General features: G+C 38.7%; 4 protein-coding genes across 12 annotated transcripts; 2 read left to right on the top strand and 2 right to left on the bottom strand.

Moving 5' to 3' along the window:
- Nucleotides 1-41,452: 41,452 nt before the first annotated feature.
- DENND4A (DENN domain containing 4A) lies at nt 41,453-168,154 on the top strand. Of its 5 annotated transcripts, none has more exons than XM_058541870.1 (34): nt 41,453-41,684; nt 69,454-69,535; nt 75,825-76,157; nt 80,989-81,238; nt 90,361-90,430; nt 92,815-92,984; nt 93,800-94,041; nt 97,174-97,240; nt 98,646-98,704; nt 100,914-101,058; nt 101,352-101,527; nt 105,905-106,005; nt 108,536-108,754; nt 110,077-110,222; nt 121,369-121,502; nt 124,338-124,473; nt 125,057-125,263; nt 125,574-125,702; nt 126,280-126,421; nt 126,824-126,955; nt 129,238-129,354; nt 129,967-130,098; nt 135,376-136,475; nt 140,871-141,060; nt 144,949-145,043; nt 146,355-146,530; nt 146,625-146,771; nt 147,802-148,000; nt 148,237-148,491; nt 149,471-149,588; nt 150,211-150,373; nt 150,539-150,603; nt 158,604-158,743; nt 167,700-168,154. In XM_058541870.1, exons 3-33 carry the CDS (start codon nt 75,847-75,849, stop codon nt 158,738-158,740), a joined length of 5,730 nt encoding a protein of 1,909 aa, XP_058397853.1. In that variant the 5' UTR covers nt 41,453-41,684; nt 69,454-69,535; nt 75,825-75,846; the 3' UTR covers nt 158,741-158,743; nt 167,700-168,154. The 5 variants fall into 5 exon arrangements, with proteins under 5 accessions (XP_058397853.1, XP_058397852.1, XP_058397854.1 ...); XM_058541869.1 differs by lacking the exon at nt 167,700-168,154 and adding an exon at nt 75,062-75,159 and having other exon boundaries at nt 158,604-159,990; XM_058541871.1 differs by lacking the exon at nt 167,700-168,154 and having other exon boundaries at nt 41,454-41,684; nt 126,827-126,955; nt 158,604-159,990.
- Nucleotides 165,147-201,580, bottom strand: SLC24A1 (solute carrier family 24 member 1). Of its 4 annotated transcripts, XM_058541877.1 has the most exons (11): nt 201,419-201,580; nt 196,902-197,007; nt 190,295-192,323; nt 179,669-179,722; nt 178,254-178,362; nt 174,349-174,435; nt 173,159-173,250; nt 169,067-169,645; nt 168,251-168,340; nt 167,172-167,338; nt 165,147-166,173 (listed from the first exon to the last, which is right to left on the bottom strand). In XM_058541877.1, exons 3-11 carry the CDS (start codon nt 192,191-192,193, stop codon nt 165,924-165,926), a joined length of 3,327 nt encoding a protein of 1,108 aa, XP_058397860.1. In that variant the 5' UTR covers nt 192,194-192,323; nt 196,902-197,007; nt 201,419-201,580; the 3' UTR covers nt 165,147-165,923. The 4 variants fall into 4 exon arrangements, with proteins under 4 accessions (XP_058397860.1, XP_058397856.1, XP_058397857.1 ...); XM_058541873.1 differs by lacking the exon at nt 179,669-179,722; XM_058541874.1 differs by lacking the exon at nt 179,669-179,722 and having other exon boundaries at nt 196,925-197,007.
- A 1,389-nt stretch (nt 201,581-202,969) lies between these two features.
- Nucleotides 202,970-236,120, top strand: INTS14 (integrator complex subunit 14). 2 transcript variants are annotated; one of them, XM_058541866.1, is made up of 12 exons: nt 202,970-203,027; nt 207,214-207,497; nt 208,884-208,991; nt 212,358-212,513; nt 213,875-213,993; nt 214,449-214,591; nt 219,081-219,173; nt 220,967-221,111; nt 222,791-222,924; nt 231,012-231,130; nt 233,150-233,215; nt 235,223-236,120. In XM_058541866.1, the coding sequence occupies exons 2-12, from the start codon at nt 207,276-207,278 to the stop codon at nt 235,472-235,474; spliced, it is 1,557 nt and encodes a 518-aa protein (XP_058397849.1). In that variant the 5' UTR covers nt 202,970-203,027; nt 207,214-207,275; the 3' UTR covers nt 235,475-236,120. The 2 variants fall into 2 exon arrangements, with proteins under 2 accessions (XP_058397849.1, XP_058397848.1); XM_058541865.1 differs by having other exon boundaries at nt 202,985-203,328.
- Nucleotides 236,121-236,534: 414 nt separating this feature from the next.
- Nucleotides 236,535-276,396, bottom strand: HACD3 (3-hydroxyacyl-CoA dehydratase 3). Its single transcript, XM_058541867.1, has 11 exons — nt 276,190-276,396; nt 257,679-257,721; nt 255,714-255,787; nt 254,287-254,451; nt 252,806-252,857; nt 250,374-250,484; nt 244,943-245,070; nt 243,353-243,465; nt 242,044-242,150; nt 241,322-241,453; nt 236,535-238,262 (listed from the first exon to the last, which is right to left on the bottom strand). The coding sequence occupies exons 1-11, from the start codon at nt 276,274-276,276 to the stop codon at nt 238,186-238,188; spliced, it is 1,089 nt and encodes a 362-aa protein (XP_058397850.1). The 5' UTR covers nt 276,277-276,396; the 3' UTR covers nt 236,535-238,185.
- Nucleotides 276,397-279,138: the final 2,742 nt, after the last annotated feature.

Below are 279,138 nucleotides of genomic sequence, written 5' to 3'. Positions count from 1 at the left end.
AAAGCTACAGCATCTGAAGAACTTTATTAATGAATCTTCTCATTTTTTTCCCCATCCTTCTTCCTTCTTTTTGTGGTAAAGTGCAATAGAACCCAATTAAAATTCCGCATGTTATCATATACACACCAAATCACATGTAACATGGACTGAATCACAGTCTCCATATATGAAAAATACCCATCAAAACAAATTTTATTTAATACAACTAAATCCCAAGGCAATTATTAGTCATCTTCTCTAATATTAGCAATTTTTAAGAATTTCACTATAAACCCCCTTGGACATATTTTTTTTTTAGACTTTCCATCTGATTATCCATTGGTCCAACACTTCTTGGAAGACAGATTACTGTCTCTTTCCCTCATTTCATTAATTTATGCTACAGTGTCAGGAATGGTGTCACCCCTCAGCCCTTTAGGGAAGGGCAGTATAGAGGAGGCAACACTGAAGCCCAGTCCCAAATAGAAATTTGGCAAACAAGAAATCCTCATTATTCCCACATTTACCATATATGGCATTTGATATTCTAGTAGAGTAACTCACAGTGTAAACTCGAGGACTGTCTCTATTGGTTTTATAACCCCTTTAGACGATTAGTGACAATTCTGGGCATACACACTGTTTCTTACCCTGGCTCTACCCTGCAAGGTAGATTTTATTAGACCAAATTTGCAGATGAGAAAACCAAAACTCAGAGAGATGTACTCAAGGTCAAACACTTAAATGTAGGGGAGCCAGGATCTGAACCCTACTGCATCAATTATTTGAGGTTATTTGGTTGCAAGCCAAAAAAAGTGACATTAATTAGAGGGATATTGAACAGCTCACAGAATGAATAGGGGGCTGGAGGAGATAGGGCTGGAACCAGGGCAACAGGGATGATCCCATCCTCTAGTCGGGCAAGTGTGAACATCATCCTTTTTTTTCATCCTTCTGTCATTTTGTTTAGGATTTGAAGTTCATGGAAAGAGACCTCGATTATTCTTTAACTTCAGAAGGGCAGGATATGTAATTTACTATCCCATGAAGAAGCTCCATGCTGTAGAAGAAATAATTCCTCAAAAGGAATTCAGGGTGCAGTTTTGAAGGGTGAAATGGATGCTGGGTGGCAAAAAAAAAAAAAAAATTCTGTGGTGACATCCTGAATGCATTGTGCAGATCTCCCTTCAAGGAAGGACTCGTCGCCCCAGCTGTGGGAGTGTTGTTTGTAGACAGCCTGCGGCTGTCAGCCCTTCAGGAATTGCCTTTCTGCAGAGAGCCATGTCATCCGTGGTTACACCCTTCCAGGGACAGCCCACATTATTGAAGTTGGGGTATCAAGGCCTGGCCATTTCAGCTTAACACTAGGACAACTTTGTAGGGCCATTTTTGCTCCCGAGCTCCCTGTGGGCCTAATTGAGGCTGTTGTAGAGCATGCAGCACAGCTCAACTTCTCCTTGTACTGCTCCTGCTTCCCATCTCTCCCTTCCATAGGCACTGATTCCAAGAGAGTTAACAAAGTAAACATCCTGAATGCTCAACTCAGTCTCAGAGTCTGCTTCCTGGAGAACCCAAGCTGTGACATCTCCACTCACCAATTCTGTTTCCAAAGTCCACATTCTTATCCCACCAAAAGTAATTATGCTTCATTATGACTTTTTTTTTTATTGTAGTACCCGTCTGCTTCTCCTAGACAGGCATCTTTCCATGCTGAGGGCGACTGTGGACTTAAGATTTGTATTTTGCTATAACACGGCACCAAACACAAGCCAATTACTTCATCTGGTCTCGATGAAGAAACAGATCTGCCCTAATACTAGAGAAAAAATTGTCTGGGTGGGACTTAATAAAAGATGGTGTGTCAGGGACAGCTTGAGGCCTTCCTAAGGGATTTTCAAGGGTGATTTTGACAATATCCAATTTTTACCTCATATGCTGACCGTAGAATCTCAGCCAGGTAAGATACAACCCTCTTTACATTTGCCTGCATTACAGTAATGCAGCATTAACTTATATCAAAATTTTTTTTTAAAAAATGGTGAATGGAAGTACAGGGGAAAAATGACAAACTGAAAGTTCTTATTAGAGTATTTATGGGTTTCCCTGTTCATAGGACTCTATAGCAGTGCTGTCCAATAGAAATGTAATGCTAGCCTGGTAGCCACATAAGTCATTTAAAACTTTCTAGTAGCCACTTTTTTTGTGTGTGTGTGAGGAAGATCAGCCCTGAGCTAACATCCAATGCCGATCCTCTTCTTTTTTGCTGAGGAAGATTGGCACTGGGCTAACATCCGTGCCCATCTTCCTCTACTTTAGATGGGACGCCGCCACAGCATGGCCTGACAAGCTGTGCATAGGTGCATGCCTGGGATCCAAACCTGCGAACCCTCCGGCCACTGAAGCGGAGCGCGTGCACTTAACCGCTGCGCCACCAGGCCAGCCCCGTAGTAGCCACATTTTTTGAAAAGTAAAAAGAAACAGATGAAGTTAATAACATAATTCATTTAACCCAATATATATCTAAAATATTGTCATTTCAACATGTAATCAGTATGTTATTAATGACATATTTTACATTTTTTTCATACTCTGTATTTTGCACTTACAATGCATCTCGAATATGAACTGACCACATTTCAAGTGCTCAGGGGTCACATGTGGCTAGTGACTTCCTTATTGTACAGTAGAGGTCTCAAACATATTCTCCGATAACAGGGAAATCTCTCATTTCTCTGGAAAGTTTGGTCTAAGTTGGTGACATTTGAGGGAAAGATGTGGAAATATATATATGAAATCTTTACCTGCCAGAGCTGAGGAAGACTTCCATGCATCCTAGTTTAAAAAGTGGGCAACAATCTGCCTGTTGGCAGGGTGGAAACCCAAACCCAGCCCTATGATGCACCTTTAGCAGAGAGAAGCAATATCTCCAGGGGCACAACATGAATCAATAGCTTCCAATTCCCCAACAAGCAGTGAATTATTAAGGTTTCTCAAGGATAATTCACAGTGCATTCCAATCAAGTCTGTAAATTATAGACAAGAAGTCTATTCTTCAAGCCTGACTGCCTTCCGTCTCGGAGGAGAAACAGCAACAGCTAATAGATAAGGCGTGAAACAAGTACCCAAGTATTGAACCGTTGATTTAATTTAAAACAACAATCTCTACTTTCTACAACAACATAAACGAATGGAAGTAAGAGCTCAATTTTTACTGCTTTGAAACGAAATTGAAATACAGAGCTGAAAAAAGCCTTAAGAAAAATGAGATAGATTTTAAAACCTTCAACTTCATTCTACTAGCTCCATGCCTACATAATACCAAACAAAAGGACTAATTTATTCATATACCTTAGGCAGATCACACTCACACACACACACACACACACACACACACTTTTGCATCTGATGCAGAAATCTTGAACTAAAAATTCGAAATAAAAACACTTTCATAATTAGTGAAATCTGCAGGGTCTTGGCAGCAGCAAACTGTGAAATTGACCTTTTAGAAACACCTTGGACATCCATGACACACAGAACTCCAGGGAAACAACCGGTTGCAGATAAGCCCAAAGTCAAAAATTACAAATCACATAAGGAAATAAATCCCTAAGAGAGAGACTAAAAGGGGGAGAGGCTGAAACAACAAATAGGAAAAAATGTACCTCCAAAATTCAACATAATAGAATAATCTAAAGAGATTTTCAAATAAGTTCCTTTAAAATGTTTTTTTTTTTTTTTTTAGTGAGGAAGATCAGCCCTGTGCTAACATCTGCCAATCATCCTCTTTTTTTTTTTCGCTGAGGAAGACTGGCCCTGGGCTAACATCCATGCCTCATCTTCCTCCACTTTATATGAGACGCTGCCACAGCATGGCTTGCCAAGCGGTGCATCAGTGTGCGCCTGGGATCCGAACCAGCGAACCCCGGGCCACCACAGCAGAATGCGCTCACTTAACCACTTGCGCCACCAGGCTGGCCCTCCTTTAAAGTTTTTAAGAAATAGATATCTTATGGAAAACAGGACACTATATAAAAATACCAATATGGTAAAAGAACCAATCAGAAATTTCAGAAACAAAAAATATAATCATTGTGAAAAACACTTAATGGACAGATTACACAGTGTATTAGACAAAGCTGTAAAGAAATTAATGAATTGGAAGCTGGATATAAAGAAATCATCCAAAATGCAGCACAAACAGATAAAGATTAAAAAAAAAACCTTAAAAATAAATCAGGGACATGGAGGATAAAATGAGACGATCTCGCATACATCCAATAGGAGTTACAAATAAAGAATATGAGGGAGAGACAGTATTTGGAGGAATATGGGTGAAATTTTAAAGATTTTGTTTTTTAAATTGAAGAAGCCCACCAGCCAAGCAGGAAAAATAACAACACACCCTCAGCGAGACACACTGGAGTGAAACTGTAGAACATCAAAGTCAAAGAGAAAAATCTTAAAACTACCAGAGAGATGATAAAGCTTACCTTCAAAGCCATGACTATTTATTAGACTTGTAGCAGACTTCTCATGAGCAACACTAGGTGCCGGAAGACTGAAATGTCATCTCCAAAGAGCTGAGGGACAATGACTTAAAATATCAGACTCTTGTATACTCTCACTCAAAATATTTCCAGACATATAAAGACTGAGAGTTTACTTTTTACAGGTTCTTGCTGAAAGAGCTATTAAAGGATATGCTCAAGAAGAAAGAAACCTAACTCCGGAGGAAGGAGTGGGTGCCAAAAGCAATTGTGAGCAAAGGTACTGGTAAACATATTGGTAAACCTGCAAATAGCTTAAAGAAAGACTGACTAGCTGATAACATACTAGGAATTAAAATCAAAAGAAGTAAAGAGGCAAATATTCTGACAGATGCTCACAGTTGTAAAATCACCACATGGTGCAAAAGTTAGAAATACATTATCAGGGCCAGCCAAGTGGCACAGAGGTTAAGTGCACGCACTCTGCTTCAGCGGCCTGGGGTTCACAGGTTCAGATCCGGGGTGCACACCGACGCATCGCTTATTAAGCCATGCTATGCCGGCGTCCCATATAAAGTAGAGGAAGATGGGCATGGATGTTAGCCCAGGGCCAATCTTCCTCAAGAAAAAAAGGAGAAGATTGGCATCGGATGTTAGCTCAGGGCTAGTCCTCCTCACAAAAAAAAAAATATATATATATATATATAATCAAATGAAAAGATATAATCTTCCTTAATTCTTCATTTTAACAAAATCATTTTCTATCAAATTGTTTTTTAACATATCTTTAGCCAAATCACTAGGTATCCCCTATCTCCATTCCTATCTCCAAAGACCTTTAGTTATAAAGGAACAAAAGAAATCAACAGTCTCATTTCAAAAGCCTGTTTTAAACATCATTCTGGGTGCTGCACAAAGCATATTATCTAGATACAATCCCAACATTTTAGGAAAGGGGAGAAGAATTCTTTTCTACTCCCAGGTCAGATTTGGCTCTTATCTTAATTCCATCTAATACACAGAGTAAATATCAGATCAGATATCATGACTACTGATCTCAATAATAGTATCTGGTTTTAAAAGTCTTTATTAGTGATATCATAAGAGCCCTCAAGATAGGAATGATTTTCTGAGACCATTTTCTCCCATGGAATGTGGCATTCTCTATTTTCCAAGAATAACAGTAGAGGTTTTTCTAACAAAAATTCAGGAAGATATGATTTCAAGAACATCTGTACTTCCCAACTTGAGATAGGAATAAAAATATTTTAACTGATGATTTTAGCTATGTTTACCTTTGAGATTACTAACACAAGGGTCTACTTTTTTTTTTTTTTTTTTTGGTGAGGAAGATTAGCCCTGAGCTAATATCTGTGCCCATCTTCCTCTACTTTATATGGGATGCCACCACAGCATGGTTTAACAAGCAGTGTGTCAGTCCGCACCCAGGATCCAAACCCGCAAACCCTTGGCCACGAAAGCAGAGCGCGCAAACTGAACTGCTACACCACCAGGCCAGCCTGTCAAAGGTCTACATTTTTAAAAGAGGGATATCTTTGTGCAAACAGCTTCTGTGTATCTGTCCTGTGTGCAAAACTCTAGGAATCATGTTTGAATTAAAAAAAGAAAAAATATCTATCTCTGTGCCTTTCTTTCTTTGTACAACTCCATGTCTCCATCTCAAGACAAACCAACCAAACCTTTCTTTCTTGGTTCCTCTTTAACCTTCCAATCTTGAAAAACATTTTTAAATAATTTCTTCGAGAAGTGATATAGAGGAAAGAGCACAGGCTTCAGATCAGATTGACTGGGATTCAAGTCCTAGTTCCTCGCTTCTAAGCATTGTGAACCATGAGCAAATTATTTTCGCCTCTAAGCTTCAGTTTCCTCATATGTGAAGAGGGGCAATGATGTCTACCCCAGAGTTGTCAGGATTACCTGAGATGAAGTATGCGAAATAGCCAACATAGGTAAGTATCTAATAAATACTGGTTCACCTTCTCACTCAAATAGAGTTTTATGGTCTTTGTTCTTAATTTTGAAATCAAATGAATGAAATGCTTTCTATTTCTCTCAAAAAATTGCTTTATACTTAGCAGACCTGAATTTGCTTTCTTCCACTAATAATTAGTGGGTTTTTAGATGGAAAACCATTTCCCACCCATCAGTGTTTCCTAAATTGCATTCCACAGAACACCAGTATCCTATTACACATTAATAGAAGTCAAATAAGTTTGCATACAATATCTTCTTCTTGTAGATTCATGGTGCACACTAGCCTATTAAAAGCAACTCTTCGAGCAATTTCCACAAGCAACTTAACTCTGTTTTCCATCATTCGTTGACCATACCCATTTTTCATGTAACACCTATTACCACCCTGCACAACATCCAAGCAACCCCTTTCAGAAAATGCTAATCTAGAGAGATGGATGGACTTCTATACACTTCTAACAATTTCCATACATATAACTTCTTTCAACAGAGAGATAAGAGCTAAATAGCATCCAATTAAAGTATATTCTTTGGCAAGGGGCCTAAAGAATTTTAATTTGGTGTTTTGGATTATCTTGGTTTTGATTGCTTTATTCTATTCTCTTCAAATGTGGCTATTAGTCAAAGGACACTAGCTGAGTCTACCCACAGAGTATGGATCACAAAGACAAATCACACACACTCTTTCTTCAAACCTCAGTTTTAATATCCACTAATATAGGATACTAGAGGCATCTTTCCAGGCTTGCTGTGAGGACCCAATGAGATTACCCATGTGGGAGTGCAGTCTACACCAGAGCAGCATGGACTGGGTAAAAGATAATGCCCTTGTTATACTGGCAATTGTGGAAGTGAGAGAGGGACATTTAATGGTTCTGAACAGAAATAATCATTGCTGCCCAAGTGGGCAGGGGGAGCTGTTTGAGCTCAGACTCAACCAGAGTATGATTTTTCTTTCCAAAGGAATTTGAAGAGAACACAAAACACTCAGATTAGATGACCCAGGCCTGGAGATCTGGGCAAGTTGGAGGAAGGAAAGAAAACACCTACCTCATAGGGTCGTATGAGGGCACGGTAAGCACACAACAAATGTTAGCTACTATTAGAGAGCAGTAAATACTGTACTGTTTGAGAAAGATACATCTGAGTATATAAGGAAAGGCACAAATGCCCACTTATAGAACTAAAAGCAGGGAAAATACCCTCAAAATTACCAGAAAGAAAAGAATCCAAAGAAAACACAGAGAATCTACTGAAAGATAGAAAAATAAAGATATATCAAGGAAGCATAAAAATAGAAAACAAAATAAGATTACAGAACTAAAACTATACATAATAATTAAAATAATAAACATGAATAGGATTAACTTATTGAAAGAAAAATACTCAAATTGATCAAACAAACTGAATCAATCTACAAAAATCATATCTAAAGCCAGAAATTGATAAAACCCAATGTTGGTGACAGTGGGGCAAAGATGTCCTTAAATCCAGTGTTGGTGGGAAAATAAATTGCTATGACATTTCTGGAAGGAAGTTAGCCTGATTGTATCAAAATGTAAAATGTACACCCCATTGTATTGAGATAGTCCACTTCTGGACATTAGCCTGAGGAGAAAATTGAACGAAAGCAAAAAGCTGAGCTCAGGATGTTTATCACTGTGTAGTTTATAGTATCAAAAAATGCAAACAATCTGAATGCCCAACAATAGGAGACTGGTTGAGTAAATCATGGTTTATAAATACCCTGAATGGTTGGCGAGCATTAACCATCATGGTGTTAGTCTATAGTTGACTTAGAAATCTATCCATTGCATATTCTGAGTGAAAATAGCAATTACAGAATAACATGTAAATTATGATCCCACGTATGTGAAACTGTACACATATATATACCTCTATGGGTTTATACTGCATAGAAAAGTCTAAAGGATGTTCACCAAAATTGTTCTGGGTGGTGGAATTTTGGGGGTGATTTTTATTTCCTGCTTTGTACTTTATCTTGGGTAAAAACGTTGGTCACAAGAACCCCATTTTTGTGTATGTGTTTAAAAACCTATAAGCCTTTAAAGCTGCTGGGTCAGCCTCACAAGATCCCAGATACCTACATGCTTCATTCCTTTCATTCTCCCAATGATAAGCTTTAGGAAGGGAAAACAACGAGTGCCTATCAGGAAAGCCATGCCCAGACAGGCTTCCTGCCTAGAGAGACCAACAGGGACCAGATATCAGTACCCAGCCACCATGTCACCTCTAGGGCAGTATTTAAGGCAACTCTTAGGACCAGAGTTGAAGAGTTACTGAATGCAAGTCCTTCGCTATTTGTTTGTGTGTTTGTTTATAAAATTTTCTTGGCTTCTATGGTGTCTATAATAGAGCCAGTAAAGGATTTTCCCCAAGTTAGAAGTCTACAGTGACTAATTTCTAGGACTTCTCTAAGGCTGCTGTGCATTGGGCAGCTGCCCAGGTGGCTGTCTAGCAGCTGAGGGCTCTTGTGGCTCTGTCTGCAGCAGTGAGACAGGGGGAGCCTAGGAGGAGCCTCCCAATGCTTTTATTTATTATTTGACTCTTTAAAAAAAAAAAAAGAGAGCATCAATTACTTTTGTAAAAACAACCAAGCTATTTTGAAAAGGATAGAGTGGTCAGCAGGGGCAGAGTATGATAAGGACTGGGACAGGTTCACTAGATGCAGCAACAGGGAGGTTCGTACGTGACCTGGCCAAGAATAATATCTGTGTCGTGGCGGGAGGGGTGCCTCTAAGAGAGAGGGGGACGTGAGGAAGTGGAGAGAGTGAGTTTGGACAACTATTTCTGGATGTTTGGCCATGATGGGAAGGCAGGAGATAGAGCAATGAGTGACTGAAGGGAGGACTGAGGAGGCAGAAAGAGGTATTTAATTTTTTGTTTGTTTTGTTTTTGTTTGTAAGATTGAAAAGGAGCCTGTAGATAAGAAGCGGATGATTCAGCAGAGAAAGGGGATGCTCCATAATGGGAATGTCCGGAAAGGAAGAAGGGAATGAAAACCAGAGCACCAGGAAAGGAGTTGGCCTTAAACAGAATGAGGAATGTCGTAACTGGGGGGAAGGAGGAAAAGCAATGCAGAGATCAAATGGAGAACTGCCTCTCCAATGATAACACAGATTGAAGTAAAGATGGCCCTGCAGGGGCCAGTACCACTATTTTTAAGAGGAAGGTATCGCTTTTACCATATAGTTTTGAACTGGGAGCCCTCACCCTGTTCGACCATGAAATGGAAAAGCTATCTGTGATGGAAATGTTCATTATCTTGACTGCGGTGGTTTCACAGGCATATACACGTGTTAAAAACTCATTAAACTGTATACTTTAAAAAGTGAAATTTACGGTACATCAGTTATACCTCAATAAAGCTGTAAAAAATTTTTTTTGTAGTTTGAAATTGGCATGGCTCAGTCGACAGGGGGCGTGGTTGTGCATGACAAGATGGGAAATGGTTTTCCTGAGTCTTAGTTCTGTGGTTCTATTTTTCCTGATCTTTTCTCAGATGACAGAACTCTTATTTACAGGCATTAAAAGAAGCAATTGAATAAGTTATAGGCACAAAGATATGGGCAAATGGATGTGCAAAGGTTAGATTAATACTCAGAGCTGCTGAAATACTCTCAGTGCCTGAGTAGCAAGCATTTACACACTAAGCCCGAGAAAGGATGAGATAGCAGGACAAAAACATTTCTTCACAGTCATGTGGAAGCCGTGTATGACATTCTCTAGTGGCAAAGATTACAGTTGCTGCCTTCCAGACAACAGAGTTTTGTTACTCGTTTTTGTGAATAGGTCAATGCCAGGACGGATATCGCACTCTTGGCTGATTGGAGAGGTGAGGGGAACAGAATTGAGAAGAGGCTCTTTTGCACCACATGCAGGTTTAGGACTTTCCTACAGCCTGGGACAGAGTGAGCCCTGGCCCCTGACCCACAGGGACTTTGTTGTCTCCTTTGTTCACTCCTCAGTGTAACATTTTGGGGCAATTGGTTTCTTTTCTCTGGGTCTCTGTTTTCTAATCTGCAAAATCCAACTGATAGTCTTTGCCTTGCCTGCTTCTCGGAATAAAAGTGAAAGATTCCAATGACAACATTGGAAAAGTAAAAGGAGCTGTGAATGTGAGATCCTAATTCAATTACAACAATTTGGCAACACAGGAAGTAACCTATGGCCCCCTGGTTTGTGAGAAGGTTACACATCCCCTGGGCCTCCTCTGCCTCTCCCAGATATTTGTGGCCAGTTTTGTTAACTGAGTACCCTGGTAAATGACTCCTTCCTCTCACCCAAGGCCCATCCACCTTACCTAGCATAACAACACATAAGATAGATATTATTAGCCCCATCTTACAGCTGTGTAAAAAGAGGTACAGAGAGATTAAGTGTCTTTTCTTGGGTTACAGTTAATAACATAGAAGAACTGGGATTTGAACTCAGGACTCAAACACCAGTGTCTGGCCTCCTACTTTTCTCTGCTATCTTTTAAAACACCAGTATCTCTAGTACAGTAGTCATTAGTCACATGTGACTATTTAAATTTAAATTAATTAAAATTAAAGTGAATAAAAACTTCAGTTCCTCACTAGCCACGTATCAAGCGCTCACTAGCCACCTGTCACTACTATATCGGACAGCACAGAAGTAGGACATTTCCAACATCACAGGAAATTCTAGTGGACAGTGCTGCTAGCATATTTCTGTCATGCATCAGGAAGATACAGTGAGACAGATGAAATACTTATCTTTACCTGGTTCTGCCCCTCTTTTATCTTTATTGTCTAATTCTGAATATTCTCTCTAGTCTCCCTTCAGTCTCCCACCTAAGCACCCAGAGGGCATGCCTGGGGCTGGCCTGCTGGCTCTGCAAGGCACCCAGCACACAGGGCAGACACCAGAATTGTGATGACAAAGACTGATGCCGACGCTTTGCCCAAGCCTGGGAGACAGCAGCTCTGAAGCAATCTGCAACGACAGCACCAGGGTGGGAAACAGGGAGCAGCCTGTTTCTGCAAATCTGCTGTATTTTTGCCAGATCCATCAGAAGTAGACAGAAGCAGAAAGGCTGAAGGGAGAAAATAAGAAGTGAAGTGAGGGGAAGAGCGTAGTGGGGCTAAAGACACCAGAAACTTGGTGATCAAATTGTCTTCTTCGAGTTCTTCCAGGCACAAAAGTTTATCCTCAAAAACCATGAAGGAGAGACTTCATGTGCCATTCCTACAGTGGGAGGAATTTAAGAGTCACTCACTCTCTTAAAACACCCACCAAACAGGAACTGATACAATCCTGTATCAAATTATGCATTAAAACTACATCCTCCTGATGATGGAGACCCTAGAGGAAGTGTTGGAATGAGGTGTTGCTTAAAAAAAAAGGAAATAAAAAAACCGTGGGTGACCCTTCTCCTCACCTGTTCCCGTCAACACCTACTCCTTTGTCCTCATGCTGTACTGGATATTTAAAAGCTCCACATTCACCCTTCCCTGGAAGTCCTTTATACCCATGGGAGAGTTATTTGAGGACCAGTAAAGCTTTTGGCACTCTTTCTGACATCATAGCATCTAGGCCACAAACTGTCCACCCCATCTAGATGTAACAAATTTTACCTGCATTGCTTTTCTGGCTATGTTTCTCCAGCTCTTTGTGTAATTTAGGAAGTAGCATCTTCAGAATATTATAAAACACTCCTTAAGTAATTTGGAGGTGCTCTTTTGCAAGGCCCTGCCTCGCTCATGTGAGTATTATTTTAAAATACTGCCTCTGGATTCCTGGTCTTTAATTTGAAACTTTTGTAGCTGCTTCAGCATTTCCTTCCCAGAGAGAGCCTGTGGCCTTGCTCCAAACAACAATATACGTCTTCCTCTAAGTATCCAGGTTTGTTTTGGTTTCCTACAACTGAGCTGTCACTCCGAACTGCTGTAGGCAAAGCCCGCTGGGAGGAAAACAGGAATGGGACCCTGTGGCACCATACACAGGACCAAGGAGCATGGAAACAACTTGGAGGAGCAGCTGGGTGAAAAGTAGCAGGTCTCCCTGGGATTCCTGGCCCTACCTTATCAGGACACAAATGACAATAGGAGCCTGTGCTTGTAGTTTCTCAAGGACCTGGCACTTTGCTCTGTTGTCCCAGTGACTCACATGAAAATTTTTCAGGCCTTCAAACTGGGTCAACAAGCTTTGTTGGTCCAGAGAGCTCCCCTGGGAGGCTGCTGGAAGAAAAGCAGGCTGAATGGGGATGTTTGGCCAGGTGACTCTTTTTGCTGGCTTTTAGCCTGAGGAAATATTACCAGTATTCAGGAGTTTGGAGGATTAAAAGCTGCATGGCATTTGGGCTGGATCAACATTCATCAGCGTTATTAGTTAAGCGTTAACCACACTGCTAATGGTGGCTCTCACCATTAGAGAACCAAACAGATGACTTGGGAAGACCTTAAACCAAGACATCTATCTCTTATAGATAAGAAAGACAGCAAGCTTGTGCTATGAATCTAGTCATAGAAGGTTCCATTAACTCTGTGAGTGTGACCTGATCGATTTTTTTATTTGTTAAGCAATGGAGTCATCCTGGGTCGATATTTCTCAAATTTGAGAAGTCACAGACTCCAAGAACATATCTTAAGATTTATAGACCTGAATTTTTATAACTTAGAATTAGAAGTTTCCCATAGCAGCATTGTTCATAACGGCCAGAAAGTGGAAATAAACCAACTGATGAATGGATAAACAATGGGATACAATGGAAAAATATTCAGCCATAAAAAAAGAATCAAGTGCTGATACATGCTACAACATGGATGAACCCTGGAAACATGCTAAATGAAAAAAGCCAGACACAAAAGACCACATACCATATGATTCCATTTATAGAAAATGTCCAGAATAGGCAAATCCAAAGAGAGAGAAAGTAGATTAGCGGTTGCCAGGGGCTGCAGGGGAGAGGGGAATAGGTATTGACAGCTAATGGGCATGGGGATTTCTTGGGGAGTAATGAAAATCTTCTGGAATTATATAGTGATTATGGTTGTGAATCATCAACCTTGTGAATATACTAAAAACCACTGACTTGCACACTTTAAAAGAATGAATTTTATGGTATGTGAATTATATCTCAATTTAAAAAAAAGAAGTTACATGATATTATTTTCGTTGATTACTGGGTACCAAGATAAACACTTTGTGTGGGACAATGAATCCTTGCATCCAGATCACTGAATGAGGTGGCTAGCTAGGTGGTCCAGAAGGCGTTTATGTTTTTTTGTGTGTGTGTGTGTGTGAGGAAGATCAGCCCTGAGCTAACATCCATGCTAATCCTCCTCTTTTTGCTGAGGAAGACCGGCTCTGAGCTAACATCTATTGCCAATCCTCCTCCTTTTTTTCCCCAAAGCCCCGTAGATAGTTGTATGTCATAGTTGCACATCCTTCTAGCTGCTGTATGTGGGACGCGGCCTCAGCATGGCCAGAGAAGCCGTGCATCGGTGCGCGCCCGGGATCTGAACCCTGGGCCGCCCGTAGCGGAGAGCACGCACTTAACAGCTAAGTCCTGGGGCCGGCCCTGGAAGGCGTTTCTGTTAACTTTGGATGATCATAGAAGGATATCTAAAATTAAAAATATTCATAGATAACTTCTAGACCCCAAGAACTCACCAGTGGAACTCCCAAGGGTCCACAAACCCTGGTTTGAGAAACACTGGCCCAGATAATCTCCCAGGATTTGTTACCCTTTTACATGTGTGATGAGGACTTTTCATAAGGTGCTTTCCAAAGACAAAGTCTGACCAGGGACACCTTAGGATTTATAAGTCCCTTGGCTAAACTTTGGTAACATATGCAAATTACTGCATCTACACTCCAGGTAGTTGATTAAACATGTTATCTATGAGGATGGAAATGCATAAGCCCCATCATGAGATGAAAAAGGAGTTTGATATCAGGTAATCTAACGTGGAAAATCCTCTGAGGAAGGCCTCCCCCTGGGGCATCTCTTGGGTCATGGATTGACCACCTCTGACTTAAACACTATGACCTTTCAAAGGAGTCGCTAGCAACAGATTGAAAATGGATGCTGCTGACTCAAATCAGGAGGGAAGGCCAGTGGGCATTTATGCTAAGCAAGGGGGCTTTCCCACATGGTCTGTTTCGGCATGGGTAAAAGTCAAGGAGTACAGGATGTGGTTCATGGCTGGCTTCTCTACATATTTAGCTGGAAGGCAACTGTTTCAACTCTTTGATCTTTTGTTTCTTCACTTAGGGAAAAATCAGAAAATATCCCACCTCCTGGGGTGGTTGTTCTGATGAGTTCAGGTCATCAAACTTTTACTGAGCACCTGTTCTTATGTATTAGACACTGAGCCAGTGCTGAGAGGAAACTCCCTGCCCTCAGGAGCCCACAGCCTGGTGGGGGAGACCACTGTGCTGAGCTTTATGGAAAGAAATTTTATGTTTCAAGAACTTTGAAAACTGTTGAATGCTATAAAATATATGATAATAATACATCTTGATTATCCAATATAAGTCAATAGTTGATCTGATTCCTGGCTCCGGGCATTTCTCTAATAAGAATACTTTTGTAGAATTAAACATTGGGGCACTTATTGAATATTATTTACCTGGGTATTGATTGAACTCACCATCTCCCATAATGACATTTTCATGTTGTGCCCACTAGGTATCTCATTATTTTGCAAGAAAATGGAAAAGCACAATGTTTCCACTTGTGTCACAATTTAGCTGTAGTATAAACATCACTTGGCTAAAATCTCAGCCACTCTCGAGTGACCATTGTGTAAAATGCCAGTAGTGTAGTTGCCTCTCGTTTGAGAAGTAAGGGAAGATGATGTCTTTGTGGATTCTTTCTCCTTTTCATAATCCATGTACCTGCAAGCTGCACTCCTAAGAAATCCAGGACCAGGAAGATGAAATAGGAATTCTTCCACAAACTGAATCCTAGACCTTACAGGCAGCAGCACTGCATCCTCACTGGTTTTCTGGGCTAGTGTTTAGCTGTCGTCTGTATATGAGCCGACATGCCCAAACCACACCATACTATCTATGTGGCCAGGCAGAATGTGTTCTTCCCTATTCCTAGGTGTCAAAGGAGCCACTTTCATAATACAATTCAGGGTCTCTTCTTGCATTGTGAATTTCTGGTTTGTAAATGACACACAACTGCTTATCCCAATATTTTCACCTTTGTTGTATATGACTTTCCTTTCAATGGCCTATGGCAGAACCTTTTGCCTATGAGTGACATCAGAGAGAAAGGCACTAGATAACAAACAGAAGACTGAACGCCTTCAAAAATCTATTGCAATTTTAAGAGTTCATCTCATCAAGCTTTCACACTCTACTAATGGGAGTGTGGATATAACCTTTCTGCAATGCAATTTGGCATATCTATCAAGAATGTATTTTAAAAGTTTATATTTTTTAACTCTGTGTCTGTCGGGATCCCAAAAGGAAAGGGATTTCACCCAGGATGGTTCAAATGAAGAGACTTTAATGAAAGGATTTACAGATGAGCAGGCCAGGTTAAGCGAGTAAACAAGGGATGTTGAGGCACCTAGAGAAGAACAACAGCGGGAAGCTGTTACTATTCCTAGAGCTAAAGGGACAAAAGGAGGAAATAATCTATGGAATCCAGTAAGAGCTGGAACAGGAGAGGAGGGACCACCAAGAAAGCAGGTTGGGCTGGAGGCGGGAAGGGGGATGCAGCCACTGCCTCAAAGCAGGAAGAGAGTGAGGAGGAGGTACCCCGACTTCTCTCTTCTTGTCCTCTGATCTCCTCCTGGTGCCACCCACTGATTGAATCCCTGCAAAGCCAAAGGGTAAGGGATCCCGGAGACGCAATCTATAAAGACAGAGTAGAATGAAGAAAGGTAGAGAAGGGGTGGGGGTACAAATGGAAAATAACCGGCACAATTCTATAATTCCATTTCAAGAATATATCCTAGGGATATAATCAAAGATGGAAGAAAAGAATTATATACAAGGATGTTCTTCATAGAATTAAGTGTAATAGTGAAAAAAATGAAGACAAGCTAAGTTTTCCAAAATAGGAGAATAGAAAGACATATTATAGTGTACCCATACTTTGGAATACCATCGTGCCATTATAAAAATTTTTGAAGAATTGGTGATGATATACAGACATGCTTACCGTAAAATATTAATTGGAAAAAAAAAGAACACAAAACCATACGTATAATATTAACTCAATTCCATGAACACCTATATGCAAAGGGAAAAACGCCCAAAAATGTTAACAATATTTCTTTTTGATGATGGGATTATATTGTTATTTTTCTCTTCTTAACTTCCAATGTTTTTTCTTTTTTTCTTTTCACAACAAGCATATACTTTTGTGATCAGAGAAAAATGTCAGTGCCAAAAAGGAGAGTCAGTCTTATTGAAATGGACTCTGTTCAATTTAAAATATTAATAATGGACACAGCAATTGTTTAAGTAAACTAAAACCAGTGACATGAAGCGTGAACCTCAATCTGTGTCTATTTGATATCTGGACAAAAAGTGAAAGAAAAATCAGTCAATTTCTACATGATATCAAATATCTGGGTCTATTAGATGATTTTAATTTTTGACTATACTTTTTACTCTTCACTTGAATGATAGGGTATCATATTAATTCAGTTTTAGTTGGACTCATTCTTATCTTGCAACTCTGGAAAATCCAAGAAATTTCTATAACCTAAAAGTTGTTCTTTATATTGAAATAATAATCTTTCTTTTAAATTTTATAGTTTAGTGTTCAGTATCATTTTTAAATTATATTTTATTTTTTATGATTTAGCCAAGTAATACACAAATACATTATTGTTTTAAAGATTCAAACAATACAAAGAACATAAAAGTTTCCCTTGGCTACCTGCTCACTTGGTCTCCCTCTCCTAGGTAACCTCTTTTCAGTTTGTTATGTAACTCATAAGACATTTGCTTATCATTTGCATGCTTGTATATGCATATAGAAATATATAGTTTTATTTTCATTTTCTAAGTAAATGATGTTATAGTGTACATATTATTCCGCAACTTGCTTTTTTCACATGTTGAAGCTCCACTTCATTCTTTGTCAATGGTTCACAGTTTTCCATGGTTTGGATATTCCACAGTTTACCTGACCACTCCTCCTGTTGATGGTTATTTAGGCTGCTTTTAGTTATCTGCAATTTCAGACAATGCTGCAGTGAAAAATCTTGTACATGCCTCTATGTGCATATATGTGAGCATTATTTCTCTAAGGGAGCTTTTGAAAAATGGAATTTCTGGTTTGAAAGGTATGTGTATTTAAATTTTTACTTGGTACTATCTAGCGGCCTTCCAAAAAGCTTTATCAATTTACATTTCCAACAAAAAGATGAAAAGATGCCAAGCCTCACTAATAGTCAGGAAAATGCAAATTAAAATAAAATAGGACATCATTTTTACCATTCAGGGTTCACAAATTTAAAAAGATCGATAATGCAAAGTATGGAGGAGAACAGAGACATGTACCCTGACATAAAAGTTCTTTTTACAACCAGCATCTACACATTAGCAAAGGTTCCTTGGAGACTTATTAAAAGTGATTGCGCTGGATTGTTGTGATAAATAAACAAAGAACATTTCTGTTACAAGAGTGTGTTGATTTTCATACATGCTAATAGCAGCCCTACTGTTAACATGTATTTACCCAGAGCATTTTTATCAGGTATTATTGTTTTATAATTACTAATTCCTTAATTTACTAAGTAGATAAGAACTCCTCCATTTTAATAACCACATTTTGGTTTACAATTTATACAGCACTTTCTCAGAAGTTACTTCAATTGATCTCTGCCTCAGTGACATTGTGAGGTGCTATTTCAGATGAGAAAATTGAGGCTCAGAGAAGTTAAATGATTTTCCAAGGTCACACGGCCACTTGTAAGTGGTATTCTAACTCACAGCTCCATTAGCTTCCCACTTTCTAAATTGCTTTTAAAACAAAGGACAGTAGAAGTCCTCCCTGCCTCTTCCGTGGAGTTCAAGTCTTCCAAAAGGAACCACAGGGGGCAGCCTGGCGCAGTGGAAGACAGAACAGGCTGGAAGCTGAGAACTGGCTTTTTAGCTCTACACTGTGCTCCTCCCAGCTTGGTGACCTTACGCAAATCATTTAGCCTCACTGGGCAATAGACATGATGCTCACTTACTAATATTGAAAGCAGGGGTGATGCTGCACAGTTCCTCCAAGTTTAAGCCAAATGTAGACTAATGCTCCTTCTCTGCACATACATTTTATGAAATATCATTTTCTGCAATGGGTTTATTCTCTGCAAATATGAACCCACAAAGGAAAAACTTACCATACAATGCTTTCTTTGATTGAAGTCTAAAAATGTTCCCTTATCTTTTTCTTTTCTTTTTATTTTTAAGCATTATTAGGTAAACCCCTTGCTGAAGGCCCAGGAAATTCCCAGGGAACAACAGTAAATGGTTTCAGGTAGCTGGCTGTGCCTAAAAAGATGTTTTCTCCCTGGATCTCTTACTACTTGGCATGACTCCAATTCCACCTACATTTTTTGTTGCCTATTATTATGGATTTTAAAAGTGACTTATTTTCCCATCCTACTTCCAATAGTGTGAAAGCTTTAACCAGAGTTGTTCTTTATAGTTCCAACTTCCATAAGCCGAAGATTTTAAGAGCTGGAAGGAGTCTTAAGAGATCACTTGATCCTGTCCTCTATCTTTGAACAGATAAAATATTTTTCCACTTAACAGAGGAAGCATCTGATGCCCAGAAAGCCTATAACTTATTCAAGGTTTCACAGCTAGCAAGTCTCCTCATACAGTACATACTCCATTCTTACTGCACGACAATTTATTGGTGATCCTGGCTCTTCCAGCAAATCACAACGAAAGTCAAAATGAGTAAACCATATGATCATTGGTTGTTTTCATTTTATCACACATCATGAATTCTTCTAGTTCTAACTATATTTTGATGCATTATTTATGAGAGTCATCTGGTCACAGGTTCGTGGAGAAAACACTGGAATTTTAAAAGTATGCTTCATTTTTCCAAGAAACACACTGCATAGCTTGGATCTATCCTTTAGCCACTTATCAGTGATACATGGGGCAATCAGATTTGCAAACTGCATTCTTTCTTTAAAAAATTGAGGTATAACCTACATACAGTAAAGTGCACAAATCTTAAGTATACAACTCAAAATATGTTTACATGTGCATACACCATATAACCACCACTCAGATCAAGATATAGAGCATTAACAGCACCTCTGAACACCCCCTGTGCCCTGTACCAGTCACCACCCTCCAAGGGTAAACATGATTTTAACTTCTATCACCAGAAATTAGTTTTGAAGTTGAAAAAATTCTGTTTTTGAACTTAATATTAATGGAATCATACAGTATGGACTGTCTTGTGTCTGCTTTCTTTCATTCCACATTGTGTCTGTGAGATTGTTAACTACATTCTAAAAATGCAATTCACTTTCTAGCTCAAGTCCTCAGGGAATCTCTCAAAATTGAGTACATAATATGCAAGCTGTACACAGGTACGACTCGTCTAAAAAAAAGGCAATAGCGAAAAGAACTTTTTAAAATAGAATAATCCATTTTAATAGAATAATCTATACTGCTCTTGTCACTTTCTACTCTTGCATCATCAATTTCCCTCTTCATCTCTGCTTTTAAATGGGCTCTGATCCACCCACATATTTTCTTTTCTTCTCCCATTAATGGATAAATAACTTATACAATTTTCTTTACTTATTTATATCCAGCATTCCCCATCAGTGCTCCATAATCATTGGTCTAAAAGCTGGAAACGCCTTAAGCTATCATCTGACACAGACCTCTCTTATCAGCAAGAAAAGCATTATTATCCCCTACTCAGCAGATATTTACTGAGCACACACAATTTTCAATGTACTTTTCTAGGTATTATGGAGGGACTACAAAAATATCACAGGCATGAGCCCTACCCTCATGAGCTTCCAGCCTAGCAGAGAAGCAGAGTAGTACAGATATCTACATAAAAGATCATAATATGAGCTATATTGTTAAATGACACTATTAAGTTAAAAGAAAAAAGATGCTGTGTGAGATCAGAGGGAAAGGTAACTTCTGGCGGAGGTGTGTCAAGGAAGCTTGGCAGGAAGTATTTGTACTAGGAGGATTATTAAGAAGTAGGATGCCACGGCTAGGAAGGTTTAGTCATGCAGTGATGGGGAAGGCATTTCAGATGAATAACTGTAAGGACAAGGACATTGAATTGGGAAATCATGTAGCACGTAAAGGGAGTGGCGATGGAGTCTGACCCAAGAGTAGGGCACATGATGAAGAAACGCGGGCCCAATGTGGTTGTGGATTACTCAAGGCCTTATCACTAGGGAGACCTAGAATATGGATTGAATCCCAGGCATCTTCCTTCTTTAATGTTCTTCCCATAATCTGATCAAGTTTATATTTTAGCTACTGCATGCTTTCCTTACAATAGCCCACTAGATATTGTCCATTAATTAATTGGTTCAACAAACGCTTATTGAATATCTACGACATGCCAGGCGCAAATGGACACTGTGGTCTCCAAGGCTGATTTGGTATGTGTTATAAAATAATTTTTTTCAAGTTAGGAATAGGGCTAATATAATATTGGGCTGGGACAGATTTCCTTTCCCTTTGATTGCTAGAACTTTATTGAGCTATACTTCAGAGCAAATACTACAAGTAACAGAGAATTAAATAAACTACAAAAAGGATCTCTGCATCATGTTTTTCTATATGACATCAACACACTGACTCTTAGCATTGACTACACATGTGGGTTTGCCATAACTACTTTTACTCATGTTTGAGCAAGGGATAATACAGGAGGATCTGAAACCCTCCATTCTTGAGCGAAAGTGTGAAAACACTCCTAATATTCTACTACAACAAGACTCACTTCCTTTTAGCTTATCAACCACCAAAATACATTTCCCCTTTGTACTTGCTATGTTCAACGTAACTATGGAGACGCAACACTTTCTATGCAACTGACACACATGATTCTGGTTTAATGTACTCATTTCTGAGAAACATTTAAAAAAAATTGTGGTCACTATTAAACCTTTAAGCTACTTTGGCATCTCAATGGAAAGCCAATACATGCGTTATTAAAATTCATGAGGGAATAGTTAAGTACCAGGGACTATGGATTCTATCAATTCCATTGAACTGTTCCTAATTAAAGCTTTGGTGCCAGAAAAAAAAAAAGGTAATTATTATTTGAACAAATTAGGCTATCAGATATTTTTATAAATTGTATGGTATATAAAGTTACATTTTGAGAGTTCTATTTCTAGGCATATGGCAGGCTAGACATTCAGACTGCCCTTCCCACTGGAAACAATTAAAAAGGCTGAATTTAAAAAATAATTCTAAACTTCTTAAAAGCACTGAAACATGTACTAGAAAGCAAGGAATTATCAGCTCAAAGACAAGTGAACTAGGAACCCAGAGAGGGAAACGGACAACACTGTCCAGGTGTATAACACCGGGAGGCACTATTTACATTCTATTCACCTAACTGATGCCCCTGGAATTGCTCAATTCTGTGGCCCTGAGGTTGCTTTTGCCCTAAAGGCATTTGCTCAAGCTGGTGAACTTCAGCTTTGGCTTGAGTTGCGGGGAGCTGGGACAGAAGATAAAACCTAAGGCTTAGAGAATCCTGTAGGAGACCTCTCTCCCAATAAAGCTTGGACCCTTTAGGTGGGGATGAAAACCCTACATACCCATTCATCCTCAGACAACTGCAAGGAAAACTCTGGTGGTACTTAGCAGAACAAAGGACCAAAAAATTCTGCCTTTGAAAGACTGTATCCTCATGATAATTTACAGCCAAAATAGGTCCAAAAAAGCTTCAATCTATTACTATAAGTTGAGTAGGGCCTAGGTACATGGAAGAAACAAATGCAAATCTTCTCAGGAGTAATGTACCTCAATAACCCACAAATTATTTTCTAAGGAAAATGAGCAGCTTACAGTACCAAACACTAAGCACCCAAAGAACTAAGTTACTGTGGGTGAGAACCAGCAAAAACAATAGCCAATAGGAACAACAGAAAACTCCCACAAAGACCTCAGATATTTGAATTATCAGACACAGAAGGTAAAATAACTGTGTTTTATTTTTTTAAAGAAATAAAATACAAAACAGAAAACACCTATTCAAAACAAGAAACTATAGAAAATAGCCTAGTAGATTAAAAAAAAACTTCTAGAAATGAAAAACATAATAACTGAAATCAATAACACAATGGACAGGTTTAACAGCAGATTAGACCCAAGTGAAGAGAAATTAATAAACTAAAAGATATGACAGTAGAAATTATCCAGTATACACTAAAAAGAGACAAGGAGAAAGGAAACATGAGAGAGTAGTTAACAGATATGGAGAATAAAGTGAGACATTCCTTAACATACATCGATCTAACTGGAGTCCTGGAAGGAGAGGAAAGGAAAAATGGTGCAGAGGCAATATTTGAAGATGCAGTGGCAAAGAATTTTCTGGGACCAATCTGTTTCAAAACACAGATTTAAGAAGCCCACTGAACTCCAAGCAGAATCAAAAAACAAAACAAAACAAAACAAATTAAAAAAAAACTTCATGTTGGGGCCGTCCCGGTGGGGTAGTGGTTAAGTTCACATGCTCTGCTTCAGCAGCCCGGGGTTCGCAGGTTTGGATCCCGGGCGTGGACCAACGCACCACTTGTCAAGCCATGCTGTGGCAGTGTCCCATATACAGTAGAGGAAGATGGGCATGGATGTTAGCCCACGGCCAATCTTCCTCAGCTAAAAGAGGAGGATTGGCAACGAATGTTAGCTCAGGGCTAATCTTCCTCACATGGAAAAAAAACCAAAAAACACTTCACTTCAACACAACAGTGAAACAGGAGAATGCTAAAGACAATCTTACAAGCAGCCTGACTGCTTACTTCTCTTCAGAAGAAAAAAATAACTCCCAACTTAGAATTTTACCCCCAGAAAAAATATCTTTCAAAAAGGAAGGTGAAAAAGCGACATTTTAGATAAACTAGGTGAGAGTTTGCTTCCATAAAAGAAAGAGTGTTCATGAAAGGAAATTCTAAATAATGCACTTAATTAAGAAAGAAAGTGATCCTAGATGAAAGGTTTTAAAAAACAGGATAAATGAAGAGCAAAGAAAGCAGTAAATATGGGTAAGGCTAAACAAATCTTTACTGTATAGAATAACAAAGATCATGTCTTCTGGGGTTTAAAAAGAAAAGATGAAATACAAGAAAACAGTAACATAAAACTTAGGAGGGAGTAAATGGAATTGTGTGAGGTGCTTGTGTTGCCTGGGAGAAGTGTAAAACTTCGATAAGTTAAGCATATATGTTGTAATTTCAGTACATCTTAAATTTTAGCATGCATCAGAATCATCTGAAGAGCTTGTTAAAACACAAGTCTGATTCAGGAGGTACGGGTTGGGCCCAAGAATTTACATATCTAACAAGCCCCCAGGTTGATACTGATGTTCAAGACCACACGTTAAATAGCACTGTTGACTAGCCATAAACAAAATAAAAACAAAAACTGAATATATAAATTCCAAACTAGCAGAGGGGAAGAAACCTGAAATGAGGAAAAATAATTCAAAAGAAGGTGAAAAGGCAAATGGAAATAGAACAGGAGGAACAAGTATAAAGCACAAAACAAGATGGTAGGTACAAATTCAAATATATTAGTAATTACATTAAATACAAAAGGATTAAATGCTCAAATTCGAAGGTAAAGATTGATAGAAAAAATGAACTCAAAATGGATCATAGACCTAAATGACACTTTTAGAAGAAAACATAGGAAAAAATATTTGTGACCTTGGGTTAGGCAAAGAGTAATTAGATACAACATCAAAGACATGATCCATAAAAGAAAAACTGATAATTTAGACGTCATCAAAATGAAAATGTTTTGTTAAGAGAATGAAAAGACAGAGAGAAAATATTTGCAGATCACATATTTGACGAATGACTTGTATCTAGAATACATACAGAACTCTCAAAATTTAACAGTAAGAAAATAAACAGCTGAATAAAATAATGGGCAAAAGATATAAATATATATTTCACCAAAGAAGAGGCATGAATGGCAAATAAGCAACGAAAAGTTGTTCAACATTATTATTCATTAGGAAAAATGCAAATTAAAACCATAATGAGATACTACTACACACCAGTTAGAATAGCTGAAATAAAACAATCTGACAATACCAAGAGCTGGTGAGAAGAGGGAGCAACTGAATTCTCTCATACATTCTCATACATTGCTGGTGGCAATACACAATGGTACAGCCAATCTTGAAAATGGTTTGGCAGTTTTTTATAAAGTTAAACATAGAATTACCACAGACATAGCAATCTCACTCTTAGGTATTTATCAGAGTGAAATTAAAACTTACATTTACTCAAAAACCTGAACACAAATGTTTATAGCAGCTTTATTTGTAGTAATCAAAACCTGGAAACAGCCCAGATGTCCATTGACTGAGGAATGGATAAACTGTAGTATATCCATAAAATAGAATACTACTCAGCAACAAAAAAGGAATAAACTCTTGGTACACACAAGAACACGGATGAATCTCAAAAGCTTTTGCTAAGGGAAAGAAGTCAGACTCAAAAGACTACATATTGTATGATTCCATTTATATGACATTCTAGAAAAGGCAAAACTATAGGAATAGAGAACAGATTAGTGGTTTCCTGGGGTTAAGGGTGGGGTGAGGGTTTGATCACAACAGGGTAGCCACAGGGGAATTTTGAAGGGTTGTGTTCTGTATCTTGATTGTAGCGGTTGTTTTACCACTCTATGCATTTGTCAAAACTTATTTTTCCTGCATGTTAAATAACTTTTTCTTTAATGACAAAGATTGTCAGACTGGATAAAAATACAATAGAGTCTCTGACAGTCTCTGTTGGCCAACGGCAAACTTTGCTCAAGAAAAAGTGAGTTCAATTCTCGTTCTGAAAACTCTTATGAGGTTATGCACCAAACCTCATTAAAAATGAACAGCATTTCTATTTTTAGATTGCTAACATGTAGCAGGAAATAAGTCAATACACATCAGACTTAAATAAACACCCTTTAATGTACCATAGTTTTGTGTATCTTATACAACAGCAAAACATATGGAGATTAAGAATCAAAGAGGTGGTTGAAATTGTATATCTGAAACAGCAAGACGAGTCCTTGAATTTTTCACTTTTCATCCAGCTGTTTTGCCATCAGAGCTAATTTTAGAAGAAGTAATCTTATAAAATACAGTGTAATTAAGAAAAGTACAGTTGGGTTTTTTTTTTTCTTTTTGAGACTTCTAATTCAGAGTTGTACAGGGTGCTTGGTTTTCTGAACCAAGCCAGCAGCCTGAGAATAATATGAACCATAACTCTAGGGATAAGCAAAGACCAGAGTTGAATTCCAGCTCCTTTACGTTAATGGACTTTAAAATGAAAATAAAGTAAAAATTAAGCTTTTCCTCAATGGGTAAGAAACAATATGGAAATCATAGTGTGTGATGGATTACTGTTCCTTGCAAAATTGAATGACTACATTTGCTTTGTAATGCATGTAATGCTTGCTTACTCTTGCTGAAGACAGTAATAGCTGCTTCCCTTGCTTTCTTTTTCTTGTGGGAATCGTCAGCAACATGAAATATACTGCCACATTTTTTGAGCAATGGTATTTTTTAAAAAATGTAAGGAGTCAAGCTCAGAGAGTCTAACCCAAACCAAATCATTTAGACTAGTTTTCCCCATTCCTCAAAATAACTGGAACCAAGTGCCCACCAAATCTCCACTTTTCGTTGTGCCATGTAGACACCGCCACAAACACAAGAGCTTCTTCACTTTTCAGGTCTAAATTAGGCCATCCTTTTGATCCTGTTACATAGGTGAACAATGACTTTTCACCAATTAATTATGAAACAAAATAGATTAAGAGAAGACAATTTCATGTTACCCCTCACAGTTTCAAGTGCTATATTTGGATTTGGAAGAAGGATTTAAGTGTGTTGCTAACAGCTTATTCAGTGCATGAGTTTCTATAAAACTACTTAATGAAAATGTTAATTTATAGAATAATTCAACCAACCCCAAGGTCAGCTAGTAAGTTATTCCAACCAGCCAAGAACCCAGAAACTTCTATAGGAAAGAAAAAAAGACCAAAGGAAACTGGCATCTTGTATTGCCCTGGAATCATGCTTTTTCTGAGGCATTAGTGTCACCTAATTATCATAAAATACTGCTCCCAGTCACACAATTAAAGCCATTAGATAGATCATGACACCACTGGCTGGCTGAACATACTTTTGTGTGGTTAGGAAAACCATATTACTGAACTGTTGGCCACTGGCTTGTGACATTTATAAGAACCCTGGCAATTTACCCACAACTACCGAAAAAAAAATTCTTTTAAACCTTTCTTCAAGTTTCTATATTAAAGATGATCTTACATGTGTAGGAATGGAGAAGAAGGTTGAAAAGTCACTCTCATTAGTCTGGCTTTGAGTGGATACACCATGTTTACAAAATGTTTTGAGATGGTCAGATAAGCAGTTCTAATGACAGCATATTGTGCGGTTATCATGAGCCATGCAGCCTAAGGAGAATTTTCAGTCTATCAGAGTGGCCCACATGTTACTATTTATCATTTCAATTTCATATTGGAATCAAAATTGAAAAAAAGAAAACTTCGATACCCAAGCAAGTCATCTGTGGCCAGAGTAATGAAGCCTCTTGCAAAAAAAAAAAAAAAACAAAAAACCCGTAACCAGAGATTAACACATTTTTGAGAAACAGGCTTTGGTTTCAGAGCATTATTGCAGCTGTTTAATTCATTTGCTGATGCAGCTTAAGTATGTAGACTTTTACACCAAATTTTTAGAGTTTATGTGCCCTCAGTGATTTTACCATTTTTAAGAGAAATGAGAAACACTATCGTAGTTACCAAGTAGTAGCACTTATTTTCAGAAGCTGAATTTTAGTGACTAAAGCATACTTGTAGATAATACGGTTATGTCTTAGTTGTAGTGCTGTAACTGAATGCTACAGCAATTGAGAACTCTTTGATATGGAGACGGTATAGGGTCACTTAAAGAATGACATTCTCCTAAAAAGTTGGTAGCTTTCCTTATAAGAAACAACACATGAAGTCTAGCAGGCATGGTTTCATTTATTCCATTTTGATTGCCTAAGTTTTCAACTGGGCAGTATTCTATTTCAAGGCCATTGTGTTGCAAAACTTGCTGTGTGGTTGTAACATAGCTGTGTCTGTTGTAAACCGGAGAGGACAGCAAAAAAAAAAAAAAGAAGAAGAAGAAGAAGAGATGAGGGGAAAGAATGCTCCATGTAACTTTTCACTTGAAGGTCTTATAATAGGTAACTGATTTTTAAAACAAAAAATTCTAAGTTCTTTGAGCTTCTACCCTGAATGAGACCTGTTTTTACTAAAGACTAAGGTGGTTCCTACAGAGACTCCAAAGTTTAGGACAAAATTGGATTAAAGACAATTAATCGTCTAAATAAATGATTGTCATCTTTATAATATGAGAATTATGAAGACGAATGCAACAACAACAGTTGAGCATCATTTATTGAATATCTATAAGGTAAGTAGTCCTATGCAATTCTTTTTGAGATTTCACGGTTTGAGATGGAGTTTAGGGATAAAAATGAGAGACCAAAAATTTATCATATAAAATAATTGTCTTGTGTTGAGGTTATATTTGGCTGATGGAAGAAAGGGAATATGTCTGTGGAATTTCTTTTGTAAATGCCTACTTGTGTGGCTATTTATAGACACCCGAATGTTTTTGATAATAATGGTAATTAACAATCACTATATCCAAATATATAGGTTGTTATAAGCTATGTAATTAAGAAGTGGGACAACATATGTCCACAAAATGAATGATAGATGGTGATGAAAGATCTAAGTCCTTCAAACAATTATAGCCTTGATCATAAAATATTCAAAAGGAGGGAATGATTAAGATGTAGTTGGGGTTGTACTTGGAGTAGAAGAGAGGTGGTTAATTGAAAATAAAAGGTCAGGGTTTTTCCCCCAGTATCTCCAAACCTAGACTAGGATTCGCTAATATCTTAATAGCTTCTTAGTTGTGAACAAGACCAAACAAACCAAACCAAACCAAACCAAACCAAATCAAACCAGTCCTTCCATAAGCTATCTCATGTCTGAGCCTTCTACTCTAGTCTTTGTTCTAAACAAAAAATCCACTTCTTGGGCCGGCCCCGTGGCTTAGCGGTTAAGTGCGTGCACTCCGCTGCTGGCGGCCCGGGTTGGGATCCTGGGCGCGCACCGACGCACTGCTTCTCCGGCCATGCTGATGCCGCGTCCCACATACAGCAACTAGAAGGAGGTGCAGCTATGACATACAACTATCTACTGGGGCTTTGGTGGAAAATAAATAAATAAATAAAATTATATAAAAAAAAATTCCACTTCTTGTTCCCTCTAAAGTTATAGATTTTTTTTTTTAAAGGACCTTACAGAAGTTTCTCAGAGGCATCTGCACAATTCTTGAAAAATTTAGCATCATAACTTCCCATTCCAAAGAATTTAACTAGGCCAAAAAGAAAAATATTGAGTGAGGTTTCCTAGGCCCTGGATATGAAACTTCCCTGGAACTATAAACTAATAATCATGGTTCAAAGGCACAGTCTTTTCACAAACAAAATATACATCACAAGCATCTTTCCTGTTCCAGTTCCAGAAAGTGACAGATCTCACTCCACATTTGCTTAACATCTGGAACAAACTTCGTTTCACAGACAGTTCACTCACTCAGGCCATAAATTTTTCTCACAATTCAAGGCGTAGTAGTGACAAGAGCAAATTATTTTGGAAGATATTTTCTGACCCACTTTAGTTAGCAGGATAGATGTGTCCAGTCTAGATGATATTCTTATTTACCCAAATCAGCTTCTGGTCCAGTTATTCAAATTCTTTGAATTTCTTAGTTCTGAGGACTGAGGTGAGCATTAGCAAGTCTTCCCCAAACTTTCATCCGCAACTATTTCTAATAGACTCTAACACCCAAATGTGGATGTTTCAACTTCCCCGTTGCTTTGGAAACCCCTACGTATCATAATTTAGAGTCTATTTTGTATTATTGTAGTTCCTTATAAATAGACTCACTGTGTTCTCATCTCTAGGTATGAAGATTTGTTTTATATTGATTGTTTTTATACATAGGACTTACTAATATTCTAAAATTTTGCTTTTCCTTAAACATATGCATTAGTTGAAATATTAATAAAGCTTCTGCATTAGATTTTGTAGATCATATTAAATCTACATAGGCAGTATTACACTTTGCACATGTTCTGTGGAAAAATAAAACCAAACCTAAGTAAGTAAAATAAAAGGTCAAGTAAACAATCCAGCAGACACTCTCCCAAAGCTAAACCACTTCTTACCCTAATTTATAGTTTCATTACTGACCACACTTTTATTCTGCTTACTTTTTTTAGTTTCTTCCTTAGATCTATCTGTTACATATGCTTTGGGATAGTAACACTAACCTCTACTGAATTCCTCCTCTAATGCAACTTGGCCAGTTTCATTTGAACTCTAGGTGCCCCATACAAAAGGTAACATCCTGAAGACCCAGGAATGTAATTGTCCTGATGAAATGATATTTCTATTATCTTTTCTCATCCTCTATCCTTTTAACCTATCACCACTAATGTGAAGCTACTGTTAAACTACCATGACCATACTTACATAGTCAACAAAATACCCCTGCTTTATTTTTTTTTAATTTTATTTATTTATTTATTTGCTGAGGAAGATTCGCCCTGAGCTAACATCTGCTCCAATCTTCCTCTTCTTTTTGTATGTGAGCTGCCGCCACAGCACGGCCACTGACACATGAGTGGTGTAGGTCCGCGCCCAGAACCGAACCTGGGCCGTCAAAGCGGAGTGCACTGAACTTAACTACTAGGCCACCAGGGCTGGCCCTGTTTTGTTTTTTTTTTACTCTTTTTCTTGGCTTCATAGAGTATAACAGTTTTAGAGCTGGGAAGTTGAGAGAATCTTTCCTTTATCATTTTCAGGGTAGGAAAGATGATTTTGTAATAATCTAATCTTGACACATTTTCTTGTTTAAAACGTTATGAAAGTTTACTTAACATCATTAGTCATTAGGGAAATGCAAACTAAAACTACAATGAGATAACATTATTCTATGTTAAGCCAATAAGAATGGCTTAAGAAAAAAAACTCCAAACAACCAAATAAACTAAAACCTGAGATTACTAAGTGGAGCAACTGGAACTCGCATACTACATTATTGGTGGGAATGCAATATGGTACAGCCAATTTGAGAAACAGTTTGACAGTTCTTTATAAACAACTCATCACAATAAGACCCACCAACCCCCCTTCCTAGGTGTTTACCTAAGGAAAATGAAGGCATATGTCTACACAAAAACCTGGGTACAAATGTTTACAGAGGCTTTATTTATAATCACCAAAAACTGGAAACATCCCAAACGTCCCTTAAATGGAGAATAGATAAACAAACTGTACTGCATCCATACAGTGGAATACTACTTAGCAATAAAAAGGAATAGACCGCTGATGTATGCAACACGCAACATAGGCAAATCTTAAATGCATTCTGCTAAGTGAAAAAAACCTCAAAAAGCTACATATTATACAACTCTATTAATTTGTCATCCTGGAAAAGGCAGTATTAGGGGAATAAAAATCCAATCAGTGGTTGCCAAGGGCTAGGCTACAAAGGTGCATAAAGGAACTTTTTGGAGTGATGGAAATGTTCTATATCTTGATTGTGGTAGGGGTTCACAGGTGTATACATTTGCCAAAACTCAGCAAACAGTACACTTTAAAAGAATGAATTTTACTGTATGTAAATTTTATCTCAATAAATCTGACTTTAAAAATTACACAAAAATCTTTATGAAAATCACGGAAAATGATGAAGACTATCCTTGCCCTTTGCACCTAGAGATTTGTATTCCCTCATACTTAATTACTGCAAAACTCTTCAAAGAGAAGATCAGCAAAATTTGATGAACTCCTAAAAGATCCCAGTATTGTTTTCATTACATGGAACTTAGTAGTAATGAAAATAGGGGAAGAAAATAAGGTACAATAAATCAGCCAAACAGTTATAACTAGAATGTCTGTACTCCCAGAGCCATTAAATTTTGACCAAATTTCTTGTATAAGAGGGAGTGACTTTGTTAACTGTCCTTTCACTATTTCCTGATAGTAAGATAAAGTTAAAAATGCTTTGCTTTTGTATGTAGATTTTCTGCAGTAATAATTCATTGAACAAAATTTAATTTTAAAATATTTTAGACAGACAAAAAAGTGAAAAAAAGAAACCCATGTACCCATATAAATTTAATAAATGCAATAATTTTGCCACATTTGTTTAGATGCCTCTTTATAATTCTATTTATTTATTTTTTCCCCAAAGCCCCAGTAGATAGTTGTCTGTCATAGCTGCACATCCTTCTAGTTGCTGTATGTGGGACGCAGCCTCAGCATGGCCAGAGGAGTGGGTGCGTCTAGCGGTGCGACGGTATGCACCCGGGATCCGAACCCGGGCCGCTAGCAGTGGAGCGCACGCACTTAACCGCTAAGCCATGGCGCCGGCCCTAGATTCCTCTTTAAAAAGCAATACAATGCTACAATTGAAGCCCCAGCTTCATCCCATTTCCCTTGCTCCTTCTCCAGAGGTAGCTAGTCACTTTCCCAAGTTGGTATGTACCCTTTTATTTTAGAGATTTGTCCATGTTGATACATGTCAATAGATTTCACTAATTTTAATTATTGTATAATATTCAATTGCATGACTACAGACATTTAGTTTCTGTCCAGTCATCATTACTATGAATAACAACCCAACAAACATCCTCATAGTGTCTCCTTAGAAGAGATTCTCTAGGTGCAGGGGTTTTCGAGCTTTTATGGCCAATATGCATGGTAAGAAATAATTTTACATTTGGATCCTGTGCATGCATATTCAGCCAGCCCTGCATAACCATGGGTTCCACATCCACTGGTTCTGCATCCACGGATGTGGAGAGCGGACTAAGGGACTTGAGCATTGGGGGATTTTGGGAGGGGTCCTAGGACTAATCCCCCACGGATACCAACGGACCACTATATGCATACATTGTCAGGCTGAATTGCCTGGGAAGTAGATCTCAGAGAGAAATTTGTGTGTAGGACATTTATTGGGGAGTGTCCCAGGATCAGCACACCAGCCTTAGTGGTCTAGTGGTTAAGATTCAGGGCTGTCACTGCAGTGGCCTGGGTTTGTTTCTCAGTCAGGGAGCCATATCACCTGTCTGTTGGTTGTCATACTGTGGAGGCTGTGTGTTGCTGTGATGCTGAAACTACGCCGCCAGTATACCAGCAGGTCACCCATGGTGGACAGGTTTCAGTGGAGCTTCCAGACTAGACAGACTAGGAAGGACATGGCCACCCACTTATGAAAAAATTGGCCATGAAAACCCTATGAATAGCAGTGGAGCACTGCAGAAAGACTGGGCAGGGTTCAGCCCTTCTGTACACAGGTTTCTAGCTTATCAACCACCAAAAGGCACGTGCATTTCCCTGATAATTAGGTAATGTTCAATTTTTAGTCTTGCAAAATAGAAATCTAGTCTTGCAAAATAAATCTTTTAATCTTCTAATCTTTTCTATAGCACCTAGTAAAGTGCATAGGATATAACAGTACAAAGTAAAATACCTATAGGCTGAAGGAGAGAATTCTGTGCCTAGGCACATGGCATTGAAGATTTCACTTTTTTTCAGTCCCTGAGGCAGTGTGGTTTGGTAGAAGACTGTTGGCCCAGGAATTGTGAGGCCTGGGCTCTGTTCTAGTCCAGCCACGTCATTTGGTAAATTCACCCACTTTTCTGATCCTCAGTTTATTTATCTCCAAAATAAGGATTTTCCTATGTATCCAGCTTCATGGGGAGTTTGGAATACTGAGTTCTCAGAACTGATTGATATTTACATAACAGAGAAATCAAAGAACTGGGAATCTGGGGATCTAGATTCTAGTTCTGGTTCTCCTCCCACTATTAGATATATATGACCTTGGACAAATCACATGTAGGCAAACAGTCACTTTTTGGAAAATGAAATGGTCACTAGATGATCTCTAAGGTTCCTTCCTGCTCAAAAACCCTATGTTCTGGGTCAGAGAAACATGAAGTCAATTTATGAAAGTGTCATTCTCATAAAGCCATCAAGACATGGGTCAGATGATACAGTTTAAATTCATTCCTAACTGCCTGCCCCACCTCAATTGCTCTATAACCCAATCCATTCAGCCCTACCCTTATCCAACTGCCCTACATGTTACCTGAACTTCACCCTTGACATTTTCCTTTGAAACCCATGACCGTTTTTATTACCTTTAGTATTTCAATTCTTGCTCCTAACCTTGTGACAAACAGAGCCTTTACGCTATGTGATCATCAGGAGACTTTGAAATGGAAGAATATGTTTCTTGTCTCTTTTCATAACTCCACTAATTCCCCATTCCCTTTTAGCACAGAGTTTGTTAAAAATGAGCTGTATTACTATATACTCTCTTCAGCTCGACATCAAGGATTCCATGGCTCTCCTTTCTTCACTGTACCATCCACTACCTTCCAGACAGCATTTCACAGCCAGGCAGGAGTTTGCCAGCACTGCCCTATTGTGCCACCTCTAAAAGCCTTTCTTCCATTTCAGTTCCAATACATTCAAATAAAAGCCTCATATCAACTTCTTTTTGTTTCTTTTTTAGCATAATTTTAAACTCTCTCAGTTACTATTACAACATCTAAATTGTATTAAATCAGTAAAGAGATGTTTATCAAATTAGAAATGCTATTAAAATAATTACAACCAAATATGAAAATGTGCAGAGTTACAAGCAGAGAATGTAGAGGAAGGATATCTGTTTCTAGGAGATAGTAAAATGATGCTGACACTAAATAGCCTAAAATAGCCTTAGGAGTGGTTTTGGTGATCTTTTTTGTTCTTAATTTAAATTTTTATTACTAAAAGTTTATTATTCTCCAAATCCCAAATAAGCTAATGGTTAGAGTTCTTCCCTTCTGGATTAACTTTGCCCTTAAAATAACTAGCTTGACATAACTAACCAATCCATCTCTTTGTCTGTACGCACATGTGTGCTTATGGACAGCAGAGGCTTAAGTGTTTTCTCTCCCTTAAGAGCCTCATGTTGTGAGTCTGAAAGTGTTCTGAATGAGAGGCTGTCTCCATCATACGGGAGAGGAGCAGGGAAGAACGAGGCATAGGCCCTAATGCCCTGCTCCTCTTAGGTAACATCAAGACTGGACATCGATGAACTTTTCCACCAAGAATAGGAAGAAGGAGAGGAGGAAGCCAGCAACCTCGAACTACCTCTGAACAACTGATCATATTTCTTTTTTAGAGATATCAGCCTGGCAACAAAGGGAGGGATGGATGGAAGAGGGCAAGACAGGAGATAGGGAATCCAATTAGTTGACTGCTACAAAATTTCAGGTAAAAAAAAAAAAATGTGGGTTTGAACTAGGTCAGTGGGAATGGAGACAGAGAGGTGAGGAAGGATACAATTGATGTTAAGAAGGTGATATCAACTGGTTTTGATGATTGATTAAGTGTTAAGGAACGAGGGAAAAAGAGGAATTGATTACTCACAGGTTTTTGACTTTTGTGACTGGCGCACGGTGAGCACTATTCAAGAAATTAGAGACTATAGGAAAAACAGGTTTGGGGGTAAAGAAAATGACTTTACTTTAGAAAATGTTGAGTTTCTGGTGCATTTGGGACTGAGATGTCTGGTGGCAACTGAATATACAATCCTGAAGTAAAGAAGAGAGGTATGGACTAAAGATGTGTTTGTCTTCTAGTCTGAGGGATTATTTAGAAAACAGAAGTATTTTATTTTTAAGTTTATTTTTTTCAGTTGCAGGTGTTTCCCCTTGCCAGCAGGGTTCTTTAAGCCTTGACAATAAAAAGGGTGTCCCTGTTGTCTCCCCTCACAGGATGCATGTCTGGGCCAATCAATAAAAAGAAAAGACGCTGTCTGATTTGTTCAGCTTCATGTTTCCCAAATATCCTAGCTGTAACAGCAGTGCTGAGTACACAAGAAAAGCTGACTCATATTTCCTGCAAGTCAGCACAGATAGCCATCCTTCCAAATTATTGGAACCTATAGCCACTCCCAAAGCGAGTCAAAGTGTTGGAACAATTTATGAGCATCTCCTTCATTTGTTGAGAACAATTCTAATACATCTGTTATAAAAATTCAGAGTAAAAAAAAAAGCTTTTCCTGCCTTGTACCAACCTCATCCCCACGTCCCAAACAATAATGCCCTCACGTTTCATAGACAATCTAGGTTCTCTCAGGATTGGTTCAAATGTCATCTATTTGTCACCTTCAATCCTGACAATCAGAATTAATCATTCAACTCCCCCAGGCTCCTACAGCAATGAGTTTATCCATGTAGTGTAGAACTTCTCATAGTCTGGTTTTTATTAAAGCTACATGCATGGGAACATACCTTGTGCCTCTAATGTGCTTATCTTTGTTTTCCTTCTGTGCCCAGCATAGTGCTTTGTGTATAAATACTGACTGAAGTGATTTTGTTAAAAGTTATAAAAATATTGTCTTACCATTTAAAGAAAATCAGGGGGCATACTTGACTGTGGAGAATGACAGTTAAAAAGACACACTATGGGGCCGGCCCTGTGGCTTAGCGGTTAAGTGCGCGCACTCCGCTGCTGGCGGCCCGGGGTTCGGATCCCAGGCGTGCACCGATGCACCGCTTCTCCCGCCATGCTGAGGCCGTGTCCCACATACAGCAACTAGAAGGATGTGCAACTATGACATACAACTATCTACTGGGGCTTTGGGGGAAAAAATAAAATAAATTAAAAAAAAAAAGACACTATGCAAAAATAACTTTCTTTTGCAGATCGTTTAAAACCTAAAAATTGAATTTAGAAGGAATTGAGAGAGGTAAAAGCATTAACTTGAGGTGGATGTTGAGAGGTGATAATTTTCAAATTTGTGAAAAAGTGCTGAGTCAAAGATATGACTCCTCAGCTGGCCACCAAGAGGGTAGAGACAGCAAGGGCTCAGACTGCTGCAGCCCTCCTGTCCCTGGCCACTCCCCTCAAGTAGCGGGTTTAGAATTTGTCATTTGCAGTATGACAATATTATTCTTGCAAGTTGTTCAGATAATTTGCCTTTCAGAAGTATTTCATCAGATTTGTGTTTTTAAGAAAAGTTTATAATTGGACAACATTACTAATAAATTTCAGTTTGTGGATTAAATACATTGGAATGTTATTCTAACACTGTTTCACAATGAATAAAATGTGGCAACGTGTGTTCTGCCTTGGGACACTTCCAAAGAGTTTCTAAAGGACCATAAATCCCTGATGGAAGGCTTTCTGACCCATAAGGAAGCCCCATGGCACAGATATCAAGAACTGCTTTATAGAAGGCTCCAGGTTTTCATTTAAAGATGTGGGAAACTTATGGTATAGCAACTAAGGTGAATAGATTTAACAGGTGGAGAGGATTAGGCCATACAACAGCTAGAGCTTCCAGTGCTTTAAACTGTTACTGGTTTCATAGTTTTCCTTCATGCGTCGTTCAAACCACAGTATTTAAAAATAACTTCTAAGAAATAGCCAGATAGAGTTCCAGGTGTAAAAGATGACGTAATTTCAGAAATGGCATGGGGCCCACATTTCTAAGCCACATTTTTCTATCCGGCCCATGTCTGCATTGTTAGACTTCCTTGCCCAAGTCACATTTAGGGTTTAAGTTTGTTTAACTGCGACTATGGTGATATATGCCTGGGATGTTGAAGACTCATGATATGACTGTCAAGGGCTCTGAGGTACTTAAAGGCACTTCCTGAGTATGCAGTCAAATAGTGCTTATCGTTTTTCTACTGCTTTTTATTATGTTCTTTCAGAAAGTGTTTTCTTTGATTAAAAAAAAAAAACTACCTCAAACCTTTTCAAGTTCAGAAACTTTTTAGAATTCTATTCTGTAAACTACGCTTGCAACTACATATCTATAATATTTTAATTGGTATTCTGTAATGTAGATGAAAATATTTGAATTTTTTTGCCAATTGAAAGAGTGCTTTTTGTTGCTAGTCAAATGTTTTGATACACTACACTACTCCTCAAAGAAGAATTGACCTGATAGGTCTCATAACAATTAAAACCCATGAAAGGCTGTATCTGAAGCCCATGGGGAAAGAATGGGAGGTTCCCAATTGGACTTTCAGTTTTTTTTATAGCTTTATCGAGATATAACTGACATACAGAGGACTATGCTTATTTAAAGTGTGCAACTTGATAAGTTTGACATACGTATACACGCTGAAACCATCACTAAGTCTAGATAGTGGACATATCCATCAACCGCAAAAGTTGCCCTGTGTTGTTTTATGCTATAACCTCCCCTTGGCAATCACTGACTGGCCTATAGCCATGCCCTCACGTTGGGGATAAAAACACTGTGGATGACACGGGCAGCGGGGAGAAAGGATCCAGCCCGGAAAAGAGATTTAGCTTTTTGTTTAATGGAGTTAAAATGCTGCATATAGGATGTGCTTAAAAAACAAAAAGTTATCAACTCAAGTATTTTCAGGTCAAAATCTTGATCTTTTGAACTTCATCACTGTATGGAATGCTCATTATTTGAAATATGGCAAAAACTTGCTTCCTTCTCTCTTGCCCTTTTCTAATCCATTCTTCACAGAAGAGTGATTTTTAAAATTAAATTTACCCCGAGCTGGAATCATTTATTTTTTAATGAAAATTAATAGCATTAAACAGATATGCATTTAGAGTATTTGTACATGAATGAGGGGCAGGTTGTTCGGGCCATTTTGGAGTATACACTTATAAGACTCTAAAGCACCTTTTATGGTCATGGAACACAGGTTTTCAGTGCTAAAAATTAATTGATCCTCTATTAGTACTCCTCATTAGTATGATGTGTTAGCCATCTGAGCTAAAAGCTTACGCTAACCCTTATTTCTTGGGTGGTGGTTTCTAAACTTACATGGTATGGTCCACTGAACCTTCAATGTGAGCAAACAATCTTACTAATCACCAACGCCATTTGCTAATTTGGGGATGGGGGGATTTACCAGATACCTTTAAAAAATACATGTCTTAGACAGTAGAATAGGAGTTATTGTTTATTAGATACAGAGTTTCAGTTTGGGATGATGAAAAAGTTCTGGAAATGGATAGTAGTGACGGCTGCACAACAATGCAAAGGTACTTAACGTCACTGCACTGTCCACTGAAAAATAGTTACAATGGGGCTGGCACAGTGGCATAGTGGTTAAGTTTGCACGCTCGCTTCAGCAGCCCAGGGTTCGCAGGTTCAGATCCTGGGCTCGGACCTATGCACTGCTTATAAAGCCGTGCTGTGGCAGGCATCCCACATAAAATAGAGGAAGATGGGCACAGATGTTACCCAGGGCCAATCTTCTTCAGCAAAAAGAGGATTGGCAATGGATGTTAGCTTAGGGCTAGTCTTCCTCACCAAAAAAAAAAAGTTAAAATGGTAAACTTTATGTTATGTGTATTTTACCACAGTAAAAACATTTTTTATTTATTTTTTATTTTTATTTTTTTTTGTGAGGAAGATCAGCTCTGAGCTAACATCCACGCCAATCCTCCTCTTTTTGCTGAGGAAGACTGGCCCTGAGCTAACATCTGTGCCCATCTTCCTCCACTTTATGTGGGACGGTGCCACAGCATGGCCTGACAAGCGGTTCGTCAGTGCACACCTGGGATCCGAACCTGGGCCGCCAGCAGCGGAGCACGCGCACCCAACCGCTATGCCACGGGGCCGACCCCCAGCAAAAACATTTTTTAAAATTCATGTCTTGATAGCGAATTTCATTAGAAAATGCAGATCTAAGCACCTAAAAATACATTTGGAACTACAGCGTCAGGAAATTACACATTTATAACAATTCACATTCTTTTCCCTAGTAGCACATTGTCCTAAAATGAGTAAGAATGACTGATTTGGATTACTACTTGCAATCAATAAAAACAAAATAAATGTACTTATCAAATAACATTGATTAGGCAGTAATGTAACACACAAAACACAGAAAAAAATTATTCAACAATTTTCAGTGAAAGTAGAATTTTTCTATACAGTCTTATGTGATGCTCACACGTTTTTCAATGATAAGGATATTGAAGATCAACACATAATTTGACCAACTTAGTGTTGAAGAGGCTTAACTCCAAGTTTATTTTTGTCTGTTTGCTTTACTTTAAATCCAGTTCTTTGGCCCATATATCACCTGAAATACAGATATAGATGTCATATGGCAAATGTCACTGTTCCCAACTCCCTTGCTCTAACAGAGTCATTCTCTACCCTACAATGGCTTTCAGTTGTAATGACAATAAAATCCAATCTTGTTTCTATGTCTTCCTAGGCCCTTGGGGAATGGGCCCTCACTCACTCTCCATTCTCACGCCAGGCTCCTGCTTGTACCATGGATTCCCTAGGGCCATAGACTCCACTCAGTTCCAACAGCCAAGCTCCTTTCTACCACAAGTCCTTTGCACAGCCCTTCCCTCTTCCTTAAACAATTCCTCGAGGCATTTCTCATATTACTGGCTCCTTCTCATCCCTCAGATGGGCCTTTCCTGACCACTCTGTTTTTTTAAGCTATCTTGTTATTTGCTCTCCCAGATTTATGTTCATAACCTTTATAGCATATTTCCCCCCAAATGCGAGAAATATTTATTGTCCCTCTTTTTCCCACTAGACTGTCAGGCCCATGAAGGCAGACCTTTTCTATTTCCCTCACCACTGTGTCCCTCAGCGTTGGAGCTTCAGTGGGTGTTTGCTGGCTGACTGAATGAATACAATGAAAGAAGTGGACACAGGAAAGAGCTGCCAACTCCATTAGTAAAAAAGATTAATGTCTATTTTGCACAATTTAGGAAAGTTGACTTGAAACCAGAGGGGTTTTATAGGGTCCTATTTCTCCCTTTATTTGTCCATGGAATAATATCTAACATTTATTGAGTACTTTCAGGCACTATGCTAAGCACTTCACATGCACTATAGAATTTAACCCTTAGAGCAACCCTGTAGCGGTAATCAACCTTTATTATCCTTATTTTTCAGAGGTAACTTGCCAACAGCCACTAACGGTGGAGCCATAGCCAGGTTTAAGCAGGCCATATCCCATTAATCCAACGTAATCAACACCCCTTCAGTCAACAATAGGTGTTTTATCAATGTACTTTTCAGAGAACCACCCCCCGCGCCCCCCCCCCCACGAATTCCCCATTTTACTTGCCCTTCAGTATCCCGGGACCGAAACCTACTAGGTGGTTGCTAACCCCTCAGGGGGTTTTCTGGGAAATCTGAGTGCCCCCTCGGTGGAGGAGCGGCCGCTCCGACAGACACGCAGTGCTCTGCCTAGGCACCGTCAGGACCCCCGGGGCTGCTGGGAAGGAAGGAGGAAACAGGTCAAGTGGCCCAAGACGGATCCCTAACCCTCGGGGCGATAAAAGAGGAAGGGAAGGTGTGTCTCGCCCACGCGCGCCTCAGGCTCGGGATTTCCCGACCAGAGGGGGAACCACGGAGCATTTCCCCAGCTACACCGCGCGTCACCCGTGAGCAAGGCTTAGCCCCGCCCACCTTCTCCGCCCATCTCTCAGAATCAGGCGCTAGGACCCCACGACCCTCAACTCGGCCCTGCCCCGACCCCCGGGCCGGGCCTGGCCCGCGATTGGCGCTTGCGGGTCGCTATCCCCGCCCCGACCTTTTCCGTCACTGCCAAGATGGCGCCGGTCTCAGTGGCGGCGACCGCAGCGGCTGGAGCCAGAGAAGGAGGCGGAGGCAGCGGCGGCCGCGAGGGGAGGGGGAGACCCGTCTGACTGAGACGGCAGGCCTGGGCGGGGGTGCCGCGCAGGGCGGAGCGCCGGGCTGGGGATGAGCTAAGCGGGCTCAGGGCGCCGCGGCAGTCAGCCCCTCGTGTCCCGCCGCCGCTCGTGAGGAGACCGGGCACCGCTCTCCAAGCTCGACCCGCTCCTGGCGCGGGAGCCAGCCGTGAGGTGAGTGCGGGGGCGGCGACGCGGACAGCAGTGGCATGTGGAGATGTCACGGCCCGGAGCGGTGACAGCCGTGGGCGCGGGAGCGGGGCCGGCCGGGATCGGAGAGGTGGCGCGAATGGCCGCGACCTCCGCCCGGGGGCTTCTCAGAGCCGGGCCGTGCTCCGCGGGCTCGGTCCACTCCTGGTTTGCGAGGCAGTGCTGAGAGTAGCCCCCGTGCCTTTGCGTCGGACGCGTGGGGTCTCCAGTGTCTTCATTCCGGATTTTCTATTCCGGGCTGGCCTGGGGCTCCTGTTGTTGGGAGGTGGGGGTGGGGGCGGAGGCGGTGAAGGCGATAAGAGGGGAGGTCCTGGAGCTGGGATTTTGACAAGCCCGTTACGTAAGACGGAGGTGGCCTCCCGGAATCCCACCTGCTGGATATTTTGAACATGCGGCAGCGGGAGCCTAACGGGCCCCTAGAGGCCCGATTTTCCTTCTTGGGGTCTGCCTAGCCTACCTTGGCCAGCGTGAGCCCAGTCAGCGTTCAAGTTGGCCAGTCCCCCCCCGTCTTTTTTTTTGTGTGTGTGGGGGAGGGTGGTAAACGATTCCTGGTCGCCACCATTCCCTTTGAAGTTTATCGCTTTCTGGGGGGAGGAGAAAAAAAAAAAAAACCTTGTGACCTGAAACTGGGTCGCGGCTACAGCTTTTCATTATCGTGCCTTTAAATGACGGATGTGCTGGACGATTTTTGTTATTGTTCCAGTGTGCTTTTAATTCAAACCTGTAGTCACGCCTGGAGCGTTAGAGAAGAGTTTTTGTCTTATAGGACAGTTATTTCTTGTTTGCAGCAGCAGGACAGGCATCAGTCAACAGGCATGTATTTATTTGAGAAAACGCGTGTCAGCCAGCTAGAGACCCGTGAGGGCAGAAATTGTGTTACTCTGGGAATATGTTATTCTTTAAAATGTATTATGCATTGATGAAAATAATAGCCCAAGTGTAAAAGAAGCAATTTTTACAAGATTACAAACTGTTGTTTGGTGTATATAGTCTCTATTTTCTGCTTGTCCCAGCCTCTTCTCTTCTTTCCTCTTGGGGGAAGGAGGCGGAGACACCTGTAAACAGCGTAGCCCAGGTTACACTAGTCTATTGTACATTTGAGATTATTGTAAAAAGTAGTCTCTGGGGGAACCTGAGATTGGGTAATATGTAAGGATTCTTGGGTAAGTTATGCAGTTTATGTTTAGAGTAGATCTGGGATTCAGCTTTTGAAAACTTGAGTATACAGAATTTCCGAACTATTTGAACCCTGTTTGAACTTAAGATGAAACAAAAGATTGTATTGGACTTCTTTTATGGGAACTTTGTTTTGTTTTGGCCAGAATTAAACATTTTGGGCAACTTTTGCTTCATTTTTCACAATTTCCCTTTGAACTGCAGATCTCAGTAGGAGTTGAGAATAGCATATATCATCACCATCATCATCATCATCATTATATACACTATATGTTACATAATTTTCTTTTTCTGAGTGATTAGACTCACTTCATTGTGGAATTTTAGTACTTTTTAGGAAAGTTAATTGATGTTGGCACCAGCCCAATACTGGGAATAAATGTGAGTAAATTATGACTTGAGTTTTAAATTTATGTACACAAATTTACACTTTTGAAAGTTGGTGAAGCAATATAAATTTTCCGTTTGTGCAAGAGAGCCAGGAAGCTGATGCTGATTTGTTCTGAACTTTTCCACATGAATTGAACTACCACTGGCTCAGTTATTGATTCTTAAGTTCTTGGTGCTGTTGGCCTATTTATGGCAACTCGCATAATAGTTGGAATAATTAGGAGGCTATAAGAAGGAAGAGAGAGTATATGACGAAAATATAATAAACATCATGGCAGAATTGTAAAAGAAAATTTACTGTTTTCTCATTGAGTGATGTTAGTTACAGTATCTTTTTTGTTTGCAGGTTTTTTTCTCAGCAGTCTACTTACTATGAAAACCTGGCTGTAAGCACTGATACAAATAGAGATGTTTGAGATATTACAAATCTTGTGCTATTCCTATTTAAATTGATGGTTCAGTATTCTTAGTGGAAATCAAAAGAGGCTCTAGCAGGAAAATTGACTTGTTATTCTTACCCTCTCTGATGTCAGAGACTTATCTTTGTGGGACTTTCCTTTTTCTTAGCAGATGTGGAAGAAGAGAATGACTGAAGAAAAGCTGATAAAAATTTGTTCCTTTTTTTTCTTTGTTTGTTTGTTTAATGCCCCAGATTATTGATTATTCCTCAGTAGAATTTGTGGGTTGCGGGGAAGTCAAGCACTCCACCCTTTATTACTGTATATCATAGTTAGCACTTTGAATTCTAAAACAGCAGTGTAGAACTTTAAACATAAAAAAGGATTAATTTATATAGTATGTTACTATAATAGTGAAAAATTTGTAGCAGTCTAACTGTCATGTAATAGAGAAATAGTGAAATTAGTGATAATTGATCCATATGGTGGATGCAGTTGTTAAAAGTCATATTTAAAAAAAAATTTACTAACATGAGACAATACAGTATAATATTGAGAGAAAATTAGAATATAAGGAAATATATACTATGTTATTATTTATAACATATCACATATATATGGCAAAATGATTGGCATGAAATATGTAAAATATTAAAAGATGTTATCTCTGGATGATAGGATCATAGGTAATTTTTATTTTAGTGTTTATACTTTGTTCTGTTTTCTGAATAGCATTACTCTAATAATCACAAAAATGACATTAAAATATTTTCAAGGGTCATAGGAGAAAGTTCTGAAAATCCCACATAACCACTGCTCCAACAGAGAAGCTATCTTATGATTCATTATTAGAAAAACTAACTCAAAATATGGTGCTTACACATTATGCAGTAATGGAAAGAGCTAATGATTTAGTTGAAGGGATTCTCCTAGTTACCACACCAACCTGGTAATAGTTTTACACATGTGGATGCTCGTATTAATGCACATTGTTACTCTCCAGCCTCTTTTCTATCTGCATCTTATGCCTGGACTGTTCTGTGTTGACAGTGCCACCTATTGATGGACTGCTTGACTCAGTCTTTTCCTCATCACCTCATCAGTCAGTAGACAGCAGTTTTTGAATGTTTATGAGGTGCCAGGTACTTTGCTAGTCACTGAGGATACAAAGGTTAATGAAACATGATGTCTGTCCTCAAACTCTGGTTGAGAACCCTTTCTTTTCTTCTTGGGCCATTGGTGCATATTGTGTGCTCTGCTTTTCCTCTTTCCCCGCTCATGGCCTGGCACCTCAGGTAGTATCTTTTTCCTGATGTTCGTATCCTTTTTTAACTTTCTTTATGGGAAAATATATTCTGAGTTCCAGACAACCAATTTACAAATAAATTTTTGGAACATTACTTGATTGGATGTTGGGGAATCTTATATTCAGAAGGGCTGCATGTATGTTCATCTATAGCTGTTATTGTTATTTTTAACGTGGGTGACAATTTCTTGATACCTTCTTCTTGCTCCCTCCTTGTAAAAAGCACAAACAAGTAGAAAGCAACAGAGAGCAAACTCTCAAGAAAAAAGAGAAAGATATCAAGGGAGTTTTCCTGCTACTGCTATACTTTATTTTCACTGAGAATAGTGAGTCATCAAAATGTATAGTAAGAGACACTGTTTTTGGTGTACTTTTAGTATCTCTTTTGAGCCATGTAAAAATGCATTTTCCATATGTCTGTTAAAGTATAGATATATACATAAACTCACAGTTTAGCTGTTTTCATTTCCAAATAAAAGCTGAAATATGGAGATTGGAAATTTCTTAAATTTCTTTTTATTTCTGTTGTAATATTGTTTTATAGATGAGACATTTTTCTTTTTGGAAAGTTTTAAAAATACAGAAAATTACAAAAAAAGTAGTAAACATGCACATACCCATCATACAAAATGTTAACATTTTTCATTTTTGCCTCAGATATATATTTAATATAAAAGAATTATATATATTATAGTTATCACACTGAATTCTAAAAGAGCAGTGTAGAACTTTATACTGTACTTGAACATTGTTAATCAAGTTAAAGTTCCTTTTGTTCTCCCCAGTTTCATCTTCCCTCCCTCTCTCCTGATATCTCCTCCCAGAGGCAATTGTTATGATAAATTAGATGTGTATCCTTCCAGTTTACCTTTTAATAAACTATCTATATGAACAGTAGTACATGGCATTACTTTAGATGCTTTTGAAGAGTGTGGACTTTGGAGCCATACACTCCCTTGGTTTGAATCTTGACTCTGCTACTTAATAGTTTTGTGACCTTAGGCAAAGGTTTTAAATCTCGCCATGCCTCAGAGTCCTCATCTGTCAAAGAATGATAATATAAATGTCTACCTTGTAAGGTTGTTGTAAAAAGTAAATGAGTTTATTTACTTAAAGTGCTTAAAACTATGCCTGGCACTTTTTTTTTTAATGTGCTGGTAAATTTAAGCAGTTTTTAATATAATTGTGTCATGGTATATATATTTTGAAACTTGCTTTTTACATTTCATTTTACTTTTTTTCCCCCTCAACCATTATTGGCTCTGTAGGTCTGGTTCATTCGTTTTGAGTGGTGTGTAGTATTCCATTGAATGTGAATATACTGCAGTTTATTATTTCCTTTATTGATGAGCATTTAGATTGTTTTCATTTTTTGTCTATTGTAAACAGTGCCTTGTGAACATCCTTGTATCTCTTGAAGCAACATGCCAGAGTTTCTCTGGGTCATATACCTGATTGTCAAATTCCTGGGTCTTAGGATATGAGCATTTTCCTTTTACAGGATATTTATAGAATATTCACAATTTCTGTTTCTCCATATCCTTACCAGCAGTTAGTGTTGTCAGACTCTTTTTGATTTTTTCCGATCTGATTGGTATGAAATGGCATTTCATTTCTGTTCTATTTTTATTTCCCTTTATCTTTTCTTATGTATGAGCATTTTTGGTCATCTCTTCAGTGATTTGCCTGTACCTGTCCTTTACACGTTTTCTATTGGGCTGTCTTTTCTTACTGATTTGTAAGAGATTTTTTGGTTTGTTTTTAAATATATTCAAGATAGTTACAAATGTTAGTGAAATTTGTTTTTATTCATTTTTTGAACTTTCCAAATCTCTTAAACAGTGACCATTATGGACCCAAGTTATTGTGAATTTTATACCATAGTATATTGTTATTAGTGAACCTTCCAATGTACTTTCTTAAAATATGTATAGTTAAATTTCTCTCCTTCTGAAATTATGAGGAAATGTTTCAGTAATGTACTGTAAATATATTTTACCTAAAACTATTTAAACTTTGTGGACTTCAAAAACCACATGGAATTTTATTAATATAATTAGTTCTGCAAGTTTGCTTTAGTCCAAAATTTGAGTGGCCTCCTGCTTCGAGGAGAATTTTCTGGTCCTAAAGTGCTTACCAACTAAAGAATAAAAATGTACACATATGAAATGACTTTAGGCACTTACATTTACAGTATTATAAACTGTTCATCACTGTTCAGATTGTTTTGCACAGTACTAACTATATTTCTGTTTTTGTCCAATCTACTATACATGACTTAAAAGACTCATTCTGGTTATGCCAATAACTTCCCTACTACTATTATTATTTAATTTAAATAAACTTTTAATTTTAGGCCCGGTGGCACAGGCAGTTAAGTGTGTGTGCTCTGCTTCGGTGGCCCAGGGTTCGCAGGTTCAGATCCTGGGCACCCAGCAACGCACTGCTTGTCAAGCCATGCTGTGGCGGTGTCCCATATAAAGTAGAGGAAGATGGGCACAGATGTTAGCTCAGGGCCAGTCTTCCTCAGCAAAAAAAATAAAAGAGGAGGATTGGCATTGGATGTGAGCTCAGGGCTGATCTTCCTCACACACACACACACACACACACACACAAAAAAAAACTGAGAAAAAAAAACTTTTAATTTTAGAATAGTTTTACATTGACATAAAAGTTGCAAGGAGTTGCCATATATCCTGCACCCAGTTTCCTCTATTGTTAATTTATGACATTTCTATGTTACATTTGTCACAACTAAGGAACCAGCACTGAAACATTACTATTAACTAAAGTCCATACTTTATTCTGATTTCATTAGTTTTTACTTAATGTGCTTTTTCGGTTCCAGGATCCCATCCAGAATTCCACAGTACATTTAGTCATCCTGTTTCTTTTGGCTCCTCTGGGCTGTGACAACTTCTCAAATTTTCCTTGTTTTTTATGACCTTAACAGTTTTAAGGAGTATGGGTCAGATAGTTTGTTGAATGTCGCTCAATTTGGGTTTGTCTGATGTTTTTCACCTAGTTAGCCTGGGGTTATGGGTTTGAGGAAGACCACGGCAGAGGTAAAATGCCATTCTCATTACATTGTATCAAGGGTACATATGTACCCTTATCAGTATGACTTATCCCTGATATTTTTAACCTCTCTCATCTGGCTGAGGTAGTGTTTGCCAGGTTTATCTACTGTAAAGTTTTCCCATACTCTACTTTTTAGAAACAAGTCACTAAGTGTAGACCACACTCAGTGGGTGGGGACTTAAGCTCCAACTCCTTGAGGGAAGAGTATCTACAAAATTATTTCAAATTCTTCTGTAAGGGAAAATTTTCTTTTTTCCATCATTTATTTATTTATTAAGTTATTTATTTATATCAGTATGGACTCATGGATATTCATTTTATAACTTTGGGTTATAATCCTATACTACTTTATTTATTTTGTTGCTCAAATTGTTCCATTTCTTTCATGTTGGCACCTGTGGCCAACAAGATATATCCCATTGTTTCATTTTTTTGAGCACTTCCTTACTTTCTGGCACTACAAGATGCTCGGGGCTCATCTTGTATATTTCCTGCCCCAACCCTGCAATCAACTGGTTATTTCTCCAAGGATCCCTGGTTACTTTTATTAGAGAATCATACCTGAAACCAAGATCTGGGCACTGAGTATGCTCACTGCTGCTGGGGTATCATTGCTGCTAGGCCCTCTCAGTGTACAGACCTAGGAAATACATGTATGCATACTACCCCACATATACAAACATATAACTATTTTTGTATCTTTCTATCTGTATCTATATGAAGCTAAACATGAGTTCATACTGATATCTTTGACTCAAGTAGCACGTGATTCATTTTGGCCTTACCCCTTTGCTTATCTGTAACCTCCCTCTCCAAAAGTGAGAAACCTGGTTCTTACCATCCACCATCCATTTACTTATTTGTTCAATCTTGTTATACATGTACAGTTTCATAATTGTTAACCTGTGTCCCAATAAGAAAGGACTTTACCAACTAAAGTAGATGTATGTACAGTTCTTTTTGTCTTTAGTCTTAGAATTTCCAGTCAAAACACTGTTTTCCAAAGTTGCTTACGTCAGAACCTTTCAGAACCTTTTTTTCTCATCCATATTTAATCTTAATTTTTATAAACTAGTCTAAGTTACATAGTAATTACACATAAAACTTATCAAAAATTTCCCTTGCTTAACTATGGAGCCTTAGCTCTGTATCTTTTTTTTTTATGGTTTTTGTGGCAAAAAAAAAAATCTCTTCTCTGAAAGTAATATTTCCTGAGGTTTAGTCAGAGCAGTACTCCTTCATTTGGTTGTTAGTCGATGTCTTTATGGTTTGGACTAAGAATTATTACAGCTTCAGATATTTTTAGTAATACATGTTGAGAAATGCAGTTTAGTGGAGCATTAAGATCATTGCAAGTAAACAAGTATATAATAATATTGAGTGCCTCAACTGTACTTGCAATTCTTATAATAATTATATATGAATTAGCTCATTTAATTCCCTCAAGAAGTCTGTGAGGTAAGTACTTTATTATTTTGCCGCTTTTAAAGAGGAGGAAATGAAGACACTAAGGGATTAAGCAACTTGTCCAAGGTCACATAGCTAGTAAGTGGCAGAGCTGGAATTTGAATGCAGTCAGTCTGATTGAAGCCTGCACTCTCAATCACTTTGCTGTATTACCTCTAAATAAACAAGAAAAGTTCAAAGAGTGGTAAGAGTTATGAAGGAAATAAAACACAATGATGTGAGAGAATGACTGAAAGAGGGTCCTCGGGGTACTTCTTAGGGAAGTCCTCTCTTAGGAGATGATATTTGACAGATGAGAAAGAGCTGGTTATGTGAAGAGCTGAGGAAAGAGGGATCCTTGTGGGAGAACATCAAATGCAAGGCCTTGCAGTGCAAAGGAGTTTGGGATGAGAACAGAAAGGCACCCAGTGTGGCTAGGTATAGTGAGCAAGGACAGAAATAGTCCATAAGGGCCTGTAGCACTTACTCTATGTGAGGTTCCATGTGATAAGTCATTTAGTGCTCAAAATAACCCATTATCTCAATTTTATAGATGAGAAAATTGATAGAGTAGTCTGCATTGTCTGAAATTATCTTTTTCTCCTCCCCTTTACTCTTTATCCCACTGCAGTCTAATTTCTGCTTCTTCATATCATTAAACTTGCTCTTGCTAAAGTAACCAATGACAATAATACTGTTGACCACTTTCTCAAAAAACTCTAGCCCTTGACTTCCACCATGCTGCCCTCTTCTGTTTATCCTGTAGCTTCTCAGGGTGTTGATCATTTCCTTTGAGGGCTTTCCTGCCTCTGCCTGTCCCATAAGAAGAGATGTTCCCAGGGTCGGCCAATTGTTCTTCTTGGTCTTCACATTTCCTCTAGTATGTCACAGTTATCCTTATGGTTTCAGTTACCATGTATCTACCAATTACTCCCCAAGTCGTTTTTCCAGCATTAGTATCTTTCCAAAGCATCAGATTGTTTTATCTGTTTGCTTATCTTCACCTCATGCTCCATTTGTCCAAACTGAATTTATTTACCTACCTAAAGTTTTTCTTTGATCTATTGTCTTTTAAAGACATCATGGACTACTATTGACTTCATCATCCAAGAAACTTAGGAGTCATTCATGATTCCTCCCTCTCTTTCTCTTTCATTCCTCACATCCATTCATTTACTGAATTCTGCTGGTTTTATCTCCTCAATATTTTTTGAAGCAGTCACTTCTCTAGCATCCCTGTTTCAACCACTGCCTTATTAGGAATTGCTTCCTTACCTTCTCACTGGGTTTCCTGTCTTCAGTTTTTTCTCCCTGAGATTCACCTTCTCGGAATTGCCAGACTGGTTTGTCTAAAACACAATTCGAAAATTCTTCAGTGACTCCCCATTGTCAACTGGATAAAGTCTAAACTCCTTACCATGTCATTAAGACTTACCATGATTTGGCCTCTGACTGGTTCTCTAATCTTAACTCATGAAGTTCTGCTTTCCGTTTTCCACTCTAGCCATACAGAACTACTTTTTGAAGATTCCCTGAATATACATGCTGTTTCTGAATTGTTGACCATTTATATAGTCCTTCTGCTTGGAATGACTTCATTTTCTCCTTCCCTTTTCTTTTTGCCTATATAACTCCTTTGCATCTTTTAAGACTCAACCTAGGCATTACCTCCTCCAGAAAGCCTTCTCAGACTCATACTCGTGTCTGGCTTATCAGATGCCTCCTGAAATAATCAATTAGTAACTGTGTTATATTTCAAGCACCTAGAACAGTGCCTAGCACAGAGAAGACACTCAGTAAGAATTTGTTGAATGAATTATTATGGTATTTGAGAAGGAGTATAAAGTAGTTGGCTCTGGATCCAGACTATCTGGGATTGAAACTTGGCTTTGATATTTGACTAGCTGTTCTCTCTGATATCTCTCAGCTTCTTCCCTTGTGAAATGAAGATGTCTTCATAAAATTGTTGTGAAGCTTAAATTTGTTAATGCAAGTTAAGCACTTAGAACAGTGCCTGCACTTAGTAAATGTTCAGTAAATAACCTATTATAGCTATTGTTGCCCTTAGAATGTTTTAATTTATGTATCGGTGTCCCTTACTATTCTAGAATTAGTGAATGAATGAACAAACCAGTTAATCCTGGGTTTTAAAAGAAAGATTCCTAGCTTTTGAGAATGTCGTGGCAAGTTGACCATTAGTCTCTCTCCAGTAGCTCCAACATTTGGTGTTCTGTGACAAATTTGAGATTGGCATTAATGATGATTAGCTTTTCTTAATTGTTCTACTTAATGATTTAAATTTCAGCACATTTTTCTTATTGATAGCACTGTTTAAACTCTAGCAATGCCCTTTATTTACTCTTAATCTTCACATAGTCTGTATTATAGCATTTATCCAGCCTTTCCTGTTATGGATTAAGGTGTGAGAGTGGTAGCTTGCTAAGATTGTGCTTTTTATTAATTTGGGAGATAAACTGAAACATGTTGTAGGGAAAGATTGAACTAAGGGGGCAGAAGGGGAAATTGAAAGAATTCCCAACTACTTCTGAACCAAACCTGCATACTATTTCTTCACTATTTGGTTTAAAATAAATTCTCAGCATATCGGACACTCATAATCAAATGTAATTTCAGTAAACACATTCTAGAGGCAATATAAGTCATTAAAAATTATCAATACTTCTGCCTTCTTCCATTATTGTAAACAATTGAGGCCTTTTTACTTAAAATCTTTTTTATGGCAATCACAGTTCAATTTTTCATAAACCTTTCCTTTTACCCTAAATTTAGTCTCTCATTTTTTCCTGAATACCAGAACTGTCTATATAATCTTGGCAAATTTGATAGAAGTACTGTTTGTTTTGTTTTGTTTGTTTTTATCTCTGAACTTGCTGTTATATTTGTAAATTTTCCCAGTCTTGCTAAATTTTGATTATGTGAAACTAGTCATTTTTTCTTATAAATGTAAGTTTGTCTTGTTTTACATCTAGGAACAGTATAAGTTACTGGTATTCATTCTTCTTCACTGTCCATTTGAAAATTGTTACTAAAGAAACTAGTTTTTTTTTTTAAGTCTGAGTTGCCGAAGGAAACTTACTAACAAACTAATGTCAAAGAAAAATGGAGGGCCGGCCCCGTGGCTTGGCGGTTAAGTGCGTGCGCTCCGCTGCTGGCGGCCCGGGTTCGGATCCCTGGCCCGTGCGGACGCGCTGCTTTTCCGGCCATGCTGGGGCCGCGTCCCACATGCAGCAACTGGAAGGATGTGCAGCTATGACATACAACTATCTACTGGGGCTTTGGGGGAAAAATAAATAAATAAAATTATAAAAAAGAAAAATGGAAAACCTAATATATCAATCTTGTTTTAGAAACTAATGCCATATAATGACTGTGCTACTGGGAAATGCTTCGTTTTTTTTTAAAGGTCACTGTCTACTACCACTGAGTATTTTAGTTGAGGACACTGAAGTGTTAATGTTTTTAAGAGAAATGGGTGTAGATGAATGGGGAAAACGGTATAATGATATTTAGTGTTAGATAGGATTGGAAATGATCATCAGAAAAGACATACCCACACCTCCTTTTTCGTCAAAATTGTAGTAAGTGGTATTATTTTTCTTTAAAAAATAATTTGTTCTAATAAGCTCTAAAATGCTCCCTATTTTTTAATCTTTCATTTTTTTCTGAAGTTTGAAATAGAATTTTATTCATACTGACTCACAACTATGCTAAAGTTGGATTTATAGGATGTTGTTTGAACCTGTTATGGTTGGTGAATATTTGTCATTTTCTTAAGCTGAAGAATGCCTGAAGATACCAAGGTAACAGCTATTTTTTAACAAGGTAGGTTTTTTTCCTCATGTGATTAATTGACATTTTGGTATTCCTACTTGACCTTTTCTTTTTTGAGGTTCTTAAAATCAAATTTCTTTTGTTTGTAACTAATAGAAACCAAATTCAAACTAACTTACTCAAAAAAAAGGAAATTAATGTTAATGGCAAGGATACAGGGGATTTCACAGTACCTGAAGATAGAAGTACAGCCAGACTTCATGAGGGGGAGGGAACCAGGAACTGGAAACTCATCAGTAACTCAGGCAGCTATTTTCTCACCCCCCTAGGGCAGCATGATCTCTCTGCTTCTCCCTACTTGTCCACTTCATTTTTCTCTCTCTGCATGTTCTCTTTTACCACTGCGCATGGCCGAACAAGTACTCTAACTCTTAAATGCATACATTCGCTCATGGTTCTGTGATCCCATTCTAAACCTCTGGCAGAAAATCCAGTCGAGGCATATGTCTATGTCTGGTCAAGTCAGCTATGGCGAATGAAACCAAGGTTTCATAGAACATTTAATGCCCCATTTTTATAGTAGGGGAGTGGATTCAGAGCATACAACTCTGTGAAGAGGTATCTAGGCTAAATAGATATCCTAAAAGGTGGTAGTTACAAAGGAATACTAAATAATGTGAAATAAAATTAAGATTCTTTTGAAATAAAAAAGAGACCACTCATTGGCTTTATTTTATTTATTTTGTGAGGAAAATTAGCCCTGAGCTAGCATCCGTTGCCAATCCTTTTGCTGAGGAAGATCAGCCCTGGGCTAACATCTGTGCCCATCTTCCTCTACTTTATATGGGACGCCGCCATAGCATGGCTTGACAAGTGGTGCATCAGTCCATGCCCAGGATCTGAACCTGCAAACCCCAGGCCACCAAAGTGGAGCGCGCGAACCCAACCGCTACGCCACCGAGCCGGCCCTCCCTTGGCTTTATATAGCAGTAAAGAACTTACATTACTTCATCCCCAATCCATAGGTGATTATTTGTGAAAGCTGTAAAAATATCTCCCCTTTTCAAATAAAAACCAATGGAACTGATTTTTTAACTTCTGCATACAGAATTTGAAGTTTGAGTCATGCTATTTCATGAACATAAATAACATTAATATCATTATTAATACATTATGTCATTCTCTATTCAACAAGCATTTACTGACTGCCTATTTTATGCTAGGGACTGTGCTAAAACAGATATTTACAGAGGTAGAAATGTGACATTGCCTATTCTCAAAGAATTCCTAATCTGGTTGTGAAGAGTTGATGTTCAAAGAAATGATTACAGTATTGATATGATAATCGTAATAGACGTATGTATTGGATGCTCTTGAAGCATAAGAAGAGAGAATGACAATCTGTCCTGGGGAAGAAGTAAGGGAAGGCTTCAAAGAGCAGGTCTCAAGTACTGTGTAGGAGTCATTTGAACAGGGGCATTCTGGCAGAAAGAACTGAATTTGCAAAGCTGGTGTGGAGTTTGGTATGACTGAAGTGAATTTTTACACCATTCAATTTAATGAAACTGAAATGAAAACTCATTTTTTTGTATCTGTCCTTCACATGATAGTGAATACTACTTTTTTCAAAGGAGGACTGGAGATTTTAGAATACTCGAATCATTTTGCTCTGTAAGTTAGATGTCACTTTTGAGAATGAGGTGTCACTGATCATTTGCTTTCAGCCTCCTTTATCAAATTTTTCTAACAGTCGTTGATTGGTTAGTTTGTTAATTTACTTTTATGGTGATTTTTCCTGTTCAAGCATAGACCTCAATACAGTGGACGACTCAAAATGTTAGAGCTTACGAAACTTAACGAAGATCACAGTTTTTATAAAAGTAGACAGTGAAAAAATATGTAGTATAAGCCTAATGTAATTTTAAAAGGTAAATCTCTAAAAATGATGTGTCAAGGCTGAAATTTTATAATTTTAGAGGAAAGAGCATACACACACTATTTTTTAAAATGTTATTTTATATCAGTTTTTTTTCTCCCGTAGAATTATACCTACCTTTAAGCAAAACTAGTGTAAGCAGTTGGCAGAATGCTTTGTGCTTCACTACTCTGATCAGTTGATTAACACCTTACTTCTCTTTTCAATTCCTTTATCCACTCATTCGTGATTCCTACACCGCTTGAATCACAAATAAGCAGCCAAGCAAATAGAAAAAAACCCAAAACCCAGAGCTCCATAGTTGACTGTTCCGAGAAGTGACTGAGGTAGGTGAGAAGGAGAGAGAAAAGGGCGGGAGTTGTGGCCAGCTTTGTAGTGGTGGTGTAGGGGTGTGTCTGTGTTTTAAGCATGAGGTTCATCTTCATATAGCAAGCTCAAAAATACCACCATTGTCACCCAGGTCACAAATTGTGACTCCTTCCACAAACCCATCAATCTGTCTCTTGTCACTGTTGGCCTTCAAATATGTTTTTTGATACTGTGTAGGAAGGAGGTGATGAGCAGAGAAACGAAAAGGTTATATGTCTTTACTTCTTGCACCTTTTGCTTGGAATGATATTTCTTTCTTTTCTGACTCCTCAGGCCTAACCTGTGTGTCCTTGTGCTTTCTATGATTACTCCTGTTATAGACTTATCGTTTATCATAATTGCTTGTTTACTTGTCTGCCTTGTCTATTAAACTCATGTAAGGCAGGGCTATATCTTATTTGTCTTTGTGTTCCCAGTGCCTAGTACAGAGCCTGGCACATGGTAGGGTTATCATTTTAGGATTCTTGGTTGCAAACAACAGAAGTCAACTCTGGTTAGCTGAAGCAAAAGAAAAGGATTTTATTGGAAGGATATTAGTTAGCTTGCAGAAATGACTGGAAGATTGAAGAACCAGATCCTGAGTACAAGTAGGAAACCAATGAACCAACCTCACAGCTAGACCATAGCCAAAGTTATACCATAGAAAAACCCTTTTCCTGTTTAAGACACCGTTGACTTTTCCCCAGGACTACAGTTTTGACCAAAAAGGAGGTGGGAGTATGTCTTTTCTATAAGATAATTGCCAGTCCTAACACTAAATATCGTTATACCGTTTTCCCCATTCATCTACACCCGTTTCTCTTAAAAACATACCATTACTGGAACACTGCCAGTGGGTGCTATATGTCACTGCCCTAAGAGTGAAGTTTAACCTGTCTTTGCATCTTTAGCTCTAGATTCAAATTCTGCATGACAGCATTTAATTGACTAATCTATGTGCCTGGTCCCTAAATAGGGAAGCAAGTATCTGGCCTTCTTGGCTTCCATGGCTGACTTCTAGGGCCCAGTGTCACTCCAAGACACACATGGTGGCAGATTCTCTAAACATGGAGAGGGAGTTCAGATGCTGGATAACAAAAAATAAAACAGGCAGATATCCTTTTCAAGAGCATTTGATAAATGTTTAGTAGATGAATGAATGAGAGAATCAGAGTCATAATTTCCTGTCTCTAAACCTTTACATCATCAAGCGTTGAAGTGATTATAGTGCCACTTCTGTAATTCAAAACAAAATCAGTTCCAAAGCATAAAATAAGCAAAAGGTAAGTAAAATCATCAAAGTTCTGACTTTTTAAGATGATGATACCTCATTGTTAAATTATTTAAATAAAATTATTTGAATGAAATTTAAGCTTTTTTTTGGTGTCCCTTTTTTGCAGTACCCTCAACACGTGCTTATTTGCTTATCTGATAATCTAACACTGGATGGAACCAGGATTTGAACTTGGCCAAACTGATTCCAGAGCACTTAGCTGCTATTGTTATAGTCTTCATATAATTGTATTCACCAATGACTTAATTAAAACAAAAACAATAGGGGCCGGCCCGTGGTGTAGCGGTTAAGTGCGCGTACTCTGTGGCCGGGGACCCGGGTTCGGATCTCGTTGCGCACCAAGGCACCGCTTGTCAGGCCATGCTGTGGGGGCGTCCCATATAAAGTGGAGGAAGATAGGCACAGATGTTAGCCCAGGGCCAGTCTTCCTCAGCAAAAAAAGAGGAGGATTGGCATGGATGTTAGCTCAGGGCTGATCTTCACCACACACACACACACACAAAAAACAAACAACAAACTAATATTTTAGAGAGCTCAGTCAGAGGAATGTTTCTGCTGCAAAAGTTTTTATTTCTAAACCATCTTACCCATCAAATATAAGTTCTTATTATAGCCTCTTTGAAGCGTTGTTTGGCATTATGTTCCAAAGTTGAATATACATATAACCTATATCCTAGCAATTTTATTCATGGGTATTTTTTGAAAATGCATGCACTTGTGACATAAGAAGAAATATAAATGCCTACCTAACATAGGAAAAGTTGTTAAATTACTGATCAGAGAAGTGAACACTAAAACTATGAGATGGGTTTTTGTTTATCCGATTGGCGTATGTGAGCGAAGTGGAGAAAGCAGGATTGGAGGAGGTGTAGGGAAGTACACTGTCAGTATGAGAACTGATTTGTCATTGCTGGAGGGCAGTTTAGAAATATGTATCAAAAATTAAACCATGTATAGTCTGACCTAGAATACCTTAGGAATTCACGCTAAGAAGATAATCCGGCAGCCAAAGATGTGTGCATAAGGATTTCCTCCCTCCTTCTCTTCCTTCCTCCCTCCCTCCCTCCCCCACCCTTCCTTCCACGAATATTTGTGAAGTGCCTGTCATGCACCAGGCACTGTCCTAGGCATTGGAAATACAGTAGAGAACAACATACACACACACAAAATGCATGCACTTGTGCATCAAAAGACATGTACAATAATTTATACATGACTTTGTAATTATTTATAATAGCCTAACATTGGAAATAAGCCAAATGTCTATTAACAATAGAATGGATAAATAAAATTATGATATATTCTCAAAATGAAAGACTATACAGAAATGAAAGTGAACAAACTAGTGCTACACATATGAGTATGACTAAATCTCAAAAACATATTGTAGAGTGAAAAAAGTGAGACCAAAAGAATACATACTGTATGAATCCTTCCATGTTCCATTTATATAAAGTCTGGAAACAGACAAAACTAATCTAGTGTTAGAAGTTAAGATAGTGCTTCTTTTTGGGAAGGTTGGAGGGGGTTGGGGAATTTCCTGTTACTAGTAATGTTCCATTTTTTGACTTGGGAGGTGTTTATAATGGGTGATGTGTTCACTTTATGAAAATTCCTGGAGTTGTATGCTGTTCTATATGTATGTTATACTTTAAAAATTAAAAAAAAGACTTGTGTATGAATTAGCTTGGGGAGCATGGCTCAGTGAACGCATGGCTCAGTGAACCCACTAAAGTTGTATGAAAGTTTTATCTGAATATCTGTATGTGTATTTTAAGGGAGAGAAGATCCATAGCACTAATCAGATTCTCAGAGGGGTTCATGACCCAGAAAAGGTTAAGAACCGACATCACCAAAGCCTGCATATTCAGAAAAATTATTGTTGAACGTATTATTATGGAAAGCTTGTTTTTACAGTGAGGTAAATCCTTGCCTCTATGATCAGATGCTCTGTGTTTTGGATCCCATCCCCTCACACTTTCTCAAGGCTTTTGCTTTTACAGTCATCCTCTTATTCTCCTTTATCCTCATTTTCTCTCTCTACTGGATGATTGCCATTGGCATACCTCCCTTAACTTAGTTCATTTTTTTTGAAAGTCTCTGTTGATTCCATGTCTTCTACCGGTTACCACTCCATTTCCCTGCTCCCCTTCACATCAAAACTCCTACCAAGTGTTATGTATACTTCCTAACCTCCCATTCTCTCCTCAGCTCATTCCAATTGGGTATTCTTTCTTATCAACCCTTTACTAAAATGGGTCTTCTCTCAGGTCACAGTGGTTTGAGTTTTGCTGAAACCAGTGGTTAAATATCTCTCTTTGGGAGTAATTAGGGTGAGAGCATCTCTGGTATCGAGAATTGATTTAATCATATTTCGTGGTACACTTTTGTCATTGGCCTGTGCAGGGTCCTGCTTTGATTTTATTTTATCCTCCTCTAGTCTCCATCTTCACTCTCATTCCGTTTCTCCCATTTTAAAAAATTTGTCTATATTGCTGTGTTTACCTCTGTTTCATTGCTTCTGACTGCTACATAGTATTCAAATCATGGTATCTGCCACATTTTAAAATTATTCATTTGTTTATGGACACCTCAATTTATTTATTCATTCATTCAACAAGTATTGACCACATACTATTATTCTCCAGGCACTGTTGTAGATGCTGCTTATCAAGCAGTGACTAAAACAAAAAAATTCCTACCCTTGTTGAATTTACAGTCTTGTAGAAAGAGAGAGAGATAAATAAAATGAATAAATATGTAGTATATTAGATAGTGAAAAGTAATAAGCTGAGAAAATTAAAACAAGAAAAAAGAAAATATGAAGTTGGATATGGGAGGTTGTTGAAATTTTGAATAGGGTGGTCGTGGAAAGCCTCACTGAGAAGGTGACTTTTTGGAAGGCATGACCTGAAGATGCAGCTGGCGTGGCGCCTGAAGATGCAGCTGGCGTGGCGCCTGAAGATGCAGCTGGCTTGGCACCTCAAGATGTAGCTGGCTTGGCACCTCAAGATATAGCTGGCTTGGCTGGCATTGAGGAAGGCTATTCTAGGCAGAGAGAGCAGCAAGTATAAAAGGCCCTGAGGCTGGGACATGCCTGGCTTGTTCAAGGATCAATAAGAAGGCTGGCATGTTACCTCCAAGACTACTTTCTAAGAGTATTTTTAGTATGTTAAACTTTGCCTCTTTTTATTGTATTAGGACTTATTCCTGCCATCTTATTTTGTGTTTTGTACTTACCCTAGTTTCTTTTTTTTCCTTCTTTCTCTTTTCCTATTTTCTAAGGATAAATAAAATTTTGGTACCAGTCTGAAAGTTGTATATTCTATTTTTATTCTTCTGGTGGTTACTCTTTACTTAGTCAAATTCACATTTATATTTATCATTATCTGTCAATTTTTCAGCTTATTGATTATCTGTATCTTACCCCTGAACAAGACACGTATCTTAGTTGGCTCTCACAGTCCTCTATTCTTCTGTCATCTCTGCCCCTACCATGTTAGGGTTCTCTAGTCTTTTGATGTTCAGAGTTATTATGGGTATACTTTCCTTTTTTTCTTTTCTTCCTTCCGTCCCCTGACTCTCATTGTTTCCTTAGCAATAGTGAACCCTTAAGTTATTTACTCACCCTTCCTTGCCATATTTTATAGAGTCCCCTAGATTTATTTGTCTTATAATATTTTCTCTCACAGTGTCTCACTCTAAAATTCTATGAGTCTCTAAGGATATGCAGTTTAAATAACGTTTAGACCAACAATTTGACTTTTTTTTTATTTAGCTCTGTTCTTGGTAAACCCTCTGAGTACTTATATTCCTAAGAATATCTTTATTTCACCCTTGCATTTAAATGAAAGTTTAGTAATATATAAAATTTCCTTTCTTTCAACATTTTAAAAATATTACTCCATTATCTTCTTACATCCAGTATTACTGATTAGAAGTCTTGAGTTAGTTTTTTTTTTTTTTTTTTTTGGTGATGAGAATGTGAAGTACTTTTTCCATCTAGGAATTTAGAATTTTCTCCTTGAGATGTTCTTAGATTTCTCTTTAAGGTGTCCAAGTATCTTTTCCTTATCTCTCATACCAAACTGACATCTTATATCTTTAGTTCTTGGAAATTATTGGTCATTATTTCTCAAGTATTTCCTCATCTCCATTTGTTTTTTTCTCACCTTCTGAAAGTCCTATTATTTAGATGTTGACTCTAATTTTTCTAGCCTCCATATTTTGAGGGGGAGGTTTCAGAACTAAATCCTTTATTTTTTCCTTTTAAGTACACTTTATTTTTTAGGGAAGTTTTAGATGCACAGCAAAATGGAGTAGAAGATACAGAGATTTCCCATATACCCCTACCCCTATACAGACGCAGCCTCCCTGCTATCAACATCCCACACCAGAGTGGTACATTTGTTACAATCCATGAACCTACACTGACACATCATTATCACCCAAAGTCCATAGTTTACATTAGAATTCACTCTTTGTGTGGTACATTCTGTGGGTTTTGACAGATGTGTAATGATGTATCCACTATTATGGTATCAGACAGAATAATTTCACTGCCCTAAAAATCCTCTGTGGTCAGCTTGTTTATTCCTCCTCCCTAACCACTGGCAACCACTGATCTTTATACTGTCTCCATAGTTTTGCCTTTTCCAGAATGTTATATCGTTGTAATCATGCAGTATGTAGCCTTTTCAGATTGGCTCCTTTCGCTTAGTAATATGCATGTAAAGTTCTTCCATGTCTTTTCATGGCTTGGTAGCTCATTTCTTTTTAGAACTGAATAATATTCCATTGTCTGGATGTACTACAGTTTATTTATCCATTCACCTAATGAAGGACATCTTAGTTCCTTCCAAGTTGTGGCAGTTATGAATAAAGCTACTGTAAACATCCATGTGCAGGTTTTTTTTGTGGACATGTTTTCAACTCATTTGGGTAAATACAGTCATACATCACTTAATGACGGGGCTGTGTTCTGAGAAATGAGTCATTAGGTGATTTTGTTGTTGTGTGAACATCATAGAGTGTACTTACACAAACCTAGATGGTATAATCTGCTATACACCTAGGCTATGTGGTACTAACCTTATGGGACCACTGTCATATATGTGGTCCATGATTGACTGAAATCTTGTTATGTAGTGTATGACTATACCAAGAAGTGTGATTGGTCATGTGGTAAGAGTATGCCTAGTTTTGTAAGAAACTGCCAAATTGTCTGCCAAAGTGAGTGTGTGTATTCTTGCATTCCCACCAGCAATGAATGAGAGTTCCTGTTGCTCTACGTCCTTGTCATCATTTGGCGTCGTCAGTGTCCTGGATTTTGGCTATTCTAAATAGGGGTGTGGTGATATTTCATTGTTACTTTATTTTGCATTTCTCTAATGACATATGATGTGGAGCATCTTTTCATATGGTTACTTGCCATCTGTATATCTTTTTTGGTGAGGTGTCTGTTTAGGACTTTTGCCCATTTTTTTTTTTTTTTGGTGAGGCGATCAGCCCTGTGCTAACATCTGCCAATCCTCCTCTTTTTTTGCTGAGGAAGACTGGCCCTGGGCTAACATCTGTGCCCAACTTCCTCCGCTTTATATGGGACCCCGCCACAACATGGCTTGCCAAGCAGTGTGTTGGTGCATGCCTGGGATCAGAACTGGCGAACCCCGGGCCGCCACAGCGGAGCACGCACACTTAACCACTTGCGCCACCGGCTGGCCCCATGCCCATTTTTGAATCGAGCGCTTCATTTTCTTATTGTTGAGTTTCAAGCATTCTTTATATATTTTGGATAACAATCCTGTTTAGATATATCTTTTGCAAATATTTTCTCCTAGTCTGTGAGTTGTCTTCTCATTCTCTTAAGCCTGCATGTTGTTTAATGTTTATAATATATATTTTCAATTTCTTTTTGCCTTTTTAACACCTCATTCTGATCATCTACTCATTGATTTTGTTTTCGACTATATTAATTTTGTTATTTAACCTATCTGACTTTTACAATGTCACTAATTTTTAACACCTAATATCTCTAGTTGGTTCTTCATTATTCCTTATTATTTTCCTAATATCCTACTTTAGTTTCCTGAGGATGTTTGTTATGCTTATTTAAGAAATGTGTTTGGTCTGGACCATAAATTCTGTTCCTCTGGGATAGGTTGTTCTGTTCTTGGCCTTTTTTTTTTTTCCACCCCTCCCTTGTACTCCTGCAATGTTTACTTCTTCTTTCCTGGAGCCCATATTCTCTTGAGAATATCAACTACCTTGACTGATAATACATACAGGCAAAATTCCAACATCAAATTTGTGCCCTTCCTGGTGAACTTATAGAATATAAATGTATGTGGGTAGAGAGGTGGGTTTAGGTCTAAAGGTGGAGATTTGCCAAAGAAATAGTTCTGTTTTGGCTATTGCACATACAGGTAGAGTTCTCAAGTAGGTAGGCATTTTGGATCTCAGTGGAGAATCTTGGTTGATAACATAAATTTGAAAGTGAGCAGCAGTTAGTGGGACTAATAAATTTTCTTGGGAATAAGAAGAAAGGGAAGATCCTGGAGGTTGGTTTGATTGCTGAAAGTGAGTTAAGGGAGTTTAATGAATAGTAGATATACTTTGTCTAGGGCTGGTCTTGGCCATGAGAATCTTTAGAAAGAGCAATGTGTCATCTAGCCTCACTAAGCTGATCTGCTTATCCTTGTCAATTCTGGGTCATTTTTTCAGGCTTCTATGGAATAGTCTACATGGTATAGTAGCAAGGGATCTGGGATAAAGAGTTGTAGGCCCTGCTCTGCTACTGATAAATTATGCTACTTTGGGCAAGTCAAACTTGCCTTTCTACACTCTAATTTCCTCATCAACAAAATGATAAGATTGAACCAAAAGATTTTTAAGGTCTTTTTCTAATGTAAAATTCTATGGGATACAGTTGTAAAAAATCTAGCCCAACAGTTTGATTTTTTAAAAAAATATTTTCTTGAGATGATTTCACCAAAATAGAATTAGTTGATAAGAGTACAATTAGTTTTAAGTAATTGCTGGATTACTTTTAAGAAAAATTGTTCTGAGGCCAGCCCTGGTGGCCTAGTGCTTAAGTTTGGCCTGCTCCACTTCAGAGGCCTGGGTTCGGTTCTCAGGTGCAGACATACACCACTCAGCTGTCAGTGGCCATGCTGTGGTAGGGGCTCACATACAAAAAGAGGAAGATTGGCAACAGATGTTAGATCAGGGTGAACCTTCCTCAACAAAAAGAGGAAGATTGGCAGCAGACATTAGCTCAGGGCAAATCTTCCTGAGCAAAAGAAAAAAAGAGAAAAATTGTTCTAATTCACAGTGCCATTAACAATTTCTTTTCTTTTTTTTTTTTTTTTACTATGAAGACTGGCCCTGAGCTACATCTGTTGCCAGTCTTCCTCTTTTTGCTGAGGAAGATTGGCCCTGAGCTAGCATCTGTACTAATCCTCCTCCACTTTCATGTGGGACATCTCCATAGCATGGCTTGACGAGTGGTGCTTTGGTCTGCACCCAGGATTCGAACCCGCGAACCCTGGGCTGCTGAAGTGGAGCATGTGAACCCAACCACTACGCCACCAGGCCAGCCCCCATTAATAATTTTTAAGTGTGCTTATTTCCCTACAGCATCACCAGCATTTGGTTTAATTTTTTTTTATTCATATTTGTTAATTTACTGGATATGATGTAGTACCTCAAAGTTTAATTTCTTTAATTGTTTGCAAGGCTAACAGTTCTTCTGCGCATTTTGGTATTTGAATTTCCTTGCGTATGAACTGTTTGTTTGTAGTCTTTGATCATTTAGTAACTCCTACAAATTGTAAAAAAAATTATATCAATCATTAACTGGAGGAATAATAGAATTCTCAAAGTTGTTTTCAAGTATTAATTCTCAAAGTCCCTTTCAGGTGCTTATTAACAAATAAATGTGTTATTTGTTACAGTTTGTGAGGAAAAGTGGAAAGGGATTTTAAAAAATGCTTAAAGTATATTTAAATAGATGGTGAAATGAAATAATTAAGAAATTGAAATGTTCAACATTAATCAAATGACAAAACTATAAATCTTGTATATCTACTTTTCAAGAAAGGTGATATTTTTAATCAATGGATCTCATTTTTGTTATATATTAATATAGCTGAATTTTAGATTGCTTGTCTTAAGTAAGTGTGTTTTTAATCACCCCAATGAGTACTATTTCGATTAGCTTGTGTATGGCTGTGAAATAGAGAAGAAAAACCAGATATTGTTTGTTTGAGAGAAACATTTGGGAAGATTCCAGGTGGCAACAATTCATTTAGGTACTAGGTAACAGATGCTTATGATAATTCAAAGAGGAAGTAAGAACTTTGCGATGTGGGAGTGGTATACATACAGGAAATTAAGTAAAGAAAAAAGATGGCGCAAGAGACAAAATTTAAAATGAAACTTCCCTTTCACTCTAGACTGGTAAGCACCATATATTTGCATTTCATGTACAGTGCTGAATAGGAACAGATTTTCAGCACAAGATTGCTAGTTGATTTTTGTTGTTGTTGTCAGTTTATAGGGAATCTGATTTCACTGTAGGAATGGTCAATCTCATAGTTTCTTAACTTTAAAGAATGTAAATAATATTAAAAATTCTCTAGATATCATTGCCCCATTCCTTTTTAAGCATTTCTCACTTTTCTCCTTCCCATTTCTGCATTATTTTCTACTTCTATTCCTTTTATACTTTCCCCCTCATCTTTTTTTATTCCTTTTCTTGCTGTATCTCGTCGTTCAACCTCTTTCCTTTTCTATTTTACTCTTATTTTTGGTCATCCATTCCTTTTCATACCTGCTAATTGCCCCATTCTCTTCGGCCAGTTTAACTTCTCCCACTTAGCTATTAACTTTTTTTGTCCGTCAAAGCCGAGGTCCACTAATTAACACACAGGTCTCACCAGGGACTTGTTTTCTTCTCTTCCATTCTTGAATTGAAGTATGGTATGGTAGAACTCCAAATTAAAAGCCATAAGGATTCAGTCATAAATTGATGTATTTGGTCTTAGGCAAGCTGTTTAACTTTGATGCCTCAATTTATTCAATTATAAAAAGAATTGAAACTAAGTCTCTAAGAACCTCCTAGCTCTAAAATCCTATGAATCTGTGATGTCTTCAGTTTTCCATTTTTCTGTTGTGCTGACCTCATTCATTTAATCAATATTTACACGCCTACCATGTGTTTATAACTCCTATAATTTATATGAGGGAATCAAAAGAAATAAAAGACAGGGTTCCTGGAAATAACTAAATGTTATTTCCAGTCTGTTCCTGTTCCCTCCAGACCAGATCCATATTCTCAAGGGAATAGTAGCTACTTTAGTTCCAACCTAATTTCTGGTTGAGGGGCAGAGTTGCCCCTTTTTATGTTCTTATACATCTAGGAATCTTCATTGTAGTTGTTCTGTAGCATTATTTTATGTTGTCCACTTGATTCCTGTCTGGAATTTATCCATGATAGGAAATTTATCTCAGAACTACGGAAATTGGTCTTCATTGTGATTTAGGAGATGATCACTCTCTGTCCTTCTTATCTTTTGTGTTCATACCAATGTCTGTACATTCATATGTTTGTATAATCATGCTCGAATATAATGTTCCATATGGCTGAGCAAATGTCACCAACAAGTCTTTCCCCACCATATATGCTCATACTTTTTTCTTTGGTTTGTTTCTGCACCTATTTTGTAAGGGAGATGTTGCTTTTGGAGACATTGTCTTTTCCTTTCATAGGCTGTATGTGCTCTCTGGTAAAAATATACCACTTCACAGGGATTAGGGACAGTGGCAGGGAAAGTGGGAGAGGGAGGTGGGCATACTTATAAAAGGTAAACACTAGGGATCTTTGTGATGGTACTATTCTGTATCTTGACTTTGGTGATGAATACATGAAGCTGCACATGTGATAAAATTGCATAGAACTAGGGGCTGGCCCTGTGACATAGTGATTAAGTTTGGTGTGCTCTGCTTCGGTGGCCCGGGTTCAGTTCCTGGGCACAGACCTACACCACTCATCAGCAGCCATGCTGTGGCGGCGACCCACATACAAAATAGAGGAAGATTGGCATAAATGTTTGCTCACAGCCAGTCTTCCTCAAGCAAAAAGAGGAAGATTGACAATAGACATAGCTCAGGGCAAATCTTCCTCAGCAAAAAAAAAAAAAGCATAGAACTAAATACACGCACACATAAAAGCAATACAAGTAAAACTGGTGAAATCACAATAAAATAGGTGAATTCCATCAATGTAAATATCCCAAATGTGATATTGCACTGTAGTTTTGCAAGGTGTTACCATTGGGAGAAACTGGGTAAAAGGTGTATCAGATCTCTGTTATTTCTTTCAACTGAATGTGAATCTACAGTTATCTCAAAATAAAAGGTTCAATTAAAAATAATAGCAATTTAAAGGAGTCTGTGCTGAAAGATAATTTAATGTATGTAGCTGCAGGAAGCACTCTGACATCACTTTGTGGGCATGACTTTCCGTTTACATCAAAGGATGCTCTACTAAATAGATTTTACTCATTTTCTATTCTAAGTTTTCTTATGCATGTATGGAAATTGAAGCAGTAGCTGTGCTGTGTTGTCTCCATTAGCAAAAAAAGAACTTTGCAAATGTTAAGTGTTAAGTTTTTTATCAGTCTCATCTTCCGAGTAATAGAAAATCAGTTAATTCTAATAATGGGTCAATTTTTTCATACAATTCATGGAATCAAAGTAAAGGTTTTGGAAGTTCATTCTGTCAGAGATGAAATATTGGATATTGTGAATGCGCCTATAAATTAATCTAAAATTTTCAACATTGAAGAAAGCGCTATTTATTTATTGAGTAGTAAACAAATATTAAGTTTAGTGGAGGGCCGGCCCCGTGGCTTAGCGGTTAAGTGCGTGCGCTCTGCTACTGGTGGCCCGGGTTCGGATCCCGGGCGAGCACTGACGCACCGCTTCTCTGGCCATGCTGAGGCCACGTCCCACATACAGCAACTAGAAGGATGTGCAGCTATGACATACAACTATCTACTGGGGCTTTGGGGGAAAAAAAAAAAAAAAAAAAAAAAAAGTTTAGTGGCGCATAGAGTCATGGTCAAAACAATGTTCTTACTATATTAAGAAACTCTATGTAGCAGAAAATGTTATTTGGAATTGGGTATAGCACATTCATAATTAATAATTGCATCTAAACAAGCCTGATATTCTACCAATAAAATGGAGCTGTAATTTTCAAAACTTACAAGTGTTTTTATATACGTAGAGTATTTCAACTAGAAAGTGTTTGTGATAATCTGAGGTTGAATTTTAAAAATGTTTCAGCAGGTCAGTATTTACATTGTCTCTTTGCTACCCGTCAGCAATAAGATTTTAAGAATATTTGAAAAATATATATACCACGTCGTATTTACTGACTGAAATTTTTCAATGAGTCGAGGTGGAATTTTTAAAACACATATATCCATCCTGACCATTTTTAGCAGTCCAAAATGTAACAGGATTGTAGTTATGTTATTTCTCCATTCCATTTCAAGACACTCTATCAAATCTTGACTCAAATAATTTGGCCCTTTCCCGCCTTCTCTCCCACTTCCCACAGACACCCACATATCAAGGACTAACAAAATTAGGTAAATCTGGTATCTGTGGCTGCTGCTATTTCCCTGTCATTAGTAGATATTCCATATTGGTTAAAGCTGTGGTTTCTTCCTCTTGATGTTCTTGTGATTACTGCATTTCAACTTGCTTTCCTGCAAAAGCTTTTGACTCTTACTAAAACTCTTGTGTGTGTGTCTCCAGCATTATAAAGCTAAAATTACAATAAAGCCAGTTGGACTGGCTAAGGTCTAAGACTATGTCAGTGGCCTCCTCTTTCCAATTTGGGATTTAAAATTACTCATAACTACAACTTACTAAATTACTCAATTTTAGGAAAGTATAATAATGGCATATTGAAGCCCATAATATAACATTGCTTGTTATCTTGGTCAGAAGACCTGGATTCCTTGATGAGATCCCGGTCATATTTTGTTAAGGATTTGATATAACTGATTCTGTTTAAATAGTATTTAAAAAATTTGTAATACAGGGAAAAAACTTTCAGGTATTGACTTCTTTGAAATATGTTATGTACATGGATGTTACTTGAGTCTATATTTAAATTGTCTTAAATGTATGTATTTTTCTCTAGGAATGAGATACTATACATGATGCCCCAGAAATAGGCATGTTTTTCTTTCTCAGACTCCTTGCTTCCGCACACATTTACTCTTTTGTACCCTCACTTATTCTTTTGTTTCTTTCTCCGCCTTTTTTTTTTTTTTTAAGTGTGTATCTGTTCTTGACTGAAATGTGTTTTCTGAAAGAGCTGGTGTTTGAAAATTACTTATTGGCCCTTAACCATATGAAAACAACATATGCAATTGTATTTTTAAAAATTATCATTGTTAACAGAACTTTAAGTATCCACAGGCATCTAAGGGGGAAATACTTGATTGGAATTAATTTAAGCCCACTTCTTATTCTTTTCAATACAGTATTATATCTCAAACTCTGAGGCTTGCAGAATTCACAAATTGAGATCTGGCAACATTTTCAAAGAGAGACCTTCAGTAATGTGTAAGTAGTTTTTGTTTTTCATTTTGATTTGTTTCTATTAGCTGTTTTCTGATTTTTTTTTTTTATTATTTTTTTTTGCGGTCACATTGGTTTATAACATTGTATAAATTTCAGGTGTACATCATTATACTTCTATTTCTGCATAGGTTGCATCATGTTCACCACCCAAATACTAATTACAATCCATCACCACACACATGTGCCTAATCATCCCTTTCACCCTCCTCCCCGACCTTCCCCTCTGGTAACCACCAGTCCAATCTCTGTCTCTATGTGTTTGTGTTTTCTGTATTAAACATAGTGAAATGTTAATTTACCAGATCTCTTAACAAGAATTTGGCATATATTCACCACATAATGATTATGAGTAGCAAGTGACACAAAATAACTTATTGAAAGAAGATGTCTTAAGATGTGCCCTGGGTCAGTATTAATTCAACACCATTTATTAGAGGCAGCATCGTCATATGTAAAGAATACTGGATTAAGGGACTAGAGTTCTTGCCCAGGCTCTGCCACTAACTAGCTAGGTATCCGTAGGTAAGCCACCTTCTATGCTTCAGTTTCTTTGGCTGTAAAATGAGATATTAGGCTATGACTAATAGTTATATCTCTGCCCTCTAAATGTCTATTATTCCTATCTTAACTTTTGTTTTAATAAATCAGAGTTGATAATCTTTCAAAAGGGAGCTGTAAAATTACGCAGTTATGTTTTGATTTTTCTTGTTGGATTTTGCTTGAGAATACGTATTCAGAGGGAAGATGGTTCCAAAGCAGAGTAGGAGACAAGTAACTCTGTCTTGCTCAAGAAATTAACCCCACATGATCAATCAGTTTGGGTTAATAAACCCAAACTTAACTTTTAAAAAGTCAAGGTTGTTTTGGGTGGGTTAAACCTTTTTAAAAGAAAGTCAACCTACTGTTAAATATGATATACAAATAAGATTTCTTTCCTTTCAAAATCTTCGTAGAATGCTGATGCTAAAAGAGCGCCGGTTTTCAAAGAGGTAGGAGAAACGGACAGTAAAGTTGGGATCACTTCTTTGCATGGGGCTTTTGGGGAGAGATTGGTAGGGAAACTTTGGACAGGGTGAAGGCAAGCACTTGGAATCTGGAAGGGTGATAGGATAAAAGATGGCTAGAGGTGGAATAAAAATATAGAAAGAGATGTAGAAAAATAGAACTAAACAAGAAACTCCTTGAAGACAGAGGCTATTACTTTCATCAATTGAGGTTCAGAAAATTGATTCTGAATTATATTAAAAAGACATTATGTTTGGTATAATATGATTTGAGGAAGGTTATAAGGTGAACTATTCATTCATTTAACAAGTATTTTTTAAGTATCTACCTACCATACTTTGGGTACTAGCTGGGAATGCAAAACTGGAGTTCTGGTTATAGTGTATATTTCTATTTGATGGAATATTATATAGTCATTTAGTATAATTATGAAGATTATAGCAGTTTAGAAAAATGTGTATTAAATAAATAAAAATGCAGATATTTATATTCTATATTATACTGTGCATGAGAATTAGAAGACTGTTTTCTGTTCTCAAAACTAGAAAACATTGTCAAATATAAACCGGATTTACTGTTGTGAATGGGATTGTTGAATTTCTTTTTCTTTCTGCTACTTTGTACAATTTATAAAGTTTAAATGAAAATTCATATAAATTTAAATTCTTTTGAAAAATATGATAAACATATATTGACTAGAAAGAGGAAATAGTGTATCATCAAAGAAAAAAGAGTAAAACTATTTGAAGGATAGTAGATAGATTACCTTGGTTGGAAGAAAAATGAGAGATGAAGTTTGCAAAGATGGGAATGAGGATCTCTAGTTTAGTTTTGATAACGTAAGAAAAGATGAGCTAGATTAGGTTCTTAACTGTGACATTAGGTTAAAAAAAAAAGAAAATTTCTTCTAGCTTATTTATTTAAGTGAACTGGAATGAGGGGCAGTTGAACTGATCCATTGTGTTGTTGACCATTTTCCTATATGTCTTGAGTTTGTGACTATTTATCACGCCCTATCCGAAAGACTTTTGCTCCTTTTACCACTTCAGTAATAGTTTACAATTTTGTAAAACTTTTATGTTCAGATTTTTTGTTTTTCATTTATCTTTAAAATGTTAGCTCTGATTTCCGCTCTTGCCTTTTCTTGTCCCTAGAATTAGCCTAGGTAGCAAATGCTTATTAACTACTTTGACCTAATGAAGTGATAGAGGAAGTAAAAAAGATTCTGAATTGATTGGGCAGAGATTGAAAGGGAGAAAAACAGTCTCCATTAGTTGCTGAATTGGGTAAGAGCTTTCTTGTAATGATTTCTCAATTTAGTTCTCATGAACCTTTTAGGAATAGAGAACATGTTCTTCTTGTTTTCTGTTCTCAAAGAAAATAGGTGTCATTTGAAGTGAAATACTAGCTAAGCAGGTATCTGAAATTTTAAGAAGATGCCTATAAACATTTTATGAGCTAACTCCTTAAGTTATCCATATCATGTTGAACAAACAAGAATTAAAAAACAGTAATTGGTTAATGATGTAGTATTCTTGTTACTTCAGCTTGAGTAAAGTTATTTCAGGGTTTTATATTATGTGATATATATGTGATTATTTAGAGAACTACTGGATCAAATGCTTGTGTTGTGTGGTCCCCAGTTTCCAAAAATGAATTTAAAGAAATTTACCTTGCCCAAAAAAGAAAAGAAATTTACCTTCTAATTTTTTTAGAGGTTTTTGCTCAGATGTACTACACTAAAAGTCCAAGTTTTATGTGTGACTAGGACTGCTTTTCTCAAATGCTATTTCCAAGTAAATTTTTTTTTTGGTGAGGAAGATTAGCCCTGAGCTAACATCTGTGCCCATTCTCCTCTATTTTGTATGTAGGACGCCGTCACAGCATGGCTTGATGAATGGTGTGTAGGTCCGAGCCCAGGATCCGAACCTGCAAACTCTGGGCCGCCGAAGCAGAGCGTGCAAACTTAAGCACTTCACCACTGGGCCAGCCCCCCAAGTAATTTTTGGTGGCTCTTGCCAACACAAGGCATTTTGTCTTAATATACATTTAGTATTTTCCATGAGGATTGTAAATTTTATGTGCCAGTGGAAGTCTCTTGGTTTAATGGAATTATTAAGAAATATTATTAATTATTCATTTCTATATTAAAGATTTTCATATTTTCTTTGCCTTGAATTTTTAACAGTGTCTTCCCCCAGCTTCTAAACCTCAAACTTACTTTAAAAATAGTTAATTTAAATTAAAAAGCAGAGTGCATTTTTAGTATTATAGACTCTTCCTGAGTGAATTAAAGGGCATTTAGATGTTTCAGGAAGTCACCTGGAATGTTGCCAGCTGTGTTCTTGGCATTGTATACTTTGTCAACTGTGCCTTAAAATATTTTGCCTACCTTCTTAATCACTCCCCTCCCCCAAAGAATAAATGGAAAACAACAATAACAACAACAAGGCAAGAGAACTGGAGTGATGTATAATTTACTTTTCTGTCAATAAATGTAAGAGTATGTTGTCACCACTTTAAAATTGATTGTTCTTTTCTTATATATACTGATGAAGAACAATAACTTGTTCTCTTTTTAGTAGTTATTTACTGTATTCAATTGTGAATGAGATCAAATTATTAATATTTGTGAACCAGGAAAATCGAACAAAAACGAATTTTTCATACAAATTTCTCCCAAATATCTACTTATTAGTATAGTAGCTGTTTATTTTTAATGGCTAAGATAGTAGCTTTCAAAAGAACTTATTAAAAATATATGTTTTCATGAAGGAATTGTTTCCATTCTCTTTCTCTTCTTTCTGCATAGCAAGACATAAAACTGTATTTATGGTATGCAATAGTGACTATATGCTGTAGTTTAAATAACATGAAGTTAGAGTCTAGGAAAAAGGAGAATATTTAAATCTCTTCACTGTGATGAAAGGAAAGTGCTCTACCAAGATAATTTTGAAGACTTGTGTCTATCAAGAGCTTATAATTTAAAATTCATGTACACGTAAAAGCACATAGACAGTTAATAGAGGCTGGTTATGTAACTTTTGACCCAGTAGTTCTACTTCAATAAATTTATCCTGAAGAACTAATAAGAGTTGTAGCCAGAAGTTTATGTTCAAGGTTATTCATCATAGCATTTAAAAAATATTAGCAAAATAAGTAGAAGTAATAAATGATCAACATTAAGGAAATAGATCAATAATGGTGTGTCCATAAAATAAAATGCTATGCAGGCAGTAAAAAATTATTTTCAAAGACTATTTAATGTAGTGAAGAAAAAGGTTATATCAATACAAAAGTGCTTAAAAAAGGGCCTTTTTCCCCCTACTCTTTAAAAATGAATAGTCAACTGGATAAAACTGCTTGTTTTTTTGTGGAGCACCTGTTAATATGCAGTCAGCTGAGAGTGACTGTTCAACATTTAACAGAGTCTTCTCTGACGGACAGGTTAGTGCTTTCTCTTTACTGTCAGTCTAGGAGGCATTTCTGAAAAGTTTAAGCCCTTTATTTTGTGCAGAAATCTTGTGTGTAAGGAAATTGCTATATAGGAGTCATGTATATCTAAATAAAACAAGTAGGAATATATGATTCTTCTTTAGGCTTGTTTTGTAAGCAAAAAGAGGGAATATTTACAGACTATATTTGAGCAATGGATACAGATTCCAAAAAATGTGGCATGAATTCTGAAAACTTGACATTAGTGATATAGAAAATCAAATGAGTTTTGGGATTATGATGAAAATGGTGATAATTATATTATAAACAAGTATACTACATAAGAATTTCTTTGCCCTCAGGTATTTTATAGTCTATAAAGGAAGGCTGTTTACTTTAAACTAGCATTTTCTGAAGCATATTCTGAGGGGTTTTTCTAGTTTTTAAGTGGGAAAATAGGGTTCGTTATTCAAATAGACTTGGGAAATCCTGAGTTAAGCAAAGTTAGGTACCTTTATCAAAGGACTGCTGAAGCTTTAATATTTTTATATATTGTAAATACAGAAGAGGCATGTAGTATATATACCTAATTTATTTGTCTGTGGAATCCTTTCTTTGCATTTATTGGAATTAAGTCTAACATGAGACACGTTGGGAAATTTCTGTTTTAGATTTAGATTAAACTTTTTTCCTATAATGGTTATATAAGTAATGACGTAACTGTGGTGGAGTATTCTCCTGGTTAAACAAGCAAATAAGGTTTAAGTGATACTAGACAACTGAAGGAGATTTTGCTATTAAAATGTTTGCAAATGCATGATGGATTCTACTTTGTGTATTTTTTCTTTGAATTTGTTATAAGCATGCATTACTATTATAATCTCTGCCCTACTTTTATTATTTGAAGTTCTTCTGTTTGTTGTATCTGCTGAGACTCATTCAGGGTGGATTTTTCTTTCTGTGTTTTTGTAGTTTTGGAATAAGAGGTCATCTTCGGCTGGGCTTTATCTGTGGAAAACCTGGGTTGAGGGTGTACCCTCTAGCACTGTTTTGCATTTGCTTCCCCAGGGATATCACTAGCCTGGGAACACTTTTATTGTTAATATCTCAATTTGGAGCTTCATGTGACCATGCAGATGGCTTAAGTTCAAACCTCAAATCCAAGTGTGAGTAGGCCTATTGTTATGAATTCTCAGAGACTTTTTCCCCCCAATGCAGGGCCCAGATTGAGGCAAACTTTATTTTCTCCCTGTACTAGTGGATGGGTTTTTAGAATCTACTCTTTAACTGATGATGTAGTCCTTTGAGGCTCTTGGCTTTCTACAGGTGTCTCAGTTCCAATTCCCTATCTTATATGGTCCCAAGGTCTTGTCTCCTGTGTCTGTCATGTCTTTTAAAACACAAAACCATTGATTACTGAGGAGATAACAAACTTCCCCCACCAGTATCAGCTTATACACTGCATTTTGGCCTTTGGTCTCCTCAATGTTTTTGGGCCCTGAGAATTTCCCTTACATTCCTACAAGTTAATCTGTGCATTTAAAAGGGTGTGTTTTGTTGTTGTTGCTGTTGTCTATTAGACAATCTAGGCTTCCTTATTGCCAAAAATGGAAATTCATGCATTACTTTTATAATCAGAAAATAATGCTGAATATATTCCCATTTTTTTAAAAGGCATACTTTTTATATACCAAAGTGAAATGTATAATACTAATGTGTTTTTCTGGGAGATAATGCTCTTTTTCTAGTTTTTTGTTCTTATTTGCATACAAACCTCTTATATTTATTTGGTTTATTATAGGAGAATACTAGTCTTTCACTTTCCTTTTAGATGTAACCTTCTGTAATGGAAGATGATTGAAGATAAGGGGCCTCGTGTTGCTGACTACTTTGTTGTAGCAGGATTAACTGATGTTTCAAAGCCTCTTGAAGAAGAAATTCACTTCAATGATGCCTGTCATAAAGTAGCTAAACCAAAAGAACCTATCACAGATGTTTCAGTTGTTATTAAATCTCTTGGAGAGGAAGTGCCACGGGATTATATGTGTATTGATGTTACCCCAACTGGATTGTCAGCTGATCTCAATAATGGAAGTCTTGTGGGGCCACAGATTTACCTATGCTATAGAAGAGGAAGAGATAAGCCTCCACTTACAGATCTGGGGTAAGTATTTTTTTAAAGAGTTATTGTTATTGATCCAAATAATATGTCTTGCAGATTTTGAAGTTAATGTCACTTGTTCATTAATAGAGATATGGCAGCTTTAGAAAAATAAACCTGTTTATATCCAGAAATCCTGAATTCTCTTTCTGTGTTCCTTATACCTTTTCAGTGTCCCCTTGTCCTGCAGGTTCCCAGCGCTTTCATCTTGTCTGAGTTTCTTTCTATTAAAGATAAGGGAGAGAATTTGAAAAACATTTATAGAAAAGTACCAGAAAATGAATGTATTATCCTAGTCATAAAATTTTTAATTATTCTTAATGTACGAGAAAAAGATGGCTTTTAAGTATCAGTTATAATGATCATTATAGATGAATGCTTAAGTCTGTATGCATCTTAGGGTAAATAAGTGCTTTACTTAGGGTGCTATATTGAACTTGGGGCTCCTTTTTTATATAGCAGCTTTATTATGATATAATTCACATACTGTAAGATTCACCCATTTAAGTGTACAATTCAGAAGTTTTTAGTATATTTATAGAGTTGTGCAATCATCACACAATAAATTTTAGAACATTTTTATCATGTCAAAAAGAAACTCTGTACTCACTATAGTCACTATCCAATTTTCCCTAACCCCCTCAGCTCTAGGCAATCACCAGTCTGCTTTCTGTCTCTTTGGATGTGCCTATTCTAGACATTTTATGTAGATGGAATCATACTATATATATTTTTTTTGTGACTGGCTTCTCTCATTTAGCATCATGTTTTCAAGGTTTATTCATGTTGCAGTATTTGTTAGTACTTTATTCCTTTACATGGCTGAATAATATTCCATCCTATGGATATACCGCAATTTGTTTATTTGTTCATCAGTTGATGGACGTGTGGGTTGTTTCCACTTTTTGGCCATTATGAATAATGCTGCTAGAAATAATCGTGTATAAGTTTTTGTATGGACATATGTTTTCATTTCTCTTGTTTATATACTTAGGAATGGAGTTGTTGGGTCATATGGTAACTCTGTGTTTAACCTTTTGAGGAACTGCCAGACTGTTTTCCAAAGCACTGTACCACTTTGCATTCCCACTGGCAGTGTATGAAGGTTCCAGTTTCTCCACATTCTAGCCAACGTTTTGTATTCTCATTTTGATTATAGCTGTCCTTGTGGGTGCAAAGTGGTATCTCATTGTGGTCTTGATTTGCATTCACCTCACGGCTAATGATGTTGAGCATCTTTTCATTTGCTTATTGGCCATCTGTATATCTTTGGAGAAATGTCTATTCAGAATCCTTTACCCATTTTTCAATTGTGTTGTCTTGTTATTATTGAGCTCTGAGAGTTCTTTACATATTCAAGATGCAAGTCCCTTATCAGATATATGATTTACAAATATTTTCTCCCATTCAGTGGACTGTCTTTTCACTTTCTTTATGGTATCCTTTGAAGCTGAAGTTTTTAATTTTGATGAAGTCTGACTTATCTATTTTTTTCTTTTGTTGCTTGTGTTTTGGTGTTGTATCTCAGAACGCTTTTACTAATCCAAGATCATGGAGATTTACACCTAAGTTTTTGTCTGAGAGTTTTATAATTTCAAGCTTTACATTTAGGTCTTTGATCCATTTTGAATTAATTTTTGTATATGGCTGAGGAAGGGTTCCAACCTCACTCTTATGCCTATGGATATCCAGTTGTCCTGACACCATCTGTTGAAGAGAATATTCTTTCCCCATTTTCCAAAATTAATTGGCCCTAGATGTATAGGTTTATTTCTGGACTTTCAATTCTATTCCATTTGTCTGTGTGTCTATCCTTATGCCAGTACTATACAGTTTTGATTACTGTAGCTTTGTATTAAGTTTTTATTTCAGGAATTGTGAGTCTTCCAACTTTCTTTTTTCTTTTGAAGATTGTTTTGGCTATTCTGGGTACCTTGAATTTCCATATGAATTTTAGGATCAGTTATCAATTTCTGCAAAGATTGGGGTTCTTTTTAAAAGAGGAGTGAATGTATATGTATTTTACATATATATGTAAAAGATGAATATATAAATGTAAAAGATATATGGAGCAAAAGAGGAACAAAATTTAAAAGGTAGAAAAATAAAATTCCCAGTGAAAAACTGAAAGGAAAAGGCCAAAAGAAGGCTAGGAGTAGCTCTGATAATGTCTTCAAAATAGTTGAAGAGTTTATAAGGAATGAAGATTAGCCTTTTTGTTTCCATTGCTCTGTTGCAAAAGAGGATGGGCTTAACTTACAATATTTTGGTTAAAAATAAGGAAGATATCGATATCTCTACTGATGTCACCAGAAAGGGCTGTAAGATTCTATCTCGTAATATACTAAGTCAGAAAGTGGATAGTCGTATTTACTAATGGCTATGAGGAGATAGAATGAATTGGAAGAGCTCCTGAAGTTTCTTCTACTTATAAAATTCTGTCATCTAATGTTTGATATAAAAAAGTTATATTAAAAATAAGTCTTTATTCTGTTAATTCATGAATTAATTGCAGTAATTTTAAATTGGTTTCAGAACAGCTACTATATTGCTTCATATAACTAAATGGCTTGGGAAAGTAAGCCAGTTGTTAGATCTTGTTTTGAAAAGAATAGGTAAGTTGCTCCTATAACCACTGACTATCATCAGAATTCTAGCTTGTAGATAAAATGAAGGGAATGTTGCAGATTCTTGTTAGGGTTAGGAGTTCCCTAGTTTAGAGATGAGGAATTTTCCAGGCATAGGAAAGATTCTGCAATAGGAAAGGACTTGAGCTGGAATGAATGAAGATGTTTGTGATTGTAGAGGATATGACACCATTCTTGCCTTGAAAAAGCTTACAATTTAGTTAGACAAGAAAAGTTACCTAACAATATAAAAATGGAAAATAGTAATACATGTAATATATACAACATCACAATACTAGATTAAAGAAAATAAGTATCTTGTATATCAAATGTGTTTATATTCCATATCTTTTCAGAACTGGAGGTAATAAATGGTGGTTTGTTGTTGTTCTGTGTGTATTTTTGTTTTCTTGTTTTCAATTGAGCATCCATTTGTCAGGCAGTATTTTGGAGACCTTACTTATACTGTCTTCTAATTCTCTCAAAATCCTATGAATTAGATATTTAAATTTTATAGCTGAGTAGTATAAGGCTCAGAGAGGTTAAGTAACTGCCTAAGATAATACAGCTAGTAACAAAGTGGTACGAGTATGAATTCTGATGTGTCTAACTTCTCTCCGTTACAATGCTTTTTTTTAAGATTAAAAAAATTAAACAGAAAAGCAAGATCAAAAGGAGGAGGAGTAAGCAATTAAGCTAACATTAGGATCAACATAGTTGCTAAGATTAAGCATCAAATTTACCTCTAAATTTCAAAACGAAATGTTGAAACAAAATCTTTTTTAGATTTGCTGACAGCCAGGACAAAAAGAGAAATTAAAAATTATATTAGAAAGAAATAATTTAGGGCCGGCCCCATGGCTTAGCAGTTAAATATGCACGCTCCACTGCTGGTGGCCCGGGTTCAGATCCCGGGCGCGCACTGACGCACCGCTTCTCCAGCCATGCTGAGGCCGCGTCCCACATACAGCAACTAGAAGGATGTGCAGCTATGACATACAACTATCTACTGGAGCTTTGGGGGAAAAAAATAAATAAATAAAAATTATAAAAAAAAAAGATTAAAAAAAGAAATAATTTAACCAATTTATGGCACTAAATTTTATTTGTATAATGGGATTTTATAAAAAAGAATCTGATTGATGTTAGGGACATTATGTGTTATAACAGTTTTTATAGCAAATGCAGAAACACATTTAATATAGTAGAGCTTTAAAATTTTTTTTGACTAACGATACGGACTTAGCATTAAAGTATAAATCAGTGAATTCTGTGAGGGAATAAACTAATATCATTCAAGCGTGATGTTTTCTTTGTATCCCCAAGAACTTTAGTATTTAGAAGACTTAAGAAATGGATGCCTGGCCTGCCCTTTATTAAAAGCCTATGATTTTACCACAATAAAGAAAAAGAAGAAAAAAAAGCCTATGTCTTTCACCCATACTTTTGATTAGAGATAGATTTGAGGTTATTTTCTCGTTTGAAAGTCTAAAACTATCTCATAAACCTGAGGGAAGTATTTGAGGTAAAAGTGTGCAAGCAGTGGCAGGCTCAGTGGCGTAGTGGTTAAGTTCATGCACTCCCCTTCAGCAGCCCAAGGTTCGTGGGTTCGGATCCCAGGTATGGACCTACGCACTGCTTATCAAGCCAGGCTGTGGCAGGTGTCCCACATATAAAGTAGAGGAGGATGGGCATGTATGTTAGCCCAGGGCCAATCTTCCTCAGCAAAAAGAGGAGGATTGGCAACAGATGTTAGCTCAGGGCTAATCTTCCTTACCAAAAAAAAAAAAAAAAAGAAAAGTCTGCAAGCAGGGTCTGTATTGTCTGGCAATGAGTCTTTTGTAAAATTTTAACTTTGGCCAAAATACAAAGTTGCTTTTTCTAAAGAAGATGCTTGGCGTTAGAGACATAAATAAATAAATCTATTAAATGGAGCACTAAAACAAGTGCCTTTGTACTTAATAGTTGCCATTCTGTGCTTTATGTCAACAAACACAAAGGTTAATCTGAATTTTTTTTATGTTATTTTAATTTTGGTAGGGAAAATAGTTATCCTTTCATTTTACATGGGACTGTGCAATTCAAACTTGTAATAAGATTGGAATATCGGCTACATTTAAGGATCATTTCATGATGCCTGACAGTATTACCTTTCATATTTGAGGGTGTTTTGTATTTGTATATTTATTTATTTATTTAATTTTTAGGGTTTTGTATGACTGGAAAGAAAGATTGAAACAAGGGTGTGAAATTATTCAGAGTACTCCCTATGGACGCCCTGCAAATATTAGCGGCAGTACCTCATCGCAGAGAATTTATATCACTTACAGAAGAGCCTCTGAAAACATGACTCAGAATACGTTGGCTGTCACAGACATATGTATTATTATACCCAGTAAAGGAGAAAGTCCACCACACACATTCTGCAAAGTTGACAAGAATCTCAATAACAGTATGGTAAGTGACTCTTTTGCACTGATAAAATTAGACACTGATGGAAAGAGCATAATTTAAAATAAATCTTTGTTTGGAAAACAGCATAGCACAAGTACTGAATTAAAAATACATTTTTAAAGATGTTGGATATTTTATTTTTAGGAAGGTACTTTAGTTGTACTTTCAAAAGGAGCTGTACAAAAAGCTTTCCTTTTTTATTAAAAAAATAATTTTTTCTCCCTTTCTGCAAAAGTAACGCACTAGCCAATGCTAACCCCTCCACTTGTGCACTAGATCCCATGTACTTACCCATTTGAGAACATGGCTTCAACAGTTCTCCCTACTCTGTGAACCATCAGTTTTTCTCTCTATTGGATTATTTCTTCCAGCATACAAAGCATGTTGCAATATCTCCCATCTTTATGAAACTTCTTGACCCCTATATCCCCCTTCATCTATTACCCCATTTTTTTGTTCTCTTACGATAAAACATCTCAAAAGAGTTGATTATATTGTGTCCTCTTCCTCACTTTGACTCTTTCCTATTAGGCTTTTGTCTCCATCATTCCACCAAGATTGCTCTTGTTGTTGAATCCAATGATGAGTTCTTCATCTTAATTTTTCAGTAAATTTTGACATAGATGATCACTTCTTCCTTCTTGAAACAGTGGCAGGAAGAGAAAATGTATACTATTCCTATGTATTCTCCTGCTTTTTCCTCCTCACATTCCCTTTCTGCCTTTGCTAATTCCTTTCCATCTCCCTAACCTCTCTATACAATGGAGTGCCCCAAGGTTTAGTCCTCAGACCGTTTGTCTTTATCATCTAAACTCACTCCCTTGGTGATCTAATCATTTAAATACAGGCTATGTGTGGATGACTTTGAAATTTATGTGTGTAGCCTGTATCTCTCTAATTCACATCACTTCTTGGATATCTTATTAAATAGATGATCTCAAATTTAACATGTCCAAAACTGAACTCCTGGTGTGCCTCTCCAAACCTGCTTATCCCCATAGTCTTCCGCATCTACTAAGTGAAAATTCCACTCTTCTAGTTACTCAGACCACATATCTTGAACTTGACCATTTCTCCACCTCTCCATTGCCACAACTCTTGTCCAAGCCATAATCATCTCTTAACAGGATTATTGCAGTAGTCTCCTAGTTCAGGAATCAGGCAAACTTTTGTCTAAAGAGCTAAATAATAAGTTAAGTTTTGCGGGTCATATATAGTCTGTCGCATATTCATCTTTTTTTTTTTAAACAACCCTTTAAAAGCGTAAAAACCACCCTTAGCTCAGGTGTACAAAAACAGGCGTCAGGTCAAATGCAGGCCATAGTTTCCCAGACCCCTGATCTAACTGATCACTGCTTCCTACAACCTATTCTTCTCATAGCAGCAAGAGTAATCTTTGTAAAACATAAATTAGATCATATCGTTCCTCTGCTTACAACCTTTAATGGCTTCCTGTCTCACACTTAGTGAAAGCAGAAGTCCTTCCAGTGGCCTTAAGGCTATGCATGATCTGTAACTGTCTTTCTCTTTGTTCTTTTATTGCTGTTTTAAATTTTAAAAACAAATGTGTACTCAAAAAAAAAGTTGAGAAGGGGAGCAAATTGTAGATCTATGAAGTAAAAAGTGAAAGTTCTTGTTTTTAATTCCATCTTTTATAATCCTTTGCCAGGATTAACAATTAGCAATTTGGCTTGTGTCATTACTGACCTTTTTGTGTGCACATGTGTGGAGTATATACAGTATGGGTAAATTCATCCTTTATTTTTCAAAAATTGGAAATTTCTATATATTCTAATATAAGCTTTTTTTTACTATCCATCTTTATCAGTTAATATAACTCTCTGCTTAATTCTTTTCTTTTTTGGGATGAAGATTAGCCCTGAGCTAACATCTGTTGCCAGTCCTCCTCTTTTTGCTGAGGAAGACTGGCCCTGGGCTAACGTCTGTGCCCATCTTCCTCTACTTTATATGGGATGCCGCCACAGCATGGCTTAACAAGCGGTGCATCGGTCCATGCCCAAGATCCCAACTCTGCCAACCCCAGGCCACCAAAGCACAGCGCGCACACTTAACCGCTACGCCAGAACAGGCCGGCCCCTCTGCTTAATTCTTTTAATGATTGTATAGTATTCCAGAAAATACAAATGAATGATGAATACAAGTTATTTACAATTTTTCTCCATTACTAATAATGCTGCTTTGATCAATCCTGTGCCTTTTTTCTTTGTATATTTATTGGAGTGTCTTTGGAAGAATAAATAATCGTAAGTGGAATTGATGGGTCCATGGGTATGCTGTGCATTTTGAAAAGTCTCGACAGATTGCTTTGAAAAGGTTGTAGCAGTTTATACTCCCAGCAGCTATACTGTATAAGAATGCACTTTCCCAGGTCACACCCCTCACCAGCACTGGTTGTTATCAATCCCTTTTTAATTGTTGACTATCTAATAAGCAAGAAATCGTTCTAATTTTAATTTGCATTTCTTTGATTATTGTGGAGGTTGAACGTCTTTTAATATATAACAGCTTTGAATGGCTGAATATTACTGCATTAAGTGGATGTGCCACAATTTATTTATTCTATCTTCTATTGTAAGACATTTAGATTCTCAAATGTCAAAGCTGTTATGAACATAGTTACAACTAAATCTTCCGTAAAATAAGTTACATTTATTGAGCTCCTATGTGCTATACACTATTCTAAGTATTTCATATCCATTAACTCAGTTAATCCTCACAACTACACTGTGTGGTATTTTTTCCCCCATTTTACAGAGAAGGAAATTTGAGACTTAGAAAGGTTGTTACTTGGCCAAAGGTATACCTTCAATCAGCAGTCGAACCAAGTTTCAAACCCAGACTATAGAACTCCAGAACCAAACTCCTAAATACTGTACTTCATTGATTAATTATTTCCTTTTGATAAGTCCTGAAATTTCTGGATCAAAGCATATATTTACTTTTAAGATTTTTATCCAGAAAAGTTTAACCAATTTATATTCCTGCCAACAAGGTATGAAAGCGTTGATTTTTTTAATAACTTTGTCAACAATTGGGTTTTTATTTTTTTATTTATTTATATTTTTTGTGAGGAAGATCAGCCCTGAGCTAACATCCATGCCAATCCTCCTCTTTTTGCTGAGGAAGACTGGCCCTTGGGCTGACATCTGTGCCCATCTTCCTCCACTTTATATGGGACGCCGCTACAGCATGGCCTGACAAGCGGTGCATCGGTGTTCGCGTGGGATCCGAACCCCGGGCCGCCAACAGCAGAGCACACGCAGTTAACCGCTGGCCCCCGGGGCTAGCCCCAACAATTGGGTTTTTAATCACAAATTTTCAAATTTAATTTCTTAATGATCCCAGAGCAAATATGTACATTGTCTTGTTATAACTATGTAAATTAACACTTTGCTAAAATCTAAAAGTTTATACACAGCTAATCATTTGTTAAGTTTTCATAGGAAGTTGATTTTTATTTATTTTATTTATTTTTTTGTATGTGAGGAAGATTAGCCCTGAGCTAACACCCATGCCAGTCCTCTTCTTTTTGCTGAGGAAGATTGGCCTTGGGCTAACATCCGTGCTCATCTTCCTCCACTTTACATGGGATGCCGCCACAGCATGGCCTGACAAACGGTGCGTCAGTGCGCGCCCAGGCTCGAACCTGGACCGCCAGCAGCGGAGCATGTGCAATTAACCACTGCACCACGGAGCCGGCCCCAGAAGTTGATTTTTAAAACTATTATTTATCCTCTCTTCTCCTAAGCCAGCAACATGAGAAACACTGAAGGTTTAGATAAAGCTAGAAGAGGAAGAACTGGAGTGTATTGATGTGTGGCTGGATACGGTGCACATTTTGGGACATTGAAAATGTTTTTAACCCCCTCAGTAAGACAGTAAAATAGATCTGTATTGTGTAGTGGTTAAGATCAGTATAATCTGGTAGTTCAGAGCACAGACTCTGGAGCCAGAGTATCTGGATATGAATCCTATCTCTGACACTTACTGACTGTGTGACCTTGGGCAAGTAACTTAACCTCTCTGTGCCTCAGTTTCATGATTGTAAAATGAGGATGATAATAGTGTCTACCTTATAAGCTATTGAGATGATTAAATGAATTTAGAACCATGTCTCAGCACATATAAGAAAGCACTCTATATGTGTTAGCTTATTATCAATAAGCATCTTTCAATTCCAAATTTTCTTTAAGAAAAATCTGCAATTTTAAGGTAGTAGCAGTATTTGTTTAAAATGTTTAAATAGGTAATTCAAAAAATGAGTATTGACAGTATCTAAATTGTATCCTAAAAGAATTACCTGCAGCTATGTGACCTCTAATTAGATAACCATTTTTTGTCAACAGCCATACATATAAAACAAAATGTCCTATTCTTTCATGTCATCCTTGTGTATTACTTTGATTTGCTGATGACGTGGCAGTTGGAGAGATTATGGTGGAGGAAGAAGATCATAGTAACAGATAGAATTTTACAGGCCTCATGAAGTACTTATAGTGATGGCAAGAAGGGTTTTTGAAATTTTCCATGATATGATGTCCAGCTTAACATCATTTCAGATTTGGTTTGGTATTTTAACCAGACTGTACAGGCTCACAGATACTTGCTGTTTTCCCATTGGTGAATTTTCCATTTATTTGGTGGATGTGTTGGTTTTGGATTCAAAGCAAATTAACAATATCATTAAAACCATTTCTAGGTCTTACTAGTTAATCAAGGTGTTCAAGGTGGACTTACTGCGTTGAAACTAAAACCAGAGATCCGAGTTTCTGTTTTTGCTTATCCTGAAACATTGGTCCCAGATTGTCAGAGAGCATTTATTCTCTACTAAAAGAATAAAGAAGCAGTGTAACATAGTGTGAACAGAATGGACTCCAGCTAAACTGCTGAATTTGAATTTCAGATGTGTCTTGGACAAGTTCCTTGACTCTTTGTGCCTCAGTTTCCTCATTCATGAAATAGAGATAAAGTAGTACTTTATTTCACAGGCTTTTTGTGAAGATTAAATGAGTTAATATGTGTAAAGAACTTAGGATAGTGCCTGGCACATAGTAAGTGCTATGTAGATTATTAATTATTCCTTTGGTTAACTCTGCTTAATCAGTCCCTTTAATGTATATTTAACATCTGGGAAAGAGCTTTTCTGAGCTTTTTTTTTTTTTTTCCAGTTTTATTGAAATATAATTGACATACAACAAAGAAGAGCTTTTTTAATTTTATTTTTGCCCAGTGTTTAAGCTCCTCTTAAGTTCTTTTAGAAACATTACAAGAAGAAAAACCTCTAAAATGTTTATTTTCTTATTCTTAAATCTAGTGTCAGTCCTGAATATAGAGAAACTTCCCTGATCTTAGCAGTAGATGTCTTTTTTAAGCAATAGATTGTGGTTTATATCTATTAATAATCTTTGTTTCCGTTGGCTATAAGGTAGTAAAAGCAAATTCAGATCTTTGGAGTAAATGTACAGTGACTTCTCTTTCAGAAAAGCTAATATAGACATGCAATGTAGGAAACTTATTTTCCTATCTGTCTAATGTATATATAAAGAATCCGAAAGTGATTGGGATTGAATTATTGATGTGTTGATAATACCCAACAGTATAGCTATATAGCTTACTCTTGTTTTGGAATACTAGGTAGCTTGAATGAAAGCCATCTACTAGGTTTCTAAACCAGGAAAAAACCAAAAAATTAATCTAATGGACTTGAGAAAATGTGTGTTGAATCTTTCCTTGTGTTCCTATATGATTTTTGTACCAGGCTTACCTCAAAAAAAATCTCCCCTTCCCAGTCTGCACCCCCCAGCTAATGGAAAGAGTTTTCAAGAATTATTAGTTTTTAAACTTTGAACGTAAGCCTTAAGTGATTTGGACTTTGGTTTAGAATAGAATCATAATATTTTAGAGCTGAAAGAGAACTTAGAAGTGGTCATATGGTCCAAAAATGCAAATATTTGTAGTTAAGGATACTTAGTCAAGTGCTTTGATTCACACAGCTAATTCTTGCCAAATGTGGGACTATCTTCTCAGGTTTTGACTCATTGAGAGTATTTTTTTAATATTCTATCTAAATGGCTCTTGTTTTACAACCTTTCAAGAATGTCAGTATTTGATTTAGCAGGTTTATTTAGAAAAGTAGTTATTAACAAAGCAAGTAATTAAATCATGTGCCTAATTCCTGGAAAAAAATGCATCTGAAAATATCTTTTTCCCATGGTAAAGCACCATTTGGATATTTTATAGGTTAAACATTTACAGTATTTTTAGAACAATGGCTTCTCCTACTTTCTTTTTTGCTGAACCTTGTATGTGAAAAAATTTAGAAAACCCTCTTGTAGTTTTGATATCCATGGTTCTTTTCCTCCAGAGCCCCGTAACTTTTACTGTATCTCAAAGTCACTGTTTTTCATTTTAGAATATTCCTTTTAGTTTCTGCCATATGCAAATGGTCATATAGTTCCCTTTTTATCATCACAAAGGTTATCATTAAAGATTTTTTATCTTTACCAATTTGGCTTATTGGGAACAGGAGTTGAGACTTTTCAATAGAGGGCCCTTTTTTTAATAAGTTTTTTACCCACCTGATAAACTAAAGGTCCAATTTGCGTACATTCATAATATCCACTTGACTTTTATACATTCATTCTTTTGATGCAAAAAATATTAAAACATTTATAAAAACAAAATCCCAACACAGCCGTGAGCATGGTTTAATGTTCTAAGCATGACTTAATGTACTAATCTGCTAAAGACACAAAAAATGTTTAAGAAAGCAAGGAAAATTTCTAGACGGGCAGCCAACTTATTGCATCATTGTTCATAATAGCCAAAAAAAAAAAGAGAAACAACCTAAGTGTCCATCTGTAGGGTAATGGATAAAATAAACTATGGTTCATTCATTAATGGAATTCTACCCAGTAGTTCAGATGAAGAAATTAGATCTGTATCAACTTCACGAATTCTCAAAAGCATATTGATGAGTAAAAATGTAAGCCATAAAAGCATATATTTAGCATATTGCCATTTATGTAAAATTAAAAAGCACACAAAACGATATATACTTATAGATGTGTATATTTGTATAGTAGAAATTTTTTAAATGTATGTGAATGAAATGCACTAGCTTCAGGCCAGTAGTTAACTCCAGAGGACAGAAAGGAATGGAAGATGAGGCTTTAGCTGAATCTATAACTTTTTATTTCTTTATAAGTTAAAATATCTGAAGCAAATGTGGTAAATTGTTAACATTTCTTAAATCTGGGTGGTGAGTAAATGGGCGTTTGTTATAGTAGACACTTAACATTTAAAAAGTATTTCTTGGGGCCGGCCCCGTGGCTTAGTGGTTAAGTGCACGCGCTCCACTACTGACGGCCCGGGTTCGGATCCTGGGCATGCACCAACGCACCGCTTGTCTGGCCATGCTGAGGCGGCGTCCCACATACAACAACTAGAAAGGATGTGCACCTGTGACATACAACTATCTACTGGGGCCTTGGTGAGAAAAAGGGAAAAAAAGGAGGAGGATTGGCAATAGATGTTAGCTCAGGAACAGTCTTCCTCAGCAAAAGAGAGGATTGGCATGGCTGTTAGCTCAGGGCTGATCTTCCTCACCAAAAAAATATATATATATTTCTTAAAGTAAGTTTATTTTCTCTATATATTTGTCTTCAGTGCTATGAATCTGTCCTCTTGTACTGGTTCATGCAGGCACTTCTCTGTCATGTATGTACAAACACATCCTCTCACATTCATTCATTTAGCAAATATTTATCAAGTGTTTCTACATAACAGGCACTGTTTTTGGTGCTACAGATGCAGCAGTGAACAAAACAAAGCCCTTACCATCGTAGAACTTATATTCTAGTGGTGAGAGACAGATAATAAATAAGAAAATATACGATATGTTAAATGGTGGTAAGTGCTGTGGAGGGATAAAAAACAAGCAAGATAGAGGTGATGGGGGGACTGGGCAGGGTAGAGGGAGGCGTGTTATTGCATATAAGGTGATGAAAGAAGGACTCTCTAATAAAGCGACGTTTGAGTTGAGACCTAAAGGAAGTGAGAAAGTGTGCTATGTGAATATATCTGTCACCAGCTAATGTCAAGTGGTGACATCTCCCAAGTTGTGTCTTCATTTCAGACCTCTCACTTTAGCTCCATTTGATTCTTCACTTGGATGTCTAATAGATGTTTCAAACTTAGTATGTCCTAAAAATGAACTCCTTTTCTTCACCCCAAAATCTGCTTTACCCACAGTCTTCCCCATCTCAGTTGCAGCTGGGATTAGAAGTTTGAGACTCCTTTGAAAATAGCTGTTATTTAAAACCATGGGATTGAATATATGAGATCATTTAGTGCAAGTAAAGAAAAGAAGATGTCACATTTAATGGTCAAGAAAAGAGAGAGGATGCCACAGAGGAGACTGAGGAGTAGCCAGAGATTTGGTGAAGAGGGACCAGGAGAGTGTGATGCCTCACAAGTCAAGAAAAGAAAATGTTGCAGGAACGGAGTTATTAGTGGTAATCAAAATCGGTTGAGATGTTGAATAAGATGAAAAGTAGGAATCAACTGTTAGATTTGGCATCATTAAAGTTGTTAAGGTGTTCTTTAAAGGAATGGTGGGATAAAACCTAATCTGGAATGGATTCAGGAGAGAATGAGAGATAAGGAAATGGATATGGCAAATTACAACTCTTTGAATTTTGGTATAAAGAGTTGCAGAAAAATCTGGCAATATTTGAAAGAGGCTGTGGAATCCAAAGGATGGTGTACACATGAGTAGATATTTCTTAGTTTATCATTTCTGCCTGAAGTTTGGACTTAGAATAAAATCTAAGTTGTTGTGGCTTAGATTTATCTTGAAGGGTCAAGTTTTCCTCTTGTTATTGCTGTTGTAAGGGAAAAGGATGTTAAATTTTACTTCTGAAAGAAAAGTGAGCAATAACTCTAATAAAATGCCAACAAAGTAACCAGCTGAAAATATCTAACAGAGAGAAATCTGTTACTACATCTTAGATAATATATACTGGAGAGATCAAAGAGATTCCATTTTATTAAGCTACTACCTTTTAAAATTAAATGATATTTCCTTTTTTTTTTTAATTCAGTGGGGATCAGCAGTGTACTTATGTTATAAAAAATCGGTGGCAAAGACTAACACTATATCTTATAAAGCTGGTAAGTATAATTTTTATGGAATTCTTAATATATAAATGTGTTATTGGGGCCAGTAAGAGTAAAGAAAAAAAACAAAACCCGTCTTACCATGTGTTAGTGTCAGGACTGGGGCTACAACCCATGTCTTTTGATTCTGTTTTGTCTTCATCCTTACGTTTTTTGGATGCTTAATGGAAGATTAATTTTACAAGATGGTGGGGTTTTTAAAAATTATATTTATATAAATAACTAGTAAGTGGATATAGTTCTCTTCAAGTTTTTTTTGTGTGTGTGAGGGAGATCAGCCCTGAGCTAACATCTGATGCCAATCCTCCTCTTTTTTTTTTTTTTCGCTGAGGAAGATTGGCCCTGAGCTAACATCCATGCCCATCTTCCTCTACTTTATGTGGGACGCTGCCACAGCATGTCTTGACAAGCAGTGCCTCAGTGCACATCCGGGATCTGAACCTGTGAACCCCGGGCCGCTGCAGCAGAGCGCGGGCACTTAACTGCTTGTGCCACTGGCCTGGCCCCCTCTTTAAGTTTTTAACTCAGTAGAAAATGTGGAAAGAATATTTATTTTTCTTTTAAATTCTTTCTTTAATATTTATATTAAATTTAGTTGAATCCATGGTTCATATGTATTAATGTTTCATAATAATCTGAAATATTGTAAACTAAGTTGTGATTTTATAACATACTTGAAATTTTCCATTGCCAGAAACCTCAAAATATCAAACATACTGATCTTATTTATAAGAGAGCAGTTTCAGCCTTTTAAAAAATGTATTTTTAAAATTGGTGTCCTAGGGGCCGGCCCGGTGGCGCAAGCGGTTAAGTGCGCGCGCTCCGCTGCGGCGGCCCGGGGTTCGCTGGTTCGGATCCCGGGCGCGCACCGAAGTACTGCTTGGTAAGCCATGCTGTGGCGGCGTCCCATATAAAGTGGAGGAAGATAGGCACCGATGTTAGCCCAGGGCCGTCTTCCTCAGCAAAAAAAGAGGAGGATTGGCGGATGTTAGCTCAGGGCTGATCTCCTCACAAAAAAAAAAAAAAAAAAAAAAAAAATTGGTGTCCTAGACTCTCACCTTTCTCTTCTACCTTTGATTTTCTAGGATCTACAGTTCATCACTATTTCTGTCCTTAAATGCTATGCTGTTACCTCATGAACTGAGAAAGTAGTGGACAGTTAATTGTAGATTCTCATGGGACATACTGGCTGGCTAGCATATAATTAGAGAATTTTAGAACTGCCTTGGACCTTAGTATATCTAGTTTATCTCACTTTTTAGATGAGAAAACCAGAGTCCTATAAGTATGTGATTTGTCCAAAGTCACACAGTATTAGTGGCAGACCAACCACTTGTATTCCTAGTTTATCATTTTGTCTTTAAGGTCATGTCTAGTGATGGTTTCTACTTGACTTTAAGGGTTCAAGGTCAGGGAACCTATTTTATGTTTCTAGTCCCACAAAATCCCGTTTAAGACTCTGCTTGGAGGATGTGTTCAATAGAAGATGCCTGGACTACTTTCTAGACTAGTCTATTTAACATAAAATCATAGGCCACTTGAAACTCCATCTTCATATAACCTGGGATTATTCAGAAGGCAGATTGAGTTGATACTATTCTGAAGACATTGTAAATATGTGACTCATATTTTTATGAGTATTTTTCTTGTATTTGTGCTAGAAGTTACATATATACTCCTATAGGATATCTTTTTATTTATTTGTTTATTTATTATTTATTTTTAATCTTTTGTTTATTGCAGTAACATTGGTTTATAACATTGTATAAACTTCAGATGTGCATCATTATACTTCTGTTTCTGCGTGGATTACATCATGTTCTCATGTTCACCACGCAAATACTAATTACAATTCATCACCATACACATGTGCCTAATTATCCCTTTTGCCCTCCTCACTCCCCCTTTCCCCTCTGGTAACCACCAGTCCAATCTCTAGGATATCTTTTTTAATGTTTAAAAACCCCCTGAGAGAAAGTTATCGAGAGCTGATAAAGTGGATATATGCAGGTAACCATATTGAAAATTTAAAAAAAATGGTATATTCATATGCTTTAAGGTAGCATGACCACAAACTGAGTTTTTAGGAGCCGTGTGTATTTGTGCATGTTTCTTTAGGATAATCTTTTCCTTTTTGCCTTACGTATCCTTTGTGGATGCAGCTTGATAAATATTAAGCAGTTAATATGAGTAGTTATAATGTTTGAGGATTAAAATCTATATGAATCCTACTGAAGCATTCAGAGTTACTTGATGAACATATATGTAATGTTTTGGTCTTCCTAATATATTAAATAATAAAGCATTTTAGCATCATTCAAATTATGAGCACCTAAATTCAAGAGATGATGACCTAATATTTATTGTTGTTTTTATAGGTCTAATTTGTAGATATCCTCAAGAAGATTATGAGTCGTTCTCACTCCCAGAATCTGTTCCCCTATTTTGTTTACCAATGGGTGCAACTATTGAATCTTGGCCACCAAATAGCAAATACCCTCTCCCTGTATTTTCTACATTTGTGTTAACTGGAGCCTCAGCTGAAAAGGTACTATGTGTTTTAACAAATCATATCTGCAAATTTGTTGTACATTTCAAGTCTTCAGTTTTATATAATGCAAGGAACAGTAGGAAAAAAAACTGGTTAAATTGAATCTCATATATACTTCTTCCACTTGGTTAAAATAACTGTACCCAGAGACATAGGTACATAGAATTTTCATTCTGTCTCTTATACCAAAATGTTTTTTTTGTAAATATGGTGAAAGATATTTTCATCATCAAATAATGATCCTTCATTGCTTCATTTTCTGTGATACAGAAGTTTTGAAAGTAATACAAAAGATATTATTAAATATTCAGTGCTATTTAGAATCATAGACTATTATAGTTGGCAGGGACCTTGGAAATCATCTAGTCTAACATCCTCATTTTGTAGGTTGGGAAATTGAGGTCCAGAGAAATTCAGTGAATTGCCTGAAGTTGGAATTTGTATTTCTTTATTAAAATTTTGTCCCACTATCTACTAAATAATTATTTTCAATTATTTTCTTACAGAGAATTTTGACACAATTGCTTTCACTCTTTATAAAACAAATGCAATTCAATTAAAACTTTTTTTCAATAAAAGGAGATGTGAAAGTAGCACTGTGTAGTTTATTTTTTTTAATGTACTTCAAGAAAACAAAAGTAATGTCTGTTTACCACTGTGTTCCTGGTACCTGGCACCTTGCCTGGCTCATAGGCATATAATGGCTCATAATGGCCTGACTCATAATGGCTCAACATTAAATATTTAACTAATGATATGATTTGAATAAATAATATAAGGTGAATTTATTAAATGTATTACTTGTTTTCCAGGTCTATGGTGCTGCTATTCAGTTTTATGAACCATACTCTGAGGAGAATCTCACAGAAAAACAGAGACTTCTTTTGGGTTTAGCTTCATCGGCAGATGGGAAGTCTGATAATCCCAAAACAATTCACACTAATAAATGCATCTGTCTTCTTTCTCACTGGCCTTTTTTTGATGCATTCAGGAAGTTTCTGACTTTTCTATATCGTTATTCCATCTCTGGACCTCATGTTCTTCCAATTGAGAAGTAAGTTAGAAGCCTTCTTTTCAAAATTTGGCAGATCTTTCCATTAAGTGTGGTATATTTGTACTGGTAATTGAGTAAATTTTATATGGAAACTAGATTACTCAGGAGTTATTTGAAAAAAAAAAGTTTGGTTATTTCAGTTAGGTAATACTTCTCTATTATACTTCTACAATCATGTTATTTTAAATAATTTTATCTCTAACAAAGTGAAACAGGTGTTTCATTTTTTGATGCTCTTGTGAAGTTTGGAGATCCTAATTAGAATTTTTTGTACTAGTTTTGTAATTCTTATTTTACATATAATTTGGGTTTGTTATGAACCTTTCAGAATATTCCTTACTATTTTTAGGTATCAAGAATTTAAAAGGGCCGGCCCCATGGCTTAGCGGTTAAGTGCGCGCGCTCCGCTGCTGGCGGCCCGGGTTCGGATCCCGGGCGCGCACCAACGCACTGCTTCTCCGGCCATGCTGAGGCCGCGTCCCACATACAGCAACTAGAAGGACGTGCAGCTATGACATACAACTCTCTACTGGGGCTTTGGGGGAAAAATAAATAAATAAATAAAATTATTAAAAAAAAAAAGAATTTAAAAGAAAAATTAGATAAATTCATTCTTTATTTTTTTTTAATTTTAATGATTTACTTTCAGATCACTAAAACTGAATAATTGTTTGATGCAATAAGATCTGATGCAAATGAGATCTAAATATCTCCAGTGTCTATTTGTTGTTTATTTTATACCATCTATCACTTAAGCTCTTTTGTATTCTTGGGCAGAATTCTCTGACTCTAATGACAGTTGGAAAGTGATAGAATTATTGTAAGAACATTCAGTACAATATTACTCTTTAATTTTTCCTTACACTTTTCTCCTCTCATCTCAATATTTTAATCCAGCAGTTCTCAAATTTTTTGGTCTCAGGACCCTTTATACTCTTAAAAAAAATGAGGACCCCAAAGAGCTTTTCTTTATGTGTTATATCTGTCAGTATTTACTATAATAGAAATTAAAACTGAGAACTTGAAACATATTTATTTTGAAAAATAATAAACCCGTTACATGTTAACATAAATCTTTTTTTGAAAAATAACTGTTTTCCAAAACAAAAAAAATTAGTGAGAGAGTGATGTTGTTTTACATTTTTGCAAATCTCTAATGTCTGGCTTAATTGAACACAACAGGTTCTCATATATGCGTCTGCATTCAATCTGTTGCAATAATGTTGTTTGGGTTGAAGTATATGAAAGAAACCTGGCCTCACACAGATACGTAGGTGGAAAAGGGAGGGCATTTGAATAGCCTTTTCAGAAAATTGTGGATTTCCTTTGTTGACACTGCACCAAAACTTGGCAAGTGGAGGTTATTATAGGTTATTTGCAATGTGAAATCTAAAACTTCAGGGATGAACTTTCTTTCTCTGTTACGTTAAAATCTATTGGTCTGTCTCACTCTTTGAGTGGAACTTTTACACATGCGTGATTTTATAGTATTGTACATTGGTCATTTGGAAATTACTGGTTCACTGAGTTAACAAAGATACATTTAATTAGCAATATAAAAAATCACATTTGTTGATAACACCTCTATCTCATCAGAAAAATTTCTGAGTGTTGAGAAATTGTCAAGTTCCTGGTGGCGAAATTCTAATTTTCACTTGAAAGCTTGAATTTAATTATTGACAAGTACTGTGAGTTATTTTTCTTGAAGCAGTAGGCTCACTTCATTCATTTTTGTATAGAAAATATATGCTGAATATCCAACATTGGAAAACCTTAATTTGTCAATCGTTCTTTCAAGGAAAAGTGGCATTCGGTAGGGGGAAAAAAACCCAGCTAATTCACTCACAACTTGTCACACAAGTGCTTTTCCTCAGGACAACCATCATACTTCTATATGCAGCAGAAGTGTTTTATGCATACTTTCCCTTTTATCACACAGAGGATTTTAAAAAGTGTACACTGCAGCGTCAAAAATTAATAATGTTTACTGCTTCATCAAAGACATTCTTAAGTGAAACTGAATACAACTGCTAATACAGTTTGGTGCCACTGCCTTGATTCACAGTAAGGTGCCAACAGTTTTATCCACAATGCTTTTGTACCATCAGTGCAAATATCAACACAGTGAAAAAGGCAAATGACGTCTTAGTATTATTGTAAAAATAGTTTTGACTTTGCAGATCCTCCCTGAATGGATCTTGGGGATCTTTAGGTGTTTGTGGATCACACTTTGTTTCTGCTGTTCTAACTACTTCAGATAATTCAAGCAGATGTTTGTCCTCTGGAACTCATTCCCCTTATCTTTTTTTCTTAGACTGTGAGTGCCTCAGTATTAGAAACTGGTAGTGTATGCCTTTTTTATAATTCCCATCGTGTCTGGCACTGTCTTTCTTATACATAGCAAGCAGTCAAAACATGTTTGTAAAATTGATAAATTTCTAATGTTCTCTGTCTAGTTGAAATTAATTCTGAAACCAACATGATTTTGAAATAATGTTTAAAAGAAAAGTAATGCAGAAATAAAATAACTTATTCCTAAAAAAAAAGGGTTTTCACTGTTCCTTTTTTTCTTTTCCATAGTGTTCAAGAAACAACTCATCAGTCTAACTTTTTGTCCATTTTCTTCTGGGAAAAAATCCATAAAATCGATAATAGAATTTTTAACCTATTGTTAATAGAAAGTATATTGTTCATCTTTTAGAAACAGTTAATTTTTCTGGAGCAGTCTAAATGGTTGTTTCACTTTTAAAATATGAGCAATTGACTAAAAGGCAATATTACAAATGTAAGATTTAGCTTCTTCGGTAATGTCCACATCTCTGATATGTAGTATATTATGTACTTAGAGGTAAAAGTTAAAATGGCTTTTGAGACATTGATAGCATAAACATTGTTGAATGTGAGAAACTATTGATATGAAAAGTTACTGGATTTAGGTAGAAGAAACTTTAATGGGACAAATGATTTTTGGTTGTTTGTTCACTTGTTCACTTGTTTACTAGCAGCAGGGATTTCGAAATTATAGGTACACAAAGCTTTTGACTCAACTTGGACTTGTGGTGACATGTGAACCTTTATAGCATATGGTATTCACTTTGGAATCAATTGGATTTTTGTTTGTTTGTTTTTAAGGCATATTTCTCATTTTATGCATAAAGTTCCTTTTCCATCTCCTCAGAGACCACGGATTTTAGTTCAGGTAAGATTTTCTTAATATAAGTGCTCTGTTGAATGATTATTGGCTTTGTCAAAATGTAACGTAAGAATAACAATTTTAAATGGAGAAAAAATCAAATGAGATAAAAAGAGAACTAGATGCCATTTCATGTTGGAGTTTGAGCCCTTATTGTTTTATTAATTGCCTCCCAGCAGACATCTAATGTTTCCCCTTAGATAAAGGATTGAAGAGTTAAAAAGTAGACAGCAGTAGACATTTTGAACATACAGATAGGGACTTCTTTCCCTAAGTTTGTTTTAGGTGTTTGAAGGTTTGTCTATGCCTTTGGCATTTATTCCCTAAGTCTATTAGAATAAATATAAGGAAAAGTTGCATGTTTTCATATATCACAGGAAGGAATGCTCACATCTTTGTGGCAGGGGGAAGTTGAAAATGAACATAAATTATTTTCCCCATCTCTTTTCCAAGTTGACTGTATCTCACTTCTTGTTTACATTTCTTTTTTGTTTGTGCTCTTCATATGTAAGTTGTCTGCTTATTTAATCATCATTCATGAAGTGATTTATATAAAGAAAATATTTTCATGTATTATCACCATATGTGCTTTCCTGTATTTACCACATCCCTTACTGAAGTATCATTCAGAATTAGAAATCATTTGGCAAATAGATATTTACAAATTTGTGGAAATCTGTGTATATTTGAAAATGTAGATAAAAATGATTGCATTATTATATTGATACAGATAAAATGTCTAGAAAAATATCATTTTGATAAGCTTTACAATCAGTCTGCATATTCACATTATCATCCCTGTTTTACCTCTTGGTATTTAGTGTCCGAATATATATAGCACACTCAATCTGAATGCACATAAAAGATTTGTTTTGTAGCCAAAGTTAGCAAATTTTTTCTGTTGAGGACCAAACAGTAAATATTTTAGATTTATTTAGATAGTCGAAACTATCGTCTCTGTTGAAACTATTCAGCTCTGCTGTTATTGCACAAAAACAGCTATAGATAATACGTAAACAGATGAGCACAGCTGTGTTCCAATAAAACTTTATTTATAAAAATAGGTGGCCTGTGTATTTGCCCTGGAGGCTATAGGTTTGCTATCCCTGGTTTTATGGTACTAAATGAATAATTTAGTCTTGCAATACAAATTGTTAAATGATCTCAGGGAAACATTGAGGAACAGAAGTATAGAGGTAGGATTCAGAGTGAGAAGAGAGAGTAGTTAGAAGAGGTCAGTGGTCAGAACATATTTTTCAGGATCTTAAGTGATATAAACAGTTTGTATACTGGTGAATGTGTATATTGAAACTTCATGGGCATCATCATTAGTCTATATGTTTTTACCAAAAAGTGGTGTTTGAAAGTTCATCTTTGTATTTAAAATACTTTATTTTAAATCTTTTTTCAGTTATCACCACATGATAATCTGATTCTCAGCCAGCCTGTTTCTTCGCCTCTTCCACTAAGGCAAGTAAAACTTCCTTTCTGTGTTTCTCTAAATCTAGTGTGAGCTAAAGTAACATTCAAATATTTTCTCTCTTTCCCTGGTAAAATTTCAAATCTTGATGGAAATAATTCTCATTTAACTGTTTCTTATCTAAATTCCTTTTACTTAATGTTTAGGTTAAAGTTCTTAAAGAAAGAAAAAAGAAAAACTTTTACAATAGTGTTTGGTATTTTGTGTATCCCGTTATTATCAAGTACTTACTATTACATAAATAGGTATATATGTATGTAGATTGTGAAAGTAATTATTTTTAGCTCTAAATATACTCTGAAGAACATTCAAATGCAATTAATTTTAAATTTAACCCCCAAATAGATACTTATAAATATTAAACCATGGAATAGAACAATATATTTCATCACCTTAAAAGTTCACAGAAATTATGAAATATGTTTTTTCTAAAGTATCATTTCTTGCGATTTAATTAGCTGTGTAATTTTTCTAGCAGAGAAATCATCACAATATAATTAAGTTATTTTGTAGCACATACCTAAGGGAGACAAGCTGCCATCTTTGACATTAATTTTGTAAGAATTACAGATTATTTCATCACTAGGTCTCAGCCCACAGTGACCAGTGTTTTCTTAACCTTTGTTTGAGCTGAAGATAAACTACAAATACTGACTGAGCTATGTAAAAATGATTCTAAATTACCCAAGAGGCCTTTTTTAAAAAAATTTTTTGGTAACAGTTTTATTGATAAATAATTCACATACCATACAATTCGCCCAATTAAATTGTACAGTTCACTGTTACAGTCACAGAGTTCTGCAACTATCACTCTAATCAATTTTAGAACGTTTTCATTTCTCTAAAAAGAAACCCTGTACCCTTTAGCAGTTACACTCACTTATTTCTCTCATCTCTCTACACACAGACGAACACACACACACCTCCTCAACCCTAGGCAGGCATTAATCTACTTTCTGTCTCTACAGATTTGTCTAGTCTGAACATTTCATATAAATAGAATCATGTAATATGTGGCCTTTTGTGTTTGGCTTTTTTCGCTTTGCTTAATGTTTCCAAGGTTCATCCATGTAGTAGTGTGTATCAGTACTTCCTTCCTTTTTGTTTCCAACAAATATTCCAGTATATGTATATACCACATTTTATTTATCCATTCATCAGTTGATGGACATTTGGGTTGTTTCTAGTTTTGGGCTACCATTAATAATGCTGCTATGAACACGCACAAGTTTTTTGTGGACATATGTTTTCATTTCTCTAAGAGACTTTTGTTATTAGTTTTGCTTTACTTTGAAAAAGTTAATTCTGGGGCCGGCCCCGTGGTGTAGTGGTTAAGTTTGGCGCACTCTGCTTCCGCAGCCCGGGTTTGGATTCTGGGTGCGGACCCTATACCACTCATCAGCCATGCTCTGGCAGCAACCCACATGCAAAGTGGAGGAACATTGGCACGAATGTTAGCTCAGGGCTAATTTTCTTCAAGCAAAAAAAAAAGAGGATTGGCAAGATGTTAGTTGAGGGCGAATCTTCCTAAAAAAAAACAAGTTAATTCAGTGAAGCTAATTGTTTAGCATTATATAGACAAAATACTGGTTGGCTTGCTGATTTACATTGTCAACCCAGTATTTTGTTACCATATAGAATGTCTAAGTTTTGGTTATTAATTTGCTTTGTATATCATCAGTTGTTAGCTCTTGATTTCATATCACTAGTATCATTACAGTAGTAAAGATAATCTGTCTATTTGTAAATCCAAATTTTAACATGTATATTTACCTTAAGGGAGGTGGGCCTGTAAGTCACATAATTTTTCTGATAATTACAGTGGAAGATGTTATGTTAAAAAAATTTCCATTAAAGGATTTGCTTTCAACCAAAGTATGCTTATTGTAAATTGAATTCTTTATTTGGACATTATCTACATGGCAGATCTTTTTATATAAAATGAAGCAGATGATTTTTCATTTTCCATATTGAATGCAATACAGAAGAATCAAATGATTTTGAAACCTCATAAAACTTCATTGTTTTCATAGTATGTTTCTGATGCAGTATTTTCCCTATGTAAGAACAGCTGTCACATCTAAATTTGAATATATAATACAAATCCTACCCTAATCACGAACTTTTTTCCATTATTTTGGATAATTAGGTGTTTGTATATTTATTTTTTTAATTACATATTTTTGTTTGGATTGACAGTGGTGGCAAGTTTTCAACACTACTTCAGAATTTAGGCCCTGAAAATGCTGTGACACTACTGGTGTTTGCAGTAACAGAACATAAGATTCTCATCCATTCCTTGCGGCCTTCCGTGCTTACTAGTGTGACAGAAGCATTAGTGTCTGTGAGTATCACAGTTTCTTATTGGCAGTCACTTTCATTTTAAGCTTAATTTATTCATATAATTTAAAGCTATTTTAATGCTTAACTAAATTCAGAGAGTAATCAATTTTTATGTTATGAAAATAATTTTAATTTTCCGAACATTAACACTCATAATAATTATTTAATGCATTATCAAGTGTCAGACTTTAATTTAAATATATAAATATTTAAAGGACAATTTTTTGTGTGTGCTGATAAATTATGCTTCAATGTCAAACAGCTAAATATTCTCCCATCTTTTGTTTATTCAAGATGATTTTCCCTTTCCACTGGCCATGCCCCTATGTTCCGCTATGCCCGCTGGCATTAGCAGATGTCTTGAGTGCACCATGTCCATTCATAGTAGGAATTGATTCAAGATACTTTGATCTCTATGACCCTCCTCCAGACGTTAGTTGTGTTGACCTAGATACCAACACCATTTCTCAGTAAGTACATTTTAGTGATTCTACACCCAATAATTTACAACTTCATAGTGTATGTATGTAATTGTATATTTTTGGAGTGCTAATTAGAGTTCTTTTGAGCTATACAGTTTTTGTATTTGGTGTTATTACCATCTTTGAATCAGCTCTTACTATATACTTCAGTGGGATAGATTTAGGATATTAGAGAAGGTTTTATTGGAAAGAAAATATACGTTTAATCCTTGGGTCTTTAAATATTTGAGAAACATTCTAATCTTATGCTTACTTAGAAATTCAGCAGAAGGGAAATTGAGGTTAGAAATAGCAAAAGTTTATTTCCCTTTAGTTAGATGAGAATGGGTGAAATCACAAATTGAATTGAAATACTATTCCTGATTAATATTTCAATCTTATTTCTAGTCTTATGTAATACTATTAGAATAATAATACTTCATAGCAAAATTAATATAATGTTTTAAGTTTTTTAAATAACTTTTGAATTATATATAATTTTATCACTTTTATACTCAAGGAATGTAAGGATTTTATAAGTTTCCCTCTCTTTTTATTGGAATAATATTTAAGTTGTAGCTACTGGAGCTATATGTTTTATAGCTTTTTTTATAATTCAGTGTTTCTCTTGTATCCATTATTTTCAGTTTAATCAAAATTAAGCTATTCAGGGAAGAGGAAATTGATGCAATGACCACAGTGCCTCCACAGGACATACTTAAAATAACTATAAGTTAGTCTATCAGTGAAGTCCAAAAGCTAGTATACCTTTTACGGCTTAAATATACATGTGTGAAATAGGTTTTTCTCCATTTTTTAATAAGCATATTTCATATTAAAGCTTTTTGATTTAATTCTGAAATCTTACATTAATTCTAGTCCTGTCATATGTAAAAACCTCAATTGCCTAAAGCTTTAGAAAAGTTTAGAAAAAAAATAATTTTCTGTTATAAAGCATGCATTCTGTCAAAAAGCTTTTATTTAGAGAAACCCTTACCAAGAAGATATGGGATGTACTTTGTGCATAAAAGCCATTTTATATATGGGATCGATAGAGGCAAAGATTCTTTACCAAGAGTATTTAATTCTTTAAATATTAAAGTGGTATCTTTTTTCTTTGCCAGTTGTTAATGTTACATAATGTTTTTAAAAATTGAAATTAAGAGTGGTGAGTAAATACTGTCTTAATTATAGAAATAAATTACATTTTCCCTCCTTTTATACTTTCCCTCAATTTGTTATAAGGATTTTTTTCTTATTATTATTTCGTGTTTCTGTTTTGATCACAAATGAGTTAAAGAATCAAAGAAATATGAGTTGTTTGTACTCATCAGTAGTCGTCCTTATTGATATTATCACCCTTCCAAACCTGTGGGAGGACTAAACTAGTCAACTAACAGCTTTGTATTTTCCTTCATCCAGAATTTCTGGTGCCTCACCCTGAAATTTGAAAACAAAAACAAATGCTGAGTATGGCATTTTTGGTTTCCTTTTCCTTCTCTGAGTCTTAGATGAGTATAATACAGAGTATGTTATGAATGTCAAGAAATTTCTGAAGGAAGGAAAATTAATGTCTGATATGTGCTAGGCATAAAGCTGTATGCATAGCCTAAATTATCTCATATTATTCTCTCTATTTTGTGAGGTAGTTTTTTTTTTCTAAATTATTTTATTGAGGTCATATTGGTTTACAATATCATGTAAATTTCAGGTATAAATTTTTCTATTTCAGCTTCTGTATAGACTGCATTGTGTTCACCACCAATAGTCTAGATTTTTTTTATTGATGTCATAATTGTTTATAGCATTATAAGATTCCAGTTGTACGTTATTATTTGTCAGTCACCATATAACTGCGCCCCTTCACCCCTTGTGCCCACCCCACAACTCCCTTCCTCCTGGTAACCACTAAACTGTTCTCTCTGTCCTTGTGTTAGTTTATATTCCACGTATGAGTGAAGTCATACAGTATTTGTCTTTCTCTGTCTGGTTTATTTCACTTAACATAGTACCCTCCAGGTCCATCCATGTTGTTGCAAATGGGACGATTTTGTCTTTTTTTATGGCTGAGTAGTATTCTGTTGTATATATATACCACATCTTCTTTACCCAATCATCTGTTGATGGACAGTTGGGTTGCTTCCATTTATTGGATATAGTGAATAATGCTGCAATGAACATAGGGGTGCATAAGCCTCTTTGGATTGTTGATTTCAAGTTCTTTGGATAAATACTCAGAAGTGGGATGACTGGATCATAAGATATTTCTATTTTTAATTTTTTGAGGAATCTCCGTACTGTTTTCCATAGAGGCTGCACTGGTTTGCATTCCCACCAGCAGTGAACGAGGCTTCCCTTTTCTCCACATCCTCTCCAACATTTGTTATTTTTTGTCTTGGTGATTATAGCCATTCTTCTGAGGTAGTTTTTATTAATCCCTCTGACAGATGAGGAAACCAAAGCTTAGATTTTTAAGTGATTTATCAAAAGGCACATAGGCCAGAACTGGATTTTGAAACCATCACTGTCTGACTCCAGAACTAATACTTCTGCCACTAATTATTGGCTAACTATTTATGTAGTAGTAATCTTGTAAGTGGAAGTCACCATGAGTAAAAATGCAGAAGGCCATCATAGATCCAAAGTCAGGTACTAGATAAAACTGCTACCCAGCCAGGTTTTAGAGTAAGGATATCAAGGGCAAGTGGAGGAAATTATGTGAGTAAATAACAATAATTAGATGTAATGAAATGATACCAAAATATTGTTCATTCATTTATGCTACAGACATATCTCAAGACTTCTTTCTTGCCCAGGAACTGGGAATAAAAAGGCAAACCAAGGGGCCGGCCCGATGGTGTAGTGGTTAAGTTCACATGCTCCGCTTCGGTCGCCCAGGGTTTGTGGGTTCGGATCCTGGGTGTGGACCTACACACTGCTCATCAAGCCATGCTGTGGTGGCATCCCACATACAAAATAGAGAAAGATTGGCACAGATGTTAGCTCAGGGACAATCTTCCTCAAGCAAAAAGAGGAGGATTAGGAACAGATGTTGGCTCAGGGCCAATCTTCCTCACCAGAAAAAGAAAAATGGCAAACCAAGTATACTCCTTTCTCTTAAGTTGCTCATAATCTAGTCTAGCAAGGCAGTCAGGCACACAGTGAATGATGAGGCACAGTGAGAGTGCTGTGTTGTGAAGTTTTATCAAGAAAATAACATAAAAAGTGGGTCTACATTGTGTTCTCACTGTAATACAGGATTCCACGCTCCTGGTCACATTATAAATGAAATAAAACCTTCACAGCAGGACATCTGCAATTTGACCCTGCCCTATCTAAATTTTTAGTCTCCTTTGTGGAAAGGTAGGGTAGATTCCAAGGCAGCTGTTCTTTGTCAGCTTATGCTTTCCTGTCCACTCTTTTTTCTTTGTTTAGTTTTCAAAGTTATATTTGCCCTTTTTATTCTGTGGGAAGTTTAGGAAACATAAAAAAAAAATGTTCAGCAAGTTCCACTGCACATCTGTGCTATGTTGTTGTTGTTGATGGTTAGAATGTGAGTGATTTACTTTTCTTCTCCTTTTTCTCCACATTTTTCAAGTTTTCAAAAATGAGTATTGCTTGCTTTTGAAATAGAAAAAAGATTTAATAAATAAAGAATGGAATCAACAAAGCTATAGTTAAGTCCAAAAGCTTTATGGTGTTTTATCACCATGCTCTTTTCTTCTCCTACCCCATATATAGTTTAAAGAGCAACTGCGTTGTAATACTTGTAATAAAGGAGATTATAGGAGTTCGTCGTGGAAACGAAGATACCACTTTGAAGCAGATATCCTCTTTTTTTGTTATAAGAGTATTTTGGAATGTAGTATTTTTTTCTGAAAAAACAAAAATAAATTTTACTTATACTTTTAGGACACTAAGAAACTAAATATTTAAAAACACCAAAGTATTTTGATAAGCTTTATGGATCATAAGTTCATTGAAAATTTTCTACAATGCTTCTATAGTTTTCTACAAATCTCCTCAGAGTAGGATTTTCCTAATATTTTAGTGTCTAATGACTCTTAAATGGGGTTTAAGAGTAATGATTACCACATTAAATTTTGTAGTGATTAGCAGGATTCCAGTGCAAATAGAATTTACTCAGTACCAATATAATTATAAATTTTTGAGCTATATTTAATACAAGATTTTACTCTCATCTAAATTAATTTTTAAATATTAAACATACCAATTTACCCCTGAGATTTTTCTTCTGTTAACTAGAATATTTTGTGTTTTTTGTTCAGTGTGTTTTCTCTTTTCCCTTTTTTATATGTAACAGGTATATTAACCCCCCTCCCAAATCCATTTAACAAATATATTATTGTTGTCATTTAATCTCAGAACTGGTGACAAGAAAAATGTAGCCTGGAAGATACTTCCAAAGAAACCATGTAAAAATCTGATGAACACACTGAATAATTTGCACCAGCAATTGGCAAAATGTAAGTGTATAACTTAATTAAAAGAAGTAATCTGAGTAAAGGACTCCAATTATTTTGCCTTATTCGTAAAATGATAGTGTTTATTTTATCTACATGAAAGTTTTTACAATCTTAAAGGCAAATGAACATTAAAGCAAAATTTGTTAGAAATTGAATGGAAGATTTATAAAATTTATATTTTACATCTGCCACATTTTCATAGAACCATTTTAGAATAATAAAATTCAAAAAGAGTTTAAGGTAGTTATTTCTTTATTTTTTTTAATTCATTATTTTCTTTAATTTTGCCATTACTGAAATGTCATGAAAAAATAAGGGTTTCCACTTGTATATTTTCTTCATATGAAGAATAGAAAGTTAGTTTTGAAAATCTAAGACAGGTGGTTTAAATTACATTAGAAAATGTTGATGATTTCAGCAGAGTGAGAGCTAGGTCGTATGCTTTTCACCTTCAGTGGATCTTAATGCTGTGCTTACTTCAAATAATTTGAAAATAGAAGCTTGCCAAAACCATTAGGAAATTAATCAAAATGAAAATTGATTAGGATATGGAATATTTCAGTAAAAAGCTTATAAAAGAATATATCTTGGCAGTGATCCAGAATTATAGATAAGAAGAATTAAACATTCATTTATCTAATCCTCTTGGTATTTTATAACAACGGTCCATTCAGGGTCCATAATTTAATACTTGTTGTATGAAAAATGGTCAGTAATGGTGTAGCAGTAATTGAGGTTCTCATTTATGTATTAGGTGCATATAAACACAGGAGGTGGCCTATATCCTTGAGGGTTCAAGATGCCTATAGTATAGTTGGAAAAAGATATGGAAAAAGACAGTGTTTACAAAGTATACTTCACAATGAGTAAATAATTCAGAAGTGGCTCATAAATATGGGGATATAAAAAAATGACGTCAAATAGAACAAAATTTTATCTTATGGAACAAATAAATTATGTACGGAAGTTTATTTAAGCTACTTAGTTAATTGCTTTCTAAAAGTGCATACGCTTCTTTTGAATAGCTGAGAAGTGCAGCAGCTTTTGTAGCAATATTTAAATATTATTAAAATCAGTGAAATAACCCATCCAGCTCTACTGAAGGGCAGAATCTTAAAGCTTAAAACTACAGACTTTTAAACAATACTGATAGTTAAGGGTTGTATAACACTTTACAGCTTCAAAGCACTTTCACACACATTTTTTTATCTTTACAATTATGAAGATAATAACATTGAGGGAGGTAAAGTAGCTTGTCAGAGATCCTGCAGTTAACAAGGGTGAAGATAGGATTAAAACCTAGGCCTTCTGTTCTAATGCCTGTGTTCTTTCTAGTACTTTTCTTTTTTAGACAATAAGAACTCCATAAGAACCTCTCTAAGATGATTAATTATTCTTCATATTTTAAAAAGTTTTAAATTTTGAAGCAATCACAAACTTTTCCCTCACCCTTTGAGAACAGATACTCCATCACCTCTGAATGGAATGTATTTCCTACCAATAAGTACGTTCTCCTACATCACTACAGTATGACTATGAAAATCAGGAAGTTAAAGTTGAGTATTACTGCCATCCTTATCCTCAGACCAGGTTCTTGTTTTACCGATTACCTTAATAATGTTCTTTATAGCAAAAGCATCTATTTCCAAATTAGGTGTGGTATCTAGTTTCAAGTCTCTTTAGTCTTCTTTTCTCTAAACAGTTCCTTGATTTTTTTTCTTCATTTTCTTGACATTTTTGCAGATTGTACTTACTTTTGTAGAATGGTGCATGACGTGGGTTTGTCTGAGTGTCCTCATGATAAATACACGTCGTGCATATTTGGCACGTCGCAGAAGTGAGGCTGCATTCCTTTCATAGCATCCTTATCAGATCACACACTATTTCAGTTTGTCCCATTATTGATGAAGATGTTTATTTTGATCACTTTATTAGGGTGCTGTCTACTAGGCTTCTCTACTGTAAATTTACTCTTTTACTACCTAATGGCTTTAGCATTGAATTGTTCAGGAAGAGAAAGAGTTATTTTTCATGTTTTAATCCCTCTGTGTTCTTCCTGTAGGCACTTATATTTAAAAAAACAAAAAAGAGAAGGAGAGACTACTGCATTTACCCTGTGTCCAGTTTATATGGTTGTTATGATCTTCATTTATTAGTTTATATATAGTTATTTCAGAACATGAACATTTTTTCTGATGGTAGTCAGATAAACAGGGACAATTTTATGTTTAATTTTGGTGAAATGTATTCAGCAGAGCCTAAAAAATGATATGGCAAGCTTTCCTAGGGTATACATATTATGAAGTTAGATGAACAAAGAACTGAGGTAGCCTGAGCTCTTTTGAAAACACAACAAAATTATTTTTTTCTTTCGGTTTTATTGAGATGTAATTGACATACAGCACTGTATAAGTTTAAGGTGTACAGCACAATGACTTGACTTAACAGATACAACAAATTTATGTTGATTTCTTAATGAACTTGAGTTTTGATAGCTTGGAGAAATCACTAACACTGTATTTCTTCACAGTGCAGCAGAGACCAAGAGAAGATGGACTAATGGACTTAGCAATGAATGACTATGATTTTAATTCTGGAAAGAGGTTGCACATGATAGATTTGGAAATCCAAGAGGCATTTTTGTGTTTCATGGCCTCTATTTTAAAAGGTTATAGATCGTACTTAAGACCAATAACACAGGCCCCATCTGAGACAGCCACAGATGCAACCTCTCTTTTTGCCCTGCAAGGTGAGTGATTGCGTAGTTTTACAGCTTTCATATTATTAAGCTTAGTCTTGTGATGATTCAGTTGCTTTCTGGGTTAATAGCTTATATTTATCAACATGTGTACCTATTTCAGGAGTATCAACTCTGAATATCAACTCTGTTGGTAAACCATTTCCATGGGACTAGTTATTTCTCAGGCACATTAGAAATAATCCCATTAGCAAAATATGCAGAAGCAACTACAGAAAAGTACAAAGTTCCTAACCATGTACTACAGCACTCTGTTGTGTCGCAGGTGTGTTGAGATAGTGATGCTTTTAGCCTTCAGGGCAGCCAGGCAATGTTGGGGATGCAAGGAACCCTTGAAATAGTCATCTCCAGGCTTGAGCAGCCTCATTTGTTTTACTCCAGTATGCTTTACAAATATCATTTTCTGTCTGTGCCACGAAGTAAAAAAGGTCGGGAAGCCCTGGAGTGCAATTTGTGTCACACTACATATTTACTTTCTTTTGTAATATTTAACATTTGAAAGAAAAATTCACTTAATAAGCATATATTGAGTGCCTCCAAATGCTAGGCATTGAGTATATAGTGGTATGCAAAAGATACATGGTCGCTTCTCCCATGGAGCCTATGGTCAAGAAGATAAGCAATTTGAAAATAATATGAATGAACACTTTAGATCACAGAAGGCCCTTCTGAAGAGTTCACATCTGAGCCATGATCTAAAGGATGAGTAGAAATTAGCCAGGCAAAGGGAAAGTAGAAGAGTGTTTTAGTCAGAGAGAACAGTTTGTGCAAAGTCCCTGAGGCTGGAAAGGGTTTGAGTTCATGGGCCCAAAAGAAGGCCCAAGTATAATGTAACTAAGCATAGTGAGCAAGGTGGAGCACGAAATCAGGAAATAAACTTTTACTCTGTTTCAATAAGTAAGACACAAACATAAATGAATACTAGAGGGGCTGTAACTGCTGCTTTGAAAAAGCCACATATATATATATGGAGAGAGAGAGTGTGCCACGTGCACATAGTGTGTAACACATTTGGAGGGAAAATAACAATTTTTAAAATGCTTTAAAATTTACTAGTTTATGTGTAATCTTCAAGGTAGTGAGAGGACAACAGAGACAATTCTGGATGAGGATTTGAAAGATCTGAGTTCAAGTTCCTTTCTTATTGCTATCTTTGTCAGGACACTTCCCCTCACAGGGGTCTTAGTTCTTTTTCTGCAAAATGATGGGGTATAGGGGGGTGTAGATGACATTGTTGATCCTTCTAGCTCAAATATTCTGTGTATCTATAAATGATATTATATATTCTGATATTATAAATTTATGTTGCACAGCTTTCTTAAGAAGCCGGGACCGGTCACATCAAAAATTCTATAACATGATGACCAAAACACAAATGTTTATTCGCTTCATTGAGGAATGTTCTTTTGTCAGTGATAAAGATGCAAGCCTGGCATTTTTTGATGATTGTGTAGATAAAGTAAGTAAGTAGCATGTCTACAGTGCCCTAACTTATTTTGTGTGACTGTTATAAATGTTGTGAGTTACAGTTTCTATTTATAACTTTTAGCAGCTTTTAACAAAATCTAAATTAATTTCATTTTATCATTTACCCTTTATTGTGAAAGTTTTGGTGGCCTACTAAATATTATAAAGCACAGCTTCTTAAGAATACCTTGTGGGATTTTACTAAATTGTGAGTTTTATTTTAGCAATCAGGTCCATAACCCTGCCAGCCCACTTATAAACTGTGGGAATTTTGTCCAAGCCTGTGGACCTCTAACTTGAGCGTCGTTAATTTTCACCTCTCCTTTTTGTCTAAGGTGGATCGTCACATGCTGAGAATAGGTGTAGAGCATAATGAATATTTCACCTGAATATTTCTACAATTTGGGAATGAGTTTGTAGCATAAATTAAGTGAATTAATTCTACTATTATAAATTCATTTGAAACCTTCCCTTCCCCTTCAGTCCTAATGTCATTAGGTGGGCTAGAGCAAGATGGGGATCCATGCTGGAGAGAGAGGAGGTTGGGGAACAGTGACCCAGAGAGGGGTGTCAAAACCTGAATGAGATGAGGAAGGAGGAGCAGCCTAGTCTGGAGTGTCAGAGCCTAAGCCAGGTGAGAAGAGCATCCATGCAAGAAGTAGCCTAGCATGGGGAATCAGAAGATGAGCAGGGTACAGAGAGAGTCCGTGCTGGGGGACAAACTACTGCAGGGGGTCAGAGCCTAAACAGGATGAGAAGAGCATCTATGCAGAGATGAGGACAGCATGGAGTGTCAGTCTGAGCAAGATGAGGAGAGTGTCCCCACTGGGTAGGGGCAGCAAATGGGGTATCAGGGTTTGATCTGGATGAGGGAGATGCCAGCTTGGTGGGGGCAGGGAGTTGGTCTAGAAGGAGTTGTCAAAGCCAAATTAGGGTGAAAAAGTCATATGCATGGGGGAAGGGTGGTGCTGGAGATGGGAGAATGTTATATATGGAGGATTGATCAAATAAATAAAAATATTAAAGATAATGAAGCTTCTCATTGTCAGAAAAGGGATTTACAAATACAGAAAAGGAGAAAACTGGAACGAACCCTGTAGTATTGGAATTGGAGAGTAGAGTGGAATTGGAGGTTTAGTATGATATCATTGGTTTTCAATATGTATAGGTAGATATAGAAATAAATATAGATGTAAGTATGTATGTCTATATGTATACACACATATATTCCCTACCTCTGTACACTGAGAAGACCTGGAAGTATCCATACCCCAATAGCAATGAGTACGCCTAATACACAGATTTTGACTTCTAAATACCATTCTCCACTAAAAGGAATCAGGACTCTTTGGAGAAATTATTGGTCCCAAGTGTAGGGCAAAGAAAATACAGATAAGCCCTAAAGTAGTGTGCTAAAAAATAAGGAATTGCTCCAAGAATGATGGAGATGTGTTTAAAAAAAAGCAACACACACACATACAAACACAAGCCAGTTTGAAGGGACTCCCACTGGCTACATCTGGGACAATTTGAACATCAAATGTTTGTAACAGATTGTAACCCATTGAATAAAATAGAAAACTCTAAGTCTACACAAATATTAATCAATCAGTCGAGAGTCTAATGAGAAACAGGGTTTTACATAATTTCAAAGTAACTCCTCACAAAATAGCAACTTACTCTCAAAAGATTAAGGGGAAGAAAGTTCTTTGTACTTGAAAAGTTACTGTACTTGAAACTTTTCTATAAATTTGTGAATATAAATATAGTATTCATGGTTTTATGCCCACGATAGTAGAAAAAAGAAAGCAAAGCTTTGTCATGTATTTTCTCAATAATTTATACTTGTAAGGTTATTTAAAGAAGTCTATCTCTTTCAAATTTATATGACTCTGAAAGAAAATCAGTGATTCTTTTTGGCACTACAGCCAAAATACAACTCATCCCTCAATATTCAGAAATTTGCTCAGTTCTGAGTTTGACGTGAAAATGTCCTTTGCTAATTATTAAATAACTACCAAATGTATCTTATAAAAATGAGAAATGAGGGCCGGCCCCGTGGCCTAGCGGTTAAGTGCGCGCACTCCGCTACTGGCGGCCCAGGGTTCCGATCCCGGGAGCGCACCGGCGCACTGCTTCTCCCGCTATGCTGAGGCCGCGTCCCACACACAGCAACTAGAAGCATGTGCAACTATGACATACAACTATCTACTGGGGCTTTGGGGGAAAAAAAAGGAGGAGGATTGGCAATAGATGTTAGCTCAGAGCTGGTCTTCCTCAGCAAAAAAAGAGGAGGATTAGCACAGATGTTAGCTCAGGGCTGATCTTCCTCACAAAAAAAAAAAAATGAAAAATGAGTCTCACTATGTAAGTCATAGTAGGAATAACACTGCATTGGGAATCAGGAGAAGTTTGACCCCAGCTCTTATACTTGTGACTTTAGTCAAGTCATTTAGGCTTTCTATGTTGTTTTCTTATCTATGTTTAAAAAAATATTGTGAGGAGAGATCATTATAACTGCATATCTCACAGTGTTCAGAGTAGTGTTGTATGAACTAAAAAGTGGAGGACATTATGACTATTTTTATATTTTGCTGGCTTTCATCTGAGTTTGTAGATGAGTGGTTCATTTTATCGTTTCCTGACATAGAAATGTTCAAGTGTTGTATGACTTATACATATGAAGAGCAGGAACATGTTCAGAGTCTTGTATAGCATCTACCCTTTCCTTCAATTTAGAACAGTTGAGGGATGGTTGATGTAGAGAAATACTGTTTCTGATGCTGATAGAGAATTAACAAGCTAAGGTGCCCAGAAATAACCACCATAGTCCTTGAAATGCTTTGGAAGAGGGAAAAAATGGATATATGCCATTACCTGCTTAGAACACATAATTCATTTTCCCATAGAAACACTGATATAAATGGTGATTACCTGTAGCTCAAATGGTGCAGGGCTACAGTGTTGAGCTAGAAATATGTATTAATTTTTTTTTGGTGGAATGATACTCTAATCACCTTTTAGGATATCTTTTTAAAAATCAAAATTTATTGAGATATTATATACAAACAATAAATGGAACTTTGAAGTGTACAGTTTGACAAGTTTTGGCAAATACAGATTTCCATGTAACCATGACTCCAAAATACAGAACATTTCCATCACCCCAGAAAGGACGTTGCTTTGAGGGGGGATTTATTTTCTACGTTTTTAATAACCTTTTTACAAATTGACTTTTAGAACTCTGCCTTTTTGTAAGTTGAGCTCTGCCTATATAGAGCTTTGAAGTCCTGTTTATTTTGAGAAGTAATATCGTAGTTCCTTGTTTTATCTTCATTACAGCATTGTACCAATAACTTCCTTTTCAATATTTTAATCAAATTTTTGAGTTTGCCTTATTTGATGCTTATAAAGTTAAGTATTAATATAAAGAATAAATAAATAGAAAGGTGTATTTTAAATAGAAAAGATATGCAATAAATAAAAGGATGTGCTTTAAAAAATAATTTCTCAAAATCTTTTTTCACAGGAATGATTGTGTTGGTTTTTGTATATAAAAATGATGTTTCTGACTAGCACTATGCACTTTGAAAGTTTTTCCTGTATGGTGCTGGGATTCCAGTGGTCGTCCAGATGTACTCACTGAGCTTCCCTTGTGAATAGGGGCATACATTTGTGTAACAGTTGTTCCCTATGCCAAGCTAACTGAATCATAAGGGACCAAATTAGTGACCAGAGTTTAGCTAATAGCATGCTTTAGCCAATAAATTTATTAATCCACATGAGAACACTGAATTAGTTGTAGGAATCCAATTAACAGTGCAGAAGAGAAAAATCTTGTATTCTCTTTTAGTTTTTACTCATTTTATGTATCTTGTTCACAAGTTTGTGTTTCGGCTAAGAACTTATATTGTAGTATCACATGGTTTAAAATATACTCAATAATATTGTAAGACATACAAGACTTACAATTTTGGTAGGTACCTAGGGCGTCATGTTCTAAGGAGGATATTTTAGTACTGATAATTACTACAATATATTGTCTAGGATTTTCTGAAAGTAGGTCGCCTGCTATTTACTTGATAGGAGTCAGTGCAGGACATGATTGGAGAATACTTGGTTAAAGAATATAAATTCTGAGAAGTCTTAATAAAGAAACAATCCCATTAAATGTATAACCATTGTTTCTAGGCAGACTATTTTCCTAAAATGCAATTATTTACCTATTCAATGTCTAGATCCAGCAAAAGATCACTTATATATAATGGATTAATGTTATACTTAAAGATTTTAATGCCTACTAAGAAAATCAAAACAGAAAAATAACTCACTAAAACATAGTTATTTGTATTTGCTGTATTATAATTCAAGAAACTTTTTTTTTAATTTTATTTATTTAATTTTCCCCCAAAGCCCCAGCAGATAGTTGTATGTCATAGTTGCACATCCTTCTAGTTGCTGTATGTGGGACGCGGCCTCAGCATGGCCGGAGAAGCGGCGCGACGGTGCGCGCCCGGGATCGAACCCGGCCGCCAGCAGCAGAGCGCGCGCACCCAACCACTAAGCCACGGGGCCAGCCTGAAAAACTCTTTTATTAGAGAAAAATGACAAAATTTCACAAGATCCAAACTGTAAATAATCTTCATATATAGAGCAGAGGTTAATTGTATTCCTAGTATTATTAAGCAGAGCTCTCTGAAATAGTAAATAATTATACAGTGTTGTTACTACCTTTCATATTTTTTTGTTTGTTATTATTTATTTATTTATTTATTTATTTTTGGTGAGGAAGATCGGCCTTGAGCTAATATCTGCCAATCCTCCTCTTTTTGCTGAGGAAGACTGGCCCCAGCCTAACAACCACGCCCATCTTCCTCTACTTTATATGGGACGCCGCCACAGCATGGCTTGCCAAGCAGTGCGTCAGTGCACACCTGGGATCTGAACCGGCGAACCCTGGGCCGCCGCAGCAGAGCGCATGCACTTAACCGCTTGCGCCACTGGGCCGGCCCCTACCTTTCATATTTTTAAAAATTATTTTATTGGGGTCATATTGCTTTACAACATTGTGTAAATTTCAGCAATACATGACTATATTTCAGTTTCTGTGTAGACTGTAGCATGTTCACCACCAACAGTCTAGCTTGTATCTGTCACCACACGTGTGCTACCTTTCATATTTTAATACCACAGTTTAAGTGCACTCAACACAGCAAGTGTGCTTGCTTTTAATCTGCAAATGTTTTCTGAATATTAATAATACTTTAAAAATAATCGTTTATGTGGGGTTATTCCTTAGTTGAGTGACTTTGAGCTTAATTTTTTAAGAGAACAGATCCTTTTACCTCTGGCAGTTTAGCTATGGAAAATAAATAATATTAGATATGCATTAACTGCCTAAGCCAATCCATGACTAAGATTGAAATTAGACATATTCCTCTTTTGATCTTAGTGTATCCAAACAGAAAACATTTGACCGACTTTAAAAAGCTAGAGTGGGTATTGCTGAATAGGAATAAGGAAAACAATAGATGAAAATTATTTGAGTTTCATTTATGACTAATTTAAGAACCATGTGTTCTTGTTCTTCATATGATTATATTTTAAATCCTTACAATCTGTTCTTGTAGGATGGATCTTAACTAAGGACAGTTTTGTGTAACAGATAATCTGGTAAGATTTTTCTCCATCTCCCAAGCCTTCCTCTGCAGTGTTTTCTGAGCATATTAATGTCTTGTGAAAATGTATGAAGAGGATATGAAAATTATTTTAATTTTATCCTGCCGTGGGTGTTGGATTTCTTTTCCTCCCAATAGAAACAGATGTTACTCTGTTTTCCAAAATACGAGAATGCCCAACTGATTAATGTAAGATTTATTGCATGGCTGTTTTTGCAATTATATGCAAAATGAGATTTTATTGGTATACAAATTAAGGGAAATATCTTTTACCAAGGTACTGAATCTACAGTGCAAAATTTTAATATTTTGATAGACTTCATAGTACTGAGAATTAGAGTGGTTGTCCTTGACCACTGTTTTTTTCTATGTGCACAGTGTGGTTGGAGAGTGGCAAATAGGCACAGGTCTGGAGAGGCAGAAGCTGTTAAAAAAAAGAGGGAAAAGCTGTTAAATAAATAAAGACACCTGGTGCTCATAGACAAGCAGTTCTCTTATAATGTTCCATCATAGAGGTGGGGATGGTTTCCAGCTTCCTTTCCGATGACCTTGGGTATTTGTTTTAACCTTTTTATTCTGGTCCATGACTTCTCTTTTGTTATCATTGCTGCCCTTATAATTAGATTAACCCCATTTTATCTGCATAAAGATGTTCAAGTATAGAGCTTCTCATTTGTTTTTGGTTTGCCCGTGGGCACCATATCTTATGGTGCACCATACCTTATGATCCCTAAAATCCTAGGGATACCTAGGATTTTAAGTTATCATTGACATGTTTCTAGTGTTGTTTTTAAAAAATGTTTTTAGGTTTGCTAATAATGGCTTAGGTATTCTCTGTTTTTATTGAAAGTTTAATTTTTTAACACTTTCATTAAATGACTAACAGGAAGTGTGGAAAATAAAAGGGAGCAAACACTCTGGAAGCCCAGTGCCCTAACTAATATCCATTTTACATTTAGTTCCAGTGTTTTTACATAATTGTAATATAGTTTCCTAATTTTTTACATGACCAGATCTTATAAGCATTTTTAATATTGCTACCAAATCTTTTAAAAGTAAATTTTCATTTTAATCACAGTAAAACATAGTTTAAAAAGTTAAATAATTTTATAAGGCTTATGTCCCATTCCTTCCCAACCCTAGTTTGTACTCCTCAGAGGTAACCACTTTCTCTTTCAGCTATTTCTTCAGTAATTTATCTTAAGATTGCCAAACAAATGAGATTATTTTTATTATTGCGTATTGTTTTGTATATTACCTATTAATGTCATATCTACCACAGCCACAATTCTTCCAATGTAGTTAGTTATAACATGAGTTTTGGTCAAATAATTGTTCAACGTTAATGTTATCACTATGTACAGAATTGCAGCTAGGCCATATATATACTATAATTAAGTTTCCTTTTGTGTATGGATTTTGTTGTCCCTGAAGTTAATAATTGCTATATTTTTGTTTTGTGTCTATTTTAATTCTTCTCCAACCTCTTCTACAAAAGCGAAAAATCTAAAATCTCTCAATATTTCCAACATATCAGGTAATTGATCCATTTGATTTTTTTTTTACTTCTTGCTAGAGCTTTCCATCTTGATGTTCCAGTCTGAACTGATTGCTGGTTTCTAGTCTGTCATCCTGGGATTTTCCTTCACCATCATCTTGGGAATTAACGTTGACCTCTCTCAGGAGTTGTATTTCTGGCTTCAATAACTTTTTTCTTGGTTTATTTCCTTGTTATAGTGGAGCATATCTTCCAGTAGCTCAGTGAGAAAGAGTACATGGGAGTTATATTTTTTGATGCCCTGCCTATCTGAAAATTTCTGTATTCTCCCCTAATACTTGATTGCTAATTTAGTTGGATGTTAAATTTTGAAGTCATTACTGCATTGTCTTCTAGCTTCAAATGTTGTTGTTGAGAATAAAATCTAGTCTAATACCATCTGGATTTCTGATCTTTTGTGCCTGATCTCTTTTTCTCTTTGGAAGCTTTTAAGATCTCCAATGTTCTAAAATTTCATAAGGATATGCCTGGTATAGGCCTTCTTTTCTTCATTGATTTGAATGCATATAGGCCCTTTTAATCTGTGGAGTCATTTCCTTCAAGTTATGGGGAATTTTCTTTCATTTTTTTAAATTTAATTTTCTTTCCTCCATTGTCTCTGTTCGCTTTTTCTGAAATGTGCTGTTATTTGGATATTGGCCCTGCTGGCCTGATCCTCTTAATGTTTTTTATCTTTTTCCATTCCCTTTTCTGCCTGTCTGTCTTTCATTTCCACTTTTTGGGAGATTTCTGCAATTTTATCTTCCAACCTTTATAGTATACTTTTTATTTCTGCTATCATTTGTAGTTTCCATAAGCTCCTTTTCATTCTCTGAATGTTCTTTTTTTATAGTATCTTCTTGTTTCGTGGATGTAGACTAATTCATTTTAGTTATTTTGAAGGTTTTTTCCCCCTGCATTATCTCTGCTTCTTTTGAGTACCTTTTAATATTTGTTTATTTTATTCTCTTTCAAGTTATTGGTTTTCCTTGAGTGATCTTTGGTTGGTGTTCATTTTCAAGAGTGAGGCACAAAGAACTCATTGGAGTGCTTTCTGGGGAGGTGGGGCTTGGAGCTTTCTTAAGTATGACATTGATGATCATAAGGGAACTCAACTATTCCATTAGAGTCCATGGTTGATCAGTGTCTGTGATTCTTTTCTTTTAGGCTGCTTAGTTTCCCCAGGAGGTAGCTCTAGTTTCTAGCCTGGGGAGCATAAGCCTGACTGCCAGTGTTCTCAGAGCTGAGTGGGGGAGGTAAAAGGTTTTTCCCTTGTTGTAACATGTAGGCTTTTACTTACTTCACCTGTTTTTATTAACCTCCTTCACCTCCCTCAGCTCTGCCTGGTGTCCTCAAATCTAAAGTCCCTCTGGTTCACTCAGAAAGACCCAATCTAGTCTTCTGCCACACTGGGGAGAGGTAGTGGCCTAACTGTACTAGGTTGGGCCAGGAATCTGGGAGTCCTTAACTATGGGCTTTTAGCTAATTCTCCTGCTTTGACCCCACCTGCACTCCCATCTTCAAGGGCATCTAGAACTTTTCATTCCTGAGCTTTCTGGGGCTCTACAGAGCAAAATGACTTGCTTTGTGACTTTTCTCCTCTATCCCCTCCAGTGCCAGATGTGGCTTTCAGCTTTCTCAGGTCACATCAGTCTGCTTTACAGCTTCTAAAATGTTTTGAACTCCAGATCTACTGTTGTTCCTTCTCCAGTTCTTTTTGTCTTTGTAGGGTTTTTTTCAATCCTCTTAGTCTCATTTTGTTGAGATTTCAGGAGGGATTGAAGGTAAATTGTTGTGTTTAATTTGTCTTGTTCAAGCAGAAGTCTGCATAATCTTTACTATTTTCATTTTTAATGATTGTATATTTTTTGTTCATTTACCTATTTTTTGACATGTAGACGATTTTCAATTTATTGCTGTTGCAGTCCTGCAAGAAACATCTTTCACATTCAGCTTTTTTCATGTTAAATTATTTTCTTAGAATGAGTAAGGTGAAAATGTTTAAACACATCTTGCTTTCTAAAAAAGACTACCAAGTTTGAGTACCAGCAGGGTATGTGATTATCCTTTACTATATTTTTTATATAATTTTATATCATTACTGTATTTATTGTATCATTGCTAGTTTCACTGTATAAATGTCTTTGACAAGGTAAAAAGAAAGGTACCTTCTTTTATACTGATAGATTTTTAAATATCCTTCAACAGAATTGAAATAAGTGCTTATTCTAATAGCAATATATTCTAACTAGTTTAAATTTTTATTCTGAGAATTTATTACTTTTGTAATTTTTTAAAAGAAAAGTAATACATATTCATTATGTTTTAAATGGAAAATGAATAACAATATAAAGAAGAAAATTACCTGCCAGTAAAACCACTACCCAGAGGTAACATTTGGGGGGGGGGGTGTGAGAGAATGCACACAAATGTATGTAACACACATATTCACTTTTTAAAAAAAAAAAAAATAGCATCATACTATATATATATATGATTTAGTAGCCTAATTTTTATCATGTATCATTATTTGGTGAACATTTTCTGTTGTCATTTATTAGAATTCTGAAACATGCAGTAATTGTTGTCTAGTTCACTGTATGGGTATACCATTTAAAACATTCTTTAACCCTGGAGATTACAGTATGTAATGCTGTGAAATTATAACCAACAATTTATGTAAGAAGACTCTGGGGCCGGCCCCATGGCTTGGCGGTTAAGTGTGTGCGCTCCGCTACTGGCAGCCCGGGTTCAGATCCCAGGCGCGCACCGCGCGTGCTGCTTCTCCGGCCATGCTGAGGCCACTTCCCACATACAGCAACTAGCAGGATGTGCAACTATGACATACAACTATCTACTGGGGCTTTGGGGGGGGGGGAAAGGAGGAGGATTGGCAATAGATGTTAGCTCAGAGCCGGTCTTCCTCAGCTAAAAGAGGAGGATTAGCATGGACGTTAGCTCAGGGCTGATCTTCCTCACAAAAAAAAGAAGACTCCTAATGTACCAGATTTTTTAAGAGTTAGAAAAATTTAAAAGCTATCCCTGTTCTTTTTTGATATACTCTGTCCTAAATCCTTATCATAAAGATTTAACTTGTTAGTAATTCTTGCTCTCCCATTTATTCCTGACTGGCATATGATATTAATTCTATCTAACCTAATAAAGTTCTGTGGGTTGTATTTTGTCATATATATGACATCTGTTGTGTTTTTTTTAAAAAATTAATGTCAATGTTATGCTCTTTAGTTGATGAGCTCCTTTTGGGCAGTTTAAACTCTGTGAAGTTTTCATTTTTTATGAATATTACCTTGCCAGAGAGTATGTAGGGAAATAGTACTATTAAAGTGCTTTTAATATTGATGTAACTAGAGTTTAACTCAAATATGCTTCTACATATACTGGAGGAGCTTAGGGAAATTTGTTATATTTAGTATAAATCAAAGATCAAACCCAGTATTCTTAACACATACACACACGTGTGTATGTATTTTAAAAAATACTTCTAGAACACAGTCTCATGATTCAAAATGCAAAATAATATAAAAAGGTGTACTTTGGGAAATCTGAGACCTATCCCATCCCATTCATCTCCCCTTCCCCATATAGGCAATTGCTTTTCTTAGTCGTCTTCTAATATTTCTTTATGTGAATACAAGCGAAAAATGAATATATGTTTTTATTTTTACATTTTTCTTACTCAAAAGATAGTATACTATAGTATACAATGTTCTGTACCTTGTTATTTTCGCTTAATTATCTTGGAGAGCTTCCTATAGTGATACATAGAGAACTTGCTCTTTTTTTTTTTTTAATAGCTCTTTAGTATCCACTTGTGTAAATGGTTTGTTTAACTATTCCCCTATAGATGAACACTTGGCTAACCAAAGTAATTTTTTTTAATGTGTGTTTTTAAACTCCTTCAGGTGGACATGGACAAGAATGGTGAATTGCGACTTATAGAACTGGATGAATCTTTCAAAAGTGAACATACTGTCTTTGTAACACCTCCTGAGATCCCCCATCTACCCAATGGTGAAGAACTCCCTTTACAGTACAGGTATTCAAGAGGCAGAATGTTTGAGATTGAAAGAGAGAAGCAATCCATCATCTGTGACGTAGCTTTCTAAGGACTGTGGTATTTTCAAAAATCCAAACTTTACAGATCCCTAATTTTTAGGTGGTAAGCAAGCTTATCCCACATCCATTATTAAGTTTTGAGGTATAAAGAGAAAAAAATTATAATTTTGCATAATACAGACTTGAGAAGCTCTCTATATCTGCATGCATAAGTATCTCTTCTCGTAAATGATAAATTCAGTTAGGGCCCCACCCCATAAAAATGCAACACTAATAAAAGAATTTTGATTTTCGTTCCTCACTAAAGCTGGTTTCCTCACTTCCATCCCTTCCCCCAATACACATTCATTAATGTAACCTTGGTTTACAAACAGATTAAATCAAATTTAGAGTCAATATTTGTGGCCTTGATTTGGATGATATAATTTTTTTAGGCTATTAATTTGTCTGTAAGGTTTTATTTTAAGTCATGGAAATTCGGAGCTATTGGCATTGATCTTGTTAATTGTTAATTTAGGAAATTTGGTCAGACACTGGGAAGTGCTTGGTACATAGACTTAAATGATACATTGTTTCTGCCTTCAAGTCTAGTAGGAAAGAGAAGAGTTCTGAGCGTAGTGAAATAAGGATTATGATAGAGGTAGACTTTTTATACATCTGTGTATCTGTATATATATTATACATATACATATGTTATATACTAGAGGTGGTTTCTAGTATACATTTATTTTTTCTTAAAATGATATTTCCTTTTAGATTTTAAATGTTTTTTTAATTCTCCAATAATATTTCTTACTTTAAAGATTTTAATACCATTTCACATCTATCATTCGTTAAGTCACACTTTATTTTCTTTTAAAAAAGATTTTTCAGGACATCTTCATTTATGATTTGGATTAAATTCTCCCTTTTACAGATGAGAAAGTAGGGTAACAGATGTTTGTGAACGTTGATTTCAAAGGCCACTTGATTCCTGCCCTGACTTTTCATCCATTGATGATGTTACTTATATCTCTTTTCAAAAATCTGTCTTTTGTCAAAGATATTTAAAATATTTCTCTCTGTCTTCTTTTTGTTTCTAAACAAGATCTCTTTTCACTGATCTCTTTTGTATACTACACTGCTAAGACTTTTTTTGATATGTTTCACTAATACAGATTTGTTTTTTGTGGTTTGGTTTTAACTTTTTAATTTAAATTTTACTTTTATTTATTTATTTATTTATTTATTTTATTTTTTTGTGAGGAAGATCAGCCCTGAGCTAACATCCATGCTAATCCTCCTCTTTTTGCTGAGGAAGACCAGCTCTGAGCTAACATCTATTGCCAATCCTCCTCCTTTTCTTTCCTCCCCCCAAAGCCCCAGTAGATAGTTGCGTGTCATAGTTGCACATCCTTCCAGTTGCTATATGTGGGACGCGGCCTCAGCATGGCCGGAGAAGCGGTGCGTCAGTGCGCACCCGGGATCTGAATCCAGGCCGCCAGCAGCGGAGTGCGCGCACTTAACCGCTAAGCCACGGGGCCAGCCCTAAATTTTACTTTTAAATTTAGTCCTTTAATAAGAAAATTACTGGAAGGCTGTGCAACTGTAACATGCAACTATCTACTGGGGCTTTGGGGGAAAAAATAAATAAATAAAATTAAAAAAAGAAAATTACTTAGCTTAAAATGTTCCTATTTTTTAAGGAATCTACGTCATTTTTTTTTCTTGAAACTACCAATATAATTTTAGTATAATCAAACCCATCATAGAAAAACAACTTAAAATAAATGTCTTTAGTGAACACAGTGGATCCTCTTAATGAGAGATGACTCATTTACTTACATTATCTGTATAAAATGATAAGCCGGTAAGTTTCCATAAGATACACAGAATGGTCTTATTATCATACCATGTACATACAATGATTTTTTTTTAAGGGACATGGTGTTCCTGAACTTCTTTGCTATTTTATTCCTACTTAACATTCAACCATTACCAATATTTTCTTATTGTACTGAATTTGCCTATAGTAATGTATAATAGATATAGTTTACCATCTTTTATTATAGTTAGTTTTCTTCTTAGTTAATTACAACTACTTATATGCCTTTAAAAATATTATAAAATAGGTTAAGTTTGCTGCTCAGGGGCTTCTGTTCTTTTCAACATGTCCTTTTCTTGGCTGCTGCTACCTTTTAAAGTGCTGAAAACACCTTGCTCTAGCACCCAAATTAGGCCCACCTCCTCATAAAGCCACTCATTCTCATCTTTTCTTCCTCTTCTCCAACCTCCTCAATTTTTCTTTCTCATAAGTGAGGCCCTGAACCTGCTTAGCTAACCTGATAAACCAGTTCATGATATTATGAGAGCTTGTCCTGGTGTGCTAACGTGTTATTTGATTCTTTTTAAGGGGGAGGTTCTATAGTACTATGTTAATCCGAAGCAATGATGTTAATGCCTGTCCTGTTTGAACGAGTATTGATTTGGTGGGCCCTTTACCAGCTGTCAGGTTATCTGATATGTTTGCTGTGTATTTATGTGAATACTAACTTACAAAGTTTGCTTGAGTTCCTTTGGAGTGTGTTGTCAAGTTCAGCAAAATTTAAATGTATTTCACTTTTCTTCTTCTAAAATATGTATTTGAGTCTGTATTGGCTATTATAGTAAGAAAAGTACATTAGCATGAATATTTGTTGAGTATATATCATAGTCTGATGGAGAAAGATAACTAAAATACATTCTAAGTTAGGAAGTTATTGGTCATAATTCTTTTAGCTTGTAACCAGTACGATCATCTATGTGTGCTTGAGAATTTTTTTCTTTTCAAAAACAGCTATAATGGATTTCCAGTTCTTAGGAACAATTTATTTGAGAGACCAGAAGGATTTCTACAAACACGAAAGAGCAAATTGCCTTCAAAATCAAGTAGTCCTAGTAGCCCTTCTCCCATGTTCAGAAGAACAAAACAGGTGCTTTGATAATTTTGCATTCTTCATGTAATCAAATATTAGAACAAAAATAAATGTGACACATCCTCCCTTACTATACTTTACTACCCCATATATAACTATTATTAAATCGTTATAGCATTCTGAAGATAATTTAAAGTAATCTGACTTCAGGCCGGCCCCATGGCTTAGCGGTTAAGTGCGCGCGCTCCGCTGCTGGCAGCCCGGGTTCAGATCCCAGGCACGCACCGACGCACTGCTTCTCCGGCCGTGCTGAGGCCGCGTCCCACATATAGCAACTAGAAGGATGTGCATCTATGACATACAACTATCTACTGGGGCTTTGGAGGGAAAATAAATAAATTCTTTTTAAAAAAATAAATAAAGTAATCTGACTTCAAAAAATTAACTAGTTCTTTTGTCCTAGAACTTTATTTACATATGTGTAATACAAATTCAAGCAGAGGCTTGAATATGCATTAATTCTAGACAGATTTTATTAGGGAAACATAAAAGCATGTGACTCATACTTGTTCAGCATTCAGTTAAATAAGGATACTTACGTGTGTAAATTTATTAATGAGACCCTTGCGTTTTTTTCTAGGAAATTAAATCAGCCCATAAAATTGCCAAGAGATATTCTTCCATTCCTCAGATGTGGTCTAGGTGTCTGTTGCGTCACTGTTACGGACTGTGGTTTATTTGTCTCCCAGCTTATGTGAAAGTATGTCATTCAAAAGTCAGGGCTCTGAAAACAGCATATGATGTGCTTAAAAAAATGCAGTCAAAGAAGATGGATCCACCTGATGAGGTAACAGTTATTCTTTAAAATGCATTATTTTAGGGGCCAGCGCCATGGCTTAGCAGTTAAGTGCACGCGCTCTGGTGCTGGCGGCCCGGGTTCGGATCCCGGGCACGCACCGACGTACCGCTTCTCCGGCCATGCTGAGGCCGTGTCCCACATACAGCAACTAGAAGGATGTGCAGCTATGACATACAACTATTTACTGGGGCTTTGGGGGGAAAAAATAAATAAATAAAATTAAAATGCATTATTTTATTCTAGATGCATGTGCATTGATATTTTGTTTCTGTACACTCTGGAACTTACTGTGTTTCAGGTGTGCTACCGCATCCTTATGCAGCTCTGTGGACAGTATGATCAGCCGGTGCTTGCAGTTCGAGTGCTTTTTGAAATGCGGAAAGCTGGTATTGACCCAAATGCCATTACTTATGGTTATTACAATAAGGTAATTACTTTGATTTAATGGAGAAAGAGTATTAGTTTTGTGATTATACAACCTTAATTTAATGGCGAAAATCATTAATGCAGGGGTTATTTGGCATTTAAAGTATCTAAAATATATTTTGTAGATCAAGTATGATTTTTTGTTCTATTTTGTGTTATACAATCTACCTAGATATTCTTTAGCTTCACTCTAAAGCTAATTTGCGGGCCAGCCTGGTGGCTTAGCGGTTAAGTGTGCGTGCTCCGCTACTGACGGCCCAGGTTCAGATCCCGGGTGCGCACCGACGCACTGCTTCTCCGGCCATGCTGAGACCGCATCCCACATACAGCAACTAGAAGGATGTGCAACTATGACATACAACTATCTATTGGGGCTTTGGGGAAGAAAAAAAGGAGGAGGATTGGCAATAGATGTTAGCTCAGAGCCTGTCTTCCTCAGCAAAAAGAGGAGGATTAGCACGGATGTTAGCTCAGGGCTGATCTCCCTCACAAAAAAATAATAATAATAATAATAAAGCTAAGGTGCGTTCATTTATAAAAATTATTTTACTAATGATTTTATTTTGTTGAATGAATAGGCTGTTTTGGAAAGTACCTGGCCTTCAAGAAGTCATAGTGGCTATTTTCTTTGGACAAAAGTAAGAAATGTTGTTTTAGGAGTGGCACAGTTCAAAAGAGCTTTAAAGAAACATGCACACTTATCACAAACAACTCTCTCAGGTAAAGGTTTTTAAGGGATGTATGTATTTTACTTTTTCTTTAAAATTAATTGACTAGTTACACTTTACATTTTTTTAGAAATTTTAAGTAGTTTCAAAATGTTGAGTATTTTCTAGTTTTTATTGCCATTAAACAAATTCTAATTTTAAGAGTATTCATCCCATTTAAAAAATACCAAATTTCACTTTTTTCCTTGTAACTCTTAAATTATCAGCTTTTGGTGGTCTTGTTTTTAGTATTCATTAATAATTCACAGTAGGTTTCTTTGTTATAGTTATATTTTGCTAATTATGTGGCACTTTTCATGTTCAGTATTAGTAGATTATTAGCTTGAGCAACAAACTAATGTGTATTTTTGGTATCTCCCTGAGTAGTAAAATGCTGTCAAATTGTGTTCTTAAGCAGATGGCAGTGACCTGGATGCTGTTAGTCATGGCAGCATGGATAGTGGTCATGGGACACACACTGTGGAGCAGGCACCTTTTAATACGGGTTTAATCAAAGTATATGCTACTGATGATAGATCTAGTACAGGTTTGTGTGTGCTTATGTATACGTTTATTACAGTACATTGTAAAAACTAGATTTGCTAGCCTTTTTTAGATTTCAATTTTCAATGATGTGTTTCAGTTAACTGTCACTTTTTAATTTTATGTGTTTAGGCACTTGATTTGATATTGTATTTAATAAGTATATGCAATTTTGTTCATTCTTTATTTGAGTAGAAATAAAAGTTTAAGAGAGTTTATTCAAATATTTAGTCCATGACAATCCAATTAACTCTGGATAGCACACAGATCTCTTTATCACTTCAGTTTCTTAGGATAAATTCTTCTTTGTAATTGTGAAAATATTATTAGAGTTTAAAAAAAGAAACTTTTAGCCCTCATCTGAGTCACTAGTACCATATCAACATCAATTTCCTGGTTTTAACAATGTACTATGTTTCATGTGATATATTATCATTGGGGGAAGCTGGGTAAAAGGTACACAGGAATTCTCTGTACTATCTTATTTTTGCAACTTCTTGTGAGTCTTAAACTATATTACAATAGAAAGTTATAATGAAAAATTTAAAATATATATAAAATTTGTAGTATTCTAGCACTGAAGGTCGCATTAATTTCATTAAAATATAAGATTTGTACATAAGCTTTCTCTAAGTATTATTAAAACTGACACACTTAAAAAATAAGTTACTTGAATAATTATGTCCTTTTCATTATTATGTTTAAAAAATTACACAACTTTTGAATATAGTAGAAGAGCCACCTCTTAACGGACAGACAGAAACTTTAAATTTAAAACTCCAAGCATTATAGTAAAATATGAAGGCTTCTATCTCGGCAAATGGTAACATTATTTTGGTCTGTCTCATTTTATGAGTACTTTTAAGAGTAATAAATATAAGCTAATTGTGTTGAAGTGTATTTTCATAGTTGTTCTTCTTAGCCTGGTTTTATTTCTTGATCATGCAATGTGAATTTCAACAGAGTTACAGTAGTCATCTTCAGGCATTATCTCTTAAAAATGAGGAAATCTATCTTTTGTTTTTTAACTATAGCCTTTAAAAAGGCTATTAAAGCAGAGCAGAACCTAATAAAAACATGAATTTCGTTAAGGTTATCTTCACATTTTTAAATTTCTAGTTTCTCTGGAAAGAGAGCTGAAAGTTTGATTAGAAAAAATACAAACTCAAAATTATAACAAAGATGTTAAAGTAAATACCTAGTGATACTTAATACAATTTCTTTAGATAGTTCTTTACAAGTTTATAAAACCATTTCATATATAACCTCTCATATATTCATAATAACCTCTGTGTTATAAATCTGGGAACATGAGATCCAAACAAAAAGGTGAAGTGGTTTACTTAAAATCGTGTCTCCTGGGTCCGGCCCTGTGGCGTAGCGGTTAAGTGCGTGTGCTCCGCTGCGGCCGCCCGGGGTTCAGATCCCAGGCGCACACCGACGCACCACTTGTCAGGCCATGCTGTGGCAGCGTCCCATATAAAGTGGAGGAAGATGGGCAGGGTGTTAGCCCAGGGCCAGTCTTCCTCAGCAAAAAGAGGAGGATTGGTATGGATGTTAGCTCAGGGCTAATCTTCCTCACACACACACAAAAAAATCATGTCTCCTTAGATAGAGAACTAGAATTCAAAACCTTATGTTTGACGCTAATCTAGTGAAAATAGTTTGTTGAAAATTACAGAGAGCCTCTTTAACAGAACATTGTATTAGAAGTTTTCTTTTATCAATGCAACTTTTGCTTTTAACAATAACTTAACACTAGATTTTTTCCTCAATCCCATGTATTTGTACTCATGTGCAATTCAGTAATTATTCAATTGAATTTTTATAAAAAGTAATTAGCTATAGATAAATTTAAATAAACCTGTTTTTTGGTGAAATCATTTAGACATTTGGCTCCAGTGATCTGCATGTGAGTGTTCTGAGTTCCCTGCAGTTTTCTTCTCCATTGCTTGGTTGGAACTCAGACTTTCACCTAGAAAGGTCATGGACTTGTATAAAGAATGCCTGGTTTGTCTGTGTCTTTTGGAGCCTAGGTACTAGTGTGAATGTACATACGTACTTTTGACTACAGTGTGGAGCCAAAAGTAAATTATTTCAAGATCATCCCTTTCTTACATTAATAGAGATGGGGGGGAGCTAGTAAAATAATGCTTTCAATTGGAAGTTATCCAGAAAAATTTCTGTAAGTAAATCCAAATACTAATGTCTTGCTCCTAATTCCAGTTGTCCTCACTGAAGAAGTTTATAATAAAGCGCATAGGGTTTTTTTCTTTTTTTTCACAGATGGCCAGTCTGATCTTGGATATAATTCATTATCTAAGGATGAAGTTAGAAGAGGGCATACATCTACTGAAGACATTCAAGAAGAAAAAGATAAGAAAGGGAGTGATTCTAGTTCCTGTAGGTATTAATTTGATGTTGTATAAAATTGCAAACTTACATTAGTAGAAAATATAAGTGACTTTAAATATAAAAGTACTAATTTTATTTTCCACTTTCCCTTTATAAGTCCTCTTTCCTCCCATTATAAGCCCTCTCCACCATCTAATATTCCAGTATACAAATACTTCACATGTGAAGTGTATATCGTCTCAGTGGCAAAACACTCTTCAATCAAATACTACTCTTATAGTAAAAATATATATTTGTTCAAACAATGACTCTTTTCTGAGGTTTAACAATATTTTTATTTAATACTTTTGTTAATGGTCTGTGACTTACATTTTTCCACTTGCCTCCCCCATCAAAGGCAGTGTTTCACAACCAAAGAAGAAATATAAAATGTATGCACGAACCTCATGCATGACCAGTATTTAGTAGTTTCATCCACACCTTGAGGCCTCAAATAAGTGGAATCACTTATTTGTTATTGACAGATAGATATAGAGGTGTTTGATATTTTCTTATCATATATTTTCAGGTAGAAATATTTAGAACTAAAAGCTGCTTCTCTTTATGCCTCCTATGATATATATAGATTTCATTGTAACAATTTCATTTTAATCTTTACAGTGTCAGAGAGCGAGAGTGCAAAAGGAAGTGCTGATTGTCTTCCTAAGCTCAATTTTCAAAATTCTTCCAGTATAGTTCGCCTCAGTGGTGCAAATAACAACAGTGCTGATAAAATCCCAGGAGAAAACACAGGTGAGTTGAATGATATACTCTGTTATGTGTAAAATAACTTGTATTTGTATTTCTAGTGAATGTTTATTTTTTTTTAAAAAGTCTTAATTCTCTAGCCTTATTTTTTTTTATATATTTGTGCAGCCTGTCATAGTATAGCTTTGCAGCTTGAGTTCTATATTTTATAACATACTTTGTTCAGGCTTTTATTATAACAAAACATAGGGACAAACCTATAAGTTATATACTATCTTTTGAGTTTGGACTGTTGGGACTTTCTGGAAAGGGGAACTGAAAGCAGGTTAGATGATCAGTCTGAGGGTACCATACACCTAGCCAATTTTTAAATGAAGCATATAGTTCCTTAGTCTTCATATTGTTCCTGTTTTTTCAGAGGCAAAAGGATAGTCCTTCAGATAGTTTAGATAACAATATCTAATATTTTTTCTTTTTAAAGTGCTTTTTGTATATTGTTTTATATTTATTAATACAGCAATGCTTACATTAGTGAGAGGGGATGTTAGCACTATTTTAAAGATGAGAAAACGAAGGCATAATCTGACTGTTAGCAGATAACATAAGTTACCAACGAGTTAATGGAAAGGTCCGTTTAGGATGTGGGATAATACTTGGTCTTAGAAATTTTTTACCAGACCATTTTTTAGGGATTAAATGGACATACGATTCAGAGTTTCTAGTGTTAATAGTCTGATTACATAATTACATTATTTTATTTTTGTATTAGCTCAATTCTGCATTATGTTGTAATCTAAAAAATATTTAAAGTCTTGTGTTCTCAAGGCTGAAATCTCTCTGTAAATGGCCTTGCTGCAATGGTGTTTGCTTTTCTGCAGCATAATTAGATAGGCCTCTAGCTCGGGTGGGCAGATTATGGCCCGTGGGCCAAATTGGGCCTGCAGCCTGTTTTTGTACAGGCCCACAAGCTAAGAATGGTTTTTGCGTTTTTAAATGGTTGGAAAAAAATCAAAAGAAGAATAATATTTGTGACAAATGAAAATTATATGAAATTCGTACTTCAGTATTCATAAACAAAAGTTTATTGGGATACAGCCACGCTCATTCATTTACATATTGTCTATGGTTGCTTTTGCACTACATGGGCAGAGTTGTGTAGTGCCACAGAGACTGGACTGCAGAGAATAAAATATTTACTATCTGGCCCTTGACAGAAAACGTTTCCAGACCCCTGCTCTAGCTATCAAAAAAAAAGTTAAATGATCTGTAACTGTCTCACTTTGCATTTCTTTGTTAGATAATTGTTATAACTGAAACATTAAAGATTTTTTGTTAGTATCATGGAATTGCTTTACAACCATTTAGTCCTTCCTAATCGTTGTCTAATTATGACCCTTACTAAGTTGCCTTTGGTAGTCTTTGCTTTATTCTTCTTTCATTAGTCTGTTCATGCTTGCCTTTTTCTTAAGATCTGCTTTTATGAACTTCCTATTTTAATATGATTGTAAATTACACCATCCTTTGATCCTGCTATTTTGTCAGAGTAATCAGCATCTGACTCATCATCTGGCTTTTGGTTACCCTCTGTGCTTAACAAGGCAATTTTTAAAAGCCTAAAATAGATTTCCTAGGTGTGAATTAGAGTTGTTGGTTTATCCATAAGATTTTTGGCTTGAAAACTTTCTCATCTGTTAAGTACTATGGGCTTATCGCTACTGCCAAAGACTCTATATGGGATTTATAGAAATACTTATTTTTCAATAACTTTTTTTGTGTACCAACATATGCTAGGATCCAAAGCATTTTTCAGGTTTGTTTATGTTTTGCAGTATAATATGTGGGTATTTTATTTATATTATTATATATCCTTTTTATATATATAACTGACAGCTTCTAAAAGATATGGGAGTGGAATAATCAAAGAGATGTTTTAATGTTTGATTGGATATTGAAATAAAATTATCACTCTATAGTTAATTCAGATTATCTTGAGAATTTAACATTTTGATAAGTGTAGATTGAGTTACTGAGAGTTCAACCACAAGAAAATTTACTCTGAAATGAAATGTACTCTTAAATGTGGAAACATACCCTAAAATGTTTTCCTAAAGCCTAATTCTGGTTTTAGTATGTTTTAACTTTTTATCTTTAGCTACCATATTAAGCTATGTCATATAATATGTTATATTCTGGGTTGATCTGTTGATGACATTTATTTCCCAGCAGACGATATTCGTTCAGTAATTACTTTTTGAGCTCCTACTGTATGTTACCACATGCCAGGTGCTACTGAGGATATAATAAGGAACAAAAAATAAACATGGTCTCTGCTTTCATAGAGAAATCAAGTGGGAGGGATGGGAAGACATTAATCAAATAAAGTAAATATAAAAATATAAAAAAAATATAAAACTCCGAGATTAAATACTGTGAAGAAGGGCTGTAAGTTACTATGAGAACATAAAATAGAGACACGTGTCCTGGACTTAGGGGAACATTGTTCAGGGAAGGCTTCCTTGAGAGTACAGTCATGCGTCACTTAACACAGGGATATGTTCTGAGAAATGCATCGTTAGGCAATTTCATTGTTGTGCGAACGTCATGGAGTATACTGAAAGGGAACAAAATTTGCCATCCCAAAATGTGTCTCTGTAACATGAGGATTGTTTTAGGCTGATTATTTTTAAGAGACAAAAGACTCAGAAAGTTTTTCTTGTTACCTCCCCCTTAACTGCCTACAAGAATTCAGATTAAAAAACCTGTCTCAGGAAGCGAGCTATCACCTTAGCATAACATGAACTAGGTGGTAGACAGGGATAAACCTAGAAAAGCCTGTTTGTTGGGCTCGCCTCTGTGTTCTTCTGTTTCTGTGTGGCCAAACACTTGTTTCCAAACATTTACTCCTTTTCACCTACCTGTGAATTACCGTCCTTCCGTTTGAAGTCCCTGACTCTCCCCACCCCCAGCATCTTCTTTTGTCTTTAGTTGAGGATGGTATTTAAGGTGAGGGCTTCAGCCATTTTGGGAGTTACTCAGTTTTCCTGGGTTTCTCCCACGTGTACATGTTATTAAACTTTTGTTTGTTTTTCTCCTGTTAATCTGTCTCATGTCAATTTAATCCTTAGACCAGCCAGAAGAACCTAGAAGGGTAGAGGAAAATTTCTTCCTCCCCTACGGTACTTACACAAACCTAGATGGTATAGCCTACTACACACCTAGGCAACATGGTACTAATCTTATGGGGCTGCCATCCTGTATCTGGTCCATCATTGACCGAAATGTCGTTATGCAGTGCATGACTGTATGGTTTTTGAGCTTAGATCTGAAGGGTGAGTAGAAAACAAATGAGCATAGGGGTTGCGAAGGAGGAATTGAGAAAGAAGCATTCCAAGCAGAGGGAAGCAATATGTAAAAGGCTGTGTGATAGGAAGGAATGCAGCATGTTCAAAGATCTGAAAAAGGGCTAGTATATCAGCAAGGAATTCTTTCAGCTTTAAGTCTCAGAAAATATCATTAACAGTGGGCTTAAACAAGTCGAAGGTGTTTTTTTTTTTTTCTCAAATAAGAAATTCAAAGGTGAACAGTTGCTCAAGACATTGGTTCAGGAGCTTTGCCATCAGTTCTCTGGACCTAACCCTAACCATGATTATAAGATGGCCACTGGCAGCTTCAGGCATCACCTATCTTGCAAGGCAGAAAGAATGGGAAAGGAGAGCACCAGTCACATCTGTCCCCTTTTACCAGGAAGCAGAAGGTTTTCCAGAAACCCTCAAAAACTACCACTTTAATTGCACTGGCTTAAGGAAGTTAAATAGTTTGCAGCCACTGTGTTAGAGGCATGCGGCATCCAGCCTGGCCTGGTGGAATTTAGCATGTGTATAAACTTAAGATCAGATGAACTTTTCTGTAAATGGCCAGATAGTAAATATTTTAGGCCTGCAGGCTACATACAGTCTCTGTCGTCTATTCTTCTTTTTGGGTATGTGATTTTTACAGCGCTTTAAAACTGTAAAAACCGTTTGAGACTGTACAAAAACAATCCACAGGCCAGATTTGGCTGAGAGGTGTAGTTTGCCAACCCCTGGTATAGTTTGATAACCAGCTTTATTTGTCTTTAGGTCAATAAATAGCATTGTTCTGACTTTGCAAAGGAACCCTTGCACATCTATTTAAATGCAATCCCTGAGTATTATTTTGAGTTATAAGATTCCTCCGAATCTTTGATAATATTTAACATGTCAAGCAGAAAGTTGCCCAGAATATCAGAAGAAAGTGTATTCTTGGTTTCTTATGTCCTTAATCATAAGCTGATATAGAAAAAAAGAATAAACTTTACCTCTCTGCTATGCTGTTTTCCTTGTTAATGATATATGCTTATTAAACATTATTAGTTTGTAGGCTTTTATGGTCTCTACTATTCCCTTTTATTATCTCTTATCCTGTTACCTGAATGCATCACATGACAGGAAAAAGGTACATTTTTAGTAATTGCCAGCTTATAGAGAGCTGATTTTGTTGGATAAAGCATGTGAAAAGAATAGTTGACAACACACCTAGACTAATGCTTTAGAAGACTCCCACGTAATAAGGACAATTAAAGTGATCAGAAATCTAGATTTCTGCTTTCAGCATTGGTTACCTAAGTAATTGGGTAAAAAGCAGTGAACAGTGTTTCTGAATAGAAAGTGGCCATTCACATTTGACTGGTATAAACTTGCAATCAATATGTAAAGCAAAGGTGAAATTACTTAGCTACATCTATAGTCATAAGGATTTGGAGTTTTTAAAATAATTTAAAACTGCTTTTTATTTGGTTTGGTTTAGTGTTTTGAGTTTCGTTTTTCATTTTTATAGGCAGAAGACTCAGAATCTCGAGGTCATCTAGCACAACCACAATCGTATAACCATTTTTATTTAATCAATTTAGTGAAATTAATATAAACTTATTATTAAATATATAAAGGGTAAATATTAAATTTGATTTATAAGTTTTAAAAAGCAGTGCATTCTAATGTTCAGGAGCATACCCTTCATAGTTAGTCAAATCTGGATTTGAATCCCAGTTCTATCACTTAAGGACTGGTGACTTTGGGCTAGATAATTACTATCTCTGAGTGTCAGTTTTTTCTCAATCCATAAGAATGTTGGAATGATTATGATAGATAATGTGAGTAAAGTGTCTGGTATAGGGTCTGTCACATAGCAGGCACTCAATGAGTGCCTGCTGTTAGTATTTTCATTACTAGTATTTTAAATATTTAAGACAATTTATATTTGCACATTACATTTTTCATGGCCCAGAATATTTTTCTTGTTTTTCAGAAAGCACACCTGAGCTGCTCTTAATATCATCTTTGGAGGATACAAATGAAACAGGAAACAGTCAAAGTCAATGCTTCAGGAAAAGACATGACAGTGACAATGAACCTAATTTACAGCAGCAAATGTCCTGGGGAAATAGAAACCGCAATCTTAGTGGAGGAGTACTAATGGGACTTATGCTCAATAGAATTAACCAGGAAGCAAACCCTGGTGATATGGTTGAAAAATTAGGAGCTGATGCAAAAATTCTTTCAAATGTTATCTCAAAACGCACAAGACCAAATAGTCTTGATATTGGAAAGCCACCTTTAAGATCAAAAAGAGACAGTCTAGAAAAGGAATCTAGTGATGATGATACACCTTTTGATGGTTCTAACTGTTTGGCAGATAAAGTGGATTCTCCTGTTATTTTTGACTTAGAAGACTTAGACAATGAAACAGATGGATCAAAAGTGGGATATGTTGCTACACAACATCCCAAGAGGATTCAACGTATGAGCAGCAGCTTTTCAGTAAAACCTTTTGAAAAAACTGATGTTGCAACAGGATTTGATCCCCTCTCTCTTTTGGTTGCTGAGACTAAACAGCAGCAAAAAGAGGAGGAGGAGGAGGAGGAAGATGATAGCAAAAGCATTTCAACACCATCTGCTAGGCGTGATTTAGCTGAAGAAATTGAGATGTATATGAATAACATGAGCAGTCCTTTGACAAGTGGTACACCAAGCATTGATTTACAACGGGCATGTGATGATAAATTAACCAATAAGAAAAGTCCAACATTGGTCAAGGCATGCAGAAGATCTAGCCTGCCTCCTAATTCTCCTAGGCCAGTGAGACTTACCAAATCTAAAAGTTATATGAAAAGTGAGGACAGACCAAGGGATAGACTCTGGTCTTCTCCAGCCTTCTCACCTACTTGCCCATTTAGGGAAGAATCTCAAGATGCATTAACCCATTCATCACCTTCATTTAATTTAGATACACTACTAGTCCCTAAACTAGATATTTTAAAGAACAGTATGTTCACTGCTGGAAAAGGAGTTGCAGAGAAAGCAAGCAAATGGTATTCAAGATTCACCATGTATACCACATCATCTAAGGTAAGTTTTGTTAGTATTATCTACTTTTCCTTTTATCCTCCTTCACCACCAAAAGTCCCCTACTTGCAAAGATGTCTGTTTTTACCATCCTTCTTAAACACAGCTTTACAAAAAGGACTCCTGGAATATGTATGGTTTGAAAGTATCAGAATTTGAACTTGAATAATAACTTGAAAGAAAATTCCCTAAGGTTATGTTTATAGTTCAGTTTTGAAAGAAAGTGATCTATATCTGGAGTAAAAATTAGTGTTATGTGACAATGCTTACTGAGCTTCATTATTTCCTTCAAAATGCAGATTTTTTTCAGACACAGCGTCCAGCATGCCTTCAAAAAGTACCAGCCAGGCATAGGATTTCTCCTCCTCGTTAGGATGGAGTAGCTTGTGATAGACCTACATAGCTCTCCAGAGAAAAAAGCTAGATGAAATACAGGAAGTATCTGTTTAAAGTCATCAGAGAACTGCTAAAGCAACTAGAAAAGTAGAGGGGCAAGATGCTAGAGAGAGGAGAATTGCAGAGGTGAGCTAAAGTTCTGTAGCTACGTTTTCCCTGAAGGCATTTGCTTGTTTGGAGCACAGAGCAAGAGGTTGCAAATCCAGGCTTTGTCTTATCGAGGACTGTGGAGCCGTGAGGGGACCAGCAGAGCTTTAGGGGTCTTGTGGAGCTGGAAAGACAAAATTGGAGACTTGGGGGTCCTCAGATACACGAGTTTTTTCCTTCAAGGCATTTTCCAAATACTGGTACTGCATGAGACAGGAGGCTAAAAGGATAAGCAGAAAGTCTGACAAATAACAGACTTTCTGCTTATCCTTATACAGAACAGTAGCTAGAGTTCATGAGCTGCTGGGATGGGGGGTTGGCAGGCGGGGGCTTCGTGTACACACTAGACCCTTAGTTGGAAGTCCTGCAGAGCTCTCTGCCTTAGGAGCACTGGCAGGTTTGCCAGCCTGACCAAAACTGCAACATAGGTTTGACTTAACTCGGTCTGGGCTTAGATTAAAATAATCAGCCTTTACTCTAACAGAGGAAAGAGTATACCCTTTCTGAAGGAACAGAACATGATCTGGAGTCCTTACACTTTTTTATATAAAATATCTATCATTCAATTAAAAATAGCTATACCAAGAGACAGGACCATAACTAAAAATGAAAGAAAAACAGATGGTGGAAACAGACCTTCAGGTGATCCTATTAAACATTTGAATTAACAAGGGACTTTGAAATAATTATATGTTCAAGGAAATAGAGGAAAAAGTGAAAAAAAATACCTGCAAAGATGGAAAATTTTACCTGATAATTATCTATTAAAAAAAACAAGTATAAATCCTAGAACTGAAAAAGATATGAAATACAGTGGTTGGATTTAACAGCAGACAAAAGACAGAAAAAGAAAGTAAATTAGATGAGAAGTCAGTGGAAAATATCCACACTGAAGCACAGACATGAAAAAAGTTTGAGGATATAGAAAAGAATGTGGGGTTCAGTGAAAATGCCTAATATCGATGTAATTGAGTTCAAGAAGAAAAAGAGAGAATGGGATAGAAGGAACATTTAAAAAAACTAATTGCCAAGAATTTTCCAAAAGTGATAAAAGATATCAACTCACATATTTAACAGTATCTGTAAATGTCAAGCAGAATAAATACAAAGAAAACCATACTTAGGCACCTAATGTTAAAATAGATGAAAATGAAATACAAAGAAAAAAATCTTAAAAGGAGCCAAAGAAAAGAGATATATTACCTTTAAAGGAACAACAATAAGAAACTGACAGTTGTCTTCTGAACAGAAACTATCATGTCAGAAGACACTGGAAAAACCCCTTTAGGGTGCTGAAAGAAAATGACTGCCAACCTATTTTTCTGTGCCCAACAAAAATATTATTTAAAAATTAGGATGAGAGTTCTAGTTCTACTGTGGTACCATAAGGCCGCTACAACCCACCCCTCCCACTAATTACAACTAAAAACTCCAGACAGAATACAGAAAACAACTATCTAAGCATTCTGGAAAATGAAAGCAGGCAGATTGTGGGGAGGGACCCACACAGAGGTAAATCTCCCATTTCTTCTCTCATGCCTCTTTGACCCAAGAGCAGGTCCCAGTCACAATATGGCATATGCACCCTGGAAGCTAACACTTCAAGGGAAACCCCTATTTCCTGGACAGAGGAACCAGGGAAGGGGGCCTCCGTGGGCTGGAGAGCTTGAGGGAAATCTGAGAGAATGAGATTCCCTAATTCTCTAATTCTGAGCCCACACAAGTCTCAACCTAACCCTTGAGCTACACCTACATGGGATAGATGCAAACCAGCATAGACAAGGCTTAGAGAACTGAATGAGAATTAAATCACCACCTACAAAAATTGAGACACAAATTGCAATCTGAACATAACTCAGTTGACTGCCTGCTAAAACAAAAATTTTTGGTGTTCTCCAAGAGATTATAACAGTACTCAGATTATAAAACATAACATATGCAGTGTCCAAAATAGAATCCAAAATTACTTAATACATAAAGAACTAAGAAAATGTGACCAATTCGCAAGGGAAAGACAACCCTGAGATGACCCAGATGTTGGAATTATCAGACAGAAACTTGAAAGCAGCTGTTATCACTAGATTCCCTGAGGTAAAGAAATTCACTTTTGAAATAAATGAAAAGAAAGGAATTCTCAGCAAGAAATAGAAACTATTAAAAAAACAAATTTTATAACTGAAAAATACACTCTGAAATAAACTCATTGGATGGGTTCACTAGTAGAATGGAGGTGACAGGAGTCAGTGAACCTGAAGACTGGAGTAATAGAAATTAAGTGATTGGAAGAACAGAGAGAAAAGACTTTTTATAAAAATAAACAGAGCCGCAGAGACTTGTGTGACAATATCAAAAAGTATAATAAAAAATTGGAGGTCTAGAAGAATTGAAGAAAGAGATTGTGATAGAAAAGATATTTGAAGAAATAATGGCTGAAACTTCCCAAAGTTGGTAACAAAAAACAATAAAAAAAATAGATTTACAGATACAAGAGACCCAGAAAACTACAGACAGAATAAACTCAAAGAAAACCACATAAGAAACTGCTAAAAACCGAAGCTATCCATCTGCTAATAAGAAAATGACTGCTGGAAAAAAAATAAAAACTACCTTGAAAGCTGTTCAATGATACATTACCTACAGAGGAATAAGGATTTGAATGACCACATATTTTTCATCATAATCCATGGAGGAAATAATACAGTAGAATAACACCTTTAACGTGTTGAAAGAAAAGACCTATCAACCCAGAATTCTATATCCAGTGAAAATATTCTTCAAGGGTGAAGGTGAAATAAAAACATTTTCAGGTAAAGGAAAAGAATTCATGGCTTCAGACCTTCTCTATAAAATATGCTAAAGGAAGTTCTTCAGGCAGAAGAAAAATGATGCCAGAAAGAAACTTGGATCTTCAGGAATGAAGGAAGAGCAAAATAGATGATAAATAGCTCGTTAATATAAAAGACCGCTTTTTGCCTCTTAAGTTTCTTTAAGTACTTATAATTGTCCAAAACAAAAATTATAACATTATTTCATGGGCTTTTCAATATATGTAGATGTTTTATAGTGGTAAAGGGATTCACATCACTGATATTCATTGTAGTTATGTTATATATGAAATGGTACAATATTAACTTCAGTAACATTAAGTAAGATTATAAAGGATTAGGTATGTTATATTGTACTCCCTAGAGCACCCACTTAAAAAATACCATGAGATGTAGCCAAAAAGCCAATAAAAATATTCACATAATCTTAAAAATAACAACTCAATAACACACACACAGGACTAGAAAAAAATAAGTTGTATTATCTAGGGAGTGGAATTACAGATACTTAAAAATTTTTTTCTTCATACAAAAAATTGTGTCTACCAGATTTTCTTATGTATTATTGGTATAACCAGAAAAAAATGTAACTTATAATTTGGTGGTCTCAAAAATGAAAACTAGAAATACATGTCTTTGAAACCTGGATAATTGTAGAAAAGAATAGAATAGAAATAGAAATGAAGTTTTTTTTTTACAAAAGAATAAAATGTAATTCTAATGGTATCATTCGGGGCTGGGATTTGTAGGGAGGAAAATTAACAATAAATGAAGATTTAAAATCAGCAAGAGTATCTTACTAGCAGCTATCTATTTTGATCTAACTAAAAAATGCTGTCCTAAAAATTGATCTCCAGCACGTTTGTCCAAATTAGTATGTCATTATAAAATTGGGTTTTTTTCTCCAAGAAGTTGTAATGTTGATTAACTGCTCATCTGAGTAGTATAGGCATTTCCTCTCCCTTAGAAGTGACTTTTTAAATAATTAACTTTAAATAGAAGGAAATTAAGCTTATAATTATGTCCTTAGGATCAAAGTTCTGATCGTACCAGTCTTTCTTCAGTGGGAGCCCAGGATTCTGAATCTACCTCTTTAACAGATGAAGATGTCTGCCATGAATTGGAAGGAGCCACTTCCTCCCAAGAGAGCAGTGCCACTTCAGGGACTAAGGGAATTGATTTCAGCAGAACAAGCCTGGAAAGTTCTGCCTCCTTAGAAGGTTTGTCCAAACAGTTCTGTTATACTGCATTTGATGTGTGGTACCTTTACTTTTTGCCCTTTATGTTTTAATTTTGTAAAAGATTTGCATGGCTCCCAAGTCAAAATAGTAGAACCAAGGCACTTTCAGAGAAGTCTAGCTTCCATCCCCACTTCATCTTGTTTTCTCCCTGTCCCTAGATGTAACCATTTTTATTAGTTTTGGTTTATCCTTCCATTGTTACTTTTTTAAAAATATGGGGGGGGGGTTGTTCTTATTACCTTCTGTCTTCTTACTCAAAAGGTAACATATTGTAAATACTTTCCCACTCCTTGCTTTTTTCACTTAACAGTATATCCTGAAGATCTTTCCAAATCATCACATAGTAATGTCCCTCATTTATTTTTACACTTATATAGTTCATCATGTGTGGATGTATCATAGTTTATTTTAACCACTCCCCTATTGATGGACATTATGATTCCAGTCTTTGACTATTATAAATAATGCTATGATGCAAATATGTCATATTATATTTTTGCCAGGGTATCTTTGGAATATACTTCAGAATTCTTCCTTGAAGTGATATTGCCAAGTTCCCTTCTTTAGGGGTATACTATTTTGCGTTCACACTGGCAATATGTAAGAGTACAGTCATGCGTTGCTTAATGACAGGGATACGTTCCAAGAAGTGCGTCGTTAGGCGATTTCCTCCTTGTGCGAACGAACATCATAGAGTGTACTTACGCAAACCTAGATGGTGTAGCCTACTACACACCGAGGCTATATGGTACTAATCTTATGGGACCACCATTGTATATGTGGTCGGTCCATCATTGACTGAAATGTTGTTTTGCGGCGTATGACTGTAACTATTTCCCCACGGCTTTGTCAACAAAATATGTTGGCAAACTTGGATTTTTGCCATCTGAGAGGTGAGGAATGCATTTCAGTTTAGTTTTCATTTATATTTCTCTTGTAAATGAAGTCGAGTATCTGCTTATATGCTTAAGGACTATTTGCATATCTTTTTCTGTGGACTGTCCTTTGCCTACATTTTGCTTATTGGTCCTTATTTTTTTTTAGTTTTAATAGCTCTTTTTTTTTTTTTTTTTTGTGAGGAGATCAGCCCTGTGCTAACATCCGCCAATCCTCCTCTTTTTTTTTTTTGCTGAGGAAGACGGCCCTGGGCTAACATCTGTGCCCATCTTCCTCCACTTTATATGGGACGCCGCCACAGCATGGCTTGCCAAGCAGTGCGTCGGTGCGCGCCCGGGATCCGAACCAGCGAACCTCGGGCCACCGCAGCGGAGCGCGCGCACCTAACCGCTGGCGCCACCGGGCCGGCCCCCTTTAATAGCTCTTTTTTATATTAAGGAATCAATCTTTTGTCTCTTATGTAAGTGGCAAATACTTTTTCCAAGTTTGTCAAGTTTATTTTGTTTTGTTTTTGCCAAACAAAAGCTTTTAATTTTATGTCATCAAATTTATCGTTTTTTCCTCTATTGCTTCTGGATTTTGAGTCATTAGGAAAGATTTCCCCTTCCCTAGGTTCACCAGTGTTTTCTTCTGATAACTCTCCAGTTTCCTTTTTAACACTTTCTGGGGTCAGCAAACTTTTTCTATAAAGGACCATATCATAAATGTTTTAGAATACATCTCTGTCACATATTCTTTTTTGTCTTTTTCTTTTTTTAACAATGCTTTCAGATGTAAAAACCATTCTTAGCTTGTGGCCAAACAAAAATAGATTTTGACTCCTCATTTAGATATTTAATCCATTTGAAATTTATCCTATTTTGTGAGGAATGGATACAATATAATATTTTTTCATTTGTACCTTTGCTATTTTAAAAGTTTTTATTGTGGAAATCTTCAAACATACACAAAAGTAGAAGGAATAACACAATGAACCCCCAAATACCCATCACCTAACTTCAACAATTGCCAACAAATGGCCAATCTTGCATCTTTTCCTCTCTCTCCTTTGCTGCCAACATTTTTTCCTTCCCCACTGGATTATTTTAAAGTAAATCCCAGACAACTTATAATTTTATTCATAAATATTTCAATATGTATCTCTAAAATATAAGGACTTTGATGTTATATATTTTTTAACTTTTTATTAAAGTTATTTATTTAATAAATTTATTTTTTATATTACTATATGTTATACATATAATGTGAACACTTTTATGTACGTAAATATATTTCACAAATTGAACACACCTGAGTAACCAGCACTCAAGTCAAGAAACAACATTAACAGCATCCAGAACTTCCTCTCATGCCCACGTCTAGTCACTACTCCCTTCACAGATAGATATTACCTTAACTTCTAACACTCTCTGTTAGCATGACCAGTTTTGACCATTTTATGGGCTCATACAGTATGTATCTTTTGTGAAGCATTCATTTTTTGAAAACATAATTGTAATACCATTATCACATTTTTTAAAATGTGACAATATTTATCATATAATGTCTTATATAAAATATTTATTTAGTTTAAATTTTCACATTATCTCATAAAGCTCTTTTTATAGGTAGTTTGTTCAAATTGGGATTTAAACAAGGTCCACTTGTTGCATTTGGTTGATATGTCTGTTAACTCCCTTTTATCTTTCTTCCCTCTCTTTTTTCCCCCCATCATATATTCAAGAAGAAATCAAGTGATTAGTTCCCCTCCCTCCTTTTTTTTTTTAACACACAAGAACAGTTTGTTGTGCTAAGCAAATAAAACTTACCTCACAACCTGATTCATATTTATTAAAATGAATATTTATTCTGTGCTGTAGATTAATTAGATGCAAAAGGTAGGCTGCCCACATATGATTGAATTGGTCAAGGCTAATAGAAGGTATTAGAAAGCAGTTTTGAACTAGCTTTAGCAGAGAGGGATTATGGAAGGTTACTGGGGAAACAGCAAGGACAGAACTGCGGTTACCACCAGCTCTAAGCATCTTCAAGGTTGATGTGAGGCTCAGCTCTCTCCCTGCCGCTCTCCATCTCTGCCGCTCTCCATCTCTGTGCAGCAGGGCCGAGGGCCATTGGTAGCTCTGGAGCTGCCTTTTTTTCCCCTTGTCATGTGTTTCCTGAAGCAGTCAGGTCGTTAGTCTGTATTATGCTGATTGCATCCCCATAGTGGTGGTGAATGTTTTCTTATCCTCTATTTCTTGTGAACTGGTAGTTACACAATTACTTTTTTTTGACCTTTATATTTATAAAAATACCAGTATTCATTCATAAAATTTAGTAACTACTGGGGAAAAAATAGAGAGAGAAGATATAGATTACCTCCAGTTTTACTAACAAAATATAGCCACTGTCAACAATTGATTTTACCACAGGACTCCCCTTACCTTTTGCTGCTGCTGTTGTTTCAATACCTACCAATATCCCATTGCTCTTAAGAATATACTTGGAAACTCTTCCCTAGAGTTTAAGAGCAAGATTACTGTACCAGATCTTAAAAAGATCCTTTTAAGGCAGAGAATTGCCATTAAATTTTTTCATGATTTCAAATAAGATTAACTGTTTTAGACCTTAGAACTAAACACTTTCTCGCATTTTAAGCATGGAAAAATAGAAAGAGCAAAATAGTAATTACAAACAACTGGAATGCCTTCTAGCCTGTACATACAAAGTGCTTAATAAGTGAGTAATGCATGAACACACCTAACACGTGGGAATCAGTAGAATTAGAGCACATTTCCTTAGATTTGTACTCAAAACAAAAATGCATGCATTGAGAAACATTTTTTCTTTATTTGTTTTTTCTTAAATTACTTTTAATATTTTCAGTGGAACAGTTTGACATTTTATCAAAGAATTTATGAAAGTGAAAGATTCTGATATCCTTTCTCATTAATTTTCATGGTTTTGCTCTTGTTTTTTAATAATGAACAGGATCTCTGTCAAAGTTTGCCTTACCTGGAAAATCAGAAGTGGCATCTTCCTACAACACGAATAATACAAATATCTTCCAGAACTATGCAATGGAGGTACAATTTTAATCAAAACAGCATCTTCATTTACTACTTTATAAAATTTACATTTCTTATGTATTGACGATCTCGAGTAGAGTAATAAAAAGTTGAATATATAGCATCTGATAAACTTCAAATATATATTGCATCTGATAAACTTAAAATCCAGTTTTGGGATATCTAGTATTTCAGATTATTGAAGTCATACTACTTTATATCTGTTTAGAACAGTTCCATGCTTCCTTTGAGATTTATCAATATACAAAAGCATTTTCATTTATAATATTTATATTTATCCCTTGTTATATGTAAGTTCTCTTAGAATTTTTATTTCACATCTTAAAAACGACCAATATTGCTAGGCAAGCACCGTTTTTGATGAGGGTACAGGGAGAGTTCTGGCATTTGTGTCAACTTTTTCCATCATGTTTTTCATTCTTTGTATCAGTTTGTGGTAGATATCTGCTGGATATGCTGCTATATCCCCTTTTCTTACAGTGAAAAAGTTGTACTTTTACATTTTAAAAAATTTACCTAATTTTTGTGTAAAAATTGCTTCCAAATACATTTGTGAGTGTTGTTGCTAGTTCATGCTAATTTGCATAAATTTGGAAAATAAATTTGCATACAGGAAAACAAATGATGAGCACTGATGTTGCAAGTTACAAAGTTTCTGATGGTTTCAAGAATTTCTATATTTTATTAATGTAATGACAGCATTGACATTTATCTACAGTAGTGCTTCTCAAACTGTCTGTAGTGACAGACCAGGGTTTTTTGTTGTTGTTTTAATTTCCAAACTGTCGTGGCTGATACTCGCGTGTAAAATGTATTGAATACACATTTAGATGTTGCAGCAATGACAAATTACTTTAAAGGTTTCTAAATCCTCTTCTCAATTTCTTTCTTTATCTCATCACAAACTGGTAAAAGTTTGTGGATCAGTGCTTGTCTGGTGACCACACTTTGAGTAGCACAGATCTATAATATGTAATTACAAATACCTATTTTGGGTATTAACAAATTAATGCTTGGGTATATTTTTCCATTAATAAAACCATGGCAGATTTTATAGTAATTGTACTGATTAAAATGCTCACTTAAATGCAGCTTTTTCTTTCAGGCAAAAATTTTCGAATAGGTTTAGCTGAAATAGTTAAAGATGAGTATATTATATAATGCACTGAATGTAATCCATTTTTTTTGTTTGTAACTTCTGAATCCTTCTGAGTTTTAATTTTCCAATGGATTTCTGAATTGAAATGGTTTTTAATTCATAATATGCACTGACAGGCTTACTTTATAAAGAACTGTTTTCTCCCATAGGTTCTCATCTCAAGTTGCTCTCGGTGTAGAACTTGTGATTGTCTTGTCCATGATGAGGAAATCATGGCTGGCTGGACAGCAGATGATTCAAATCTCAATACTACATGCCCATTTTGTGGCAATCTTTTCTTGCCTTTTCTGAATATTGAAATAAGAGATTTAAGACGACCTGGAAGGTGATGATTTATGTTTTTTTTCCCCTTCATGTTTAAGGATCATATTTCCTAGAATATCTCTTTTCTCAAAAAGCGTGTGTGATTCACATTACAGATACTTTTTGAAGTCAAGCCCATCTACAGAAAATATGCATTTTCCATCCTCCTTTTCAAGTCAGACAAGACAGTCTTGTATCTCAACATCAGCCTCTGGTCTTGACACATCTGTTATCTCTGTTCAAGGGAATTTTGATCTAAATAGGTAAGTATGGTAATGCGGAACTATATTTTAACGACATGTTACACATGTTTCAGATAATAACAGAAAAATTAGCTGACCATTTTAAGGTTTAAATTTCTACATATAATAGATTCATAATCTTAAATTCTTACTCCTAATTAAAACAATATTAAAATTCTCTAATAACCTCAATGTTTAAACAGTTATGTTTATGTGTTATGAATCCCCAGAGTTTAAGCTGTATAATTCATGTATGATAATGTTTACTAGTATTTTAAAGGTAAAAATTCTGTAGAACACTTGAAGTTTATAATGAGCATCTTTCTCTTATCTATATCCCTTCAGGAATTAAGTCAGTACTAACTTAATTATACTTTGTAATATTTAATTTTCTACTTAGGAATATTTAATCATCTAAGAAAACATTTGGAGCTGATAGAGGAACTATAAAATTAAACTTATACAGAAAGCCTAATATAAGTAAATCTACGCTTAAAGCAAATGTAGACATCAACTCCATTTTGGAGAAGTGCCAAATACACCATATATAGCTGGGCAGATGAAGCCATATTGGTAACTGCATGTGCAGAGGAAAATGCCTCCATAGTACTGGCAGGCTAATTTGACCTGTTTAATCCTGAATGCTTATCTGTGTGTGCACCTTCTGTCATCATAGGTCTATTGTAGCCCTTTCTTTGACTGTCTCCCACTAGCTTATGACTCCTGAAGGAATAGCATGCCTATTTTCTCTTTTCTCTGCCTTATATCCTCTGGGCCTAGTGTGGTTTCTGCTGTATAAAAGTTGTTCACTAAATGTTTTGAATAAGTGAATGACTCTTGAATATTTAAAGTTCACTTGATAAAACGGAAATCTTATATGACTAGACTACTTAAAAACATATCCTATTTCCCAGCTGAAGCCTGAGTAACATCTTTCCTTTGATTTACTTTGGTATGTCCAGCTCTGATTCTAAAGGGAAGAACACGGTCTTTCTAGATGAAATAAATTAAATCTAGACAATGATATGCTTTTTCTTTTTTAATTCCCAAGCAAATCTAAGCTGCTGGAAAATTCATGTGCCCGAAGTATTCAGATCCCTGCTGATAGATCAAAAACAGCTGTGTCAAAATGTCCAATATTTCCAGTGGCCAGGAGTGTTAGTACTTATGGCCCCTTAGATCAGGAAGACACTGGAGGGCAGAAGCTCATTCCCACAGGCAGCCTGCCAGCTACTTTACAAGGAGCTACAGTATGTATTTTCGTGTTTTTTTAAATTTGGACTTGGATAGTTTACCTGTGATTTTGTTCCCCTTGTCCTAAACAGCCTTCTTAGCTTCAATTTGATTATTGTCAAGCAGAGTCTCTTGTCCCATGATACCATTATAGTACCTTTCTATTATATGGAAATCATTGACAGGAATTTTTTAAAAATGATTTAGTATCATCAATTTCTATTTGTCATTATGGTTTTTATTTATTCAACAGGATTCTTTAGGATTAGAATGGCACCTGCCAAGTCCAGATCCTATCACTGTTCCATATCTTAGTCCTTTAGTGGTGTGGAAGGAACTCGAAAGCTTATTGGAAAATGAAGGCGATCGTGCGATAACAGTGGCAGATTTTGTGGACCATCATCCAATTGTTTTTTGGAACCTTGTGTGGTATTTTAGACGTCTTGACTTACCCAGTAACTTACCTGGATTGATTCTTTCTTCTGAGCATTGTAACAAATATTCAAAGGTATGAGAGTAAAAATTAACTAAAAGGCAGTGCTACTGTCACCATTGTAATGTTTGCATATTCCTAATGACAGAAAAGTAATTTCTATGCAAAGTATTTTTAATAACCATCTGAATCATTAGATCAATACAATTGCTTTAGTTGCATTTACAAATAATTTTTCTTCTTATAGTCTAGCAGTAAGACAAAGTCATGTTTTTTAGCCTTCTGTAAAATTTACACAAAATGTTCTTAAATTTTTGTTATAACCTCAACAATAAACTGTAAATGACTCTTATGAGAAGAGTTTGTCAGTTGGCCCCATTCAAGTCTCATACCTGCTTAAGAAACAAGCCTAACACTTCTTTAGGAGGATGGCTGTAATTCATATTGCAGTCATGTGCTACCATTCTCTTCATTCCTTTACTCTGAATTCTTGCTTAACATTTTAGGTAATTAGTTTGTTATATGTTCACTTACATTTCTGATATGTTGTTCTATAAAGGTGTTTTTACTTTTTCATATGTTATCACCACCACTGAGTTGCAAAGTCTCTAAATTCAGGAACCTTGTATTCTCCCTTCTCGTACTTCGTGTCTGTGATTGTGCATGTGCTTCTTCAGTCCATGATGAATGAGTGACCAAGAGGTTAACTCAGTCAGAGTTACCTGGGCTAGGGTCTTAGACTGATGTAGAGCGGGGATCCTGGGTTCATCTTTCTGTGGACCCTCAACCATAAGCTGGTCAATATTAGCCCTTCATGGTACCCTTCCTCAATGATCTCAGTACTTTGTTATATCTGCTACTTTAGAGATCATTAGCTTAACTCAACCCATCTTCTCAGTAGATATAAAATGCATACAAACCAGTCATTTTCTATTCTCTCTTCTCTCTTGCATACATACATTCTAAAAAATATTTATGAATATCTTTATAAAATATTTACAAAACATTATCATGTAAAGATCATTAATAAATATTTGTTTATTCTTCAACACAGATTCCCCGCCACTGTATGTCTGAAGATAGTAAATATGTTTTAATACAAATGTTATGGGACAATATGAAATTACATCAGGATCCAGGACAGCCCTTGTACATCCTCTGGAATGCCCACAGTAAGTGCTATCATAGAATGCTGACTTCATTCATATGAGAGTAATCTCTACTTGCTTTAACTAGCGTAAACTAATATATAACTGACTTTTACTTTACTATACCACTTTTTGTCTTACAGGTCAAAATCGTACTCTTTTGTTTGAGAGTGAGTGTTAAGTTTAAGTGTTTAGTGCTACCTTCTATGGAGGTCATGATTGTTTTTGGTTTTTTGTTTTTGTTTTTGTGAGGGGTGCTGTGTATGTGCTGGAGGGGTTTTGTTTTATAGAGTTCTGCTTTCAGCACACTGCTTGTCCCAATTTCTTCTTTTTACTTATTTTTTGTTTGTTTCCATCCCAGGCTGCTGATTTAGAATTTCCTCCAGGGGCTGTATTAAGGAAAGCATATTTTTAGTTATAGTCTATTTGAGGCTACAAAAAACTGTAGGCCTATTTTTTATCATTATTTGTCTTACTTTTTCCTTTTTTTTCTTTCTTCATTCTTAGATTTCTGTTCCTTTATCTGTTGCCCTTAATTTATTTTTAGTGCTTTGTAACTTCTTTAATAGCTATCAGTTGCTGCTTAATTATATTCTCCTTTCTACTTAGAACATTTTTCTTTATCTGCTCTTTTATTCTTTTACAGCCCAAAAGTATCCAATGGTCCATTTATTGCAAAAGGGTGATAATTCATTTAACCAGGAACTATTGAAAAATATGGTAAAAAGCATTAAAATGAATGATGTCTATGGACCAATGAGTCAGATTTTAGAGACACTGAATAAATGTCCTCATTTTAAAAGACAGAGGTAAGTCATTCTCTTAAATGAATGCGTTGTTCCTGGAAGCAGATTAATATTGTTTGTTTAGTAATTTGTTAGAATATCTCATGCTTATGATAGCATAAGAATTTTTGTAGACAATATACAGACTCTATCGATAGTAATATTTTCTCCACTCCTTTTCTCCCCTAGGAGTTTATATAGAGAAATACTATTTCTCTCACTTGTGGCACTGGGAAGAGAAAACATTGATATAGGTAATTCAGTATAATATATAACCTGTAATATTTATATATCATGGTATAGTTTTCAAAATTTTTTTATACTGGTAGTCCTTATTATTAATATTAAATTATATTAATATATTAGAAGAATTGTTTCTTTGATTTTTTTGATGTAATGTAAAAGATATTTAATATTTTGGTCATATTAATAACAATAATGGTAAATAATAAAAGCTAACATTTTTTGAGGGCTTACTGTGTGCCTTACATTATAGCAAATACTTTCCATGTATTACCTCATATAATTCTCCCAAAAGCCCTATGAGATAGGTACTGTTATCATTTCCATATTATTATTGAGGTGACTAGGGATCCAAGAAGTTTAGTAACTTCAACTTAGATTTCACAGTAAATAACAGAGCTATATTTAAACCAAGCAGTCTTAATTTCCAGTCCAGTGCTTTTAACTATTGTGTCATATCACTAATGACATTAAGCTGTTTCAGAAGGGATGTAAGATAGCTAATTATGTATTTTAGGAGGTCCCAGACTTTTTTGGTTGATCATCTCCTTTTCCCAGTTATTGTGCTTGGCCTCCTTAAACTTTCCATTACCAAGTCCTAAGAAAGGGCAGAAAGAACCCTTGGTCGACGAAAAGAAGAAAATTGGTGGCTATCAGGCATTGAGAGACTCAAGCATAGTTTTGGCATTCTGTCTAAGAATTTATAATGTGAATAAATTGATAAAAATGATAATTTCTACATATAATTCATCTGACTTGAGTGGTTTCTGACTTGGGTGCCCTACTTAAGCCTACTCACCAGTTAATAAGAGAATATGTAATAGGCCCTACTTCTTTTAGGTGACTGTATACTGTCTTAACAGAAACATACCTAGTTCTTTAGCACTAGTCCACACTTCAGTTGACTTTTAAAGTGCCCGTGACATTTGCCATAGCCATTTATTAGTGTCATCAGACTCAAAATGATGATGATGTATAATAAGCTTATGCACTATTACAGGTTGCTCAATCAGGCCACATGGAGCATGCATAGAGAACAAGGGCTCTCCCTGTGGTGCTGGCTTCCCAACAAGTTCACTGAAGGATGGGAGAGAGAGCAAGACTTAGCGAGTGAAGTAGAGGGCTAAGAGCAGCCATCCCTAACTGGCTATCTCAAGGGGTTATCAGGTGCCATCTGACCAAAGGTGACTTGTGCCACTGGGAATTGTCAGCCTCGATGCCAGGAGAGAAATGTAGAATTTGGCAGCAAAGAAATGTATGGGTGAAATGGTAAACATCTTACAGAATGGAATTATTAGATGGGTGTGATATTTTAAATAAAACCAACACTTAAAGAACGAAGAGACTAATTTAGTTAGAAAGAAAATAAGTCTCCTCATTTAGAACATAGGAGTGGGAAATTGGCCTTTCACTGAAATGGCCTTTAAAAATTTAGGTAGAAATCTAAGCCAAATAGAGACTAGTGTTTAGTATCTTTGTTTGGAAAACAAAGTATGACCCAGATAAATATAACCAGAGAACATTGTAGTCAGAAGTCACATTAAATTATTGATTACCCAGTTGAAACAACAAAGTTGGAAAAATTTGGAAAATTCCCAATAGAAAAGTAAAACTTATTTAGAATTAAGGAATATTTGATGGAGAAGGCTAAAAGAAATGTAACTGTGTTTAACCTATAATTTTGTTTGTAAACAAATATTATGAATGTGTTGAGCTGCCCTTTCCATTAAAAAGAGGAAAAGAATAGATGGGTTCAAATAGCAGCCAGGAGCTTTTGAGCAGAATGTTGTGAATATTTGTTTTTTCACCTTAATGGTTGTGAAACACTGAAGACTATTAAAAATAAGAATGTTCTAATGTTCAACTGGAAAAATAATCATGCATGAATAGCCAGGAATCAAAAATACATGGTAAAAGAAACAACAAGAGCATTAAAATGGTACATTAGAAAATACCTAGTTAACTCAAAAGAAGGCAGTAATGGAGGAATTGAGGATCAAAAGAAGGCAGTAATGGAAGAATTGAGGACCATAAAAAGACAACAAATAGAAAACAAATAACAAAATTGCAGTTGTAAATTCTGCCTTATCAGTAATTACGTTAACTGCCAATGGATTAAACTCTTCAATTAAAAGGCAGATTAAGGGGCTAGCCCGATGGTGTAGTGGTTAGGTTCGCACGCTCCACTTCAGAGGCCCGTGGTTCGCAGGTTCGAATCCCAGGTGTGGACCTATGCACTGCTTATCGAGCTATGCTGTGGCAGGCATCCCACGTATAAAGTAGAGGAAGATGGGCACGGATGTTAGCCCAGGGCCAATCTTCCTCAAGCAAAAAGAGGAGAATTGGCAATGGATGTTAGCTCAGGGCTTATCTTCCTCACACACACACACACACACACAAAGGCAGATTCGCAGAATAAAGATTAAAAAAAAAACAAACACAATCCAACTATACTATATACAGAAGACACACTTTAGATTCAGAGACACAAATAGGTTGAAAGTAAAAGGATTGAAGAAGATATTCCATGCAAATACTACTAAAAAGAGGGCTGGAGTGACTATACTGATATCAGACAAAATAGACTTTAAGACAAAAACTGTTACGAGAGACAAACAAAGGAGATTTTATAATGATAAAACAGTCAATCTACCAAGAATTATTGTTTATAACAATTATAACATATATGCACCTAACAACAGAGCTCCAAAATATATGAAGTAAAAACTAACAGAATTAGGGAGAAATAGACACTCAACCATAATAGTTGGATATTTCCAAACTCCACTTTCATAATGGATAGAACAACTAGACAGCAAGGAAGTAGAAGACTTGAACAACACTGTGAACTAACTAGACATAAGAAATATCTACAGAACACTCCATCCAACAACAACAGAATACTATTCTTCTCCACTGTACATGAAATATTGTCCAGGATAAACCATATGTTAGGCCATAATGCAAGTCTCAATAAATGTAAAAGGATTGAAATCATACAAAATATGTTCTGTAACCACAGTAGAATGAAATTAGAAATCAATAACAGAAGGAAAATAAGGAATTCACAAGTATGCAGAAATTAAACAACACACTCCTAAATAGTGAATGGGTCAAAGAAGTCATAATGGAAATTAGAAAAATACTTTGAGATGAATGAAAATGAAAACACAACATACCAAAATTTTGAGATGCAGTGAAAGCAGTGCTCAGAGGGAAACTTACAGCTATAAACACCTACATAACTACCTTAAGAAATTAGAAAAAGAAGAGCAAACTAAACCCAAAGCAAGCAGAAGGAAATAAATAATAAATGTTAGAGCAGAAATAAATGAAATAGAAAATAGGGAAGAATTATTTTTGAAAATAGAGAAACTTATTGAAATCAAAAGTTGTTTCTTTGAAAAGATCAACAAAATTAACAGACCTTTAGCTAGACTGACTAAGAGAAAAAGAGAGAAAACTCAAATTACTAAAATCAGGAATGAAAGAGGGATATTACTACTGACCTTACAGAAATGAAAATAATTATAAGGGAATACAATAAATAATTATATGCCAACAAATTAGATAATTTAGAGGAGATAGCAAATTCCTAGAAAGACATAAACTACAAAACTGGCTCAAAAATAGAAAATCTTAGTAGACCTATAACAAGTAAAGAGATTGAGTTAGTAATCAAAATGCTTCCCACAAAGAAAAGCCCAGGACCAGATGGTGAATTCTACCAAATATTTAAAGAAGGATTAACACCAACTATTATGGACTGCATGTTTGTGTACTCTGCCCAGATTCATGTGTTGAAGCCCTAATGTGATGGTATTTGGAAGCAGGATCTTTGGGAAGTAATTACATCATGAGCATGGAGCCCCCATGATGGGATTCATATCTGTATAAGAAGAAGAAGAGAGCTATCCCTTTCTCTCAGCCTTGCGAGGATACAGGGAGAAGTTGGCTGTCTGTGAATTGGCAAGAGTGTTCTCATCAGATACCAGATCTACCGGTACCTTGGTCTTGGCTTCCCAGCCTCCAGCCTGTGAGAAATAAATATTTATCATTTTAGCCACCCAGTCTATGATATTCTGTTATAGCAGCCTGAACTAAGATACTAATCCTTCACAAACACTTACCAAAAAACAGAAGAAAAAGGAATACTTCCTAACTCATTCTGCGAGGCCAGTATTATCCTGACCAAACCCAGACAAAGACTTCACAAGAAAAGAAAACTACAGAGCAATATTAATATTGCTTATTCATATAGACACAAAAATCCTCAACAAAATACTAGCAAACGAAATCCAGCAACATATAGAAAGGATTTATGCCATGACCAAGTGGGGTTTATCCCAGGAATGCAAGGTTGGTTCAACATACAAAACTCAATATAATAAACCATATTAATAGAATAAAAAACAAAAACTACCTGATATCTCAATAGATGCAGAAAAAGCATTTTTCAAAATTCAACAAACTAGGAATAGAAGGGAACATCCCCAACCTGATAAAGGGCATTTATGAAAAGCCCACAATTAACCCCAAACTCAATGGTCAAAAATAGAAAGCTTTCACCTTAAGATCAGGAACAAGGCAAGGATGCCTGCTTTCACCACTTGTGTTCAACATTGTACTGAAGTTCTGGCCAGAGCAGCTAGGCAAGAAAAAGAATAAAAGGCGGCATCCAAATTGGAAAGGAAGAAATAAAACTCTCTCTAGTCATAGATGACAAGATCTTATATATATAGAAAACCCTAGAGATTCTACATCAAAAAAAACCCAGACTATTAGAGTTAATAAATGAGTTCAGCAAGATTGCAGGATATAAGATCAAGATACAAAAATCAGTTATCTTTCTGTAACTAGCCATGAATAATCCAAAAGTGAAATTAAGAAAGCAGTTCCATTTACAATAGCATCAAAAAGAATAAAACACTTCCCACCAGCTGGGAGAAAATATTTGCAAAACATATATCTGACAAGGGCTTAATCTCCATAATATATGAAGAACTCACACAACTGAACAACAAAAAAACAAACAACCCGATCAAAAAAGGGGCAGAGGAAATGAACAGACACTTCTCCAGAGAAGATATACAGATGGCCAATAGGCACATGAAAAGATGTTCAACATCACTAATCATCAGGGAAATGCAAATCAAAACAACGCTAAGATATCACCTCATGCCTGTTAGAATGGCTATAATCACCAAGACAAAAAACAACAAATGTTGGAGAGGATGTGGAGAAACAGGAACCCTCATACACAGCTGGTGGGAATGCAAACTGGTGCAGCCTCTATGGCAAACGGTATGGAGATTCCTCAAAGAATTAAAAATAGAAATACCCTATGATCCAGCTATCCCATTACTGGGAATCTATCCAACGAACCTGAAATCAACAATCCGAAGAGGCTTATGTACCCCTATGTTCGTTGCAGCATTATTCACCATAGCCAAGAAGTGGAAGCAACGTAAGTGTCCCTCGACTGACAGTTGGATCAAGAAGATGTGGTATATATATACAATGGAATACTACTAAGCCACAAAAAAAGACAAAATCATCCCGTTTGCAACAACATGGATGGTCCTGGAGGGTATTATGTTAAGCGAAATAAGCCAGAAAGAGAAAGACAAACACTGTATGATCTCACTCATATGTGGAATATAAATCAACACATGAACAGAGAAAACTGTATTGTGGTTACCAGGGGCAGTGTGGGTAGGGGGTGGGCACAAGGGGTGAAGGGAGACATATATATGGTGATGGACAAACAAATATGTACAACCCAAAATTTCACAATGTTATAAACTATTAAAACATCAATAAAAAAAATAAAACACTTAAGAATTTGATTTAACCAAGAAGGTGAAAAACTTGTACGATGAAAACTACAAAACATTGCTAAACGAAATTAAAGAAGACATAAATAAATGGAAACACATCCATGTTCATAAATTGGAAAACTAATATTCTTAAGATATCAGTACTACCCAATGCAATCCCTTTCAAAATCCCAATGATGTTTTTTGCAGAAATAGAAAAACCAACCCTAAAATTTATATGGAATCTTAAGGGACCCCAAGTATCCAAAAGAATCTTCAAAAAGAACACAGCTGGAGGATTCACACTTACTAATTTCAAAACTTACTACAGGACCGGCCCCGTGGCTTAGGGGTTAAGTGCGTGTGCTCCGCTGCTGGTGGCCCGGGTTCGGATCCCGGGCGTGCACCGACGCACCGCTTCTCCGGCCATGCTGAGGCCACGTCCCACATACAGCAACTAGAAGGATGTGCAGCTATGACATACAACTATCTACTGGGGCTTTGGGGAAAAAAATAAATAAATAAAATTACAAAACTTACTACAAAGCTACAGTAATCAAAACAACATGGTACTGGCATAAAGACAGACATATAGGCCAATGGAACAGAATAGCCCAGAAATAAAACCTCTCATATATGGTCAAATGATTTTTGACAAGGGTTCCAAGACCATTCAATGGTTAAAGGACAGTCTTTTCAACAAATGGTGCTGGGAAAACTGGATATCCACATGCAAAAGAATGAAATTGGACCTTTATAAAAAAATTAACTCAAAATAGATTGAAGATCTAAATGTGAGACCTAAAACCCTATGAAGAAAACGTGGGACAAAAGCTACACGACATTGGATTTGGCAGTGATTTCTTGGATGTGACACCAAAGGCACAGGCAACAAAAGAAAAAATAGACAAATTGGACTTCATAAAAAGTATAAATTTTTCTGCATCAAAAGGCAATATCAATGGCATATAAAGGCAACCCACAGAATGGGATAAAATATTTACAAATCATATATCTGATAAGAGATTCATATCCAGAAAATATAGAGAACTCCTAAAACTTAACAACAAAAAAAATAAGCCAATTCAAAATGGGTAAAGGACTTAGACATTTTTCCAAAGAAGATATGCAAATGGCCAATAAGCACATGAAAAGATGCTCAACATCACTAATTATTAGGGGAATGCTAATCAAAACTACAGTGGGATACCACCTTACATTATTAGGATGGTTACTATAAAAAAAAAAAAAGAAAGTGTTAGTGAGGATATGGAGAAATTGGAACCCGTGTGCACTGTTAGTGGGAATGTAAAATGGTACAGCTGCTGTAGAAAACATTATGGCAGTTCTCTCAAAAATTAAAAATAGAATTTCCATATGATCCAGCAATTCCATTTCTGGGTATATACCCAAAAGAATTGAAATCAGAGCCTTGAAGAAATATTGGTGTGCCCATGTTAATAGCATTATTCATAATAGCTAAAACGTGGAAGCAACCCAAGTGTCCAATGAAAGATGAGTGAATAAGCAAAATATGGTATATATGTACAACGGAATATTATTCAGCCTTAAAAAGGAGGGAAATTCTGACATATGCTACAATATGGATGAACCTTGAGGACATTATGTTAAGTGAAATAAGCCAGTCACAAAAAGACCAATACTGTATGATTCAACTTATGAGGTACTTAGCGTAGTCAAAATCATAGAGACAGAAGTAGAATGGGAGTTGCCAGGGGCTGGGAGGAGGGGAGAATGGGAAATTAATGTTTAACTGGTATACAGTTGCAGTTTTACAAGATAAAAAGAGTTGTGGAGATGGATGGTGTGGTGCACAACATTATGAATGTATGTAATACCACTGAACTGTATAGTTAAAAATGGTTAAGATGGTAAATTTTATGTTATATATATTTTTTACCACAATTTAAAAATTTGGGAGAAAAAGAATTTTTAAAAATTGGCATCTTAAAACTTGAAATTTCACTGATCTGTGTAATCTAGCTCTAAAATGCTATGGATTATAAGGTCTCCTTTCCAGCTCTGAAATTCTGTGGTCCTTTAGTTGGCAGAAATGACCTAGGAATTCCTTCTTGGCCTCTAATTTTGCAGTTCTATAGTATTACCAAAACTTGATTATTGTTAACATCAAATATAAATTTCTTTATGCCTTTATTTATGAATTTTTGCAGATGCATTTGATAAAGAATACAAGATGGCATACGATCGTCTCACACCTAGTCAAGTCAAGAGTACACACAACTGTGATAGACCACCAAGTACGGGGGTGATGGAATGTCGAAAAACCTTTGGAGAACCTTATCTTTAAGATGTATGTGTGTGTATACTTTCAATATGTATTGTATAGTCAGTGTATAAAATAACACTTTCAGATTCTAAACTTTTTTCTTCGATTTTTGAAAATGCATTTGTAAATGGTTCAGAAGGTCTAGATAGCTTATGTACAGAATGTTTTAAGAAGAGAATAGTGACAAGTGGGGAGAGAACCACTTTGTTTCCCATTTCTTTTCTTTTTCTTTTCTTCTCATGTAACAAGTAATTAAGTATTTTTGTGATGAGGAAATCCCTAAACAAAGTTAGTTCTCATAAAATAAGAACTGTTTTATGGTTTCTCTTGGTAGAGACAGATTGAAAAATCATGTATGGAACTTAAACAAATGTAAGATCAAAGTATTCCTTGTTTTCATAGACTGTTCAAATGTTTTGCCCATGAAGCTGTATTATACATATTTTAAATTGTTTATAGTAAGTTGATATTTTTTTAATTTTTAAACAATATAGCAAACTTAAAATGAACTTAAATTTATGAAGCAAGCAATTTAAGTGCTTATTTTCCTTTTCTGCTGCTATTTGAAGTAATTAGTCTAGCTGCAGATCTCTATATGTATATCTATCTATATTTTTTTTATTACTGGAGAGAATGATTCAGAAATGTCAGTGCTAGTGTCAGTGTTGTCCTAGGATTGCATGTTAGTGCTCCTGAGCCTGATTGCAGTGAGCGAGTCATGGCAAGGGTGTGCACTGCTCAGACTGACTCACTGAGCCTTGTGGAAGGAGAGCCAGAGAGGTTCCAGGTCTGCTTCTAGAAAATCAACATACCATGATCCCGAAATGTTCTCTATTGCTAATAGATACATACAGTACACAGGGAAAAGAGCTTACAAAGCCAAATGTCAATTTAAATTTTAATATTCTCTGTGCACACTTGTGTTGGGAAATATGTCATACAATTCACTCTGTTCCAAATTTTACCCATATTTTAATATCTAAAATGTTGGGTATGATGCAAATTGTACTATATTTCTCTGGAATATGACCTACTGGAGTATTCTGTTAATATTATATATATATAAATATTCAAAATATTTTTTCAGAAGCAGAAAAATAATAACTCTCTAAAAATACAGCCAGATAGAATTTCCCATATTGAGGAGCTTGCTTTTTCAATAAGCCTTCAGAATCTGAAGTTTATGGAATCTAAAATCCAGAAATATCCAGAAATCAGACAATAAATTGAATGTTTAAGCACCATGGATATTAAATAGACTCTAAAAAATATTTTTCGTCCCATTATTTCTAATATCACTTTCTTTGGGTAATTTCTGATAAAAGTATCCTTTGGCTGTTAGAAATATTTATGGATTTTCAGTATGTATTTGTATATGTTTGCATACATTGTCATTAATGAAGGAATTCTCTAGCCAATTTCAAAGAAGAAAAAAGTGGATGGTCCCAGATTAGTTGTGTAGAGCCAGTGGAGTCCAGGACACTTGGACTGGAGCTCTCTGGAAGTCCTGAGACAGAATCAGTTCAGCTGCAGAAAAACCACCTTTTGAGTTCACACCATTAGTGACTAGCACCAAGCTGAAACATTTCACAGCTTTGAACTCTGGGAAGTAATGGGGAGAGTTTAAAAATGTAAAATTTTAGTTCAGTTAGTTTGGGGCTGAACTTTCTTACTTGAAAAATCTGGTGCTATGCACATATATCTGCCTCTCCTTTGTAAATACCACTCTGATCTTAACCTTCTTTACTATTCAGATCCAAGCTTCACATTCTAATTGAGTCTTACATTCTCTAAATCATTCAAAAGTTGTCAAATGAGAGAAGCATTTGATATATAAGTAATTAGTACTTCTAATTACTTATATTGTGTAGGGTGGCTTTTGGCATTGGTGACAAACATCCCTCCAAACAGGATTCTGGGGTTCTATTCTGATTTTTTGTTATTGTTTGGTTTTTTTCCCTTATAAGAACAGCTTTCACTATTGTTTACCTTTTTTTTTAACACAAGCAATATGTAAGAATACTAGTTTATTGATTTCAAATATCTAACCAAAAAAAAGTGAGGTAAAGCCCATTCTTTATGGTTCAAACTCATTTGAAAAAGTGAATGTAATTTTTATCTCCTCCCCCCGCAACAAGTTTTGTTTCTGCTTCTGGTTGGGTTTTGCTTCCCCTACTTTTAATCCCCAGGGAATATTATTTGCACAAATTTAGTATTTAAAAATAAAACCTAAAACATGAATAGAAAGTGGTAAGCCCTGCTTAAAATATAGATCATCCTTTAAAATAACTCTATACAAACTTTTCTTCAAGTTTCACTCTGATGACCATTCATTTTAGAGAATCATGGCCAATCATGTTAGAGAGAGATGCCCTTTTACTATATTATCTATCTCTTATTTTCTTATTCTTAGTTTTGTTTATACATTTAATAGTTGAAAATAAACCATGCTGTGTCCTGGTATAATTTGTTTACTACTTCCTCCCATTGTGTTTTGAATGTTACACATTTGTATTTTATGTATTTCCATATTCAGCTTTTTTCTCCTGTTGTCAGGGAATTATGCAGCCTGTTCATATTCTGATTTTTGTCTTTTTTTCCTGATTTTTTTTGGGGGGTTTGCTTTAAAACCCTAAAACCACCACCTTATTTTATTAAAAGGTTTTCTAATATGCCTTTCCATTTTTGTATGTAGAGAAATGGCCCCTGAAAATGTTCGTTCAGCATTTTAGGTGATAAATACTTATTTTACTTTGTGCTGGTAATTATTATGGTACTTGAGTGCAAACAGCAAGTGTTAGCGTGCTGTATATACAAGTTATGTTGTATTTCTAAATACTTTGTAAGTATATGGTAAGAAAATACCCATTTGTACGGTAATGTGCGATAACCCAGCTTTATTTTTATTTCCTAGAACTTGACAGCTGCTATTAGGCACTTTATGTCAGAACAGGAAGGAAAAGAGCAGGCTGCCTCTTTGAGAGGGCTCTTGGCCTGCCTTCGTGCTAGAGGTATCATGCTCTGCCTTTCTGTTTGGATACAAGACTAAGTTCTATTTCAGAATTGATCCTCTAGCAGCTGCATACCATTTACCTTAATATCCTCAGTACTTAGTATCTTCTTATTATCCCTTCATACTACCCTCTTCCTCTGGCCTCAAAGTAAGTACACTTGCTGGCTTAATTATTTTTGTTTACAAAATTAGCAGCACACAAACTAATACAGGAATTTCTGTCCTGATTCAAAAATTCTGTGTGCATGTGCTTATTCTCTGAGATGGTAACAGACTCTTCTGATAAAGTTGCTGTGGCCTTTCCACAGTTGCTATTAATTTAGATGGCTCCCTCCTTTAGTATTTAAAGATTTTCTTTTCAAACATAGTAGTAGACAAAACCACTGGAGCAACTGATGGAATTTTCTGTAAATGAAATTCTCCAGGGTTTGCCTACTCATCCCAGTGAAGGGCCTGAAGAGCAGAAGTGTGCCTTTGGTTGTGTAGGCAGCCTTAGGCCAGGGTGTCCTGCCTAGCTCTAGTGACCCCCCAGGGATGGACAGCCCTGATCATGAGCCCTCTCTTTGTACCTTTCACAGCAACCAGTCCCAAAACACATGGCAGGCTGCACCTGCCGGGGGACCCTCCCACAAAAAAGAAGTCACAACCAAGGGTATTCTTTGGCACATAAGGCTAGCCAGTTCTAATGTATCTACCAGGCTGTGTCCTAAAGATTAAATTCCAATTTATGCCCCCTTTGATACTCAATCTTTAAATAAATTATAATTATGATATAGACTGTATAAAAGGCCAAGCCTATATTTTGTTAAAAACTTTTTCAGATCTATTGAAGAGAATACAATATAATGTTCAAAATGGATAGTAACCATTTAAACATATACCAATTTTCAAACATCTGGAATGCATCCTTTTTTTCTGGTACTATATAGAATCTTAACCCATTAAATTAGGAAGAGTTTCACATTTTTAGAAGTTTGACCCAAACCTATTACCAGGGCCATCAAGGAAATGCAACCTCAAGGGGGAGGAAGAAGGAGTCATCTGTGCCAGCCAGTCTTTCAATTCAGATACCCACGTGAGGGGTCAGCCCCGGGGCGTAGCGGTTAAGTGTGCGCGCTCCGCTGCTGGCAGCCTGGGTTCGGATCCCAGGCGTGCACCGATGCACTGCTTGTCAGGCCATGCTGTGGCAGCGTCCCATATAAAGCGGAGGAAGATGGGCACGGATATTAGCCCAGGGCCAGTCTTCCTCAGCAAAAAGAGGAGGATTGGCAGATGTTAGCTCAGGGCTGATCTTCCTCACCAAAAAAAAAAAAAAAAAGATACCCATGTGGGACATTTCAGACTTGCTAGGCTGAATGAATGACCTAGAATTTGTACAATGTAACTATACAGATGATTTTGCCTATCAAATGAGAGGAGCATCTCACCATTATCTTGACATTTTAAGATGGTACTTTACCTCTACGAAGTATAATTTTAATAAATTATAGTACATTTGTAAATGTATGACAAAAATTTTAATTTCCAAGCATAACAAATTGATGATTCCATCTCCCTGAAATCTCCTCTTTCTCCCCCACCCAGTGAATTCCTACTCATCCATCAAGACCCAGCTTTTATTATATGTACTTGACCCTTTCTTTCATAGTGTAAAATGATAGGAACTTCCTTTCTAGGCAAAGAGAAATGCCAGAAATTCAGCAAACTGATCAGGAAAAGGATGTTAGATCATTAGAGTTGATTTTAATCATTAAATGGCTGTCCAGCACTTGATCATTCAGAACATTTCACTGTCCATCTCTCTCACTCAGTCATTCAGGGGAAGAACATCAGATCCTGGGCTGTCAGTGAGGAGGTGACATCCCCATGGCTAGCTGGACTTGGCTGCAGAGACCAGGCTGGCACCCAGAGTTTTGGTATTGGGATTTCCCTCCCATAGGCGTTGTTCTCTCCTCCTGTTCTTAGGCCGTGGCATATGGAGACCAGGCAGTGCAGCAGCATCAGGAATGAGGATAACTAATTTAAGAATAGGAAATTTGAACACGATTCCATATTCTTCATCAGTCTTCTCTTGAGCATTCTGGCCAAGTAACCTAAAGATATGGATGAACCCATCCATGTTTGTAAAATAAAAATCATTGGGGGGCTGGCCCGGTGGTGCAAGTGGTTAAGTGCGTGCCATCCGCTGCGGTGGCCCGGGGTTAGCCGGTTCAGATCCCGGACACGCACCGATGCACTGCTTGGCAAGCCATGCTGTGGTGGCGTCCCACATAAAGTGGTGGAAGATGGGCACGGATGTTAGCCCAGGGCTGGTCTTTCTCAGCAAAAAAAGAGGAGGATTGGCAGATGTTAGCACAGGGCTGATCTTCCTCACAAAAAAAATAAAAATAAAAAAAAATTAAGAAAAAAAATAAAAACTTTAGGGCCGGCCCCGTGGCTTAGCGGTTAAGTGTGTGCGCTCCGCTGCTGGCGGCCTGGGTTCGGATTCCGGGTGCGCACCGACGCACCGCTTCTCCGGCCGTGCTGAGGCCGCGTCCAACATACAGCAACAAGAAGGATGTGCAGCTATGACACACAACTATCTACTGGGGCTTTGGGGGAAAAAAAAATCATTGGGACTCACAATTTATTAAATTTAATAAAAAGTCATTTCCAAAGAATGTGAATCCTGGGGTATTGAGGCCATTAAATAAATTAACCAGCCCATCTTAAAAGATGGATTATAGACTGAAGTACTTTGAACACAGCCCTTCAACACCAAAATGTTCGATTTTTTTTTCACATCACATCTGTCCTGCTATCTTCTAGTCTTCAGTGAATCTGCTCTCGTGTTTGTAATTAAAGCCGTATTTACCATCACAATCTACAGTCACCTGAGCTTCAAAACCAGGGACATAGAACTGTTTCATTTCTAATGTGTCCCTTAACTTGATGCTAGTAAAAGCAGCGAGGAGTGGTATTTAGTATACAAGCACTTCAAATTCCACATGAAATGTTTAAGTAACCACACAATTTTTAAAATCACAGTCCTTTACACTAGCTACCTTGGAAGTAGTAATACTTTTTTTTTTCCTCACCATGCTGTCATTGTGTTAAGCATTTTTGGAATTTTTCCTTTGTAATTGCCTTAACATCCACTTGTAAACCACACAAGAAATCAATCTTCTTGCTTTATAATCCTGTCTAGGTTGACATACAGAAGTAGCATTGCCCCCACTGATCTCTTACTTTAGAAACCAGATTTGGCTCTACTGACTTTGGACTCTTGTTAAAATTACTTTCCTTCTCACTCACCACTAGCAGCTGTCACTGTTGGGTGAGAATATGCTGGAGACTGGACAGCTTTGTTAGAATGTCTGATCCCTCAAGGTGACCACTTGATGGAGACAACATTAACTTGGATTTTCTAATAAGTACATATTTTTAAATAGCTCTTAGAGTAGTTTTCCTTCTCTAATATCCGTGCCTTCCAATTCAAGGGCAAATTATAAACTTTAATTTCTTGGGCTACTTATTTCACTTTTCAGAAATGCAACAGTAAGCTAATGTACCCCTCCTTTTAAACTATAAAATATTGGTACACACTTTAGTGGACTATGATGTGTAATAATAATTGATTCCTGTTATACTTCTTTTTTTCCTATAGCCTTGGCTCCTTAAACTCACCAGTAACTGAACCTGTAATGATTACAAACCTGATAGAGCCTCATGTTGTGAAAAAAGAGGAGACAGCAAATTGCAGGGTGTGCTTGGGGCAGGGGCCAGGAGGGTGAGATGTAGACCACATCTGCATCTTTTGGATCAGTCACCCTTCAGGAATGATCAGGGAACTGTGAGCATGGGCGCTTGTCTTATTGCTACAGTGCCTGGCTCAGCCCTCCTCCCCAATTATCTCTCATTTAGAAAACCCTCTGACTCCAGGGGTCCTTCTTCTGGCCTCCATGTGATAGCTGTCTGCATCAGTCAGGGGTAGGAACTCCATCCCTCCAGAGGTGAGATTCTTCTTCCATAATAAACTGCCGGTGTTTCCAAGCATAAACTTAGTCCGGATCACATTCACATCAGAGGCTCTCAGCCAGTCAGTTCACTCTCCTGACTCATGTTCATTCTTTCAATAATGTAACAAGACCTACAGTAACTTCAGGCATGGTTTTCTGATGCATGTCCATTTTGAGCAACAGTGACTCTGACTCAGACAGAAACAGGACAGGATATGATTCGATCTTCTAACATCACACTGATTATCAGGAATACAAAGTAGAGGAGGAACATTGTGAAGCCCAGGATCTTGTTCATTCTCCATTTGCATGATGCAATTGAAGAGATCACAAACACGAGCATGAGAAAAAGCAAAACAATTGCACAAAACAAGCCATTGCTGCTGACTGGAACAGGCTGTAATCCATTGATAAGAGAGAAAAGAAACCAAGGAACGGGTAAGCTGCAAGATTGAAGAAACAATGTGAATATTCTTAATGTTTATAATAATCGCATATACTTAAACAGTATTTTACCATTTACAAAGCACTTATTTTTACACACACACACACACACACACACACACACACACAAGTGTATGAAACAGAACAGAAAATATTAGCCCCATTTCACAGATGAGGAAATTAAGGGTCAGGGAAAGTAAATTACATGCCCAAAGACTCACAGCTAATAACTGGCAGAGCCTACATTAAAACTGAAGTCTTCTGGGTCTGAGTTTTTTCCCTCATACTTCATGACTTCTGTATGACTAACCCAGATTGGTTGATGTGTGACTCTTTAATCTCTACGTTTTTATGATAAGGCCTAGCTCAGGATAACATTTCTTTAAATTCTTTGGTGATCAGGGCTCTCTGATGCACTTTTACCTGCCCCACCCCCATACACACACACACATTCAAATTAAAGAAACCAAAGCCACCACCCAAATCCAGGACGTGATTTCAGGAAATGAAAGTAGCCCAGGTGCTCTGCTCTGACAAAGTTGAGAGGAGGGGGTAAGGGAATGGGTGCAGGAGGATGTGGCATTTGCTTGTTTATACAAAATGCTTTTAGAGCCTCTGAGCTGGTAGGATCCCAAATGCAAAGGAGCAGGAATATCAGGAAATGAGATTGAGTCGCTGCTCCTTCCAGCCCGGCCTCCACCACCTGGGAGGTCAGTGAGCAGAGCATTTGACTGTATTTGGTAATGGAATTTAATGGACTTGGTTTTTCAATTCAACTATAAATTCTAATCAGTTACCTTTCAGGCAGCATTTTAGTTCTGTTATTCCATCTGGCTGTGATGAATGAAGGGAGGATACTTTGTTGCCTTGTAGAAATTAATAATATAAATGCTCTTTTATTCCATGTATAATGAATGAAGCAGAAAACCAGAGAACAGAGCCAACAGTGTTTTCCAGTCATACTTAATATGCCTTAGAAAGCAACTTTGCCACTCACCCCACGGTGATATCAAATATGTTACTGCCCACAGAGCTTGACACAGCCATGTCTCCTAGGCCTTTCCGAGCAACAATCACACTGGTGATGAGGTCAGGAATTGACGTGCCTGCTGCTAGGATTGTCAAACCCATAATCTCTTCAGAAATCCCTATTGTTTCACCAACCTGGTAAACAGTAACAGTAATGAGAAACCATGGCAAAAGCAGGTAAAAAATCTGAGGCTCTTCAAAGCACCAACCACATACTACTTTGTGCAAACCCAACACCTTCCACAGAGCTCAGCACACTCCCTTGGCCTGAGTGAGGTAGGGTGATGGCAGAACCAACAGTTGGAAAGACAGGCCATAGAGAGAAAGAATGGGGCCCTGCTCAAGGCTTCAGGAAATAATGCTGCTCTTTTCCAAATTGGACTAAAAGTTCATTTATGATACCACCTCTCACTGTCATTCCAACTACAACACCTCTACCTTCCCTGAAGAACTGCCCCTCCAAAGATCTGTTCATGTCACCCGTTTCCATTTCCAGAACCATGGACACCTGCATGTGCCAAGAACTAAGAGGCTGGAGATAGAAGTACGAGTAGTACTACACAGCCCCTCCTCTCCACCTCCTGAAAGAGAAAAGCTTGTAAACAACAGTTACAGCTCTGTGCTAAGTGCAGTGTTCCAGGTGGAACAGAAAAGCCATGGGCACTCAGAGGAAGACTGATGAAATGCCAGAGAGGAGGCAAAACTGAGCAGGCTCTCACAAGTGTATACGATTTCCCCAGGTGGAGAGGAGTGGGGATGCCTGACAGAAAACAGAGAATGAGGCTAATAAGAAATGGTCAGCTGGAAGCAGATCGTGAAGGGCCTTCTATGTCATGCTACAATGTGAATATAAGACAGAAGAGCCACACTTCAAAAGCACTACATTCACTAGAATAAAAAGTCTGCTTATAACCTTTACAAACAACGTAGAAACTGTACAAATTCACTTGATCCTCACTATTCCCTGGGTACTGGAAATTCACCCTGAAGGAAAATAGTGTCCTTGAGATCATCTGATGCAGGATTTGGTTCCTGCTGTTCACTCACCTGGTGAGCCCACCACACCATGAGGTATGAGAACATGGCTATCCACGTGATGGATCCCAAGAAGGTGATCACAAAAAACTTCCTCGACTCCTATTTGAAGTTTGAAATGGAAGAGAAATAAGTTGCAGAGGCCCTTCCAAGGGCCAGAATCAGTGATGAGATCTGCGGGAGGAGTGCTGGAGGGGATCTTAGAGCTGAGATCTCTGTCTCCAGTGAGGACCTTGAGATGGCTGGGAAAGGATGAGGTTGGTGGCAATAGGGGAGTCCGGCCAGTAGGGTGTTCAGCGGTCACCAGACTGAAGAGAGCTATTTGCTTGCCCTAGAACCAGACCATTTTAGGGATTTGGTGTGGCTTCTGCAACCTCTCCCCGCCCTGCCCCTCTCCAGACTCAGAGACAGAATATGGTCCGCCTTTGGGTGGAGTATGTGAATAAGACCTTTCCCTATAAATAGGAATGCTGGAGAGAAATAGCACATACCACCCTGGGCTTTCACAATATCCCTGTGAAATGTGGAGGGGGGTAGAGGCATCATTCCCATATTAAAATCAAGGAACAGAGAGGAGTCAAGGAGGGACTAGTTTACATTGCTCACAGTGGTGGAAATAAGCACGTTCTAGGGCCTCCCAAGTCCATCAGTATGTCCCCCTAGGTGCACGGTCCCTCCAGAGCTGCAGATTCTATCCCAGATCCTCCCTGTGGTTGAGCCCCGCCAAGCTGGTTTGCCCTGTCCCCTCCCTCCTCTTGAGTGGGAGTGCCTAGAGACCGCACAGCCTCTCTGGGGATGGACAGCTGGGGTACGGCTGGGCAAACTCACCAGCCTCCGGACGTCGGGCACCGTCAGCCACAGCGGGAGCACAATGGGCAGGAGGAAAAGGTAAATGGCCTGCTTCTGCCTGGTCTCAGGCCACTCCAGGGACAAGGGCTCCTCATTTTCCTCCTCTTCCTCCTCCTGCTCCTCCTCCTCCTCCTCTTCCTCTTCCTCCTCCTCCTCCTCTTCCTCCTCCTCATCTTCACCGTCACCTCCATCGCCTCCCCCTTCACCATCTATATCTCTCTCATCACTTCTGGCTTCACCTTGATTTTCGGCATTGAATTCCTGCTCTCCAGCTTCGCCTTCATCACCTGTCATTTCCCCTTCTCCTGCTTGGATTTCACCTTCACCATCATCACTTCCTTTCCTTTCTGCTTGGATTTCACCTTCACTTTCACTGTCTCCTTTGCCTCCTGCTTCCGTTTCACCTTCACGTTCATCTTTTCCTTCTGCTTCCGTTTCACCTCCACCTTCTAGTTGAGTGTCACCTCCACTTCGCTCTCCCGTTTCACCTTCCCCAGGGGCTTCAGCCTCTTCACGCATCATTTCCCCTGTGTGCTCAGCTCCACCTGCATCTCCTGCCTGCAGTCCAAAGCCAACAGGTTAATGTGTGATCACTGCTCTGCTTGTTTTCCTTCCCAGTTTTTACTCATTATTTTTTGTTCTTCTTCCTCTCAGAATGTTATCTAAGGGCTGGCCCTGTGGCTTAGTGGTTGAGTGCGTGCGCTCCGCTGCTGGCAGCCCGGGTTCGGATCCCGGGCGCGCACCGACGCACCGCTTCTCCGGCCATGCTGAGGCCGCGTCCCACATACAGCAACTAGAAGGATGTGCAACTATGACATACAACTAGCTACTGGGGCTTTGGGGAAAATAAATAAATAAATAAAAATTAGAAAAAAAAAGAATGTTATCTAAAAACTTGAGTATGAGGAGAAAACTAGTGCAATCATTCAGCAAGATTCCCTTCACAACATTCCTACCCAGTGGTTGTCTGGTCTTTATGTGATCACTTCCAGGGATGGAGAGCTCGGCACCTAAAGCAGCTTCTGTCATCTTTGACAACTCTGCTTACTTTGAAGTCCATATTTACACCAAGCTTCTGCTCCCGTGTATAGGTTTACTCTTTAGAGCCACACAGAACAAGGCTAGTCACTCTTCCACACACAGCTCTCTTCCATGGGCTAAAGATTCCCAGGTCCTTCTATCATTCCCCTATGCTCCCCCTAGAGCCTCCTCCCTGTCTTGGTGAACTCATCCTAGTTAGCTTACATGCCACGAGGAGGCTTCGAAAACTGAACACAGAACATCACACAGAGTCAAATAGGATCATCACCTCCCTTGTCTTAGATACTATGCTTTCATTAATGTTGCCTAATATGGCATGATATCTTTTGGTGGTTACATCACATTGCTGAGTCCACTAAAACTCCCAAACTGTTATATTACCTTACATGTATAATATAATGATGAGAATACCTATTTATTGAGACTTTTTATGTGCCAGGCACCATGCTAAATGGTTTAATAATAATAATTGCAGCTAGCACTTACTGTGTTTCATGAGTTAATTAACTTATGATATAGATAGCATTAAACCCATCTGACTGATGGAGAAATGGGTACACAATAGTTAAATAACCTGCCCATGGTCCACACAGTTTGTAAGTGATGAAGTTGGGATTTGAATATGGATAGTCCAACTCTTGGCCTCTTAACCACCAAGCTACCCTGCTTTGCAAATGCCAGGGCTGAATGAGATCTTTGGTCCCCAAACCTGGTAGCCTGGGGAGCTTATTAGAAATATAGATTTCCTCACCCCACTGGACCAACTGAATTAGCATCTCTGAGATTGGAAGCCAGGAATCTATTTTAACATTCTCACAAGTGCTCCTAATAGACCCACCTACAGACCAGTATTTGGGAACCTTGGACTGACGCCATGTACTCTAAAAGCCATGGATTCTGAGGGTCCTCAGATTAGGCTCCCAACTAACCTATAACAACGTACTGGTCCAATCCCTTGAGCAAATGACCTGGGTTGTGTGCTCATGGAGTATGTCATCTGTAACAAATTTCATAACACAGCCAACCCCCAAGGGATGCTCAGTGTCACAACTCTGCTGCATATGAAAATCACTTGGAGCAGGGCCAGCCTGGTGGCGCAAGCAGTTAAGTGCACGCGCTCCGCTGCGGCGGCCCGGGGTTCGCCGGTTCGGATCCCGGGCGCGCACCGACGCACTGCTTGGCAAGCCATGCTGTGTCAGCGTCCCATATAAAGTGGAGGAAGATGGGCACGGATGTTAGCCCAGGGCCAGTCTTCCTCAGCAAAAAAAGAGGAGGATTGGCAGATGTTAGCACAGGGCTGATCTCCTCACAAAATAAATAAATAAATAAAATCACCTGGAGGCTTTAAAAACATTCATACCCAAGGACCCACTCCTGGTACTCTGACTTAACTGGCTGAGGGTGGGGCCTGGGCATTTTTAAAAGCTTCCCCAAATTATTCTAATATGCAACCAGGGTTGAGAACATCTGATGAAGAAGTCAAATATTATTATCTGTGAGGCCTGTGCTTTGAATTGAGAATGCAGAGTGAGAAAATTTTAGTCTGTAATAATTCCTGCCCTCCCTCCCCACCCCCATCAGGAGAGAAGGCTTCCTGGAGGAGATAAGTCATTTAAATAGATAGCTATGGGAGTGTCTGCCCAGCCTGCACCCTCTTCTCTGAGAACTGTAACCCCTAAATAGCCCCCGAATGAGTGGCTCCCTTCTTCTGTGTTTGCGTCAAAGCACCCCACCTCTCCCTGCCGCAGGTGATTGGACACAGGCTGGATCCCTGACCCGTGACCTTGTTTGAACGGATTCTCTCTTCTGAGACTGGGAGCCAGTCACTGGTTGAGCCCTCTGTGGACTAGAGGACTGGGGTAGTGGTTAGGGCTATGTGTGCCAATACGGAAGCAAATGGAGCCAGGCTGCCCGGAAAGGTTGAGTGACAGAGCCTGCACACAGAGAAGGGGATGTGAGGGAGAGCAGGACATGGAGTGAGAAGCCAGCAGGGTCACAGATCCCCTCTCAGGCCTAGGTCCAGCTCTTCGTGAGACCAAGCTTCACATCCTGCCCTGGGATTGCAGGAGACACCTCTGTATCCTCTAATCCCTTTTACTTAAGCTGGCTGTAATGGGCCTACTCAGGACACTCATGATACCATGAAGATGTCTTAGACACTGAACCCAAAGTTGCTGGCTTAAGGTTGAGATATAATTGAGTGCTTCTGAGTGTCGAATAGAAAAAACAAACAGGGCTGGAACTTGCAAACAGACTGCTTATTTACTGTCACTCAACCCTTATTGAGCACAGCTGTGTGCCAGGCATTGTGTTTCTCTGTGGGGGAGACAGAGACAACTCAGACATAGATCCTCCCTTCAGGAAGCTCACCACCTAGCAGGGGAACTAGAGAGACTCATACATAGAGGACAAAGTACCATGGGCATTCACGTTGGGGGGATCAGTCAGGGAAGCTTCATAGCAAAGGAGGCATTTACACTGGCCTGAGATTAGAAGATATGAAGATGGAGGGGAAAACGGCATTCTAGGGGGGAGGAAACCATGTGGGCCAAGGCCTGGGGGTAGAAAAGCATGGAGACAAGCAGTCCAGTTTGGCAGGAGCAGGGTGGAAGAAGAGGCTGTGAGGCTCCGAAGACAGCAGCGTCAGAACTCCATGAGGCTGAGGTGCCTCAGAAGCTTCCAAGGCCTTTACACAGCAACCCCGTCACCCCCGCTCACCCCTGCATTTCCAGATGCCTGGTCTCACTGTTCCCTAGTTGCTAACAGACCCCCTAACAGTTATTCCTTATGTTCTTACAGCATGTGACAGTTGGCAACCCATTCTCATATATATTATCTCACTCATACTAAGGTGTAAGGTGAATTAACTGGCCCTGTGGGGTATCTGATCTTCAGAGAAAGGACAATGCTTATCCAAGGGGAATGAACCTCAAATAGCACTTCAGACCTTCAAGAAGGAAGGATTTTTGGTCAGCAAGTCCTTCCCTGGGCCTCTCAAGTTCCTCCATCTGGGAAGAGGCTTGTGCCTACCTGACCACCAGGATCCTCCTCCTGATCTCCCTTGACGTCCGGAGCAGGGGCTGGTGTGACTGTGACCGCAGGGAGCTTGGCCGGCTCCTCCTCTTTAAAGGATAAACATGGGATAGGTCAGAAGAGTGTGCCAGGTTCTGAGGGCAGCTGGCAGAGACTGGTGTGTGTGGCTACAGGGCTATTGGACTTGTCCACTTCAGGGTCTCAGAAGGTTTGTTTGGGGAATTTCTTGTAGATAGGAAAAGTAAAATGATGTGAATTGTTATTGTCCTATCCACAGAGATGTCTGCAGATGAGAGGACAGCTGGGAAGTGGCCATCCTTGCTCCCCCTGTATTCACAGACATTTCTATCCTGGCCACTGTGGCCAAGGATGCTGTGAACAGCTTGGGCAACTGGAGCAGGGAGAGGGCAAAGCCTCAGCCCTCAGGGTCTCACGCTTCCCCTACCAACTGCATGGAGAGGATCCTGATGATTTCAAAGGCAGCAGCAAGGAAGCCTTGGAAGAGGATTGCAGGGAAGGGAGACTTGGAAAGTCTGGAGAGCTGGGTTTAGGTACAGGCTCTCTCACTTCTTGGCTATGTGGCTTTGGTCAAGTCATTCAACCTCTCTGAGTCTCAGTTTCCTTGTCTGTGGAATGGGAACAATGACTGCTGTTCTACCTCCCTCAAGGGTTGCTGGGTGCATCAGGCAGGCCTGGTGTGCTGTGCAGAGCCCACAGGGCAGTAGCTGACTCACTACCCCTGTCCCAGCTGCCACACAGATGCTGGACTTCTGTGTCACCAGATCCCTGGTGGCCTTCCCTCACTGGGGTTGCTGGTCTCAGACCAATCCCTAGCAGCACTGTCCTTGTGTAGCAGTGACAGGAAGAAGAAACCGAGTCCACGAGAGTCTCATCTGGGACAAGATTTAGCAAAAAAAAGAAGTGGGAATTCAAAGCCCCTGCCTGGCCTTGCCTACCTGTTCTGAGGAGAGTGCGGAGGGAGTTCCACAGGGCCACCCTCGGGCCAGCAGCCATGTCAGGGAGGGAGCACAATGGGAGGAGGATGCCAGAGGACAGGAGGGTGCAGGGCAGCACCAGATCATCACTCCTGGACTGGCCCCGAGAGGCCGAGAGGCATGCCTCAGGCCCTGGCTGACAGGAGGGAGGAAGGTGGCAGGAGAAACCTGCTGGTCTCACCGTTCTCTCACCTTCTGCTTTGCTCTCTGCTTTGGCCTGAGGCTTGGCTTTGGCCTCCTGATTCAAGCTCTCCTCCTCCTTGTCCTTGGAGGGACGGTCTGGGAATGAGAAAGGAAACACATCTTATCTGGGACCACACCCTTCCGTTAGGCTAGTCAGCTGACAGCCAGAGCTGCTGAAGTGTGTGGGAAGAGGCTGGGCTGGGAGTTGCCATGTCTGGATTCTGGTCCTACTAGGCTTGTTCATGGTGCCCAATTTCCAAACTTTTGTCTTAAATTCCCTGCACTGTCACTAACTGGCTGTGACCTTGGGCAAGTCACTTTCCCTCACTAGGCCTGTTTCTTTTCTGGTAAAATGATATGGTTGGACTCAGGGGCAACAAAAAGGATTCACTTCCTTTATGAGCTCAAGTGAGGGCTGCCTGAGTGCTGAACTAAGGAGAATTCTGATCCAAGCTTGGTAGGAGAGGACCATGATCGATTAGTGATGTCTGTGAGGGGCAGGGAATGGAGAAATAATGGCAGGGAGACATTTTTGCCATCCTTGGACTAGATTATCTGTAAGGTCCGTCGCAATTTACTTTCTATGACTCTACTAGAAGCTTTGCTACAGCTCCAGGGGCACTACTGGTGGCCATGATCATGAGCCTTCCCTCTCCAGTGGGAAAGGGAAATAGCTGACCACCAAGCTCCCTGCCACCCTTTTTGACCCCAGACACCTGGAGCCCAAGCAAAGCCTCCTTCCAGATCCCTGTGCACATGCTTTGCTGGAGGCCCACCGAGCATTGTGCACAGAATGGTGCTGCCCTGATCTCCAGGCAAGAAAAATGTAGAGGGCAACTCTCTGTCAATGTGACTATGTTCCAGGCAACATGCAAGGTGCTTTACATGTGGAATTTCAAGGTGGGAGATGCAAGGGCTCATGAGGGTCCTCCTCACAGCTGTGCAGTCCAGGAGGATGAGGACAATGGCACAACTGATAGAACAAAGTGGTGTCATGGGGTCTATTCTGGATTCCATGCTGGCTCTGCCCTGTGAGCACTGGGTGACCTTGGGAAGACTGTGTACCATCTCCAAGCCTCAGTGTCCCCTCTCTACAAAGGCAACACCATGATATCCTCAGATCACTGATGTGGGGGTGCATGAGACAAAATAAATAATAATACTTTAATTGCTGCAATTAAATATTGTTATGTTAGCTCGGATTCTGGAGCCAGACAGCCTGGGTTTGAATCCTAGTTCTGCCACTTGCTAACCATGGACCTAACTGGGTGATTCCTTAACCTCTCTGTACCTCAGATTCTTCATCTGTAAAATCTTACAGAGTTGTTGAAGGAATAAATGAATTTATACGTGAAGGTGCTGAAAAGAGTGCCTGGCACCTAGAAGGCACCATGTAAGTTTTAGCTATGACAACAATGATGAACTGACAACAGTAGTTGAGAGCCACTGTCTCACCCAGGAAACAACTCTGCAGTGATGAGACCCAGCATTCCAGAGGGTCTGAGTTAGAAGGGAACCTGAAGATCCTCTAGTCCATAATAAGACAGATTGAGATGGTGCGATCTGGAAAGCTGGGTGGATCAGACTCTGCCTGGGTCCAAGATGGGCAGGAAACATAAATGGGTCTGGAATTTCCTCCTCTCAACCTGTCTCCTAAACTCTCAGAGTTGGTTCAGCAGCAGCCACTTCTGACAACCGGCTCCATCCTGCAGAGCCACCACCCTGGCGTGTGTGGTCCCTCGAAGTGTCCTGGGGGGCCTGCCCAGGAGGTCTTCATCAGAACTGAGATGTCAGGAGGTGGACACTCCACTGCCTCCTTCATCCAGACAACTCCAGTGCCCTCTGGGCATTGATCGAACACTGCAGTCTTCTGTTGAGCAACATGTTTCAAAGGAGGGCTCCCCTGGTTCCAGTCCTGGTGCTGAGAATATCTGCTGACTGTTGCCTGGAGGGGCTGGCAGGAAAACCTAGTTCCCCTCTTACCGTCTCATCCCTCATCACACACCCTAACCTCTCATTTCCCATACCTCCATGGAAAGCAGGTCAGTGGCAGGGCCTCCCTTTGTTTCTGTCTGTCTCTGTTTCTCTCTGTGTGTCTCTGTCTGTCTCTCTCACACACACACACACATCCAAGTGAAATCACCAGAAGAGGCATGGGATCCTGGAGAGGTAAAGCCCCTTCACAGGGTAAGTGAAAGTTCAGACCATCGATCAGCTCTGTGGAAAGAGTTGGGACACCTGGAAAGACAGACGCTGCTGCGTGGTCCCAGGCCCTCCTGGATGGAATCTCAGGTGTAGAATCAGGGTTGGCTTCTCTGATCAGGACTGCATCCCAAAGTGTATCAGCAATCATTTGCCGTGAGGGTCGTTCCCTGCCTGCCACAAATGCACACAATGTAGCGAGGATGCTTGTCTTCCCTGGGATGACTGTCACTGGCTCCCCCGGCGCTTGTTTCCTCACATGACCTCTCAGCTCTCAGTGCAGCCGGATCATCTCCTTAGTATCAATCTCCTCTGCCCTCGGCCTGACCTGGCCATACAAAATCCTGTTAGGACAAGTAGGCCAGCTGGCGGCTGTTGGCTGTGGAAGTGACCCATGCAGGGTCCCCTGCGGTCCCATTCAGGAGAAGGTCTTTATCTCCAGGTACACCCCAGCACTGATCACCCTCAGGCTGCCGGGTGCTGTCGACTCCCCTCTCGAAACCCTAGGAGAACTGTTTTTCTGGAGCTGACGTTTGGGGGTGGCCTCTCTCAGTGTCTGCGGAGGCTCACCTTGAGGATTTTCTAAGAAGGTTTGATCACCTTGTCTTTGACTCTGCTTTTCACAGTACAATATACTTGTTTTAAACACTCAACAACCCTATATTGTGTCTGAAGATGACACTTTAGGGCTGAGGAAATTCTGAGCTCCCCCAAATTTGTCCCTGAACCAGAAAGGTCAGTTGGGGTGCTCCCTGGGGCTCATGGGTCAGTCTCTGGTACCATATTCAGCTCAGTCCTCAGCCCTCCTGCCCAGCTGCATTCCTACTCCTTGGCTTCTGCCCAAAGGCCAATCTTCCTTTGATGGGCCTCCTGCTTGAGCTCCCAGTTCTGCACCAAAGCCCCAGAGATGGAGGGGCCCAAGGAGAGCATCAGCCTACCTGAAGGGTGCCATTTAGGGGTCTGAGAAGCATGTTGGGGGCAGCTCTCTGGGGAAGGGGGCCAGAAGGCAGGACTTCATAAGGTAGATGGTGAGAACCTCAGCTGCCCCCACCATTTGTCAAGTTGGATATCAGCCCACACTGCACCTTGGAGCCTCACCACCCCCAGAAGTGGTCCTGGCAGCTCCCAGGGTATACTTTGGGATTCCTGGCAGGGCGAGGGGTCAGCAGGCTTCCTAAGACTCCAGAGCCAAATACAGAGTGGAGAGAGGTGCCACTCAAGAGATTCTGGGCTGCGGGAACCTACACGAGAAGGTTCCTACACTGGCAGCCCTGGCCAGTCAGCCTAAGCCAAGCTGCCTGGCTGGAGACTGTGGGACACTGGGGCTAACTCGTGGGTGGTGGGCTTCACGGGGAAGTCACTGAGGGCAGCCCCAACATGGACCAGTGCAGGGCACATGGCACTCATGGCCTCACTAACTCCAGGTAAAGCCCTTCATTTTACAGGAGGGGACACAGAGGCAGGGAGGTAATGGGATGTGAATACCTAAGGGTCTTAGCTCCTTGGCGCCCTCTCCTGGTGAGTCCTGTGTCTTCCTCTCTATTTCCCAGGCTGTCTGCCTTTACCACCCACTCTCCTCTGCTAACTCTCTCTTCCCATTCCCGCCCTCACCCCACCCACTGCTCTCAGTTTTGCAGGTCCCAGTTCTGGTCCAGCCACAGGAGGGAAGTAGTGGACAGGGAGACCACGCAGGCTGGGGAGGCCTTGCTTACCTTCCCCCAGAGGGTCCAGGCTGTGGAGGATGAGCCGGTAGATGGTGCTGCGCATGGTGCTGTTGTGCAGAGAGGCCGAGCTGCTCCCTCGGGTCAGCACAGACGGGAGCTGAGCAGGGGAGAGCCAGGCTTCAGTGGCCCCTGCCCAAGCCAGGAGAGGAGCCACACGAAGGCCTCACTAACCCTGCCTCCCTCCCACAGAGGTCAGGGTGAAAGCACAGGAGGCCTATCCTGGCCTCCCCTCTTCCTTCATCTCAACCAGGAGAGTTATACTGCTTTCTTTCTCAGCCTCCCCTCAACTCTTCCATGACTGGCTAATTCTACATACTGAATAATCCCAAAGTCTCAACAGGGAGCAGACAATGCGTATGAAGGATACCACATTACCAAGGATTTGTCCATCCCTGCAAGTACACCCTCATAGAAACACACACTCACCCACACACCACACAGCGAGACCCACTGTGCATGGGTACAGCCCTTCACAGTCCACAAAGCGTCGTTGTGCTTTGCCCTGCCCCCAGAGATAAGCAAGGCTGTCACCCCTTCTACAGAAAGGGAAATGAAAACTCAGTGAGGCTGGGTGGCTTATCCGAGGTCATGTGGGGAGTAAATGAGAGTTACGACTAGCACCCAGGTCTTCTGTTTCCTAATCCAGTTCGCTTTTTTCTACCCATATGCCCAAGAGACCTTCACAGGCACACACATACACACATCTGTATGTGCAGACACACAGATGTGACACACATTTCTTCATAGTGACACAGAAACACCATCTGATCTACAAAGGAACGTCCAAAGACAAGTGCTTGCTCCGTCCCTACCTCCCTCTCCCTGCCCCAATCCCCCGGATCTGATCTCTTCTGCCATCTAGTGGCTGTGGTAACACAGCACTTCACAATAGGCCTCAGGATTTTCTTGGGATGGGGGAGGTTTCACTCAGGCCCCAGTCTCTCCTCTCTAAGGTCCCCATAATTCTTCCTAAATATCCCACAGGCCAAAGGAAGCTAAGACTTCCTTAGTCTCTGACTCCCCTGCCCTTAGTGCCCCTCCTAAGTTTCTCTTAGTTCTGGGGCAGTCCAAAGCGACAGTTAATTAGGCTTTTAGATCAATTATAGAATGTTGGGACTTGAGTTCATCTAGTCCAGTCATTTTACAGATGCAGAATCTGAGGCCCAAGCTCACACAGCAAGCTAGTGGCAGAGTGAGCAGTGACATTCTGGACTTAGGTCCCCAACTAGCACCTCCTCCAAGGCCACCTGGAGGTCAGAGTCAGGGAAGCCAGCGTTTCCAGGAGCTTTCCAGGCCTGAGCCCAGTCCAGGACCCTAGCATCAAAGCCACAGTAGCCTAGGTCTGTGGCCATCCTCTGAGACCCTGCAGTGTCCCCTTTGGGCTGACTCTACATGGCACCCACCTTTAGCTTCCTGTTTTCTTGTCGCTCATCCACGGCAATTGCCCCATGGCCCAGCTGCAAACAGGGACAGGAGTCACAAGATGTTTGGAGAGATCCTGCTCTTTCTCCCTACGACCCTCTCTCTCCAGGGAGCCCTCAGGTTGGAACACAGAAACATGCCCGGAGATAACCTGGTCTCAGAAAATGTTTTAACATAGCCAAACCTCCAGCCTGGCTTCGGTCTGGCTTCAGCCTGCACACATTATTCCCAGTCAAATGTGTCCACTCACTACGGTCCAGTAACACTAGCTGTCTTTCAGTCCCTCAAACGTGCCATCCTGTTCACCCACCTCAAAACCCTCTTTACCCACCTCAAAACGCTCCTCCCCATTTGGAACGCTCTTTCCTCCACTCCCCATGTTTCAGGTGTCCACTTATATGTCACCTTCCTCTGGGAAGCTAAGGTGCCCATCTAATTCTCTTTTACAGACTCTCATTCTTTTCCTTCATAGCACTTTCCCTAATTTATTTGCAGGTTACTTGTATGTTAACATACAAATAAATTGACTGCCCCACTAGCATCCTGAAGGCAGACTGCCTATTTCATTCACCACTGTGTGTCCAGCATGAAAATACTGCCGACACTTAGCAAGCTTTCGATAAACATTTGTTCAATGAATGAATGAATGAACTGTCCTTTAAATATAAACTAATCTATTCCAACTCCTGGTCCCTTGTTCATGCATTTTCCCTCTGCCTAAAATCCCTTCTCCATTCCTCTATGTCTACCAATCTTTTAGAAAACTCAGAGTTATTCTTATATAAAGCTTTCTCAAATGGCCCCTTTCACCCCAACCCTCACTCCAGCTCACTACGACACCAATCTCCACAAAAGCTGTATAACAACAGTGAGCATATTTTGTGATACCCAAATCTGGTTCTGTAATCAAATAAGTGCTAGTGTCCTGGGGAAGCTGTAGGGCAGCCAGCTGGGAAATGGGACAGCCCTAGAAAACCTGAGATGAAGAATCATTAAGCCCACAGCGCTTACTGTCTGCACCACTAGCTTGCCACTTTGCATCTACTGTGCCTTATAATACCATTTGAACTTTTTAAAAAATCACTGTTTAACTTTCCACATATATGAGTGGTCTACTCAGCTAGGCTCCACATTTTTTTGAATTTATGATACAGTCATCTCTTTTCCCCTAACTTGTGGCATAGGGTCTTATACAGAGTAGGTGCCGAGTAAAGGCGAGCTGCATGAGTGGATACCCCCAAGTGGCCTCTAGTGCCATCTTCAGGCAGCAGGGTCCCTAATGGCTGCCCCTAGTAATTGTCTTTGCCTTCCCATTGCTACCTTCCATGGCCAGAACTAGAACTGGACTTGCTACACTCCCTTCTCTGTTCAGCTCAGAAAATATAGAAAATGCTCCCTGATCCAGGGCTACCCACCCATCCATCCACCCAATTTGTTCATTCCTTCAGTTCTTATTTCCCCAGCACCTCTGTTTATGTGGCACTGTGCTAGTGCTGTAGAGACGCAAAGATGTTTAGGACATGGATTCTATGTCCAGAAAGAAATTGAGAACAATGATAACACAAACAGATGACAAAGCAGAACGCGGTTCAAGAAATGAGAGGTGTAGATAAGGGTGCTGTACTGGGATGGACAAGCTTTCTGAAGTAGGTAGAATTTTGGTAAGCTTTGAAGGATGGAGGAGGTTTGAATGCTTGGACACACGTTGTTGAAAGAATGAATGAACGAACAAATGTACAAATTAATGAAACAGAGCAGAAATAACCAATCTGAATACAAAGGGAGCACTGTGGATTTTCTGAACAAACCCCCTGCCTCTTTCATGACACACCTGTAAGTTTACTAGGATAGAGGAGTCTGCAGCACCGACCCCCATTGGCCCAGCCATCTCACTATTTATCATGTCCAACCCTCACCCAGTGAGTTCTTCTTGGAGGCAAAGAACTATGAAGGGCCAGGCTACCCTTTGGGATGGCTAGCTCTGTCCACAAACGGACAGGGAGACCCACTTTTGCTCCATGGTGCACACACCTAATGATTTCTCTATCCTTCAGATTTATTCAAACCAAATACTTCTCTATGGGTTCATTGTTCATTGTACATATCAGTATCTTCTAACTTCAGTGCACACTTCTAACTTTCTGAAGCCCTTCACATGCATTTTCTCATTCAATACTACTAATCTGAAATAGACAAGGCTAGTATGATTATTGCTATTTTGAAAGATGAGAAAACTGAGATGCAGAAAGATTCTGTGACTTGCATGCACTCACAAAGATCATGACAGAACCCCAATCTCCTCATCTCCATTCAGAGTTTTGTTTTTTACTAAATTACATTTCTTTTCCCAAGCATAAATAAGGAAGTGAGGTGAAATCTATATTCCCTAGTGGCTCCGTTTCCAATTATTGACATTTCAGGTAAATGGACATGAGAGTTCGTCTACATTCAGGTGTGGCTGATGGGTCCACTTATGGGTGGCAGTAACAGCAAGTAGGTGCTTTCAGAATACGCCCTTATTACAAACACATTCCCACATCCACCTCTCACACCACAGCATCCTCCCTCCTCTTTCTTCAGCCTCATCACCCCACCTTCTCCTTCTCCTTATGAAAACTAGCACAGGGGCTGAGGAAACTGAAGAAGATATCTTCATGCCAACCAAGCCTCCAGCACCTGTGACGCATCTTGCTGAGGGTGAGCAATGGGATCCCTTGCAGCCATTCATAGGAACCTGGGGTGGCAAACATGGCCTCGAGGGGCTTCTCCTCCTGACCTCCAATTTCTATTTCCCACTGATGCAGCAGTTAATCATTGACCTCTCCTCTTCTAGCCCATCCATGACACATTTCCTGAACCACACATTTTAGTCTGAGGGGATTTTCTAACATTCATTCAAATATTTACTGAATCCCTGGCCTGAGTCCTGCCTTCACCCAGGTTACACTCTAGTAGGGGACTCTTCACTTTAGGCCTTCACTGAGTACAGTCTTGCACTCTGACTCACTCATTTGTCTAGGCTGCAAACCCAAGAGTCTACCCCAATCCCTCCCTCACAGCCCACATCCAATAAGCTGTTAGACCTAGTTCCTGAAAGTCCTCAAATTTGGCCTCCGTTCTCCGATCTCCATTCTCCTGCCTACAGTCCTACAACAGCCTCCTGACTCCCAATCTGTTCCTCTTCTGGTTCATTCTCCACCCCTCAGCCAGAGTGATTTTCTGAGCAAAGCATATCATGTCCCTCCCCCACATCCTGGGGACTCACCATCCTCAGGAGGGAGTCCAGACTCCTTAGCTGAGCACACACCAGCTTCCTGCTTACCTTCAGTCCAGCCCTGACCAATAGAAATAGAATGAAGCCAGATATGTAATTTTAATTATTTTAATAGCCACATTTTTAAAAGTAAAAGAAACAAGTGAAATTAATTTTAATAATATACTTTAACCCAATATATCAAAAATATTATAATTCAACATGTAATTAATATAAAAAATTAATGAGTATTTTATCTTTTTTTCATACTAAGCCTTTGAAACCCAGTGTGTATTTTACACTTACAGCACATCTCATTTCAGACTAGCCTCATTTCAAGAGCTCAGTAGCCGCATACAGATGGCTTCCCCACAGGTAGCCATCATATCAGACAGTGCAGCTATTGTCTCTTCACACTCCTTCATTCCCCTGGCCTTTACACATGCCTGGGAGAGGGCCTACTCTCCTTCAGTCAGCCAACCCATGCTTGTCCTTCAAGATTCCACTAAGCATCACCTCCTCTAGGAAGCCTTCCCTGACTCCCTGGTTTGTTGAGATGTCCACTCTCTGCAATACTAAATGCCTTGGCACTTACCTGTATCATTACACATGAACTGGTACCTATTAGTTTTACTTGTGTGTCTTCCCCACCAAGGAGGATTGACCATGGAGCTGATGAAGCTTAAGCTTCAAGGCCCGTCTCTCACCTACACAAACCCTTTCCAGGACCTAGTACTTGATTTTGTAGCAGTGGTTTTATATTCTTTTTCTTAAAAGAGTGTCAGGGCTCACAAAACCTGAATCAACTCCTGCTCCTCTGCTAAGCTGAGCTCCTTGTGGGCTGGGACTGTGTCTTTTTATTTACTGTATCCCCAGACCCTACATAGGCCTCATACAAAGGGATTCAATAAATGTTTGCTGAATGAATGAACGCTGGAGTGCTTTAGCGCTTAATCCTAGACTCACTTTCTCTCTCTCAGAGTAGCATCAGCCAATCCTTGATTTTAGTTACCATAAATTTGTTGGTGATTCACAAATTTCTATTTTCAGCCCAGACCTTGTTCCTGAGCTTCAGGCCCATTTGGGCAATTGCCTCCTAGACATACCCACTTGGAGGTGACATAGGCCCACCCAAATTCACTATTCCAGAGTGGGAACACTTGAGTCTCCCTAAACCTGTTCTTCCTCAAGTCTTCCCTTTCTCACTGGGTGGCACCACCATCCACCCTGCTGCTCAAGCCAAAAACCTGGCAGTATCCTTGACTTCTCCTGCTCTCTCACCCTCCACATCCACTTCATCACAGTCCAGATGATTCTGTCTTCAAAACATCTCTCAAACATATATACATGCTGGGTGCCCACAACAGCCTCCTAGGTGGACACCCTGCTTCCACCCTTGCACACCTACAATCCATTCTCTACGCAGCAGTTAGGGAGTGACCTTTTAAATATGGCTCCTCATTATATCATCCCATTGAACTCCAAATAAAATTCAAACTCAGTATCTGATCCCCAGGGCCCTGCATGCAGCAGCTCCCACCCTCCTCTCCAGCGTTATCCTGTACCACTCTCCCCTTACTCCCTTTACCACACTGGCCTCCAATTCTTTCTTCTAATGCGCCAAGCTCTTTCCAAGCTTTGAGCCTTTGCAAACGCTGTTTCCTCTTCAGGAATTCTTCCCCACGGAGCATGGAGTGGTTTCCCTCCTCATTCTGCAGATCTCTATTTGGACTTCTCCTCCTCCAAGAGGCCTCTCCTGCTCTCCCTCGCTAAAGGGGCCTCCTGCCTAGCGTCACTCTCCATCACATGCACTGCTTATTCCTTCACGGTGCTCGTCACACTCTGAAATTATCTTCCTAATTTATTCTACTTATTTATCATCCATATGCCCACTCCTGCACACTAAAAAAATCTTCCGTTTTATATTTACAATTTATACAGGTGCAAAGCATCTAGAAATCATGCTGTTCTTTGTAGAACACCATAAATATCTAATTTCATATTTAATCCCATCATATACACTAGGAGAAAATATTACTGTGTTGTATGAATGTATGTAAAATCTCAGCTATAAGCATACACATACCTATGAAAACAACAAGCTACTGGGCCAGGCATGATCAGATGTTTGAGTTTTTCTGTTAATATTTGTTTGTTTCTTTTATTTTTTTGTGAAGTAGATCAGCCCTGAGCTAATATCCATGCTAATCCTCCTCTTTTTGCTGAGGAAGACCAGCTCTGAGCTAACATCTATTGCCAATCCTCCTCCTTTTTTTTTTCCCCCAAAGCCCCAGTAGATAGTTGTATGTCATAGTTGCACATCCTTCTAGTTGCTGTATGTGGGACGCGGCCTCAGCGTGGCCGGAGAAGCGGTGCGTCGGTGCGCGCCTGGGATCCGAACCCGGGCTGCCAATAGCGGAGCGCGAGCACTTAACCACTAAGCCACCGGACCGGCCCTGTTTGTTTCTTATGTATTCATTTTGTCATCTGCTAGCACCCATGAGCAGGTGAACACTAAAAGCTTAAGAAAATCTTATGAGGCAAAGAAGCCTTAAATTGAGAATTCTATTCTTACAATCTTTTCCTGACAACTGGGGGGGAAGCTGACCATTATTCAAGGAGATAAATGAGGGAACCCCTCAGCCAGGTGAGGATGGGCTCTTTGGGAACACGGTAAATTCCCTGCAGCCTAGGATGGGCAGGGTCCAGGGGTAGAGGGGACCTGGTGGCTGTTTCCTGTCCACAGCCCTCCTGTCTCCACAGCATGCAGCTGGCTGTACAGGGCACTGATGGAAGCCCTTGGGATAAATGTCAATCCTGACGAGAAAGGGGAAGACCAGTCCCTCGGGAGGCACCAGGTTTGTCTGCTTGGGGGTCCTGTTGGTTAATTTAATAAAAAATTCTGCCAGGAAAGAGTGGCAGACTTTTCTCTGGAGTTTCACATTCTGAAGTATTCTTGAGGGCAGAATGTGGGTATGGAGCTTCCAAAGAGACCCAGAACAGGCTCATTCCCCACCTCGCATCCCTTTTCACCACGGGTGCTCCACAAAGCTGTCTTGCCAATCAGCATCTCATGCAGATGGCTGGTCATTCCTGGCCAAACTCGTAGCTCTCTCTATAAAGAAGGGCCCGTGGTGCTTCAAATGTAGGTATATAAGGCTTTTCAGCCGGGCTAGCACGTCAGCTTTGCTGTTTGTTGGCTTTCTGTGACTATGCATGGTGAAGGCAGGTCTGATATTTATCATTTTGGGCCAGAACAAATACACTGAGAGCTTCAAAATCAGGTATAAAGTTTCAGAGAGATCTAAGTTAGACTGTGTTGATAACTATACAAACATTTACCATTTCCTTATTGGGGTCATAAAAGGCATCCTCAAACATTTGACAATGTCGTCCTGAAATATTTTCAGCTTTTTTTTTTTTTTTGCAGCCAGTGCCAAAAGAGAGACTCTAAAATAGTTACTATGTGTCTATGTCCAATTCTACAACATTTCTTTTTTCTGGAAATACTCAAATGAATTCTGATTAGAATCATTCCCCAAAAGACCTTTATCCTGGTTCTAGATTATCAGAGCAGAATAAAAAGTAAAATGAAAGGTCCTTCAGCTCAGAAACCACAGGTATCAGCTGGGTGAATATTCAGTAAGAAAATGAATCATTCTCTGCTGATGTTGCATCTCCAAATTGTTCGGGTAGGAGAACACCTGCGAGTATGTTGCTCTAGTAAAACACCACGTGGCCATTCCCATTCGTTTATTGTCTGTAGATGCTTTCACGCTACAACGACAGAGTTGAGTAGTTGCGACAGAGACGGTATTGCCTAAAATATTCACTGTCTCGCCCTTTGCAGTAAAAGCCTGCCAATCCATCTACTAGTTCATCCCGTTCACTTCACAGATGAGCAATCTAAGGCCTGATTGAAAAGCAAAGTGACTTTGTAGCACTTTGTATAGTGTCCCCTTTATTACAGTTACTCTTGTCTATGCCTGTCTCTTCTACTGGAAGGGACACTATCTTTTTATTTCCCACACTGCTTTTCATTTAAGTGCTTAATAGTAAAGGTTGTTGAATTGCATTGACTTGCTCAGGGTAAAAGGGATATTTAGCAGTGGAGCCTGGGTTAAAACCCAGAAATACAGATTCATGAACCACTGGAAAGGATCGCCAACTAGCTGTGTAACTAGCTGAGTTAATTATCCTCCCTGAGCCTCAGGTTTTCTCATCTGCAAAATGGGGATAACAATCTACCCTTGTAGGGTTTTTATGAGAAATTATTGAGATAATGTATGTATGGAATAGGCCCTCCATAAGTATGGATTCCCTCCCCCACTCCTTTCTCTCTCTAAACTGGAGTCCCTGAACTGTTAGGGTTCCGTGAGGAAACTGAACCAAATACTCATGGACTTTCTGCTAGGGATGAGGCCCTGGGCTCAGCCCTTTGGGAAATACAAAGGTTGTTTCCCCATTTAGTGGCAACGATGAGCCTGATATTGTGGACACCCTCTTCACATCTCACCCCAGGCTAGCAACAGAGGAAGCGGGAGGCCCAGGTGTCTTTCCTGTTCCTATTTCTCTCCAAAAAGGAGTTGGCTCATGCTGGCCTCCACTTCTCTTCCAGCTGTTTAGACCTTTCTAGCAGCTATAGATCTGACTTCGCCTCCCCAGACTTCCTCCTTGGCTCCCTACCGCTCTGGCTGGCCTTGCCCCACTTCTCTCTGAAGCCCTCATCTTTGAGGCGGGGCTGACTGAATAAGCCCAGTTTCCCTGGCCCCCTGCCTTCCCGAGGTGATGCTCAAAGAAGGGACCCATTAGTCAGAGAAAGGTGTGAACCACTAAGTTAGTAAGAGTGAATGAGAGAGCAAGCCATGTTCTTTTTCATAGGTAAAGTAAAATAATTTACAGGGGTGAGTACACACTCTTGCATAAACCACAAAAACGAATACCAACACAGTTTACTAGATCAAAGATTGGATTTTCAGAGAATTGCTTCATAAATTCAAAACAGAATGGCTTGCCCTCATCTGTCAGTGAAGTGCAGGATAATTTATCTCCCTCTAACCAGGTCACAGGCTGCGGCCAGCCAAACACAAACATAAAGATATAAAGAACATAAAGATATAAAGAAAGGCAGTTCCCTCTCTCTCTGGCTATAAGAAACCTGGGGTGAGACTCCAAATCCAGATGTTTTTAAAAAGAATTTCAAAATAGCTATAGTTCTTGAGTTACCTGGACTAATTTTTAGAAGGCAGTTGTTAGTGCTGGAAAGGTCTAACTATAGTTAGAACTTATATATAGTTGTATATATGGAACTATATAGTTATAGTTCTAACTATACGTTTTTAATTTTAAATAAATATAGATTTACTTTCAAGTATAGCCAGTAATTCAACCTGTTTTTTCTTTTTTAAATAATGCTGTTAATTAAAATTCATATGGGATCTGTTTCAACAAACAGGTAAGACCAGAGTTGTAATCAGCACTGCTCTCACTGGTTGGCAAAGGGCTGCTACTAAAGCCCTTGAAGAGTCTGTTAAGTGCGTTACAAATTCTCTTTTGAAATCATGATTATGCTTCACTTGCTTGGAAAGCTTTGCTTTGATGGTCTAGCTCCGGAAAAATGGAAAATTCAGAATTTGTATAGTTTAAATAAAAACAGAATTACTACAAAGAACTGGGAGGCAAATCAGAGGCATTTTGAAAACTGCTGGCCTGATGTATACCAAGGCACTAGATGCTTTTCTCAGAGGAGACTACCAGGCTTCCTGGACACCCCCAGCAAGGCCTCCCCTGAGAACTTCATTATGAGGGAGGCCCCTGGTGCCTCATATTAAATGTGTAATGCTCTGAGCATCCCTTTCTTTTTTAAGCCTCTGGCTTCATAGAGTAGTAGTCTGGCAGGAAATAGTGCTGAATGGGGAGTTAGGATACTGCGTTCCCATTCCAGTTCTGATATCTGCTGGCTGTATGACCTTGAGCAGGACATTTCTCCTTTTGGGGCCATGTGCAAATAAGGCAATTGGAATTCAGTTGATCAGATCAGACAAATAATCACTGTGCAGGGCCTGCCAGAACTGAACTCACTTGGACAACGAATATTAGAGCTAGACAGGATCTTTCGGTGATTAGTTGGACTCTGTCATTTCCCCCAGAGAAGGGAAGGGACCCATACAAGGTCACACAGTTAGAGGTAGAATTGGATTAGAACCCAAGTTTCCTGACTCTCAGTTCCGTGCTCTAGCCAGAACACCGCATTATCTCAAAAATCCTAAAGAAAGTACATTTCACCTTCCTTGCATCACATATCTCCCAGACATGTTGCTGAGTTTGGTCTCCATCCTGCTCACTCATCATAACTGCTCTGGATTAAATAGCTAAGTCCTCCTGCTCTTTGCACGCAAAATTTTGCTTCCACCAATGGCTTCTCTGAGATCTGAAACAGGCAGGCTGTGAACTAACATTCACCCAAACTGACCCTTTAGGAGCATGGAAGAAATGGAGTCTGTGTTCCCTAGGGTACTCTCACTTTGGAGTCTCAAGGAACAAAAAACTTGGAGAAGAATTTTCAGAGATCACTTCCCCAAGTGAATCTCATCTTCCAGGTTATTGAATCATGCAATGAATTTAGCAGGAAAGTCTCTCATCGGGGCAGAGAAATTCTTGGAAAGGAACTTTTGGGCCAGGAGAAAGCCTCATGGTTGGAGCACCTGGTATCTGGTCTCCACTTGGCACACAGAGAGGGCTCCGACCCAAGGCTGGCTTGTCAGTGGGTGAATGGAGCTCCCACCTTCTCCAACATTTTGAAAACAAAACAAAAACAGAAAACCTCCCCCTTCCCAAACCCCATCCAAGCCACCAGCCCCTCCAAGTCTGGAATGTGAACAAACTGAAATGAAATGAAAGTGAGGGTGCTAGATAAACCCTAAACACCATGCACATGGAAGAAATTATAATTTTTCCCTGCCTGATATCTCCTTGGACATTCTCCAAATCCCAGCTCAACTGTCATTTCCAAAGACCCAGTCAGACCAACCTGGGTTCAAATCCTGACTCCACCGTCTATTTGCTGTGTGACTTTGAACAAGCTAACTTCATTAGGCCTCAGTTTCTTTCCCTGTCAATGAGGGATCATAATAATAACTGTTTTAGAGGGTGATTGGGGGTGAGCCAATGTCACTCTTGCAAAGGTCCCAGCATAGTGCCTGGCAGGGAATAGGATTCTGTAAATGTTGAATGAGTAGCAAGGGAATGAGAGCACCCATCTCTTGAGTTCTGACCCAGCACTTTCCACTCTTCGGTCCCTGGCTTCCCCCTACCCTTTTGCCCTGAAGAGAAGCCTGAGCCAGCCTGTTCTTACCTTGCTGAGGTCCCCTAGGGCCATGACCTTGGCCAGTGGCCTCCTGCTGAGCTGCTCCTTCACCCAGACCTCAAGCTGCTTGTTCCACTTCATGGCAAACACATAAAGGGCATAGGCCAGCAGCAGCAGCAGGCTCTCCCACCAAGCAATGAGGCTATCCAGGAAGAAGAGGATGAGCATTATCAGGTCAAGGATGTAGAAGGAGACGTCACGGAACAAGGGCCACCAGGTGAGGTTGAGGATCTCCCGGGAGAAGAGGGCACAGGTGCCAATGACAAACAGGATGTTGAACACAGCAGAGCCCACGATGGTGCCGATGCCCACATTGCTGTGGGAGATGAAGACACCAATGAGGGAGGTGAAGAGCTCGGGGGCAGAGCCTCCAGCAGCCATGAACGTGGCACCTGCCACGTCCTCAGAGATCTGCAGCTTGTCTGTGATGATGCCCAAGGCTGGGACGAAGTATTCGTCACACACGACGGCCAAAGCCACGAAAACATACATCATGCCAAAGATGTGCAGGACCACCCAGCCCTGCCGCCGCTCCTCCACACTGAATAGGTCTGGGGGGTACTCTCCCTTGGGGGGAAGGTCTGGCCAGCCAGGATGCAGCGCTGAGGGACTGGGACTGGGCACCTCTGGGATCACAGCTGTTGTCAGGCTGGGGGAAGGGGCAGTGGGCACCGCTGGGGCTGGCTCTACAACCACATAGTGACGGACCTGGGTGGTTGGATTTGCCCTGACCCTGGGGGTTGCTGAGGTGCTGGATGCTGTGGAAGATTTCTTCGCCAGCCCCCAGGAGGTGGATGAGGATATTCCAGTGGTTGGTGCCCTGGTTCTGGACGAGGGATTCCTAACACTCCAGGCAGTAGTAGAGGCTTTCATTTCTGCTGGGCTGCTGCCTGTCATGGTGCTTATCGTCACTTGCCCCTCAGAGATGGCTGCAATGTGCTCCAGGACCGTTTCCTGGGGAGTCACCAGGTTGTTCTTTCCCAGTAACCCCTGGGGCCTGGTTGAGCTGTTATTGTCCACTCTTCTGGGGGTAGTCACGGTGTTCTCTTCCACCATACTCCTTGGAGAAGTCAAGATGTTTGTTTCTACGTCATTTATCAGGAAAGTTGGAGTGTTATCAATTATTTCCTTGAGAGTAGTTGGGGTGGTTTCCCCCACTATTCTCTTAGAGGGGTTTGTCTCCAATATTTTATTGGTTGCCATAGTTTCACTGTCTTTCACTGTTGTTCTGGAGGTGATCCCAGAGCTCCTTGTCATTGTCATGAGTGTGGATGGAGGATAATTGCCTACTATTCTACCAAGTGGGAATGGGGTATATTTCTTCACCTTTCCCCTGGCTTGAGTTGGGCGGTAGCTTTCCATTTCTCCCCTGGGTGTTGTTGAGGTGTAATTCTTTACTGTTGGTCTGCTTGAAGTTGGGGTGTAGTGATTCAATACTCCACTAGGTGTGGTTGTGGTGTTTTCCTTCACTCTTTCTGTACCTGCTACTGTTGGGCTATAGTTCTTCTTGGGTATTGTTGGAGTAATGTTGGATATTCTTCTGGGAGTACTGGGGGTGTTCTCCATTGTTATGCCAGGTGTTGCTTCATCCCTGCCCACTGTGGCTTGGGGCACCAGTGTCTCACCCTCCATTTCAGAGCTAGTTCTTGGAGGGTCACCGCTCACCATCATCATCTCATCGTTGGGGAGATCCCGGCTGGTCAGTTTTATAGAGTATTGGGAAGAGACTGCTGCCCATAGTGAGGAGAGGCCTCGGGGGCTCCTCAGGTGCTGGTAGGTGAAACCGATGATCAACATTCCCAATAGGAAGAGGAGGCGACTCCAATGAAGCCGCTTTGGCCGGAGTAACCGCCTTTCCTGTGCCCCCATCCTGATCAATTTCCCCATGATGGCCAATTATGCCTGGTTACAGAAGGCCTCTCATTCTGTCCATGGAAAGATGGGGGCTGTTCTGGGATTCAGGTTGGTGATCAGTGAAGATTTCTCCATGAAGTCCAGCCAGGGGGTATCCACAAACCTAGGGGAAAAAAAGAGGTTATTTGCCCCTATGAGGAGAGCTGGGATTCACCAAACTCTCATCTGGAAAAGAGTGACAATTCACGCAGAGCCTTTGTGGTGGGAGGTAGTTGTTTCTGCTGGATCAAAACAACCCCTGCCCCCTGCTCCAGGCGGCAATGCCCAATCTTGGGAAAAAGAGCATCCAGAGGTCCTCTGCCGTGTAGGCATGCCGGCAGCCCAGATTCCTGAGCTGGGTCTTGGGTGCTCCGTGGAGTCTACCCAGCCCTCCCTGGGATTCCTACCAGGCATCTGCCAGCACTCCTCAGGTCCAAACCGGAGTTGCTAGGAGCTCAGTTATCCAGAGTTGGTGCCCTGGGCCACAGATCTCACCTTATCAAAGGCAGGAGGGAAGTAAGGAGACATGATTTTAAGCTTTAGACAAAAAGAGGCAGCAATGGAAGGCAGTGCTAGGCACAGCAAGGCTCCACGTGTTTATTTTGGACTGACTTAAAATAATTCCACCATATCAACCAGAGAGGACAAAGCTTAAAAGTTAACGTCGTGGAGCTCCCCAGACAATGTGGTGTGGTGGAGGAAGATGGGGAATGGAGTCAAAGGCCTGGATTCCCAGCTGTGCTGCTTAACAGCTATGTTACCCTGAACAGGCTGAGCCTCACTGTCTCATCTGTGAAATGGGCATGATAACATATGTGTTGATTACGCAAAGATGATCACTGGAAAGACATCTGGAGAAGGGAAACTGAGGGTCAGGGTCAGAGGGAGACTTACTTTTCAGGATGTCCTAATGTTCAGTTTAACTTGAACCTTTTTATCAGGGCCAGCCCTGTGGATTAGCGGTTAAGTGCGCGCGCTCCGCTGCTGGCGGCCGGGGTTTGGACCCCGGGCGCGCACTGACGCACCGCTTCTTTGGCCATGCTGAGGCCGCGTCCCACATACAGCAACTAGAAGGATGTGCAACTATGACATACAACTATCTACTGGGGAAAAATAAATAAATAAATAAAATTATAACCTTTTTATCAGGTGCATGTTATGATATTTTAAATCTAAATTAAATTTAATTTATAGAAATATTCAATAGTAATAACAATACCAATCTATGTAAATAGTAATAACAATACCTGTGTCATGGGAATGCTGGAAAAGTAAAAACAGATAAGGTCTGTGAAAAGCATTGTACAGAATCAAGTGCTACATAACAGTTAATTTTACATAAGGACACAGGAAGGAAGGACATGAAAGGCCCTCAAAGAATCCTCAATTTATAAAAAAGGAGACTGAGGCCCAACCCAGGTAAATATTTATTAAATCTCTAATCAATGTCCACAGATTATTATAAAACAATAACTAGAAATGATCGGTTTTGCATATGAAGTAATATATTAGAAGTAAGCTCAATAACCCATAGAATCTTAGGTTGTTAAAGGTAGAAGGAATTACAAACACTGTTTAATGCAGCTCCCCATTTGAAACATGAAGAAACTGAGGTCCAGAGAGAAATGACTTGCTCAATGTCACAGCTAGTGAGTATCAGTGCAGATGAGGCCTCTAACGCCCTAGTCTTTCCAGTATACCACACTAATTAGAGATGCAAATGAAATTGTCTTAAAAAGCAAAAAAGGGACAAGCAAAAGGAGAAGTATGGAATAAATGAATTTCCTTCTTTGTCCTTGATTCCCATAATTGTCTTTCTACCATCTACCTGCAGCTGCCCTGTCCCTTGCCACAAACTCAACATTTTGAATCTCCTAAAGAAACTTCAGAGGGTCTCTCTCTTTCTGCAGTGCCTGTGTTATGCAAGAGCTGGCAGCCCAGCTGACCCCTCTTACCTAATCACATCATTTACCTTCAAACCTGGGCATCTGGGTGTCTTCTCAGCTCTGGAAACTTGTCAGAATCCAGGGTCTTGAACAGTGGGTCTGAAGCTGGACAGCAGAGAACACCCCATTCTCCTGCCCCCAGCTCCCCTATGGAATCCTAATTCAAGGCAGGGTCAGGTGTGAAGGGCATGTCAGGGGAAGAATATCCAATCCCTGCTAATACCCACCTCTAAGAAGCTTATTAGGGCATTGTACAAGTTCTGGGTCCCAGTGCCTCTGCCAGAGCCTGAGAGGGTACACCTTCCACCAGGGACACAGATGGGTTCTCTGTGCCCCCTGCAGTCAAGGGGGGAAACTGGGGGAACTTCTCAAACTTGTTTCTAAGCTCAGGGAATGGGAGGTGGTCCAGGGTTTCCACACTTAGGGAGAGGGAAGATTTAGAAAGATTCAGAAGGCGTTCCGTAGGAACCAAGAGAAAGTGCCTGGGGCTTAAAAGATCAGAGGACCTCAGTTAGCACCAGGCTCTGTTTGCTACTGTGTGATTCTAAATGTAATTTAAATGTAAATGTGGAGATAATAATGCCCCTCCTACCTATTGTAGGATGGATGTGAGAATCAAAATTAAAAATGAGGAATATCTGCTCAATTTTGCTGTGAACCTAAAACTGCTCTAAGAAATAAAGTCTACTTAAAAAAATGAAGGAATGTGGGGAAAATACAAACTTTAAAGCATTTCACACATGAGAAATATTTATTAGGTCTAAGGGAAATCCTTGAGGGAGAGGGCACTGACAGATCTCTCCAGCGCAGGCTGGGACATCCCAAGATCCCGGAGGAGTTGTGCCTCCAGCACACGACCGGAGCTGATGGAAGTGGGAGTGGAGCGAGGCAATGGGGGTCTCATGATCCCACCCATGGACCTGGAAACCATCGCAATCATTCAGGTAACACTGCCTGATACTTACTGATTGCTCCTTTCTTCCCTCCCTGTTGCCCACAAGGTACAGGGATAGCATGCTGCTTTGATTACTTTCATCTGAAATAGCAGGGAATACCTCACAGCCTCACCCCTGCCCTACTCCACCCTGAGTGGCCTGTAACAGTAAGAAGGTACCCAGCTCCCTCTGCTGAAGCACACAGCGGTGCCCACCCCGAAGCACTATCTTCATCTCTGGGTGTCCTGGGGTCACTCTGGATGTTAGAAGCCTGGGTAGAGGGGCTCCCCTCTGCTAGTTGCCACATCCTTGCCTTTAGACTGCTGCAGGCAGAACCAGATCTAGTTACTTCCCTTCTCACACCAACTATCTAACACAGTCTCAATCTGTGGAAAGGATGGAAAGACGGAAAAAGGAACCCAATTCATGAGGTGGAATTATGAGTGATCTTTTTTTTTCTAGAATAATTCCTCTATGTTTACAATGTTATTTGTGCAATATAGAAAATTCAGGGGAGAAGCAAATCCCAGAAAAAGAGATTCCTTTCTCTCATATACTCGTAACTGTTGCCAAGGAGTTCTTTCCAGTGTCTAACCTAAATCTCAACTGCTGGGGGTGAAACTCGTTCCTTCTGTCTTGTTCTCATGGGGTTGTGGCACATTTTGAAATTCAACAGGCCGCAGAAAACTTTCTGCTTAACCAAGAGTGGAAGCATCGTCTGTACCAGCAGTGTGAGTTTGGGCAAGTTATTTAACTTCTCAGTGGCTGTAAACCTCTTGTCCTGTAAAATGAGGGTGATAATGACACTATCTGCTTGGTCGGCTTGTTGTGAGGATTAAGTAAATTAATATGTAAAACATTAACAATGCCTGGTGCTGTTATTGTTATTGTTATTATTATTATCCTGCTTTTGGAGATCATAGTCAGACTCTGTTGGGGGGCAGCAAGTCCCCATACATTCCATTGTGACAATGCTCTACTGTGTATTTATTAGTGTGATCACTTGATTAATGTGTACATCCCTTACTAGCAGATGAGCTTCCAGAGGACAGGTAACTTGCCTGTTTTATTCACACTGAATCCCCAGAGCCCAGTACAGTGTCTGGCACCCAATAAACATATTTGTTGATGGACTGAAAAAGTATGTCCCAGTGAGGAGATGCTTAGAGATGGGCCACCTGAGCTACACATGGGCGGTAAGGGAGTGGGGCGCCCACTCACAGAGTCTCATGGCCTTTCAGAGAGCAAACTGCCAGAGAAAGACCAGCGCCACCGAGGGGAAGTTGATCTGCTTTGTTCTACAAGGTTGTCTCGTATTATACTCTCCCTGGAACAGGGTGGCAGGGCAGGTGAGGCAGATCTGGCTCGGACCCTCACAATAATATCAGGGGCTGAGGAAGGCAGGGCTTAGAGGCTGGGCAGGACAGCCAGGAGGCCTTTCCTTCCACTCCGCAGCTCAAGGCCTTTCCCACAGTTCCCACAGACTTTTCGCGAGACAGAGGGTTTGTGGCTGAGGCTGGTTTATTTCTGGGCCTACATCAGGAGTTGATATTGACCCTACGGTTGCACAGTGGAAAGCAGACAAGATTTGGCAGGAGTTGTGAAATCAAATGCCTTCAGGGCCTGTCTAGGTAAAATTAAGTTAAATCAGCTCTATTCAAAGTCGGTGGAGAGTAATGAGGGCTGTGTCTGGACTGAGAATGAATGACCCATCAATAGCCATTCCAATGTAAAACAATTTAAAAATATTAGAGGGCAAACAAAATGGGGCTGAATTCGACCTACAGGCACTTCTTTGCAACATCTAATAAAGTAACGCACCTGACCAGGAGCAAGACTCCTACCGTCTCATCCTCAGGTTCCTCATTTACAAAACCAGGAAAGAAGAGCTTCCTCATGGGGTTGCTGTAAGAAGTACAGTGAGAACCTGTGGAAAAGAATTAGTATCTGTCAGACACTGAACTGCCCAAGGTCACAGCCTAAGACCTTTTGTTGATATTATATTATTTACAGGATTAAAAAATGGCTATACAGTTGTCACTGGTGGGAATGAGCAAAATAAATCCCAGAACATTCCAGGACACTTCATCTCTCCAAGCCAGTGGCTGGAGCCATATCTGAGGCAGGGAGCTGCAGAGGGTGAGGCTTCAGGATGATAGTAGTTCACAGACAGGGTTTTGGCCTCACAGTCAGGTACCCATCCCAAGGGGCCTGGGGTCTAGAGGAGAAGTCAGACAGGCGCTAGCAGAGGACTTTAGTGTGGCCTCGCAGGAATTCACACAGCACCAGTACAATTAACAACTCCCACCTAAGTAAGTAAGAAACAGCCCACAAAGTAAAACTCAACCAGGTCAAATCTGATTTTACAAAGGAATACCAAGTGAAGCAACAGTGAGATTTTTTTTTTTTTTTTTTGCTTATCAGTTCACAAAGACTAAAAAATATAATATCCAGTGCTGGCGAAGATACAAGTGAGAGAGTATAAGTCTGGTACAACAGCACAAGTGACCTTGTTAAACTGTAAGTCAGATCATGTCCCTTCTGTACACCAAACTTTCCAGTAGCTTCCCACCTCAGTCAGAGGAAAAGCCCCTAAAACGGTCTACAAGGCCCATTTCAACATTGCTGGTAAGAGCAAAAACTGAAATCTATCTAAATGTCAATGGAAAACTGGTTACATAAACAATGTCACATCTTTCCAGTAGTCAATTACAGTTCAAAGGAATGAAGACGATGCCCAAGATAGATTAATAAATTAATCTATAATAATAAAATAATAATAAATAATAATAATAATAAAAGCAAGATGCAAAACAGTATACATAACATTATGCATTTAGTTAAAAATATTATATGTCTAATACTATTTATATGTGTGTGCATATGCATATATTCATATAGAAATACTCACACATGTACACACAAATACATAGAGACAATTTTGTAAAGACTATGTAAGAATGGCTGTACTTTTGTCACCAGTAGATACAGAATGAACAAAACCAATCAAACAAAAAAATCCCTGGTACATCATCTCTCAGGGCTAGTGTTTGGAACCATACTTGAGGCAAGGAGATGCAAAAGGTTATTTCTGGGAAGGGAAACATGTACTTTTCACTTTATATATTTTGAAACTGTTTAAATTTTATCCCATAGAAATGAATTACTTTCACCATTCTTTTAAAAAAACTAGTTTTGTTTTGCTTTATCTGCTTTTTCGTTAAAAGATGCTACCAAAATTTTAAGAGGGTGAGGAGCGAGCCAGGAAAGGCAGATGCAAGCCCAGATCATGAATGGCCTTTAAAAATTTAGAGTTTAGGGGCCAGTCTGGTGGCCTAGTGGTTAAGTTTGGTGCGCTCCACTCTGGTGGCCTGGGTTCAGTTCCCGGGCACAGACCTACATCACTTGTCAGCAGCCATGCTGTGGCAGGGACCCACATACAAAATAGAGGAAGATTGGCAACAGATGTTAGCTCAGGGCCACTCTTCCTCAGCAAAAAAAAAAAAAAAAAAAGAAAATTTAGAGTTTATAACAATTTTCAAAGGAGAGGGGGTCTTGAATAAAGAAGTTCAGTTCTACTTTCTTAGACAAATATAGCATCTATCAAATTTTCTCTGCTTTCCTCTTTGACTTTTTTCCTAATAACCTCTCCTCTTTCTCTCCTTTTTTCCACAAATGTATATCCAGTATCACATGCCAGACCCTGGGGATCCAGAGGCAGATAAAGCTCACCCCTATTTACAGAGCAGAGATGAAATTAATTAGAATTGGAATTATATAAAATGTTTTCTATGTTCAGTGAATCTTTTCATTATTTTAGAGTAAAGAAGCTTTATGGTTTTCTCAAATGCTGTGGAAAAGACTGAAGGAGGATTGAGAGCAATTAAAAGACAGGGGTCACAGTATCTTCATCAAATATATTGCAAGGGGAAAAAGACATGGAGGAAGAAACCTATAGAGTAAAAGAATATTCAGAGATATATCGACAGATTGCAATGTCTAGATCTTACTTGGATCCTGATTCAAACCAACAAAGTGTAAAAAAGTAAAATTTATAATATTTATGAGACAACTGGATATTTGAAAGCTGACTGGGTATTTGATGATATTAGGGATTTATTGTTAATCATTTTAAATTTGATAATGGTATTGTAATTATCATTTTTTAAGTCCCTTTCTGTCAAGAGGATGAGAAGACAAGCCACAGACTGGGAGAAAATATTTGCAAAACACATATCTGACAAAGGACTGTTATCTAAAATATGCAAACAACACTTAAAACTAAATAAGAAAATGAACAACCTGATTAAAAATGGGCAAAAGACTTGAACAGACACTTCACCAAAGAAGATACACAGATGGCAAGTAAGCATATGAGAAGATGTTCAACATCATATGTCATTAGGGAATTGCAAATTAAAACAACAATGAGATACTACTCTACGCCTATTAGAATGGCCAAAATCCAGAACACTGACAACACCAAATGCTGGTGAGGATGTAGAGCAGCAGGAATTCTCATTCATTGCTGTTGGGAATGCAAAATGCTGCAGCCACTTCAAAAGATATTTGGCAGTCTCTTACAAAACTAATCATACTCTTACTATATGATCTTTCTTTGATATTTATTCAAATGAACTGAAAATGTATGTCCACACAAAAACCTGCACAATGATGTTTATAGCAGCCATATTCATAATTGCCAAAAGTTGGAAACAATCAAGATGTCCTTCAGTAAACTGTGGTACATCTAGACAGTGGAATATTGTTCTTTACTAAAAAGAAATGAGCTATCAAGCCATGAACAGACATGGAGGAATCTTAAATGCATATCACTGAATAAAAGAAGCCAATCTGAAAAAGCTACACTGTATGATTTCAACTATATGACGTTCTGGAAAGCAAAACTATGGAGACAATAAAAAGATTAGTTGTTGCCAGGAGTCAGGGAAGAGGGAGGGATAAAAAGGCAGAGCACAGATTTTTAGAGCAGTGAAACTATTCTGTATGATACTACAGTGGTGGATACATGTTATTATATATTTGTCAAAACCTATGGAATGTACAGCACCAAGAGTGAACCCTAAGGTAAACTATGGACTTTGGGTGATAATGATGTATCAATGTAGGTTCATGGATTGTAACAAATGTATCACTTTGGTGCCCGATGTTGATAGTGGGGAAGGCTGTGTGTGTGTGTGTGTGTGTGTGTGTGTGTGTGTCTGTGTGCGTGTACAGAGTATATGGGAACTCTGTACTTTCCACTCCATTTTGCTGTGAACCTAAAATTGCTCTAAAAATAAAGTTTATTAATTAAAAAAAACTCCTGCTCTTTTAGAGATACATACTGAAATATTTATGGACAAAATGTTATGCTATCTGGGATTGGCATCAAGATAACGTGTTGGAGGCAAGTGGGTAGGGGAATAAATGAAACAAGATTGAGAATTGAGTTGACAGGAGAAGCTGAGTGAAGGGCACATGGGGCTTTATTATGCTATTTCCCCTATCTTTGTTTATGTTTGAAAATTTCCAATAATAAAATTTTTTTAAGAAGAGAGAAGGGTCACATCTACGATTTCTTTGGACTTCCACTTTGGCGAAAATAGCAGAACGGGGTTAGGTGATGGGGAAAAGGGGATAGCCTGGAGCTTGGAAGTATTATTTGGGAGTGGACGAGAGGAGGCAAGAAGGAAGACACAGGGCAAAGAACAGCACAAGAGAGTGAGAAGGGAGGGAAGAACAGAAAAGGGATGTGAGCTCACCGATTCCCCCCTTTCCCCTTTTCTTCACTTGTTTACTCCCTACTCTTCATCTCTGTAGATGAAAAATCATCTTGGGAACTTAACAATGAAGATTCCCAGGTACCAACCCATGAAACTCCAATTCAGTCAGCATGGCCTAAGGAATCTAGATTTTCAACACATGCCCTAGAATTGGAATATCTGAACTTCCCTCTGAGCCCCAGTACCTGACCCCTGTGAGTGGCTTAGTATTTCTGTCACTAACCTTTATTCTGCCAGACTAGAGACCTAACCACTCAGCTTTTCAAAGCCTCTGTGATAGCGGTCCACGGTTTCAAAGCAGGTAAAAATAAAGGGGATAATAGGTTATGCAAAGGAAGTTGTTTAGTGATTTCCTCTAACGTGTATGTGGAAACATACAATGCTGAGGGTCTCTTGAGTGGGAAAAAGAAATTCATTAGCCAGCTATAACCTGAATCTCCTTTAAGACCTTCTAACTCTTGGTGCTGATGTTCTCCGATTTTACATTCACTGAGCAACCGTCTGATTTTTAATGGGATTCTACTAAGAATGAACAAAAACAAAAGCACTTACCAGTTACCCTAAGTGATGTAGTCCTCTTGGTAGTTCTATCTTTTATCCTCAATTTTAATAAATTGCCCTTTTGCTTCCCCAGTTTCCTGAAAGCCTGTATTCAGAAGAAGTAGGTCACCAAGATCTGATCACCCATCAGCAAACTAATAGACTTAAGCTTTAGGACTGGGTAAGGTGAAGAATCAGTCCATGGAGCTGAGCTGGAACTACCAGGGTAACAGTGACCCTACGGCTGAGTCATCACCAATTAGGGGTAGCTAGACAACTCCCGGGCCCACACATTCTTGGCCACATCCCTCCCCCTAGAGGAAGAACGAGAAATTATGACTAAGTGATCAAGATGCAGCCTTACTTATCTAGATCCCAGTGCCTGCTCAAGCATAACAAGGTCTTGAGACGGTGAGACTAGCCCAGCTGAAGAAAGAAGTTCTGAAGAAAACGGGCAGTCTGCAGGCCCCTGGGCCCTGACGCTGGCAGGGACATTCCCAGGGGCTGACCTGCCTTCCTCTGCCGCCTCCCATGTAAGGAGACAGGAAAGAACCACAAGCACCCGGAGCCTGCGCCGTCCCACAGAACAAGCCGTGAAAAGTCAGACAGGCTCCTTGACCCACCCCTACCTCACCCCGTCCCAACTCAAAGAAGAAGAGGCAAAGGCCGAAGGCCTTCTCCAGGCCTTTCTGTTGCCACTTGTAACCCATGTGGTAGAACACGGTTCTTTGAACCACAATTACCCAGGGCCTTGTGGCATCCATTCCAGTCTACCTCTAGCTGGCATTTCCCGGCTCCCTACATGGTGAGAAAGTCACTTCTTGCCCCCTCAAGGACCTCGCTGAGGCACAGGCTGCTGCGTGGATAGCAGGTGGCCAGAGCTGAAACAGGCGGGGGCCCACGACGCCTCCCAGGAAAGCCCGAGTGCCAACCCTCAGCAGGGAGTGCACCTTGGCCAGGGTGGGAGAACTAACTGCACCTTCCCTCAGAGGGCGGCTGGTGGGATCGAGTGAGCATCCGGGCTGAGGAGACCCCGAGGACAAGTCCTGACGTGCAAATTGGCTCAGGTCCGCTAAGAAAAATACACAGCGTCCTTGGTATGAGCACTCCTCAGGCAGGAATTATAGTTTCAAAAGCGTATGAAGAGGATTCTGTCAGCTGGTTCAGAGGCTATGAGCGAGCGGTCTGAAGGGTGGCGGGGAAGAGGGCAATTATCAGCGAGGGTTGGGCCGGAGCACCAACGGGCGCAGGCGAGCGAGGAGACAGAAGTGTGAGGGCTCCCGGAGTCACCCGCACGCGGCGGAGGCGGGCAGGGGGCCAGAGGGAAATGGGGGAAGAGCCCGAGTATGGAGAGGGAAGGAAGGAGCGCAGGGGCGGACACCGCCGGGGCTCAGCGAAGTTGGGGACTTGTGTGGAGAGGGACGTCGCGGATACAGACAGCACTGTGGAGAAGAGCTGAGAAAGGCGCGCCCTCTAGCGTCCCCGCCGAGCCAGAGCCCCGCCCCCGCCCCGCGCGCAGTCTCGGCGCCGGCTGCCCTGGTTTCGCGCGGCCCTGTAGTTCCGGCCGTGGCGCGCGGCCGGAAAGTTTATGTGGACGGACTGTGCCAGCGATGGGCGCGGGGTGAGTGGAGAAAGCCCGGGGCTCTCGACTGCATTCCGTTGCTTGTTGGAGCTGCAGGAGAAGGGGTCAGGGGTGTGGAACAACGCACGGCCAGTGCCCGGCCTTCCCGCCGCCCCGGCGGTCGCCCCGCGCCGTCTCCGCGGCGCCAGTTCCGGAGCCCCGCTCCCGGCCTCCTCTCGCTCTGGGGCTCCGGGTCTCCGGCTCTGCGTAAACACCGGGATTCGGCCCCCCGCCCAGGCCTCCCCGCCCCTTCTTCACATAAGAGACTGCCAGATCTCAGTTTTTTTTGACTGATTTTAAGGTAAAAATGCACCCCCAGTTGCAATCCAAATGCCGGAGTTCTGTATTTCCAGGCTGGCGGTTTAGAGCTGAAGTTGTATCTGTGACCTCGCGGGGACTCAGGAGGGCAGGGGAAGTCAGGCTGACAGGGGAGCCTCAGGGTGGGTGAGGACCCTAACGTGAGTGGGCGGGCCCCGAGACGTTCGAGTGGAGTCACGCTTTGAGAGCCAAACTGCTGAGAATCGGTTCTTTGAATGAGCTAATTGTCGCCTTCAGGGAAGAATTGTAAATGTGTGCTGATGGAGACTTGGCATTAAGGCCAAATCAGGTGGCCAGGGTGTAGTCTCAGGAGTAGATTGTTCTTGAGAAAGAGGACCCCTAGTTGTCTTAAGCACAGTATTTCAGCAGTACGTATGGGAAAGGTGTGGGGGACTTGAGAAATAGATCGTGTTCTCACAAAATTGCTGGACTGTAATGGGCAGGGATTTTTTTTTTTTTTTTTTAGGCCCAGACTGCTTGAGTGAACCATCCTTCAGGAATATTCAGTTCTCTCTCTCTTCTCTGCTTACAACCGGAGTACTAAATTGGTTTCCCATGACTTTGCCACTGTTGAGGCGTGTTTGGGGGTGGACACAAATGCATCAGTCAGGAGAAAGAGCCAGCTCTAGAGGTGTCTGCAGAGAAGGCAAGACTGCCAGCTGTGGTCACCTATTCCAGTGTTAGAGGAGATTTCATGGGCCAGAAGTGCTTTCTTATGCCTGACCTCAGTCTATGTATCCTATTTCCCATTCTTCTAAGAGGTGGGGGCAGTACTCCTCAGGATCCCCAACTCTCAATAACATGAAGTCCTCTCTTCGTGAATGGGCCTACCATGGGAGCTGGAGAAACTTGACATGTGGGCAGAGGCCTGAGTCCCTGGTATCTCTGCTTGAATGAGGAGGAGAGGAGGAAATGTGTTTCTGGTGTCCAGAGTTAAAATTCATCATGTATTTTGCCAAATAATTAATGTTATATCTGGTGATTAGGGGTAGTTCATCATCAAATATTTTGTCAAGCATGTACTGTGTGCTAGTTACTTTGATAGGTTCTGAGGAGACGTTGGTGAGCAAAATCTGACATGGTCTCTGCCCTTCGTGAGTTTATGGTCCAGTGAAGTGTAGTTGAACCAATATTGTACAGGACCTCACTTTTTGAACAACATGCTGAGACTCAGAAGGAAAATAAAAAAGACTGAGTAGATGAAATAGTTGATACACCAAAGTTCATGCATTTGATACTGCAAGAAACACACAGGCTCTCAGTGCCTGTTAACTTTGACTTTGGACACAGTTTTAACAAGCTTGATTACCTGGCTTTCCAGCCGGTAGTAGCCAAAAAGCAACACGTTAGAAAGAGGGAGGATGATTACAGAGGGTTACTGAGAAAAGTGGAATGCAAGCTGATGGTCTAAAAATTAATTTTAAAGATGAGGCATCAAAACAGAGCACAACAGCCTGGATCCCTTGAATACAAAGCATTGTTTCTGTGTGTATTCTGTACGATACTTGTTCTATGGGACCTTAACAGTAATTATGTGGGGAAGGGTTAAATGGGAAATACAAGGTTAGCAAATTAAGCTGGATTTTTTGCTATAGAACTTCTCAGCATCTTTAATCCGTCCTGAACTCATTTTTCTTGGAGCATCCCTCCAGGACACACTTGAGGAAGTGCTGGTATAAAGTAAAACATCAGGGTAGCAATGAGCTGGGCAGTATTGGTGTTATAGAGCGGTGATGCCAACTCATCATAAAAGAGCAAATTATGTTTAGCTCACCATGTTTAATGAGGCAGAAAAGAGGGATACACATTTTAATTTCTTCTATCAAAATGGTTAAACGTTTTGGAATTCTAAGGAGTCTGGAAAAGTAATTTATATCTCTGTTTAATCTTTACTGATGTTGGATTACATGAGGCATTACTGTATTTGAAATGTATCTCAGGCCATTATGTGATAAAAAGGCTTTTCATACTTGACTTGAGTCCCCAACACCCGTTTATAACATCGTTCCCATGAACCAATATGGTCTTAGTTCCCAAGAGCCTGTTTACAAATGGAATTTTAGAATATCACACATTTGCAGTTGGACACTGTACTAAAATGAGCAGTCTAGCCACTAAGTGTTTTTGAAGGAAGTTCTAGAAAAGAAATTGGTGAACATTAAATTTCTAAGCTGTTTAAGTCCATCCAGAGTCTTCCCTAATTCTACAAATGCAATATGATTTTTATGAAGTCGTAATCAGTGTATACGTACAATCCTGTGACCTGCTTTTCTCAGTTACTAATACATTATATGAATATTTCTGCTATCTACATATGTGTCATTTATTTATAGCTATATGATATTTCATGTGTCAATAGACTATAGTTTGCTAATAATAGAGTAGCAGCAAGCTGTGTCCCCATGAGCAGGTCTGTATATCTGTGAACTTGGATCTTTATTTTTGAGCACAAAAATGTTTTCTTCATCCTAATTCTCAATCCATAATTTTAAAGAACTCTTTGTTTTCTCCATTTCTTATACGTTTTGACTTTTATACACAATTTCATGAGACAATGCCGGCTGTTATGCATATTCTTTAATTTTGTTCTTTTCCTTCGCAGTTAGAGCGCTGTTGCCTGATTTATGTACAATGAGTACTACTGAGGCTAGCAGTTTATTGCTTTTGACATGCTTAATGATTTCCAGCTTTGTCTAATTTGGATTATGACTTTACAGCCCTTTTATTTATTTATTTATTTTTAGTTTAATATTTTTTTTATTGTTGTAACATTGGTTTATAACATTGTATAAATTTCAGGTGTACATCATTATACTTCTATTTCTGCATAGATTACATCATGTTCACCACCCAAATACTAATTACAGTCCATCACCACACACATGTACCTAATCATCCCTTTCGCCCTCCTCCCTCCCCCTTTCCCCTCTGGTAACCACCAGTCCAATCTCTGACTCTATGTGTTGGTTTGTTGTTGTTTTTATCTTCTACTTATGAGTGAGGTCATACGGTATTTGACCTTCTTCCTCTGGCTTATTTCGCCTAGGATAATACCCTCAATGTCCATCCATGTTGTCAGAAATGGCTGGATTTCATTGTTTCTTATGGCTGAGTAGTATTCCATTGTGTATATATACCACATCTTTATCCATTCGTCCCTTGCTGGGCACTTAGGTTGTTTCCAAGTCTTGATTGTGAATAATGCTGCAGTGAACACAGGGGTGCATGTATCTTTACGCATTCGTGTTTTCATGTTCTTTGGATAAATACCCAGCAGTGGAATATCTGGATCGTATGGTAGTCCTATCCTTAATTTTTTGAGGAATCTCCATACTGTAGCCCTTTTATTTTTGTATTTTGCATTAATTTTAACCAAAAAAAAAAAAAGGCAACTAAGCAACAAGATAATTAACAAACACTTGCACAAATACTGCTGTATTGATTAAGATAGTGATGGTGCCCAAAAAGAATGGTTGATTGTCAAAAGCACCACCATATAACAGATAGAAATGTTCTTTAGTAAATTAGGTGTTGGAGAGATGATATAGGAGTGTTTGTTATATTAAGTTGTATAAAATTTGAAAGTATGCAAGTCAAAGCTACCTGAATTTAATTTTTTTAAATAAAAATACCTAAGTGGTCCTTGATTTATGGCCACTTAAGGGGTGATTCTAGGAGTGGTCCTCACAGTGAACTAAGCTACTTGCTTCCCTCCCACTGGATTCTCTGCAAATTTGCTCTCACCTCAACTTAAATGGGGTTTGCCTTCACTCATTTCTGGAAAGTTTGGTTAAAATTATGGTGAAAAAAATATTTTTTTCTCTCTATGACATGTAAGACCTAATTAATATATATTTACTTTCTACAGCATTTCTCTATTTATAGCTATCTGTCTGCATTCTGATTGGGAACATTGGGATCATTTTCATCATGCCAACAGTGGTGGTAATGGACGTATCCCTTTCCATGACCCGACCTGTGTCTGTCGAGGGGTCCGAGGAATATCAGCGCAAGCACCTAGCAGCCCATGGTTTGACGATGCTGTTTGAGCACATGGCCACAAATTACAAGCTTGAGTTTACAGCTCTGGTGGTTTTTTCATCACTCTGGGAGCTGATGGTTCCCTTTACAAGAGATTATAACACCCTACAGGTACAAAAAGGAATGAGTTATTGTGTATACGGGACCCAAATTTGTAGAGAGGAAAACAGTGTTATAATATTGCACTGAATATTTAGAACTTGGGTATTATTTAATGATGTCTATGGGTATAATATCTGAGTATAACTATAAAACAAGGATTCACAACCAGTAGGCCTTATGCCTTTGATAGAGCTATAAGTTAGAGCTGTGAGTTGTTGCCTTATTTTCTTCTCTTGATTTTCTGGAATTCTGTCTGGAAAGGGGAGCATGTCAGGATGTACTACCCCATTCCCTAAAGTTCAGGGTCTTTAAGTTCAACGCTTTACTCTTCTACTTGCCTATAAAACTTGAGATGAAAAATAGCTGTTCCTTATAAAAACCCTTATTCTAGAGTAATTCAGAATTATATTTCCTCTCCAACAAATAGCCTTCGATTTACAGATGCCAAGAAATTATTATTTATAAACCTCAATTGATAGGTGTTATTTTCCAAAGATGTTGTCTGTGATATACCAGAAAATTTACTTTCTGATGACATCTAAATCATTAGCATTTCCAACAGTGCCTAGCACAGTGCCTTGCCCATAGTGAGCAAGGTAAGTGTCTGTGGAATTAAACTGAATAGTTTAATAATTGCTATGCAGTTTAGAAATCCAGGATCAATGTAGTTTGATGTTTTTTAAATATAAGTAATAAAAATTTTTTTAAATCTTTCCTTTTATTATCTCACATTTTTTTGAGTGACTCAGAAGCTTTTTTAAAAATTGCGCTGGATTTCTTAAAAGTGAGGAAACTAAGGATTTTGGATGGTTAGCAGTTCTGAAATTTAGAGAATTGCTATATAAGTAGTACAGAGTAATGGTTAAAATCAGGAGTCCTGGAGTCAGACTGACTGGGTCCAAATCCAGACTCTGCCAACTCTAGGCACAAGACCTGGGAAAGTTACCTAATCATTCTGTACCTCAGTTTCCTCATTTTAAAAATAGGTCAATAATCTATACCTTATAGGGTATTGTGATGATTTAATGCATGTAAAATGCCTAGAATGGTATTTAGGATATAGGTAATACTCAATGAATTTTGTCATTATTTTTGTGATGTGTTTAAAAGTTCTTCATTTTAATTATTTCCTTCAAGGTCCACTCATAAAGATATGAACTTGGTGGACTGTTCACTCTCACCTGATAAGAGGACGGAATAAAGGGAAGCTTTTTTAATTATCTTTTATAGTTGAGGAAGTCTGTTTTACCATTTTTCTTAAGAACCTATGCTTTTGGGCTCTCAGAAACAAATGTCCCCTGTGTAACATTCATACTTTGAACAATTTATGTTGTTTTCTAATAATAAATTAAAACAGTAAAGAATAATGAACAATTTTATCTTTTATTCAATCAGGAAGCACTAAGTAATATGGATGATTATGATAAAACCTGCTTGGAGTCTGCATTAGTTGGTGTTTGCAATATAGTTCAGCAGGAATGGGGTGGTGCAATTCCTTGCCAGGTAATGATCAATTCTTTTTCATTGCCCTAAGTTAAAAACATTAACCACTGAGATGCTTTGATTTTCTTCAGTCTCTGACACAGCATGCATTGTAATTTCCACAAACTACATTATACATTATTGGTATCTTTTTAAAAGAAGGCACTAAATCAACACTAATATGCTCAGAAAGCAGTACAATTATACCTTAAGGAAAGCATCCTCTTAATAAATTGATTTACTGCAAACTAATGTTGTTTGTATAAAGCACAGAGGGCTCACAGTGGAATTTTAGAACTAACACTCCCTGGAAGGGGTGATTATAATTTTGAGTGATAGAATTGTTGTTAGTTCAATATAGTCTATCTTCATTATCTCAATGTAGCATTTATTGAGCAAACTTGTAACCATCTCAACTATCTCAGTTGTCTAAAAAGTGAGGCGTACGAATGTCATAAAATCTGTTTCCCTTTGCTTAGAGTCCACAGTAGGTCCATATTAGTATCAAATCAGAGCAGAGTAGTAGCAGAAAAAGAGAATTGAAAGTTTGCTATAAACAGGTACTTTGAGAAGTGATAGCATATTTTAAAGGAGAAAGAAAAATCGCTAAAGGAGAAAACAGAAAAATCGCTAAAGGGAAAATGGTAATAGTCTACAATAGGAGTCAGCAAACTTTTTCTGTGTTTTAGGCTTTGCAGGTGTCTGTGGCAACTCCTCAACTCTGCTGTCATAGCACGAAAGCAGCTATAGATAATAAGGAAATAAATGGGCATGGCTGTGTTCCAATAAAACTTTATTTACAAAGGCAGGCAGTGAGCCATAGTTTGCCAGCCCCTTGTGTATGATTTTTTATTATAGGGTCAAACAGAATTCCTCAGTAGTGTCAGTGGCATCACTGGTATTGATTTTTTAATTGAAAATAAGATTGCTCTTGCCTAGGGGTGAGGGAAGGGTAGGGGTTGACTCAAATGAAGCACAAGGGAATATGGGAAGTGATGAAACTGGTCTTTATCCTGATTGTAGGAGTGGTTACATCACTGAATGCAGTTGTCAGAACTCAGAACTGTATACTAAAAAGGATGAATTTTATTGCATGTAAATTTTATCTCAATAAACCCAACTTTTTTTTAAGTTGTTTTTTCTTACTATAAAACCACCTTGTTTTATAGAGTATGAACTCATGGGTTAATGAAGAGCCTGAGCTACTACTAAGAGGTTAAATCAAATCACTTTAGTGGACATTTGCTAAAAAAGCCAGTAAATGCCTTTTGATCAGTTTCTTTTCAGAAATAAAAATGTTTGGCACCTTACTTCATAACATTATTTATTTGGTAAATCCATACATACAGAATATCTAATTTCCTACCAATATACTGAATTAATGAAGTTTTGTTGTCAATATCTTTTGAACTGGAAGCTAGCAGATAGCATTGTTTCATTTGCTACTTCTTCAGTGGTTTTAGAGAAAAAACTCAGAAAATGTGTAAGAGCCAGACCTTGTACACCATGCAGACTTCTGCCTTTTACTGTTTTTTCTTCCTTTGCAAAAGGAAGAATCTGCATTTGAGATGTACTGTACCCCGGGGGCAAGGAGCTGGGCCTGAATCCACTTGGACTTGCTTGATGAATTTTGGGGTGAACCAGGTCCAAAACACTGTACTAGAGGTAGAAGTTATTAGAGATTGTTTTTATAATCAGTTACTATCAAATGGATTTATTTTAATGTAGAATTTTTTTTTGACTAATCTTTTCAACAGCTGGACTATGTTTTCATTATCTGAGTAAAGTCTGTCTCATTTTGACATTACATGAAATGTTTCATTGTCACACAGCATCTGAAAAAGTTAGTGGCAAAAGTAAATCATTATATAGCAATTGTTGGTACCCAGAAGAAGAAATCGCCTTGTAGTCAATTGACTGTCTTTCCAAAAGATGACATCTCTCCAGGGAACCTCTTATTAAGCATTCTTGGGCTTTAGAAGTAAGTGCCAATCTTAGTACTTCACATGGTGCCACCACCTAATACTGCCTTAATGGCCTGTTATTATCAAGTTACTAGGCTAGGCTAGGGAGAGCGAAAATAATCCACCCCTAGAATGCTTGGAAAGTCCACCCCCCACAGCATTGCTTTGAAGCAATGAGGAAAAGGAAAATGATTTGTAACTACTGTCTAATGTTGGTATATTTTGAAAACTTTTTCAAATTACAGGGTTGATTAAGAATGCATTTTAAAGATCTTGTACATATCTGGTCAAATGGCTTTTATAAATACATTTTAACAGCAGTGGTTGGGGCCGGCCCGGTGGCGCAAGAGGTTAAAATAAATAAATAAAATATTTATTTTATTAAATAAATTAAAGTAAATAAAATATTATTTATTAAAATAAAAAATAAATAAAAGCAGTGGTCGTTTTAGTTGACCGGGGGTAGAGTTGTCATCTTTGAAAATAAAGTGTCAAGGTGCAGACTTCTGTGCTGGTAGTTCCTAGGGACACACGTAAAATAGATCCTCATGCCATTTTTAAGTGGGATAATTTGATATTTCAAGGCACTGTGCTCAAGTTTTCCAAGTCGGTAGGACATACTTTTTTTTTTGTGAGGAAGATCAGCCCTGAGCTAACATCCATGCCAATCCTTCTCTTTTTGCTGAGAAAGACTGGCCCTGGGCTGACATCTGTGCCCATCTTCCTCCACTTTATATGGGACGCCACCACAACATGGCCTGACAAGCGGTGCATCAGTGTGCGCCTGGGATGCGAACTTGGGCTGCCAGCAGCGGAGTGGGCGCACTTAACCGCTATACCACGGGGCCAGCCCCCTCATGCCATTTTTGACATCAGTGCCTTAGGTGCCAACACCTTGTCTAAGAGATAGGGTTCTAGTTTTAATACAATTACATAAGAATTGGTTATGAATGTTTTTGTTCTTTTTTTAAGTGTTCATATGTAGGTACTTTTTTTTAGGTTTAATTAGATAAAATAGAGTAAATGCATAGATCTTAAGTACACAGTTCACTGAGTTTTGACAAATGCATTCATCTATGTAACCACTACTCCAATTAAGATATAGGTTTCCGTTACCCCAGTTTCTTCATGCCCCTTTCTAGTCAATATCCTCACACACCCCTCAGTCCCCATTTGATTTATCTTAGCTTTGTTTTACCTGTTCCAGAACTTCATATAAATAGAATCATACAGTGTGTACTCCTTTGTGTCTGTCATCTTTCACTTGACAAAATGTTTTTGAGATTTATTCACATTGTTGCTGTGTCCCTGCAGAGGCAGGCTTTTGATTATAAATGCAATTAGGCAGAAGTGAAAAATTGCTAAATGAGACTGCTTTAAATGTTATTTCATGTACAAACCTCCTCTCACTTTTTGCAAACAGGTTGTTCTGGTGACGGACGGCTGTCTTGGCATTGGCAGAGGGTCCCTGCGGCATTCCCTAGCTACTCACAGTCAACGAAGTGAGAGCAACCGGTTTCCACTACCTTTCCCTTTCCCGTCTAAGTTATACATCATGTGCATGGCAAATTTGGAGGAGGTAATGCTTTTTGCTAAGTTCTTTGTCATTTGATGAGATACATTTTAGCACTCAGTTTATTTTTCATTATATTCCGTTAATGTTATATTGCATATACTATGGCATTGCACTCTGTTGGTTTCAGCTCAGGCTGGTCACTAACTATATTTGAAAAGACTCTGGGTCTCAGATACTCTTTGAAAGTTCAGAGTGTTGCCCCATTTCAGGGAATATAGCTGGAGTTGTTATCCATCCTGCTTCCCACAAAGACTCTTCAGATGCTGAAGAGTTGAATGTTCTTTTTGGTATTAGGTATTTCCCTCATTTAGGAATTCTTTTTTTTTAATTAAAAAAAATTTTTTTAATTGATATCATAATAGTTTATAACATTGTGAGATTCCAGATGTACATTATTATTTGTCAGTCATTATATAAAAGCTCCCCTGCCCCCCTTGTGCCCACCCCCAACTCCCTTCCCCCTGGTAACCACCAAACTGTTCTCTCTGTCCATGTGTTAGTTTATATTCCGCATATGAGAGAGCTCATACAGTGTTTGTCTTTCTCTGTCTGCCTTATTTCACTTAACATAATACCCTCCAGGTCCATCCATGTTGTTGCAAATGGGACGATTTTGTCTTTTTTTTATGGCTGAGTGGTATTCCATTGTATATATATACCACATCTTTATCCAGTCATCTGTTGATGGACACTTGGGTTGCTTTCACGTCTTGGCTATAGTGAATAATGCTGCAATGAACATAGGGGTGCATAAGCCTCTTTGGATTGTTGATTTCAAGTTCTTTGGGTAAATACCCAGAAGTGGGATAGCTGTATCATAAGGTATTTCTATTTTTAATTTTTTGAGGTATCTCCATACTGTTTTTCATTTAGGAGTTCTGATGTCTATTCTGCCAGAAATGTTGACAGAAGTGTGTTTTGATTTTTTGGTAAAGTAACATTACTCTGATGCATGTTTTATTAAACTCTGCTTCCTGGTTTTCCCACTTGTTTGGAAAAGATAGTTAGCCATTTTTTCACCTCAGTTTTTCTATCTGTAAAATGTAGATAATGATGTTTCTTACCAAAAGATGTTAGAAACACTTTGGAGGGAAGATACTGTGTAAATACTAACTGTGGTCACCTCTGAGAATCTTTGCAAAACTACTTCTGAATGAAATAGGTCTACTGGTGTCATTTTATATAACATTCTTCCTTTGTAACCTTGAGTCAAAATTGTTACAGTTATTTTCCTTCTCACATTGTTAAAAAAATCGTCTTTGCTATTTATTGCCTGTATTATTGTGATGGGTTTGACCTTGGTGTACTGATAATAATCGGGCATTTGGTGCCACTTTAAAAGGGTCATCTGTTTTGCTTTGTAGCTTCAGAGCACTGATTCCTTGGATTGCCTTGAACGTCTCATAGATTTAAACAATGGTGAAGGGCAGATTTTTACTATTGATGGCCCTCTGTGCTTGAAAAATGTACAGTCTATGTTTGGGTAAGTATATACTTAGAGCTTTTTTGCCTTCTTACAATCTATTATTAGTAGATTGTATCCAGCAATATCATTTGGTATCCAGCAATAATATCTATTTTACTATTTCTAATTGTGTCATTTCATTTTCCTTAAGTTGCACATTTTTCAGGTAAAATAATTGGTAGTATTGATTTTTTTAAAAGTTCATTCCCTTTTAAATTAAGCATGGCTATATCTATAATGCCTATAGATATTGACTTCCTTACAATGACTCAGCAAGTTCAAAGATTAACTTGCTTTTGGGCTTTTCAGAATTGAAATTTCCTCACCAAAAATGTCAGATTTTGTTCTCTTTCACAAAGGTCGGCTCTTAGTTTTGGAGTCAGCTTGATGGGAAAACAAACTTTGTATCTTGAAAAAATACTTTTATATGTATCATATTATTCTTCCTATAACAATTAATCATCATATTCTAGAAAACTGATAGATCTGGCATATACGCCTTTCCATGCTGTTCTCAAGTGTGGCCACCTAACCGCTGATGTGCAAGTCTTCCCCAGGCCAGAACCTTTTGTTGTAGATGAGGAAATCGATCCTATCCCTAAAGTCATTAACACAGGTAAGTTTTTTAACTTCCTTCTTAGTTCTTCTGTCATCCTCTATTATTTCTTGAAATAGATTCTCTGCCCCTTTGTCTCGCTCTTCTCCTTCCGGGACACCTATAACACGGATGTTAGTGCACTTGATGTTGTCCCAGAGGTCCCTTAGACTGTCCTCACTCTTTTTAATTCTTTTCTCTTTTACCCGTTCAGCTTGGGTAATTTCTTCTAGTCTTTCGTCCAGCTCGCAGATCCGTTCTTCTGTATCCTCTACTCTGCTTTTGAGTCCCTCTAGTGAATTTTTCATTTCCGGTATTGTATTCTTCATTTCTGATTGGTTCTTTTTTATATCTTCCATTTCTTTGTTGACATTCTCACTGAGTTCATCTATTCTTCTCCCCAGATCAGTGAACAACCTTAACACTCTTTGTTTGAACTCTCTGTCGGGTAGGTTGCACATTTCTGTTTCACTTAGTTCCTTTTCTGGGGTTTTGTCCTGTTCCCTTACTTGGAATGTATTCCTTTGCCTCCTCATTTTGCCTCTTTCTCTGTGCTTGTGTCTACGTATTAGGAAGGTCAGCTACGTCTCCTGCTCTTGGATAGGTGACCTTATATAAGTGATGCCTTAAGAGGTCTGCAGTGTGCTTCCCTCAGTTCTCAATGTTCCAGGGGTGACCCCTATGTGGGCTACGTGTGTCCTTCTGTTGTGGCCTGTTTGCTCTCCCTGTAGGCGCCCAGCGAGGCCGAGTTATGCTCCTGGCCAGCTGTTGTAATGCTTAGCTGCTTGTAGTTGTTCTGGGCCCTTCAGTCTCTTTATCAGGTGTGGGGAGCCCCAGCACAGTTGGCTGCAAGTTCTAATACCACATTTGTGTTGCAGTATTTCTTTTAAGTGAGTAGGCCCCCAGCGTGGCAGGTTGTTAGGCTCAGGGGCTTACAATTTCTATAAGCCTCCAGCCTTTAGGTCTCTTGTCAGCTCTCTGAGGATTGCAGCTGGGTGGGGCTGGCCTCAGGCACGGGAGCACCCAATTGTTTCAGGCTTTGGAAGGTGGGGCCAGCCCCCTATGTGGCTCTTTGAGAAGCACATGTCTTCTGCAGCTGACAAGCCCTGCCACCCACAGGTCCACACACACAGTCAACACAGTCCTGCCCCGTGTGCATGCCCCGACCTCCTGAAGTGGACCCAGTCTCTGCACGGTGGGAGCCCCACATTCTTCACCACCGCCCCACACTCTCCACCCGCTCCTTGTGCACGCCCTGCCCCACTGAAGTGGGCTCAGTTGCCAGGCTGCAGAGAATCCAGTCACCAATCTGTGCAGGCCCACAAGTTGCCTGAGGGCTTGTTGTTGGGTGGGGCCAGTCTCTAGGGTGGGCTGCCTGCCCTGGCTGAGCTGGATTAAATCGGTGCTCTAGTGGGTGGGGCAGACCCTGGGCTAGCAGGCCCCTGGGAGAACTCCAATGGCGTCTGTGTCAGCATGCCCACACCAGGCCACAACAATGGCCGCCGCCAATGTCCCAGTCCCTGGAGAGGTCTCACCTCTCACCGAGATGTACTCAGGGCCTATCAGGTGAGTCTCTTTTCACCAAAGCACTGTGCACCTTTCTTTCTGGTGATTTTAGGTTGCTTTCTGAAATGGGTGAGTTTGCGCGTGGGCCCTTTAAGAGCAGGTTTTAATTTCTTTGTGAACCAGCTTTTCTGGGGGTACTCCCCACTGTTTTAGTAGCAGGCAAAGTCAGATATTATGCCACTCGTCTCGATTGTGCTGGGTCCACAAAATGTGCACAGCAGGGGCGCTCCCCGGCTCAGGGCCCCGCTCCTCCAGGGAGGGCTGTGTACCTGTGGGCTGCTCCCGGGTGGCCGTGAGGCACTGCGGCCTGTGAAGGTGGGTTTTTTCTCTCCAGAAAGGAGTTTCTGCCTCTTCCACCTCAATTAGGATTGTCCTTTGTTGTAGGAGTTCCTCTTATCCAGTTTTCAGTTCTGTCTCAGGGGTAATTTTTCCACGAGTAGTTGTAAATTGGCTGTGTCCGTGGGAGGAGGTGAGTTCAGTCTGCCTATGCCGCCATCTTGACTTCCGGTCTCTTCTGTTATCCTTACTTTCTTCTAACTTCTGACTTTTATTCTCTATCCAGGAGGGTTGAAAAGAAATGTAAATTCTGATACTAGGGTGCTCTTGTCATCAGTGTACATTTTGGATGGAAGGGTCTATTGCATTAAGGGGTGGCAGGTTAGTAATCTTTCATGATGAGGTCATGAGTTAATCTCCAATCCTAGATAATTATAACCACAGATTACTAGAGTTGGAAATCATGGCCAGATTCACTAGCGTTGAAATCCTTGAGGTAATTCTTAATAGAGATACTAGGATTGATTAGCATCATAATTAAGGTCTTATATGAAGCGCTGGCTTCTAGACTTGACTCTTCTTGTGTGATCCTGGACAAGTCACCTCCTCTAGTCTTTACTGGCTAGGTGAGTGAGTGGAATCAACCAGATGGTCTCTAAGGTCTCAGCTCTAATATACTGTACCGCTCTAGCCCTACTGCTTGTATTATGACTGAAAGAAAGTGATGTGCTATGGCTTTTACCTGGTTCGTGTTGCTGGTACTGTGCTTAGCTGAGATTGGCAAAGTAAAGAGTCAGAAGTAACAAGGAGTAGTGGAGAAAAGAGTTCTCTCTCGTTGGTGGGTGGACTCCTTGAGTGGTGAGTACGTGTTAAACTATCACTGTTTCAGTCACCGTTGCAGCCTCAGTAACTAGCATAATGTCTGATGCTTAGTAGATGTTCTCTAGCTCATTGTTGAATCAACAAATGATTAAAATTAAGTGCACAGTAAATGTTAATTTCATCTTTGGGTTTGCAGATTGTAAGGAGTTTTAGAGTGAAGGGCTGTGCCCAGGCTTTTTAATTTTTGTGCCTTTCGCTCCTGCTGTCTGAAGTAGGGCATCTGTCTCTTTCACTGTGACTAGACAGCAGTGTAGTAAGCTGTGCCAAATGTTGTGTTGCCTTCAAACCAGTTAGATTCCACTTCCCTCCCATCCTTTTCTGATGAGTAACTTTGAATAGGTCTTTTCTTTCCCATATAAACTTTTCATCTAAGATCTTTGTTAAAGTTTATATTTAAACCATTTTAAAATGTAGGCCTTTAAAGTGTATAACTGCTTATGATGATTCATTTGCTACTCAGCTGAAGAGGTACTGACAGCAAATCTCCAGAGAAGCAGATTTCCTGATGTATTGAAAGTACAATATACTGACCAAGATCCTGATTTTTAAAAATTATTTTGAGAATGTGTGTTTATGCCTAGAAGAAAGACTGAAAAGCAATTCAATAAATTTTTTGTGTGTGTGTGAGGAAGATCAGCCCTGAGCTAACATCCATGCCAAGCCTCCTCTTTTTGCTGAGAAGACTGGCCCTGAGCTAACATCTATAGCCAGTCCTCCTCCTTTTTTTCCCCAAAGCTCCAGTAGATAGTTGTATATTATAGTTGCACATCCTTCTAGTTGCTGTATGTGGGACACTGCCTCAGCATGGCCTGACAAGCGGTGCGTTGGTGCGCTCCTGGGATCCTAAGCCGGGCTGCCAGTAGCGGAGCACACGCACTTAACCGCTAAGCCACGGGGCGGGCCCCTCAATAAAATATTAATAGAGGTTTTCTTTGATGATAAATAATGAGTGACTTTATTTTTCTTCTTTACAATTTTTCGTGTTTTCCAAGTTTTTATACTATTTATATAATCAGAAAAAACTTTAAAAAAGTACTTTAGGTTACAACTTTTATTTTTTATTTTTTTTAGGTTTTCAACAAATGCTTTTGGTCTTTAATACCATAAAAGATTGTCATATTTAGACTGCTACCTTGGTTTTGTAGAGAAGGTATTTCTTTATCAGGGAAACATTTTTATAAGATTTATTTATTTATTTTTTCCCCTCAAAGCCCCAGTAGATAGTTGTGTGTCATAGCTGCACATCCTTCCAGTTGCTGCACGTGGGACGCGGCCTCAGCATGGCTGGTGAAGTGGCGAGTCGGTGCACGCCCGGGATCCGAACCCAGGACGCCAGCAGCGGAGCGCGCGCACCCAACCACCAAGCCACAGGGCCGGCCCTGGGGAAACATTTTTAATGCAATGGTGTTACCCTCCAAGGACCGCTACTTGCAGTTGTCGTGGAAGGGTCTGACTACGACGCCCCGTGGTGACCTGAGCGTCCCTGACTATACAGAGGGTTTTGACTTTTAAGCTTTCCTGCCTTAGCTGGTGACCTAGCCTCATAAAAATAAAGTCTAACTGATTTGTCATATAACTTAAATTCGTTAAATAAAAGACAATTATCTTTATTTCCTGAGCTACTTAAAATGTGAATTATTAGAGTTGTCCCGAGAAACTTCTAATAACCTTCCTAGTCATCATATTTGAATTTCCCAACTAAACATTGTATTTATGAAACCTAGTACATAGAAAAGAATGTACTTTCCCCCCACGAATTAATTCTATGTTGATTCCTTCCTTTTAGATTTGGAAATAGTGGGATTTATTGATATAGCTGATATTTCAAGTCCCCCAGTTCTCTCCAGACATCTGGTCCTACCTATAGCGCTTAACAAAGGTGAGTTCTCTTCCTGTTCATATGAAGCATCTTTTTATCTAAAGGTATTCTTGAGTGTTAGATAGTAGGATAGCCCATTTTTCAGAATTTGGGAAAAAAGAATAGTGATTGGATTGAATTTTTTAAACATGGAATGTTGCCTAATATACTAGAAAACTAATTTTGCTACCTTACGCCATGGAAAGCATTTTGACACATTTATTGTATGTTGCTTTGTTAATTTACAGTAGAAGTCCTCTTTAGAGATGAGAATGCTTAGTCTCTTATCCAGGGCTCCGTGTCTTCTGGTAGGAGAATGCTGAGGAAGCCGAAATAGTTCTTAGAGGTTTGCCTGATGAATGTGGAAGTCAAATACAGCTTCACAAGGGGAGGGACCACATCTGTTCTCTGCCAGTGCCTAGCACATAGTAGATACTCAGTAAATACTGTTGAATGAATGGATGAATCCAGGCCCTTGAGGCCTCATCATTGTGGAATATACCTCTCCAGGAACTGTAAAGTCACATCTCCCAAATTCAGCATCTCTCTAGAAATGTTAGTCTCTAGCGCTTTAAACTTCTCTTTTCTCTGTTCTAAGCTGACCGTCCACCTTATATTCACTTGCTTTCTCCAAGAAGTATATATAGTCAATAAAGTTTCCACTCACTGAGTTATGATCACATTCCATTTATGCCCAGTTATCTCAATTGGAGTGTTGAGTATTCTATAATCCTCAATCACACATTCACAGATATGTTGATCTTGATATGTTGCCACAGATGCTTATTGTGATCATTGTGTTTATAATTTACCTTATTGTTCTTGATATTGATATTGATAACAACCAAGTTTCCCTTATTTCTAAGATCCTGGGAGAATTCTGTATGCCCATATAAATTTCCAAGAAAGAAAGTGGGCAAAATGAAAAGTTTGTAGCGGGGAAGGGTGGAAAGGAAAGTATGGGAAGGCAGAGTGGGGCCTTGTTGTAAGGGCTGTTGAATGTCAAGCTAAACTGGGCAAGTTTTTCCTATTGAATTAGAAAGTCTTTGAGTGAGATTGAGTAGACAGATAGTTCCAGAAGGAAGTTAATTGTAGGAAGATTCATCTGTCAACAGAGTGTATAAGAGAACCTGGAGTTGGAGAGTCAGGTCAAGAAGCTTTTGGAGTAATCACTGTTCACTTTTGGAGTAATCACTGTTCACCTTTGAGGGCTCCCATGCATGTGCTGCCTGAAGATTGTCAGTTGAGAACACTTTTGACATCTCTGAATCTGTGGTTCTGTTTAGGTGGTGCCTGAAACCCCCAGAGAGCATCTAGCTGAGTGTCCTAGTAGAAAGTGTAGAAAGCTGATTATTTTGTGTAGCAGCTTTACTGAAATGTAATTCACATACATACACTTCACCCATTTAAAGTGTACTACTCACTAGTTTTTAGTATATTTACAGAGTTGCACCACCATCACCGCAGTCAATTTTAGAATCCAAATTTTAGAATTTTTACTATCCCCAAAAGAAACCCTTTAGCTATCAACTGCTAACCCCCCATCTTCCTCAGCCCCAGGTAACCACTAATGTCCTTTCTGTCACTATAAATTTGCCTATTCTGGATATTTTATATAAATGGAATTCATATGACATGTGAAAACTGATTTTTATGTAAATGTTGGAAAACCAAAATATGAGTTTTTATTACTTGTTATAATATTCCTTTATAACTCCGTATACTTTCCTTCCAAGGCTAGAAATAGCCGAGAGTATAATTGGGGTTTGAGGTTTTTGTAGCGAATCTCAGTGGGACCTGTTTTCTTTTCACAGAAGGAGATGAGGTGGGTACAGGCATAACTGATGACAATGAAGATGAAAATTCAGCCAATCAGATTGCAGGCAAAATACCCAACTTCTGTGTCCTGCTCCATGGCAGTCTAAAAGTAGAAGGAATGGTGGCGATAGTTCAATTAGGGTAAGAAACTTTGTTTACCTTTGGTTGAGTGAAAGGGAGAATCAATTTATAGAGTGAAGTATTTCCCAGACTTTTCTGAAAGAAATAGAAAGTTCCTCATCACCTTTTTCCTCTCCTTGCCTTACCCTTCTCACTTCCCATCACCTTTTTTTTTTAATTTTTTTATGAGGAAGATCAGCCCTGAGCTAACATCCATGCCAATCCTCCTCTTTTTTTTTCCTGAGGAAGACCCGCTCTGAGCTAACATCTATTGCCAATCCACCTCTTTTTTTTTCCCCAAAGCCCCAGCAGATAGTTGTATGTCATAGTTGCACATCCTTCTAGTTGCTGTTTGTGGGACGCCGCCGAAGCATGGCTGGAGAAGCGGTGCGTTGGTGTGCGCCTGGGATCCGAACCCGGGCTGCCAGTAGTGGAGCGCATGCACTTAACCACTAAGCCGCAGGGCCAGCCCCCCCATCACCTTCTAAACTGCTCTTTAAATCATCCCCTAGAATAAGTACACAATGAGCTTTTTCATTATATTGCTTTTTATTATATCCTGTCTCAGTTTTCCTCTTTTCTATCTTATCTAAGAAACCTGGGTTCAGCTGTGCTACTAACTATGCTAACATAGCTATGCTGTGGGATCTTATGCCATATTCACAGACTCCTCAGCTATAAAATGAGGGAGTAGAGCTAAGTGCAAAAAGATGCTGATAACATTGAACATTTTACCATATGCTGGGCACTCCTCTAGGCACTTTACATATATTAACTCTTTTAATCCTTCACAACAACGCTATACAGGAGATGTCAATATTATCCTCATTCTACAGATGAGGAAACTGAGGCTTAGAGAGGTCAAGAACTTGCTCAAGTTCACTCCGCTAGTAAATGAAAGAGACAGGATTCTTACCCATGCATTCTGACTCCAGAGCCCATGCTCATAACCACTCTGTATTCCTTCACTATGAGGAAGGCCCTAGTAGCTTTCACATTCACTGCAGTCTCGAAATTTGCAAAACTCTCTGCTTCCCTTTTTATAATACCTATTGTTAGGAAAGAAGAGGTGACTGATCGTCACCTGGGGTTACTAGTATAGAAGATCAAGAGGTTAAGAGTACTCAGAGGAAGCATGGCTCCACTTCTGCTTGAATTAAAATTAGCTGGTCCGAAAAGAAGAATGCCATTCTTATTAGGTATTAGTTTGCTATATTTCTTGGTACCCAAGCTATTTGTACTAGCTCTGATTATGAGAATCCCCTGGAACCCTTTCAGAAGTGGAGACAGAGCTAGGTGATGGCTTAGTGCCCTGTGTTAGAAGGGCTTCCCTGTGTTGGTGCTGCTGTGAATGACTCAGGGAGGCAGCTGAAAAGACCTATAGGTGGCAGCCCTTACTCCTCACCACCCCGGCAGCTACTTGCTGCTCTTGTGATTGTTTTTGGTCTCTTTTAAGACTGCTTTTGATTTCCATATCTATATAATTTTTCCTGAATAATAATACTTGTCCCAGGGGAATGGTAATATTAGAAGGCAGCAGTATGCATTTTCAGGTTTAGGGTTTGGCTTTAGTAAAAGTGATGCACCTAATTTCAAAGCTGAAGCCCATGTCTCTCAAGAGAAAAAAACAGGCTAGACTTATTTAACTTGACTGTCCCAGGCTTAATGTCCTTCTGATCTTCCATCTTCTCTCCGTCTAGTCCTGAATGGCATGGAATGCTCTACTCGCAAGCTGACAGCAAGAAGAAATCAAACCTCATGATGTCTCTCTTTGAGCCTGGCCCAGAACCTCTCCCATGGCTAGGGAAAATGGCACAGTTGGGTCCTATTTCAGGTATCACCCAGATCAGATTTTACTTATTGCCTTTGTTTTCTCTTTGCTGTTCTGAATGGCTCTGACTGTGCAGTCAGAGAGCTGTGTGGTCTCCCTTATGGGTATGCTGTGGTCGCTGATGCAGGATATGTACATGGAGAACCCCAAGAGAGTTTGATATTTGAACTTTTAACTTTACAGCTCAGGGGAAACCAACATTTGGGTTGCTTTAAGTGAATATAAATGCTCTAACTGCTTAGAGTGAAAAGCTACTCTCCATAAACTTTTTTTCCTTAGTGTACTATTTGCAACCCAGGTAACACCCAGTCAGTCCTGGATAATTTAATCCCCTTCCTTCTTGAAACTGTTTCCCTTAGCTTTCCTAACACTGCGTTCTCCTGGCACTTACCTTCTTTGGCAACTTTTCTTTTTCTTGTCTTGTCTTTTTTTCGTTTTGCCTCATGATTCCCAAGATGATGTTTTTGCCTTCTTCTCTTGGGTTATTATTCTCTCATGGTTATTTCATCAGCCTTTGTAGCTGCAGAATTCCCCAAATCTATAATTTTTATCCTGCTTGATCTCTCCCTGGAACTTGCATATTGTATTTCCATTTCCCAGTTAGACCTCTCCACCTGGATATTCTGCCACAGTCCCAAGCTCAGCATGTTTGTTACCGAAATCATTGTCTCTCACCCCTTCCCCCTTAAACTGTTCCTTCTTCTGATTGTCCTACTCCTTCTGATTGAGGCCTTTGTACTCCTAGGTACTCAGGCTCCAACTATAGAGTCATCCTTGACTCATCTGGGCCCATTTCAAGTTCAGGAACATCTACTAAGCAGCCTATTCTGTCCCAGGTCTAGGGGATAAAAGAGTTAACAGGAGTTGCTCAAAGCCTAGTGGAAAGTAGAATAATAAACACAGACTGGCACAAGATCAGAGGGGATGATCAGCCTGCCTAGAGGACTCAGGAGACTCCTCACAGACGAGGGACACCTTGGCTGAGTTCTGAAGAAAAAGAGGAATTTGCTGAGCCACTGAAGGAAGAAGGGGCATCCTGGACAAATGGAACACCTACAGAAAAGAAAGGAGCTCGAGCATGAAGTGTGAGGGTGGGGGTGGGAGGGCCAGACAGTAGGTTAGAGGTGGCAGTGGCTAGAGCAGGGCAGACCTCATCTGATACGTGAAGAGCTGAAACTTTATTCTGCAGATACTGGGAAGCCACTGAAGGGGAGTACTATGATTAGATCCTTCTGGCTATAATGAGAACAATGGAAATACCAGTTAGGAGACTTTGTATTCTAGGTACTGGTGCCCCCTGGGGTTGTACAGTATGGCTGAAATCCAAGTGAGGATAATACATTTGCATTTAGAAAGATAACTCTGTGGAGTGTGGATTTGAAAAGGTAAGGGCATCCTGCCATTAGAAGTCTACTGTGGCAGTCCTGGAGATGTGAAGATGAGAACCAGAACACGGGCAGTGTCTGGGGATAGAGAGGGTGAGATCTATGCAAAAGATATTTAGGAGATAGAATTCACAGTGTTTAGGTAAGAGAATAAAAGAAAGAGAAGAGTTGAGAATGATCCCAGGTTTCTGACCTGGGCTGCAGGGTGAAAGGTGGTACTATTAATTGAAACAGAGAACAGAGGAGGGAGAGTAGATTTGAGGAGAGTATCTTTTGTACGTGTTGAGTTTTATGCCTATGAGTTTTAGGTGGACGTGGCTAGAGACAATTCCTGTGAGAGTCTGGAGTTCGAGAGAGGGCATAGTTGGAAATACAATTTTGTAGTTATAAGCATATCACTGACAGTTAAAATGGTGAGAATGAGGGAGATTGCTTAGGGCAGTAGTTCACAAAGTTGGGTTTTTGTGTACAAAAATAAACCTGGAGAACTTATTTAAAAATTCTGTTTCCTGGTGGGGCGGCCTAGTGGCGCGAGTGGTTAAGTGCGTGCACTCCGCTGCAGTGGCCCGGGGTTCACTGGTGCGGATCCCGGGCGTGCACTGACGCACTGCTTGGCAAGCTATGCTGTGGCAGCGTCCCATATAAAGTAGAGGAAGATGGGCATGGATGTTAGCTCAGGGCCAGTCTTCCTCAGCAAAAAAGAGGAGGATTGGCATTGGATGTTAGCTTAGGGCTGGTCTTCCTCACCGAAAAAAAAAAAAAATTCTGTTTCCTGGGTCCCACCTACAGAGATTCTGATTCAGTAGGTCTGGATTCAGGCCCAGGAACTTACAGTTTTAGTATTACCCAAGTGATTACAATCCAGGTGAGCCATAACCACACTTTAAGAAGCCCTAGCCTCAGGAGAGTATATAGATTACGGAAAAAAGAGAGCCAAGGAGCACACCCCTAGAAAGGACCAACTACTAGAGGCAGTGAGAAGGGCGCTCGTAAAGGAAAATGAGAAGGAATAGGTGGATGAAAGAAGAAAAGTAGATGAAAGTGATGTCACAGAAGCCAAGAGAATAAAGAGATTCAAGAAGGAAATACAACGTCTCATACACATGTGCATGCATGTCAGTTAAGGTCTGAAGGATGCCTTTTGCCACTGAAGCCTAAAGAGGATTTTGACTGAACATTGGCCCTAGAGCCTAGGCCAAAGGTCAGCAGGCTTTTCCAATAAAGAGCCAGATAGTAAATATTTTAGACTTTGCAGGACATATGGTCTCTGTTATAACTACTAAACCCTGCCATTGTAGCATAATATGTAAATGAGTGGGAGTGACTGTATTCCAATAAAATTTTATTTATGGACAGCAAAATTTGAATTTTACATAATTTTTATATGTCACAAAATATTATTCTTTTGATTTCTTTCCCCCAACCATTTAAAAATATAGAAACCATTCGTAACTCAAAAACAGGCAGCAAGCCATAGTTTGCCAACTCTTGAGCTAGGATCCAGGGGCTTGGGTTTTAAAACTCACACAGGGGCAGGAGACTTGGCTTTGGTTCCAAACAACACAAAGAACTGAAATCTCTGAGTAAAGCTGGGAATGTGGAAGGTCTACCCTCTCAGTGAGAGAATGACAAGAAAAATTCTACCCATTGTTTCTACCTGCTTCTCTAGATATAAAGAAATTTAAAAGTCTATGAGAAATTGAAGCCCAAGTCTTGCACATGCAGATTGACACTAGCCATTCTGAAGTGTGGACCTCCATAACCAAATAATGTAAAAACTGGTTCTGAAGCAATGAAACCCATGGGGAATCCTCCAGAAGCTAATATAATGGCTCTGTAGGAATACCTCTACAACCCAGGGCAAAAGGACTTCTGTAGAAAAAAGCAAATCTCCACTGAAGATGAGGTCATGATTTGAAAAAGTTTTTAAATCACATAAAGATTTTATCTCCTTGGAAGGAAGGCCAACAGGTCAATTAGCACCTTGAGGACTTAATCTGAAAGAGACTGTAGAATGAGTATTTTAAATGATTAAAAAGTTTTAGGGGGCCGGCCCGGTGGCGCAAGCGGTTGGGTGCGCGCGCTCCGCTGCGGCAGCCCGGGGTTCGCTGGTTCGGATCCCGGGCGCGCACCGACGCACTGCTTGGTAAGCCATGCTGTGGCGGCGTCCCATATAAAGTGGAGGAAGATAGGCACCGATGTTAGCCCAGGGCCGTCTTCCTCAGCAAAAAAAGAGGAGGGTTGGCGGATGTTAGCTCAGGGCTGATCTCCTCACCAAAAAAAAAAAAAAAAAACAAAAGTTTTAGGAAGGAATAGAAACCAAGAGGAAAGTAGAGGACACTGAATCAAGAGTCATTTGATCTTGACAGCTAGGAGATTATTGGTGGCTGTATAAGAGTAGCTTCCGTGGATGGTTAGCCAGGAGACAGGTTGAGGGATGAATTAGAGATGAGGAAATGAAGATGACAAGTTTGGCCACAAAGAGGAGACAAATAGGGCAGTAATTGGAGGAGAACACAGGACAGAGGAAGTGGTGTGTTTGTGTGTGTGTGTGTGTGTTTGTCTGTGTGTGTGTGTGTTAGGATGGAGAGATTCCTCACTTCGTTTATTCTCTCTCTGTAGAATTCCTACATTCATTCTGCCTTTTCACTCTCACTGCTCTTACCTTGTTCTGGCTTTCTTTACCTTTCACTTAGATCAGCAGTCAGCTAACTATGGCCTACAGGCCAAACTAGCCCACTGTTTTGTAAATAAAGTTTTATTGTAAAGTTTTATTATACAGTCACACTCATTCATTTATGTATTATCAATGGCTGCTTTCCTGCTTCAGTGGCAGAGTTGAGTAGGTACAGCAGAGACCATATAACCCACAGAGCCTAAAATATTTACTGTCTGGCCCTTTACAGAAAAAGTTTGCTGACCCCTGACCTAGACTATTGTGATGGTTTTCACCACAGATGCCTGTCCATAATCTAAGATAGTAGCGGTCAAATTCCTTTCTGATCTAGCTTCCAACCTAGCAATGCTTGGCTTGTTACATGTATTCTTCATTCAAATTGAACAGCTGTTTACTCTGCCCTGTATCCATGTGTTTTTTCCTTCTTCTGGATCTGCTCTTTTCAATGAGGATGATAAGAGCTAACATTTTATTGAAGTTAACTTTGTGCCAGGCACTGTGCTAGACACAATGAAGTGTATCATCTCATTTAATTCTCACAACAGTCTTATCAGGTTGAGATTGCCATTATGGGAACAAGTAATAATTGGTGATAAAACCTACCTTCGAGGGTTGTTGAGAGAATTGATTGAGGGAGTGTATAAAGTGCCTGACACACAGTAGATACATAATAATGGTAGATCCTGCTGTTTTTATTATGTTTTTTTAATCAAAGCAAAGCATGCAAAATAGTACTCTTGTTTATACCTATCCCTCCTACTTCCCTAATTCTGTTCCTAGAGACAACCACTTTGAACTTTTGTTTCCTTTGGTATTTACTTACATTTCTAAATAATATAAGTATATAGCTGTTTCTAGACTTTTTTTTTCATTTTAAATATCATTTTTTGACTTTTTAAGGATGACTACTTAGCTCTCTTACCACCACCGTACCCACGCACCCACCCATGAAGCACATTTTTCCCTCCCGGTATCCTTCCAGTGTGGTTATAGTGTTCTTTTTGGTTAAATCAGTATTCTGTCCATGTTGGATGATGTAAATTTTATTTATAACTAAGCCATGTGGTATACCAAGTTACATTTCCTTTGTTCCCTGCCTCACTTATTATTCTTTTTCTTCTTTTTTTGCTGGGGAAGAGTCACCCTGAGCGAACATCCATTGCCAATCTTCCTCTTTTTATATGTGAGCCACTGTGACAGTATGGCTGGCCACTGACAAGTGGTGTAGGTCCGTGCCCAGGAACTGGACCTGGGCCGCCGAAGCAGAGCACACTGAACTTAACTGCTAGGCCACCGGGGCTGGCCCATCTTTTTTTTATTATATATTTTTTTCCTTTTTTCTAGCAGGGAAGATACATGTATGCTGACTAACTTCAATTAAAAGAAGGCTTTATTGGAAAGGCACTTAGGTTCCTCAGAAACTCCAGGAAAGAGCTGGGCAGCCAGACTGTAGGGGGAGCCAGCAGCAGATGAGTGTAGCCCTCACTCCAGGCCCTCTCAGGGCCTTCCTCTGCTTTCTTTCTTTTTTTCTGTCTTTGCTGTTTCCTGTGTACCTATCACTAATTCCTACCTAAGTGAAATACAGTCTTCAGGTATTTTTGTCAGTTTCCTTTTTTTTTCTTAGAGTCATCTCCCTTCTGTTTTATGAATGGACTCGTTGTTCTCTAGACCCGTTGCATGATTGTCATCCTGAGTCTTCCCTTCACATCTCTCCTCTGGATCTCCTGATTCATGAATCCTCCTGAGAAAAGGATACATGGGAAGTAAATGTTTGGCATCTTGCATATTTGGAAATGTCTGTATTTCATCCCTTACACTTGATTGATATGTTTGGCTGAATATTGAGTTCTAGGTTGGGAATCGTTTTCCCGTAGAGATTTGAAGCATTGCTCTGTTGTCTCTTCTGGCTTCCGGTGTTGCTGCTGAGAGTCTAGTGCCATGCTAACTGCCAGGGCTTTGACCCCAATCTGTATTTCCTCTGCAGTCCTTGAAGTTCTTCTTTGTGTCCCTGGTGTTCTGGATTTTCAGAACAATGTACATACTTGCTGGTCTTTTCATTCATTGTGCTGGGCACTCTGGTGGGCCCTTCCATCTGGCAGTTCATGTTCTTTAGTCCTGGGAACATGAATTATGTCTTTTATTTTCCCCTCTCTGTATTCTGTTCTCCCTTTCTAGAACATATATTTATGATTTGTGTGTGTGTATAATTTTCTTATACCCATTTTTCCATTTTTCTTCTACCTTCTGTAAAGTATCTTCAACTTTATCTTGCAACTGTTTTTTTATTTCTGCTCTCATATTTCTTACTTCTAAGAATCTCTTGTTCTTTTTTTCGTAAATGCGGTATTTCCAGTCTGCTAAGCCAGTTGCCACATATAGGCTCCAAACAATTAGAGATGGTACGAGATAGGCTATGATTAGGTGTTGAGATGTTTGGTACTGATACTGAGTGCTATAGGATAAAAAGACCTAGAGAAATCACTGTCTGCCAGAAGAACTTGGGACAACTTCATGGAGAAGATAGATGGGATAGGACCTGGAATGTAAGTTTGGGTAGGTGAGGAATGGCAGTGTTGAGAGATGGAAAAAGTGTTGGCTTTGGAACCAGGCCCAGCTGAGTCACTGTGACACCTGCGAAGATCCAACCTCTCTGAGCGCCAGTTACCTCATCTTTAATGGGACTAATGATATCTACCCCCTAGGATTGCTGTCAGGAGAGAAATTATATATGCAAAGTGTTTGGTACATAGTTGGAATTTAATATTCTTTATTCTGTAAGTTCCTTGAGGCCAGAAAACTATCTTCTCTAGCCACAGTTCCTAGCCCAGTGCTTGTACATGGTGAGCTCTTACTATAGATAATGAATGAATAAGTGAGTGAAGGAATAAATGAATGAGGAGAGGAGAGCATTCCAGGAATAGTGGCCAGGAAGTTGGAAATAAACATGTTGTTGGGATCTTGGCCTGACTAAAAAGGTTTATATATTGACAAGTATTCATGGAAATGTGTCTGCAAAGCTGAGCCGATACTTTTTGGAGGGAGCAGGAGGAGGTAGTGTGGGGCCAGTATGAGGCATTTAAATTAATGACCAAATCAGAATTAGAGAGTTTCTGGCTCAGTTAGAAACTGAGCTGATTTGAGTTTTCAACATGAATAGTTGAGCAAGGGATTTAAGCTCCCTGAAGTTGTTGGGAAAATGATTCCTGCTCTTTCGACCCCAGAGGGTGGTAATAATAAGGATAAAATGAGCCAGTAGATGTAAGTGTGCTTTGTAAGTTTGTGGCAGAGTTTCATTGGCTCAGGGAGCAGGTAGAAAAACAGACACCCTTGTTTATCCATGTGGCTATAAAACCAACATGGCTTTAAATCTTTGGAAGCAATAAACTAATAAGCCATAAATGGGGTATGTTTCACCAAAAAAGTATTTCTTCCCTTGCCCTTTTCCTTAATTTAGCAATATATATTTTTCATTTTTAATTTTCCCAGTGCTTAGACCTATGCTGTCTAATCCAGTGGCCGCTAGCCACATGAGGCTATTTAAATTTAATTAAAATAAATAAAATTTAAAATTCAGTTCCTCAGTCACACTAGCCACACGTCAAGTGTTCAGTGGCCACATGGTCTAGTGGCTGCCATTCCATCATCGCAGAGAGTGCTGTTGGAGAGTGCTGGGCTAGACTGTATAGAATTGCGGTATGTGTTTATATATATTTTTTAAATATGTACTTTAGTATTGTTGTATTAGTTTTATTCTCTCTGACCTTAATTTATAAAGCGGATAAATGAAGCTTGTTTCTCTAAAAACATTAAGCTGTTTTTCACTTACATGGGCCTCAGTTGATTGGTCTCCTACTTCAGAGGCTCTCTATTGAGAACAGGTTGCCTAACCTGAGTGAAGTTAATGGATTTTCTTAAGGAGGTAACAGGATGTAGAAGATTGAATAATTCAGAGTGCTTCTAGCCTAATTGGAAATGTAATTGATTGTGTTTTGCCAGATGTCATTTCAAGAATGTCTTTTTCTTTTAAGATGCTAAAGAAAACCCTTATGGTGAGGATGACAATAAGAGCCCATTCCCCCTGCAGCCCAAAAACAAACGCAGTTATGCCCAGAATGTGACTGTCTGGATCAAACCCAGTGGCCTGCAGGTAACATTACCATTTATGATGCTCTCCACTGGGGACAGGAGGAGAGATTCTGGCAGGCAGGCAGACATTTGATTTGATTTTCCCTTCCTCTGATACTTAGTAATTCATTTACTTCTAATGTTTGTCATTATTTCCAAAAAGGATTTGAGGTGGCAGCTCAAAACAGCTATATAGCAAAATCATTTTTCACAAAATTTAGAGCAATACAAAACCCAGAGGAAGAGGGGAGACAATTGTGCCAGGAACCCAAGGCAAAATGATAATTGTATTTGGCTCTGAGCTTCCTGCTACCAAGGTCAAAAAAGAAACATGTAGGGTTATATGGTGTTTCTTGGCTGATAAAAGGAAGCATATCAGTTTTAGAGAGACACATTTTCCTGGCATTGAATTTTAATGTAAAATTTTTAACATGGTGAGGCATTGAATAACATAATGGCTGTTATCTTTAACAACAATTTTGAGAAAGAGGTAAAAATCTTCATGTGATTATTTCTTCCATTCCCACAGTAGAAACCAAGCCATAGCATTACACTGTAATTCCACAAAAACACTTCCATGGGAAGCTAAGATTATGCTGTTATCAAGGTATGCTGCTTTTAGACAAGGCAGTCAGTGACATTTCTCCTTCCATCGACATAAAGTCATTTATACCTATTTTTAAAGATCACTTTTTGAGCCTTTTTTCTCATTTGAGCACCACTTTATTTTCTCTGTTCCTCCAATGAGTCCAATGTAAGTGAGAAGAGGCAATCAGGCACCTGACAACAGAAGTAGCTTCAGTTGATGGCATAGTCTCTTCTAGCCTCCCTTTCACAGAGACTGTACACATCCTGCCATGGCTAAGGGGGCAGGGGCCTCTTCTCTTTGTTGGAAAATCAGGTTCTCCCTCTTTCTTGCCATCCCTGACCCCAGCACTACCCTGTCAGAAGAATAACTGAATTTTCCTAAAATTATTTTTTAAATTTTGTTTTGATCTTGGTATATTTTTTTATTGTGGTGAAATATACATAACATAAAATTTACCATTTCAACCATTTTAAAGTATACAATTCAGTGGCATTTAGTACAATCACAATGTTATATGACCATCACCACTATCTCGTTTTAGAACATTTCATCACTCCAAAAAGAAACCCTGTACCTTAGGCAAGTCACTCTACGTTTACATCTTCCCCCAACCCTTGGCAACCACTAATCTGTTTTCTGTCTCTATGGATTTGCCTATTGTGAATATTTCATATAAATGGCATCATACGTGGCCTTTTGTGTTTGCCTTCCTTCATTTAGCATGATGTTTTCTACGTTCATTCATGTTGAGCATGTATCAATATTTCATTCCTTTTGATGGCCGAATAATATTCCATTGTATAAATACGCCACATTTTGTTTATCCATTCATTCAGTTGATGGACATTTGGATTTTTTCCACCTTTTGGCTGTTGCAAATGCTGCTATGAACATTCATCAAATTTATTTTTTCTTTTGTTGCTGTGCTGTTGTTGTCATTACTAAGAAATCATTGCCAGATCCAAGGTCATGAATATTTACCCCTCTTTTCTTCTAAGAGTTTTATAGTTTTAGCTCTTACATTTAGGTCTCTGACCCATTTTGAGTTAATTTTTTGTATATGGTGTGAGGTAAGGGTCCAACTCCATTCTTTTGCATGTAACTATCCAGTTGTCCTAGCACCATTTGTTGAAGAAACTATTCTTTCCCCCATTGAATGGTCTTGGCACCCTTGTCAAAAAGCAGCTGGCCATAGATGTATGGGTTTACTGGGTATGTTTCTATGAGACAAGTTCATTTCTGTCACCAAGGAATTTATTCATCAAGCATTTTGAAGGAGGGAAGTGCTTTACTAATGTTGAACAGAACAGTGACAGTAACTCAGAAGGGATCCTCATCTTGACACTAACTCTATTCTCATTTTCATTTCTCTAAACATTTAAAGCCATCCTTTTGTATTCTTTCCCCTTTTACCACAGAATTCTAATGTTGAATTCTTTTTACCCTCGATAGACAGATGTACAGAAGATTTTAAGAAATGCAAGGAAACTACCTGAAAAAACCCAGACGTTTTATAAGGTGAGACTATCAGAATTATAGCGGAGGACCCTGGGATGTGTGCCAAAAATAAATGGTTCACAATAGTTAGAGTGTGGGGTAGCAGAGTGAACGTGGACAGGAATTAGAAACGTATGGCTTAGGGGGCCAGCCCAGTGGCATAGCGGTTAAGTTCGTGCATTCCGCTTTGGCGGCCCAGGGTTCGCCAGTTTGGATCCTGGGCCTGGACCTACTCACAGCTCATCAAGCCATGCTGAGGCAGTGTGCCACATAGAAGAGCCACAACTCTACAACTATGATACACAACTATGTACTGGGGCTTTGGGGAGAAAAAAGAAAAAGAGGAAGATTGACAACAGATATTAGCACAGGGCCAGTCTTCTTCAAAAAATAGAAAAAGAAATGTATGGCTTGTGCCTCCGTTTTTTATCCGTAAAGTCGGTTCTGTAGAAGTGATAGGTCCATTGCTGCGCTAAAATCCAAGAATTGGAAGTGTTTAAACGGCCTGGTTCTGTGCAGAAAGGCTTCTCTTTGGTGGTGCTGCTGTGATGGCTGAAGGAAGTTGCTGACAGGAGTGTGGGTCATAGCCCTCAACCCTCCTCACCACTCCCATAATGGTATCCAGTCTAACCCCAAGCTACCAGTGTAAGTGACTTCCTGGGATGGTGATTGCCTGGGAAGTCAAGATGGTGATTCTTACTGTACCAGAGAAGCTGCTTCCAGGAATGACTTCTAAAATTGCACATTTATGAATTGCAAAAGGATGGCCCTCCAGCTAATCCAGAACCATTGATGGAGAGAATAAAGTTACAAGGGGTGGGGAGAGGCATTTAAACTCACTCCTTGTTTCTCCCCTGTCCTTCTGGTGTTTGACTGAAATTAAATTAAGTGGCAGTGTGAGGTATGCTGTGTTGTCGATTGTGTCCTAGTTTGCTAATCTTAAAATATGGTACACACAAGCAGCCCCAGGCTAGCATCTCTTCCGGAGAATATACATGTTACTTTGTCTGAGTGTTATCTCATTACCTTTATGTCACTGTTGTCTTCAAACCTAATTTTGTAGTGAGCTGGTGAAATCAAGAAAGAGCAACTTTAATCAGAGTTCAGCCAGCAAGAGTTGCTCAGCCCACCATACCCCCCCCAACTGAAGCCCGTAATTCACACAGGCCCTTGATGACCACTCTTTTGGCTGTAGCCCATATCTCCCTGCAGAGCTTTCTACACACAACTGTCAGCTGTCTATTCAAGATGGCACACTTGTATTTTGGCCTTCTTCTGAACTTTTCCCTTGTTAACAGATGACAGTAGAGAGGTGGTCAGAAAGTCCATTTCTTTTCTGGTTTTATAAAATCCTGCCTCTCAGAGCTGGAGAGAGCCTCTACCAGATGACTGCAGCGGGCAAGGAAGAGGTTAGCCTTCTCGTTTTGTAAATGAGGCCACTGAGACCGAGAGAGGCTACACAGCTTGCCCAGATCACACTGCTATGTGATTGATGGGGCACTTCATATTTCTCTGCCTCCACCCACTACTCAACTTTTCTTTTTGTGACAGTCTTCACATCAGACTTCCTGACTCCTTCAGAGCCTCCTCAAAACATGTTCATTGTCATTCAGTCTGCGGCCCAGCCAGAGAGGCACCAGAGGGTTAAGAGCCGTCTGAGGTTTGGGGCAAGCCTTTTCCAAACCTGAGTAACAGGAAAAGTAATCCTCCTTAGAGTTATGAGTAAACGAAATGACGTATGCAAAGTGTCTCACCATGTTTGGCTTAAGTGCTTATTGACTGTGGTGATGACAACCTGTTTCAGACAGCTGTTTTCCTTACCTGGCTGTCTGATCCTGCAGAGGAACTGCTTCCCAGTCATGTCATCACACTCCTTTGTTATTGGCATCTCTGTACAAGCATTTGTTCTCATATAAAAATGCTCACTTAAGTTCGAGGATCAAGGAGAACTTATTCTAAGCTGAGCATTTTGAAAGTATGTGATGAGGAAAATGCATTTCAGGAACATTGGTGTTTCTCTTGTTTCAGGAGCTGAACCGTTTACGAAAGGCTGCCCTGGCCTTTGGTTTCCTGGACCTGCTCAAAGGGGTGGCTGATATGCTGGAAAGGGAATGCACACTGCTGCCTGACACAGCCCACCCTGATGCTGCATTCCAGCTGACCCATGCTGCCCAGCAGCTCAAGCTGGCCAGTACTGGCACCTCCGAGTATGCTGGGTATGACCACAACATCACACCTTTGCAGACAGACTTCTCTGGGAGCAGCACTGAAAGAATGTGAAGCTGACTTTGGGAGCCTGCCTTCTTTTTTCATTTCAAGTGAAAATGATTTGGGATAAAAACCTTTCTAGTCTGATCACCTCTGCAACAGCCACCCAAAGACCTCCCTGAGGCTGCCTCACAAGCACCACTTGCTGGTCGGAATGACTCCGCTACCGTCTGAGAAGGGTTCTGAAGGGTGTTGGGCTGCTTGGGCTTTGACCATAGCTTTCTGAGGCTCAGAGTCTTTAAGCCCAAAAGACAACTGTTGCTCCCACGATGGACACATCTCCTGAGAAGCTTGAAGGACTAATGAGCACAAAGCTTTCTCCACCTTCCTCAGGAAACCTAACCAGCAAGGGTTCTCTGGCTTTCTGAAGGCATCTTCTCTTCTCTCCTCTCTCAACCATAAGGACATTTTCAAGCTTCTGTCCTTGAAACGAGCAACCCAGAATGTCTGGGACTTGCTACGTACAAGCCCAACGCCACCAAGGTTTAGAACTTGAGCAAAAACTTGGTGGTAACTCTTAGGTGCTTTGGTATGTCTTGAGACAGACTTTTAAACAGCAACCATAAATGTATAAAATGATTCCCATTTCTTCAAGGTTCTTTTTTAATGAAAATAAAATATTTGATTTTCTATAAAATAGTTTCACAGGGAAACTACTGGGTCTTTGTCTTTTGGTCTGTCATATCACTTGAATATAATTTCAACTTCCTAAGTGGCACAAATTCTTAAATCATGAGGGTTCTTGGGGCTCCATATTGACTTCCTTGTTTCTGACACTGGTTAGGCCTCATTGCCTAAGCCAGATTCCATCCAGGTAGATTCTGACAGATAATTATCGACAATTATAATTCCAATTCATCAGCTACCTTCATGACCTTGGGCAAGTCATGTAACTTCTCCAGGCTTTATTTACATCATCAATGCTTTTCAAATTGCTCTGTGGACCACCTAAGGTATTACTCCCTCAGGCTTCAACCCAAGCAACCATTTTTGGTTTAACATGCTGAACTGCTATACAATATTTATCTGAACAGTGGACTTTATCACTAATAATTTGAAAACCATTAGACTAAATGATCTTTAAACACAAGTTATTAGGATTTTGACTGTAAATGTTTAATAGAAATACACAATCTTTTGCTTTCTCAGACAGCAATAAAAGGATTTATAACAATCACTAAGAATACAAGATTCTGCCATGAAGATGCAGCATAATCTACTGCAAAGCTGATCTGCCCAATTACACACAGAAAGTCAGTTGAAAGAACATAAGTTAATACAAACAAGTGTTGACAGAAGTTGCAGACATGCAAAATATCTTTCAGTGCAATGAACTTGTAAAAAATCGGCCAGCCTATGCTAATCAGATGTTTTTAGGTCAAACCAGGTTTCCATCTTGGGCTCAGAGAAACAGCAAACTCATTGAGTCCCCTTTCCCCCAGGAACAATGGGAATGGCAGAAGAGAAAGAGCTATCATGTCTTAAATTCGTTTATACAAGCATTACTTCTAGCACTTATTTTACTTGGTTCACTTGGAATGTATTAGAAGAAACTTATGTTTTTGACCATGGCCAAACTTCATATTGTCTAGATTTTTTTCAGTTCCTCTGTTGGTGGGTTTCCTGCCAGGAATCTTTGTTAAAGGACCAGCTGGTGCTCCTCCAGCCAGAGTTCTCACTCTGTTTTCACTGTCCTACTGCAGACAGGTGAAACAGCAGAATAAAAGCAGGTGTTTTGGAGGTATATTCAAAAACAGACAATTCCACCACTCAATCTGACAGGTACCCAAGTAAATGGACTCAGCCAGTGCAGGGGAAGGAAGGTTGAGTTTGTGCACAGCCTAAGACAGCTGTAGGTGTGTTTAGTCTGACCTACTGTAATGTTTCCAGTTTGCCAGTGGCTGCACTGCCAGCAGCTGTCTTACTGCCAGTTTGACCTTTCTGACCCCTGTAGCCATTTGGGTCAGAACTCTTAGAATCTCATTGTTTTCTAACTAATGTTTCATCTTTCTTTCGTGTTGAAAATAGTTCTGTTTTAGCTAGGAATGAAGTAAGTGATCATGGTCTTCCAAGGTTCTGACTGGTTTCTCTCCAATCCTTCTGTGCCTCTCCAGGGCCCACACAGGGAAGCACTGCAGTAACAGATGTTGTTAGGCCAAAAGATTCAGAGGAAATACATGTTCTCTAGCCCCACTCGGACTCAGAAATGTTTTATCAATGATTTCAAAAAAATCAATGCCACCCCACTTAAGTAACCCCTTGGGTACCAAATATATTAGGTCCTGTGTGAGTCACTTTCACAGCCTCCTATAAAGCAATATAGTCTTGCTTTTTTTTCACAAGCAATAGCTGAAAAGAACAAATCCCAGCTATAAGAATGGCCGGTACCTGGGAGGGTCAGGGCACTGAAGAATTATCTCTGGCCTGTGTGCAACAGACTGACTAGACACTGTGGGTGGGAGTAGGGCTGAGTCTTTTGTTGTCACTAACAGAATATACAAGAACGAACCTGTCATCAGATATCAGGAATCCATGTCATGCAAGTACTACACTAAGATAATACGGTAAATTCAGGAATGCTACTGGGGAAACGAGAAGATAGCCTCGCTGAGAATGTAATCGTTTAACTTTTTAAAAAAACTTTTACATCAGTACAAGAAGGTAAAACTGTAAGAATTATAGATTAGGCTCAAACTGGCAAGAAGTCATCTAAATCTCTCTTTTTAGTGAGTCTTTTTCTTTTTTTGTCCATAGCGCCGCCTGCGCTGTTTATAAAGGTGACGGAAATTTATGTATAACCCTGAAAAAGAAAAGAGGCCAATTAGAAATGAGAATCTTTGTCTTTGTTTACAACCAGAAGCTCTTGGGGCAGGGACAGTCTCTAGTTGTCTGTTTTTCATATCCCAAAGCACCGTGCTTATTGCACCTGCTCAGGAAGTACAACTTAGAACAAATTACTAACAATGCAGTAGAGACAACTCAATTTTTTCCCAGTGGGTTTACAATTTAATTTTCTCCCATATTTTATTATGAAAATTTTCAAACATACAAAAAAGATTAAATCGTTGCACAGTGAACACCACCTAGATTTAAACTTGAACTCTTTATTACATTTACTTTATCACATACCCATTCCCATCTCATTTTTTATATATTTCCATGTAAGTTCCAGACATCAGTACATTTTACCCCTAAATTGATTAGAGTTCCATGTTCTTTTTTTCCTTTCTTTCTTTCTAAGGTAAGGTTTACATAAAATGAAATACATAAACCTAAGTATAGAAACAACTCAATTTTTAATTTAAGGCTATGCAATAACATGTATTATGCAATGGTCTAAAAGTATGAGACACTTTAGGAAGCACGATTCGGTGAATTAGAAAACACAGAATTTCAGAGTGAAAAAATTTCAATCCTACTTGACCACTGACTAGTTCTGTGGCTCAGCCTCACCTCAGTTTCCTCATTGTACAAGAGGGTTAAAAACCCTTATTTTACACACTTACTGTGAGAGGATGTATGTTTAGAAAAGCACTTTGATTTATATATAAATGTAACTCATACTGCTTCTAAATTATGAAAATTTAGGATTTATTTCATTCTGAAAATAACAATTACATGTTCATTGTAGGCAAACTAAATATGAGTATAAAACCTTGTAAATTAGAGTGTGCGAAAACATAACACAAAGCCACTAGGGTTAGTGCATATTAAGATACTTCTACCCTTCTAACTTTTTTAGTGAAATATTTTAGCAGTTTTTCCAATGCTTATTCCTCTTTTAGTATGCCCACCTCATGGAGCCCAGTTGCAGTAATACTAGATTTACACAGTAATAGAGGTAAAGAGCTCTTTTGATGAGAGCATTTCCTAAACAGAAGCTTACTCCCTTCAAGGGCCAAACATTTTAATATTTTTGGCTAGAAATCTTTCTGAAATGGGTTATATCCTTTCTGAAACAGAAAAGAAAAAATGGAATAACATTTAACCTTTGGTAAAAGACCTACACCCATAATGTATATTGTTTAACTGTGCTTCTGCCATGTGCTGATACCTGGAGAGGATCCTAAAGGGTGTAAGTCTCTTCTCCCCTAGTACTAGGTGACCAAGACCACTAGGCTTTCTGGCTTCTTGAGTTTACTTTTTGTGGTCTTCCTCTCACTGTTTGGGGTAGCCAGCCTCCAGGATGGTCCCCAATGATCCCTACCTCCTAGTATTTCATACCCGTGTGGAGTCCCCTCCTGTACCAGGTTGGTCTGTGAAACCAACAGAATATGGCAAAAGCGATGGTATGTCACTTCTGAGATTAGATTATAAAAGGCAATGTGGACGTGACAGAGGTGCTAATTATCACTACAATGGCAATCATATTACAATACATAAATGTATCAAGTCAACAAGTTGTATAAATTTACACAAATTTACACAATATTATATGTCAAATATATTTCAATAAAAAATAAATAGATAAATTTTTAAAAAGGCAGTGTGGCTTCTGGCTGTCTCTCAGATCACTTGCTCTGGGGGAAGCCATGGCATGGGCAGCCATATGGAGGAGTACTGTGGCAAGAAACTGAAACCTCCTGTGCACAGCTATGTGAGTAAGCCTGGAGCGGATTCTTCAGCCGCAGACAAGTCTGCAGAAACTGGAGCCTCAGCTTGACTGAAACCTCATGAGGGACCCTGAGCCAGGGCCACCCCGCTAGGCTGCTTCCTGACCTTCAGAAACGTTTGTTGTCTTCAGCTGCTAAGTTTGGGGGTAATTTGTTACACAGCAATAGCTAACTAATATACTATCTGCTGACACATCCTTCTGTTACTAGGAGACCAGACAGCTCTACTTATTTAGGGCCACATCAAGACCTTTTGCGAACTAAAGCAGGGAGAAGTACATAAATTATATTAAAATGTGTTAGAATTTCATCTAAACAGTACTTATAGTTAGGAAGGCTTTTAAATCTCTCATAATTGCAATAATTTAGGTTTACTTCCTTTTGTTTTCTTTTAGTTCTTAATTTTTATGAATTAAAGCAAGAATTTGTGATTTTATATAAAAGTAAATTAATAAGCAAGCAAGCAGGGTTTACATGAGGAGCAGGGAGCTCTCCTATTGTTAGGTAGAAGCTTTATGACATTTCTTGGCTGCTCAGGGGCCTTGACTGCCTTCTTCCTTTCTTTCTTTACTTTTCTTTTTTTTTGTGAGGAAGATCAGCCCTAAGCTAACATTCGTGCTAATCCTCCTCTTTTTGCTGAGGAAGACCGGCTCTGAGCTAATATCTATTGCCAATCCTCCTCCTTTTTTTTTTTCCCCAAAGCCCCAGTAGATAGTTGTATGTCATAGTTGCACATCCTGCTAGTTGCTGTATGTGGGACGCGGCCTCAGCATGGTCGGAGAAGTGGTGCGTCGGTGCACGCCCGGGATCCGAACCCGGGCTGCCAGTAGCCGAGTGCGCGCACTTAACCACTAAGCCACGGGGCCGGCCCCCCTTCTTCCTTTCTTGATGCCAGTTGTATTACTACCTCTGGATAAGGAATGTGCTACTGAAATTAGTAAAAGTAAAATGAGCTTCTTATTCTATTTTAAAAGAGCTTCTTATATTGTCTTAAACATGAAATATCTTATGGTGACTTTAATAACCAAGAGCACCTCAAGAAGATAACCCCTGGAGATTTGGGAAGAAATACTTCCATACACAGAATATTCTCCCGGTGGGTCTGTTTTGCAAAGTAATCCTTCTCTAATTCTATACTACATTTTTGGAAATAAGAATCCTAACAAGGACTTGTAAAACTTTGAATAATTTAACTCTACCCTCTAAGAAGTGACAGGAAAAAGTCTATTACAGAGAGAATACTTACCTAAAAATAACATTATAAGATAAATCTGAAGAAAAAAGGAAAATCTAACTTTGATTTTCACTGGATATGGCAACGTGAAACTGAATCTTCCTGTTTCATTGAATACTGGAATGGACTGGATCACTGAGACGGCTGAAAGCAGAAACAAGAACTTGTCAGAAGCAAATGAAATACAGTCACATCTAGTGACAGAACCTTCTAACCTCAAAGTTTCAGTTCTGGGTTTATTGAAAATGCTTCCTCCCTTTTGTACAGAGGGCTCACGACTCTTCATCTTTTTTTCCCTCTAGCTTTCATAAGAGACAAGCCTCCAAGCTGACAACAGAAAGATGAATGAGGAACAGTCACTTGATAGCATTGGGCTACAGTTTCCTAGTCTATAAATTGGAGAGAAAAATCCCACCTGACTCTCTTACTAGGTGTTTGTCAGAATAAAACGAAGTCATCAGTATGAACTTGCTTTGGAAAATTAAAAATACCATATAAATAGGAAGTATGCAATACATGACCACCAGGCTTCCAAACCTTACAAAACAAGCTACTTCCCTGAAATACTCTGGGTATCAGGAATATTACAGAAGGAAGTCACTAGAAAAAAATTCTTGAAAAGTCTAATACCCATATATCAGACTAAGGCTGGCAGAGGGAGGAAGAAAGGTCTGGGCTATCGGCTTTGCTATCCCTTGGAGCTAAGCTACAAAACCTAAAGTTCCTGAACGTACCTTCTGCCAAACATCCCAAAGGATATACGGGAATCCACACAGTGTAACGAAGCCATGTGAGCACCTTCCAATCCATGTCAATGCAGGAAAGCATGTAGAAGGGGTACCTATTGAAAATAACGAATTTGGATGTTAAAAGCCATTTCAGGTTCTGAACGCAACCCTAAAACACCATTCAAGAAGAATCACTTCACAATCAGCCACACATGGCCTCTTCAGAACAGAATTATAATCCTGGGTTATCTACCCACAAACTTTCATCATCCTCCTCCCCAATCTTCAAAGGATGTGAACTCTCTTTACTGGCAGACTATGTTTAGGTCTCAAAGGAACCCTCTTTGGAATAGTTCAGTATATGGAATGAATGCTCAGAAGCTTTTTGGCTTTATTCCTCGTTCTGATCTATGTTCCAAGTAGGTAAAGATGACAGACACTGTGACAGATAGTTTATCTCTGGATAACCGAATGTTATCAAAATAAAAGTACATAAAGACCTCTAATCTAGAATCGGATATACTCTATTTAAAGAGATACGATAAAAAAAGAAATTTGTTTCTTCCTAAACAGTGAAAGTTAGTATTAAGTACCTCTAATCTCTTTCACCTTTGTATTAAGTAGATTAGAGGGTATCCTGGGTGCCATGGGATACAGACCATGGTTAAGACACATTCTATGGCCGCTACTGCCTGTTCTCTCTCTCAACTGTTAACTTCGCCAAAACACCACCCAACCTACAGCTGAGGAGTCAATTTGCAAAATTCTTGCTCCACTTGACTGTCTGATAGAGAAGCATACATCTACTTTAATTGGATCTTCTTTTTTAAGACATTTCTTTTATTGACAAGTGAGAATGGAAGAAGCAGGTACGAGGCAGATTCAAACTTCAGTAATCTTGTAGTAAAAGATTCATTTCTATTATCTTTTCCAGAAGGCTGGTCTTCACTAGTTCCACCCAACCTGGATTGCTCCTTCAACCCCACGGTTCTTCAGCCCTTTCAAGAATTTTTCCATGTGAGCAAGGCCTCTCTTTCCAACAACAAAGCAAGATCCTGAAGGGTAGGATGGGTCTTTCATTTCTCTGATCTCTCCCTCTGCTCCCCAGCGCCCAGGCTGGTACTATGATCCAATGACTGCTTTAGAAAAACTCTGCCTCCCCTTTGGAGAGCACGAAGATGCAGCTGGAACTCTCCACAGATGGAACCTTAATCCCAAATCAAATGAGACTCTGGATAAGACAGCAACTCCCTCAAGAAGAGAGCTGCTCCAGAAAGGGAGAAGCTTTCCAACACCAACTGGCATTTCTACCCACCTGAAAATTTCAATCGTGCTCCACATATAAAACACAAAGAAAACCACAGCTTTGTTTTGCATTTCTTCCATGGTGCCAAGGACGAAAAACAAAATGAAATTTCTCCCAAGAAGCTATTAAAAGGACCAATAAGAGAAAAGTTTAAAAAGAGAGTAAATATATATATATATATATGTTATCTGAAACCTAATCCCACTAAATTCAACGTAAATAAAAAAAGATTGAGCTCAACTAGTTTAGTCCTCTGCTTCAGTCCTAGAACAAGTTAAAGTGCTCAAACCAGTCTTTTTGAACAGACGTGTGTGTGTACGTGTGTGTGTAAATATATCATCATAAATATTTTTAAAAATACACACACATTCAAACACAGTTTCAAGGATACTGCCAAATGAATATTTGTGTCTGCATAATCCAAGTTAAGAAATAGAACTCCCCATAGGTAACTACTATCTTGTGTTAACCATTCCACTGCTTTTCTGTATAGGTTTACTGCTTACATATATATTCCTAAACAGTATATTGTTTCATTTTGCCTATCTTTAAACTTTCTGAAATCATGCTGTATGTATTATTCTGTGACTTGCCTCCTACTCGATGTTACCTTCCTGAGACTCATCCATGTTGATGCATGTGGCCCTGCCCAACTCCAGGAGGCTTCACGCACACTGTTACATGAATGGCATTCCCTGGAGCCATGCGATGTGATGATGCTGAACCTGTCCTTCCATCTTGCCCTAGAAATTCTACCTTAATGCTTATTTGTACTAGTCCTTGATATACAAAAATATTATTTCATATTAGTGGGTCACTCATTATCCCCTTTTAGTTTTTAAACTAAATAGCCTCATTCCAAGGACAGAAAAACTAGAAATAACAAGGCTACTGTATTAACACCATTTACCATGCAACTGATATAATTAGAATGCCAGAACACAATTAGAGGTGGTATACCAGAAAAAGGTAGAACTATAAAAATAGTACTCCAGAAGAGACTAACCAACAATCACCTGGTTCACCCTGAGTCTGGGTGGGTGGTATTTAATGGTATGTAATTGCATAGCTAGGAAACAGGCAAGGAGGCTGAAAGACTTTGATACCCTGTTTCTGATAGCAATCTTTCAAATATTAAGAAACAACATAGATGTATTGCAGGGGGAGAAAATTCCCCACATGAGTCAGAAGAACCACCTTCACATATGGAAGAAAGTCTGAAGCGAAGCGTTTCTAGGTATTATACTGCCTTCATCTATCCAAGGTGGGAGGAGACCAAGCACCTCTCTATCTAAGAAGATCAAAAGTAGATTTTTCTGCTCCTGCCTAAGAATCAAGTTTCCCTAGTTTTAAAGCTCTTTTTATAACTTTATGATTTCATGAAGATGCTATAAACAATGATATAGACCTGAAACAGCAAAAGTCTACTTTGGAAAATATCCCTGAGGCTTGAAGTTTTCCTCCTTGTTCAGATAAAACAATGCTATTCCTGTGCAAAGCTATTTTTACTAATTGAGACTTTTCAGCAAATAGTGGCAAATCTACTAAATAAACACTGAAATCTTTCATTCCCCACCCTTGAGGTTGATTATTCAATACCTGGATAAGAGAAGGCACCACTGGTGACTTAGTGACTCCAATTGCTGCATTGATAGTTTCCACAACTGACAGCATCTGGCAGAAATACATCATGTCAGCCACGGTGTGGAATGTGTCATAGAAGGACTCTATGGAACAAATACACATCAAGGGTAAATCAACTGGCAAATCCCAACAGAATTATTTCTCAAATTAGATAACTCCTCACATGAAAGGAATTTTAGGAAAGGTATAACAAACATCCAGAAAGATTCAAGTTTACTATCCAACTAAGCTGGTGGGAAGCAGGCCTGTGGGGTCATTAACAGTAAACTCTACTGGTTACCAGAAAGTTAACACATAAATCCTGTGTGACCTTCTCATTTTACAAGGCAAGAAAAAAAGCATACCTAGACTTCATTCAGTTATTATATACTGAAAAATCTATATAATTCTTTTCAGATCCATTACCTCATTTAATTTAAAGCTAAAACTCTATCACATATATTGAATGCAACCTAGCCATGTAAAATCTTAAAAACTATACAATCATAAATAAAGGCAGAAGTGCAAAAGCATTAAATAAAATTAATTTTCAAAAACCTTGTGTTTATATATTTAATCCTAATAATTCTTATTCTGAGAATCTATCCTAACTAAAAAAATCCAAAAAGAAAATGCTTAGGAACAAAGTTGCTCTCTGAAACATTAATTCTAAGTGCATTAAAGTAGAAATGGTCTAAACGTCTAAGATTATGGAAAGTTTGAGTAAACTATAGTATATCTACTTCATAGAACATCATATAAGCATTTTAAATGACAGTTATTGCTTCCATGAGGTCAGCAAATGCGGTATCAATTCTGAGTGGTCCGTAATATCCTTTACTTTTCATACTGACCCTCACTTGACATCCTGCATTCCTACATGCCTTTCTACAGTGTTTCTCAACCAGGGCACCACTGCCATTGCAGAAAGTTTAGGATTCTTGGCTCTCTGCTTATTAAATACAAGTACTAGCGCCTCTGAGGATCTGGCAGAGGTAGCTAACAAACACGACACCATAGCAGCCTCAAAAGAGTGTGGTTTAGGGGCCGGCCCAGTGGCACAAGCAGTTAAGCGCGCGCGCTCCACTGCAGGCGGCCCAGGGTTCACCAGTTCGGAACCTGGGCGCACACCGATGCACCGCTTGGCAAGCCATGCTGTGGCTGTATCCCATATAAAGTGGAGAAAGATGGGCACAGATGTTAGCCCAGGGCCAGTCTTCCTCAGCCAAAAAAGAGGAGGATTGGCAGATGTTAGCACAGGGCTAATCTTCCTCACCAAAAAAAAAAAAAAAAAAAAAAGGTGTGTGTAGTTTAAATATCAGATGAACAAAAGAGGCCCTTACAAAAACTGAAAAAATGCTCTACTATTTTTGCAAAAATGATCCCCTTTACAACCCTGCTACAAAGTCAAATGTGAAATGAAGAATGGTATATGTTATTGTACAATTTTGCCAGAAGAATTCCACCAGTAAGTTCAAAATTTGACTAATTTTCATTGATGAATTAATGCAAAGTTACAATTTAAATTTTGCTATATATAAGATAAAAAATTTATTTTCATAATTTTAAATGTCTCTTTTCAAGACAAAATCCCAATCAAATCTTTTTGCCACCATTTACAATGAAATCTGGGGAATTTCAGGGGACCTAAGGGGATTCACTTGGAGTGGCATTTTTCCTGGACAAGTTTTCTGAAAAATGAGGGCCTCCTATACTTTGAAATAGAAAGTTGTGACTTAAGATTTGGCATATGGTAAACAAAAATTAGATCTTGTTGCTCTGCCTCTGATTTTATGGGAAATTCATCCTTGTTTCAAATCAGGAATAGAAATCTGATTTCTAAAATGACAGTTATAAAGAATATTAATAACATTAAAATGCTTTTATTATTGTTTTAAAAACAAGATGCAAAATTGTATATACAGTATTATCACAATTTTTAACTACAGGAGAAAAAAAGACTAAAAGGAGATGTATGGAAATATTAATAGTGACAGACAATGCCGTATTCACCTCCTTTTCCTTCCCCCTACACTTCTCCCTGATTTTCCTCCATTTTCCAAACTTTCTTAAATCCATACATTTAATTTTATGATTTGGAAAAAAAGTTTTGAAAGTACTAAAAGGCACTTGTATATTAATGGAATATGATCTAAATAGTGGCAGTTATACATCAAAATCCTTAATAACAATATGCCCTTTAATCTCACAATTCCACTTTAGGAATTGTTCCTAAGGAAGTTATGTGGGTTCAGAAAGATATACACCAAGGTGCCAAGTATCTGTTGCTCTCATAGATGGAATTCCGGAGAGTTTTTTGTTTCGTTTTATTTAAGTCTTTATTTTCTTATTTTTCTCTAATTAACATTTATTTTTGTAATTAGAAAAAAATAAAAATTTATTTAATAAAAAAGTATTCCTTAATAGAGAGCTAGACAAACTCAAACAAGAGTTTCTACATAAGCCCAAGAGTTTGCTGCTGTTTCCTTAGCACAAGTTTAACAAGTACACGTTTAAATGAAAAAACAAGTACATGTGCAGAATTTGCCATTCACCAACATCCTTTATTCAAAAGGAAAAAACTGCAAAAGGCAAACTATGACCTCGGGTGCCAGGCCCCAGGTCCTTACTATATCTTTGAGGACTGATAAGGGAAGAATTAAACCAGCAGCTCCATTCCCGCAGGTGGTTAAGGAAGAGGCTCAGAGCCAAAATAGAAATTACAAATCCAGGCAGCTGACTTTAAACACATGACCCAGATAACCTAGCAGCTTTTGGACTGGATCACCTAACAGCCAGCAGGTTGCATAGAAACACTTGGAATCAATCCAACTATGTTAGATTAAACAAATTTTTTATGTATTTGAATGTCCTTATTCATTCCACGGGACTTGTGATAAATCTATACTAATGAAAGCTACAGGTCTGAGAACAACTGTGTCTGAGACTTCCTTTGTTCTTTAAATAACTCACCTGTAGACCTCTGGTCACACATGAATATAAGACACTAGGCGTTTGGGAAGTTTTCCACTAGCCTGCTACTGTGCTCTGCAGAATTCCAAGTTGTTAGGAAGGCTGGAAAACAATGTGCACTTCTTCTTTCAAAGGGCTCTAGAGCCAATTACAATTCAACTCTACAAAATACACACGGGAAAATTGAGGACTGAAGACTGAAAGAGCCTAAAGGATTTTTCTCTCTGTTTAAATAGAATTCATATTTTCCATTATACTTATATTTTTCCTCATATTTACTTTACAAAATAAAGAAAAATATTTTAATTATCTATTCGAACCATTTAAAAATGGTGCATTTCCTTCCAATATTTTTGCATGTATTGGCTCAGTTTTTTCCTCCTTTTTATATCAGTGTGATCAAATTGGAAGAACAAACTTATATGTTACTTTTTTAGCCTATTGTAAGTATTTCTCCATGTGATTACAAACTCTTTGACACTTTATATTTGCTTAACAACATTCCACTGAGTGAATATTCTAAAGCAATCTCTCACTGATGGACATTTAGGTAGTTTCTAATTTGTCACTAATATAAACAATGCCATAATGTATATCTTTTTGAAAAAGCTTTTCTTGAGGTTTCAGTTTTCTCTTTAGAACATATTTCTAGAAGTGACAAACCAAGTTCAAGGATATGAACAATTAAAGTTCTTGATGCACCTTGTCAAATGATTTCCAAAAGAGTCGTACGTCCCCTCCCAGTAGCCATTGGAGTGTTCATTAAATTTAGCCTATGTCCTCTTGAATTAGGTATCTTTTATAACTTTGAAAAATTGATAAACAAAAAATATTTTATTTTTCATCTCATACAACATTTTGCTGTATTTTTTTTTGGTGAGGAAGATCGGCCCTGAGCTAACATCCATTGCCAATCTTCCTCTTTTTGCTGAGGAAGATTAGCCCTGAGCTAACACCTGTGCCCATCTTCCTCTATTTTGTATATGGGATGCCGCCACAGCATGGCTTGATGAGCGGTGCACAGGTCCACACCTGGGATCCGAACCTGCAAACCCCAGGCTGCCAAAGCAGAGCACGCGAACTTAACCACTATGCCACCGGGCCGGCCCTGGTGTATGTTGAATTAGCTTTATTTCCTCTTATGAACTGCCTGTAATGACTTTTGTTTATTTATCTACTGGGTGGAGTTTTCACATTTTTAAATCAACTTGTACAAAGTTCTTTAGACGTAAAAAAAAGCAACTCTTGCTGATATTTGTTGCAATTTTCCACCAACCTTCCATTTCCATGCTGCTCACCTCAGTAAGCTTTTAATCTTTAATGTTGTCTTGACTGGGATGTTTTTAAACATACAGGAATTTGGGTATTTTATGTAGTCATATATATTGACCTTTTTCTTTATGATTTCTTCTAACATTTTTAAGCTTAGAAAGTCCTAACCCTCCATGTGAGATTTTTATCAACATTTACTTATATCTTCTATTATGATTTAACTTTTTGATATACAACTATTAAATCCTTTGGGGAAATTTATTTTTGTATAGTGTGAGGAGAAGAGTCAAACAGATTCCTTGCCTCCCTCATGCACCCAAACCTAACCAATTTCCCTTGAAAATATTATTAGATTTCCCATCCAATAAAAAATTATTGGATAATATTTCCCTTTCCATTGATTCATGATTCCTTTTTTATCATATATATATATAACTTGGATACATAGGGCGTAAGAACTATTTCTAAGCCAACAATCGACTCTATTGATTAGTCTATTCTTACATTAATGCTATATCATTCTTTCACATCAGGTAGAGAAAGTCTTCTCCCATTACTCTTTCTTCTCCCAAATTATATTATCTATTTATTGTTCACAATAAAATTTCAGAATACTTTAGATCACATTCTCAAAATTTTTCCATTGTCATTTACTTTGGCCAGAATTCTGTTAAACATATAAATTAATTTAGCAAGCATTAATATCTTTGTGATAGTCTTTTCATTCAGTTTTAGAATAGTCCATTTGAGAATCTATTTAGGCTCTGAAGAGGTGAGATCCCTTTTGGACTTGCAACTTTGGCATGGAAGTATCATAACACCAATCTATCCAGTTAAAATGAATTATCGAGTAATGAATAGGAAAGGGACGCTAGCCCAAGACATGCCCTTGGCGAGCTGTTTTGACATGGACCATTTCTTTGACCTTCTTTAAGCCTGTTTCCTCACCTGGTAAATGGCCAGAATATCTAATCTGCTTGTTTCACAAGGCCATGGGAAATAAGAGATATGAAAGTAAATGAGAGGCATGAAGTGCTACACAAATATGGGGGGTGGGGGGGGGGCGGGTACTATAAATACCAAAGGCAGAGAGTGTTACCTTCGATGAGTAGTGGGCCAAACTATCAAAAAAAGAAAATTAGCCTCAAAATTTTGTACTTGCCTTTTCCCAAGATAAAGAACCGCACAGTCATATTGACAAATATCCAGGAGAATCCCAAGAACTGCACAAGATTATACATGAACAGGTATCCTTTCTTCAAGTTTGTAAGAGCTGAAAAGCAAAGTAAGGCAGGAAGCTATTAAAAGCAGTAGTCATAGCAGGAGAGGGGTGTATGGGGCAAACCCAGATGATTTCATCCCTTTTTCCTACTGGGGTACCCCAAGATCCCACACAAATACCTGGCCCAGGTCGGTACCAGCCTGGGCTCCTGGTCCCACAGAGGAACAGATAAGGAAAAATTACGAGGAACATTGTACTCCAAGGCATGTCTTCAGCGGTCTTTCCCTTCACAGCCTTGAAGGATAATTATACAGATATAACAAATCCAAGAAGAAAAAAGAAAAATTGCCCCTGGCAAAGAATGACTGACCAGTTTAGGAGGCATTAGAGATGGGAAATAAAGTTACAATCAGCTCCTGCTCTTGTCATCTTAGTATAATCTACAGTTTCTTCTTTTCTGGAATTTTTTAAGGTCATGCAGGTCAACTAGCTCAAAGAGATAGAAACAGTAATGAAAAAAAATCCTGATATTAGACCATATATTCATTCAACCAAGCATTAACTGAACACCTACAATGTGCAAGGTACTGTGAGGGGCACTACTGGGATTTAAAGATGGTTAAGACATGATGCTGCCCTCAAAGAGTTTACAATCTAAAAACCGTAATATAACATGGAGAGTGGCAGGTAACATCTTGTGAAAATTCAAGGTGAGAAAATGACATTAGGCCGGGGAAGTGGAAATCAGGCAAGTCTGCATGGATGAGATGATATCTGATCTGGGCTTTGAAAGATGGATAGAATGAGGATATAACCAAATGAGGAAAATTATAAACTGAGAGGCAGGACAAGGGACATTAATTTTGTCTGCAGCCTAAGGTTTGTGAAGACACAGCCAATTAGAGTTAAGGAAGGAGTAAGGAGCTTAGACAGAGTCATGGCTGAGTCCAAGGAGCAGGGTAAAGGAAAGGATAATTCTCAAGAGAAGAGCTAGGGAGTTCAGATTTTGCTGCCACATATTTATTCTTAGACTACAGATATTCTACATACACACTTTGTTGATGCTCAAATAATCACGGTAAATAGTGTGGTCAATCAAAAGAAACGTTATCCTAAGGGGCCAAAAAAATTCAGACTTTTAACAACATTTAACTACTTAAAAGTTTTTCTTCAATTACAAAACTACAAAAAATTACATTTCCCCATCATAAAGAACTTCTTTCATCAGGAAACTATGAATTTAGATAAAAGATAGTTAAACCTTTATCTAATATCTTAAAAATCCATATATATGAATTTTTACATATTTTTGTAGTTTATCCCTCTAAAACAATAAAAAAATTAAATTTCAAGGTGGCCTTTTTATGTTGTTTTTATTCTTTACCTCCACTAATCCTCTCCTTCTCTTTGCTTTTCTAAAAGAATATTCCTCTAAATTAGTAGTTATTCAAATCTCTTTTTAAAGCAATGAAATCTCCTTTTCAAAAGGAACTTAACTGAGAACCCCAATACATAAAACGCCAAAGCTGAGCTGCTCTGATTGGAGTGGACCTGCTTGCTTGGCCTATCCCTCCAGAGCATCTCTGGGAACCCCGGGGGTACCATGGAACAGAGTTTGAAAACCACTGCTCTAACACTTTCCCCTTCCCAACTAATGGCATGCCAAATAAGGACCACTAAAACTTGAAAAAGTTCAATTTAGGACAAATGAGGAACTCTTATTTTATTCTGCTTTTCAGTATTAGTTTTATAAGCTTTCATGGTTCTCCCTCTAGAATGTAAGCTCTTGTAGCACAGGCGCTATGATGAATTCATCGGCTTCACACTTCAAGGGCCTAGTACAATGCTTTCCACACAGCATGAATTTACTAGATAGCTGCTGAATTTAATCTATGTCACCCAGAAGATATTACACTTACAGAGCTTCTTGCTTATAGGTGGGGTTGGACAGATAGAAAAAGAAATGGACTTTTTAAGGTGACAACCACACTCATTGGTGGCACAGCCCTTGAGATCTCTGTTGGGAGAAAAACACCAGGCTGGAAGGAGTGTAGCCTTGGGCCTACACAGTATTCTCACATGTCTGTGCAGGACTCACTGCCACCTATCATTAGGCCAGCCCAGGAGACTAAGGTTCTTCCATTCTGCTCTACCAGCGCTGGTGTACTCAGATGATGTTAGGCCCCAAACAGAAGGGAAACATTACAAGCAAGGCTTTTGATGTGGGTGTCCACAGCTTAAGCAGTGGACATTAAGGATTTCTCATCAACTCACCTACACAACATCAGCTATCTTTTCACATCACACTCATCTATACCCTCATCTCTATCACAAGTTAACTGGTAACTACCATAGCAGCAGGGGCAACTTACTTTCAGGAGAGCCTTGGCTTTCCATCCTGAGTTTATTTAGGCGTTCTTCTTCCTAGAATTTGGACAGAAGTTTTCCAAAAACACAAGTTAGAATTCCCAGATGCTTGCAAAAGTCCACTTGCTGGATAAGTGATCTGACTCCCTCAAAGCCATCTCCTCCAATTACATCCATGCTTTATTGGGGAACATGTCCTAGCTCATGATGCCAAAGAGTCTGACTCCTCCTTACTGGGTAGCACTAGCATCACAGAATGCTATGATCATCCACTGCTCACTGAACTAAACCTATCAGCTGGCTTCCAAACCACAAAGTGGACAGTCTTGGAATCTTAGAGCTGGAAAAGACATGCAGAAGATTTGTCATAGTTATAGAAACAAAAGAGAAACTTAAGGCAGAAAATAGATTGCTTTTTTATTTTTTGAGGCTTCTAGGTTTTTGGTATAATTTTTCCAGAAGCTAAAATCATGAACCCAACAGTATGAATTCATATTAGCTTAATACAGATACAGATGGATACATATAGAAATATTTATAGGTATATGGATATGCCTCGGCTAGTAGGCACACATACAGCTCCTGGTTCTGTCAGCTGAGAGGACCTAGAAGCAATGACACTCCAGTAGCAATGAGCATACCTAGAGCCCAGATTTGGTTTCCACTACCAGTAAAAAGAACAGAACTCCTTAAAGAATTGCTGATTCTAGGGCTGGAGCAGGGAATATACAAGATAAGCCTGGAGCAGCTTATAGTGCCAGAAATTAAGGAAATGCTCCCCCCTACAAAAAAAACCCCACAATGATGGAGCTTTATCAAAGGGACACAAGAGCCAACTGAAAGAGCTTCCAATGGCCAAAGCAGGAACAATTTGAGCAACAAAATAAATAATATAGTATTGGATTATAGCCCAAACCATAAAATATTCATGAATCCATACTGATATAAATAAATGACTGAATAAATAAATGGGAGAAAACAGACAAATCTCCCTTTCAGAAGATTTCCAACTAAAGTATGTAGATACTCCACCCTGAGGATGGAAAGTATAGCTCCTCACTCCTTAAACATGGGCTATGCATAGTGACTTCCTTCCAAAGAGTACACATAAGGAAAGAGGTGGAGGAAGACTACAGTGGAGAAACCTGACAAATATTACCTCAGGCAGATGATCACGATTAATATCAGCAGTGACGAGTTGTTTGATAGTATGTACCCTTGATATGACATGAGAATGAAACTTCTGTGGTCTTTTCCCCCAAACCCCATCAGCCTGGTCTAATCACGAGAAAAACATCAAACAAATCCCAATTGAGGGACAGTCTACAAAACACATGACTAGTACTTCTATAAAACCATGTCTCCAGGTCTTTAACCGACTTTGTAACTTTGTTCTTATTCCATCAGACCCTGATAGGTATCTGAGGCGGCCCAAATAACTTGCGCTCCTCATGATTTCTGTCTAGATCCTAGGGTCCTTACTGACCTTGGCTCTGAGCTCCATTTCCGCGTCAGACTCGTCCAGCCAGCGATCAAAGTCAGGAGCCAGAAACAGTGGGCGCTTCTCCTGCTTGGTGAGTCTCTCCCACCACTGACTCACCTTCTTCTGCACCGTAATGTTTACCTGCCTCTGGGTCAGTTTGTAAACGGGCTAAGAGAGAAAGTGAGAATGTGAGAATGCCCTCTCCTTCCCAACCCCTACTCCTTCCCCTGAAACTGCACCAAGCCAGTGTGGCTATATAGAGAAGTGGCATGAGATGCTTATCCTTCTTCCTTCTCTGCTCCTACAAGTCCTAATGCAAAGAGAACATCTGGAACAAGGGTTGGTATGGAGAAGAACTGGTAAGAACAGCACAGTCTTTCTCTGATTCCCTCAATGAATGACACAGGAGGAAATCAGGATAAGAAAGGCAGATCGTTCCTGGTTACCCTAGAGGAAACTAGCACGACCCTCCAGCCAGATCTACATCATGCAAGGTACTAGATCTAATCACTCTTGCAAGTCACCGTCCAAATGCTCCTCCCATGAAGACGACTGAAAGCAAATGGTCAATGGTCCCTGGCAGAGCAAGTCCTTGTTTTAGAAAGGTCTAACCAAGGCCAGGATCTGTAATGGATCAGTGACACCTTTTTCACAAGGGTCAGCCTAGGGAGTATTCCCAACTAAACTCAAATTCTTCGAGGCTATTTCAGTTCATTATTCCTCCACACGGCCTTTCTCTTTGCCTCCAAAGCAAGACCCATGACAGGTTCTCTATCCCTTAAAACACTGCTGACTATTAAAACAACCAAAACAACCAAGCCCTGCTGCAGAGAGAGCTCAACATGCTCAAGCCCCCAGAGATAAGAGTGTAATTTCAGAAGCTGAGATACACCATCTGTTGGATTCTCTCCTTTCCTGTTAGAGAAGCTTCCTCAAGCTCTGAGAGAAGGGAAACTTCAATTATACTTCCAGCATTCTTTCTAAAGATCAGCTGCCTCAGCCTTTTCTGATTTCTATTGCCGCTGTGGCAAAGTCACATGAAAGTAACCCTCTTGCATGGGCTTCACCTACCCTATATATAACTGCTCCATATTCCTCTGTCATCAGTAAAAACTGGAGACTATCGGAGCTGGAAAGGATCCCTAGAGATCACTTAGTCCAATCCTTCACTTACCACATGAGGAAACTGGAACTCAAAGTGAAGAGACTTGTTCACACTGCTAATAAACAGCAGAGCCCAGATTCACCTCAGGTTCCCCAATTTTCCCATTCCTTTGCTGCTAAAACCTGGGCTCTGCTCCAAATGAAAGAACTATATTCTTCATTGGTTTTTATCTTTTTCTTTCCCACAACCCCTGCTTCCCATTTCACTAAACTACTAGTACTTATTTCCTAAAATGGAAGGGGAAATGAGAAAGGAAAGAACATACCTCTGGCTTCACAAGTTCTAGGAACTCCAGATGAAATTCATAGACATTGTCTCCTTTGGCACCGTGTCCCTGAGCTATAAAGAAAGAAAAGTGGGTTACTGCGAACTTGAGGAGAGCAAGGCCATCCAGAAGCTTGGTGCAGTTCTTTCAGAATTATACAAATATTAATGGGTCCTGCGAAAATGAGTAGGGGCTTATGAACAGAGATACTCAATAGCAAGACAAGCTAAACCCTGGACAAAAGTTTATCTCTGTATGTCCTTCTGATGATCAGTTCCAGAGTATGTACTTAATCTTCCAGCGTGGCCTTGACGATACCGAGTACAAATAACAGGCAGGAAAAAGAACACAGACAGCAAAACCAAAGTATCCCATAGATATAAATTTAACTTTCACATTTACTTTGGCACTGAATCCCGAGCACAGAAAAATCAGGTGGATGTATTACCTTATTGCAATTAAGAAAAGTTGCAGCGTACATGGAAAGGCTGGATTGTCTCAAAGAAAGCTCTGAATCAAAAACCTCCCAACCAGAGAGAGAAAATGGAGAAGCTGACTTCTCCTTTAGCACCTCCCAAATGGAAGAAAAAAGAGAAATAAAATTTTCTCAGCTCATTCCTAAGAAAGGACAAAGGGAACTGGGAAGAAAGTCCCTGGGTTGACCATTATGCCATCCCTGTGCCTTGACATGGCTCCTTTCCCCAAACCAAGCAGACACCAGGCATAGGTGCCAGTGACTGCTGGACATCCCTTCCCGTCTAACTCGCTGACTTGTCTATCACTTGGTTCCCTCCTGGGATTCTTTTTCCTCATCTGGCCATATGCGGTATAACTTGCCTAGTATTTGCTACAGGTGGCTATTGTTCTCTAAGACCATAAATTCCTTAAGGTAGGACAGTCTACAAGCTCCAAGCGGCAAGATACACTTTTATCACTTTAACTTCCTTTCAAATGTATAACTCTTAAAAAATCTGAGCTGCTACCACACAGCTCTCATCTTGAAAAGTAGATACAAAAGCCAGGCTGTGCTTTCAATGCAAGTATATTAAGGTAGACGGAATCTCACGTAAAGCAGAAACTCTTCAACATCCCATAACCTGTCACTTACTAATGACATTCCAAGGAACTAAAAGAGACAGAGAGTAGGGAGAATCCCACTCCATTGGGTGGCAATGAATCCAGACCTACCCTCTCAGGCACAGCAGCAAATCTGCTGACAAACTGAGGAGAAAGGAGATGGAGGCAGATTCACAGAATCAAAGACTGTCAGAGCTAGAAAGCCTTAGGCATGTATCATCTAGGGTGCAGCGTTTCTTAAACCCATCTGTCAGTGTAATATCAGGGAGCCACAAAGTCTCATTAAGAAAATTTCTGTTTTGTTTTCATTATAATCTTAAAAAAAAACAGCAGCATATTCTGGATCATCTAGACGGCTACTTTATAGTCAAGTACTGCCACACAAGTTCAGTGGCTGTATTTGCATCTGTATTCACAGCTGCAATGGAGCCAAATATCACTTAAAGTGACCTTATCTAAACTCTTAACATTTTTCTCAATCTGGGGTCCATGGCCCTGGAAGATCCTGAGGACATATTCTCAGGTGTCCATGGGTCCACAAGTTTGAGAAACACAAATTATAATGCAATACTCTCATTTTGTATGTCCAGAGAAGTCAGTACACTGTCTGAGGTACTAACAAAATAAGAGCTAGAAGATGGATCTCCTGATTTTTTCCTAGCCCAGGATTCTTTTTTGCTGTATTTACTGCCTCTGCAAGGGGAAAGCAGGATTTTAAACAAATTCTTTGACTTTTCTAATAATATATTTCAAAACAATCTAGACTCCAAGAGTATCAGAGAGGTGAGCATCAATAGAAAGCACACAAAGCAAATAGATAGAAATAAAAAGAAACCACCACCATGCCTCCTTAATTGTGGAGCTGGGAGCATTTGTCGGGATACTGACCTTTGAAATGCAGCACGTTCTCAGTGATGCTGATGGCAGGATTCTGTGAAAAGAAACCAAGGATGCGAGAAGGGCATTTTAAGGAGGAGAAAAATGAAGTTAAAACCAGGGGCTTACTTCTCTCCACCCTTCCCCCTAGGGGAACTCGACCTCCTACCCTGTGCCTCCCCAGCGAATACGTTTAGTCGTTTCTTCACATCTCTGTATAGGGTTTCTCTATGTCTATCTGTACCCATCTGAGAGTGCAGGCTCCTGCAAGAAGGACCCTAAACTGCTCTAACTGTGCAGAACAATCAGATATTGAGTCAGTCCATTCTGAAAATGGTAAATGACGCAACATGCTATGTGAGGTGCTACGGGGGAAAACAAATCTCTAAGACTCCGTCCCTGAGCTGTGGAGGCAGAGAATTTAGTGGAACAGATGAGTCATTTCCTGTGAGTAGATACCAAATAGTTTCAAGTAACATATGTTCAAGACCAAAAGAGTAGTAAAAAGCAGTAAGTGTTACAGGCGTCAAGAAGAGCGCCCGCACAATGGGAATAGACTGGTCAGGGAAAGCATCACCAAAAGTGAGACCTGTACTGCAACATGAAGAATAAATTAATTCCAATAGGTAGAGGGAAGGGCTGAGGATCACAGGTGGTGGGATGAAAATGAAATATGCAGTGTCTTAACCTCAGGGTCCACACTCTACTCCCATCCAAACCAAGACTAGAAGAGATGAAAATTCTCCAATTGTTCATTTATTCCCAGAAGTTGCTACATGCCTTTAGCAGCATAATTTAGAGTGAAACTATTTAACCCTTTTTTTAGTGGATGAGAAGCAACTCATCTCCTACCTCCCCGGTCAAAGGTGATAAGCAAGAAGCAGCATGTTTCCAGTGCCATAACTAGTTCATTTATTGCTCTCCTGTAGGCTCAGCTCCCTGTGCTCCATCATGCATCAAAGGAAACCAACAAGAGAGAGAGAAGGTTGGAGAGGGGGTATTCTAACCAGCAGCAGGAGACTAGATGCTCTATTCATAGTTAGGAAAAGGGGAAGAATGAAAGCTGGAGGGGTAGCATTTGAGCCAAGCTTTATGTTAAGAGCTTTCCCAGTGGGAGTACAGACTTCACTCACACTTGGGTGAGAAGGTCACCCAAAGTGGCAAAAATTCTAGATGATCCCTGTGGCAGAAAGAGGGAGTTAGGGAACCGTATCAAAAAAAGCTACGCTTCCAAGGGCATAATTCCTCAGCAAGGGAAACAGGGTTTTGATGTAAATATTATCATAAAAGCTCGAGTTCTGGGAAGTCTTAATGGTAAACTTCCTACTTGGGTCATTTCTTGCCCAACTCTGTGTGTTCTCCATACCCTAATTCTCTTGGAAGTAAAAAAGCAGGTTTAGGGGCCCGGTTTACTCTCCTCAGACAGACAGATGTGTGCAACCAAGGAGTAAGTGTCTAGCACAAGCCCAGAGTTCACTAAGCATTTCTGTGAGCCAGATTTCAGATGCTAACTCAGCAATCATGGGACAGCTCCTGCCCAGCAGTGCACTGGGCATGTCAGGTTCACCTTCTCCAAAGGTAGGAATACATTTCAGTAAAAAAAAAAGCTTATGCCAGAAACAAGTTCAAAACTGGGAAGGAAGAGATTCTGAAGCAATAAAAAAAATTAATATTTATAAGTGAGACTGGCCTATAATTTCCCTTTCTTATATGTGCCTCATAAAACAAACTGGAAAGTGTACCCTCTCTCTCTTCTCTGGAAATGTAAGTGGAAGTCTGGGATGGTAGCCAGCCTTCAAAATGGCCCCCAGTGATCCTCTTCCCCTGGTATTTACACTCTTGTGTAGTCCCCTCCCAAGCGATGTCAGGGATGATCTGTGTAACCAATAGAATACAATGGAACCAGTGATGTGACTTCTGAAGTTAGGTCATAAAAGGCATTGTGGCTTCCATCTAGGCCTCTTGGACCCCTCACTCGGGGCAAAGCCAGACACCAGAGCATGAGAACACTCAAGCAGTTCCACGTAGAGGCCTGCGTGGAGAACTAACTTGCGGACACCAACTTGCCAATAGGTGAGTAGACATCCTTGAAGTGGATACACCAGGCCATCAGACGGCCTCAACCAGAACTGACATCTGACTACAACCTCATGAGAGATCCGAAGCCACAACCACCCAACTGGGTCCCTCCCGAAGGACCCACCGAAACAGACAGATAATAAAGGACTGTTGTTTTAAACCACTACATTGTTGGGTGATTTGTTATGCATCAATAGACAACTAATAAAACTGGAATTACAGGCCGGCCCAGTGGCATAGTGGTTAAGTGCGCACGCTCCGCTTCAGTGGCCCAGGGTTTGCAGGTTCAGATCCCAGGCACAGACCTATGCACGCTTGTCAAGCCATGCTGTGGCAGGTGCCCCAAATAAAACAGAGGAAGATGAGCACAGATGTTAGCTCAGGCCCAATCTTCCTCAGCAAAAAAGAGGATTGGCAATGGATGTTAGCTCAGGGCTAATCTTCCTCATCAAAAAAAAAAACCTAGAATTACTTCTTTAAATATTTGGTAGAACTCCCCAGTTCTGAAGCCATTTGGACCTGGAAATTTCCTTGTGGGAAGATTTTTGACTACTGATTCAATTTATTTAATGGTTGTGCTATTCAGGTTATCGAACTCTTTGATAGAAACTATCTTTACTTTCTAAGAAATTTTCCATTTTATCTGATGTAAATTTGTTTAATATTCTCTTAGCTTTTTAATGTCTGTAGCTTCTGTAGTTAAGTCTTCTTTTTCATTACTGATATGGTTTGTGTCTTAATTTTGTCAAGAGATCTGTCCATTTTAAATGTTTTTTCAAGGACTAATTTTTAGCTTTACTGATTCTATCTCTGCTTTCTATTTTTGCTGTAATCTTTATAATTTTCTTCCTTCAACTTTTTTTGGGATAATTTGCTATTTTTTCCCTAACTTCTTGAAATGGATTCATAGGACATTAATTTTCAGACTTTATTCTTTTAATTAATTAATGCTTTTAAATATAAGCATTTAAGAATATAAATTTCCTGCCAACTCCTACTTTGGTTGCATCTCTCAAGCTTTGAATGCAGCATTTTTCTTACCATTCTGTCTAAAACATTTTCTAATTTCCATTATCATTTTTCTCTTGAAACATGGATTATTGAGAAGTGTTTCTTAATTTCCAAGCGCAGGAGATTTTCTAGTTATTTTATGTCATTAATTTCTACCTCAATTGCATTGTGATCAGAGAACATTTTCCATATGATTTTAATCCTTTCAAATTTGTAGAAACTTGCTTTAGAAAGCAGTAAATAGTCAACTTTTGTAAATGTTCTGAGTGAACTTGAAAAGAATGTGTATTCTGGAGTTGTGAGATGCAGTGTTCTATGTACGTCCATTAGGTTTACTGTTAATTACTTGTTCACATAATCTATACCTTTACTGAATTTTGTCTTCTCTTAATTATTGAGAAATCACACTATCGTAAACTTGTCTATTTCTCCTTGTACTTCTCTTAATTTACATATTATCAAGGCCATATTACTAGGTACATATAATTTTGATATTGTTATACCTTCTTGGTGAATTGTAACCTTTATCATCATGAACTGAGCTTTTTATTTCTAAAAATACACTTTTGCCTAAAACTCTTATCTGATATCAGCATAACTATACCACAAGGATCTGCATTTGCCTCTGCCAGGTACCTAGGGGCCTACCAGTTGAGACCACTTTAAACTAAATTCATGGCTTGAGGGCTTTTGGATCTCCAAAATTGTGTAAACTTAGGCTGTATAATCTTTTGAGAGCCAACTAATGGTTTGGACTCCTCAAGGACTTTTTCCTTTACTTTGCTCAATGCTAAGGCATCCGGGGATAGGGAGATGGGACAGATTTACTTCTAGCTCATCCTTCCCCTAAGTGTACAGTCCTCTGAAGTACAGTTTATGTGGAGCAGGGTTTCCTATTATATACTGCAGCTCTGGTGGGCTTTGATCTTTCTTCTATCCCCTGCACTCTGTCAGGCTGTCAAAAACAAAGTTCAAGTTTACTCAGTTGAGCAAATATTCTCAAGGCAAAAGCAGTTTCAATGTTCAGCTTACCTCTTTGACTTCCCCCTTTAACTTCTAGGTTGTTAACTCTTTGACGATTTGAGGATTTTCATTCAACTCTTTTAGCTGTTTTTAGCAGAAGGGTTGATCTGCACAACCTAGTCCATCTTTTCCTAGAGACAGAATTGTGCCTTTGCTTGTGAAAAGAAGAGTGCATAGGGAAAAGGGTAAAAGGTGGCTTTAAAGTCAGATGGACCTGAGTTCAAATCCTAGTTATATCACTTTCTATTTCTATCATTCACTCTCAAATCCACAGCAACTGTCATCATTTTTAAAACAACAATAAAACCACTTATTTCACAAGATCATTGTGAGAATTAAATTATAACAACATACAAAGAGTCTGGCAACTAGTAAGCACTCATATTCTGGTCGCTTTTCTTCCTCTGACTAGAATGCCCTTCTAAGCTTCCATATCTATTGAACACTATTCATCTTTCAAAGTCCACGTCAAATGTTAATCCCTCTTCCCTTCTACTCACCTCCAACATCAGAATTAAAAGCTTCCTTACTACTCTAATACTTATCACACTGTTCTGTAATTATTGTTTATTGGTTTATCTGCCCCTCTAAACTTGAGTTTCTTGATGGCAGGGGCTGTATCTTATTCATCTCTGAATCCCTAATGCCTCAATAACTGTTTAGTGAACTGAAATTAAATCAATTCACCCTATTTGCATCATTTCAGACTGAACTACAGAGTTTAATGAATTATCTGCTACCTAATCCTTTAGACAAAGGTTTCCTTTCTCATTCAAATTGTTAGTATTTATCTTTGCATACGCGTGTGTGTGTGTGTGTGTGTGTGTGTGTGATTAGTATATGCACAGGAAAGAGTTAATACAGCTGCTTGTGAGGCTGCTGTCTTTAAAGGGGCCTGTTTCCAAGATGAGTCCTCGGCTGGCATTTGGGAACTTGGCTTTCCTCCATCCCCTGATAAAGTTGGTTCACTGTGCCTAGACTGTGCCTACAAACAATGTGATTTATGGTGAACACCAGCCTTCCTTCTGGGAGTCTAGAATTTTGATACATGCTCAGCAGAGGGTACCTAAGTAACCAGCCTCCAACAAAACCATGGGTGCTGAATCTCTAATGGGCTTCCTTGGGCTGAAACATGACACACAAATAACTGCATTTTTCATTGCTGGAGAAAAGAGCACACTCAAGTGTACCCCCTCACAGGAGGGAGAGAGGATGAGGAGACCTGTGCGTGGACTTCTCCAAAATCTACCTGTATTTTTTTTTCCTTCGCTGATCCTGTTATATATCATTTTACTGTAATAAACTTTAGCCATGAGTACAAATATATGCCGAGTCCCATGAACTCTTCTAGTGAATCACCAAACATGTAGGTGGGTGTTGGGGAGCCCCTCATAACAGTGCCTATTTTTTTTTCTTTTTTTGAGGAAGATCAGCCCTGAGTTAACATCCATGCCAATCCTCCTCTTTTTTTTTTTGCTGAGGAAGACCGGCCCTGAGCTAACATCTATTGCCAATGCTCCTCCTTTTTTTCCCTTTTTCTCCCCAAGGCCCCAGAAGATAGTTGTATGCCATAGTTTCACATCCTCCTAGTTGCTGTACGTGAGACGCTGCCTCAGCATGGCTGGACAAGCGGTGTGTCGGTGCGTGCCCGGGATCCAAACCCGGGCCGCCAGTAGCAGAGCGCGTGTACTTAACCGCTAAGCCACAGGGCCGGCCTCAACAGTGCCTATTTTTAATGTGAATCTTCTCACCCCAACATTTTACTTTGAAAAGTTTTAAATCTGTAAAAAAATTGGAAAAAATAATACAATGAATACTCAATGCCTTCCATCAATTGATTATATTTAATGACACTTGCTTTTTATATGCACTTTTTCTCTGAATCATTTCACAATAGGTTGCAGACATCATGACACTTCACCCTTAAATATTTCAGTATAAGTATGCTTCTCCTATGAATAAGGACATTCTCTTACACGATTACCAGTTTTCTCACACCTAAAAACAATAATTCTGTATCATTTAATAAAGATTCTATATTCAAACAACTGTCTAAAAAATGTTTAGTTGTTTCAGTTATCTATTAGAATGCAAGAAACCACCTCAAAACTTGGTGGCTTAAAACAACCATTTTGTTATCTTAAATGATTATGCAAGTTGCCTGGGCTCAGCTGGACTGTTCTGCTCCATGTGATGTTGACTGGGCCTATAGTATATTGGGCTGGAACATCCAAGATGGGTCACTCACATAGACTCAGAGTTGATGTTGGTTGTCATTTGGGAGCTCAGCTGGGACTGTTGACCAGAGTATCTATATGTGACCTCTCCATGTGGTTTGGGTTTCTCACAGCAAAGTTGCTGAGTTCTGCGAGGGAATGTCTCAATTGCAAGCGTTCCAAGAAAGAGGAATAAGCAGCTAGTAGTCCTCTAGGTTAGGCCTGGAACTGGCCATAGCATCATTGTGCAACATTCTATTTGTTAAGCTGCCACAAGGCCTGCCGAGGTTCAAAAGAAAAGGAAATAAACTTTACTTGTCGATGGAGCTCTTGATGTGGCTATCTTTAAAGCACTACATTCATCCTTTTTATAAAAAAATCCAGAATCCAGTTAAGGTCCATCCATACATTCCATTTGACTGTCATGTCTCTCAATCTAATATAGACTTCTACTTTTATTTATTTATTTTTTGCTTAGGAAGATTCGCCCTGAGCTAACATCTGTTGCCAATCTTCCTCTTTTGGCTGGTGGAAAATTCGCCCTGAGCTAACATCAGGCCAATCTTCCTATATTGTATGTGGCTGGCCGCCACAGCATGGCCGCTGATGAGTGGTGTAGGTCAGTGCCCGGGAACCGAACCTGGGCCACCATAACAGAGCACACTGAACTTAACCACTAGGCCACGGGGCTGGTCCTCTACTTTTATTTATTTTAACCCATGCCAGCTGTCTTGGAAAAATGTATCATATTCTAGATTTGCCTGGCCATTCCTTCATATTAATAATTTTTGACAAGAATATTTCATAGGTACTTTTTTTTTTTTTGTGAGGAAGATCAGCCCTGAGCTAACATCCATGCTAATCCCCTCTCTTTGCTGAGGAAGACCGGCTCTGAGCTAACATCTATTGCCAATCCTCCTCCTTTTTTTTTTCCCCCCAAAGCCCCAGTGGATAGTTGTATGTCATAGTTGCACATCCTGCTAGTTGCTGTTATGTGGGACGCGGCCTCAGCATGGCCGGAGAAGCGGTGTGTTGGTGCGCGCCCAGGATCCGAACCCGGGCTGCCAGTAGCGGAGGGCACGCACTTAACCGCTAAGCCACGGGGTCGGCCCTCATAAGTACTTCTTACGGCATCGTAAAAGGAAGTCCATACTGTCAGATGGTGATGCTAAATTTGATCATTTAATTAAGAGAAAGTGACTGCAGGAACTCTCCACCATAGAGGTACACTTTTCCTTCTGTAACTAGTAAGTAATCTAACAGTGTAATCTCCTGTTCCCTAACAACACTCTTTCCTCCAATGGTATTGCCACCCATTATTAATCCTTGCCTGATTCAATTTTACACTGGAGGCTGCATGATGATTTTCTAATTCAATCATTCCTTCTTCATTTTCTAGCTGACATTCTTCTGCAAGAAGAGTTGTCCCTTCTTCTCTCCTCTCCCTCTTTTTTTTTAAATTGAAATTTTTATTGAGATAATTGTAAATTCACATGCAGTTATAAGAAATGATACTGAGAAAACCCTTGTGCTCTTTGTCCATTTTCCCTCAATGGTAACATTTTACAAAACTATAGTATAATATCACAACCAGGATATTCACATTGATACACTCCACCTGTCTTATTCAGGTTTTCCTAGTTTGACTTATATTCATTTGTGTGTCTCTGTGTGTGCAAGTTCTATATAATTTTATTATATGTGTAGGTTCATCTATCCACCATCACAGTCAAGATACTGAAGAGTGCCAGATCCCTGGTGGTGCCCTTTTATAACCACATCCCCCCTCTTGCCTCCCTCCCCCAACACCCCCTGGTCTTTTTTTTTTTTTTTTTTGACTATCACTGTGGACTCAGGGATTTTCGTTTTAAGAAGCCTTAGTTAAAGGAGCCTTAGTTCCTTTAGCAGAAAACCATAACTTAGAAGCCATGATCTGGGCACACTGAGGTATACTCAAGGCTCATCTTTACTGTCTACCTAGAAATTTTTAAAATCATGTTGTCATACTGAAATTTCCAATTCAAATTTACTATTACAGGGCTTCTCTTTATCTTCTGTTATTTAATATTTGTATCTCTTTTCTTATGGTGAAAATCTTGGATCCTAATAATGCTAAACACATTTACTTATCTGGTTGATCCTAAAAAAGTTTCAGAATTATGTCAATATTTTTACTAACAATAAACCTACTAAGCAAAGTATAACATTTATTTGCAATTCTTTTTGTCTTTAGAATATTTTCTACTAAAGAACCAGAGTACTGGGGCCGGCCCGTGCCTTAGCGGTTAAGTGCGTGCGCTCCGCTACTGGTGGCCCGGGTTCGGATCCCGGGCGCCCACCGACACACCACTTCTCCGGCCATGCTGAGGCCGTGTCCCACATACAGCAACTAGAAGGATGTGCAACTATGACATACAACTATCTACTGGGGCTTTGGGGGAAAAAAGGAGGAAGATTCGCAATAGATGTTAGCTCAGAGCCAGTCTTCCTCAGCAAAAAGAGGAGGATTAGCACGGATGTTAGCTCAGGGCTGATCTTCCTCACAAAAAAAAAAAAAAAAAAGAACCAGAGTACTGTGTTCAAAAGTTACTTGTATTAACTTATTTATCTATATGGTTATGTTATCAACTTGGTAAACAGGTCCTTTTGATTCTGTTTGTATTTAATTTCAAGAGTTGCCATTTTATTCTTTTTTATTGAATTTTATTTTTGAATATGTAAAATAGTCACATTGTTCAAAAGTCAAACTTTATAGAAATGTATCCTCAGAAGTCCTACTCCCAAACCCATCCCCCTTCTACCACATTCCTACTCACTACCTATAGGTAACTATTTCAGTAGTTTCTGGTTTATTTTTCCTCTGTATGTGTGTGTATGTGTTTTGCAAAAATAAGTAAATATATTCAGATATTCTTATTTTCCCTTCTTTCTATACAAAAGGTAGCATATATCATACATTCTTACCCACCTTGCTTTTTTCATCTCAGTCAATCCTTATCAGTTCACAGAAATCTCACTCATTCTTTTTACAGCTGCATAATACTCAACTGCGTGTTATGTACCAGTACATACCCCCTTTAACTCTTCTTCTTGGGTCCAAATTCTACTTATACTTAAAACACAGCTCAAGCCCACATCCTTTAGAAAGAAAGGCTTCTTTGGCCACAGTGATCTCTCTCTTCTCTGAACTCCAAAAACACTGTACCACTGATTTCTCTGCTCGTCCCCTCCCCCCACCAAAAAAAACTTCTTTAAAAGTTATCTACAATCATCACTTCTTCCTCACCACAAATTTACTCTTAAATCCACTCTGATCTAGCCTCCATTCCCAACACTCCACTGAAACTGTTATCCAGATCATCAATAACCTCCATGTTGCCAAATCCAATGGATACATAATCTCATTTTATTCAACCTCTAAGCAGCATTGGACACAGCTGATCACACTCCACTGAAATGCTCCTCTCTCCCGGCTTCCACACTGTCCTGGATTTTATGTCTCATCGCTACTCCTTCTCAATCTCCTATACTGGTTCTTTCTCCTCTGCTCAACTTGTCTGAGCGCCTCAGGACTCAACTCGGGGCTGCTTCTTTACCAGTTTTTAATATCTATTAGTTTTCTGTCATAAATTGGCATCTTAAGGACCAAATTGAGACCACAATATTTTATATGGCCGGTAGAGAAATTTTTTGTTTTATTTATTAATTTTTAATTTGAATTCAACAAGTACTTTCCATCTAGGGATTTTGTGGGAGCCGCTCCCTCTCCTTGTGATATTCAGTCCCCATAACTTTGCATGGCTTCTTAACATTTAGGACTCTGCTCAAATGTCATCTCCTCTAAGAGACCTTCCCTGACTACCCAATCTGAAGTAGTTCTTGTGATTCCTTCTCATATTTTTTTTCTTTTTTACTTTCTTCATAACATGTATTATTACCTGAAACTACTCGATAAATTTATCTACTTTTATTGTCAGTCTTCCACCACCACCACCAGCCTCAGTATATGAGCTTCATGAGAGCAGGGACCTTGTCTGCCTTGCTCATGCCCAAGTCCCAGAGTCTGAAAGATTGCCAAGCACACAGTAACATTTATATATATTTGTTGAATAAGTCAAGTGTAAAACTATGAGGTTTTTTCATTTAAAAAAAATCTGGATTTCCAGCTTCTCTTTCAAAAATTAGAAGAATTAGATGCCAACCTCAGAGCTGCATTCTTGAATGACAATTGCTACCCCCTTAAGGTGAACCTTATCCTTCCCAGTTAACCACTTTCCTCCCTCAGCTCATTCCACTAACATTTATTGAGCACTCACTATATGCCAGGGATCTTTCAAAGTGTTTCACATTATTAACTTACACACACAAAAAAAACCCTATAAAATAGGTACTATTATAATAATAATTTTACAGATGAGGAAACAGAGGCTTACAGAGGCTATGTAACTTGCCCGAGATTACAAAATCGGCAAGAGGCAAAATCAAGATTCAAACTAAGACAAATGACTCCTGGACTCCTAATCACTACACCATATTTGGGCATTTGAGTTGGTAACCTCTGACCTATACTCTCTTCTTGGATGATCTCATCCTATCTCAGGGGTTTAAATACTATAACTTATTAATTGACAACTCCAAAATTTGCTATAATTTTATAGATTCTAAAATGCACATTTTTTTCACATTTAATAGCTCTAAAATCAGGATATATATTACAACTGATAGCAGCACCTTACAATTGCTTTGGCAAAGTGGCAACCATGACATGGTCGTCACTACCTGAACACGTGCGAGCCTGGCTGTTATTCCAGATGGCATGACTAGACAACTGCAACTCGATATTTCAGTCAACAAACCACTTAAAGTCCACTTGAGGAAGGAGTATGAGTCCTGATTCTTGTCTGGAAACATCCTGTTGACATCTTCTGGTAAGATTAAGAAAGTGCCAGCATCAAAACTTATAAATAGGTATTGATGGCTTGGGGAAAAAAATGCCAGAGATAATAGTAGAGCACTCTTTCAGAGATGCTGCATTACTAGGGCTCTTAATGGCACAAAGGATGATACTAGGGCAAAACATGGACAGACATCTCTGAGTAGAAAAGTGATTCAGAAGAGTGGATTCTGAAATACTAAGATAGTTTAGGAATACTTTCACCAATTTATTTTGCTTATATTTTCATATATGTGTGTACAGAAGAATGAGACATATAGATTTATGATTTTCTAAAACTGTTTTGAGAAAGAAAATAAGCATCCCCTGACATCTAAAACTGATTTCACATGCACAGCTGGATCTCAAAATTATTACAAGCTAGTCTAAAGCCCACAGCAAGGCCATTTTGTTCTCCTATTGAACATAATCTCTAAGAATACCAACCAATCTCAGGTTTCTCTGAGACGATGATAAAATGGCACAAAATAAGGTCATCTCATAATTTTGTCTAAGAACAGGTCACTATGCATCCACAAAATATCTAATCATAGAATTGTCCCCGCTTTCTGACAGCACCCAATTTAAAATAGATTCCCCACTTCTGTGGACCCTCTCCCAATCACCCAACCAAAGCCCAAATCCTACAGTCACTTCTTTCTAACACTCTCTTACTGAGACACCCCAGGGTTCCCCATAGTGTGTGTTCTCCCTCACTCAAACAAGCAATAAACCCAACTTGTTAAAACAAGGTGTGCTACTGGTGGTCTTTGGCTAGAGGGAATTGACAGTTTAAATAAGTCTAAAAGAGCTCTTTCAATAAGTAAAAAAAAAAACATTGGAAGTGATAAAAAAGTATGTATCATAGTTTAATCAGCATTTTTTTTCCTTCATGGTACATAAAATAATGGTGCCTCTTACAATCAATAAAGTCTAAGACTTCATGAAATTCTATTTTCAGCCCAGACTACTACCCTGAACTCTGCATTCGTATAGTTATGAGACTACTTCACATTTCTACACGGAAATTGTTTAAACAAGTGTCCCACACTAACATGTCCAAAAGAGGACTCTTGATTTTGGCCCCCAAACCGCTTCTCCAGTCTGAATCATTTCCGTAAACTGTATCATCATCTATTTCGTGCATAAGTCGAAATTCTAAGCCTAGTTGTTGATTCTTTCCTTCTCCCCCTCCCCCGACCAGCCCTGACATATGCAATCCATCAAGGCCTGAAAGCTCTGTCCCTGACTCTCTACCTCCACTGTCACCCTTAGACTGAGCCACCTTATATCTCACCCACAGTACCATAAAAACTTTCCTAAATGGTTTTCCAGATTTCACTTTTGCCCCTCTACAATCCACAAAGACGCCAGAATAATTTTTTAAAACACAAATCCTGTAATGTCACTCCTCTGATTAAAACTCTTCAATAGTTTCCCATTGCTCTTACAATAAAATTCAAACTCCATACAACAAGGCCCTACATAACCTACATCTTGCAAATTCTTCCAACCTCCTCTTCCTCTAACTTATTCCTCACTTACACTACACTCCAAACATACTAATATCCTTTTCTGTTCCTGTAACCTCCCCAAGCCCTTGCCTGCCTCTGAGTCTGTGCACTAGTTTGAATGTTCTTCCCCCAGCTCTCTTCATAACTCATTTTATCCTTCAAGTTTCACTGAGCTCAAATATTATCTCCTCAGAGAAGCTTTCCCTGACCACCCTATTTAAAATACCTCTACCAATTACTTTATGTCCCTCACAGTATTTATCTTGGTCATTATTTTATTTATTAATTTATCTTAGTCTATCTCTCTCAACCTAAAGGTATCTTTATATGCGTCGCTCACCACTGAACCTCCTAGTACCTAGCCCTGTGCCAGGACCCATGTGGGTGCTCAATAGTTACCAAATTATTTAATTAATTTACTGCTCTTTGAGTGTTCTTGTACTGTGGTTCTGAACAGCTTAGACTTCTTTAATCTTTATTATGAACTATTTCAAGCAATCAGCCACACACAGAAAAATACAGCAAACACCCCTGTACCTATCATCCATTAGCATTTTGCTTTACTTGCTTCAGTTTTTTTTAAAAGAAATAAAAAAGATATGGGTACAATTATACAATTACTCAATTCCATTGCCCTCTCTCCCTCAAACATATTCCATCCTCGCAGAACTAAAGTTTATCATTCCCACTGTATTTCTTTATTCACTTACAACATGTTGGGTATTCATTACAATATAAAGTATTATTTTACATGTTACCTAAATGGTTTCATACCACCTATGTAATTCTTTGACTTGCTTTTTATGTGATATTATATTTCTAAGCTTTATCTCTAGATACAGGTGGTTCTGTTTCATTTATTTTAGCTGTTGTACAGCATGCCATTGTGTAAATTACATAATTTATCCATTCTTCTGTTGATAAGAATTGAGGTTGTTCTAAAATTTTTTGCTGTAATGAACATGCTGTCTCCTTGTGCATATATGGAAGAGCTTCTCCAAGGAGCAAAATTTCCAAGTCATAAGGATATGCACATATTCTGACCGGATAGTGCCCAACTGTTCTCTAAACCAGTTGGACCAATTAATACTCCCACCAACTGTATGAAAATGTCCCATCGCTGAACATCCTCGCCAATAGTTCATAATGTCAGACTTCATTTTTCACAATCTAATGTGAGAAATTATCCTATCATTTTAATTTACATGTCCCTGATCACAAGTGAGGTCAAGCATCTTTTCAGGTTTATTGGCCATTCTTGTTTCCTTTTACTCTAAACTGCTTATATATCTGCCCCTTTTTCCACTGGGTAATATGTCTTTTTCTTATTAATCTGTAGGTGATTCTTTATATATTCAAGATGCTAGTCATTTGTCAGTGATATGTGCCACAAACATCTGTTTCAAGCTTGTCTTAAATTTGTCAATCTTTTTCTTTAGGGTTTGTTTTGTGTTTTGTTTAATATATCCTTCCCTGTTTCAATACCATAAGGATAGCCTCCTATATTTTCTTTTAGTAGTTTTGCTTTATGCATTTAGGTCATTAACCCATCTGGAATTGACTTTTGTGAACAGCATAGGCAAGATCTTATTTTATCTTTTTGTCATTTGGATTACCAATTGTCCCAATACAATTTCCTGAATGGTTCATCCTTTCCTCTATTAATTTATAAAGCCACCACTGTTGTACAATAAGTTTTCACATATGGGTAAGTCTGCTAAAAGACTCTATTCTCTATTGCTCTTTGTGTTTCTCTCTCGTCTAAGGTTTAATATCACAATAATAATCCCTTATACTTGAATAGCACACTAGAATTCAGACAGCACTTTCAAATCCATTATCCAACTCAAACTTCAAAACAATCCTGTGAATTAGGTGCTATTATTCACATGTATTTTGAGGAAGAGACTGAGGCTCACAAAGCTTTGACCACCAGATAGCAAGTAGAAGAGCAAGGACTCAATCTCACGTCTTCAGTTGCTGCTCTTTCCACCAGATTCTCTATTAGGTAAGGACAAGAACAGTATCTTCCAAACAGAGCTATGTACTTCGTCCACATACAACTAAAACAAACAAACAAAAACCCTGATAAATGAAGAAATGCTTTAACAATCATGGATGTTGGCAAAAATCTGTCTGTTATGTTTATCTTGAAAACAAACTCTACTCTGAAAGTAAGCCTGCCCTAGCCCCCCTGGACTCCAGCAAGCCTCTTTGTTACTGCTCACCTCAAACACAGACAATGCTGCTGTTGAAGTCTTTGTGCACCATTCCTCCTCACATCAGCAGTGGTTTCTCATCAGCTACCAGCCTTGCAGCGCCAAAGACAGAATAGAGATGTGAAAACTGGAAGATTCTCTGTGTCTCAAGAAGGGAGGGGAGCAGAGCTGATGCACCCACCCAAACTGGAATTCAACACTAAATCTCGCTTACACATAAGCTATGAAACACTCTATAGACAGCAGGGGGCAATAGAGAGCTGTCCAACAACCTAGAACCTAGCTTAATGAGCGACAAGAGTAGGTACTCCACAACCGTTTTCACTGAACAAATAAATGAATTGCTTCATCCTGAGCCAGAATCATTGGTTTCAGAGGTCCTGCATAGAGCAATTAATTGAGAAATAAAAAAAAAAAGTGCAGCCCCTGACATTCAGAAGCTGGCCTGTCACTTACAGCTAAGGCATGTTATTCTCCTACTGGACATAAACAACCTCATAGAATACCAACCTCACACAAGGTTATTCTGAAACCTTGATAAAATGAGACAAGGGCCGTTTCACAATTTTACGTAACCACAGACAAAAACATGGCCACAAAATACCAGACACTATTCTTCTCTTGGCCAAAATAAATGACTGCTACTTCTCTACCAATTATGGTTTTGTTCTTGTGCTAGTCTCTCCTCCCTATAGATAAGATTTATTCAGATACCCAACCATAGAACTGCCCCCATTTTCTGACAGCATTAATCTAAAGCAAATCTCCATTCCTTAGACCGTCCGCCAATCACCAAAGTCCAAATCCTATAATCAGTTCTTCCTAATACCCTCTTAAAGAGGGTGTCAATAACCTCCCTTGCTGAAATGAGTAATAAACCCAACTTATTTAAGTAGAGGTGTGTTCCTGGCACTCTGGCTGTAGGGCACTGACACGGTACAAGGCAGAAAATCTAAAAGTCTATGCCTTCAGGGCCGGCCCCGTGGCTTAGCGGTTAAGTGCGCGTGCTCTGCTACTGGCAGCCCGGGTTTGGATCCCGGCGCGCTTCTCTGGCCATGCTGAGGCCACGTCCCACATACAGCAACTAGAAGGATGTGCAACTATGACATACAACTATCTACTGGGGCTTTGGGGGAAAAAAAAAGAAAGAAAGATAAAAGTCTATGCCTTCAAACGGAGAAAGACAAATAATATATGATTTCACTCATATGTGAAAGATAAACAAAAAAACACATAGATACAGAGAACAGAGTGGTGGTTACCAAAGGGGAAGGTGGGGCAAGGGGAGGGCGAAACACCTTAAAGGGGTATGATGATGGATGGCAACTAATCTTTTGGCGGTGAACAACACTATGTAGTTTATGCGGAAGTCAGAATATAATGATGTACACCTGAAATTTATATAATCTTAAACCAATGTTACCTAAAATATAAATAAATAAATACAAGTCTACGCCTTTCTCTCTCTGGAAAGTTCTCCCAATCTCAGTTTGACAGGAATATTTCATCTTATTTCCGGAAGTCATCTCTAACTAAATGAGAGGTAACAGATTCCTTTAACACCAGGTACCTGGTTCAATATTCAACTCCAATTCTACCAATAAACATACTCATGCATAAAATTTTTTGTTTGTATTTGATAATATGGTTCCTTCTACACAGTATGCCCTTGGAAAGCCGAATATGTCTGACTCATCTTTGTAAATCTGTAGTATCTCACATGTGGTAGAGGATTTCTTTTATGAATGGTATTAACACGTTGCTTTTAAACTAATGGTAGTTGAAACGGATGCCTCAGAATTACAGATGCAAAATCCCAGAAAAACCAAAAACTCAATCCCAAAAAATAAAAAAAAAAAAGGATTTCTCTCTCCAAAAGAAAATTCCATTTTTTCTCCACCTTCACATTTCTTTAACTATAAAAACTATAATATATTTCAAACATATACCTTCATATCTTTAAACATATAAAATATGATTAACACGTGTTCATGTTTCTTAACTAAGAGGTTTAGGTCTTTCAGGAAAAATATGATGCATTCTTTTATTTGTCCAATTTGTCAAATTTGTCTAATTTGTCTAATTTCCATTTCTTTCTACCACCACCACCACCCTATTCCCCCTAAAAACACCTTTTCTGTTTGTAGCTTCAAAAGTATCCCGAAATACTATATTCTTATTACATGATAGATATCTAGAGAGGGCAGGACCTGAATTTATTTAATTGGTCTCCATAATGCTTAACTAAATACTTAAAGAGATTGTCATAACACATGTTCTGTACTTTTCTGATTGATTGCTGGAAGAACCCTCTCTAGATGGAGACTTTGATCCCCATCTACAAAGATTTGTTTTTTCCTTTTTTATTAACACACCCTGGAGCAGAGTGGAGGGAGATAGCACAGAACATCTATTCATCCTCTGACGCAAAAGCATAATTTAGCCTGGTTTAACACAGTAAATGATAGACCGTGCAATGTCACAGCCTATTTAAAAGCATTCTAGCCAGTACTGTCTTTATCTTTCAATGGGAAAACAGGTTTATATGCCAGAAGCAAAGATTAAATTCAACAAATTCAAGTCCACACTCAAACAGCCCCTACTCTTTGCAAGACAATATGCCAGACAGGCTGACACATCCAAACAAAACACCTGACTCAGAGGCAGAGGGAGGTAAGTGGAGTGAAGGTGGTCACAAAGTGCCACAGATGTCGAAGAGAGTAGGGAGTAAGGATGACCGTAGAAAGAACATTCCAGACTGAAAACTCCAGTTCCACAAAGACTGCAATCCTGGATGATTTGGACAGAGACATGGGGGTACAAGGGTCCTGAGACCTCTACCATTTAGGAGGCCTCAGCCTGTTTACATAAGGACCAAGGAGATAAAACAGAAATGCTCAATGTAACTTAAGATAATTTTTAAGTTCTCTATGCAACTCAGCAAACCTGAGCTCACAGCCCTCGAAAGGGAGGGGAAAAATCGCTTCTTCGAGGTCTTCTGGACTTAAATTAAAATGAACAAGAATGATTTCCATCACTGAACGGTTGGGAGGTGGGTGTGGCCCCTGTGAAGCAGCGGCGGACCTTGTGAAGGTCCGAGGGGACTGCCTGGACTTCTCAGGCCAGCGCTAGACGTCCAGCCACGGCCCAGGAAGCCACAGTCACACTGCATCCGCGACCCAACGAGCTCGTCCCACGCCTCGAAGGGCCTCAGCACACCCGAACTCCAACCACCAGTCCTCCAGGGCTGGGCTGGGGCTCCATCAGGCCGCGGGCTGGGGCTCCATCAGGCCGCAGACTGGGAACAAAGAAGAGGCCCGCGCGAGACTCACGCAGCCCCGGGTCTGCGGGTGCGCCTCGATGAGGGCAAGCCGCTGCCCGGGCCCGGACGCCGTGAGTGCACCGCATCGCGGATCCCGTTTGCGCACTGCTGGCCCTCCGGCACGCACCCGGACAGAGGGGGCGGGGGTCCCGAGGGGTCCCGCGCGAGACCCAGCGCGCATCCCGCCGCCCGGCCCCGGCCTTTACCTGCACGTCACTCAGCTCTACACGCAGATAGAGCTCACGGTGTCGCTGAGCCCAGTAGACGTGCGGCGTCAGCACCTGATTCTCCATAGCCACACGGCACACGGCGCGGGGAGACTCAGCTCGCTGCACCTCGCTGCCTCAGGTAGTGCGCGGCTGGAGCGAGCCAAACGCAGGCCGCAAACACCCGCGCTCCTGACGGCCGGCAGCCGGCAGCCTCGAGAAGCCCCAGGCTCGGCGGGACGCGCCTGCGCAGTGACCAGCGGGGGCGGCGGCGTGTGCTCCCGGCCTCGGCGCCGGCCAGGCGGGGGCGGGGGCGGGAAGGAGCGCCCGCGAGCGTGCGCCACTGGTGCTGCGCGGGCCTCCTCGGGAGTTGGCGTCAGCAGGTGCACCGCGCTTGCCGCTCTTCTTAAGGGGGCCGCTTGAGAATAAGCTTAAAGTTAAAAAACGCTGGAGACTCATAAATGAAGCGACCAGCATGGAGAAAGGGCTTGGGCCTGGTGTATCTGGATGGTCTCTCGCATTCTATCACTCTTGAATTCAACACTTACTGAGTGCCCTCTGCCGTCCTGAAACCCTGCGTCTATTAAAAGACGCAAGTAATTACAGACACAGTGGGAAGCGGTGTGGGAAAACGGTGGAAGAGTGTTCTAAGAGGCCGGAGGTTTCCGGCGCTATCCCACAGAACTTTACGCGATGATGGAAATGGTCCATTCTGCGCTAATACGGTGGCCACTAGGCACATGAGGTTTTTGAGTACATGAAATGTGGCTAGTGAGATTGAGAAATTGAATTTTTAATTTTATTTACTTCTAATTAAATAGCCACATATTAGTGGCTATCCTATTGGACAGAGCAGGAAACTTGTCTCTCAAAATAGCAAACCCAGACTAGAGACAACACTGATTTGTCTAATTTAAACTATGTCGTCTGTATCCACTTTCATCCCCAAGTCTGCCGCGGGGAAGAGTTTAATAGGAAGCAACATTACTATGAAAACCAGAAGTCTGAGACAAAAATGGAACTTATAATTCGGTTCTGTTGGCATCCATTTATTTAGCAAAGTGCTGACCATAGGGATCCAGAGATAAAGGGAAGTGATGCCAGTTCTCAGGAAACATTTAGCTTGGGGTGGGGGAAATCTTATAAAATAAAGAGGGTTTTACTATGGGGATGTACTGAGCTCACAAAGAGGCAGGAAAGTAGGAACTGAGGGTTGTAGCAATTGTGGGTGGACATTTGAGAGGGAATCCTTGAGAACTGGACGGTGAAATGTAAGGAGGAATTTGTTAGAGGAAGAAGCAGAGGTAGGGGAGTGGAAGCACAGGGCAGGAATCCAAAGGTGGAGATGTGGAAGGTTCTGTGGACTAGGGGTTAAGGGCATGGAGGTGAAAGGTCGCCCTGGATCTGGCAAGGCAGATATGGAGTGGATTAGGAAAGTCTTTGTTTGCTTCAATGAGGTATGTGTACTGTGTCCCAAAGACACATGAGTGCCAACGAAGTTTGCTAAATTGGAGATTAACAAAATCAGATATGTGCTTGGCAGGCCCATCTGTCGGTGAGGCGGAATTGGTAGTGGGCAAACCACTTAGAGATGATACAATCTGCCAGGTATGAGATAATGAATGCAGTAACTGTGATAGCCTTGAATTTTAAAAATGAAACATTTTTGAAATTATAAAAGTGTTTTTAGGGGCCGGCCCAGTGGCGAAAGCAGTTAAGTGCGCTCGCTCTGCTGCGGCCGCCCAGGGTTCCCCGGTTTGGATCTCGGGCACGCGCCAATGCCCCGCTTGTCAAGCCATGCTGTGGCGACGTCCCATATAAAGTGGAGGAAGATGGGCACGGATGTTAGCCCAGGGCCAGTCTTCCTCAGCAAAAAAAGAGGAGGATTGGTAGATGTTAGCACAGGGCTGATCTTCCTCACAAAAAGAAAAAAGCTAAAAAATAAAGTATTTTTATTGCATTACCTTTACTACAATGCAGATGCAATATAGAGCACTTTTTTTAAATAATTTTATTTATTTATTTTTCCACCAAAGCCCCAGTAGATAGTTGTATGTCATAGCTGCACATCCTTCTAGTTGCTGTATGTGGGACACGGCCTCAGCATGGCCAGACAAGCGGTGCGTCGGTGCATGCCCGGGATCCGAACCCCGGGCCGCCAGCAGTGGAGCACGTGCACTTAACCGCTAAGCCACGGGGCTGGCCCTAGAGCACTTTTTTAAAAAACTGAGGTCTAGCTTACATATAGGAAATGGGCAAATTTTTAATGTTCAGCTTAAGCTGAATTTTTACATATGTTTATACTTGTGTAATTAATTACCACCTGGATCAAGACCTGGAACATTTCCAGCATTCCCAAGGTTCTCACATGTCAGTATACCTTTCCCTCGCATCCCTCCTCTCAATAATTACTATTCTGACTTCTATCACCGGAAAGTAGCTTTTGTCTGTTCTTGAATTTCATATAAATGGAATCTACAGTATGTACACTTTTGTGTCTGGCTTCTTTCATTTAACACAATGTATTTGAGATTTATCTGTGTTGTGTGAATCAGTAGTTCATTTGTCTTTGGTGTTTGTTTGTTTTTGTGGTATGGTATTTCATTGTATGAATATACCACAAATTATTTATCCATTTTCCTGATAATGGACATTTGCATTGTTTCACTTTTTTTTTTTTTTTTTTGCTGAGGAAAATTTGCCCTGAGCTAACAACTGTGCCAATCTTCCTCTATTTTGTGTGTGAGCCACCACCACAGCATGGCTGCCAATGAGTGGTATAGGTCCTCACCCAGGAACCGAACCCTGGGCTGGTGAAGCAGAGCACGCTGAACTTAACCACTAGGCCATGGGGCTGGCCCCCTCATTTTTTAGCTACTATAAAGAAAGCTGCAATGAACATTTATGTACCTGTCTTTTGGTGGATATATGTGCTTAATTCTCCTGGGT

This window comes from Diceros bicornis, chromosome 5 (genome assembly GCF_020826845.1).
Source record: "Diceros bicornis minor isolate mBicDic1 chromosome 5, mDicBic1.mat.cur, whole genome shotgun sequence".
Taxonomy (NCBI): Eukaryota; Metazoa; Chordata; class Mammalia; order Perissodactyla; family Rhinocerotidae; genus Diceros; species Diceros bicornis.
Note: the sequence above shows the minus strand (reverse complement) of the source record. Positions and strands in the feature narration are given on the sequence as shown.

What these genes read in the sequence shown, in the direction of transcription:
- SLC24A1 (XM_058541877.1), bottom strand. Translation starts at nt 192,193, where the DNA reads ATGGGGAAATTGATCAGGATGGGGGCACAGGAAAGGCGGTTACTCCGG. An exon ending in AAGAAAACAGGAAGCTAAAG is followed by an intron (nt 178,363 to 179,668) that starts GTGGGTGCCATG and finishes TCCCCTGCTCAG; the next exon opens with CTCCCGTCTGTGCTGACCCG. An exon ending in AGCAGAGAGCAAAGCAGAAG is followed by an intron (nt 173,251 to 174,348) that starts GTGAGAGAACGG and finishes TATCCTTTAAAG; the next exon opens with AGGAGGAGCCGGCCAAGCTC.
- DENND4A (XM_058541870.1), top strand. Translation starts at nt 75,847, where the DNA reads ATGATTGAAGATAAGGGGCCTCGTGTTGCTGACTACTTTGTTGTAGCA. An exon ending in TGACAGAAGCATTAGTGTCT is followed by an intron (nt 101,059 to 101,351) that starts GTGAGTATCACA and finishes TGTTTATTCAAG; the next exon opens with ATGATTTTCCCTTTCCACTG. An exon ending in TCCAGAACTATGCAATGGAG is followed by an intron (nt 145,044 to 146,354) that starts GTACAATTTTAA and finishes TTTCTCCCATAG; the next exon opens with GTTCTCATCTCAAGTTGCTC.
- INTS14 (XM_058541866.1), top strand. Translation starts at nt 207,276, where the DNA reads ATGCCAACAGTGGTGGTAATGGACGTATCCCTTTCCATGACCCGACCT. An exon ending in GAGATTATAACACCCTACAG is followed by an intron (nt 207,498 to 208,883) that starts GTACAAAAAGGA and finishes TTATTCAATCAG; the next exon opens with GAAGCACTAAGTAATATGGA. An exon ending in GTGGCGATAGTTCAATTAGG is followed by an intron (nt 221,112 to 222,790) that starts GTAAGAAACTTT and finishes CTCTCCGTCTAG; the next exon opens with TCCTGAATGGCATGGAATGC.
- HACD3 (XM_058541867.1), bottom strand. Translation starts at nt 276,276, where the DNA reads ATGGAGAATCAGGTGCTGACGCCGCACGTCTACTGGGCTCAGCGACAC. An exon ending in TTTGGGATGTTTGGCAGAAG is followed by an intron (nt 241,454 to 242,043) that starts GTACGTTCAGGA and finishes TTCTGCTTTCAG; the next exon opens with CCGTCTCAGTGATCCAGTCC. An exon ending in TCTTATAATGTTATTTTTAG is followed by an intron (nt 238,263 to 241,321) that starts GTAAGTATTCTC and finishes TTTCTTTTTCAG; the next exon opens with GGTTATACATAAATTTCCGT.